The following is a 288,358-nucleotide window of genomic DNA, read 5'->3' as shown; positions in this document are numbered from 1 at the left end:
ATATAACTAAACTAAGTGTAGACCCACTGGAACTGCTCCCACAATGTAATATTCCACCACTCGCCCGTTCCCCCAATGCAATGTTCCACCACTCATGCATAGCCCCCAACTGCGCAGGCTAGACTCATTTCCCCTCCACCCCCAGCACTCCCTCCCCCTTCTCTTCACCCTCGCTCTTCTTTACCCTCTCCTCTTCCCCGCCCCAATCCCTCCCTCACTCCTTCCCTCTAATTCCCCCTACACTCAGTCACTCCCTCCCTCCCTCCCTCCATAACTCCTCTCCCCTCCCTAAACTCCTATCCCCCACTTCTCACCTCCCCCTATCCCCCACACAATCCCTCCTGACCTCCCCCACTGCCCTCCTCTCCCTCTATCCCCCCTCCTCCCCACTCTCCTTCCTCACTTCCCCCGCTTTTCCCCATCTCACTCCCTACACATTCCTTTCCCTCATACCCCCCGCTCTCCCCCTCCCCAGGATCTTTCCCCTCTCCTCCTCCCCTCCCCCAATCCCTCCCTCACCTCTCCCTCCCTCTCCTCTCCCCTACCCTCTGTCACCCTCCCTCCCTCCATAAAAAGCAGCATCCGCAGTTCCTTCCTTCACAGATCATTCATTGCTAGCTGTGGCTTAAATCCCGTTGACTTCACAATTGGACCAGTTTGCATCGTGCGAGTGGGTACGTGAGTTACTCAAACTCTGCGCAAACTGCTCGGCCACCCTGCAACCCGACTCTCCCTCTCTCCCTCCCTCCATTTGCCCACTCTGACTCAGCCACCGCTCAGCCTGTCCCCGTCCTGCCCGACCGCCCGGCCTGACCCATCCTGCCCGCCCGCTGCTGCCATTTGGCCTGTCCCTGCCCTGCCCTGCCCACCCAACTACCTGCTTGCCTGCTCGCTGCCGCCGCCGGGCCACGAGGGGGGGGGGGGACGGTGCTCGTCATGGTGGGCACCACAGGTTTCGACGAGCTGGGAGGCCCTGAGAGTGAGTTTCCGCAACAGCGGAGGAAACGGATGGTCGCAGCCATTCACCGGGGGGAACGGGTAGCCGGACCGCCATTTCCACTGAGGGTGGGCGGCGGAGAAGGGTGAGTGAGGGAGAGAGACGGGATCAGGGCCTCCACTGAATCCTCCACCCAGCGCCGGTTGTGGGGAAGATGGTAGACAAGTTACTGTGAGGAGGGGACAGAAGAGTTTGTGAATGATGCAGGAGAGGTAATGGCATCACCGTCCCAGCCATGGCATTGACTGATAAATTAGATGATCAATCGGCGTGGCGCTAACTGACAGGAGAAGAGGCCAATCTGCGTATGCTTGGTTATTAAGATTTTTAAAACCATATTCCATCGATTGGAACCAAACATGTTGCACTTGCAGCACAGGATAATGGTGAGTAAGGTGGCGAAAAACCGTAGCGCTATCATGTACCGTTTTTACGCAAATAAAAAAACGACGCAAACCGGAAGAGCACAAGATCAGAGTTTCAGTTAAGTACAAGATAAATTATGAAAGGCCTAAACAGGGTGGGCAGTCATAACCTATTTCCAAGGGTGGAAATGTCAAAGATTAGAGGGCATAGCTTTAAGGTGAATGGGACAAGATTTAGGTGAGTTGGGAGGGGCGTCTTTTATATAGAGGGTGGTAAGTGCCTGGAACACATTTACAGGGGTGGTGGTGGAGGCAGATACGATAGTGGCATTTAACTGGGGTTTAGATAGGCACATGGATATTCAGAGAATGAAAGATATGGATCATGTGCAGGCAGGTGAGATTAGTTAATCTTGGCATCATGTTCGGCACAGACATTGTAGGCTGTAGGGGCCTGCTCCTGTACTGTACTTATCTATGTTCTATGTTCCATGTTTAATTTAATAAAATCATGATTAAAATGATCATATAAACCAGTGGTTCCCAACGTGGGGCGTACGCCCCACAGGGGGGCAATTTGATTTTTAAGGGGGGCAATTTCCACCTAATGGGTTTTTTTTTACAATTTTTTAGTAATTTCTTGCTCAGAACTTTAACTGCCTTTTGTTTATTTCATTTTTCTTTTTCATGGATGCCATGTTCTTTTGAAGCTTGTTTAAACCAAGGTGTTGGCATTTTAAGCTTCTTCAGCTGAAACGGAGTTCACTTTTCAAATGATAAGAATTATATATCACCACATGGGGGGGGGCATCAGGATTTTAGAGGTGATTAGGTGGGGCACGGCCAAAAAAAGGTTGGGAACCACTGATATAAACCATTGGGTTTCATGTAACTCGTAAATCATGTCAACAGTTGCATGTGTAAATGTACCAAAGCATTAGATTTGATGGGTAGGAAGGAACTGTAGATGCTGGTTTAAACCAAAGATTGGCTCAAAAAGCAAGAGAAACTCAGCGGGACAGGCAGCATCTCTGGAGAGAAGGAATGGGTGACATTTCAGGTCAAGACCCTTCTTCAGACTAGCCTCCAATTCCTTCTCTCCAGAGATGCTGCCTGTCCTGCTGGGTTACTCCAGCTTTTTGAGTTCATATTAGATTTGATGGGGTTGATGTTTCTTTGTACCTTTAATTTGGTAATTTGATGCTCCCAGATCTGGCTTGAGTGAGGAGGTCAAACACACGAGTGCATTTACATTGGGGTCAGAATTATTCAGTTAGGAAGCTGGGGATTAGGGGGGGCGGTGGGGGATTTACGGGGGTTTTAGGGGCACTGGTGGGGGGGGGTCGCAAAAGTTGAAACTGAGGCTGGGGTGAGGTACACTTTGGCGGCAAAAACAAGCGAAATCTCAATGGGTGGTCCTTGTACACCGGTCACTGAAAGTTGCCGTGCAGGTACAGCAGGCAGTGAAGAAAGCTAATGGAATGTTGGCCTTCATAACACGAGGATTTCAGTATAGGAGTAAAGAGGTTCGTCTGCAGTTATATAGGGCTCTGGTGAGACCACATCTGGAGTATTGTGTACAGTTTTGGTCTCCTAATTTGAGGAAGGACATCCTTGTGATTGAGGCAGTGCAGCGTAGGTTCATGAGATTAATCCCTGGGATTGACATATGAGGAAAGATTGGAAAGACTAGGCTTGTATTCACTGGAGTTTAGAAGGATGAGGGGTGATCTTATAGTAACATATCAAATTATAAAAGAACTGGACAAGCTAGATGCAGGAAATATGTTCCCAATGTTGGGCGAGTCCAGAACCAGGGGCCACAGTCTTAGAATAAAGGGGAGGTCATTTAAGACTGAGGTGTGAAAAAACTTTTTCACCCAGAGAAGTTGTGAATTTGTGGAATTCCCTGCCACAGAGGGCAGTGGAGGCCAAGTCAGTGGATGGATTTAAGAGAGAGTTAGATGGAGCTCTAGGGGCTAGTGGAGTCAAAGGATATGGGGAGAAGGCAGACACGGGTTATTGATAGGGTACGATCAGCCGTGATCACAATGAATGGCGATGCTGGCTCGAAGGGCCGAATGGCCTCCACCTGCACCTATTTTCTATGTTTCTATCTATGTGTCTAAGGCTGCATAAGACTCGATAAAGCCAGTCAGTTCTTGCTCAACATAACTCCACTTTAGGACAAACAAATTTAAGATCATGGATCTAAAGTTATTTTAACCTTGAGAAGAAAGCTGTGTTCAATTCTAGTGGGTGTCAGACCCATGTAATAAAAGGCTCCAACAAATTCAACAGTACTTTGAGCAACTATGCACATTAAAAGCAAATATCTGCAATGTTGAATCAGGATTTATTAAATAGGCAAAACCATTTTAAATTTAGACACTGGTATTGTTATTGGCATCTACAGTATATAGCTGCATCGTTCTGCCTTTCTAATTGAATGAGCAAAAATATCATTGATCAAAGTTTGACAATGTGTCTCTTTTGTCCCGTCCCGCAATCTTAAACTGTGATGTATTACCAAATGAAATGCTTTTGTCCTCTGCCAAGTTATGACATCTACAGCAAGCTATCACCATTTTGCTGACACACACACACAAGCTTGTTGTGAAGTATTCCCTAACTAATCCAGACTGTGGTATCCTCAATTGAGAATCTAAAAAATCTGTTTAATGATGATGATCCCTGACTTGTGTATGCTTTCCTGTGTTAATTCTTTGGTTAGTGCAGCCTTCCTCGTTTGAAATCAGAGCCACAACAGCGCTGCCGTGGCGAAGATTTTGACTCTTTGAGATGTATAATACGGATCATAACTAATCGGCAGCTTGTCTTGTGTCTCTCCTGACTGATCAATGGAATTCACAGGGGAGATGTAAAATAGGCTGCCAATAAGCTGTCAGCTGTCTTACACTGCTGCACTGTCAAGGTCTTTGCTGTGACTTTTGTTCCCTGTAGCCTGTTTTCCTTCCTGATGCTCATCCACACAAATACAAGTGCACCGACTGGATGAAGGAGCCCAGTAAAATCCACACAGAATCGAGAGGCGAGCTGTTTGTTCCAAGACTGAAAGGAGAAGGAATTTCCTCTCTCTCCGCGCAAGTGAATAGTTGATGGTTTTCGCCCTGGAGAACCACAAACGCTGAGTCATTATGTCTAATCAAGGCTGAGATAGATTTTTTAAACCAGCAGGGAAATCAAGGGTTAGGGGGAATCAGCCAGGAAAGTGGCCAGAAGGCCAACAAACTGATCAACCATGATCTTATTGAATGGTGGGGAATGCCTGAGGGGCTCCAAGAACTATTCCTGTAACATATGTTCTTATCTGCATGATGGAAGTATAAGTTCCTTTACAAGAGGCTTAAACTTATAAATTCCAAGGGAGGCAATAAATGATCGTGGAGCTTCTCTGCTCCTTGCTTCCACAGGAAGCTCTAATCATAATACCATAGGTTTATCATTAGGTATATTATTGTCACGTTTACCAAGATACAATAAAAACATTTTGTTTGCATGCAATACAATCAATTCAGATAATATTATGTATGAATACAATCAAGCCAAACACGTTCAAAAAATATTGGGTGGCCGGCGCGACTCGCGTTGCAGCGGCCTCTGCAGTATGTCTGTCGTTTTTTTTTTTGTCTCGTTTGTATGTAGTTTTTTGTTTTTTTTAAACTGTGTATGCGTGTGGGGGGGGGGGGGGCCACCAGGGGGTGGGGGGAACACTTTTTTAAATCTTTCCCCCTCACCACCTGACGCACGGAGAACCCGACCTTTTCTCTGTCGGGTCTCCGATGTCGTTGGGGCCGAGCACCGTGGAGCGGCCTCCAACCGGAACGACCTGGGGCTCCAGTCGCTGAGCTGCGGACTTACCTACGCACCATGGCCGAGTTCGGAGTGGGAGGAGCTGTGGTGGCGGCCCGACCCAGGAGATTCGGGGGCACCAGCCGCCGGCCCGGTGGACGGTGACACCGGGAGCCCGCGGGTCCCTGCTGGGAGACAGCTTTTCGGGGCTTCCGCAACGGCGACTTCTCCCGCCCGAGTTGCGGGGTTGAGGATGACCTGGAGTGGGGCCTTACATCGCCCGGCGCGGCTTTAAATGGCCGCGGGATTTGCTAGCACCTGCCGGGGGCTCCAACACCAAGACCCGGAGCGCGGCCTTGCATCACCCGGTGCGGCTTTATAATTGCCGCGGGACTTATTTACCATCGCCCGCCGGGGGCTTTGACTCTGACATTGGGAGGAGAATGAGGAGAGCAGGGGAGAGATAAGACTTTGCCTTCCATCACAGTGAGGAGGAGATTCACTGTGATGGATGTTTGTGTAAATTATGTTGTGTCTTGGTTCTTCTTCTTGTTTGTATGACTGCAGAAACCAAATTTCGTTTTTGGGTTCTGGGTTTTTGATTCTGGGTTCAAATGACAACAAATAAATTGTATTGTATTGTATTGTATTGTATTGAAGAGAAAGATAGCAGAGTGTAAAATATTGTTTCTCCGCATTGTAGCATTACAGCTCCAAAGCAAAAGTTCAATGTTCACAAAGCGGCAGATTGGAGAATCGGGACTGTACCATGACTTATGGAAGGACCGTTCAGAAGTCCAATAACAGAGGGGATGATGCTATTCCTGAGTACGGTGGCATATGCTTTCACAATTCTGCATCTTCCACCCAATACGAGTGAGGAGAAAGAATGGCCAGCGCAGGAAAGATCGTTTATGTTGGCTGGAGATGCAGTCAATGAAGGGATGTCTGGTTTGGGTGATGGACTGGGTTATATCCACAACACTGCGATTTTTTGTGGTCTTAGGCAGAACCGTTCCCAAACTAAATTGTGGCACAACCTGACAGTATAGAAATACATGATGGAGGAGCTCACCCTGTCTCTAAAGATGGATTTAAGAGAGAGTTAGATAGAGCTCTAGGGGCTAGTGGAGTCAAGGGATATGGGGAGAAGGCAGGCACGGGTTATTGATACGGGACAATCAGCCATGATCTCAATGAATGGCGGTGCTGGCTTGAAGGGCCGAATGGCCTCCTCCTGCTCTTATTTTCTATGTCTATGTCTGTCTATGTCTATTAGTCAAAAGAGAGCTTTTGAGTTTAATATAGCTCTTGGACTAAAATGAATTCAATTGTAAGTTGCAAGAGAGGAATGGGTCTGCAACCCGCAACATCACTTACCCACATTCTCCAGAGATACTGTCTGATCCATTGAGTTACTCCAGCACTTTGTGACTTTCTTTGGTTAAAACCAGCATCTGCATTTCCTTCTTTTTGCATAAATATCTGAAGCGATGAAAATTACAAAGCTACTGGGGGAAGGGATCAAACACTTAGCGGCACGGTGGCGCAGTGGTATAGTTGCTGCCTTACAGCGTTGCATCTGCAGAGTCCCGGGTTCAATCCCGAATACAAGTGCTGTCTGTACGGAGTTTGCATGTTCTCCCCGAGATCTTCGGATCTTCGGTTTCCTCCCTCAGTCCAAAGACGTACATGTTTGTAGGTTAATTGGCTTGGGTTTGTCTACTTGGTATAAGTGTATGTTGTCCCTAATGTGTTGTGGGTGGCTCAACTGGTGTTGCAGCGGCCTCTGCAGTCCGTCTGTCTTTTTATTTTTTGTCCCGTTGAGTGGTTTGTAGTGGTTTTTTACATTGTTTTAACTGTGTATGTGTGGAGGGCGGGGTGGGGGAAACTTTTAAATTTCTTCCCTGCACCAGAGACCCGACCTTTTCCCTGTCGGGTCTCCGTTGTCGTTTGGGCCTAGCACCGTGGAGCGGCCTGCAGCCGGAACGACCTGGGGGCCCCAGTCGTGGAGCCTGCAGACTCACTATCGTGTGGCTGGCCGGCCTCGGAGCATGGGGAGCCGTGGTGGCGTGCTGCTGTGGCCCGACTCCGGAGCTTCGGAGGCTCCAGCTGCAGGCCCGGTGGACAGTAACATCGGGAGCTCGCGGGTCCCTGGTGGGTGACCACTTTTCCGAGCTCCCGCAGCGGTAACTTCTCCCTCCTGAGTTGCGGGGTTAAAGGTGACCTAGAACGGGGCCTTACATCACCTGCCGCAGCTTTAAGGGCCGCGGGACTTGCTAGCGCCCGCTGGGGGCTCCAACATCAAGAAGCGGAGCGTGGCCTTGCATCGCCCGGCACGACCTTAATGGCCGCGGGACATGCCATCGCCCGCCGGGGGCTTTGACCGGGGAAGAATGAAGAGCAGGAGAAGAGATAAGACTTTGCCTTCCATCATAGTGAGGAGGAGATTCACTGTGATGGATGTTTGTGTAAATTGTGCTGGTGTGTGCCTTGGTTCTTTTCTTGTCATATGGCTGCAGAAACCAAATTTCATTTGAACTTCATTTGAGGTTCAAATGACAATAAACGGTATTGTATTGTATTGTATGTGTGAAGGCGTAGTGTGTTAATGTGTGGGATTGTTGGTCGGCATGGACTCGGTCGGCTGAAAGATCTGTTTCCGCGCTGCATCTCTAAACTAAGCTTTGTGCGGAGCATGTTTACCTTCCTCTTGCGCTTTATGTCTTCCTCAAGATTCCAGCATCTGCAGCTCCTTGTGTCTCAATAAAATAAGAGGCCATTCATATAAAACTGAGATGTATGGACATTTATTATGCTAGAGGAAGTGAATCTCTGGAGTTTTCTTCCCCCAGAATAAATATTCGAGAGATCAATCTGAGTTTTAATTTGAGAGTTTTCAGAGAAATGTGAGGTGTTGCATTTTGGGAAGTCTAATGGTGTCAGAAGACTCAGAAACGGAAAGGACTCAAATGCAGGCTCATCGAGAAGTACTGAACTAAACCAAAAATCGAATGGAACCGAAAGATATAGACCTGGAACCGACAAAACTCAGAATTACTTAAGGGCCTGTCCCACGAGCATGCAACTGCATGCGGCAAGCGCGACCTAACGTGGTCGCTTGAGCCGTACGGCCTCGCGGGGCCAATCCCACTTCGATCGCCGGAGCCGTATGAAGTTGAGCGGAGCTGGTCCCGACATCACGCGGGGCTCCCAAAAACTGACTGTCCAAAAATTCCGCGCGGCAACAGCCTGCCGGCCCGCAGCCGCATTGAGACCGAACGCACAGCCTCGACGGGCGTACGCATCGTCTTGACACCATACGCAGCATCTTGACACCGTACGCCTAGCGCAAACTTCCTGCAAAGTTTGCTCGAACTTCACGTCAACTTGTACGGGATCACTCGACCTCCGCACAGCCCCCGCGTGGCCCCCGCTTCCAGTTTGGTCGCGCTTGCCGCATGCAGTCACATGCTCGTGGGACAGGCCCTTTACGATCCAACAGAATGCAGAACTGATTAGTCGACACCCAATTAGTGATGATCTCAGATATTTATAACAAGTAGATTAGGGGAGCAGATTAAGTACCGGTGTAACTCCAAATAGCTCAGGGGAGGAGTGTGGAAATAATCTCAAGTGTCTGGAGACGTGGCAAGTGTGACAGGAGCCCCCCTCCCACGGACGCCTCCTAGCATCCTCTTTGGCTCGTCCAGATACTGCTGACGAAACGCACAGATCAGGGAGGGGTCCAGGATGTCACGGGCAGGAATCCAGCTCCTCTCCTCAGGACCGTAGCCCTCCCAGTCAACCCGCTACTGATCCCTCTGCCACGGCACCGGGACTTCAGCAGTTGCTTCACCGTGTACACCGGATCACCGTCAATGATGCAAGATGGCAGAGGTCGCAGAGGAGTGGGATACAGGGAGCTGGAGGACACAGGCTTAACCCGGGATATGTGGAAGGTGGGGTGAATCCGCATAGTCCGGGGCAGTCTAAGGCGGACAGCAGAGCGGTTAACGATCTTTAGAATCGATAATGGGCCAACAAACGCGGGTGCTGACTTACGGGACTCCACGCGGAGGGGAAGATCTCGGGTGGACAGTCATACCCTTTGACCAGGGCGATAGTGAGGGGCATGGGTTCGGTGATGATCCGCCTATTTTTTGTACCTGGAAGCGGTGCGGAGCCGGGCAGAACGGGCATCCTTCCAGGTCCGATGTCCACAGTGCACAAACTCCAGGGCAGGGAGAACAGAGACATCCTCCTCATGGTCTGGGAACAGAGGTGGCTGATAACCAAGGGAGACAGAACTGGGCAGAGAATTATGGGCATATTCGCTCCATATCAATTTGATAGACCAGGTGGTAGGGTTGGCAGACACTAGGCAGCGTAGTGTCGTCTCCAGGGCCTGGTTGGCTCTCTCCGACTGACAATTAGATTGTGGATGGAGCCCTGATGAGAGGCTGGTGGAGGAGCCAAATTGTGAGGTGAACTGCGGACCCCTGTCAGAGATGATGTCTCGAGGGAAACCATGGAGTCTGATGACTTGGTTGACGATGAGGTGAGCGAGTTCTACAGCAGATGGGAGCTTAGGAAGAGGAAGGAAATGAGCAGCCTTGGAGAAACAGTCCACAATGGTAAGAATAACCATATTACCCTTGGACGGAGGCAAGCCGGTGATGAAGTCCAGGGTGCCATGGGACCAGGAACGACGGGGAACAGACATGGGATGAAGGAGACCAGAGGGAAACTCATGGGACGTCTTATGATCTGCACATGTAGAGCAGGCAAAGACGAAAGACCGGGTGTCAGCCTCCACAGGGGGCCACCAGAAAAGTAGAGGGTGCAGACAACACCAGGATGACAAGGCGCGATTACAGGAATGGGCCCCACTGGAGTAACATAGAAACATAGACAATAGGTGCAGGAGGAGGCCATTCGACCCTTCAAGCCAGCACCGCCATTCATTGTGATCATGGCTGGTCGTCCCCTATCAATAACCCGTGCCTGCCATCTCCCCATATCCCTCGACTCCACTAGCCCCTAGAGCTCTATCTAACTCTCTCTTAAATCCATCCAGTGACTTGGCCTCCACTGCCCTCTGTGGCAGGGAATTCCATAAATTCACAACTCTCTGGGTGAAAAAGTTTTTTCTCACCTCAGCCTTAAATGACCTCACCTTTATTCTAAGACTGTGGCCCCTGGTTCTGGACTCGCCCAACATTGGGAAAATTTTTCCTGCATCTAGCTTGTCCAGTCCTTTAAAAATTTTATATGTTTCTATAAGATATCCCCTCATCCTTCGAAACTCCAGTGAATACAAGCTTAGGCTTTTCAATCTTTCCTCATATGACAGTCATAGAAACATAGAAAATAGGTGCAGGAGTGGGCCATTCGGCCCTTCGAGCCTGCACCGCCATTCAATATGATCATGGTTGCATTTCGTTGTCTCTGTACTGTACACTGACAATGACAATTAAAATTGAATCTGAATCTGAATCTGAATCATGGCTGATCATCCAACTCAGTATCCTGTACCTGCCTTCTCTCCATACTCCCTGATCCCTTTAACCACAAAGGCCACATCTAACTCCCTTTTAAATATAGCCAATGAACTGGCCTCAACTACCTTCTGTGGCAGAGAATTCCAGAGATTCACCACTCTCTGTACGAAAAATGTTTTCCTCATCTCGGTCCTAAAAGATTTCCCTCTTATCCTTAAACTGTGACCCCTTGTTCTGGACTTCCCCAACTTTGGGAACAATCTTCCTGCATCTAGCCTGTCCAACCCCTTAAGAATGTTGTAAGTTTCTATAAGATCCCCCCTCAATCTTCTAAATTCTAGCGAGTACAAACCAAGTCTATCCAGTCTTTCTTCATATGAAAGTCCTGATCCCAGGAATCAGTCTGGTGAACCTTCTCTGTACTCCCTCTAAGGCAAGAATGTCTTTCCTCAGATTAGGAGACCAAAACTGTACGCAATACTCCAGGTGTGGTCTCACCAAGACCCTGTACAACTGCAATAGAACCTCCCTGCTCCTATACTCAAATCCTTTTGCTATGAATGCTAATATACCATTTGCCTTCTTCACTGCCTGCTGCACCTGCATGCCTACTTTTAATGACTGGTGTACCATGACACCCAGGTCTCGTTGCATCTCCCCCTTTCCTAATCGGCCACCATTCAGATAATAGTCTACTTTCCTGTTTTTGCCACCAAAGTGGATAACCTCACATTTATCCACATTACACTGCATCTGCCATGCATTTGCCCACTCACCCAGCCTATCCAAATCACCTTGCAGTCTCCTAGCATCCTCCACACAGCTAACACTGCCCCCCCCAGCTTCGTGTCATCCGCAAACTTGGAGATGTTACATTCAATTCCCTCGTCCAAATCATTAATATGTATCGTAAATAGCTGGGGTCCCAGCACTGAGCCTTGCGGTACCCCACTAGTCACTGCCTGCCATTCTGAAAAGGACCCGAAAAGGAAAAGTCCCGCCATCTTTGGGATCAATCTTGTGAGCCTATAACTGCCTCAATCACAAGGATGTCCTTCCTCAAATTAGGAGACCAAAACTGTACACAATACTCCAGATGTGGTCTCACCAGAGCCCTATACAACTGCAGAAGAACTTCTTTCCTCCTACACTGAAATCCTCTTGTTATGAAGGCTAACATTCCATTAGCTTTCTTCACTGCCTGCTGTACCTGTAAGCCAACTTTCAGTGTACAAGGACGCCCAGGTCTCGCTGCACCTCCCCCTTACCTAACCTAACCCCATTGAGATAATAATCTGCCTCCTTGTTTTTGCCGCCAAAGTGGATAATCTCACATTTATATATATTATACTGCATCTGCCACGCATCTGCCCACTCACTCAACCTGTCCAGGTCACCCTGCAACCTCCGAACATCCTCTTCGCAGTTCACACTGCCACCCTGTGGTGTGTCATACTTCACAGTGAGTGGAGACCGGGACATATAACTCAATGGGGGGTCCAGAACCAGGGACGGGGTGATGACGCTGGACATCGCGAACTGTGGTCTTGGTAGCCCAGGTGATGGAGCCCACCAGATAGGTGGGAGGCAGAGTGAGTTGATGGGAATGGTTGCCCTGGTCTGTACGGAACGGCGGGAAAGGGAGTTGGGCTGGATATTCTTGGACCCAGGATGGTATGACAAAGTGAATTAAACCGGGTAAAAAACAGGGCCCAGCTACCCACTTCGCTGAACGCAGGTACTCCAGGTTCTTGTGGTCCATCCAGACTTGGAAAGGCTTCTCAGTGCCCTCCAACCAATGCCTCCACTCCACCAATGCCAGCTTCACTGCCAGCAGCTCTCTGTTGCCGATATCACCATTCCTCTCAGCCGGGGAGAGGCGGTGAGAGAGGAAGGCACAGGGGTGCATCTTCTGGCCCTAGGAGGAGCGTTGGGAAAGCACCGCCCCAACTCCAACACCAGAGGCGTCAAACTCCACCACAAACTGATGGGCCGGGTCAAGATGCTCCAGGATCGGGGAGGTAGTGAAGCATTGCTTAAGATCCTGGAATGCCCCCTCAGCAGCAGGGGGCCAGGCAAACTTGAAGGAGGTAGACGTGAGAGCAGTGAGAGGAGCAGCCAGGATGCTGTAGTTATGGATAAAGCGGCGGTAAAAATTGACAAAGTCAAGGAAGCGTTATAGCTCCCTCCGACTGGTAGGCCCAGACCAATCCACCACCGCTCTCCCCTTTCCTGGATCCATCACAACATGGCCAGCAGTGAAGATGTTTCCCAGGTAGGACACCATGGGCCGGTGGAACTCACATTTCTCCGTCTTGACGAACAGCTGGTTCTCACGTAGCCGCTGCAGGACGAGACGGACATGGCGGGTACATTCCAATGCATCTCATCCAGGTAAAGGAAGGTAAACTGGTTCAGCATGTCCCGGAGCACATCATTGACCAGAGCCTGGAAGACAGCTGGGGCGTTGGTCAGGCCAAAGGGCATTACAAGGAGCTCATAATGCCCGCTGGGTGTGTTGAAGGCCGTCTTCCACTCATCTCCTTCCTTGATGCGAACCAAATGGTAGGCATTGTGTTGATCCAGCTTGGTAAACGTGGTGAAGACAGAGGAGATGAGTGGCAAGGGGTAACGGATTTTGACAGTGATGTCATTCAGGCCTCGATAGTCAATGCAAGGGCAATGGTCGCCATCCTTCTTACTCACAAAGAAAAATCCCGCCCCGGGGGGAGAGGAGGATGGATGAATTAAACCAGCTACCAGAGACTCTGAAACGTATCTCTCCATGGCGTTGGTCTCAGGAGCAGAGAACCAGTACAGATGACCGCGGGGTGGAGAAGTACCGGATAACAAATCAATGGCACAACTATAAGGGTGGAGAGGAGGTAGAGAGGTGGCTCGGAACCTGCAGAAGACCTCTTTCAGGTCATGGTACTTGGATGGTTATTGGGACAAGTCAGGATTGTCACCAGGAGCAACAGACACAGAGGTGAGGAGAAGACAATTAACGTGACAATCCTCCCCTCAAAGGGTGACCTTGCCAGTGGACCAGTCTACGGTGGGATTGTGAGTAGTCAGCCAAGGCCAACCAGAACAACAGGGACATGAGGTGAATTTAGCAGGAGCATCTGAATTCTCTCACAATGGCTTCCATTAACACAAAGTTCTTCAGGCAGACATAAGAAGCTGGAGTAACTCAGCGGGTGAGGCAGCATCTATGGAGAGAAGGAATTGGCAACGTTTCGGGTCGAGACCCTTCTTCAGACTGATGACAGGTGAGGGACAAAGATAGAATGTAGGTGGAGACAGGAAGACTGGTGGGAAAACTGGGAGGGGAGGGGATGGAGAGAGGAACCAAGGGCTATTAAGAGTTAGAGAAGTCAATGTTCATATCGTTGGGGTGTAAACTACCCATCAAAATATGAAGCGCTGCTCCTCCAATTTGTGCTAGGCCTCACTCTGACAATGGAGGAGGCCCAGGACAAAAAAGTCAGTTTGGGATTGGGAAGGGGAGTTGAAGTGCTGGGCCACTTGGAGATCAGATAGGTTAAGACGGACTAAGCGGAGGTGTTCAGCGAAACGATCGCCAAGCCTGCGCTTAGTCTCGCTGATGTAGAGAAGGCACCAGGGACAGCAGATACAGTAGATGAGGTTGGAGGAGGTGCAAATGAACCTCTGCCTTACCCGGAAAGACTGTTTGGGCCCATGGATGGAGTCGAGGAGCGAGGTACAGGGACAAGTATTGCATCTCCTACGGATGCAACGGAAAGTATCCGGGGAGGAGGTGGTTTGGGTGGGAAGGGACAAGTTGACCAGGGAGTTTGAAACTCCGGTTGAGCTGACCAGAACTGCCTGCCGAGTCCATACTGACCGACTAATCTGTCAGAAGGCTCAGAAATGGAAATGCAGGCTCACCGAGAACTACTGAAGAAATCCCAAAATTCAATCTCGAATAGAACTGAAAGATATATACCTGGAATCGCCAGAACTCAGAACTGCTATCAAACTAACAGAATGCCAAACTGCAGGAAGATTGTTTCCGATGTTGGGGAGTCCAGACAAGGGTCACAGCTTAATTAAGGGGGATCCTTTACCTCAAGTATTTTTACACAGAGAGTGGTGAGTCTCTGCCACAGAGATTAAGTTCATTGGCTATATTTAAGAAGATGTGGCCCTTGTGGCCAGGGGATCAAGGGTATGCAGGTACGGGATACTGAGTTGGATGATCAGCCATGATCATATTAAATGGCGGTGCAGGCTCGAAAGGCCGAATGGCCTACTCCTGCACAAATTTCTATGTTTCTATGTTTCTATTAGCCAGCACCCAATTGGTGATGACCTCAAGTATTTATACCAAGTGACAGATTAAAGGTAGAAAGGGAGCAGATTAAATGCAGGTGTAATTCCTAATAGCTCAGGGGAGGAGTGTAGAAAGAGTCGCAAGTGTCTGGAGGCGTGGCAAGTGTGACACATGGGCAGGACCTACGCAGTGAATGGTAGGCCTCTGGGGTGTGTTGTAGAGCAGAGGGATCTAGGAGTGCAGGAGCATGGTTCCTTTAAGGTGGAATCTCAATGCGCGAAAAAAGGTTTGTCGCATATTGGCCTTCATCTGTCAGGGTATTGAGTATAGAAGTTGGGAGGTCATGTTCTATACTCAATATGGCATATACTCTATGGCATTCATAGCAAGAGGATTTGAGTATAGGAGCAGGGAGGTTCTACTGCAGTTGTACAGGGTCATGGTGAGACCACACCTGGAGTATTGCATACAGTTTTGGTCTCCTAATCTGAGAAAAGACATTCTTGCCAAAGACAGAGTGCAGAGAAGGTTCACCAGACTGATTCCTGGGATATCCAGACTTTCATGTGAAGAAAGACTGGATAGACTCGGCTTGTACTCTCTAGAATTTAGAAGATTGAGGGGGGATCTTATAGAAACTTACAAAATTCTTAAGGGGTTGGACACGCTAGATGCAGGAAGATTGTTCCCGATGTTGGGGAAGTCCAGAACAAGGGGTCACAGTTTAAGGGTAAGGGGGAAATCTTTTAGGACCGAGATGAGAAAAACTTTTTTCACACAGAGAGTGGTGAATCTCTGGAATTCTCTGCCGCAGAAGGTAGTTGAGGCCAGTTCATTGGCTATATTTAAGAGGGAGTTAGATGTGACCCTTGTGGCTAAAGGGATCAGAGGGGTTGGAGAGAAGGCAGGTACAGGATACTGAGTTGGATGATCAGCCATGATCATATTGAATGGCGGTGCAGGCTCGAAGGGCCCGAATGGCCTACTCCTGCACCTATTTTCTATGTTTCTATTTTCTATGTTGCAGTTCTTTCTGACGTTGGTGAGGCCACATTTAAAGTATTGTGTTCAGTGCTGGGTACCATCCTATAGAAAAGATGGTGTCAAGCTGGAAAGCAAATAGAGACTATTTATGTTTGAGAAAAGGTATTCCTTTTCAAGGGACTGAACATAAATTGGCCTGTTATGCGGATAACATTTTGATCTATTTGGGGCAACCAACAAACTTTCTACCTTAATTGATCCAATCACTCGAACAATACGGTCAACTATCAGGATACAAGATTATCATAGGTAAAACACAACTGCTTGTCTAAAGAAGGGTTTCGGCCCGAAACGTCGCCTATTTCCTTTGCTCCATAGATGCTGCTGCACCCGCTGAGTTTCTCCAGCAATTTTGTGTACCTGCTTGCATACAACTACAGCCCATCAGGAGAAGTCAGAAGTAGGTACCCTCTGGCATGGCTAGCAGAACATCTCAAATATTTGGGCATCATTATACCAAGGGATCTTACACAATAATCAGAATGCAACTATTCACCTACATACCAAACAATTAAGGAGGCTATAGCTAGATGGAACCTTATTCCTTTCTTAAGTCTCAGCTCGAGAATTGAATCCATTAAAATGAACATATTGCCAAGATTGTTATATTTATTTCAGACCCTACCAATAGAGATTGATCAAAAACAATTTAATGAATGGGACAAAATATTGTCAAGATATATATGGCAAGGTAAAAGGCCTAGGTCCCATCTCAAAACCTTACAGTTACCAAAAGAAAAAGGGGGATGGGGTCTACCCTCTCTCAAAGACTATAATCAGGCAGCACAGTTTTAACACCCATGATATGCTGGACACAAGGAATAAAATGTCCTTATATGCAGATGATGTACTAATATATATTACAAAGTTAGAAACTAGTATTCCAAACCTATTAAATCTAATAACTCAATTTGGTCAGTTTTCAGGATATAGAATTAATTGGAATAAAAGCGAAATCATGCCAATAACAAAATTCAATTTACATACAATACAACAACCCCTTTTAAAATAGTTAAAGATAAATGTAAATACTTGGGAATCTATGTAACTAAGACATATATCTCTTTATTTAAACTAAATTTCCCACCCTTACAGAATAAACTACATAAGAATATTCAATACTAGAAAACACTCCCCATTTCTATGCTTGGGAGAATTAATGCTATAAAAATGATTTTTTTTATCGCAACTGCTGTACCTACTTCAATTAATTCCGATATATATCCCAAAAACTTTTTTTTTTAAAGTCGACTCCATTGTTACAAGTTTTGTCTGGGATTATAAGAATCATAGAATAAGTAAAAAACATTTATGTAAGTCAAAGATAAATGGAGGTTTGTCTTGTTTCTTGTTTTATTTCTGGGCAGTCCATATTAAAAACATGAATTTCTGGCTGGAGGAAATGGATCAACAACCAGATTGATTAATGATGGAAAAGGAAGACTATCTACCTTTTGAAATTGGTCCGATCATATTTGCCCCCACAAAAATGCACAAAAAAACCTATAAAGAAAACCCCATAATACATAGTGGAATACGAATTTGGAAACAAATAAAAAAAGATTTAAAATTGAATAATATACCACTATGCCTTCCCATTGTAAATAATCCTTTATTCAAATCATCCTTTATGGACAAAGGTTTCACACAATGGAAAATTTATGGAATCAAAAATATAGGACATCTTTATGGGAAAGGCACTTTTCTTTCATTTCAAGTGTTACAACAGAATTATGGACTGTACTCAAATAATTTCTTCAGATATCTACAAATTAGAGATTATGTTAAAACTAATACACAAGTCTACAGGAGTAGGGAATCAGAAATTCTTGATGAATGTTTGAACAAGCATCCTAATACTGAAAAACTAATAGCTTATATTTATAACACCCTACTAAACAACGAGGTACCACCGACCGAACCATATAGATACAAATGGGAAAATGAAATAGGTCATCCTATAACGAAAGATATGTGGGACGAAAGTTTACAACAAATACATCAATGTTCATTAAATGCCAGACATACTTTAATACAATTCAAGGTCTTACATAGACTACACTACTCTAAAATAAAACTAAATAGAATCTTCCCACAAATCTCTCCTATTTGTGATAAATGTCTACATCTAGAGGCTAATTTAACACATACGTTTGCAAACTGTATAAAACTTAAACATTTCTAGACTGATATTTTTTAAATAACTTCAGAAGTTATTAATACAAAACTGGACCCAGACACAAAATTAATAATATTTGGAATATCAGAACAGTTTAACACTCACAACAAACCAAAGACATTTCCTCGACTACAGTATAATAATCGGGAAAAAATTAATATTAAAATTTTGGAAAAGCCCTACGACCCCCACAATTAAAATGTGGATTGCGGAAATGTCGGAGACCCTATACTTAGAAAGAATTAGACTCGTCTTAATGGACAAAGAAGATATTTTCGATAAAATCTGGGCTCCATTCATTAACTATCTGAAGGGATAGATTGGCACAGCCCGAGGGCCCAACTGAAACTTGAACTCAGGATCAGATGAAAAACTATACTTCCTATGAACCTATCTCCATTGACGTATTATAGGCAACCCATTCCACCTCTTCCGTTTTTCTGTTGTTTTTTATTTGTAACTTTCTACCCTCTCTTTCTCTTTCTTCCTATAAAAAAATAAAAACACTAGAAGCAGAAGTAATTGATAATTGAACATTTTAATAATGTATGACTGATGTATATGAAAAGTATTTTTACTATAATATGTAGCTATACTTTATAATATGTCTACTAATAAAAATATGATTAAAAAAAAACCAAAAAAAAAAAACCTTATATATTAAACTGAAATGGGACAAGGAAGGATGAGATAATCATATCTGAGGAAGAATGGACAGCAATATGGAGGTATCAATGGAAGTGTACCAGCTCACAAAACTGGAGGGAGTTTAGTTGGAAAAGCCTGATACAGTATTTTATTACCCCTTGTCAGAAATCCCATTACGGTGAGAACTCTCCAGTTAGTTGGAGAAAATGTGGAAATTTAACAGCAGATCATTACCATGTTCTCAGGGATTGCCCTGTTATTAAAGATTTTTGGAGCGAGTTACATGATGCCTTAAAAGAGATTTTTCGATGTCATGTGCCCCTGGAGAGTAAGACCATGTTTTTTGGACTCATGCCTGAAGACTGGCGCAAAAAAGACAAATACTTACTGAATATATTGATGGTAGCTGGTAAAAAAAACTCTCACAAAGAAATGGTTATCACAGGAGAGCCCAACTCTGAATGCATGGATAGACATCACAATGAACATTTATAAAATGGAGGAAAATAACAGCATATATTGATATTAAACTGGATTTATTTGTGTCACGCTCGAAAAACTGGGTTAACTATGTAATGCCTCATAGGCCAGACTTTATTTTTTACAAATTTTTGATTATAGAAAGGATCACTCCCTAAGTGTAGTTTTTACCATGTTCCTGTTTCTATGTTTGTTTTGCACAAATCTCAAAAAGAGGCAATTCAAGACAAACATAAGTGGATGATGTATACATATAGCATTATACCTGAAACTCATTTTATAGAAATGTGTTTGCTGTGGAATGCCAATAAAAGAGTATATTAAAAAAAAGAGAAGGAACTGCAGATGCTGGAAAATCAAAGGTAGACAAAAATGCTGGAGAAACTCAGCGGGTGAGGCACCATCTATGGAGCGAAGGAATAGGTGATGTTTCGGGTTGAGACCCTTCTTCAGAAAATTTATGAGGACGTTGCCAGAACTAGAAGGTCTGACCTATAAGTTTGAGTAGTCTGGGACTCTATTCCTTGGAGCACAGGAGCACAGGAGGTTGAGGGGTGATCTTATAGAGGTGTATAAAATCATGAGAGGAATAAATTGGGTTGATGGACAGAGTCTGAATCGAGGACCAGAGGACATAGGTTGTGGCCCTTGTGGCTAAAGGGATCAGGGGGCATGGAGAGAAGGCAGGAACAGGATACTGAGTTGGATGATCAGCCATGATCATATTGAATGGCGGTGCAGGCTCAAAGGGCCGAATGGCCTACTCTTGCACCTATTTTCTATGTTTCTATGTAAGATGAAGGGGAAATTATTGAATAAGAATCTGAGGGGTAACCTTTCCACACAATGGGTAGTGGGTGTATGGAATGAGTTGCCAGAGGAGGTAGTTGAGGCTAGGACTATCCCAACGTTTGAGAAACAGTTAGACAGGGACATGGGTTGGATAGGTTTGGAGAGATATGAATGTTAACAAATACCTTTTGCTCTGAAAATGACCATAAGCTCTTCAGCAAATGTAAACATATTTCCCAATGCTGCATTTACAATAAGTATAGCTTTGGAAATTCCAAAAAAAAACACATTTTTTTTTTTTTAAAGCAAGAGGGAGGGCATTCATTGTCATGGAAAGAATATAAATGCATTGATAAAAATGTATTAGAGTATTGACGCACTCTCAATACTGTAATTTCTTCCCAATGTTATTCTTTAAATGAGCTTCCTTCCCTCATCTCAGCTGTGTTTATTTGAGCTGCTGGAAAGTGCCCCCAAGTTTCCCAAATGTGTAATGCAATGTCCAGAGAGACAATTTTACAAATCACTTTCTTTACAGTTTCCTGCATTTTGATCATCAGCGACAAGATTGTTTGTTGTTACTAGCACTTCGGCTTTTCCTGATTCCCTGTCAGTTAGTGTAACAAAAGCCAGGCATACTGTGCAAAAACGTTGCTTACATATGTCAGCAGAATGGAAAGGGAATAATTAATCAGGGTATGTTAGCTGGGTAAAATTCAGTTCAGTTCTTTGATTCTTCATATGGATAAATTTACTGCTAGAAATGCTGATGCACTAATAGCTTGAATCTAATCCCAGAAATAGCACATATCATCCACTTTCCTATCATGCCAGGCTGTGTGTCACTGCTGATCCATTTTTAGTCAGAGATGAATGTTGTAATGTGTAATTGGTATCATTGAAATGGCTTGTGGTATGTCAGAACATCAAGCACTTGGTCAAGCTGTTTAATACATGAGTGATCCAGAAGTTAGGGGTTTTCAGGGAAGTGTTATTAAACATAAATGATCTAATTCGCTGAATGGGAAAAATAAAATCTGAAGACGCCAGTACATTAAAAATGCAAAATGCTCCCATTAATATCTCGTGCTATAACGACATTTAAAGTAAATTTCGACAGGTATAAGGAAAGGAAAGGTTTAGAAGGATATTGGGCAAACACAGGCAGGGTGGGACAAGCATAGATGGGGCATCTTGGTTAGCAGGGGCAAGTTGGGCTGAAGGACCTGTTTCCATGCTGTATGACTCTGACTATAACTGGTGAATGGATCTTTCTGTACCATTGCCTTAAGTCTTTAGTCAGAGGGTGGCACATCTGTGGAATTCTTTCCCACTGAAGGCTGCCTAGGCCAAGTCAGTGGATAATTTTAAGGCAGAGATGGACAGATGGGCAGATCAGCCATGATTGAATGGCGGAGTAGACTTGGTGGGCCAAATGGCCTAATTCTACTCCTATTCCTTATGACCTATGACCCTAAAATGAAGTCTAAGTGACTAACACTTTGTTAATGTGACAAGAGATTTTTAATTCCAATATAAGTATAGTTTAAAACATCAAAAAAAAGTTCTTTCTCTACCTCCTCTGAATAATATGCAATTTTGCAGACGACACTTGGACAGGTCGTTAGCTCCAAATCAGGAGATGAGACTCGACCGGCGAGACCGACCTAGGGCAGAGCTATAGTGGAGTGTGACTCCATTGTCAGAGGTACGGACTGGAGATTCTGTGGCGGCTGGCAGGACTCGAAGATGGTCTGTTGCCTCCCAGGTGCCAGGGCCCAAGATGTCACGGATCAACTTCAGTTTGCATATCGTCCGAACAGGTCCACGGACGATGCGGTCTCCCAGGTCTTGCACACCGCTCTCTCCCATCTGGACAGCCAGAAGGGGGGCTACGTGAGGATGCTGTTCATAGACTACAGTTCAGCCTTCAACACGACAGTCCCCACCAGACTGGCCGGGAAGCTAATGGAATTGGGGCTCAACACCTCCCTGTGTGCCTGGGTCCTGGACTTTCTCACCACCAGGCCCCAGGTAGTCAAGATGGGAGGGAATACATCGAAGTCCCTCACCCTGAGCACAGGATCGCCCCAGGGTTGCGTCCTCAGCCCCCTATTGTACTCCCTGTACACACATAACTGTGTGGCTAGGTTCAGCTCCAACTCAATAATTAAGTTTGCTGATGACACTGTGGTGGTGGGCCTGATCTCAGACAACGATGAGAAGGCCTACCGGGAGGAGGTGGCTGATCTAGCACTCTGGTGCCAGGATAACAGCCTCCTCTTGAACATCAAAAAAACAAAGGAGCTGATCATGGACTTTAGGAGGGCACATCATCCGAGGACGTACACTCCATTGAGGATAAATGGGGATCCTGTGGATAGGGTGAACTGTTTTAAATATCTGGGAGTCCACATCTCCGAAGATATGACATGGGCATCACACGCCTCAGCACTCGTGAGTAAGGCAAGGCAGCGCAATTGAGGAAATTCAGAGTGTCTCCGAGGATTCTCCGGTGCTTCTACGCAGCGGCGGTGGAAAGCATCTTGGCCGGAAATATTACCATCTGGTTTGGGAATTGCTCTGCCAAGGACAAGAAGGCTCTGCAGAGAGTAATGCGTTCGGCCGAACGCACTATGGGAACTTCACTCGCCCCCCTGCAGGAACTATACAACAGGAGGTGCAACTCCAGAGCAAATAAAATCATGGGAGACCCCTTCCACCCCTGCAACGGACTGTTCCAGCTGCTACGGTCAGGCAAACGCCTCCGTTGCCATACGGTGAGAACGGAGAGGTTGAGAAGGAGTTTCTTCCCAGAGGCAATTCGGACTGTAAACGCCTATCTCACCAGGGACTAACTCTACAGAACGTTTTTCTTTCCATTATTTATTATGTAAAAGAATATGTGTGTTATGATTGTGTTTATAATTTGTTTGGTTGTTTTGTTGTTTGTCTTTTGCACAAAAGTCCGCGAGCATTGCCACTTTCATTTCACTGCACATCTCGTATGTGTATGTGACAAATAAACTTGACTTGACTTAACTTGACATCTTCGAGAGAGAAAGTGATCAGCCAGCAGTAATTGTGCACGTGGGCACGAATGACATCGGGAAGAATAGGAAGGAGGTTCTGCAACACAAATTTAGAGAGTTAGGAAGAAGACTGAAAAGCAGGACTTCTAGGGTGGTTATCTCTGGCTTGTTGCCAGTACCTCATGCTATTGAGGGCAGGAACAGGGAGATAGGGGATCTGAATGTGTGGCTGGGGGCTGGTGCAGAGAGCAAGGATTTAGATTAATAGACCACTGGGATATATTCTGGGGTAGGATTGACCTATACAAAATGGACAGGTTACCCCTTAACTGGAGCGGGACCAATGTTCAGGCAGGCAGGTTTGCTAGGGCTTCACGTGTGGGTTTACACTGAATTGTGGGGTGGAGGGATTGACAAACTGGGAGTATAAAGATGGAGTTAAAGGGGAAGAGAGTACAGGAAATGTTACAAAAGACTCCCAAATTAATGGGAAGGAAATTTCAAGAAGGGATAAGAGAGTAAGGTCAGGGCCAACAGTGAGCGGTGCGAGAGGGGAGGTGAATACCAAAGTCAAAGTGTTGTATATGAATGCGTGAAGTATAAGCAATAAAGTGGACGAGCTTGAGGCTCAGTTAGAAATTGGCAAGTAAGATATTGTTGGAATTACTGAGATATGGCTGCAAGAGGGCCAGGGACTGGAACTGAATATTCAAGGATATACCTCCTATGGAAAAGACTATGGTGGGCGGAGGGGGTGGGGTAGCTCTGTTGATTAGGAACGAAATTCAGTCCCTTACAAGGGAGGATATTGAAACCGGAGATGCGCAGTCAGTATGGAGAGAACTAAGGAATTGGAAGGGTAAAAAACCCTAATGGGACATATCTACAGGCCTCCAAACAGTAGCCTGGACACAGGGTGCAAGTTGAATCAAGAGTTAAATTTGGCATGCAGGTAGACTGGGAAAATCAGGTTGGTACTGAACCCAAGAAAGGGAGTTTGTGGGGTGCCTCTGTGATGGATTATATGTCAGCTTGTACTGGAGCCTACCAGGGAGAAGGCAATTCTGGACGAGTGTTGTGTAATGAACTGGATTTGATAAGGGAACTTGAGGTTAAGGAGCCACTAGGAGGCAGTGACCATAATATGGTAAGTTTTAATCTACAATTTAAGAGGGAGAAAGGTAAATCGGAGGTGTCAGTATTGCAGTTGAATAAAGGGGACTATGGGGTCATGAGGGAGGAGCTGGCTAAAGTTGGCTGGAAAGATACCCTAGCAGGGATGACAGTTATTTCTGGGAATAATACAGAAGGTGCAGGATCAGTTAATTCCAAAGAGGAAGAAAGATTCAAAGGGGAGTAAGGGATGACTGTGGCTGACAAGGGAAGTCAGGGACAGTATAAAATAAAAGAGAAGAAGTACAACATAGCAAAGATGAGCGGGAAGCCAGAGGATTGGGTAACATTTAAAGTGCAACAGAAGATAACTTAAAAGGCAATACGGGGAGAAAAGATCAGGTACGAAGGTAAGCTAGCCAAGAATATAAAGGAGGATAGTATAAGGTTCTTTGGGTATATGAAGAGGAAAAATTTAGTTAAGACCAAAGTTGGACCCTTGAAGACTGAAAAAGATGAATTTGTTATGGGGAACAAGGAAATGGCAGGAGTTGAACAGGTACGTTGGATCCATCTTCACTAAGGAGGACACAAACAATCTTCCTGATGTACTAGTGGCCAGAGGATCTGAGGTGACGGAGGAACTAAAGGAAATCCACATTAGGCAGGAAATGGTGTTGGGTAGACTGATGGGACAGAAGGCTGATAAATCCCCAGGGCCTGATGATCTGCATCCCAGGGTACTTAAGGAAGTGGCTCTAGAAATCGTGGACGCATTAGTGATCATTTTCCAATGTTCTACAGATTCAGGATCAGTCCCTGTGGATTGGAGGGTAGCTAATGTTATCCCACTTTTTAAGAAAGGCGGGAGAGAGGAAACAGGGAATTATAGACCAGTTAGCCTGATGTCGGTGGTGGGGAAGATGCTGGAGTCAACTCATAAAAGAAGAAATAGCGGCACATTTGGATAGCAGTAACAGGGTCGGTCCGAGTCAGCATGGATTTACGAAGGGAAAATCTGGAATTCTTTGAGGATGTAAATGGGAAAATGAACAAGGGAGAGCCAGTGGATGTCATGTACCTGGACTTTCAGAAAGCATTTGATAATGTCCCACATGGGAGATAAGTGGGCAAAATTAGGGCACATGGTATTGGGGGTAGAGTGCTGACATGGATAGAAAATTGGTTGGCAGACAGGAAACAAAGAGTAGGGATTAACGGATCCCTTTCAGAATGGCAGACAGTGACTAGTGGGGTACCGCAAGGCTCAATGCTGGGACCGCAGCTACTTACAATATACATCAATGATTTAAATGAAGGGATTCAAAGTAACATTAGCATAGTTGCAGATGACACAAAGCTGGGTGAACGGTGAGGAAGATGCTATGAGAATGCAGGGCGACTTGAACAGGTTGGGTGAGTGGGCAGATGCATAGTACATGAATCACTGAAAGTTAGTATGCAGGTGCAGCAAGCAATCAGGAAGGCCAATGGAGTTTTGGCCTTTATTGCTAGGGGGATTGAGTATAAAAACACGGAGGTCTTGCTGCAGCTGTACACAGTATTAGTGAGACCACATTTGGAATACTGTGTACAGTTCTGGGGTCCATACTTAAGAAAGGATGTACTAGCCCTGGAGGCAGTGCAGCGAAGGTTTACAAGATTAATTCCTGCAATGAGGGGATTGACATATGAGGAAAGGTTAAGTAGGCTGGAACTCTACTCTTTGGAGTTTAGAAGAATGAGAGGCGATCTCATTGAAACATATAAGATCGTGAGGGGCCTTGATCGGGTGGATGCACCGAGGATGTTCCCAATGATCGGGGAAACTAGAACTAGGGGACATAGTTGCAGAATAAGGGGGGGCTCTTTTAAAACTGAGATGAGGAAGAACTTCTTCACCCAGAGGGTGGTTAATTTATGGAATTCACTGCCCCAGGGAGCAGTGGAAGCAGAAACTTTAAATATATTTAAGACTAAAATAGATGTTTTTTTAGCTGCCAAGGGGATAAGGGGCTACGGGGAGAGGGCAGGGATATGGACCTAGGTATGGTTAGTATAGTAAGACCTGAGTGATCTCCTGGACAAGTGTCGATCGCCTAGATTGGGGTCGGAGAGGAATTTCCCGGATTTTTCGAATTGGACCTGGGTTTTTATCCGGTTTTTTGCCTCCCCCAGGAGATCACGAGGTTCTTGGGGTGGAGAGGGGTGATAGCGATATAAAGGGGAGGGTAGTGTCTTGTGTTCTGTGTCTTGTGTCTACTGTTTGTGGGTAAGTGTGTCTGTTTAGTGTTCAGCCATGAGCGAATGGCGGTGCGGGCTCGATGGACCAGGTGGTCTGCTCTCGCACCTACTTTCTATGTTTCTATGTTTCTATGCAGTTTAATGTGGATAAATGTGAGGTTATCCACTTTGGTAGCAAAAACAGAGAGGCAGATTATTATCTAAATGGTGTCGAGTTGGGCAGGGGTTGGACAGGCTAGATGCAGGAAGATTGCTCCCGATGTTGGGGAAGTCCAGGACAAGGGGTCACAGCTTAAGGATAAGGGGGAAATCCTTTAAAACCGAGATGAGAGGAACTTTTTTCACGCAGAGAGTGGTGAATCTCTGGAACTCTCTGCCGCAGAGGGTAGTCGAGGCCAGTTCATTGGCTATATTTAAGAGGGAGTTAGATGTGGCCCTTGTGGCTAAGGGGATCAGAGGGTATGGAGAGAAGGCAGGTACGGGATACTGAGTTGGATGATCAGCTATGATCATATTGAATGGCGGTGCAGGCTCGAAGGGCCGAATGGCCTACTCCTGCACCTAATTTCTATGTTTCTATGTTTCTATGAGTTGGGAAAAGGGGAAGTACAACGAGATCTGGGGATTCCTTGTTCATCAGTCAATGAAAGTAAGCAGGCAGTGAAGGAAGTGAATGGCATGTTGACCTTCATAATAAGAGGAGTTGAGTATAGGAGCAAAACGGTCCTTCTGCAGTTGTACAGGGCTCTAGTGAGACCACACCTGGAGTATTGTGTGCAGTTTTGGTTTCCAAATTTGAGGAAGGACATTCTTGCTATTGAGGGAGTGCAGAGTAGGTTCACAAGGTTAATTCCTGGGATGACAGGACTGTCATTTTACTGAAAGAATGGAGCGGCTGGGCTTGTATACTCTGGAACTTAGAAGGATGAGAGGGGATCTTAATGAAACATATAAGATTAAGGGCTTGGACACGTTAGAGGCAGGAAACATGTTCCTGATGTTGGGGAAGTCCAGAACCAGGGCCCACAGTTTAAGAATAAGGGGTAAGCCATTTAGAACGGAGATGAGGGAACACTTTTTCACACCGAGAGTTGTGACTCTGGGATTTTCTGCCTCAGAAATTGGTGGAGGCCAATTCTCTGGAAACTTTCAAGAGGGAGCTAGATGGGGCTCTTAAAGATAGCGGAGTCATGGGGATATGGGGAGAAGGCAGGAACGGGGTACTGATTGTGGATGATCAGCCATGATCACATTGAATGGCGGTGCTGGCTCGAAGGGTCGAATGGCCTACTCCTGCACCTATTGTCTATTGTCTATTGTGGTAAGAATATCACAATATCCTCTTGGTCAGTGTGAGTGGAGTTATGTTTTATCCAGTATTAATAACAGTAAACCAATGATGCCAGATTATACAGTAGCAACAAATGAGTAAAATGCTGTCACTTAATCAGAAGTCTATATGACAACCACAAAACGTACCTGTTGTGATTTGTAATGTAATCTAAACTCAAAGAGATATCAGTAAGGTAACAATTCATCTCCAGACTTCAACATCGTCTGTAGCAACTGGAAATGGTGAAGGATCTTATGACAGGTCCTCAACCTGAAATGTCATTTGTTTCATTCATCACATATGCTGCCTGGCCTATTGTTTTTTTTCAGCATTTTCTGTTTTTTTTCAATTTGTAACTATATGCCATTATTATTAGAGTGGTGGACCTGCGTGAAATAAATTATTTGTATTAAAATAGCAGTAGAAGGTATATAATAGTATTTTTTAATGTCCGCATCTGGTAAAAAGTAATCTCATTAGAACAAATATGTCTACATAATCTAATGTGAAAATTTATTTTTATTATTGTGTAAATGAACATAATGCTTAATTTCTTAGTGCTGGCATAATCAGCGTATCAGATTAGGATGTCAAAATATGATATTTCAGCTCAATTTTGTTTGTTGTTTAAGATATTCGATCTATATTTATCTTGATGATTTTAAATCTTTCGCCTACCAATTATGCATTATTGGTGTTTCTGGAAAGTGTTCAACTCAGATCAGTGTACAATGTGCCTTACAACCTAATGGCATGGAAGCTGAATTCTCCAATTTGAAATAATAAAAAATCAAATAATAATCCAGAATCCAGAATTGCTGCTCAAATTTCCAGTGTTATTCATTGTTTTCTTTTTCTTTATTTGCAGTCTTTATTTATTTTCCACATAAGGTCATGGAGTCATTCAGCGTGGAAATGGGTCCTACGGGCCAACTTGCCCATGCTGACCAACATGTGCCATCTACATTAGTCCTACCTGCCTGCGTTTAGCCCATATCCCAATAACCCTATTCAATCCATGTACCTGTCCAAATGTTTCTTAAATGTTGTGATAGTACCTACTTCAACTACTCTCCCCCCACCCCCACAGATCGTAATATATGGCTAGAAACCTTTGTGAAAAGAAAGTTGCCTCACAGGTTCCTATAAAACCTTTCCCCTCTTGTTAAATATGCTCCTAAAGCTTACCCTCCTGGTCTAGATCAGTAAAGACACTGACTCAAGCACAGGACCAACATCTTTATTTTTAGAACACAAATTCCCCTATACGATACCTATCCACCGCGGGTCCGATCCTAGTCTCTGCCTGTCCAAGCCCTTCAGCCTCATGCAAGCAGACACTGACCAAAAGGTCACACAGTCCCAAGCGCCCTTCCAGAAGATCGACACCGATCTAAATGGGGGCTACCTTTTATAGGTCCATGAACCTTGAGGGGCTGAACTACATAGGGATGGTTCCCCTTACTATCCAATCATACATATCAATTACATCAATACATTATTGACAGTTCCCCAAACCAATTACAGAGAGTCTTAAACAATGTTTCTTGCAGAAGCTTCTGGAAGTAAGTCAGATTAACTGAATAATGCAACATTTACCCTGGAATACAAATCAATTCTGCCAGGGCGTAACACTCTGGCCAATCAACAAACAGCAGGGTAACTGTCTTGCAACATTAGTTACATTATTTACAATCTCTTTGCAGTAATCCAATCAAACTCAAGCATTTACAATACCTTGGAGTTCCTCTGCAAGATCCTCATACATACTAACAATTACAACTTGGACCTTCCTTATCTGAGGTATTGATCTGGGGCCTAGATTTCCTGGCATCAGCTAGCAGCCTGTGGATTCTTGTACAGAAATGGCTAACAGGCCTTGTAAATGTATGAAATTTCTGCTTTATTTTGGCTCTATTTTAGCCAGAATTTACACTCTAACCATAAAGCTATGTCCGCTGGTTTGTGATTCCGAACTATCCATAACTTCTTGGCTATGATTAACATATACTTACCACCCACAATTGAATGGCACCAACAGCATTTGTGTTAACTGTAATCTTGATGAAAGAGCACTGATCCGAAACATTAATTTTGATTTATTTTTTCCATTTTCATATTTACCTGTCATTGCAGACCAGAAATGGTTTATTTGCTGTGAACTATGTTGGGCAGCAATCAAGAATAATTATGAAAGTTAGTGAGGATGTGAAAGCCAGAAGAATACTGAATATCAACAAAGAGAACAGATTGCAATTTCTGCCTTTCTCTCCTCAGTGTTTCTCCTGCATTTTCCCCCATTTGACTTCTGTTTCTAGCATTCTCTCACACTCTTTTGCTCCCTCTGAATAATTGTTCTCAGTCTCGCTATTATTCGCTCTCACTTGCATTCTCTTTCTCAATTAATTATTTAATTGTTCTTCATCTCCCGACTGTTTTGGCTTTAAAGAATAGTTTGCCCAATAATTTTCTGTGCCATTCAATAATTTTTCCCTTGTTGTTTTTTTCTGTTTATTGATCATATTTTCTCCTCCTTTTGTCCATTTTTTTTTCCACTTCCCATTCATTCACTTTGCTCAGTTTTTCTTTTGTTCCCATAACCTTGCATGAATTGTTTAACGAAGATAGAATGTTCGGAGAAAAGGTGAGATAGAGACACAATGAGAAATGCTACCCTGCTTATATGTACATGAAAAACGTATGTGAAAAGATGATCACTAGGTAGTAATTTTAACAGTATCTTCTATTAATTTAGTCTAAATGTAAAAGTCGCAAGTTACAATCAGTGTCAAAATCAATAGTGTTTTATTGTCATGTGTCCCAAAACAGAATGAAATTCACAAGTTCACAGGTTCACAAGTTATAGGAGTAGAATTAGCCCATTCAGCCCATCGAGCTCTACCATTCAATCTCTGCCTCCTAATCCCATTTTTCTGCCTTCTCCCCATAACCCTTAACACTTATTCTAATCAAGATTTGTCTATCTCTGCCTTAAAAATATCTACGGACTTGGCCTCCACAGCCCTCTGTGGCAATGAGTTCCACAGATTAACTGCCCTCTGACTAAAGAAATTCTTACTTGCAGCAGCACGACAGATGCGTAACCATGTGTAAGAAAGAACTGCAGATGCTGGTTTAAATTGAGGGTAGACACAAAATGCTGGAGTAACTCAGCGGGTGAGGCAACATCTCTGGAGAGAAGGAATGGGCGACGTTTCGGGTCGACACCTTTCTTCAGACTGATGTCAGGGGAGGGGGCGGGACAAATATAGAATGTAGGCAGAGACAGTAATGCCCCTGTCCCACTTAGGAAACCTGAACGGAAACCTCTGGAGACTTTGTGCCCCACACAAGGTTTCCGTGTGGTTCCCGGAGGTTGCAGGTGGTTGCCGGAGGTTGCAGGTAGTGGAAGCAGGTAGGGAGACTGACAAAAACCTCCGAGAACCTCCGGGAACCGCACGGAAACCTTGGGTGTGGCATAAAGTCTCCAGAGGTTTCCGTTCAGGTTTTCTAAGTGGGACAGGGGCATAAGACTAGTGGGAGAAATGGGAAGGGGGAGGGGATGGAGAGAGAGGGAAAACAAGGGCTATCTGAGAATGTCAATGTTCATGCCACTGGGGTGTAAACAACCTAAGCCAAATATGAGGTGCTGGGCCCACTCTGACAATGGACAATAGAGGCCCAGGACAGAAAGGTCCGATTAGGAATGGGAGGGGGAGTTGAAGTGCTGAGCCATTGGGAGATAAGGTAGGTTAAGACAGACTGAGCAGAGTACTATGTGTAAACATCATAATAAAGTATGTACAGAATGATTACATTTCTCAGTTATCCAATGAATCTAAAAAAAATCATGCATACAATGATTGACAAAGTTGATTTAAACAAAATCAATGTGTACATTTGACAATTATCCAATGAAATAACAAGTAGTTAAGTTCAAACTTGCAGGAATTGAATAAATAATAAGAAATAAAAGACCACTCTTAAAGAGTTAAGTTCGATGGGAGAGTGGCAAATACTAAATAAGATTCCTCAGGGGTTTGTGGTTGGACTAGGATTTGTTCTTAATTTACACGGGTTACTTGATGGCACATATCCGATGTGAATTGATTTGATTTGCAGATAACACCAAATTGGTTAATGTGATGGTATCAGAGGAGACAGGGAAGTTATAGAACAAATTGAAAAGTACAAGCATTTCAGCAGGGAAGTGGTGGAAGGTTTGTAGCCATGTGTCTGATGCTGTTAGTGTCCTATATACTAACGCTGCAGAGATGGATCCTGTACAAGACGGATTGTACAGTATGATTCTAGGTACAGGATCTCACACATCTATCGTGAGTAGAATCCTGTACCAGAGGAACATTGCATTTCCATGTTGCATCTCATCTCCAATAAGTTTTCCGTTTTAGTTTAGTTTAGTTTAGAGATACAATGTGGAGACAGGCCCTTCGGCCTACCAAGGCTGCACCGACCAGCAATCCAAAGAATCGTAGAAACATAGAAAATAGGTGCAGGAGTACACCATTTGGACCTTTGCCAGCACCGCCATTCACTATGATCATGGCTGATCATTCAAAATCAGTGGCCCGTTCCAGCTTTTTCCCCATATCCCTTGAAAGGTATGTAGGTTAATTGGCTTGGTGTACTATATGTGTAAATTGTCCCTGGTGTGTGCAGGATGGTGTTAATTTGCGGGGATCGCTGGTCTGTGCGGGTGAAAGGGCCTGTTTCCGCGCTGTATGTCTAAACTAAGCTGAGCTAAATCTCTCTTGAAACCCTCACATTAACGCTATCCTGCTTGGGACAATTTACATTTATACCAAGCCAATTAATCTACAAATCAGTATGTCTTTGGAGTGTGGGAGGAAACTAAAGATCTCGGAGAAAAGCAACGTGGTCAGAGGGAAAACGTACAAGCTCTGTACAGACGCACCCTTAGTCGGGATCAAACTCTGGTCTTTGGCACAGCAAGCACTGTAAGGCAACAACTCTACCACTGCACCACCATGCCACGCGATCCGAGATAGTCCATAGTATGAATCTAAACCTCTGTTGCCTTTGTTTCAGAGTCAGGGTCCCCTCATCTGCAGAACACAAATGCAGAAGCTCTGTTCAGAAGCTGACCACGACCTTGTCAATTCATTCAGGGGATCATAGTATAGAATCAGTTTTGCACTCAGTGCGCATAAAACTAGGATTACACACTGAAAAGTGTGGCCATCCAACATTAAAAGTCCAAAATGAAATCCTGGATATCTTGGACTACTTTCCATATGCTGAGTTATCTCTCATTTAAGATATACATTGGTGATGAAATGCACTGTTGCATTTGATGCATTAGGACCAGCCTTTGACCATCCATGGAAAAGAACATTGATGATCAAGATGTCAAACCCATCATAAACCTCATGGCCTGTTGAACAGCAGTGACCTCTGAATGACAGGCAGCATCTCTGGAGAAAATGGATGGGGATTTTTCTGGCCGGGACCCGTCTCCAGACTGAGAGGAAGCTCTCCAATTTCAGACATAGAAACATAGAAATTAGGTGCAGGAGTAGGCCATTCGGCCCTTCGAGCCTGCACCGCCATTCAATATGATCATGGCTGATCATCCAACTCAGTATCCCGTACCTGCCTTCTCTCCATACCCTCTGATCCCCTTGACCACAAGGGCCACATCTAACTCCCTCTTAAATATAGCCAATGAACTGGCCTCGACTACCCTCTGCGGCAGAGAGTTCCAGAGATTCACCACTCTCTGTGTGAAAAAAGTTCTCCTCATCTCGGATTTAAAGGATTTCCCCCTTATCCTTAAGCTGTGACCCCTTGTCCTGGACTTCCCCAACATCGGGAACAATCTTCCTGCATCTAGCCTGTCCAACCCCTTAAGAACTTTGTAAGTTTCTATAAGATCCCCTCTCAATCTTCTAAATTCTAGAGAGTATAAACCAAGTCTATCCAGTCTTTCTTCATAAGACAGTCTTGACATCCCAGGAATCAGTCTGGTGAACCTTCTCTGCACTCCCTCTATGGCAATAATGTCCTTCCTCAGATTTGGAGACCAAAACAGAGACCAAAATGGATAACCTCACATTTATCTACATTATACTGCATCTGCCAAACATTTGCCCACTCATCCAGCCTATCCAAAGCACCTTGCAGTCTCCTAGCATCCTCCTCACAGCTAACACTGCCCCCCCAGCTTAGTGTCATCCGCAAACTTGGAGATATTGCCTTCAATTCCCTCATCCAGATCATTAATATATATTGTAACTAGCTGGGGTCCCAGCACTGAGCGTTGCGGTACCCCACTAGTCACTGCCTGCCATTGTGAAAAGGACCCGTTTTCTCCTACTCTTTGCTTACTGTTTGCCAGACAGTTGTCTATCCACATCAATACTGAACCCCCAATGCCGTGTGCTTTAAGTTTGTATACTAATCTCTTATGTGGCACCTTGTCGAAAGCCTTCTGGAAGTCCAGATACACCACATCCACTGGATCTCCCCTATCCACGCTACTAGTTACATCCTCGAAAAATTCTATAAGATTCGTCAGACATGATTTACCTTTCATAAATCCATGCTGACTTTGTCCAATGATTTCACCACTTTCCAAATGTGCTGCTATCCCATCTTTAATAACTGACTCTAGCAGTTTCCCCACTACCGATGTTAGACTAACTGGTCTGTAATTCCCTGTTTTCTCTCTCCCTCCCTTCTTAAAAAGTGGGGTTACGTTTGCTACCCGCTAATCCTCTGGAACTACTTCAGAATTTAAAGAGTTTTGAAAGATTATTACTAATGCATCCACTATTTCTGGAGCTACTTCCTTAAGTACTCTGGGATGCAGCCTATCTGGCCCTGGGGATTTATCGGCCTTTAATTCATTCAATTTACCCAACACCACTTCCCGACTAACCTGGATTTCACTCAATTCCTCCAACTCCTTTGACCCGCGGTCCCCTGCTATTTCCGGCAGATTATTTATGTCTTCCTTTGTGAAGACGGAACCAAAGTATTTATTCAATTGGTCCGCCATATCCTTGTTCCCCATGATCAACTCACCTGTTTCTGACTGCAAGGGACCTACATTTGTTTTAACTAATCTCTTTCTTTTCACATATCTATAAATCTTTTGCAGTCAGTTTTTATTGTTCCCTGCCAGTTTTCTTTCATAATCTATTTTTCCTTTCCTAATTAAGCCCTTTGTCCTCCTCTTCTGGTCTCTGAATTTCTCCCAGTCCTCCGGTATGCTGCTTTTTCTGGCTAATTTGTACGCATCATCCTTCGCTTTGATACTATCCCTGATTTCTCTTGTTATCCACGGATGCACTACCTTCCCTGATTTATTCTTTTGCCAAACTGGGATGAACAATTTTTGTAGTTCTTCCATGCAGTCTTTAAATGTCTTCCATTGCATATCCATCGCCAACCCTTTTAGAATTAATTGCCAGTCAATCTTGGCCAATTCACGTCTCATACCCTCAAAGTTACCTTTCTCTAAGTTCAGAACCATTGTTTTTGAATTAACAATGTAATTCTCCATTGTAATGAAGAACTCAACCATATTATGGTAACTCTTGCCCAAGGGGCCATGCACAACAAGACTGCTAACTAACCCTTCCTCATTACTCAATACCCAGTCTAAAATAGCCTGCTCTCTCGTTGGTTCCTCTACATGTTGATTTAGTTAACTATCCCGCATACATTCCAAGAAATCCTCTTCCTCAGCACCCCTGCCATGTTTGATTCACCCAATCTATATGTAGATTGAAGTCACCCATTATAACTGTTTTGCCTTTGTCGCACGCATTTCTAATTTCCTGTTTGATACCATCTCCAACTTCACTACTACTGTTAGGTGGCCTGTACACAACACCCACCAGCGTTTTCTGCCCCTTAGTGTTTCGCAGCTCTACCCATACCGATTCCACATCCTCCAAACTAATGTCCTTCCTTTCCGTTGCGTTAATCTCCTCTCTAACCAGCAACGCTATCCCACCTCCTTTTCCTTTCTCTCTATCCCTCCTGAATATTGAATATCCCTGGATGTTCAGCTCCCAGCCTTGGTCACTCTGGAGCCATGTCTCCATGATCCCAACTATATCATAATCATTAATGGCTATCTGCACGTTCAACTCATCCACCTTATTACGAATACTCCTTGCATTGAGACACAAAGCCTTCAGGCTTGTTTTTACAACGTTCTTACCCCTTATACAATTATGTTGAAAAGTGGCCCTTTTTGATTTTTGCCCTGGTTTTGTCTGCCTGCCACTTTTACTTTTCACCTTGCTACCTATTGCTTCTACCCTCATTTTACACCCCCCCTGCCTCTCTGCTCTTGTACCCATCCCCCTGCCACATTAGTTTAAATCCTCCCCGACAGCACTAGCAAACACTCCCCCACGGACATTGGTTCCATTCCAGCCCAGGTGCAGACCGTCCTGTTTGTACTGGTCCCACCTCCCCCAGAACTGGTTCCAATGCCCTAAAAATTTGAATCCCTTCCCCTTGCACCATTTTTCAAGCCACGTATTCATCTGCAATATCCTCCTATTTCTACTCTGACTGGCCCGTGGTACCGGTAGTAAACCAGAGATTATTACCTTTGAGGTCCTTCTTTTAAGTTTATCTCCTAGCTCCCTAAATTCATCTTGTAGGACCTCATCCCTTTTTTTACCTATATCGTTGGTGCCAATATGCACCACGACAACTGGCTGTTCACCCTCCCCCTCCAGAATGTTCTGCAGCCGTTCAGTGACATCTTGTTTGTGAGGAAAATTTGGAGAAAACAGAAAAATAGAATTACAAAATAAACAGGAACTGGAAAAGGCCATTCAGCCCAGCAGGTCAGCACCATCATCCAAAATAATCATGACAGATCCTCAATCTCAATGTCATATTCCTCTTGATGCCTTCTATGTCAATAACTGTAGAATTCTAAGCACCTCTTTAAATATAGCCCTTTTCTTTCCAAAATAAGCTTCCATCTGCAATCACTAGAACACAGAGGTGTGCAAAATATGTAGAGTGGGAAAGATAAATCTGAAAAGAAGAATTGACTTAGCCGTGAAAGTAGAACATATTTTTAAACTTACCAAATTTAGAATGGATGTTGGGAGAGTTTTCCTTATCCAGCCTGGATTCTTTCATGGAGTCAATTTCCAAATGGAAGAATGGGAGCAGACACACTACAATTAGATGATGTATTGTTGGTGTTTCAAGGTCCTGTGGGTACACCCCAGTGTCTTACTTGGCTATATCCTTATTGTCTAAAAAGAAGTAGAAATGCAAGATGTTTCATTTATTGTCATGTTGAATTTGTGGCTTTTATTTTGATTGTCTGTTTGTCCTCAAGCAGTGTTCCCTCTTTCCAAAACCATTGGTAAATTTCTAGAGGACAAAAATGGCCCTGCTTTAACAAAAAATGTGATCTGTGTTGTACAAATTGAATGAGGACCATGGGACTTCAGGAAACAATGCTGTCAAGTAGCGACACAGCTATCCCAGCTATTAATTGGTTTCCTGGGATCCCCCAGTTTGCAGCCTGAACAGAATCATGGTTCTCAGTATTTTAAATGGAGCCAAAATGAAGTCCATCAGCTGTCACTTAGGTCAAAGGGGGAATCATTCAATTCTCAGACCTACTAGAAAATAATTTTAAAAAATAACATCAATTCTTAACACCAGGTTTTGATAGGAATATGTTCCTTTCTCAAAGCAGGGTCATATTTTGCATAAATAGTTCTGATTTCTGGATGTGCCTTTCCCTTTAAGGACTAATTTGTGAGCATGGCGTTCTAAAAAGATGCACTTGGCAGCAAAGGTGATTGTCAGCGTGCCTTAGTTGGTAATTGTCTGCCTTCTAACCCAGAACGTTGCGTGCCGAAGCATCCCTCCCCTTTTATTAACTTTAATCTAAGCTGAAACTAGTATACAAACTTAAAGCACAAGGCATTGGGGGTTCAGTATTGATGTGGATAGAGAACTGGCTGGCAAACAGGAAGCAAAGAGTAGGAGTAAACGGGTCCTTTTCACAATGGCAGGCAGTGACTAGTGGGGTACCGCAAGGCTCAGTGCTGGGACCCCAGCTATTTACAATATATATTAATGATCTGGATGAGGGAATTGAAGGAAATATCTCCAAGTTTGCGGATGACACTAAGCTGGGGGGCAGTGTTAGCTGTGAGGAGGATGCTAGGAGACTGCAGGGTGACTTGGATAGGCTGGGTGAGTGGGCAAATGTTTGGCAGATGCAGTATAATGTGGATAAATGTGAGGTTATCCATTTTGGTGGCAAAAACGGGAAAGCAGACTATTATCTAAATGGTGGCCGATTGGGAAAGGGGGAGATGCAGCGAGACCTGGGTGTCATGGTACACCAGTCATTGAAGGTAGGCATGCAGGTGCAGCAGGCAGTAAAGAAAGCGAATGGTATGTTAGCTTTCATAGCAAAAGGATTTGAGTATAGGAGCAGGGAGGTTCTACTGCAGTTGTACAGGGTCTTGGTGAGACCACACCTGGAGTATTGCGTACAGTTTTGGTCTCCAAATCTGAGGAAGGACATTATTGCCATAGAGGGAGTGCAGAGACGGTTCACCAGACTGATTCCTGGGATGTCAGGACTGTCTTATGAAGAAAGACTGGATAGACTTGGTTTATACTCTCTAGAATTTAGAAGATTGAGAGGGGATCTTATAGAAACTTACAAAATTCTTAAGGGGTTGGACAGGCTAGATGCAGGAAGATTGTTCCTGATGTTAGGGAAATCCAGGACAAGGGGTCACAGCTTAAGGATAAGGGGGAAATCCTTTAAAACTGAGATGAGAAGAACTTTTTTCACACAGAGAGTGGTGAATCTCTGGAACTCTCTGCCACAGAGGGTAGTTGAGGCCAGTTCATTGGCTATATTTAAGAGGGAGTTAGATGTGGCCCTTGTGGCTAAGGGGATCAGGGGGTATGGAGAGAAGGCAGGTACGGGATACTGAGTTGGATGATCAGCCATGATCATATTGAATGGCGGTGCAGGCTCGAAGGGCCGAATGGCCTACTCCTGCACCTAATTTCTATGTTTCTATGTTTCTATGAAACTTTAGTGTAATAGTTAGGAGTGATGTTTTCTTGTCCTTGTTTAATAAAACGACCAGTAAGCTGATTGGCAATTACATCACGGCTTCATTCAAAATGTTGGTTTTACATTATTTATGTGTTCAGTCTTGAACTGCTTTGGACTGACTATTTGGAATAGTCTTCAAAGTTTGGGCAGTTCTGAGCCAGCTGGTCAAGTTGAGTTCTGGCGTACTTCTACCTCACAGCTGTTCAAAGTAACGTGCAGCATTAAGAGATGACTGCATTACACATTATTTGCAGTTCACTCGTTTGTGACTTAAAGATTGATGTGAGCCATGTCTTGTAAACTCTGAATGATATATACAGGGCCCGGTGCTTGCGCGGGGCCACAAACATCAAGCAGGACACATCCCACCCTGCCAACCACCTTTTCACTCTGCTACCCTCTGGGAGGCGATACAGGTCTCTGAAGGCTCGCACCGGTAGACTAAAAAATAGTTTCTACCCATGTGCGATAAAATAACTTAACTCTAACAAAGAACACTGGGGGAAGCACAATATAATTTGGGGTGCAAGATAATGCACAATATTCTTTTAAAATATTTTTAATACCTATTTATTATTTTCTTTACTGATCTTGTGTATATGTGAGTCAATGGCTGTTGTGTTTTGTTCTTTTTAAATGTTTTATCCTGTGTCTTCTATGTACACGCTGAAGGAGATGCAATGGAATTTTGTTGTACAGTTGTTGTGCAATGATAATAAACTTATTCTATTCTATTCTATTCGAACTCTGCTCTTCTCTGTCTATTTTCTTGCAGAAGGGACACACGATAACAGGAATAGCAAGCAGACAATGCAAGGACAATAGAAATGGAAAACAATCACGTTGTCAGGAAAATCAAAAATAACACCGCAGATGCTGGAAATCTGAAATAAAAAAGGAAAATGTTTGAAACACTCAGCAAGTCGGGCAGAATCAGGGGAGAGAATATCAGTTAATGTTTCAGGTTCGAGACCTTTTATCAGGTTCAGTCATTATATTTTTCTGAATACTAAAGAAATACATACTCCAACCTGAGTGTGTTGGATTACATTCCCCAATAGGTTTTTATAGTTGCAATTGGCAACCTCGATAACCTTGCTGAAACGTCTTACCCACTTTCTATAGATTGCTTGTTGTAGCACACAACCAGCCCGGCATGGTGGCGCAGCAGTAGAGTTTCTGCCTTACAGTGCTTGCAGCGCCAGAGACCCCGGTTCAATCCCAACTACGGGTGCTGTAAGTACGGAGCTTGTACGTTCTCCCCGTGACCGCATGGGTTTTCTCCAAAATCATCGGCTTCCTCCTACACTCAACAGACGTACAGGTTTGTAGGTTAATTGGCTTGGTAAATGTAAAAAAAAAACTATCCCTAGTGTGTGCAGGATAGTGTTAATATGTGGGGATCGCTAGTCGGCGCGGACCCGGTGGGCCGAGGGGACTGTTTTTGCATTATATCTCTAAACTGAACTAAACTAAACACACAATCGTTTAATTTAAAAAAAAACTTCTCTATATATTTTTCTTTTCCCAACAGTCTTATTCTTGTATTTTTCCCGTACCTCCTTAACCTCCAATGCAAAATAGTGGAAATTTGTGGAAATTCGCAAAAGATTTGGAAATCTGTGATCGAGTCATCGTCATTGAGCTGTGGAGCATGGAAACAGACCCTTCGGCCCACCTTGTCCATACTGTCCAAGTTGGCATATTAGGCGAGTCCCATTTGCCTGCATTTGGCCCGTTTCCCTCTAAAACCACCTATCATATATCTGTCCAAATGTCTTTTAAAGATCACAATTGTATCCATCTCTATAGCTGCCACTCCCAACTCATTATAGATACAGACTACCCTCTGAGTGCAAATCATTGCTCCTGGGAGTCCTCTTAAATCGCTCCATTCTCAGTTAGGCCTTTGCCCTAATTTTGGAAACTACCCTGGGAAACAGATCATGAGTTTTCACTTTATCTAGGCCCCTCACCATCTCGTACCTCTCAAGAAATCCACTCATCAGTCTCTTCCGCTGCAAGAATTGAGTCCCAGCCGATCCAACCTCTCCCTGTTACAAAGCCCGCAAGCCCGGCTAACATTCTGGTGAATTATTTTGCACTCTTTGCAACTAATTGACATCCTTCCCAGAATGAGACATCCAGAACTACACACAGTACTACGTGTTATCTCATCAATGACGTGTACAGTTGCATTATGAAGTCCAAATATTTGTACTCCGTTTCCTTCCCAATTAAGGCAAGCGTGCTAAATGTCTTCTTCACCGCACAGTTAATCTTCTTTAAACATAGTCTATGGTAAGGATGTGTAGGAAGGAACTGCAGATTCTAGTTTACACCTAAGATAGACATAAAATGCTGGAGTAACTCAGCATTCCTTCTATCCAGAGATGCTGCCTGTCCCGCTGAGTACTCCAGCATTTTGTGTCTATCTATAGTAAAGATGTTTCCTTAGGTTTTTTTTTACAGATTATTTGAAGATAAATGCACAATTTTTATAACTTTTATTATTTGCATAGTCATCATGTTTGCCAAAGGCCCATTCTGCTGGAAGATGAGTAAAACCAATCCTGCCCTTGATTTCTGACTTCCAACAGTTCTTTCCACTCTTAGCCTCTCCTTTCTCAGGGGTTCTATATCTCTATGCAGAGGACCCAAACAATGGAAAAGAATGGACAGAGATGCAATCTTGGCCATTCTACACTGTTAAATTATAATTTAGGCTCACCACTAACTTTCAGTTGATGTGCAACTAAATGATGGGTGGTTATTTTCCTGACTTCCTGCTTTTTCGTTATTCATCAAAAGCACGCAAATGGTTCATTTAGGGTGACACAGCGGTAGTGTTGTTTACAGCAGTGATTCCCAACCTGGGGCCATTTGGGGCCATGGCAAATTTCAGGGGGGCCACAGAAAAATTTGGGGATTTAGGGGGCCACAGGTTCAATGAAGGGAGCCACTTTTTTTCCCACTAATAATGTCGGGGGGGGGGGGGGGGGGGGCACAGAAAATTAAAGAGCCCAAGGGGGCCATGAACTAAAAAAGGTTGGGAACCACTGGCTTAGATCACCAGAGATCCAGGTTTGATCCTGACTACGGGTGCTGTCTGTACGGAGTTTGTATGTTCTCCCCGTGACCGAGTGGGTTTTCTCCGAGATTTTCGGTTTCCTCCCACGCTCCAAAGACATACAGGTTTATGGGTTAATTGGCTTGGTTAATTGTAAATTGGCCCTAGTGTGTGTAGGATAGTGTTAATGTGCAGTGACCTCTGGTTAGCACGGACTCAGTGGGCCAAAGTGCCTGTTTCCGCGCTGTATCTCTAAACTAAACTAAAATGAATTTGCAACTCCGGCATGTGCTAATGTTTACCGATTGTGCAGTATGCATCAGTGAAAATTAAAAAAAAGCGTTGTGTTAAGATTAGCTGAAATTGTACTAGAACGAAACACAAATATAAATTCATAACCTGTGCATTTAAAGGGTTTGCAAAATGAGAAATATAATCAGAACATGAAGGAAATCTTAATTAGAGACAAATGTTATGCTCTCAGCAAGTTTGATGATTTTTATATCAGGGAACATAGATTGAAGGCAGATTTTCCTTATTGGCATACAATCAACATCTTACCCCTTTCAACCTTGGATTGCTTTGTGCAAGTTTTATCTTTTTAGTATTGTTTGTTCAATTGACTTTGTTAAAAACATGTATTTATTTGTTCAATCCCACACAAACCTGCTGCTGACTTGTTTTTGACTCGTCTCATCAGAAACACCCAAGGGATCAAAGAAATCTTCCGTGTTTTTTCACATCAAAGTGAAATATATCAAAACGTAGAATGTTGTTGTAATGACAAGTATTAAATATATATTGAAACATAAAGAAAATGTCACATTAATATAAATCCCGCAGTCAAGTCGTAGAAAATGGCATGAGGTTCTGCTGTGTAAATGATATTTATGACTTAGACTGAACACCCATTCATTTTCTTTAATTTGACAAAGTATTTAAGTAACAAACAGTACTAGAGCAGTTCATTGTAAGCCTGCTTCTTTATTTTTATCCAGAGATATGCAGTATCTTTGGAACCGCTGGTCAAAAATGCAAATACCGCCTGGTTCAATTGAAATGAAGGTATTAATAATTTGAAAGTTATAATTTTCTTAAATTGTTTTTTTTTTAAAGTGCTAGATAAATTGTTTAGCAGATTTAAAATCAAGTACCTAAACCAAGCTAATGCTTTCCAGTTATTTTCCATGTGTCAGCAATAATGGAAGCAGCCTTTTATAAAGTGCCGAGTGTGAAGACATTGCTGAACTGACTAGATTCCATTTTGATGAATGCTGCTCGCATTTCTGGAATAAGGTACAAAAGGAGACTTGAAATCTGCCTGAACTTCAAGCTGAGGTTAATGCTATTCTCTTTTGGGCTGAACCACCCACTTTGCTTAAGGTCACTAACTGGGGCCAATCTAGCGTAGAGGGGTCTGCTGCAAACTTGGCATCTCCTTGATTAGGCTCCCTGCTGATCTAATACACATACCAGCTCACTTGCCAAGTCAAATAACACATTTAGTGAATTCAAAATAAGATTTAAGTGGGTCGGCACAATATCGCTGCCCTCTCATCTTTTTACCGAATCCTTCCCTTTGTGTGACACACTGAAAACTGCTCTTGTTAGAGGACTTAATCTTTTTTTTTTGTAGATTATTTGAAAACAGGTCAATTAAATGTCGGAGATGAAACCTCCTCCTCCTGACAGAAAGGCCCTGCTGTCGTACTAGTTACATCATCCATTAAAAGTCCAAGAGTTGAACAAATGCTGGTTTTGTATAGAGGTTTTTTTTGCCTCAAAGAAGAAGCAACCACCATATCAGAGGACTAATGCCGCATCCAGTTAAACTTATTAGCGTACTGAATCATTATATTCCCTATTTGGGAAATGATTTAATATCACCCACAAGATTCCAGCAGTGCACATAAGATAGCTAAATTATATTAATTAAATTCCTGTAAATAAAAACTTTTGGATTTTCCCAATTACACTTATCTGATAAGTCTGAAGAAGAGACCCAACCCAAAGCATTGTCTGTTCATTCCCTCCACATAGCTGCCTGACCTGCTGATTCATTTGTGTTTTGCTCAACATCAAGTCAAGTCAAGTTTATTTGTCACATACACATAGGAGGTGTGCAGTGAAATGAAAAGTGGCAATGCTCGCGGGCTTTGTGCAAGCAAACAAACAAACAAACAACAAACTACAAACAGAATGGAACAGAATCACATATTCTTTTTCATATTAAATATTGTGGGCGGAAGGGAAAAGGGGAAAAAACAGCAATTTTTGAAAAAACAGTGGAATGTTACAGTAAAGTTAGTCCCTGGTGAGATAGGAGTTTACAGTCCCTAATGGCCTCTGGGAAGAAACTCCTTCTCAACCCTCCGTTCTCAAAGCATGGCAACGGAGGCGTTTGCCTGACCGTAGCAGCAGGAACAGTCCGTTGCAGGGGTGGAAGGGGCTCCCATGATTTGCTTGGCTCTGGAGTTGCACCTCCTGTTGTATAGTTCCTGCAGGGGGGCGAGTGAAATTCCCATAGTGCGTTCGGCCGAACGCACTACTCTCTGCAGAGCTTTCTTGTCCTGGGCAGAGCAATTCCCAAACCAGATTGTAATATTTCCGGACAAGATGCTTCCCACAGCCGCTGAGTAGAAACACTGGAGGATCCTCAGAGACACTCTGAATTTCCTCAATTTCCTCAATATTCCAGCAGCTATAGTTTCATGTGTTTGTACCTACCTGTTAGTATCCCTACTTTTATTTAAAAGAATGTCCTCTTATCTCTCTGCAATTCCACAGATAACATGTAGGAAATACTGCTCATTATCACTGATTAATAATACACGTTAAGATAGATGATGTTGAAATTTACATAATATCAGGATAAAATTATGTTGAAATTTCTGTTCTAGGGTCCAGCATACACAGTCTATTTTGTCTTCAATATTTTTATCGGATGCCCCAGTTTCCTCCCACATTCCAAAGACTTGCAGGTTTGTAGGTGGATTGGCTTCTGATAATTGCACCTAGTCAGCAACTAGTGTGAGGGTGATTGATGGTTGCCATGGACTTGGTGGGCCTAAGTTTCAACGTTATATCTCTAAAAGTAAAATTAAAACTAAAACATAAGTGCTGAATTAGTCCATTCTAGAAACATGGAAACATAGAAACATAGAAATTAGGTGCAGGAGTAGGCCATTCGGCCCTTCGAACCTGCACCGCCATTCAATATGATCATGGCTGATCATCCAACTCAGTATCCTGTACCTGCCTTCTCTCCTTACTCCCTAATCCCTTTAGCCACAAGGGCCACATCTAACTCCCTCTTAAATATAGCCAATGAACTGGCCTCAACTACCTTCTGTGGCAGAGAATTCCAGAGATTCGCCACTCTCTGTGTGAAAAATGTTTTTCTCATCTCGGTCCTAAAAGATTTCCCCCTTATCCTTAAACTGTGACCCCTTGTTCTGGGCTTCCCCAACATCGGGAACAATCTTCCTGCATCTAGCCTGTCCAACCCCTTAAGAATTTTGTACCTTTCTATAAGATCCCCCCTCAATCTTCTAAATTCTAACGAGTACAAGCCGAGTCTATCCACTTTCTACTCCACCATTCAATCATGGCTGATCTATTTTTCCCTCTCAACCCCATCCTCCGGCCTTTGTCCCATAAACTAATCAAGAAGCTATAGAGGATGTATCTAGAAGATGTATCTTTCATGCACGCTAGAAGATTTATCTTTCACACACACAATGTTTTGGCCTCCACAGCCGTCTGTGACAATGTATTCCACAGATTCACCACCCTCTGGCTAAATAAATGCCTCCTCATCTCTATTCTAAAGGTACGACCTTTTATTCTGAAGTTGCGCCCTTTGGTTCCAGGCTCTCCCATTACTGGAACTGACCTGGAATTCCGGTCCTGGAGTTGAACACGTCCTGTTTTATTCCTGCAGATTCCAAGAACATGAACAGATAAAATCAGGTGAGGCAAGCTGAAAATAGCTTCAGATTCAGATTCAGATTCAGATTCAGATTCAATTTTAATTGTCATTGTCAGTGTACAGTACAGAGACAACGAAATGCATTTAGCATCTCCCTGGAAGAGCGACATAGAACATGATTTGAATAAATAATAATGTGTCCGAGGGGGGGTGGTGATTGGCAGTCACCGAGGTACGTTGTGGAGTAGAGTGACAGCCACCGGGAAGAAGCTGTTCCTCGACCTGCTGGTTCGGCAACGGAGGGACCTGTAGCGCCTCCCGGATGGTAGGAGGGTAAACAGTCCATGGTTGGGGTGAGAGCAGTCCTTGGCGATGCTGAGCGCCCTCCGCAGACAACGCTTGCTTTGGACAGACTCAATGGAGGGGAGCGAGGAACCGGTGATGCGTTGGGTAATTTTCACCACCCTCTGCAATGGATCTTAAGGGCATTAACTGGTCATGTTCATTTGGGTGAGGCTCTGCCATGTTTCATGTGAGGAATCCATTTCTAGTAGGGAGGTTAGCAGGGCCGGTGGTATTTGTGGAAAATGGAACAGAGTAAACACTGCAGTTTGCAAACCTATCATCAGAACTGTGCATGACCACTGATTACACATTTACTGACCAACCCATGCTAATTTGATGATCAACAAATGATGGTGTTGGAACGTACGCAACATTGCTTTCCAACTTTTGTGAGAGCTGTTCGTATATTCACGTCAGTTTTAGTTCAACCTTTCAACCGATATTCTCAAAGGAAATTGTGTTGTTTATGATGTATTCACCCCTTAATTTGAGAAATGTACACCGTTAAATTTGAGCAAGCCCATAACACCTATTCCTTCTGGGTTTATTTGACAAGTTTCACTGCTGTACACTTTGTGCTTAAGATGCCATGATTTAATTTCGCAAAGGTTTTAAAAGGAAATGACCAAAAATGAGGACTATTACCTGAGACTAGTTCTTCTGGTAAACTGAGACATGAGAAAATATGGTTTAACATGACTCAATGTGCTCCATCTCAATCCATTTTAAGTAACAATGAGCGCTAAAAGTTTTACAATAAGCAATGAGCTTTTTGTAAACATTCCATTGAATATTTCCAACTTTAATCTTGACCAATAAATAAAACTTCTGGCAACCCACAATCCTATAATGTTCATTCTGTACCTTTTCATAACACATCTGGTATTACAACTGTGTCCCAATTTACCGAATCACAAATTGCTTACAGTATGAGGAAAAAAAGGCCATTCAATTCATCCTGTCGCTACTGGTGATCGACCCAAAATGCTGGAGTAACTCAGCAAGTCTGGCAGCATTTCCGGAGAAAAAGGATAGGTAATGTTTTGGGTCAGAGCCCTTCTTTAGACCCACTCTACTGGTTCTCTGTAAGACTATTCAGGTAGTCTGACTGCTCTGCTTTCTTTTCCGTATCCCGCTCATTCTTTTCTTTCAGATAGGCACGTAGCTTCCTTAGAAACACCAGAATTCCATCTCTCTCTATGTCTACCTCTCTCAGTGCACTCCAGGCCCTATCCACATTCTGTACTTATCACTATCTTCTTCTATTGATAACTTGTATTATTGTTCATATAAGGGCCCATAATTTCAGCTGGGCATTTGTCCTATTCAAACTGTTCTTTTAAAATATTTTTTTATACCTACATGGTAATGATGACTTCCTATGTTTTCATGTCTATTTCCATTTCCATAACTAAAAATGCTGGTTTACAAAAAAATACATAAAGTGCAAGGGTAGCTCAATGTTTTTGATCACCCTGACTGCCCTGTCTGCTGGATAAAAGGAGGGAAGAAGATAAGACTTTATTGCCTTCCATCACAATGTACAATGTTTTCATGTAGTTGTGTGTCTTGTTGCTTTTTTGGTATGACTGTATAGGAAATCAAATTCCTTGTATGTTCTTACATACTTGGCTAATACATTATTTGTATAGAAACATAGAAACATAGAAATTAGGTGCAGGAGTAGGCCATTCGGCCCTTCGAGCCTGCACCGCCATTTAATATGATCATGGCTGATCATCCAACTCAGTATCCCGTACCTGCCTTTTCTCCATACCCTCTGATCCCCTTAGCCACAAGGGCCACATCTAACTCCCTCTTAAATATAGCCAATGAACTGGCCTCGACTACCCTCTGACGCAGAGAGTTTCAGAGACTCACCACTCTTTGTGTGAAAAAAGTTCTTCTCATCTCGGTTTTAAAGGATTTCCCCCTTATCCTTAAGCTGTGACCCCTTGTCCTGGACTTCCCCAACATCGGGAGCAATCTTCCTGCATCTAGCCTGTCCAACCCCTTAAGAATTGTGTAAGTTTCTATAAAATCCCCTCTCAATCTCCTAAATTCTAGAGAGTATAAACCAAGTCTAGCCAGTCTTTCTTCATAAGACAGTCCTGACATCCCAGGAATCAGTCTGGTGAACCTTCTCTGCACTCCCTCTATGGCAAGAATGTCCTTCCTCAGATTTGGAGACCATAACTGTACGCAATACTTCAGGTGTGCAATCCTCACCAAGACCCTGTACAACTGCTCCTATAGTCAAATCCTTTTGCTATAAAAGCTTACATACCATTTGCTTTCTTCACTGCCTGCGGCACCTGCATGCCTACCTTCAATGACTGGTGTACCATGACACCCAGGTCTCGCTGCATCTCCCCTTTTCCTAGTCGGCCATCTTGAATGTATCATGGTATGATTAGCAAGATTGCAGATGGACAAAAGGGGGTGATATTGTACATAGGGAGGATGGTTGTCAACATTTGCAGCAGGATCACGATCGATGGGGCAGGTGGGATGAGGAATAGTTGATCAAATTTAATATAGAGAAATGTGCGGTGTTGCAGTTTGGGAAGTCTAACATGGGCAGGAACTAGTCAGTGGATGGTAGAACTCTGGGCAGTGTTGTAGAGCACAGGGATCTAGGGGTGCAGGTACACAGTTCCTTGAAAGAGGTGGCACAGGTAGAGAGGGTGGTCAGAAAGGCTTTTGGCACATTGGCCTTCATTAGTCAAAGTATTGAGTTTAGAAGTTGGGAGATCATGTTGGCGATTTATGAAAAGTTGATGAGGCGATACTTAGACTATTGTGTTCAGTTTTGGTGACCCTGCAATAGGAAAGATGTTGTCAAGGGAGCAGAGAAGATTTGTGAGGATGTTACCAGGACACAAGGGCCTGACCTATAGGGAGAGTAAAGTAAAGTAAAGTAAAGTAAAGTAAAGTAAAGTAAAGTAGCCTTTATTGTCATTCAGACATTTCGGTCTGAACAACATTTTGTTGCCTGCAGTCATACATATAATAAAAAGACAAAAACACCCAATAAACACAAATTTAGCATCCACCACAGTGAGTTCACCAGGCACATCCTCACTGTGGTGGAAGGCAAAAATCTGAAAGTTTTTGTCTCTTCCCTCCTTGTTCTCCCTCTGCTCCGACCTGTGAACTCCCGACGTTGTCGTCCACCGATCCTCCGAGGTCAGGTCGTCGCTGCCGCCGGAATGCCACAGCTCCGCTGCCGGGTCCGCTGCCGGCTCACCGCTGCCGGCTCGCTGCTGCCGCTGCCGCTGGAACGCCACATCTCCGATGTTGCCGCCGGAATGCCACAGCTCCGCTGCCGGGTCGCCGCTGCTGTTCCCGGAAGGCCACAGCTCCGATGTTGCTGCTGGAACGCTGCCCCAGCGCTGCCATTAGGCCCCGGCGCAGACGGAGACGGACACGGTGGATACGACAAGAGAAGTCGCATCCCCCCCACGAAGGAAGAGACCAAAAACACATTCCCCCCCCACACCCATACACAACACAATAAAATAAAACCAACAATTAACTAAAACAGGACAAAAGAACAAACAACAAAAATAAAAAACAGTTTGACTGCAGGCGAGCCGCAGCTGCTAAGGCAGCGCCGCCATCAGGTTAAGCAGGCTTGCAGTCTATTCCTTGGAGCGCAGGAGGATGAAGGGTGATCTTATAGAGGTATAAAAAATCACACGAGGAATAGATTGGGTAAGGTCACAGCCTCTTGCCCAGACTAGCGGAAACAAGAACCTGAAGAAATCGGTTTAATGTGAGGGGGGAAAGATTTAATAGGAATCTTTTTGACACAAAGGGTGGTGGATTTATGGAACGAGCATCCAGGAGTGGTAGTTGAGGCAGGAACTATCTCAATGTTGATGAAACATTAGATAGGTACATGGGTAGAAACATAGAAAATAGTTGCAGGAGTGGGCCATTCGGCCCTTCGAGCCTGCACCGCCATTCATTTTGATCATGGTTGATCATCCAACTCAGTATCCCGTACCTGCCCTCTCTCCATACCCCCTGATCCCTTTAGCCACAAGGGCCACAACTCCCTCTTAAATAGAGCCAATAAACTGGCCTCAAATACCTTCTGTTGCAGAGAGTTCCAGAGATTCACCACTCTCTGTAGGGCAGGTTTAGAGGGATATGGGCCAAACTCAGGCAGGTGGGACTAGTGTAGTTGGTGCATGTTGGTCGGTGTTGACAATTTGGGCCAAATAACCTGTTTCCACACTATATGACTCTATGACTCAATAAATTAATTTCCCCAAGATAAACAATTACTTTCAACGTAAGTACACACTTACTTTTTATTGAGCTTTACAATCTACACATGCAGTTGGCTGAATATTTCTAGTGGTCATATGTTTTGTCCTTCAGTAGTTATGACCTGTCCCCCTCAAAAGCACTATCTTCCAACCATAAAAATACAGCAAAACTCTGGGAGAAAATTGGGCTGATTTGTAAACCTTGGGAGCAACTTCTCAGTGAAGTCAAATGTTAATGACAAGGTTAACCATTGCCTTTGCTGGGTTAGCACAGGCTTTGATCAACTGAGGGAATGGGTATTTGAAAATCCAAACCACAGACCTGGTACATAGTATGTTCTGTTGGGCATCAATGATCCCTGCTTTCCCATACTAACCAGGACTGGTGCAGCGATATCACGGTATTGTCTAATTTTTGTTCTCCCAAACTCGAATCGTTCTTTATAAGTTGCAGACCCATATAACTATATAACCATATAACAATTTCAGCACGGAAACAGGCCATCTCGACCCTTCTAGTCTGTGCCGAACACGTATTCTCCCCTCGTCCCATATACCTGCGTTCAGACCATAACCCTCCATTCCTTTCCCGTCCATATAACTATCCAATTTATTTTTAAATGATAAAAACGAACCTGCCTCCACCACCTTCACTGGAAGCTCATTCCACACAGCCACCACTCTCTGAGTAAAGAAGTTCCCCCTCATGTTACCCCTAAACGTCTGTCCCTTAATTCTCAAGTCATGTCCTCTTGTTTCAATCTTCCCTACTCTCATTGGGAAAAGCTTATCCACGTCAACTCTGTCTATCCCTCTCATCATTTTAAAGACCTTTATCAAGTCCCCCCTTAACCTTCTGCACTCCAAAGAATAAAGCCCTAACTTGTTCAACCTATCTCTGTAACTTAATTGCTGAAACCCAGGCAACATTCTAGTAAATCTCCTCTGTACTCTCTCTATTTTGTTGACATCCTTCCTATAATTAGGCGACCAAAATTGTACACCATACCTCACCAATGCCTTGAATTGGCCTCACCAATGCCTTGAATTGGCCTCACCAATGCCTTGAATTGGCCTCACCAATCCCTTTAATCCTCCGAGGGTAAGACCTCTTTTATTCACGCTGGAGTTTACATCCCCCCCGCCAAGCCTGCGTACATGAGGCGCTAACGCAACTCACTAACCAGGTAATGAGGGTAGAGAGTGACTTCCCGGACTCCATGGTCATTGTTTTGGGGGATTTTTAACAAGGCTAACCTCAGTCGAGACCTTCCAAAGTACGGATTTCATGTTACCTGCCCCACCAGAGGGGAGAGAACACTCGATCATTGTTACACATCAATCACAATTGCATATCGCTCTGTTCCCCTTACGGCTCTGGGACTCTCTGATCATTGTTTGGTTCACCTTATTCCTACCTACAGGCAGAAATTGAAATCTGCTACTAAGCCTGTGGTCAGAACAACAAAAAGGTGGACAAGCGAGGGCATTGAGAACCTACAAGCCTCGACGAATATACAGACACTGACATCATATGTCAGCTTTTGTGAGCATAGTTGCGTTCCCACTAGGACCCGGATCTGGTTCAACAGCGACAAGCCCTGGTTTACAGCAGAACTCAGACATCTCCACCAGTCTAAAGATGAAGCCTACAGGAGCGGGAATGCAGACCTCTACAGGCAGGCCAAGTACAAGCTGAAAAGAGGAATCAGACCTGCCAAGCAAAGATACTATGAGAAGATAAGGAGCAAGTTCTCAGCTAGTGACTCTTCTTAGTTTGGGAGAGTTGCAAGAAATCACCAGCTACAAGAGGAAAATCCCTGCTCCTTGGACAATCGTCAGCTGACCAACGACCTGAACGAGTTCCACTGTAGGTTCGATAAACAGAAACTTAACCGTGGTTAAGGCTTCCCGCCCTCCGCAACGAACACTTCACACCTACTGATTCCCGCAGAGCAGAGCATCCAGAGCTTGTTGTGAGTCCCAAACGCACCACCAACATAACGCCCCGCAGCTCCAGCCCTTTTCCCTCTGGTCCTACTCACTGGATCCTGCCCCCCTCGCCCGTGATACCCCCCCCTCCCCTATATGGCTCTTTCCCCATCTTTTCTTCGAGGTCTAACACACCGGCGTGGCCGTAATTGCTGGCACTTCCAGGCCAAGCTGAGGATCCGCGCCGATGGCAAATGCTCCACCCGGGCACACGAGAAGGGAGAGGAGCGGCTACCTCGACTTCCTGGGGAGGGAGACTGGGGGAGGAGAGGGGATAGAGGGAGAGGAGAGGAATAGGGAGGGGAGAGGAGTTATGGAGGGAGGGAGTGACTGAGGCTAGGGGAAAGGAGAGGTGAAGCATGGATTGGGGAGGTTTCGAGGAGAGGGAAAAGAAGAGGGAGGAGGAGGAGGGAGAGTGGGGGAGGAGGGGGAATAGTAGAGTAGGCGGGATTTGGGGAGAGGGAGTGGGGGAGGTAGGGATTGGGGAATAGAAAGAGAGGAGGGGAGTGGGGGAGGTGAGGATGGATAGGGGGAGGTAGGACTGGTGGAGGTGGTGGATAGAGATTGCGGGGGGATAGGGAGGGAAGAGGAGTTATGGAGGAAGGGAGGGAATGATTGAGGGTAGGGGAAAGAAGAGGGAGACAGAGGAGAGGGAGGGATTTGTGGAGGGGAGGAGGAGAGGGGAAAGAAGAGTAAGGGTGAAAAGGAGGGTGGAGAGAGTGCTCGGGATGATGGTAAATGAGCTGCGCCTGTGCAGTTGGGGGCTATGGGTGAGATTCAGATTCAGATTCAACTTTAATTGTCATTGTCAGTGTACAGTACAGAGACAACGAAATACATTTAGCATCTCCCTGGAAGAGCGACATAGCAAACGATTTGAATAAATAATAATAAGTGTCCGGGGGGGGGGGGGGATTGGCAGTCACCGAGGTGACGTTGTTGAGTAGAGTGACAGCCGCCGGAAAGAAGCTGTTCCTCGACCTGCTGGTTCGGCAATGGAGAGACCTGTAGCGCCTCCCAGATGGTAGGTGGGTAAACAGTTCATGGTTGGGGTGAGAGCAGTCCTTGGCGATGCTGAGCGCCCTCCGCAGACAGCGCTTGCTTTGGACAGACTCAATGGAGGGGAGCGAGGAACCGGTGATGCGTTGGGCAATTTTCACCACCATCTGCAATGCCTTCCGGTCGGAGACAGAGCAGTTGCCATACCATACTGTGATGCAGTTGGTAAGGATTGGTAAGGACCACAACAACATGAGTGGTGGAATATTGCGTTGTGGGACCAAGTCTCCTGTGTGACAGGGACCCAACATGTCCCACTTAGTCTAGTATCATTTTATATGCTTAAAAGGTATTGAAGGACATCACAAACGTTAACTTTGCAAAGTTCTGCAAATTCTGAATATTCAGTCTGATGAAGGGTCTCGACCTGAAACGTCACCCATTCCTTCTCTCCAGAGTTGCTGCCAGTCCTGCTGAGTTACTCCCGCATTTTGTGTCTATCTTTGGTTTAAACCAGCAGCTGCAGTTCCTTCCTACACATTATTTATTTGAAGTAAATAAACTGAAAAAAAATTGTCTTGTGAATTTGTCGCATGAATGGAAATTGAATTGATTAACAAACTCAGCTTTACATTTGTAGACGGACAATATGTAGTCCTTTTATTAATGTAGAGGTTTAACATATTCTGCCGTTTGCAGCTGATATATGAGTGATGCGTAGCTTCTGTTACTTCTGTGACTGCTATTTCCTGCCAGTCTCATTCACATCTTCAGATACTTCTCTGGAACTCAAGCCCTTCTTGATACTACAAACATAAACTGTCATCTTTGTATTTTACAATCGTCAACATTCATGAAATTTTATTAATATAAATTGGCATGCAAGACCAAATGTGAAACTGTGTTCATAACTTTGATTAAATACTCTCAGTGGTTAAATCACAAATAAGCTTGTAATCAAGTACATGGTCCAGAACTATAAACTGATTGTGGATGATCAGCCATGATCATATTGAATGGTGGTGCTGACTTGAAGGGCCGAATGGCCTACTCCTGCACCTATTTTAGGCAATAGACAATAGACAATAGACAAAAGGTGCAGGAGTAGGCCATTCGGCCCTTCGAGCCAGCACCGCCATTCAATGTGATCATCCCCAATCAGTACCCCATTCTTCCCTTCCCCCCATATCCCCTGGCTCCGCTATCTTAAAAAGCCCTATCTAGCTCTCTCTTGAAAGTATTCAGAGAATTCCACAGACTCACAACTCTCTGTGAGAAAAAGTGTTTCCTCGTCTCCGTTCTAAATGGCTTACCCCTTATTCTTAAACTGTGACACCTGGTTCTGGACTCCCCAAACATCGGGAACATGTTTCCTGCCTCGAGATGGTCCAAACCCTTAACAATCTTATATGTTTCAATAAGATTACCTCTCATCCTTCTAAACTCCACAGAGTGTACTAGCCCAGTCGCTCCGTTCTCTCAGCATATGACAGTCCCGCCATCCCGGGAATTAACCTTGTAAACCTACGCTGCACTCCCTCAATAGCAAGAATGTCCTTCCTCAAATTTTCTATGTTTCTAAATCATTACAGTGACAATGTCAAGACTGGTTCTTCAATGAGGCAATGAACACAATACTGATGTTGCCTGAAGTCTAATTCCTAGTTTTACACATGTGATATGAATCTGATTGATTAATCTGAGATTCTTTGAAGATGTGACCAAAAAGGTTGATGAGGGGAGAGGTATAGAACTTGTCTATATGGATATGCATTTAACAAGGTTTTGCATAGTAGGCTGCTCTGGAAGCATACATCACATGGGATCCAAGGAGAGGTGTCTGAATGGATAGAAAATTTCTTTCATGGAAGGAAGTAGTGGGTGGTCAAGAATGCTTTCGTTACATTGGTCTTCATCATTGAGTATCGACGTTGGAAGGTCATGATACAGTTGTATAAGACATTGGTGAGGCCACATTTGGAGTATTGTGTTCAATTTTGGTCACCATGTTATAGGGAAGATCTTGTCAAGCTGGAAAGGGTGCAGAAACATTTACGAGAATGTAAATTACGAGAAGATTGAGGGGGGGGGGGGGGGATCTTATAGAAACCTATAAAATTCTTAAGGGGTTGGACAGGCTAGATGCAGGAAGATTATTCCCGATGTTGGGGAAGTCCAGAACAAGGGATCACAGTTTAAGGATAAGGGGGAAGTCTTTTAGGACCGAGATGAGAAAAACATTTTTTACACAGAGAGTGGTGAATCTCTGGAATTCTCTGCCACAGAAGGTAGTTGAGGCCAGTTCATTGGCTATATTTAAGAGGGAGTTAGATGTGGCCCTTGTGACTAAAGGGATTAGGGGGTATGGAGAGAAGGCAGGTACAGGATACTGAATTGGATGATCAGCCATGATCATATTGAAGGGCCGAATGGCCTACTCCTGCACCTATTTTCTATGTTTCTATGTTTCTATGTAATCAAGAGTTGAGGGCCTGAGCTATAGGAAGAGGTTGAGAAGGCTAGGACTTTATTCCTTGGTGCGATGGAGGATGAAGAGTGATCTTATGGAGATGTACAAGGAATAGATAGGGTAAATCCAGGAGTCTTTTACCCTGAGTAGGGGAATCGAGAACCAGAGTAACATAGGTTATGTAGTGTTCAAGAGGGAACTGCAGATGCTGGAAGATCGAAGGTAAACAAAATTGCTGGAGAAACTCAGCGGGTGCAGCAGCATCTATGGAGCGAAGGAAATAGGCGACGTTTCAGGCCGCAACCCTTCTTCAGACTCAAGGGTCTGAAGAAGGGTTTCGGCCTGAAACGTCGCCTATTTCCTTCGCTCCATAGATGCTGCTGCACCCGATGAATTTCTCTAGCAATTTTGTGTACCATAGGTAATGTAGTGGCCATTTGGCTTATTTGGTGTGTCATTAATTATGGCATGTGTCTTTAAATTTATGATGTGAGTGGGATTTATTACGTATTCTAGGGCATGTTTGGAGCTAGGTTTCTTGTGCAGGGGCAGAAGCTTCGTTTTTAGTTTAGTTTTGGACATTTGAGGAAGGCATACCCTTCGACCATGTGAAGAGTAACGGAGACACGAGGAGATTTCTAACGTTTAAAGCGATATGCTGGAGTTTGACGAAGATTATAGTGTACGAGTCGGAAGAATTCGGATGTATACCTTATTGTTTTTCTTCAACAATAAAGAATCTATTAATCAAAAGACTGTGTCATGAAAATTTATCTGTGAAGAAGCTATGACGGTCTCACGGAGAGCTGACATGTGTATTACGACATTCTTCTTGTGGTCTACTTTAGTGGCTAGAGGGAGTAATCTCTTGAACGATATAAAAATCTGCCGCTATAGGTTAAGTTAGGGAGGCAACGATTTAATAGGAATCCGAGGGGTAACTTTTTTATACACACAAAGGGTGGTAGGTGTATGGAACGAGTTGCCTGAGGAGGAATTTGAAGCACGACTTATCATAACATTTAAGAAAAATTTTGACAGGTATATGGATAGGATAGGTTTAGAGGGATATGGGCCAAATGCAGGCGTGGGATTAGTGTAGATGGAGCATGTTGGTCGGTTTTGGCAAGTTGGGCCGAAGTGCCTGTTTCCATGTTGAATCAGCCTGTCACTCTATGATTGCCACAATTTATGAGATTATAGGATTGAAAAGATCCTGTTATGTATTCATAGCCCATTAAACAAAATGTCTTTTTTCTAGCATATTGTATGTCTCAGAACAGTTTTATTGCACATCTGTATTGGATTGGTTTTGCTAACACATAGTCTTCAGCATATCTACTATGGTCTTAAGAAAAGCAAATTCTGTGTGTTCTGTGTATGAACTGAGTGACTCTGGGCCCCTTTATTATTTAGAAAAAAGAGTGTGCCACAACTGATGGCCACAACTGATGTGCCACACTCAGGACAACTTTTGTCATTCCAAAAATAGCGAACTCTTTGGCATTTTCTCGTGGAAGTTCCAACGATGTGTTCTTGTTATGTCCATAACAACTTGAGCTGAGTGATTCTGGCCATCCGGCACATCTAGTTGACAGAGTCAACTGTCCATTATTAAAACAAGTGAGCAGAAGTTGCTTTTCACGTAGCTATCTCAATTAATATTAAATATATTAATTTAAATAATTGTAATTAGGTTCATCAAAATATTAATATTTGATTTCTATCACTGTGATGTTGAGCTGGTCCTTGCTTGAGACCATGGAAGCACTACCTGAAGCCCAATACTACTTGAGTTCCATTCCACAAGAGCATAAAGACCCTGTCCCACTTGCGTGATTTTTTTCGGCGACTAAGGGCGACGAGGCTATTGCCACATGGTCGCGGGGTGACGCCAATATGGTCGTGAGTAGTCTCCTCAAGTCTCCTAAAGAGTCGTAATGTTTTTCTGGTTGCCACTGGATTTTGAAATGTTCAAAACTTTTCAGCGACTGTGGGCTTGATGTAGCTTGTTGTCTCCTGTCATAGGTGCTGTTGTAGGTTGTCGCCAGGGTGACGCAGGTTGTCGCCAGGTGACATTGGTTGTGGCCGGGTGCTGACTTCGGTGAATTCCATTGGCGACTACCTACGTCAACCTACATCAACAGGCACCGGCTTCTGTTGTCTTCAGTTGTCGCCAACTGGGCCGTTGCTTGTCGTAGCTTGTCGCAGGTGGACGTAGATTGACTTTGGTTGTCGTAGATTGCCGCCTGTGTGGTCGTAGGTTGTCGTAGGTGTGGTCGTGGGTGGACATCCTAATAGGTCGTTGGTTGTCAGTAGCTTGCCGTCGACTAGGCGGTAGGTTGTCGTAGGTTGTCAGCGACCTGCTATCACTGTGACAGTCACCGGCAGTCGCTGAAAAAATTGCCAAAGTGGGACAGGTCCTTAAGATATAGGAGCAGAATTTGGCCATTCAGCCCATCGAGTCTATTCCGCCATTCGATCTTGGCTGATCTATTTTTTCCCCTCAACCCCATTCCACTTTCCAAAACAACAGTGTTAGGGAGGCCTTGAGATTGTAGGGAATGGTGTGGCCCCATAGATTGAGGGTTCGGCCAAGGAAGGGTCAACATTGAGGTGGGAGCGGGGTCCAGCACGATCCAACCCAACGCATTTCCTAAACCTTTGATGCTGATGGTGCTGTGCAACTAATATTTATAATTAGATCAAATTAGATCATTTGTAACATAATACATTTTGAGATAAAATGCTTCTTCTATCTTAATCTACTTTACTCTCGGAAATCTTTAATAATTTGGTAAAACAATAAGTGTATTCGTTCCCTCTCGTTTATTGTCTTTGAGAATTCTTTGACATAAATGGATGGTTGTCCGCTTCAACAGATCATTATTTCTGGGTTGAGGTGTTCCCTGAGACCTGAGATCCAATAGCAACTAACATGCTATGGGAACTGCGTCGCAAAGATTACGGACTCATAATGGGCTACTTTTATGAAGTGGAGAGGTGAAGGCTATTGCTTTGCCATTGAATGCTAAATCTGAGCTACCAATGGCTAGAATAACCTGATAAAGACTCACACGCTCATTGAGCACAAAAATAAATACCTGTCATTAATTTTCTGGAATATTATTTAAAAACTACTTCTGTTACTCTGTCCCAAGCTAAGATGTCTTCCATTCTGGTATCAAATTTATTGATTTCGTATTCAGTCTTAATTTAATGCTGTTCAAGAAGGAACTGCAGATGCTGGAAAATCGAAGGTAGGCAAAAGTGCTGGAGAAACTCAGCGGGTGTGGCAGCATCTATGGAGCGAAATAGGCAACATTTCGGGCCGAAACCCTTCTTCAGACTGATGGAGGATGGGGGTGAGACCAAGTGTAGGCTTGGCAATCGTTTCGCCGAACACCTCTGCCCGGTCCGCATTAATCAACCTGATCTCCCTGCGGCTCAGCACATCAACACCACCACCCATTCCGAATCCGACCTTTCTGTCCTGGGCCTCCTCCATTGCCAGAGTGAGCACCACCAGAAAGTGGAGGAGCAGCACCTCATATTCTGCTTGGGCAGTCTGCATCCCAGTGGCCTGAACATTGACCTCCAATTTCCGGTAGCCCTTGCTGTCTCCTCCCCTTCTCAGCTCTCCCTCAGCCCTCGGGCTCCTCCTCGTCCTTTCTTCTTCCCCCCCCCCCCCCCCCACTTAATTTAATGCTGAATTGAATCCATTGTTACTTCCATACATAACTGTTCTTTTTTATTCCCTTCTGCATCATTCTTATTCTGAATGGCAAAATATCTGAGTGAACTGAAAGAAATTATTGCTTAGGAAAATTGGAAAAATCTCTTTCCTGGATCACCTTTTATTGGCAAATCCATGATGTTAATTTTTGCAAATGGAGTTGTTGCCTGACAGCAAGCTTCAATGATAAAAGTATTCTGCCATGAATCACATTTCCAATTCTTTTTCTGTCACAGACAGCACAGCATAGTTTATGAGGACTCACACCTCTATTAATACCACAGATTTTGGTGTTCTTATACTTAATTGTATTAAGAGAACTTTTAACACCTTAAATATCTGAATGGTAAATGTTCATAAATGGGGAGCAAAGAATAACAATCACGAGGAGAGTTATTTAAGAGAGAAAAACAAAATGAGTAAAAAGTGATACAATGCATTGGGGGGAAAACAGATTAATAATGAATTTGCCCATTGAAAGCATTAGCCCAAATACACATGAATGATTCATTGAGCTTTTGCAAAATGTTCCTGCAGCTTGAACTGACATTTAATAGTTACAGATCTGCAATCAGAAAGCATGTGTGAGCTTAGGCCTTGCAGCATTAAATTCCTTTTATGCTTTCCTGTAAACAGCATAACAATAAGTGTGAAACTTCTGATATTATATCGTCGTTATAGATAGATGTCTTGACGTAACATAATGTAAACAAGGCCAGCAAGTGTAAATTATGACCTCCTTTCCTATTTTGGTTTAGTTTATTGTCACATGTACCAAGGTTCAGTGAAAAGTTTTTGTTGCATGCTAACTAGTCAGCAGAAAGATAATACATGATTACAATCGATCCATTTACAATGTATAGATACATGATAAAGTCCTGGGATGTCAGGACTGTCTTATGAAGAAAGACTGGATAGACTTGGTTTATACTCTCTAGAATTTAGAAGATTGAGAGGGGATCTTATAGAAACTTACAAAATTCTTAAGGGGTTGGACAGGCTAGATGCAGGAAGATTGTTCCCGATGTTAGGGAAGTCCAGGACAAGGGGTCACAGCTTAAGGATAAAGGGGAAATCCTTTAAAACCGAGATGAGAAGAACTTTTTTCACACAGAGAGTGGTGAATCTCTGGAACTCTCTGCCACAGAGGGTAGTTGAGGCCAGTTCATTGGCTATATTTAAGAGGGAGTTAGATGTGGCCCTTGTGGCTAAGGGGATCAGGGGGTATGGAGAGAAAGGCAGGTACGGGATACTGAGTTGGATGATCAGCCATGATCATATTGAATGGCGGTGCAGGCTCGAAGGGCCGAATGGCCTACTCCTGCACCTAATTTCTATGTTTCTATGTTTCTATAATGGAATAACGTTTAGTGCATGGTAAAGCCAGCAAAGTCCAATCGAGAATTGTCAGAGGGTCATGAAAGAGGTAGATAGTCGTTCATTTTGGGTGTGTGGGGAGGTGGGTGGTATAAGCAAATCTTGGGAATGTTTCATGACAACAGATCAGGTCTTGGTTTGATAGTGTTGGCATTACAAGGTGAACAAGGGAAAGGTTGTTCATTGTGTAGCTCCCTTATTGTTTCACATTGGAGGCAATATTTTCTTGTTGCCATTAGCATTGGGAAAAACAATTTAGTGCAGGCTGAAGAAAGAAATGCAAATCATTTAAGTTGAAGCACACAGTGCACGGAATACATAGAAACATAGAAACATAGAAATTAGGTGCAGGAGTAGGCCATTCGGCCCTTCGAGCCTGCACCGCCATTCAATATGATCATGGTTGATCATCCAACTCAGTATCCCGTACCTGCCTTCTCTCCATACCCCCTGATCCCCTTAGCCACAAGGGCCACATCTAACTCCCTCTTAAATATAGCCATTGAACTGGCCTCAACTACCCTCTGCGGCAGAGAGTTCCAGAGATTCACCACTCTCTGTGTGAAAAAAGTTCTTCTCATCTCGGTTTTAAAGGATTTCCCCCTTTATCCTTAAGCTGTGACCCCTTGTCCTGGACTTCCCCAACATCGGGAACAATCTTTCTGCATCTAGCCTGTCCAACCCCTTAAGAATGTTGTAAGTTTCTATAAGATCCCCTCTCAATCTCCTAAATTCTGGAGAGTATTGAGAATATACTGCAGATTCCATCGTCCAAAGGAGAGAAATATTAATGTTGTAAAAATAGATTATTTCTCAGTTTTAAGGAACTGTAAGAGCATTTAAAAACAGAAAATGCTGCAGAATAAAATAGCATGTCCACCAACATGTGTGGAAAGATAGTGTAAACATCACTGAAAATCTTCCAATAGTGAAAGGCTTGGATTGAGTGGATGTGGAGACGTTGTTCCCACTAGTGGGAGAGTCTAAGACTCGAGGTCATAGCCTCAGAATTGAAGGACGTTCCTTTAAGAAGGAGATGAGGAGGAATTTCTTTAGTCAGACGGTAGTGAATGTGTGGAATATTTTTGCCACAGAAGGCTGTGGAGGCAAAGTCAGTGGATATTTTTAAGGCAGAGATAGATAGATTCTTGATTAGTACAGATGTCAGGGGTTATGGGGAGAAGGCAGGAGAATGGGGTTAGGAGGGAGGGATCAGCAATGAATGAATGGCAGAGCAGACTTGATGGGCCGAATGGACTAATTTTGCTCCTATCACTAATGACCTTATGACCTTATAAACATTTTAGGTTTTCATTAAACAGATGCTGCCTGATCTATGATTCTCTGATCTGCCGTGTTTCATTTCACCATCTGCTGTTTCCATTCCTAATTTCATTTGCAATTTTATTTGATTCTCATTATAAGTGCATTTAAATCAATAAATGCACTGATCCAATGGTTCCAGTAGTTGCTAATAGAATGGGTACTTTCATTGGTAGCTTTGTGAAAAATAAAAGTCAAATGTCTCTCACTGAAGAAAGATGGTGAACTGTCATGCTTCTTGTGCATAAAGATTTTATTTCACAAGGTGTGGTTGACACTGACAAGGTCAATATTTGTTGTCTATCCCTAATTGATCTATAAGAGAAGTTTAAAAGGCTACTTCAAACAATTCTGGAGTTACTTTTAACACCTGCTGGGTAAATCCAATGGAATTCCTTACCTAAAAGGACTTTAGTTGAATGATAAAAGGGTTTTATGACAAACTGGCGGTTTCCTGCCACCAGTAATGAGACAACCTTTATTGTTTAAGTTTATTTAAGAGGTATAGTGTTACATGATGAACACAGTAGTTAAATAGGATGCAGTTAAATGTTGATCCAGGAATCAGTCACAGTGGGTCCCAATGCAAATTGGAGGAACAGCACCTTATATTTTACAACCCAACGGTATGAATGTTAATTTCTCTAAGTTCAAGTAACCCTTGCTTTTCCTCTCTCACCTTCCCTCCCTCAACCTAGTTCTCTGACTAGTTTCACTGTCCTGCTGATTAATTTTACTGATTGTATACTTCCTTGTCCCCGCCTCCCCCCCCTCCCCCACCCTCCAGCAGTCTGAAGAAGGGTTTCGCCCCAAAACGTTGCCTATTTCCTTCGCTCCATACATGCTGCCGCACCCGCTGAGTTTCTCCAGCATTTTCGATTTTCCAGCATCTGCAGTTCCTTCTTTAAATACTTCCTTGTCACTTTCCCCTCGGGTAACAATGAACCATTCTGCATTTCCTTATAATAGTCTACTTTGATCTGTCATTTTCACACCTTCCATAGCTCTAGATTCCCTCTCACATAACTCGCAGGCTGAAGGAGGGTCTCGACCTGAAACGTCACCCAGTTCTCTCCAGAGATGCTGCCTGTCCTACTGAGTTACTCCAGCATTTTGTATCAATCTTTCTTCAAAGCTCTCTCCAGGTCTCATATCATTGAGAAAAAAGACAAGATCTTGACCTGCAGGTTTGACAATATTCTGAACTTCATTCGAGAGCGAAGAGTGGAATTTGCCAGCGAGAGAATCCTTCACTGTGACTGACACAAATTCTTAGAGTCTGCAGGAATTATTTCAGAAGGTTATTCTGGAGCTTCTGTATTGTTACTCCGACAGAAAATAATTGGTGTGACTCGTAACAGGATGAAATGAATGACAATATGTGCTGTGAAACAGCCCGTATATTGTATGTTGACAATACTGAACACATATAACTTTCATCTAGAAATGTGAAATATGTCTTTGCAATTCCTCCTCATATCCTAAACCATCTGAAGGAACTTGCTAATTAGGAAATTCAAAGTTGTACCTAGGTATTCCAATATAATACCACTTTTAATTGGCCTGAGACTAATGGGCCCGTCCCACCTAGGCGATTTTTCAAGCGACTGCCGGTGAATGTCAGGTCAGGCAGGTTGCTGAAAAACCAGCGACTGTCAGAGTGGAACACACACACACCAGGCACGTGCCATCAGGGTAAGCAAGGTAGGCAGTACCTACCCTGAATAAAATTATCAAATGGTAATTATTAAATATAAATAGTAAAGGCATGGGAGAATTATGCCTACATAGAAAACATAGAAACATAGAAAATAGGTGCAGGAGTAGGCCATTCGGCCCTTCGAGCCTGCACCGCCATTCAATATAATCATGGCTGATCATCCAACTCAGTATCCCATTCCTGCCTCTCTCCATACCCTCTGATCCCCTTAGCCACAAGGGCCACATCTAACTCCCTCTTAAATATAGCCAATGAACTGGCCTCGACTACCCTCTGCAGCAGAGAGTTCCAGAGGTTCACCACTCTCTGTGTGAAAAAAGTTCTTCTCATCTCGGTTTTAAAGGATTTCCACCTTATCCTTAAACTGTGACCCCTTGTCCTGGACTTCCCCAACATCGGGAACAATCTTCCTGCATCTAGCCTGTCCAACCCCTTAAGAATTTTGTAAGATCGATCTCTTACATAGGCATAATACTCCCATGCCTTTCATTCACAGTACATGTAACACGCGATAGTATGTGCAGCTCACATGCCAAATTGACAATAGACAATAGGTGCAGGAGTAGGCCATTCGGCCCTTCGAGCCAGCACCGCCATTCAATGTGATCATGGCTGATCATCCCCAATCAGTACCCCGTTCCTTCCTTCTACCCATATCCCCTGACTCTGCTATTTTTAAGAGCCCTATCTAGCTCTCTCTTTAAAGCATCCATAGAACCGGCCTCCACTGCCCTCTGATGCAGAGAATTCCACAGACTCACCATTCTCTGTGAGAAAAACTGTTTCCTCGTCTCCGTTCCAAATGGATTATCCCTTATTCTTAAACTGTGGCTCCTGGTTCTTGCAATCGATGCTCCTTCGTGCCTTCAATGACAGCAGCCTATAAAGGCAGCTGAAATTCTGCCTTTGCACCGTGGACTGCGTGCATGTCTTGTGCATGTGCAGCACAAGTTTTGTGGCACGTTTTTCAAACATGGATTGTCATTATCTTAAGAAACAGAGAGAGAAGAATGTAGTTGGTGTACAAATAATGTGGTAAGTAAATTTCTTTGAGCTACCGTATTTCCGGCAATGAAGACGCTATTTTATACCCTAAAATAAGGCCCGAAAATTTACCTGTGTCTTGGAGGCCGAAGGCTAGATTGTAAGCCAAGAAAGATAGACTTGGGCCAAATCGCGTTTAAAACATGGGGGGGGGGACACAATGAGGCCTAATACAGGGGTCGGCAACCTACGGCCCAGATCCGGCCCGTAACCTGAACTCAAGCAAACCCAAGCGAGCCGACCTGGGAGCTGCAGCCATTTGCGGGGCATGCAGCCGACCTGGGTGACACAGCCAGACCTGGTGGCACGCAGGCGACCTGGGAACTGCAGCCATTCGCCGGGCACACAGCCGACCTGGGCGCTACAGCCAGTCCCGTGGCTCGCCGGCTTTGGAGGTGTGTTGCGGTTGTCGGTCAAGTAAGAATAACAGAGAGAACTGCTGTCTTGTCAACAGGCGTGCACAAAAGATAGATACATAGATAGATATAATTTATTGCCACACAACCAGGGTCGGTGGAAATTTGGGTTGTCAGCAGCAGTACAATAATAAAGAACACACAGCCACAATAAAACTGTAACACAAACATCCACCACAGCATTCATCACTGTGGTGGAAGGCACAAAATTTGGCCAGTCCTCCTCCATTTCCCCCCTGTGGACAGGACCAGAGTCCAGAGTCAGTCCAGGATCGGCTCTTGCTCACCGGAGACTGCGGGTTTAAGTTGTTGTAGGCCGCAGGCCGGCGGTCGAGATTTAAAGTCTCCGCCGCAGCCAGAAGCACCGTAGACCGCAGGGCCGGCGGTCGAAGCTCCCCTCCAGGGGTGATGGTAAGTCCATGCCGGACCCGCGGTAGAAGTTGGCCGTGGGCCGGCAGTGATGAATTCTTCTTCCCCCGGGTCCCCGACGAGAGATCCCGGGCTGTAGACACCGCACCAGCTGGAGCTCTGCAGACCGCGGATTCAGGCTGCCGGCAGCCCCGGGCCAGCAAAATGGAGCGCTCCCCTCCAGCGAGCCCCAGCGAGGGCTCACCCGCTCCACAACGAGAGTCCACGCTGCGCCCGCCGCTGAAGCCCCGGGCGTGTCTCCGGGAAAAGCCGCGCCGATCCTTGCTGTTTGGCCACGGGGGAGGCGACCTGGAAAAAATCTGCGTCGCCTCTCCATGGACGAGGCGACCGAAGCGGTTTCCCCCTCACCCCCCCAACACAAAACACACAAAGGAACATTAAATACATACTAAAAAATAAAAAAAAGGTTGAAAAAACTGACGCGCTGCTGACATGGCTGCTGCCAGAGCAGCGCCCCCAAAAGCACTTGGTATTAGTTTTGAAATTCTCTTTATCCCTATTTTTGACCTGGCTCGGAGACCGGACAGTGAGGGGACCAGCTCAAGAGCAAAGATCATAGAGCGGAGCGGGTGAGCGGGCGATGGATAACAGGGTAGCGGGCGGTGGAGATCCCTCCTGTGTCAGCACGAGTAACCTCAATTGGTCCCTTGAACTAGTATTGTCATTCAATAAGATCACAACTGATTCAACTTGTCCCAGTGTGCTCCCGTTATTCCCACCATCTCTCCTGCCATCACCCTCCAACCCCCACCCATTCAGTCATTCAGAATGAAGGAGACCTGGAAGCCTTGGGCAAATTGAATTGTTACTCTCTTTATTTTTGATTTTAAGTTTTTATTTTTTTGAGCGTAAGAAATTCTATGTCCCGCCAGCCTTTTTTTTTCAAGATTTAGCAACTCAAAATGGGGGTGCGTCTTCATTGCCGGGAAATACGGTATTTGTTTTTAAATACGTTATTAAGAGATAAGGCTTTTGAAGCCAAATTACTTTATAAAAGTCGATTGACTTTCCTACCCGAGACAACAATCTGCGCATGCACGGCTTTTAAAATATTTTTTAAATGCCAACTGACAGCTTACGGAGAGGAGAACAATCTGCGCATGCGCGGCTTTCAAGATTTTTAAAAGTCGACTGACTGCCTACCCTGACTAATTACTCAGGTACGTGCCTGACACACATATATACACATCGCTTCCTCACCTGCCAGTTATGCAGGGACAGGGCAGGCAGGGGGAGCGCTGTCTGAGTGAAATGCACGGTGTAAAGCCGATGTGATACAGATACACAGCACAATGAACAGGATGGTTGGTGCTGTAATTGAAATGGTGAAATTACAGTGTTCGGGAAGGGTCACAAGTCCTTTAAAAGATAGATAGATAGCCTTTTATTGTCATTCAGACCGAAGTCTGAACGAAATTGCAGCAGTCATACATATAATACAATAAAAAACAACAATAAACACATATTAACATCCACCACAGTGAGTCCACCCAGCATCTCCTCACTGTGATGGAGGCAAAAGTCTTAGGTCTGCAGTCTCTTCCCTCCTCTTCTCCCTCTGCGCTGAGGCGATACCCCCCCGGTCGATGTTATAAATCAGTCCCGCGGCTCAAACACCGCGGCCCGGGGTGGTTGAAGCTGCCGCCCACCAGTCCTGCAGATGCAGCTGCTGGCCAGCGGCCGAACCCCGGACTCAGGCCACCACTGCCAGAACACCGTCCCAGCCAACCCTCACGTGAGTACTGTGCCGTCTTCAGCCTCGGGCTGGGCCGCCCCGACATGGGCGCCGAACCTCCCCCGGACCGGCCCGCCCCGACTTGGGCGTTTCTTCTTCCCCGGGCTGGGCTGCCCCGACTTGGGCGCCGAACCTCCCTCGGGCTGCGAGCGCCGCACATACCCAAGCTTGGCCGCTCCGACGGGAGCCTCGTTCCACCCTCGGGCTGGCCGCCCTCACGGGAGTGTCCCAACCTCTTCCAGCCCTGAGCCGGACCACCCTCATGGGAGCGAGCTCAGGGCGAGTCCTGATGGGCTCTGCCTCCGGAGCCTTGAGGTTGTCAGCTCCCCTTAGGCCTCAGCGCAGACGGAGGCAGAGAAGGGGAAAATGCACAAAAGGTCGCATTCCCCCGCAGGGAGAGACTGCAAACCCCCCCCCCCAAAACACAAACTAAAAACCAAAAACTAGACTAACCAAACAAAATAAACAACATACAAAACACAAAAACAACGGGACTGCCGGTGAGCCGCTGCAGCCAGAGCTGTGCCGCAACTCCGAATGATGGGGGGAGGGGGTGGGCGAGAGGGGAGAAGGGCGGGGGGGGGGGGGGGGGGAAAGGAGTGGAGACACCTTTTAAGAGATACATGGCTGTGAAGCTCAGCAGACATTAACATTACCAGTCCGTTATCCTTGCGTCTGAAAACTACTGTTTACGGGGTTTTTTTCCCCAATGAAATCCACCGGTCTTCACTGGCGACAACCTACGAGAACCTACAACCTCCTGGCAACCCACTCCCACTACATCTATGGCACGAGAATTCTCGCTACTCTCCATGGTGGCTCCATTCTGGTTGCCGCTAGTTTTTCAACATGTTGTAAAATTAGCAGTGACCAGGATGAAGCCGCGACTGGTTCAGAGAATGCGGGAACTACTCACGACCATGAAGATGACTCACCCACGAACATGTGGCGACCGCATAGTTTCCTGTAGTTGCCTAAAAAGTTGCCTAAGTGGGACAGGCCCCAATAAGGATTATTCAATAACAGATCTTTTCAATTTAATTCTTTCCATTCTTCCTAAGTCAGGTTTATGCTGATAGAACGTAGCAGCTGAGGAAAGGGAGCAAAATATGTTTTCTAGCTTTAGTTAATATGATAACCTTCCATACAATATGTCTGCCTCTTTAATATGACAGAGGTCAAATACTTGTGCAACTTGCTGGAAGTAATAATCAGAATGCTTTGTAACTACCAGATACCAGAACATTGCGGCTGAGGAACTGTATGGAATATCACTGATCAAACTAAACATAAATAGAGATGTTGTTTTTAGTTTAGTCTAGAGATACCGCGCGGAAACAGGCCCTTTGGCCCACCGAGTCCACGTCGACCAGCGATCCTGCGCAGTAACACCATCCCGCACACACAAGGGACAATCTACACATTTTACCAGGCAAATGAATCTACAAACCCGCATGTCTTTGGATTGTGGGAGGAAGCAGGAGCAACCGGGAAAAAACCCACGTGGGTTACGGGGAGAACATACAAGTTCTCAGTACATATAGCACCCGTGATCAGGATCGAACCTGGGTCCCTGGCACAGTAATGCAGCAACTCTCCCAATGGTTAAGTGCATGCAGTGATTCATTTCCTTTGAAATATTAATTGTTTATGGATATATGGGTCCGCACAATAACCTTGCATTACCGTGTATTATAATTGTTTTGTCAGTTTCCGTAAATATACGATAGTAAACTGACCGTCTCCAACTATAGATTCCACTGTCTCCTAATTCCTTCCCTGTGGTGACAGTTTTTATTGCATACATCTTTATCACCTAAGTATTATCTTGGCTAGGCACCCAGAAGGAGTCAGGGAGGATGTACATCCCTTACTGAATCTGCCTGGTTCTTATTTCACTTCACTAATTGTATTCTTTACTGTGATGCTCATTTACAAGGGCGTCATTGGAAAAGTGGGTCGCAGAGCTGCTGGTCTGACTGCGTCTGAAATCAGGTGGGATGGTGGGAAGAGGTTACCCAGAGGTCACATGCTCCTTACAGACCTTGCATGCTTCTGATGATCAATTGCAGGGAAAACTAGTGGAGGCTTGGGAGTAGTCAACCACACCTGGGCTTGAGAATTCGTACATGACAGAGAATGAATTAAACAGAGACAACAAAAAGGGAGTGTAATGCAATCTAATCTAATGCAAAATTATATAATAATTAACATTTTTAAACTTAATGTATAATTTGTAGTAACTGATGTTTTGCCTGCTTAAGGCATTAAAATGATTGTGTTATTGTGACTAAATATTGCTAGATATTTGATTACTTAACTGCTCTCTGTGGATTAGGGGAGGTGGGATAAAAATGATCATCCGGAACCAAGATATAGTCTGTCTTTAATATGTATTTTTTTTAATGCTGACCTTGTAACACTTCAATGTACTTTCCTGTCTGGTGGCAGGTGATACCTTGTGTTACTACGCTCCCATCGCTAAATCGGAGACATCCTTGTGCCTCACTTTCTCCGACGAAAGGTGTGTAGCAATCTCGTTGCAAATATGGCTGTGGATCTGCAGGACTTGGAAAAGAACTAGCTGCCCAGGAATGGATTCAGAGCCTTAAAAACTTGTCAGATGCTTCAAATAACAGTGGAAAATAAGTTGGCATAACTTAAATCAAGGACCTTAGTTTGAGAGGTGTGGATGCTAACAAAATAGATAGGCAATGAATATTGTGATATATAGAAAATGCTGGAGTAACTCAGCTGGTCAAGCAGCATCTCGATGGAAAAGGAATCGGGTCAAGACCCTTCTTCAGACAGAGATCAGTCAGTCTGAAGAAGAGTCTCGACCCAAAAATCACCAATTCCTTTTCTCCAAAGATAGTCATCGAATCATAGAGTGATACAGTGTGGAAACAAGCCCTTCGGCCCAACTTGACCACACCGGCCAACAATGTCCCAGCTATACTAGTCCTACTTGCCTATGCTTGGTCCTGTCCTGAACCTTGAACCTGTCCTATCCATGTAACTGTCTAACTGTTTCTTAAACGATGGGATAGTCCCAGCCTCAACTACCTCCTCTGACAACTATTTCCATGCACCCACCACCCTTTATGTGAAAATGTTAAGGGCCTGCCTTGGGCGTCATTTGAGCATCATTTACGAGACATCCTAAAAATTGGTTGGCTCAAAATCCTCGCTTGCCACCTGCGTGACGTATCCCTTGCGCATGTTGAAGAACTGACGGCGTACGTGTACGCGTGGTGACGCATGGTTACGCACGGTGACGCATGAACATTGCCTATGCTAATCTATTATGCATCACCGTGCGTCAACGTCCGTAACCATATGCCGCCGGCGCGCTATTTGCGCGTCTTTTGAACGCTGCACCATGTGACAACCGGGTATAAAGTGTGCGTCCTTTTAAACATTTTTCACTGGGAAAATTCTTGCCACAGAGATCGGACTAAGTACGAACGACATCGCAAATGACATCGACATCAGAAATAGTTGCTTTCCGAGAATTATAACTACTATAAATTCAAATTTACACATGCACTGACTTCACTGCCCAACACCACGGACTTCCATCTGTATATATGTATATATGTATGTAGAATTGTGCAGGAATTGTGCACCTACCCCCCCCCCATGCCCCCCCCCCCCCCACCCCCCTCCCTTCTGTTTTTTGTTTTCCTGTTTCTTGTTTTTTGTGCTAAATTGTATGTATGCACTGAGTACGAGCAGCTTTAAGTTTCACTGTACATGTATAGTGACAATAAATGGCATATCATATCAAATGGCTCCCAAAAAGAAGCAGGGCCCTCAGGAGCACTTGGCACGTGACTGTCGTACTGCTAGACGATTTTCGCTCGACAGTCACTACCGGCCTGTCGCGTAAACGACGCGCAAATGACGGCCAAGTGGGACAGGCCCTTTACCCCTCGGATTCCTATTAAATATTTTCCCCTCACCTTGAACCTACCGTATGTCCTCTGGTCCTCGATTCCCCTACTCTGGGCTGCCTAGATTACCCTGGATGCTGCCTGACCTGCTGAGTTAATCCAGTAATTTGTGTAAATCTTCAGTGTAAACCAGCATCTGCAGTTCCTTCCGACACATTTAATCTGCAGTTCCTTCCTATACCAATATGGTGAGATTTTAATTTCTGTTGGGTTTATAATGTAGAATATAGTTGATGAAGGAGAAATGTAAATTAAGTTTAAATTAGAGTTTAGTTGATTGTCACGTGTAACAAAAGTACAGTGAAAAGCTTTTGTTGTGTGCTAACCATTCAGTGGAAAGACAATACATGATTACAATCGAGTTATCCATAGTGTACAGATACATGGTGAAGGAAATAATGTGAATAACATTTAGTGCAGGATAAAGCCAGTAAAATCCAATCAAAGAAAGTCGAAGGGTAAATGTCGTAGTGGTAGAGATTTAGAAGATTGGAGCAATTGTAACGTGTGTTTGCAGATCTACTTCTGTGACTAGCTCCCAAGAGCCGCCTGGGTTGGGCACCATCCTGGTTCAAAACAAAAGGACCGCTATCCACATGACATGAGAGTCATTGGGGAATTTGTCGGAGAAGACACGGGAAATTCTTAAACCAGGCGATGGCAACTGGTCTTGCTCCAAATGAAACATATCACAACTCGGGAATGTTCAATGGTGCATTATATTCTTCACAGCTTGTAGTATGTGAAACAACATTTTGTTGGGCAATCTTGTGCCTAATTTCTCCAGCCTTCAGCCTGCATTATAAGATCAGACAAAAAACTTGTGTTGGAAAGTCTCCAGTGTAACCCTTCAGTATATTGCAGAGAGGTGCATTTGCTTTCCCTGTCAGTATGCATATGATATTTGTGAGTCAAGTCTCTGATCTGAATGGACTCTGGTGTCAGCTCAGAAATATCCAAACACCCATATAAATGACTTCTGAAATAACTTCACATCAATTTAATTCACATCAAACTTAAATCATTCTACTTGGCTGCATAAATGAAGCTTAATTACACGAGTCAGGCTGAAGTCAGATCCTTCAGTCTGTGCGGATTAAAACATCATTTTGCAGCCAAACAGAAACATGTTCCCAATCACTGCACTTGAATTATTGTTATGTAGCTCCAGGCATGTATTAAAATCACTGAATAAGTGCAATCTGATTATTATAATCAAGTACTGGAACAGTAATTACAGGTTAGTCATTTTAGGCTGCTCTGGAAGTCCCATATACCAATCATATGCATATTAAAAGTTTATGGTTGTGATAAAATTAATGAAGAGGACTGTAAGCCTCTTTATATCAGCAAGGTGTCACACATTTCACAGCACTGCTGAGTTATTTTACATATTTTCTGGATTCTTAGAGCAGATATGTCCTGCTTAGAGATGCTCCAAATTTAAATAATGAACACAGCTTTATTAAATCTCAAAATGACAACCATCGAAACGGCAGAATAGAAATGTTTCCAGTAACATTCCAGGCTTTTTATCCTTCTGGTAGTCATCATTAACTTAAATACTGTATTGAAGAACTATAATTAAAATATAATGCTCCAGAACCATTTGAAAACATAATGGTGACTTGGCACCTGCCAGTTTTAGTCTGTAAAGTGTCCTGCAATTTGTGAGGGAAAAGGAGAAGCACCATGTTCCGATTCACTACAAAAAATACTGGTTGATTTGGACAAGCCAATCATTACCTTGGACAGAACTGAAACAACTGTAGCCTCAACATGATCCTCACCATTGAGATCAATTGAATGCTAGAGATTTAGCTGTAAATGCAAATTAAGCTTCACAGTGTCATTTACAACAAGTTATCCATGTCACAAGGACCCTGTGAATTATGTGATACCTGCATCTGACATGAAATGCAACCTTGAACATCCAAAAATGGAACAAACCCAGCTTTGGAGTCTTACTCCATCAACTAGTGCATTGTTGCAAAGTTTTTTTAAAGTTTTTGGTATTTATTTTTTTGCCAGTTGTATTATTCATATTACTGTTAATGTCAGAAGACAATCATTTCCAAGTCAGTTCAATGTGTTGACATTGAGAAATGCAACTTAGTTTCTTTCAAAAATTAATTTGGGATACCATACGCATATAAAATTACACATTTCTCAATCCAACCCTGCTGTTCACTAATTCATAACTTTAGATAAACCAATGCCACAACTCTCTAACATGGACAGGTTAATATATTCAGCTTGTTTTTGCTCCACTTTATTTTCCTATAACATAGAACGTAGTTCAGTTGAGTGCGGGAACAGGCCCTTTGGCCCACAATGTCTGAATACTATGTCAGGTTAAACTAATCTCCCCTGCTTGCATGTGATCCATGCTTCATTCCCTGTATATCCATGTGCCAATCTAAAAGCCTTTTAAATGCCACAATCATATATGCCTCCATCACCACTGCTGGTGGTATGTTCCAGGTACCCACCACCCTCTATGCAAAAGAAAGACTTGCCCCACACATCACCTTTAAATTCCGCCCCACATCACTTAAAGCTATGCCCTAATTGCAGTCTTAAGGTCATAAGTGATAAAAAAAATAATTAGGCCATTTAGCCCATCAAGTCTATTTTGCCATTCAATCATGGCTGAGCTATCTCTCCCTCCTAACCCCATTCTCCTGCCTTCTCCCCATAACCCCTAATACCATTCCTAATCAAGAATCCATCTAACTCTGCCTTTAAAATATCCATTGACGGCCTCCACAGCCTTCTGTGGCAAATAATTCCACAGATTCACCACCCCCTGACTAAATTCACCACCTCCTTCCTAAAGCAACGTCCTTTAATTCTGAGGCCATGACCTCGAGTCCTAGACTACCCCACTGGTGGAAATATCCTCCACATCCATTCTGTCCAAGCATTGAGTGCAAGAACTTTTTGCTAACCTTTTTTTTCCATTTCTGACTTCACTTTCTGGATATGAAAAGACAAACAGAGCCCATTAATTCCAATTTATCAAATTTTATTTTCCATCATCATTTTGGTTCTCTCTCTATCCTCAAATATAATTGGTCAGGAGAAAAACAATTGGCATCTTTATTCACAAAGTTCCGATATTGCCATTACTTTGCTATCATCAAAAAGAGATTCCCAGCAATTTGTATGAAAACTGCAATTAAAAAGATGAAGGATGAGATTCATAATGAATTCAAATTGTTGCCACTAAAATGTGCCTCTCCAGCAATCACTAAATTGTTACATCATTTAATTGCACTCGCTGCGATTAGATTACTGTAATTTGAAAAAAAAAACAACTAAGGAGAAGAAAGAAAGCTTTAACTTCTATGGCAAGGTTCATGTCCTCAAGGTGACCTAAACTAAGGAGAGAAAAAAAAAATTGCATTCATACAGTTTTTTTGTCATTACTTTAAGGACGTCCTAAAGCACTTTGCAGTCAATGATGTATATTTGAAGGTAGATACAAAATACTGGAGTAACTTTGCTTTAAACCAGCATCTGCAGTTCTTTCCTACACATGTACCTGTATATTGGAACCGTTTGTTTCCAGGAAGCGTTTGTTGGCTGATCAATGGTCTTGACCTGAAACGTCACCTATTCCTTTTCTCCAGAGATGCTGATTGACCCGCAGAGTTACTCCAGCTTCTTGTGTCTATCTTCATGTACATTTGAAGTAACATAGAAACATAGAAAATAGGTGCAGGAGTAGGCCATTCGGCCCTTTGAGACTGCACCACCATTCAATATGATCATGGTTGATCATCCAATTCAGTATCCTGTACCTGCCTTCTCTCCATACCCCCTGATCCCTTTAGCCACAAGGGCCACATCTAACTCCCTCTTAAATATAGCCAATGAACGGGCCTCAACTACCTTCTGTGACAGAGAATTCCAGAGATTCACCACTCTCTGTGTGAAAAATGTTTTTCTCATCTCAGTCCTAAAAGATTTCCCCCTTATCCTTAAACTGTGACCCCTTGTTCTGGACTTCCCCAACATCGGGAACAAAGTATTGGCACTACTGCAATGCAAGGATCTCAGCAATGAATTTACGTTCACCAAACTGCCACAAGTATCAATGTTAGGGTAGCAAGATCTTCTCTCGGCTGGTTGAGCGTTTAATATTGGCCATGTTGGAGGACAGGGGTGGAAACCGAGGGCCGAGGGGACCCTAGCTGGTTCATCTGGGAGGTGGGGAGGGAGGTGAGGAGTTAAGATGAGAGATAGTGAAATGGATGAATCTGGTCAATGACATTCTTTCAGCTCCACCATTTCTGGGTGTATTTGCTCCACTGATGACAACTTTCACACAGGTGCCTCTGACATCTTAATTCTTTGTGAACCATGGTCCTCCTCTGCCATTGCTGACAGAGTTCTTAACAGAGAGAAAGCAAAGGAATCTACATGTAAAGCTGTGATGTGGTGTACCTGAAACCTGGAATGACTCATTTTACTGGAGTAACTCAACAGGTCAGACAGCACCTCTGGAAAACAAAGACCCTACTTCAGATAGGTGAAAAACAAAGATAGGTGACATTTCGTGTCGAGACCCTTGAAGAAGGGTCTCAACCTGATACATCATCCATCAGTGTTCTCCAGAGACGCTGCCCAACCTGATGAGCAATTCAAGCAATTTTTATCCTTTTAGAAGATTGCTGGAAATACACAATGGATCAGATAGTGTCTTGGGGAGGGAAAAATTGGGATAAAATTAATAAGCTTAATCTTATAGCGGAACTGATCAGTTTTAATAAGGTTGCTAGCAGTAAAAGAAATAATGTGGACTGTGTGGAAATGACTGAAGAATCGCTTCAGTGAAGGCGGAGATCTGGGACTTTTGGCCCAATCTTAAATGTACCAATCCAGTGATCAATGATCTATAAGAGCACATATCTGAAATGATTTGGGCAAGTGAAATGATCAGATTGTCCATTATACCTGTCCCACTTAGGAAACCTGAACGGAAACCTCTGGAGACTTTGCGCCCCACCCAAGGTTTCCGTGCAGTTCCCGGAGGTCTTTGTCAGTCTCCCTACCTGCTTCCACTACCTGTGTATGTTAAACAAGCTGGCATGGCATAGTGATTCTTGACATTGTCCATTACGTCAATTTAATGAAAAAACGCTAAATTAAAGCTGAATTATCTTTGAATGACGTATCATTTCAGTTGTAACATCAAATGCAATCAAATCAAATCGGCATTCTTAAATGTAAGGCAAATCACTGACACACACTTAAGGGATTGATTGAACCAGTACCTCATTCACTGAAAGCTGAATTTGAATCTTGTTCAAGTGTACAGTCTTAAGTTTCATCACTTCTTACCAGCTGTCACTCTGATCCAATATGTGAGAACCCAGCCTAATCCACACCTGATTGAAGCCACAACTTTAAACTGACCACACACTGCTGAAGCTGGTGTTCCGTCTTATCAACTCTTGATTTACTTTGCATGTGTCTCAGTCTGGTCTATTATAACACAGTTGTCAAACCGTTTGAACGGCACACAAGGGAAATTAAAACTATACACCGGCAATCTCAATCATTGAGGCCGTGATGGACAACAAATTGAGAAATGGAAAAACTTGTACCAGTAAAGGATGCAAAGTGGTCTTCTGAGACTACCATGGGCTCCATCCCAAAAGCCAAATCATAGAAGCAGCTACAGTATAAAGTGCCTGAAAGTGAGCATGATTTATGGGAAATGATTGCTTAGTGTTTCCTCTTGGTGAGGTAGGAACATACAAGTGTTTCCTGGGGCATGGCAAGAGCCACTTGAGGTTCCTGAGCAATGACTTTTCATTTCCAGCAGGCTAAACTTCTGCAACTACCCCACCCAGCAGCTATCCCTTGCTTGTGTCCTTTTTACATTTAGGTTTATTAGAATAATCTGCAAAATCTGCACTTAATTCAAAATACCCACCACCCACCAAAGTCCACGTCACCTCCGAAAAGTGGGAAAATCTAAATTCTCCAACATTTGGCGGAGTATAATTTGGCAAATTCCTCCCTGACCACTTAGAGTGATCCATGGAGAATAGGTACCATGTTTATTATGATTTATATTATTTAATACCTCAGTGAACTCCTCTGGTACGTGATGCCTGCCACTGCCTGGAAATGTTCCCACAGTCGAGGGAAACGAGTGAACTGATCAACTTCAGCCACGTGAACCAGCATTTTGCACAACATTCTCCAAGAAAATGAAATATTTCCCCCATGTAATCTCGTATCCATAACACTGGCTCTCTTCTAAATTGAAATAAGGGGTAAGTATAAACACACACGCTTTTTAAAAAACTACAGTATCACCTGTTTAATCTACACATCATCATTTCCTGTGTACATTTTGTGCTCACATCTACAACTGTCCAAAAGATTTTTGTTGGAACTACAAAAATTAGACAAAGACCATGATGTTTTATGTTTGTTAAGATGTTGTGATTTGTGTTCTATTAAATCATTCTAATTATGCAATCTTATATTCGATGATTGCCAGTATCATGTCCTGGAATTGGTTGTAAACCTATTTTAGAAGCGTATAGTTGATACAGGTTTTGCTCACATTAATAGGTCTATCTGTATCCAGATGATTTGTTACTTTACAAACATGGTCCATTACCCTTTAGAATCACATTTTTGCAGCTGGTCGAGTTTCTGCTCAAGAATTCCGATGATGAGATCAATCCTGGTCGGTGCTGACTATGTGGAGTTTGCATCTTAAACAATAGACAATAGGTGCAGGAGTAGGCCATTCGGCTCTTCGAGCCAACACCACCATTCAATGTGATCATGGCTGATCATCCACAATCAGTACCCTGTTCCTGGCTTCTCCCCATATTCCCTGACTCTGCTATCTTTAAGAGCCCTATCTAGCTCTCTCTTGAAAGTATCCAGAGAACCGGCCTCCACCGCCCTCTGAGGCAGAGAAATCCACAGACTCACAACTCTCTGTGAGAAAAAGTGTTTCCTTGTCTCTGTTCTAAATGGCTTACCCCTTATTCTTAAACTGTGGCCTGTGGTTCTGGACTCCCCCAACATCACAAATATGTTTCCTGCCTCTAGCATGTCCAAACCTTTAATAATCTTATATGTTTCAAACCTTTAATAACCTTATATGTTTCAATAAGATTTCCTCTCATCCTTCTAAACTCCAGAATGTACAAGCCCAGCTGCTCCATTCTCTCAGCATATGACAGTCCCGCAAACCCGGGAATTAACCTTGTAAACCTACGCTGCACTCCCTCAATAGTGAGAATGTCCTTCCTCAAATTAGGGGACCAAAATTGCACACAATACTCCAGGTGTGGTCTCACTAGGGCTCTATACAACTACAGCAGGACCTCTTTGCTCCTATACTCAATTCCTCTTGTTATGAATGCCAACATGCCATTCACTTTCTTCACTGCCTGCTGTACCTGCATGCTTACTTTCATTGACTGATGAACAAGGACCCCCACATCCCATTGTACTTCTCATTTTCCCAACTTGACACCATTTAGACAATAATCTGCTTTCCTGTTTCTGCCACCAAAGTGGATAACCTCACATTTATCCACATTAAACTGCATCTGCCATGCATCTGCCCACTCACCGAACCTACCCAAGTCATCCTGCATTCTCATATCATCCTCCTCACAGTTCACACTGCCACCCAGCTTTGTGTCATCTGCAAATTTGCTAATGTTACTTTGAATCCCTTCATCTAAATCATTGATGTATATTGTAAATAGCTGTGGTCCCAGCACCGAGCCTTGCGGTGCACCACTAATCACTGCCTGCCATTCTGAAAGGGATCTGTTAATCCCTACTCTTTGTTTCCTGTCTGCCAACCAATTTTCTATCCATGTCAGCACTCTACCCCCAATACCACATGCCCTAATTTTGCCCACTAATCTCCTACGTGGGACCTTATCTTCTCCATGTAACTGCATGAGTTTCCTCTGGGGATTCTAGTTTTCTTCCACATCTCATAAGCTTGCAGGCTCATAGTTAATTTGCCATTATAAATTAACCCTAGTCTCTGGGTAAGTTGTAGAATCTGGGAGGAGTTGATGAGAACATGGGGAGGATAGAAGATAGAACAATATGGCACAGGAACAGGACTTTTGGCCAAACATGGTAGGCCAAACATAAGCTTACTTAAATTAATTCCTTCCACTTGTATGTGCTTTATATCCCTCCATCTCCTTGCCTGTCTAAAAGCTTCTTATATCATATTTGCTTCCATCCCCTGCCTGGCAGCACATTCCAGGTAATTAAGACTCTTTGCATAAAATAAAATTGCCCTGCACATCTACTTTAAACATTCCCCCTCTGACCTTATAGCTAGGCCCTCCAGCATTTGACATTTCCACTTTTAGAAAAGGGTTCTGACTATATATATATATATATGCCTCTCATAATTTTATGAACTTGTGTCGGGTTTCCCCACAGCCTCTGATATACTTCTAGCCGACTCACAAACATTTATATCATTCGTAAACTTAAAGTACCTGCTCGGCAGTGTGAGAAGTCCTAAGCCAGTTTGGTCCTGTGGCACTTTGCCACTTGAAAGGGGGTGAAAATTCACATGACCCTAACCTGAGTGCATTTTCTCATCAGCCGTGTTTAGACTATCGTCCAGCAATCCCTCTTTAATGATTACTTGTTAGGCCACTCACTGCATGACCTAAATGAGCAACGCCTAAGTAGGAAATACCACATATGTTTACAACAACTGCATTTTGTGTTTATGGATGTTCTATTGGTGTACGGGCCTGAGTTGAATATTACACATCTTCTTTCCTACTTTGAGCAAGCGTATTCACTTATTGTCCCATCTGAAATGGCATCAGGTGCAATTTGGAATACAGTTCCCTCTTTTCTCCATGAACTAACTAACAAACTTTCAATTTTTGGTTCATAGAGGGTCAGCCAACATTTGAAATTTGCTCCTAATTTGTCCCGTGTTTGTAGTTTTCTAATTTAGTTGGAATGGCCTTGTTGATGCTTTATAAAGCATATACTTTATGAAACAAGTTTGATGGAGTTTGCCAAAAAATAAATTGTCTGCATTTTCTTTTTGTAAAATGTATTCACCTACTTTAAATTTTTCATAAGAAAGATTGTATGTGCATAAATTTATATGTCTTCTGATTAGCCCTAGAGAGGTTATAATGAGTTATTCTGTCACTAAACTGTATTCAGCCATAGGGCAAGCTATTTAGGAGACTGAAACAGCAGATACACTAATGCTTTTTCCTATTCCTTATAATATAGTTATTATGCAACTGCTAAAGACTTCAAATATCCGATAATTATCTCTGTACTGGATGAGAGAAAGTTTTGCTGTAAATACTTTATTTTAATTGGTTTAACTTGGGGACCATTACTGACCTAATTAGAAACATGAAAAGGCTGTGAATTAGAAAATATCCTGGAGGAAAAAGAGCATTAACAACCCTGTCACAACATTTTACAAATAGCACCAGAAACATCATCTTCTGGTTACAAGTCTGCACATAATGAAATAGTATTGGTCTGGGAAGCTTGGGTTATTGTCATCTTGCCCATGCCGGTGAATTCCCAAGGAGATTCCATTGTGCATGGATGTTAAAGTGCAAATTTCATTTGCAGAACATCCAGTGCCAACACACTATTTTCAATGAGGTGCTATTATATTTGTCAGTACACGGGCTACCCTGGCATAGCCGGTATTTATTGTCCATCCCAATGACATGGTGATTATGCTCCTTGAATTTCAATGTTCATTCTGGTGGGCACTCCCACAAAGTTATAGTGTAATCATGCTTCATGAGTCTCCCTTACAAATATGGGTGCTTAGAAGGTCTGGGAATGTGCCACGTATGAACATGCCTTTGGGAATAAAACCATCTTCCCCCATAGTTTTTCTCTGTCTGTAAAAATTCAGCACTCCTGTCCAAAAGCCGAAGTCCCATGCTTCAGGCTGAGTTCCCAGATCAGGCAGAGGGCTTAGTTTTGTTTGTTTTAGAGATACATTATATGTATTTTTTATTTCTATTTACTTGTTGTTATTTGTACTGCACACTGAACGGACACTGGTTGAGCAACGTTTTTTTGTTTCCTCTGGGTATGTGAACAGGTGCCTTTTATCGGACGATCCGACTGAATCCGCAAAAAAGGTCCTTGAAACTGCGATCAGTGGAACCCCGCACCTCGAAGAAAGGGGACGAATGGCCTTCATCCTGCACCGTGGGAGGGTTTAATTGACAATCTGCTGCTATGCCCGTTCTTAAAAAAGTTCCCACTATCACGATACACACAGCGGGCTAGCAGCAGATTGTCGCTCCCTTCAGTTTCACCCCACAATTTTCCCGGCCATTTTGTTATACCAAGCTGGAATACACTCTGAGTTGATGACTGTTTGTAACACAAGGTAGCCTGACAATTTGAACAGTGTTACTGTCAAACTTGCAAATAAAATGCAATGTTTGGGAGACTTTTTTTTGTCCATTATCAATCTCTTTGACAACTTGTGACTTCAAATTCCTAACTCCAGAAGGGTTGCGATGTTACCACCCCCCTGTACTTCTCCTGGACTGCCCCCTATTAGCAGAAATGGGGTTGTTTGAAGTTGCATAGAAACATAGAGTTCCCAGTCTCAGCTATTCAGGGGGTGAGGAGACGCCATTCGGCCCTTCGAGCCAGCACCCACCATGCATTGTGATCAGGGCTGACCGTCCCCCAATCAACAACTCGCCCAGCCCCGTTCCAACTCCAGGCCAGCTCGGGCTGTGGGCGAAGTGCCACTGCCTGCCTTCTCCCTATATCCCCCTGACTCCACTAACCCCTAGAGCTCTATCTAACTCTTCGCCCACAGCCCGAGCTGCGCCCCCTCATCGGGAAACTGCAAGCACGGAGATCCAGAGACTCACAGTGATTTGGCCAGCTCCACTGGGGCCTCGTGTGGGCGCAGGGGAATTACATAGGGAATTCACACACTCTCTTGGGGTGGGCAAAAAAGTTCTGCTTCAGTACACCTCTCCTACACTTGTCTTAAAATGACCTCCCTCTTTATTTCCTATTCTGCAAGACTGTGAAGACTCAAACTCGCGATTAACTGCTGGACGTGGCGCCAAACCGCGACCTTGGGATATGAGCCGAGCCACACTCTACCACTGAGCCTGCATCTAGCTTCCGAAAGCCGAAAAATGTACCTGGTCCATTTCATAATTTTATATGTTTAACAATAAAGATATACTGATACTGATACTGATACTGATACAGAGGTGAAACAGGCCTTTCGGCCCACTGAGTCCGCACCAAACTGCGATCCCCGCAAAGGGCTTTGGCCACTCTTGCACCCTATGTTTCTACAACTATCCTCACACACCCAAGCTGAATACACTACAGGTAATGCACCACAAGTAGACAAGAACAGTTTGTCAAACTCAAATAAATGGTTTGGGATTTTTTTTGTCATTATCACACAACTTGTGACTTGTGGGTGGACCACAACTCCATCAAAGACCGCAAGAAAAGGTGCAGGAAGGCCATTCGTGGAGCCTGCAGCCATGCATTGTGATCATCATCGCAAATCAATACCCCGTCCTGCCTTCCATTCCCTTGACTCCACTCCCCTTTATCTAACCTCTTTAAATCCTGCGTCATTTGGCCTCCAGGCCAGTGGCAGGGAATTACAAAATCAAACTCTCTGGGTGAAAAAGTCTCGCCTCAGTCTTATGCTGGCCACTCCCTCTTGGTTCTAGACCTCGCCCAAAATCATTTTTTCCGCATCAGGCAAATAATTTTATATGAATTTGAAAAAACACAAAAAAAAGCACTCAAAGCCAGATTCAGGGCTTTGGATTCGGCATGTCCCCTACAACTTCACCAAATACTACAGCACCGTGTTTTTATCAGGATGCAACAGCTTGAATCATCCATACCAAGAAAATGCACCAAAGTGCAGTCCTGAACTAAACTAACCTCCCTTCCATTACCTCATTTAAACCTCATGCTGCACTTGGGACTATCCTTGATCAGACTTATAGATGGAAAACACATATAGTTTCTTCCCACAGGCAACTGAATCATCCTAAATGCAGTCCTGAACTACTATCCCTCATTATTGGGACTATCCTTGATCAGACTTTGATGGCTATACCTTACACTAAATGTTATTCCCTTATCATGTATCTGTACACTGGATTGTAATCATGTATTGTCTTTCCGCTGACTGGTTAGCACGCATCAAAAAGCTGTTCACTGTACCTTGGTACACGTGACAATAAACTAACCAGAACTGAACTGAGTGACATCCAGTATTCCAGGTATATAGTTGAAGTTGAGTTGAGTTTAGTTTAATTTATTGTCACGTGCACCATGGTTCAGAGAAAAGCTTTTGTTGTGTGCTATCCAGTCAAAGAAAAGACTAAACATAATTACAATCAAGCCGTTGATAGTGCACTGATAAGGATAAAGGGTGCAACATTTATTGCAAGATAAAGTCTGATTTAAGTTAGTTCAAAGGTCTCCAATAAGGTAGATGGGAGGCAATGACTACACTCCAGCTGGCGAGAGGAGAGGACGGTTCAGTTGCCAGATAACAGTTGGTAAGAAACGGTCCCTAAATCTGGAGACATGTGTTTCAAACCTCTGTGCCTCTTACCTGATGGACGAGGGGAGAAGAGCAAGTGACCAGGGTGAGACTCATCCTTGATTATGCTGCTGGCCTTGCCGAGCCAGCGTGAAGTTTAGACTCAATGGAAGGGAGGTTGGTTTGTTTGAGGGTCTGGACTACATCCACAACTCCCCGCCATTTTTTGCAGTCACGGATGGAGCTGTTCTCTGTTTTACTGTTTTTTTTAATTTTCTCACCCCAACATTTAGCAGAGTTGTGTGCGTCTAACGTTAAAAGTCCAGTCGGAATTTTATGAGTTGATCACAATAATGACATGATTAAATGCATAAATCTGATGTAACCTTACAGGATCCATACATTTTCACAAGAGGTCTCACAGTATGCAGGCAGTATGGGAATACAGAACAGAAATTCTGATAGAAACATAGAAAATAGGTGCAGGAGTAGGACATTCGGCCCTTCGAGCCTGCACCGCCATTCAATATGATCATGGCTGATCATCCAACTCAGTATCCTGTACCTGCCTTCTCTCCATACCCCCTGATCCCTTTAGCCACAAGGGCCACATCTAAATCCCTCTTAAATATAGCCAATGAACTGGCCTCAACTACATTCTGTGGTAGAGAATTCAAGAGATTCACCACTCTCTGTGTGAAAAATGTTTTTCTCATCTCAGTCCTAAAATATTTCCCCCTTATCCTTAAACTGTGACCCCTTGTTCTGGACTTCCCCAACATCGGGAACAATCTTCCTGCATCTAGCCTGTCCAACCCCTTAAGAATTTTGTAAGTTTCTATAAGATGGGTGTATCTAGGGTGTAGAGTCCTTGCTAGGCATTAGCCTGGAATAGTGTTTGAGTTGAGAGCTTGAAAGCCAAAAGCCTGGAGTATTACTTGGGGAAGAAGTTAGATTATCTGTCAGTAGAAAGCCTGAAGCCAATGTATTTTAAGAGTTTTACGTCCCTTGTGAAACAGCGAAAGACCTGATATTGATAAATCAGACCATCGTGACACATGAGAAGGTGGACACAAATGCTGGAGTAACTCAGCGGGACAGGCAGCAATGCTGGAGAGAAAGTGGGTGACGTTTCAGCAGAGATGCTGCCTGTCCTGCTGAGTTACTCCAGCATTTTGTGTCTACCTTCGATTTAAACCAGCATCCGCAGTTCTTTCCTACACATGGCACATGAGAATGTGCATGTTTAGAATATATATATAAATTCCAAATTTTTTTTTTCTGAGCTTCACAAATGTGTATCCTAGAAACATAGAAACATAGAAATTAGGTGCAGGAGTAGGCCATTCGGCCCTTCGAGCCTGCACCACCATTCAATATGATCATGGCTGATCATCCAACTCAGTATCCCGTACCTGCCTTCTCTCCATACCCTCTGATCCCCTTAGCCACAAGGGCCACATCTAACTCCCTCTTAAATATAGCCAGTGAACTGGCCTCAACTACCCTCTGTGGCAGAGAGTTCCAGAGATTCACCACTCTCTGTGTGAAAAAAGTTCTTCTCATCTCGGTTTTAAATGATTTCCCCCTTATCCTTAAGCTGTGACCCTTTGTCCTGGACTTCCCCAACATCGGGAACAATCTTCCTGCATCTAGCCTGTCCAACCCCTTAATAATTTTGTAAGTTTCTATAAGATCCCCTCTCAATCTCCTAAATTCTAGAGAGTATAAACCAAGTCTATCCAGTCTTTCTTCATAAGACAGTCCTGACATCCCAGGAATCAGTCTGGTGAACCGTCTCTGCACTCCCTCTATGGCAATAATCCTGCTTCATTTCATTCCAATGTGGATCAATGTTTGCTGGTAATTGTGAGCAGATATTTGATCAACAAGCTGCATTGTGTTGCTGTTCTGATGACTGATATTTGATTAGTATGGGCGTCAGAGATTACGGGGAGAAGGCAGGAGAATGGGGTTAGGAGGGAAAGATAGATCAGCCATGATAGAATGGCGGAGTAGACTTAATGGGCCAAATGGCCTGATTCTGCTGCTATCACATTACCTTATGATATCCATTCAGCTAATAGCTTAGAGCATCTGAAATACAGCATTCATTTGGAAGTAATAAACCTAGCAATCAGTAATGGTGTGGTTATTAGCTCTATCTTTTTCCACAGTTTATTAAGGGCCACAAGGAGGAAAAAATTATATGAAAGGTTTTCGGAAATAGTTGAGATGTTGAAACATCTTTAAATTTAGTAATTTTCCTAAACATAATTTAAAATATGCATAGTTTTAAATATATTTACAATATGCTTGGGAGCAGTACGATTCTGCATAATCTTATTTGTACTTTCTAGAATCAATAGTGCTATAAGTAATGGGATTTAAATGCAATAAACTGGATTTCTTTTGTATCTTGGATTTGATCTCCAAATCTCCAATTTCCTTTATCTGTGTTCTCCAGCAGTTTTCTTATCCCTGAAACAAGTTTAAACTTGAATTGATGTATGTAAATGAGCTAACACTCATAGATGAAGCTGTTTATGAATACCTTCAGCTAAATAATTCAAAATTAAAGGGAAATTATGGTTAACACTTCTATTCCAAGTGCTTTCAGGATTTTTTCTTTTTTTTTATCTTTCAGCCCTGGTGCTTGTATGGATTGCATGTGCAGCAAGGGAGATTAGAGTTTATAATAAGAGGAACTTAAGTGTCTGTGACAAAGATTTTCCATGCTAAATGATTGACTGCCTTGTATAAGAATGTTGCACAGCTTCACAATTTAATTCACACACATATCAGAATATGATATTGGCCGTCGGTTTTTAGATGAGGTTTGCTTGACTAGGAGTTCTGAAAAGGAATATAAAACAGACAGAAGGTAAGCAACATTATAAGATAAGATTCTGTAATCAGTTAAAATATAATGCAGGAGGCAAGGGACAATAGAGAACAAAGGGTTGTGGTGGAAAGTTACACAGTTGTGAGCTGGCAATGATAAGTTGTTCTGTTTGTTTTCAGTGATAAATACCAGTTTCGGTTTGGTCCTTTCCACGCATTGTAGGGTTGTGACTCGTATATCATAGTTTCCATGGGCAATACTTTGTACGGCCATTTCCATGATTACTTCCCCTGGAATTTTTTCACTGCACTTACAATGTGTTATTTTCAGTTTACAGTCAGCAGCATGACACAGGAACGCCTAGTTACACTAAAAAGTAGAAGCGAGTTTGAAAGAATGCCCCTTAACAGTAAAAATTACATTTATTTCCATCTTAAAATTGTTTTTATCTCTTTTTTTAAAAATCCATTGAATGAATGTCCAAATCTGGGGAACCATGCTGTTATCATCTGGCGTGAACTTGCTAACATAAATTATACAGAACCTTTGACAAAAATGAACATAGAAACATAGAAACATAGAAAATAGGTGCAGGAGTAGGCCATTTGGCCCTTCGAGCCTGCACCGACATTCAATATGATCATGGCTGATCATCCAACTCAGTATCCCGTACCTGCCTTCTCTCCATACCCCCTGATCCCTTTAGCCACAAGGGCCACATCTAACTCCCTCTTAAATATAGCCAATGAACAGGCCTCAACTACCTTCTTTGGCAGAGAGTTCCAGAGATTCACCACTCTCTGTGTGGTCAATACTAATTGAGGGAAAGTGATCAAATTATATTTATTTGAAGAAACAATATGCTGGACATGATACATGGTTTGGTGGATGAAATTGTTCTACATTAGAGCCAGTAACACACTCATATGCAATAATCTGGGGTAAATGTGGCAACATTATGAAAGCATTATAAACATATGGAGGTTTTGGGATTTCTCTCCATATAGCACATACACCAATCTTGCCCCTAAGGTGCAGTGACATTAAATAAACTCATTTGGAAGATTCTGTCCAATATTTCACCGGATTGTTGTGACAAAACTTTAGATCTATGGCGTGAGATAAAAGATAGCAGGGTACATAGATTTTTTTTAAAATGGTGAATAAACAAGTAGGGGAGCTGCATGCAGCTTAGAATAGTGTGAGGTTGAAAACAGCGTAATGCATCCACTTGTACTAGATCCCTTTTTGTCCTGCATATGTTTGATTGAGGTGGAATGAGGAGCATGAACACAATTTTCTGAAGACCATAAAATATACAGCTTGTCAACTAACAAAGAGAACTGCTAAAAAAGTGGAGAATATATATGAACTTATGGACATGGTTCTAATATACAGGAGTGTAAAATAATGCTTTTTTTAGGAGTTAAAGTAGAGAATGTGAGAATGCACAATGAAAGGTAATTTGTTGATACTATTAGAATGCTGATATCAATCAGCAGCTCTTCTACATCTCTTGATTGTTATTTTCACGGATTCTTTCTTCATCCTCACCTCTGATTGCTGAACCTTTACATATGAATCATCTTGCAATTCCCTTTCTAATCTCTAAAAAGCTACTCGAGTTTCTCTGCAAAAATCAACTGCAATGCACAATTTCTGGGCATCGCTGGTACCATATCAGTTCCAATCTGGCATCCAAAGTGTATGATGAGAAAGGAAATAGATAACATGTTGATAAATGTCTTGTCATTAATTAACTCCAATCTAGAATACAGAGGAAGTATGCATAGATCAGCTTGCAATTTAAAGACCAGTATGGTCACATCTATCTATCTTCTATCTAGAATAGAATAGAATGCCTTTATTGTCATTCAAACATACAAAGGTTTGAACGAAATTTTGTTCCCTGCAGTCACAAAAGCAAAAAAAAAAAAAAACACACAATTAACACAGTTTCACACAAACATTCATTGCAGTGAATCTCTTGAAAGCATCCATAGAAACTGCCTCCACCGCCCTCTGAGGCAGAGAATTCCACAGGCTCACCACTCGCTGTGAGAAAAAGTGTACCGGCGGCTGTCACTCTACTCAACAACGTACCTCGGTGACTGCCAATCACCCCCCCCCCCCGGACACTTATTATTATTTATTCAAATCATTTGCTATGTCGCTCTTCCAGGGAGATGCTAAATGCATTTCGTTGTCTCTGTACTGTACACTGACAACGACAAATAAAATTGAATCTGAATCTGAATCTGAATCTGAATCTGAATCTCCAAACTCCGCCTCACTGTGATGGAAGGCAAAAGTCTTATCTCTTCCTCGACGGGCCGATTCAAACTCCGCGAGGTGAGTTTCTTGTTGCCGTTGCAAAGCTCCCGAAAATGGTCTCCTACCAGGTGACCTCGAGGCTAATGATGTTAACGCCCACAGGCTGTGGCCGATGCCCTAAAGCTCCGAAGTTGGGGTCGCAGCCACAGCGCCACCACATCCGAAGTCAGCCAGCTCTGTGATGGTAAGTCCGCAGGCTCTGCGGCCGGAGCCATCAGATCGATTCCAGTTGGAGGCCGCCAGTTCCACGATGTTAGGCCCCAGTGAAACGGAGACACCACAAGGAGAAGGCCGCATCTCCGTTCAAGGAAGGATTACAAAGTTTCCCTCCGACGCTCCGAAGTCCCCCGCCCCCCCCCGCCCCCCCAGCCTCCGAAGTCAGCCAGCTCCATGATGGTATGTCCGCAGGCTCCACAACTGGAGCCCTCGGGTTGATTCCGGTTGTAGGTCGCCAGCTCCACGATGTTAGGCCCCAGCGAAATGGAGACACGAAGGAGAAGGCCGCAAAAATTACAAAGTTTCCCTCACACCCCCCCCCCCCCCCCCCCCCCACATAACAGCTAAAAATGAACCAAAAAACATACCCATAACAAACCAAAATAAAAGACAAAAAGAAAAAAGACAAATGGACTGCAGGCGAGCTGCAGCTGCTTAGGCAGCGTCGCCACTTCCAGAGTATCTATACTATTATTAAAACTCTCATCTTGACCACTTCCGGTCAATGTTGTAATTAAATTTGCGCTAAAACGATCCCCCATAGCGCTTCGATTTTTCGCCACCTTCTCACAATTCTCCTCTCCTGCAAGTCAAATACGTTTTGTTCCGATCAGTGAAATAGTACAAAAGTTATAGAAAATAGACAATAGGTGCAGGAGTAGGCCATCTGGCCCTTTGAGCCAGCACCGCCATTCAATGTAATCATGGCTGATCATCCCCAATCAGTACCCCGTTCCTGCCATCTCTCCATATCCCCTGACTCCGCTATTTTTAAGAGCCCTATCTAGCTCTCTCTTGAAAACATCCATAGAAACTGCCTCCACCACCCTCTGAGGCAGAGAATTCCACAGACTCACCACTCGCTGTGAGAAAAAGTGTTCCCTCGTCTCCGTTCTAAATGGCTTACTCCTTATTCTTAAACTGTGGCCCCTGGTTCTGGACTCCCCCAACATCGAGAACATGTTTCCTGCCTCTAGTGTGTCCAAGCCCTTAACAATCTTATACGTTTTAATGAGATCCCCTTTTATCCTTCTAAACTCCAGAGTGTATAGGCGCAGCTGCTCCATTCTCTCAGCATATGATAGTCCCGCCATCCCGGGAATTAACCTTGTAAACCTACACTGCACTCCCTCAATAACAAGAATGTCTTTCCTCAAATTAGGGCACTAAAACTGCACACAATACTCCAGGTGTGGTCTCACTAGGGCTTTGTACAACTGCAGAAGGGCCTCTTTGCTCCTATATTCAATTCCTCTTGTTATAAAGGCTAACATGCCATTCGCTTTCTTCGCTGCCTGCTGTACCTGCATGCTTACTTTCATAGACTGATGTACAAGGACCCCCAGATCCCGTTGTACTTCCCCTTTTCCCAACTTGACGCCATTTAGATAGTAATCTGCCTTCCTGTTTTTGCTACCAAAGTGGATAACCTCACATTGATCCGCATTAAACTTCATCTGCCATGCATCTGCCCACTCGCCCAACCTGTCCAAGCCACCCTGCATTCTCATAGCATCCTCCTCCCAGTTCACACTGCCACCCAGCTTTGTGTCATCTGCAAATTTGCTAATGTTACTTTGAAGGTTAAAAATCGCTAATGTTGTGCAGGTTTAAAAATCGTAAAAAACACTCCTTTTGGAACCCGCTGTCAATAACGCGGCGAGGAGAATAAAAAGGGGCGCAGTGTGTTGAGCAGATCACAGAGAGTCAGCAGCTCGCGGGAGAGTCAGCAGTTCACGGACTGCTTCTGCGGCAACCAGCACGACAGGCCGGAGGCTGCTGAGTTGAACCAGAAGCATCTGAGTGGCCGGAGTGGGAACGGGATCTGTGCATGAGGCCGAAAGCTGAAGGTGCTGGGTGAGCAGAGTGTGAGCCCCCCCTCTCCACCACCCCCCCCCCCCCCCCCTTCTCCCCCCCTTCCCCCCCCCCTCCCCCCCCCCCCCCCCCCCCTCCCCCCCCCCTCCCTCCCCCCCCCCCCCCCCCCCCCCCCCCCCCTCCCTGCCCCCCCCCCCCCCCCCCCCCTCCCCCCCCCCCACACCCCCCCCCCCCCCCCCCCCCCCCCCCCCACCCCCCCTCCCCCCACACCCCCCATCCCCCACACCACACCCCCCTCCCCCACACCCCCCTTCCCCTCACCCCCTCCCCCCACACACACCCCCTCCCCCACACCACCCTCCCACCACACCCCCCACACCACCCTCCCCCACACCCCCCTCCCCCACCCCCCCTCCCCCACCCACCCTCCCCCACACACCCCTCCCCCACACGGCCATCCCCCACGACCCTCCCCCCACACGCCGTCCCCCACCTCCATTCCTTAAAGTTGTTAAATACTGGAGAGAGTGGCGTGCCAGATACTAAATGACTTTGCCTTGACTACAAGCTCTGTGCAAATGGGTGCACAAATAAAACTTCCTTTTGGAGTGGAGTACAATTGGGTGATTGAACAAAGTTCAAGTAAAGAGAAGCAATCAGTTGGCAGAAGCAGAAGGAGGAGACACATTTGTAAATGTTGCCCTCCTGATCATAGACACCCCAGCTGGCAGAAATAAGATTGAAATGACCAGTCACAAAGTATTTTTGGAGAACTTTGATCCAATTACCTATAGCCTTCAAAATTTCTCCAAATACTTTGCTAATTTGAGTAATTGCTTGCTGGCAACACCCCCCCTCCCCCCACCCCCCTGAGTTGGTATCATCCGGTTAAATCAACACTACACTTCCTCCAAGGCCAAGATATTTTTCTCCTTACGTGGGTTAATAAACATCACAATCTTCATGCCTACTTTCCGGAATTATCCGGTATAATCTCCTTTCCCTTCATGTCATTCTGTGTGATAAAGATGCGGAATGCTATTTTGAGATTTTATTTTCGTGAGTGGCTAAGCTTCTTCCAGAATTACAGTTTATCCGTCTCAACGCCACATGATAGATCAGTCAGCATTCGTAATTAGTCATGTTGGTGTGTTTCACAGTCGGTGCATGGCATGAGTTTTACACTGTTAAAACACTAAATGTAATGAGGTTATTTCACCCTCCCCCAACAACTGATAGAATTGTGCTTAATTGGAGTGTGATTCTGTTCTATATTTTAGAGCCCAGTGTATCGGATCGCGCTCACTCTGACCTCCATATTATGATCATTGCCCCAAGGTAGCACAGCAGTTGCACTAACCATCTGTGTCCATGTGCCTACAAAGGTCTGGCTAGCATCGCTAACTCAAACGCTATCACCCAACCACCAAGCACTGGAGTGGTTTCCCTTAATGCCCATTGATTTTAGATTTACCAGGACTCCATAATGACAAACGCCCTTGATGCCAAGGGCAGCCACTCTCAGGTCACCACTGGAATTCAGTTCTTTGGTCCACGTTTGGGTCCTAGCTGTGATGAGGTCTGGAGTGGAATAGCCATGGTGAAACCTAAACTAGTCGTCTGTAAGTAGAATATCAATGGGCCGAATGGTCTAACTCTGCTCCGATGTTTTATGGTCTTAAGGTCTTATGGCATGTAAATTCCACTTCATAGCACAGTTTTCGAGTGATACAGTGTGGCAACAGGCCCTTCAGCCCAACTTGACCTCACCGGCCAACATGTCCCAGCTACACTAGTCCCACCTGCCCCTGTTTGGTCCATATCCCTCCAAACCTGTCCTATCCATGTACGTGTTAACTGTTTCTTAAATGTTGGGGATAGTCCCTGCCTCAACTACCTACTCTGGCAACTTGTTCTATACACCCACCATCCTTGGTGTGAAAAAGTTACCCCTCAGATTCCTATTAAATCGTTTCCCCTTCACCTTAAACCTATGTCCTCTGGTCATCGTATCACCGGTCATCGATTACACAATCTGCACGTGGGCACAAGAGATCTCATGCGTATCTACCCAATCTGTTAGCCTCTAATTTCCGATTCTACGTAGCACCTCTATAAGAGCCTCACCAACGTCACCCCTGCAACATCCTCCAACTGTGCATTATTGCCAAGAGGGAGTGCAAGATGGAGTCCCTGGGATGCAGGACGGTCCTCAACCTCTCCCTTATAGCCTTGGGGTAAGGCTAGATGCAGGAAGATTGTTCCGGCTTGGGAAGTCAACATCTTTCCTTAAAAACCGTAGAAGAACTTTTTTCACACAGAGAGTGGTGATCTCTGGAACTCTCTGCCACAGAGGGTAGTTGAGGCCAGTTCATTGGCTATATTTAAGAAGTTAGATGCCCTTGGGCTAAGGGGATCAGGGGGTATGGAGAGAAGGCAGGTACGGGATACTGAGTTGGATGATCAGCCATGATCATATTGCATGGCGGTGCAGGCTCGAAGGGCCGAATGGCCTACTCCTGCACCTAATTTCTATGTTTCTATGTTTCTATACTCAATACTCTGACTGATGAAGGCCAAAGTGCCAAAAGCCTTTTATCACTTTGCTTATGCTTGAGAGTGGACTGATTGAGCTATAGTTAATTGGATTGGATGCAAACTCTTTTTTTTGTGAACAGGGAAGACTCGGGCAATTTTCCACATTTTCAGGTACATGCCATAGCACTGGAGCAGATTAGCTTGCAACACAGTAGGTTCTGGCGCGCGGGTTTTCAATACTACTGCTATCACCTCTTGTTCTTCTAAACTCCAGAGAGTAAAGGTCATCTTTCCCGACAAGACAATCCTCTCAGGCCAGGAATCAATTGGTCTATCCACACAGAGACACTATTGAAAATCTATCCTCCAAATTAGTTTAAAAATGGCCTGCTAGCATGTGTTCATTTCCTCCAGCATGCATGTCATCCACACTTCATGGTGGCTGGTGACAGGGAAACTGTGTTCAGCTTTTATTATCATGAAATATCTTCATCAGTTACGAGGTTTAACCTGCTGAGTCTCTCCACCCCCTGCATGTGTACCTTCTGTCAATATTTTTTTTAGAAATAAACACTGTGTGAGCAATTATTTTTTATTCTGTATTCCACATCGGAGCAATTTATTAACCTTATGTATGACTGACTGAAATATCTTGGGCTTCAGATTTTAAAATATGTTGAAAGCTGTCCATGTGTTATTTATCCTACCTGTGTTATTTTAGATGTGCCTCGGTACACATGACAATAAACTAAACTGAAACTGAAACTGAATATATTGAAGAATGAGCTGGATAGATTTCTAGGAGAGGTTTAGGGAGAGAGTGGGAATATGGGTTGAGACACAGCGGATAGTTTCGTGTTCACGGGGTGTACTTCCGAATGGAGCGGTGGACTGACGCTGGGGGTATGTTCCTAGCGTGTGGAGACAAGCGTAAAGGGCCAGTCTCCGCAGAAGGGTAGAAGATGTCTCGGTTATGTCGTCGAGAAGGAGCAAATAAGCGGGGCACGCGTCGGTCAAGGACACGAGACGGGCCGTCCGCGTATTCGTAAACTTATCTTATTGCGGGACCGGGGTACCATGGGAGACGTGTGCAGGTCGGGGAAGAACAGGGGGTGGGCCGGGGTGGGCGGGGGGTGATCGGGAGCAAGCACGACGCGCCAGAATGGCCTCCGGGCTCTTGACACCGCTGGAGCCTCGGAGGTCAGAAGGGTTTGAGGAAAGCTAGGGGGGTAGAATGCCCAATGTGCGGTCCTTCGCTAAGGTACATGTTTTCTTTCGTACATTGGGCAGCCGGGGCAGCTATCTTTCTTTCGTGGCTGCCTTAGTGTTTTGTGCAGTCGTTGTCTTTATCTATGAGACCTCCGGGTGTGCTGATAGGAAGGTTTCTGGGCCTTACTTTCCCGCGAAGAAGTAGTGGGGGTGGATCGGTGTTTGGACTGGTGTGGTGTGGGGTTCTGGAGGTTTTTGCTGTCGTCATGCCGTGGAGAAGCGTACTGGGGTGTTGCTTTGGAGGGTTTGTGGGGGAAGCCATTTGGTTTTTTTGTTGTGCCGTGCGGTGTTGGGCGGGGCCGGAAAACCAGGTGTGTCTTTTAGTTTCTCAGTGTGTTTGTTAATGTTGTGCTGGGGGTGAGCTGTGTCTATGTTGTTTTAGGTTTTACACTGTGGTGGACATCTTCAACCTCCCATCGGTGTTTGCGGGCTATGTGGTGACGGTGGTGGGACTCTGGTGGTTAAAGGGACGATTGTTGTGTCTGGGCGTCCGGGTGCAGCCTCTGCAGTCGGGTCGCTCCCTTCCTAGTCTAGAGCGAACGGTGGTCATCCACAGTGTGCCTAGGGGCTGGTTTGAGATTGAGTTTTTTGAGGGTCTGTTGTTGTATTTTTGGTGGTTGTTGGGGTGTGTGGATGGTGAAGGTCGCTGGTGCCCTGGGGACTCCGTTGCAAGGGGAGAATCTGGTACTGAAATGACGTGTGCAGAGGAGAGTATGCTGTCCCGGGAGTTAGTGGGGGCGGGGTCTCCGGGGTAAATGTCGCATGATGATTCGAACCGTCTGAGGGACCACTTCTGGGATGGGAGGGGCGGAGACGGAAAGGGACAGGGAGGGCGGGAGGGGTGAGGAATGTGGGAAAAGAGGAAAAAAGAAAAAGCGGGAGAAGGGGGGGGAGCAGGAGAGGGAGGCAGGATAAACGAGGAAGGAGGGAAAGAAGAGGAGGGAGAGAAGGGACCGAGAGAAAAGGAAGGGAAGCAGGAAAGGAAGAGGAAAAAAGAGAGAGACAAACGAGAGGAGGGGGACAGGGGAAGGAAAGGGAGGAGAAATAAAGGAAAAAAAAAGGAAAGAGACAAAAGACGGAGGACCAGGAGGAGGGGGGGAGAAGAGGGGGGAGAAGGCGAAGAAGGAAGAGAAAAGGGGGAAGAAGAGGGGAAAGAAAGAGGGGGAGGAGAGAAGGAAGGGAGGGGGAAGGAAGAAATGAAAGGGGGAGAGCTTAGAGGGGGGCAAAGGCGAGGGAAAGGGAGGAGAGAGAGGGGAAGAAGAGGGGACGGAGAGAAGAGGAAAAAAGAGAGGGCGGACACAAAGAGAGAAAATGGACGAGGGAGGGGGAAGAAAAAGACAAGAAAGCAAAGGGAAGGAAAAGAAGAGGGGGAAGAGGGAGGGAAAGAAGAAAAAAGAGGAGAAGGATGGCAGGGAAGTGGGGAAGAAAAGAAAGGAAGAGAAGAAGAGACGGTGAGAAACTAGCGGAACCAGACGGAAAGAAAAGGAGAGAGAAGAGGAATGCGAGAGCGAGAGAAAAAGAAAAAAAGAGGAAAAGGGAAGACAAAAAGAAAAGAAAAAAGAGAAAGAAAAGGAGGGGAGAAAGAGGAAAAGAAAGAGAAATTGAGAAGGAGAGGGAGGCAAAAGAAAGAAAGAGGGGAGGGGGAGGGGGAAGGCAAAAGAAGGGGGAAAAGAAATGAAAAAAAAAAGGAAAAAAAGAGGTAGAAGGAGGGGAGAGAGGGACGACAGAGCAAAGACGAGGGGGAGAGGGAGGTAGGAGAGAGAGATAGATGGGCGAACAGAGCGAGAAGGCCCAACGCCGAGATGTCCGCCCGAGGAAAGGCCGAGGGAGAGAGAAGAGAGAGAGAGAATGAGGGGGAGGGGAGCCCCAGAGAAAAGGAGAGCAGAGATGAGATAGTTGAGGATGGGGGAAGGGAGAGTAGAGAAGAGAGAAGGGGAGAAAGAAGAGAACGAGAGGGGGGACCAGCAAAAGAGAGGGGGGGGACTGGAGGTGGGAAGAGATTTTAAACAATGTTACCCACATCTTTTCTTAAGAATGGATAGATGTTAGATCTAGTAATTGAAGTTTGTAATTAGTACAATTGGGTAAGCTAAAACCTGGCTCATATCTTTAATTGTCAGAGTATCAAGACATTTGGTCTGCCTCACACTTCTGCCCAATCCGTTAGCATAATCACAAACCACAGCATTTCCACGTTCCCAGCAAATCATCACAACAGAGACACAAGCTCCTCTGGGCAAGGAGACACAGCAAACTGCAGATGATGGAATCTAAAGCCAAACACAAAGTGCTGGAAGAACTCAACGGGTCAGGCGGCATTTGCGGTGGAAATGGACTGATGACATTTTGGGTCAGAACATCAGTCTGACCCACTGAGTTCCTCCAGCACTGTGTTCGACTCGGAAATGCTCTGGTTCAATACAAACCCTCAGTCAGATGTAGGTGGAAGCCTAGCGATAAATGGGATTTTCAGCAAACAATGCAAGGGTAAGTAAGTAAGTTTTATTTATAGAGCACGTTTTAAGTCATAGAAACATAGAAACATAGAAAATAGGTGCAGGAGTAGGCCATTCGGCCCTTCGAGCCTGCACCGCCATTTGATATGATCATGGCTGATCATCCAACTCAGTATCCCATCCCTGCCTTCTCTCCATACCCCCTGATCCCTTTAACCACAAGGGCCACATCTAACTCCCTCTTAAATATAGGCAATGAACTGGCCTCAACTACCTCTGTGGCAGAGAATTCCACAGATTCACCACTGTCTGTGTGAAAAATGATTTCCTCATCTTGGTCCTAAAGTCTTCCCTCTTATCCTTAAACTGTGACCTCTAGTTCTGGACTTCCCCAACATCGGGAATAATCTTCCTGCATCTAGCCTGTCCAACCCCTTAAGAATTTTGTAAGTTTCTATAAGATATCTGTCTTCTGAATTCCAACGTGTACAAGCCGAGTCTTTCCTCATATGAAAGTTTTGCCATCCCAGGAATCGGTCTGGTGAACCTTCTCTGTACTCCCTCTATGGCAAGAATGTCTTTCCTCAGATTAGGAGACCAAAACTCTACGCAATACTCCAGGTGTGGTCTCACCAAGACCCTGTACAACTGCAGTAGAATCCCCCCTGCTCTTATACTCAAATCCTTTTGCTATGAATGCTAACAACTCGCATTGACACCAAAGTGCTTTACATAAAATAGATAATAAGTTTCCATACAAACCATAGAAAAAGTTAAGAAAATAGAGAAAATGGACACAACACATTATAGAGTTCAACACAAACGTCCCCCCACAGCAGAATCAAAATTTCCACTGCGGGGAAAGGCACCAGAAAGTTAAGTCCTCTTCCTCTGAAACACCCGAGGTCGGGGCCCATTTGTAGCAATGTTACAAAATTTTGAGATTTAAAAAATCAAGTCTGCAATTTATCCCATCCGATAAAGCATAACAATAAGTTTAATTTGACACCTAATTCACTTTCATATCTCAAGTAATAAAAAAGTTATGGCCATTTTCATAGTCTGAAATTAGCATCTTGTTCCCTATTGATTTTCTATGGACATAACAAAAAAGCTGTGATCGTGGACAGTCAAAAGCCCATAACCTTCTTAAAAATTAAGAGAACTGAATGAAATTTTCAGTTATCATAGATTGAAGCATTCTGAAACAAATACAAAATAATCTTACTTGGATGACCTGAAATTAAAGCATATAATTAGTTAGTTATCCAATTGTAGCTAATTTCAAACTTCAATTACTAGATCTAAACATCTATCCATTTCTTAATAAATGATTAACATTTTTAAATAGCCTAAGTGTCCAAATAATATTCACAAATAATTCACTATAAAACATGATTTTTAAATCTCATTTACATCAATTTATAGGCCAAATGGAAGGAATTTAGTGTCCAATTGCTGTAAATTAAAGTCAATTTAAATCAGCTTTCTAGTGGGTCCCTGTGAACGCGCTGGTTTAGAACGTTCACATTGCGCTGGATTTGTGCCCTCAAATGCCCAGAAAAATACTGCGGGATATAAAGAGCCCAAAATGAGCTACTCGCTATAGAAAACTTTATATATACAGGGTTCTTAAGAAGCCCCTTTTAATGTAAAAATAAGGTACATACCTTTAATTGTTTGCTTTATAAAACCCTGGGGCTGCTAGAGGTTGCAGGTTGAGAGAGTGATTTTTAAACTACTATAACTATTATACAAGGCCATAAAAACTAATATACCTTTTGCAACGGGGTCTTTCAGCGATTTTCCGTTAATGATTTAGGCTGAACATTTTCGATTGCAACAGCCTAGTAAAAATCGCGTTTTAAACCCGCCCCCTCTAAACAGCGCCAACATCACACACAAGGGGTGGGGCAGATTCTCAGCCACGATTCAGGTAGGTTTTGTAACATACCTACCATTTGTGGCCGTGCAGCCAATCCGATGATTTTCAGGGCCCTCTTGCCGTGAAGATGGAACTCTGGCAAGAGCCGGGTGAAACAATTCCTTAAGCGGCTTGGAAAGTCTGGAGCGGCTGCCTCCTCCCCGGAGACCGGGGCACTCGTAGTCCTCAGGCCGCGCCGGTTGGAACTCCGATCCCGGTGAACTCGATCCCAGCCTCCGTGGTGCTCCAAATCCAGGTATAGGGCGACATCAAAGATTAATGCCAGGCAACAGCATATATGCTGTCTGCTATTTATTACTCTTATCCTAATTACACATGATTAACGGTGTATCTTACTTTGACATTTGCTTGTCCCTTTCCCACATAACTCAGTGATGTAAGTTGTGGGGGAAAGGGACAAGGAAAGAAGGGGACCTCTTTCTAAACGGCAGCATCATATTTTTTTTCACATAGCAAAATAAAACCTTAGGCAGGTTGGTGTGCAAATATAAAGATGTGTATGGGGTGAATCCCTAGTCATTCTAAGCAGAAGGTGGCAGGATGGGGGATAAGTTCCAGATGTGCTGAGCAAACAACAATGGAATGTTTAGGGCCAGGCAGAAAGATATTTTGTACCTGTACTAAGTGAAAAACCTTTTAAAAATGCAAAAAAGTGAGAAACACTGCCATTGACCCCAGTTTGATAATAAGGTTCCAGCCTTTTTTGAGTAAATAACCTGTGGAATTCCCCTGCATAGAAAGCAGTAGAAGTTAAATTGTTACATATATTCGAGAAGAAGGTAGATTTCATGTTCTTAGGTGTGGAATAATCGAGGAAAGTGGGGACCAAGCTAGAAACTGTATTGAATTTGGATGGCCAGCCATGATCACATTTATTGGTGGAGGAGGCTCGATGGGCTGAATGGCCTAGTCCTGCCACAACTTATAGAGGAGTATAAGATCATGAGGGAAATAGATAGGTTAAATGCATTCTTTTACCCCGAGTAGGGGAATTAAGAACCAGAGGACACAGGTTTATTGTAAAAGAGGATGATTTAGTAGTAATCCGAGGAGTAACCTTCTCACACAGAGGGTGGTGGGTATATGGAATGAGCTGCTGGAGGAGGTAGTTGAGGCAGAAACTATAACGATATTTAGAAGTCATTTGGACAGGTACATGGATAGGAGACGTTTGGAAAGATATAGGACAAAGGTGGGGAGGCTCCACTAGTGTGGAATAGAAGGTGAATCTGGAATGGTATGGGCAAGCTGGGTTGAAGGGTCTGTTTCTATGCTGTACGACTATGACTACAGCACAATGTTCTTTGGAGATTCTCACAACTTCCTGCCAGAACACAATCAATGGAAACTCCAGGGAAACAGCCGATAAGGAGTAATTTGTCACATGTATCAAAAACAGAACAATGAAATTCCATCTTGCAGCAGCATAGCAGGATTGTAAACATAGTACCCCAAGGTAACACAATGAGCAACAGAAAGATCAATAAATGAATAAAAAACAAGATCAGCACAAAACAAGAGGCTGAAGTCCCCAATGCAACCAAGGTTTAGTTTGTGTTTGTAGTATTCAAGTGCATGATCGTTGTTAGGAAGCAGCTGTTCCTGAACCGGAAGATCACTGTTTCAGACGCCTATTCCTTCTTCTCGATAACAGGAGTGAAAAGAGAGTATGGCCAGGATGGTGGTGGTCCTTGATAATGCTGGCTGACTCTTTCATGCAGCACCTCCTCTAGATCAAATTGTCACTACTGTTTATTTAATACCGATGTTATTATAGAAACTTTTAATAGAAAATTATAGAATCTTATCATGTATATTAATAACTTAGATAAATGGATTGAAGGCTTTGTGGCCAAGTTTGCAGATTATGCTAAGATAGGTGGAGGGGCAGGCAGTTTAGAGGAAGCAAGGACTCTGCAGAAGGACAGGGACAGAGTGGGAGAGGGGGCAGAGAAGTTGCAGAAGAAATTCAGTGTAACAAAGTGTGGAGTCATGCATTTTGGTAGTAGATAAGGGTAGTAAATAATCCTCATTTGTATCAAGAGGATTGGAATGCAAAAACAGAGATGTAATACTGAGGCTCTATAAGGCTGGTCAGGCCGCATTTAAAGTTCTGTGAGCAAATGTGGGCCCCATATCTGAGGAAGGATGTGCTGGCTCTGGAGATGGTCCAGAGGAGGTTTATAAGAATGATCCCAGGTAGGTTAGCATATGATGAGCACCTGACAGCACTGGGTCTCTATTCGTGGGAGTTTAGAAGGTTGAGGGGGACCTCATTGAAACGTACAGAATAATGAAAGGCATAGATAGAGTGGATGTGGAAAGGATGTGGATTTCCACTAGTGGGAGTCTAGGACCAGAGGTCAGAGCCTTATAATTAAAGGACGCTCTTTTAGAAAGGAAGTGAGGAGGAACTTCTTTAGTCAGAGTGGAAATAGCTCATTCTAAGCGTTCCCCCAGTCTAGTTTTAGTCAAAAATCACTGAGCCGAGCACTAGTGCAACTAATCGTTATTTTGACAAAACACAATTACTACTACTACTCTACCCAACCACCATGGATTATATACTCGTATCTGCCTGGCCAAGTCCTCTTTAGCCTCGTTCATGCTGACCGGTTGCATTGTGGGTTGGTTCAGCAACTTGAACACCCTGGAGAGGAAAAGATTACATAAAGTAGTAAACACTGCCCAGTCCATCATCGACTCTGACCTCTCTTCCATCGAGGGGATCTATCGCAGTCGCTGCCTCAAAAAGGCTGGCAGTATCATCAAGGACCCACACCATCCTGGCCACACACTCATCTCCCTGCTACCTTCAGTAGAAGGTACAGGAGCCTGAAGACTGCAACGACCAGGTTCAGGAATAGCTACTTCCCCACATCCATCAGGCTATTAAACTTGGCTTGGACAAAATTCTGAATATTAATAGCCAATAATCTGTTATTTGCCCTTAATCAGTTTAGTTTATTTATTCATGTGTGTGTATATTTACACAATGGTATATGGACACACTGATCTGTTCTGCAGTCAATGCCTACTATGTTCTGTTGTGCTAAAACAAAGCAAGAATTTCATTGTCCTATCAGGGACGCATAACAATAAACTCTCTTGAATCTTGAATCTTGAATGAAGCAGAGACACTCTAGAAGGTCATGCAGTCCTCAGTGTTCTCCCAAAAGGTCATGGGAGCAGCCTTTTATAGGTCCCTGGACCTTGAGGGGCCGAACCACATGGTGGACTCTATAGAAACATAGAAAACATAGAAAATAAGTGCAGGAGGAAGATGTATGTTCATTATAAGTATTGTACTTCCGGTGGCGCTGGTGCCAGCAGCCTCCACCTACAGCCCGGTATCTTTTTGTTTTTTTGTTTATTTAGTTATGAAAAAGTGTGTTTTTTTGGTTTTTTTTGGTGTTTTTATGTGGGGGAAGAGGGCACGGTGCAGGGGATACCGTCCTTCAGCCGCTTCCTGGTGAGGACACGACTATTATTCGAGTCGCGTCCTCTCCCCCCCCCCCCCTCCCCCCCCAGCGGCCCCACTACCTGGATTGGCGCGGCTTTTCCTGCCGGGATCGACCGGAGCCCCAGCAGCGGCGGGACAGCGCTGGAACATCGCGGGGCTGGTGATGCCTTACCGGGGGTCGCCGTTTGGAGCCCGGAGTGCTGGACCTGCTGCACCAACATCACGGAGCTGCGGTTTGCAGAGCTCCCAACGCGGGCGGCGCTGACTAATCAACGCGGGGTCCTGTGACTCTGCCCGGCTCGACCTGCGGACTCGGGAGCTGCAGACTCCGGCAGCGGGAGGCGGCTGATCAGGAGGTCCGGGCCGCTGAGGAGGAGGATGCTCACCGTCGGGGTTCGGCGTCTGCGTTCCACCAGCCCGGCGTGAGGGCCTGAACATCGGGCCACCCGGGGCGGCGACTGCGGGTGCTTTGGAAGGCCCCGTCCACGGATGAACATGGAGGGGAGGCTGGCTGGACTATGGTGCCGTCCTCACCTGGGTGCCATTTATGTTATGTTGTGTCGTGGACTTCTGTATTTGTGCTTTTTTTTTAATTTTAATTCAATTTCAATTTTATTTTTAATATGTTTTATTATTTATTTATTATTTATTTTTATAATTTCTTTGTGATTTTTTTTAATGATACTGCCTGTAAGGAAAATTCATTTTGTTGTCTCAAATTGAGACAATGACAATAAATTGAATACAATACAATACAATACAATATGTTGTAGGAGCAGAGTTAGGACATTCGGCCCATCAAGTCTATGCTGCCATTCAATCATGGCTGATCTATCTTTCCCTGTCAACCCCATTCACCTGACATAGAAACATAGAAACATAGAAAATAGGTGCAGGAGTAGGCCATTCGGCCCTTTGAGCCTGCACCACCATTTAATATGATCATGGCTGATCATCCAACTCAGTATCCTGTACCTGCCTTCTCTCCATACCCCCTGGTCCCTTTAGCCACAAGGGCCACATCTAACTCCCTCTTAAATATAGCCAATGAACTGGCCTCAACTATCTTCTGTGTCAGGGAGTTCCAGAGATTCACCACTCTCTGTGTGAAAAATGTTTTTCTCATCTCGGTCCTAAAAGATTTCCCCCTTATCCTTAAACTGTGACCTCCTGTTCTGGATTTCCCCAACATCGGGAACAATCTTCCTGCATCTAGCCTGTCCAACCACTTAAGGATTTTGTACGTTTCTATAAGATCCCCCCTCAATTTTCTAAATTCTAGTCCATACAGTGTACCTAGTCTATACAGTCCAATAACAGATATCGATTAACCCAGTGCATGATAAACATTCCCCCAACCCAATAATACAGTAACTAATACAATATATTCAAATGGAGCTTCTGAAAGGAAGCAAACATAGCAACATTTCCCCAGATATTGAAGAAACCCGGACAAGGCTCAACACTTAATCCAATCAACATCTAGCAAAGTAAAGCTTTGCAACAATATGTACAATGTGTATTGTAATTGCTGGACTCGTACACATTTAAGATACAGCACATCTGTCATGGGCTGGGAGACACAGGATCTTCAAATGGTGCAACAGCTTCTGACATATGATATGAATGGATAGCTTGCTCCAAAGTCAGCTCGGGGTTGCGAAGGAGCTCAGCTCAGCGCGGTGTCAGAACTGTAACTATTTCCATGCGAGGAGTCGCCAGTTTTGTGTAGCTTACGGTAAAACCTGGATTCACTGTAAAAATAGCTATGGTACCTTAAACAATGTACCGAGGGGAACATTCTAGCTAGATTATACAAAATCACCAAATCTAATGGGAGGCCTGCAAACCCGTTCAGCCCTCGTGCAGTAGGGGGCCGCCTCACCTTCTTTTGCGGGAGAAGAAATGATCAAATAAAAATGATAAAAGAAAAGAATCGCGGTAAACAGCGGAATGGGCCCGAAGCACTTGTCTGACACCATGTAATTTCCAGACTCGTACACATTTAAAAATACGACACATCTTTATTTAACTACTTACAGTATTGGATATGCAGCACATTACATGTCCATGCTGCTACATCTACTACCTGACGAAGGCGAGTTCCTAATATTATAAAGCATGTACTGGGCGGGGCTACTACTAACATACACTCTTATTGGCTAGCACGCAATAGCCAATCCACATGTATGTCTGATTTGCATTCATCCAATCCATTCCATGCAATTTGCACCTAATTGTCAGGATCTGCAGATGTTTCATTCTCTTCCTGCATGCTCGAGACAAACTGGTATCGTTCTGCAGCTTGTCCTATTTTGGAGAAGGCACATTTAAATTGACCAAATGGCCTAGCAGCCCAGAAGCCTTTACAGACAATAGACAATGGACAGTAGACAATAGGTGCAGGAGTAGGCCATTCGGCCCTTCGAGCCAGCACCTCCATTCAATGTGATCACGGAACTGATCATCACCAATCAGTTCCCCGTTCCTGCCTTCTCCCCATATCCCCTGACTCCGATATCCTTAAGAGCGCTATCTAGCTCTTTCTTGAAAGTATCCAGAGAACCAGCCTCCACAGCCCTCTGAGGCAGAGAATTCCACACTCACAACTCGCTGTGTGAAAAAGTGTTTCCTCGTCTCCGTTCTAAATGGCTTACCCCTTATTCTTAAACTGTGGCCCCTGGTTCTGGACTCATTCAACATCGGTGACATGTTTCCTGCCTCTAGTGTGTCCAAGCCCTTAACAATCTTATATGTTTCAATAAGGTTCCCTCTCATCCTTCTAAACTCCAGTGTACAAGCCCAGCCGCTCCATTCTCCCAGCATATGACAGTCCCGCTATCCCAGGAATTAACCTTGTAAACATTCGCTGCACTCCCTCAATACTCAAGTTTAGTGCCCTGGCTTCTCCAATTTGGCCAGAATTAACAAGAGGGTAGTTAATCTGTGGATCTCATTGCCACAGAGGGCTGAGGAGGCCAAGTCGGCGGATATTTTTAAGACAGAGATAGACAAATTCTTGATTAGAACGGGTGATGAGGGTTATGGGGAAAAGGCAGGAAAATGGGATTTGGAGGCAGTGATCTGCCATGATTGTATGGCAGAGTAGACTCGATGGGCCGAATGGCCTAATTCTACTCCTATATCTTGTGAACTCGTGAAGCTTAGAAAAACAATGTGTGTAAAGCTCTACCTAAAACACTTGACTTTTTTCTTCATAGGTGATAAATGAAAAATGTGAAAATTAGTTGAATGTATAGTTAATTTGTGTAACATTTTGGGGAGTCCAATAAGGGCAGAACCTTCACAGTGAATGATAGGGCCCTGTGGAATGTTGTAGAGCAGAGGCGTACAGCTATACGATTCTCTGAAAGTGGTACCATAAGTAAATAGGAAGGATTTCGGTACATTGCTTTAGTCAGTCAGGATATTGACTATGGTATAAGGACATTATGTTACAGGTATACGAGACATTAGTGAGGTTGGATTGTGTTCAGTTTTGGTCACTCTGCTATGAGAAAAATGTAATTAAGCTGGAAAGAATGCAGAGAAGATATACAAGCATTTTGCCAGGACTCGATAGCCTAAGCTATAGCAAAAAGTTAGGGCAAGTTAGGACTTTATTCCTTGGAGCGCAGGAGGCTAAGAGGTGATCTTATCGAGGTGTAAAACCTCATGAGGGGAATTGGCACGGCAAATGCAGTCTTTTACCCAGGATCGGGGAATAAAGAACCAGAGGACATAGGTTTAAAGTTAGAGGGGAAACCTGAGAGGCAATGTTTCATTCAGAGGGTGGTGGGTATGTGGAACTAGGTGCCAGAGGAAGTAGTTGAGGCAGCTTTTAAAAGACACTTGAGGATACTTGGATAGGAAAGGTTTAGAGGCATATAGCCCAAATGCAGACAAATGGGATGAGCTGTTTAAGAAGGAACTGCAGATTCTGGAAAATTGAAGGTACACAAAAATGATGGAGAAACTCTGCAGGTGCAGCAGCATCTATGGAGCGAAGGAAACAGGTCAGGCTCTCGAGTCCTGGCAACATGCTTGGGATGAACTTCTTGGTATGCATGGACGAGTTGGGCCATGACGCCTGTTTCTGTGCTACGTGGCTCTGTATTAATTTCCCATAATTGGCATTGACTATTTTTGGAATTAGTATCAAATTAACTTTTAATGCATATTTTGTAGGATGAATGAAAAAAAGCACACGTGAAAACTTTAAGTTGTTGAATTCATTTCACTTGCACTTTATGTGCAATGTGACGAATAAAACCGTATTGTATTGTATTGTGTACCAATCGAGGCTCAGTACCAGATACAAAAAGCCTCAAAAAGCTCATATATTGGAGCAATGTGCACCAAAGTTGTGCCACATAAGAAATTGAATAAATAAGCTTTGTCAGATCCCGAAACAGTATGTGCAGCACCCAGACAGTAGCAATAATGGAAGCAATCATCACATTTAATTGGGATGTAATTGTATCCTTCTAGTACCCTTCAGAAGACAAAGTAAGGTTACGTATCATCAACAAATAGCAAGAGGACTTTTGGAATACGGGACTGCATTTACAGTACCATATTGAAATCCCATCAATTGGAAAAGAAGAAATGATTTTTGATGATATGTATCATCTTTAGAATATAGTGTGCCACCATAACTTGCAATATTAATAAGTAATAGGTTTATAACCATTGGCAGCAATTAAATTAGTTAATGCTTATTTTACAAGTACTCTCAATGCAAGAATTCTGTGCTCATGGTGAAGTAAATGAAAGGAAAAGCAAGATTGATTCCGTTGACGCAAGGTAAAACTGTCCCAATTGCAACTTGCACAAGAGCTGTCAACATTGCATGTTCATGAAGTGGAGAAAAGGGACTGTCTGGATAGCGTTACACTGTGACTTGGGATAAGGTTGCGGTATTACTGCAGTGGCTGCATGTTGCATTCTATTACAAGTAAAAGAGGCATACAAGTCCTGATAAAGCTGAGCAATACAACATCCTTGCCGGTCAGAGTTTATTACCTGCTCTATTCATCATTATATTCATTTATTTTTATTTTACCCAACATTTTGGAATTAGTTATAATGAAAGGGCAAATAAAAACAATATTTACATTGTTGGGCATTTTCTTCTGTGTTGGTGCATTTTAGTTGTGGTACAAGGAAATGGTTCATCGAGCACCTTTGTGCTCCACCGTTATATATTTTCACTCTGAAATCATTTCAAGACACCCTCTTACAAATTAAAGTGGTATGTTCGTCAACATTGAAAATTTTGCTGTTAAATCATAAAACAATCAGCATAAATTTGTTGAAAGCTATTTGCTGACCATTTGTTTGGTCACCGTGCCCAATTGGATACAAAAAAGAACATGCAATGGATATACTGAATATATTATTTATATATACATATATATACACACATAGAAAACATATATACATATATATACACATATACATGTGCATTTAGATAAACGCACACACACAATACAGATACACACTCCCTCCCTCTCTCTCTCATCTCTCTCTCTCTCTTACTTGTGCTATATTTCTCTCTCTCTATCTCTCTCTCTCTTTCTCTCTCTTTCTCTCTCAACCCATAATGTTACCTATTATTTTTCTCCAGAGATGCTGTCTGACCCATTGAGTTACTCCTGACTTTTGTGTCTATTTTCTATACATATATACATAGAATATATACATATATATATACACATATATATATATACACTATATATATATATATATACACACACACATATATATATATATATATATATATATATATATGAATATATATATATATATATATATATATATATATATATATACATATATATATATATATATATATATACATATATATACACATATATACACACACACACACACACATATATATATATATATATATATATATATATATATATATATAAATAAACATAGAAACAGAAACATAGAAACATAGAAATTAGGTGCAGGAGTAGGCCATTCGGCCCTTCGAGCCTGCACCGCCATTCAATATGATCATGGCTGATCATCCAACTCAGTATCCCGTACCTGCCTTCTCTCCATACACTCTGATCCCCTTGGCCACAAGGGCCACATCTAACTCCCTCTTATATATAGCCAATGAACTGGCCTCAACTACCCTCTGTGGCATAGAGTTCCAGAGATTCACCACTCTCTGTGTGAAAAAAAGTTCTCCTCATCTAGGTTTTAAAGGATTTCCCCCTTATCCTTAAGCTATGAGCCCTTGTCCTGGACTTCCCCAACATCGGGAACAATCTTCCTGCATCTAGCCTGTCCAACCCCTTAAGAATAATATAATAGGAGAAGTACATATATATAATAGGAGAAGTACAACTAATCAGTACAATTCCCCACAAACAGCCCACCTATACACCTCCAATGTCCACAACCGCACTGGTGACTCATAGTGAGAAGCAATAATTAGGATATAGTGGGGCAACAATACATTTCAGAGACTCAGTACTCTCTGGGGAATTAATGAAAGTCACCTAACACACAGCCAAATGCTGTATTTACATGGTTTAAATGTATGTTTTCTCCTTTTTACCAATCTGTCATACTGAAATAATATTTCAAAGGGCATATACCAGCACTTTCATTATTTTATTTATTAATGTGATGTATTAATATCACTTTCTTTCACCCTTTTATACACTGGCATTTTTTGTCAATTATTTTTGTACCCTGTGACACATTTTAATATTTGTTAAATTATCTCATCCTGACCTTTCTTCTCCATCTTCTTCAATGATGCATCCCTCCAGTATAATCCCATTTGCTATTTTTAACACCAAAATTAATTACATTTCATTATGTGATATAACTCATGTTTGTATGCACAAACGTCACCATAGAATACAAAATATACAATTAGGAAGACAGATGATCCTACATCTAACAGTTCAAACACTGGGAATGGTCTATGCTTTTAGCTCCATCTGGTTTGCAATGTATTTTCCTGTGCTGAAATGTTTCGTACTAGTAAAACATATTTTAATAATGTCCTCCATAAGAAGCATAATATATCATAGGATTCCTCTTGGGAACTCATGCAAGCTCTCTGTAAATTAAAAAAAAACCCAAATATAATCAATTCAGTGAGGATAATGAAGAAAAAGGTTGGATTCCCCCAGTTCAAAGAACATGCTTTGTTTTAATAACAGATTCATAAAAATCTGGTACGTATGCCAGGCTATGTTTTCTTTTTTTTTTTTTTTTTTTTTTTCTTTTTTTTTTAATAATTTTTTTATTATTGGAGATAGGTACATAATCTATTACATCATTAATGTCTTACATTTTTAAAATGATAATATTGTCAGTTATAATTACATTGTCTCCAATACTTTTTGCATTTTTCTTCGTTTTTTTTTTTTATAACTAGATAGAGTTAAAGGGATAGATGAAATAGAGAGAGGGAAGAAGGAAAAAGAAAGCTAAAATAAAAAAAAATAAAAAAAGAAAGAGGAGTGAAAGAGGTAATTAAAGAAGAATGGAAAAATTTGTTAGAGTTTAAAAACATCATTCGAGATATGTTCGTACATTTCGAAGTATAGCATTTCATCCAATCTTTAGTCCGGGTGCTAGTCAGGTTCCTGTGCTGAACTATTCTGACCCTTTAAGTAATCGATAAAAGGAGACCATGTTCCAACGAATAATTCCTGTTTGAGGCTATGTTTTCTGATTGATAATTTAAGTTGCAAAGATTTCATTCAAACAAAATTAATTAATGATACCAACAGCAGACTTTGTATTATTTCTGTATCTTACGGCGGCAAAATTAGATTAATGGTCATGTTGCTAATTGCAATGTTTTCAGTTAATTTTCACCAATATTATGATAACTTGATTCGAACAAGCATTTCTAATACAAAAGCATTTTGTAAAACTTTGCTGGTGAATCAGGTTTACTTTCTTCAGTTGCAATGCTAAAGGCTTTATCACAAGATATATTGGTTGTGTCAACCTTCATTTATACTACACATTTGAATCTAAATACATTTAAATCAGATTTACTGGCACTCAGATTTGAAATGCACCATTTTAAGAAATAACTGTACACCATCTAGCTAGCATCAGTTCAAATTAGAGAAAGCACTTTGGTATCCTATTCCTGGACTAAACAGTCTAATCTGAATCCTCACTCACTTCTGGCTCCACAGGCAGTATATGTCTCACACTTCTGAATTCATATGTTTTACGGATTCAAGATGAATGTGAAGTATAATCATGAGTCTGAATTCTGGATAGTTGCACCGGATATCAACTGTTTATATAAAGCACAAATAATATTTTGTCTACTCCGTCACATTAACTGACTGACCAGATATTTGCCTTTCAATGTTGTATCCGGCACTTTAACATTGTGCTGGAGATTTCTTTTTATTTCTACAATATTGCTTCATAGTATTTCTGTTCTGGTTTTGGTGCCCTTTCCTCACATTGGTCCAAAGGGCATCACCTGACAAATGCTGCAATCAGTGTTCCTAACCCTATGGGACAAGGTGGTTAGGGATGATTTATATCTGGAAAAAATCAGGTTACCTTTTCCATTTCATCCTCTGGTAAAAACCAATTTAATTGTTGCATGCTATAAGCTTTAGTGGTTCTATTGTCATGATCTGAATTTTATTTCACTTGCGCATGACCGAGAAAAGAAATTGTGCAAAAAATACCGCATTTTCATCATTATTCTAGAATACTTGTATAGTCACAGTTTAGAAATTTGTTTTTGCCTGAGAATGGAGATTTACGAATTGAAATGTAAGAATGATTCCATTATAATTCGCTGGGAATTAGAATACTTTCATAATTCTCAAGTTGCTAACATAGAATGTTAAAACACAGGAGGAAATTATTTGATCTATCATGCAATTATTTGCTGTTTGAAAGAGGTATTAATTTGGTCTTAAGCTTAGCCTATTACATACTTTCCCCGTGAGCAGTTATATACTAATATAGATCCTCCACCTATATGAGAGCATATCTCCCTCATCTTGCTGTTCTTTTCGACTGAAGCCCCTGTCCCACTTAGGAAACCTGAACGGAAACCTCTGGAGACTAAGCGCCCCACCCAAGGCTTCCGTGCGGTTCCTGGAGGTTTTTGTCAGTCTCCCTCCCTGCTTCCACTACCTGCAACCTCCGGCAATCATCTGCAACCTCCGGGAACCGCACAGAAACCTTGGGTGGGGCGCAAAGTCTCCAGACGTTTCCATTCAGGTTTCCTAAGTGGGACAGGGGCATAAGTGGGACAGAGGCATCACTGTGCATAATTCTTTTTTGCCAGTTTGTTGACTGCCACTGGTGATGTTCAGAAGTTCATTTAGATGCCTTATAAGAGTGCACAGTCTCTCACTAGGAAACGGGGGGAAAAATTAGTTTTACCACAAATTCAATGCAACCAACCTGTAAATAAGAGGATGCAGCAATTCACATTGTTCCACATTAAACAATCTATCTCATTGCGAAGAACATTTTTTGCTTTTCATTTCAATATTGGTTTAACACATAATCCATGATGTGACATTTACCTTTATGAAACACTGTATCATGTCTAACACGCGACACAGGTGACATTTAGAAGCATGGATGAAAAATATTTACTGCACCTGGTCTTGGAGATTCTGTCCACCAATCTTATCGTCTTCATGAAAAATCTTGATAAATGTATTATAAAAACAAAATGTGCTGGAAAAGTTCAACAGATCAGAAACATATTTGAAAAGGAGAAACATGTCAACGATGAAAATAAAATGGAAGAATGGGATTAAGAATGTGAACAAGTATAGGCAAGGTAGCAAGGAAAGACAGTGGGTTTATTAGAGTTACTTCATCTAATTCCTGAACTGGAAAGAGGCAACTTGGAAAAAAAGAAGGAAATATTTAGAGATTAACGGTGTGAAAATGAGAACGAAATGTTCCAATATCTACATAAAGGCACAAAGGCATAATATAGATATATTATCCCAGCAAAAGTAATGGTTATTCGCAAGGCAACACATTTAAACTATTTACGTCAAATCTTTAAGATGTAAGTGCAAACTAAATTGTTCCAGAAACCCAGCTCTGCTGTTATATTTCTGTAAAGTAGGCATATTATGTCACTTTCCTGTTGAATCAGGATCACAGCATGAACATATACATGGATTAGCGTCAGAGAGATGCAGGCCCTTCAGCCCATCTCATCCATGCTGCATAAGATATCCATCTAAGCTTGCCCAATTTGGCTATGTATCCCTCTAAACATTTCCTATTCATGTACTATAGAAATGTCTATAACATTGTATATTATACTTGCCTCAACCTCTTGCTCTGCAGCTTGTTCCGTATACATACATACGATCTATGTATCTTGTTTCGTATACATACATAAGATCTATGTTTAAATGTACAATACTGGAAGAAATGAGTCACAACATGTTTTTGAATTTTCTACAAGAGCAGCAAGCAAGGCTAATATAAATATTGGAAAAAAAGGTGAGGTTGAGGTTGATCAGTCAAGTGGAAATGAAACACAGATTGTAACATATATCCAAAAATAGATGTCAAAATGTAGACCCAATCATCACATGGGATTGGAGAATGTGAGTGGCATTAAAGCAATTATTTCCCATGAAAATAAGATCAGCCGGGCAAAAGAGGATGGTGGTAGAGGCACAAGATCCTGGAAATATGAGTTATATCAGAGAGGTTGGACAGGCTATGACTTTATTCCTTGGAGCACAGGAGACTGAGTGGTGAACTTATAGATGTGTATAAGATCATGAGAGGAATAGATTGGGTTAAGGCACAGTCTTTTACACAGAGTGGGGAAATCAAGAACAAGGGCGGTGGAGGCCGGTTCTCTGGGTACTTTCAACTGAGAGCTAGATAGGGCTCTTGAAGATAGCGGAGTCAGAGGATATGGGGAGAAGGCAGGGACGGGGTACTGATTGGGGATGATCACATTGAATGGCGGTGCCGGCTCGAAGGGCCGAATGGCCTACTCCTGTACTTATTGTCTATTGAGCACAGCCCTCCCCACCATCATAAGCATCTACAAGAGGCATTACCTCTAGAATACTGCAGCTATCATCAAGGATCCCCACCATCCGTGCCATTCCCTCTCCTCACAGCCACCTTTGCGCAAGAGGTTCAAATGCCTGAAGTCCCATGCCACCAGGCTCAGGAACAACTACTTTCCTGTAACTATCAAGGTCTTGCACTAACTTGCACAATTCTCAACCTACCTTAGCATCAAAACGCAACAGTCCATCTCTTGCACTAACATTGACTGGATTTCTAATTGTGATTTTGCAATAACGTCTCGTTTTGTTTCACACAGCCTTTTGTCTTTTCACTGTCTTGGATAATTAATGTATGGTTTATGTTCCCAGTAGTTGCCTGGCTCCATGTATCTGTGATGCTGCTGCAAGCAAGATTTTTCATTGATCATGTACCTCACTGTACTTATGTGTATGTCAATAACTACTTGGCAGTAAATACTTGACTTTAAACATAGAGCATAGAACAAACAGTACAGCGTATGAACAGGCCCCACGACCCAGAGTGTCTGCACCAAACATTATGCCAAGTTAAATTAATCTCTGCCTGCACATTTTCCATTTCCCTCCATTCCCTACATATCCATGTGCCTATCGAAGAATCTTTTAAACACCACTCTCATATCTGCCTCCACCACCACCCCTGTCAGCCCACTCCAGGCACCCACCGCTCTCTGTGTAAATAAAGTTGCCCTGCATATCTCTTTTAAACTTTGCCCTGGATGCAATTGACTTGGGTGCAATTTTACACTAATCCAGCTATTACTCATTGTTTGGCATTTATTTGGAGAAATGCTGATATCTTTCCTCAAAATCTGGACCATTTTTTTTACATGTGTACATGAAGCAATGTAACATTTTATTTTGAGAGAGAGAGATAACGAGAGAGATGGAGAGAGATAGAGAGAGAGGGAGGGGGGAATAGGGAGAGGGAGAGGGAGAGAGGGAGAGGGAGAGGGAGGGGGAGAGGGAGAGGGAGAGGGAGGGGGAGGGGGAGGGAGAGGGAGAGGGAGAGAGAGAGAGAGAGGGAGAGAGAGGGAGAGAGAGAGGAGAGAGCAGTCATTAACTTAAATAAGGACAAATGAGCAGCATATTGCTGTATATGTATTTACATTTTCCAGTTGTTTTGCATTTGTTACATTTGGAGATGTTTATGCAGCTCTGTGAGAATTTAATTAGTCACTTATATTGATGGAAGTAATACATATGTGTTTTTGAAACAATAAACTAAATGCAGTTCCCAGTAGTAAGATTACACCAGTACAAATGCTTCAATATTATACTTCAAACTTTTGTTTATGCTGCTATTCGTTTCCAATTATCTTTGCCAATGACTAAGAAATAAAAACATTTCACTTCTGGGGTGTGGTTGGTAGATGGAATTTTCCAGTTACTGTAATTGAACGAGTTTCTCTCATTAATTCAGCTTTGAATTGATGCCAATTTACATTTCACTGTGCCTTATGGTGCATGTGACAAATACATTTGAACTTGAACTTGAACTTGAGGGTGGAGGGGCCCAAACAAATGTTTCAGATGAGGCAGCAGTTCACTTACACAATGTGTTTCCTTGCGTTTTGGTGTTCAGAATATGGCTTTATCTGCATTTGTGGAAACAAAATGTAGATTGGGTAATCTTTCTGGAGCACCTGTGCTTAATCCACGGAAATGATCCCAAACTTCCAGTTAAGTTTAGTTTTAATTAGACAATAGACAGTAGGTGCAGGAGGAGGCCATTCGGCCCTTCGAGCTAGCACCACCATTCAATGTGATTATGGCTGATCATCCCCAATCAGTACCCCATTCCTGCCTTCTCCCCATATCCCCTGACCACTATTTTTAAGAGCCCTCTCTAGCTCTCTCTTGAAAGTATCCAGAGGACCGTCCTCCACTGAGGCAGAGAATTCCACAGACTCACAACTCTCTGTGAGAAAAAGTGTTTCCTTGTCTCCGTTCTAAATGGCTTACTCCTTATTCCTAAACTGTGGCCCCTGGTTCTGGACTCTCCCATTCTCTCAGCATATGACAGTCCCGCCATCCCGGGAATTAACTTTGTAAGCCTACTCCCTCAATAGCAAGAATGTCCTTCCTCAAAATAGGGGACCAAAACTACACACAATACTCCAGGTGTGGTCTCACTAGTGCTCTGTACAACTGCAGAAGGACCTCTTTGCTCCTATACTTGACTCCTCTTGTTATAAAGGTCAACATGCCATTCGCTTTCTTCACTGCCTGCTGTACCTGCATGCTTACTTTCATAGACTGATGAACAAGGACCCCAGACTCTGTTGTACTTCCCCTTTTCCCAACTTGACACCATTAGATAGTAATCTGCCTTCCTGTTTTTGATACCAAAGTGGATAACCTCATATTTATCCACATTAAACTTCATCTGCCATGCATCTGCCCACTACCCCAACCTGTTCAAGTCACCCTGCATTCTCATAGCATCCTCCTCACAATTCACACTTAGTTTAGAGATACACGCAGAAACAGGCCCTTCGACTCACCGAACCAGTCTGCACCGACCAGTGATCCCCGCACATTAACACTATCCTACACCCACTAGGGACGTTTTACATTTATACCAAACCAATTAACCTACAAACCTGTACATCTTTGGAGTATGGGAGGAAACCGAAAATCCTTGTGACTAGTGGTGTGCCTCAGGGTTCGGTGCTGGGCCCGTTACAGTTTGTCATCTACATCAATGATTTGGATGAGAACATACAGGGCAAGATTAGCATGTTTTCTGATGATACAAAAGTGAGTGGTTGTGCAGATAGTGAAGATTGTTGTGAAAGATTGCAGCAGGATCCGGATCAATTGGCCAGGTGGGCAGAGAAATGGTTGATGGAATTTAATACAGAGAAATGTGAGGTGTTGCATTTTGGGACGTCAAACAAGGGCAGGACCTACACAGTAAATGTTAGGCCTATGGGTAGTGTTGTAGAGCAGAGGGATCTAGGAGTACAGATGCATGGTTCCTTGATGGTTGAGTTGCAGGTAGATAAGGAGATCAAAAAGGCTTTTGGCACTTTGTCATTCATCGGTCAGAGTATTGATTATGGAAATTGGGAAGTCATGTTGCAGTTGTATAAGACGTTGGTGAGACCGCATTTAGAATATTGTGCTCAGTTCTGGGCACCATGTTATAGGAAATATATTGTCAAGCTTGAAAGGGTTCAGAAGAGATTTATGAGGATGTTGCCAAGACTAGAGAGTGTGATCGAGTCTTATCGAGGTATATAAAATCATGAGAGGAATAGATCGGGAAGATGCACAGTCTCTTTCCCAGAGTAGGGGAATCAAGGACCAGAGGACATACTGTAGGGTCAAGGTGAATGGGGAAAAAATGTGATAGGATTCTGAGGGGTAACTTTTTCACACAAAGGTTGGTGGGTGTATTGAACAAGCTGCCAGAGGAGGTAGTTGAGGCTGGCACAATCCAATTGTTTTAGGACCAGTTAGACAGGTACATGGATAGGACAGATTTGGAGGGATATGGACCAAGTGCAGGCAGGTGGGACTAGTGTAGCTGGCCAGTGTGGGCTAGTTGGGCTGAAGGGCCTTCTTCCACACTGTATCAATCTATGACTATCTCAGAGAAAACCCACGCAGTCAAGGGGAAAACGTACAAACTGCATACAGACGGCACCCGTAGTCAGGATGTAACCGTGTCTCCAGCGCTGCAAGCGCTGTAAGACAGCAACTTTACATAGAAACATAGAAACATAGAAATTAGGTGCAGGAGTAGGCCATTCGGCCCTTCGAGCCTGCACCGCCATTCAATATGATCATGGCTGATCATCCAACTCAGTATCCGGTGTGGCGTACGTACCTGCCTTCTCTCCATACCCCGTATGCCTTCTTTCCATACCCCCTGATCCCCTTAGCCACAAGGGCCACATTGCGTTACCATTGCATGCCTCTTTATTCTCAATCTCAAACCCGGCCGATCTGTTGAATGTTGACTCCTCCACGGCTATAGTGAGACCCTTGGTAAACTAGAAGATCAGTATCTTGGTTAAGAAGGAACTGCAGATGCTGGAAAATGGAAGGTACACAAAAATGCTGGAGAAACTCAGCGGGTGCAGCAGCATCTATGGAGCGAAGGAAACAGGCAAATTTCGAGCCAAAACCCTTCTTCAGATAAGAACGATATCTTATCTTTCTCAAGCCAGTTTGCAACCTTCTGGATTATTAATTTGCATGCCATTTGCTCAGATTTTGTTAATGGTGATTATTTTGATTTTTTTTTTGCATTGCTAGGGTTGCTTAAGAAATTTTAAACCTATTTTAAAATGTTAAGAAATTAAACATTATCATATTTTTATTAACTGTGATATGTTTTTGTTGCTTTTGAATATCTGGATCATTCCGATTGAGTAAAGGTTGTGCCACAGATTAGCAAAGGCATGAAAAACAAACACAAACTAAGCTCTCGAGTTTATCCCTGGAGCGATACAGTTGCAAAGAAGTAATGTTAGAGATTGGTGTAATTTTCTTGATTTCTATATTATAAGAAGGATGCAGAGGCAGTGGAGATGTGTAGATGGTTTACGATGTCAGAAATGTGAGCACATACGAGGAAAATGTCTCTCATAAAATGGCGGCGGCGCGGGCACATCGCGGCGCCCCGCGTCTCACGAGAATTTGTGAACTAGCTTTAATTTACTTACTTGTTTCAACTTCTAAACTTCGGTTCCTGCAGCTACAACACATTATTCTATGTTTGCTCTTCTGGGCGAGATGCTAGCTGCATTTCGTTGTCTCTGTACTGTACACTGTACACTGCACAATGACAATAAAGATTGAATCTGGATCTAGATAGATAGATAGATAGATAGCCTTTGAATCTGAATCTGAATCAGAATCTGAATCTGAATCTGAAAGAATAGATGATAAAAAAAAAGTGAGCACAAGCTAAACGGGTTTTTAGAATAATGAGCGGATTTGTTGAAGTGGATGCAGAACGCATGCTTCCATTAGTGGGTAACAGGGTGTAACTAAAGGCCATAAACATGGTGTAACTAAAGACCACAAACCCTGCAGTTGTGCAGGGTCTTGGTGAGACCACACCTGGAGTATTGCGTACAGTTTTGGTCTCCAAATCTGAGGAAGGACATTATTGCCATAGAGGGAGTGCAGAGAAGGTTCACCAGACTGATTCCTGGGATGTCAGGACTGTCTTATGAAGAAAGACTGGATAGACTTGGTTTATACTCTCTAGAATTTAGGAGATTGAGAGGGGATCTTATAGAAACTTACAAAATTCTTAAGGGGTTGGACAGGCTAGATGCAGGAAGATTGTTCCCGATGTTGGGGAAGTCCAGGACAAGGGGTCACAGCTTAAGGATAAGGGGGAAATCCTTTAAAACCGAGATGAGAAGAACTTTTTTTCACGCAGAGAGTGGTGAACCTCTGGAACTCTCACCCACAGAGGGTAGTTGAGGCCAGCTCATTGGCTATATTTAAGAGGGAGTTAGATGTGGCCCTTGTGGCTAAGGGGACCAGGGGGTATGGAGAGAAGGCAGGTACGGGATACTGAGTTGGATGATCAGCCATGATCATATTGAATGGCGGTGCAGGCTCGAAGGGCCGAATGGCCTACTCTTGCACCTAATTTCTATGTTTCTATGTTTCTATAAATATAAGATGGTCATTGAGAAATTCCCTGGGAATTTAGAAGAATGAGCTGTGATTATGTAAAGGTTCCTGTCACGGGAAGTGTTTGAAGCAAATTATATTAATGTTTTTAAATAAAGGCAGGACACGCACATGAGGGAGGAAGCGAATCAAGGATAACCCAGTCCATCACACAAACCAGAAATTCCATCACTGACTCCATCCACACTACAGTACACTTGGATAAACAGCCAGCATAATCAAAGACTTGTCCCACCTCAGTCTTCTCCTTGTTTCTGTCAGAAGGTACAGAAGCTTGAAGGTATGCACCACCAGACTCAGGAATAGTTTCTTCTCCTCTGTTTTCAGACTTCTGAATGGTTCTTCCATAAGCCCTACTGCCTGATTCATCTCTACCCAATTGTGAACATTCAATCATGTCTATGCAACTGATGTGCTACAATGCTGAGAACTATATATTCTGCACTCTGTATCTTCCCCTGTCCTCTTTCTATAGTACTTGAGTTTGATGACCGTATTTATGGCTGGTATAATTGATCTGTTTGGATAGCATACAAAACAAAGCATTTCTTTGTACCTTGGTACTTATGATAATAATAAAACTAAACTTATTTTGTGACCCAACCAGGTATCCAATGTAAACTATGCTCACAGTAACAGCGTGCAAATATATTAAACATTTTTGACAGTAAGTGTTATTCAGCACATAAGCAGGCCCTTCGGCAAAATTCATCCGTGTCGACTAAGATGCCTCATCTACACTAGTCCCACGCCTGCATTTGGCCCATATTCCTCTAAATATTTCCTATCCATGTATGTCTTTTAAATGTTGTTATGGATTTTATTTCAACGACTTAGGCAGCTCGTTCCATATACATTCTGTGTCAAGACATTACTCCTCTGGTTCCTATTACATCTTTCCTTTCTCACCATAAACCTATGCCCTATAATTCTTGATTTCCCACCCTGGTTAAAAGGTTGTGTATACACCCTATCCATTCTCATCATGATAATATACACCTTAATTAGTCACCCCTCAAACTCTGTCTCTCTGTTGTACAGAGCACTAGTGAGACCACACCCGGAGTATTGTGTGTAGTTTTGGTCCCTTAATTTGAAGAAGGACATTCTTCCTATTGAGGGAGTGCAGCGTAGGTGTATAAGGTTAATTCCCGGGATGGCGGGACTGTCATATGCTGAGAGAATGCAGCAGCTGGGCTTGTACACTCTAGATTTTAGAAGGATGAAAGGGTATCTCATTGAAACATATGAGGTTATTAATGGTTTGGACACACTAGAGGCAAGAAACATGTTCCCGATGTTGGGGGAGTCCAGAACCAGGGGCCACAGTTTAAGAATAAAGAGTTAGCCATTTAGAACAGAGTCGGGGAAACATTTTTTCTCACAGAGAGTGGTGAGTCTCTGGAATTCTCTGCCTCAGAGGGCGGTGGAGGCAGGTTCTCTGGATGCTTTCAAGAGAGAGCTAGATAGGACTCTTAAAGAAGCGGAGTCAGGGGATATGGGGAGAAGGCAGGAACGGGGTACTGATTGGGGATGATCAGCCATGATCACATTGAATGGCGGTGCTGGCTTGAAGGGCCGAATGGCCTACTCCTGCACCTATTGTCTATTGTCTATTGTCTATTGTCTATTGTCCAAAGAATAAAGTCCTAGCAAAACTCTCCCTATAGCTCAGATGTTTGAGTCCTGGCCATATCCTTGTAAATCTTATCTCTGCTCTTTCCAACTTAATGGCATCCTTCCTAAAGCAGTACAACCAAAACCTCGTACTCTACTCCAAGTGTGGCCTCAACAGTGTCCCGTACAACTGTAATATAATGTCACATCTTCTATATTAATTTCCGTGACTGATGGCAGCCAATGTGCCAAAGGGCTTCTCACTACCCTATCGACCTGTGATGCTCTTTCACTGAACTATGCACTTGTACTCCTATAAACCTCTGTTCAACAACACTCCCCAGGGCCCTTTCATTCTCTGCGAAGGTCCTGCCTTGGCTTGACTTCACAAAATGTAAAACTGCTCACTTATTTGAATTAAACTCAATTAGCCATTCCTCAGCCCTCTTTTACAGCTCTTCAATTCTTGATAACCATATTCACTCTCACAATACCACCTATTTTCATGGCCTCTACAAACTTATTAATCATATGCATTCTCATCCGAATTGTTGATGTAGATGACAAACAGCAATGGGTGCAGCTCCAATCCCTGAGTTTCATCACTCAACACAGCCCTCCAGTCCAAAGAAGATCACACCATGACCTGTTAATGGCACATACACATCTCGTATGTGTATGTGACAAATAAACTTGACTTGACTTGACGACTTGACTTGGCTTGTTTTGTCCTACCGTGAACCTCTCCTCAATCCCATGCAATCTAGCCTTCCAGACCAGCCAACAATGTAGAACCTTTTCAAAGGCTTTGATGAAACCCATGTAGATTAAGTCTACAGCAGTCATCAACATTCTTGATTACTTCTTCAAAAAATCAGTCAAACTGAAAATGTGACCTCCCACGTACAAAACCATGTTGGCTATTCCTAATCAACCACTGCCTATCCAAATGCATGGATATCTTTTCCACAAAATCCTGTCCAGCAACTTGCTACCACAGGCCTATAGTTTACTTGTCTATAGTTCCCAATTTGTTTCTTTGCAGCCCTTCTTAAATAGAGAATCAACATTAGCCACCTCACCCATGACTATCATTCATTTATAGATCTCAGCCAGGACTCCTGCAATATTTGTTCTATATCGCACAGGGTCCTTGGATATATCTGATCCATTACCAAGAAGTTTTATCTACCTTTATATGTCTTATAGCATCCAGCACCTCCTCAACAGTAATACAGTCTCTGCTCCAGACATCTCCATTAAGTTTCCGAAGTTCCTTCTTCACGACTCTTCATGCCTTTCTATGCAGTAATAACAGAGGATAAATATTCATTGAGGACATTGCCCATCTCCCACAGCTCTACACGTAGATATCATTCCTTGGCCCACTTACCCAACTGACCAAGATTGTGCTGTAATTCTTGATAATCATTTTCATCTGCAAGATCACACATGAGTTCTAAGTCCGAAATTTAAAAGGTCATATGGCCTTGTGTGATAGGAACAGAATTAGGCGATTTGGCCCATCAGGTCTGCTCCGCCATTCAATCATGCCGGATCTTTCTCTCCCTCCTAACCCCATTCTCCTGCCTTCTCCTCATAACCCCTGACACCCTGACAACATTTGTTTAAAGTAGAACATTTTTGTTTTGTAAAACAACTCTTAGTTTTGCTACTGATTCCATTTTAAAAGGAATTAATATTTAAGTTGCTGCAATACTGGACAATTAATCCACAATACTGTAGTCATAAAATGATGTGGGATTCAATTTAAATTAATAGACTATTTTTATGTGTAAAACAAAATCAGTAATGGTAAACACAAAACAATCAGATTGCTTTAACATTCTTCTCAGCTCCATATATTGTCTCTGGGTCTGAAGAAGGGTTTCGGCCCGAAACGTTGCCTATTTCCTTCGCTCCATAGATGCTGCCGCACCCGCTGAGTTTCCCCAGCAATTTTGTCTATCTTCGATTTTCCAGCATGTGCAGTTCCTTCTTGAACATATATTGGCTCTGTGGCTGGTTTGTTTCAAGAATATGTTGTCTCTTCTCAAGAGCATTTAGTAACTCTGGTCTTGACTGTGTTACTTGCATCTATGCATTAATTTTTAAAAGTCAAAGAATAATACATGGCAAAAAGTTGGGCTCTTGTGAAAACTTGCAAGCTATATGTTTGTTTATTTTTTTTTCTATTTTCTCCCTGCTGCTTTGAATCTATCCATTGCCAATCTCTGCGCCATTTAAATTATTATAAAAAATCTCACATGGCATTAACATTGGACATTGGAAATTTGCTTTTTGTTCTTTTCATTGCTTGTAAATATTGATTGTAATGTCCAATTGTTTGATAATTTCGATTTTGTTACTATTAATGTCTTTAATGTCTTTACTTGTCTGGAATCAATTAATTAATTAAATAAATAAATAGACAAATAAGTAAATAAATAAATAAATAAATAAATAAATAAATAGATAAATAAATAAATAAATAGATAAATAGATAGATAAATAAATAGACAAATAAATAGATAAATGAATAAATAAATAGATAGATAAATAAATATATAAATAAACAGATGGATAGATAGATAAATAAATAAATAAATAGAACATCGACAAGACATGAACTAAAACATAATTTGTGGCCAAAACATAATTGTTTCCAGTAGAGTGTTTTCCTTTTTCTAACAAGGGACAGACATGTGCGTTTGCCTAACTAGTCTCGTACTCCATCCAACTGGTTCTCCGGAGACAAGAACCAGTCAGGAGGATGGTATTTGTCTGTCACTGTCACAATTTGAGATTCTTGGTAGCTGTCAGGGTATGAACTCACACATCAGATGAGCCATTAGATGAGCCAGTTTCTACCTGATCTCAATTATTATCGTAGGATATCAGAACTCTGCTGACTTTCCGGTTCATATGCATTCTACCAATGGAAAATAATAGGACAGCAGGTCAAGCCTTTTTCATGAGCAAGAACAGCAATGGCCACAATCTGTGTCAATCTTTCTTCTGGCTTCCATGCCAATTCACTCAGTTGTCACAACGAAGGAGCAGATTGACATGTTGGAAATTATTTTCTTAGTGTCCATGTGATGCTCTATGCAAGTTTCTCCATGCAAGCTCTTGCAAAGGCCTATATTGCAAATAGAAAGAATATGTTCATGAAATAATCTGATTGCCTGGCCTGGTGGCTGCCGAGCAAAGGGTGGCGTTCACACCTCCGCACTAACAGATCAGGGGTACACCTCTCAGTTCAGAGGGCAGAATTCTAGACTGTGTATTACTGAGAGAAGATTACCCCTCTTCCTCCTGCTCCCATCCAGCAAAAGTTACAGAAACTTGAAAGCACACACCAGCAGACCCGGGAACAACTTATTTCCCCATGTTATTTGTCTTCTGAACAGTCCTTCCATAAGTTAGGGTACTGTCCAATTCACCTCCTCTCCATTGCGAACATTGGGCTTTGCCTGTGGATCTGATGCACTGCAATGCTGAGAACTATATTCTGAACTCTGTCTCTCCCCTTTTGCTCTATCTGATGTACTTAGATTTGACAATTGTATTTATATATAGTATTATGTGAGCTGATAGGACAGCATGTAAAACATTTTTTTTACTGTCCCTCGGTACAGGCAGCAATAATAATAAATCTAAACCACATGTAGAGCTATTCATGTTCAATCAATCAATCAATCAATCAAATCTTTATTGCCATTCAGAAATACATCAATAAATGCAATTCTGAACAAAATTTTGTTGCACCTGGCTCCCCGTGCAACACAAAATATCAGAAGGATAAAATGGATAAAAAGATAAAATGGATTTAAAAAAAAAACCATAATGGTGGCAGCACATTACATGGCATTCAAGAGTCTGATGGATCGGGGGAAGAAGCTGCTGCAAAACCTTGACGTTCTGCACCTTATGCCCCTGTCCCACTTAGGAAACCTGAACAGAAACCTCTGGAGACTTTGCGCCCCACCCAAGGTTTCCTTGCGGTTCCCGGAGGTTTTTGTCAGTCTCCCTACCTGCTTCCACTACCTGCAACCTCCGGCAACCACCTGCAACCTCCGGGAACCGCACGGAAACCTTGGGTGGGGCGCAAAGTCTCCAGAGGTTTCCGTTCAGGTTTCCTAAGTGGGACAGGGGCATAATACTACGATATCATTTGCCCGAGGGCAGCAGATTGAACAGTCGATGATGGAGATGTGTGGGGTCCTTTATAATAATGCTGGCCTTAGACAAGCAACGTTTGCACGCAATGTCCCCGATTGAGGGAAGAGAAGTCCCGATGTTTTTTTCAGCTGTCCTCAACACTCTCTGCACGAACATCCAGTCGGAGGCATGTTAAACTGAGACCCATTATCCTTTTTAGGTGGACATAAAAGATTCCATGGCCTTATTTTAAAGAATATCGATGGAGTTATTCACTAATTTATGTAGAATTTATGTGTAATTTAAATATAATTTAAGTTTTTATAATGTTCTCTGAGTCGAGCTGCATGTGATGCTGCTGCAAGCAAGATCATAGCAAAACAATTTGAGTATAGGAGCAGGGAGGTTCTATTGCAGTTGTACAGGGTCTTGGTGAGACCACACCTGGAGTATTGCGTACAGTTTTAGTCTCCAAATCTGAGGAAGGACATTATTGCCATAGAGGGAGTGCAGAGACGGTTCACCAGACTGATTCCTGGGATGTCAGGACTGTCTTATGAAGAAAGATTGGAGAGACTTGGTTTACACTCTCTAGAATTTAGGAGATTGAGAGAGGATCTTATAGAAAATTACAAAATTCTTAAGGGGTTGGACAGGCTAGATGCAGGAAGATTGCTCCCGATGTTGGGGAAGTCCAGGACAAGGGGTCACAGCTTAAGGATAAAGGGGAAATCCTTTAAAACCGAGATGAGAAGAACTTTTTTCACACAGAGAGTGGTGAACCTCTGGAACTCTCTGCCACAGAGGGTAGTTGAGGCCAGTTCATTGGCTATATTTAAGAGGGAGTTAGATGTGGCCCTTGTGGCTAAGGGGATCAGAGAGTATGGAGAGAAGGCAGGTACGGGATACTGAGTTGGATGATCAGCCATGATCATATTGAATGGCGGTGCAGGCTCGAAGGGCTGAATGGCCTACTCCTGCACCTAATTTCTATGTTTCTATGTTTCTATTTTCATTGTACCTGTACGTCAGTGTAGTTGTGCATATGAAAATAATCTCAACTTGACTTGTTGCCCTGTCACCTTTAATACCCCAATATCATAAAAATGAAAATCTAAATCTAAATAGCTGCAAATGGTGGAAATATGAAATAAAAGTTTAATGTGCTCAGGACAATCAGCAGTTAAGTAGCATCTGTGGAAAGAGAAACTGTGTTAAAGTTTCAGATCAGAGATCTTTCATCAGAATTTTATATTAAAAAAAAAAGGACCATGGCATTGTTTTAAGTTGTGCGCAGCTGCAATAGATCCAGGGGAAACAGGAACCAGGTATGCAAGAAATTATTTTACAAATACTTTCAATTGCACTACGACCCTATGCCTCCACTCACCAGCTGTCTCCAGCCAATCTTCAGAGAGAGAGAGAGTCAGAGAGTCAATTTAATTGTCATTTGGACCCCTGGAGGTCCAAACGAAATGCCGTTTCTGCAGCCATACATTACATACAAATAGACACCAGACACAACAATAATTACATTTAACATAAACATCCATCACATAGCTGTGATGGAAGGCCAAATAAACTTATCTCTCCACTGCACTCTCCCCCTCCCGATGTCAGAGTCAAAGTCATAGCCCCCGGCTGGCGATGGCGATTGTCCCGCGGCCATTAAAGCCACGCCAGGTGGTGCGAGGTCGCACACCGGGTCTTGGTGTTAGAGCCCCCGGTGTGCGCTCGCAGAGTCCGCGGCCATTCCAGCTGCGCGGGGCAGTGGTGTTAGGCCCCGCTCCAGGAGCTCTTCGACCCTGCAACTCGGGCGGGAGAAGTCGCCGTTGCAGGAGCCCCGAAAAGCGGTCTCCCTCCAGGGACCCGTGAGCTCCCGGTGCCGTCGTCCACAGACCCGTCGTTGGAGCCTCCGACTCTCCGGTAGCAGCAGCAGCAGCAGCAGCAGCAGCGGCAGCAGCAGCATCAACGACAGCAGCAGCAGCAGCGCTCCTCCACCGCTCCACCCGCTCCAGACTTGGCCAGCTCCGCGACGGCACGGTGAGTCGACACCTGAGTCCCCGGCTTCTTCCTGTTGGAGGCCGCTCCTCGTTGCGGCCTCAACGACACCTGGGACCCGACGAGAAAAGGTCGGGTCTCCAGTGCAGGGAGAGATTCAAAAAGTTTCCCCCCCCCCCCCACCCACCATCCCCGCCCCCCCACACACACACCCCAACATAAAATAACAAAAACTACATAAAAACACAGACAAAAAATAATAAAAACGTGGACAGGCTGCAGAGGCCGCTGCTGGCCAGAGCCGCGCCGCCTACCCTTGTTATTAACGGGTAGAGTGATCACAACCCCAACACAGAATAACCTTGTTAAAATTGTACAAGGCATTGGTGAGACCAAATCTGGAGTATGGTGTACAATTTTGGGTCGCCCAATTATAGGAAGGATGTCAACAAAATAGAGAGAGTACAGAGGAGATTTACTAGAATGTTGCCTGGGTTTCAACAACTAAGTTACAGAGATAGGTTGAATAAGTTAGGTCTTTATTCTCTGGAGCGCAGAAGGTTAAGGGGGGACCTGATAGAGGTCTTTAAAATGATGAGAGGGATAGACAGAGTTGATGTGGACAAGCATTTCCCTTTGAGAATAGGGAAGATTCAAACAAGAGGACATGACTTCAGAATTAAGGGACAGAAGTTTAGGGGTAATATGAGGGGGAACTTCTTTACGCAGAGAGTGGTGGCGGTGTGGAATGAGCTCCCAGTGGAAGTGGTGGAGGCAGGTTCATTAGTATCATTTAAAAATAAATTGGATAGGCATATGGATGAGAAGGGAATGGAGGGTTATGGTACGAGTGCAGGCAGGTAAGGGGAAAAAAATTTGTTCGGCATGGACTTGTAGGGCCGAGATGGCCTGTTTCCGTGCTGTAATTGTTATATGGTTATATGGTTAATAATCTTACAGGTAAAGGTTATTATTCACAGCTTACTGAGTGAAATGCATCATTCAATCAATCATCCTTACACATTTTCATGTGATAGGGGCAGAATTAGGCCATTTGACCCATCCAGTCTACTCCGCCATTCAATTATGGCTGATCTATCTAACCCTCCTAACACCATTCTCCTGCCTTCTCCCCATAACCTCTGACACCCGTACTAATCAAGAATCTATCTATCTCTGCCTTAGAAATATCCACTGACTTGGGCTCCACAGCCTTCTGTGGCAAACAATTCCACAGATTCACCAACCACTGACTAAAGACATTCCTCGTCACCTTCCTCAAGGAAAGTCCTTTCATTTTGGGGCTAAGCCCTCTTGTCCTAGACTCTTCCCCTCATGGACACATCCTCTCCACATCCATTCTTTCCAAACCTTTCACTATTTAATTTTTTTTTTAACGTTATGCCCTTGTTTCCCTACAACATATCATGCCACTTGCTGCATAGTATCTGATGGAAGGCTGCTAATATTCAATTGATTACAAATAGGCTGGGACTGTAATGGGGCTCTGGCTATTGCTGATGTCCTCTCTCAAGCCCAGATGTTTTAACATTGCTGTAGTGGGCAGGTGTACCCTATGCATTGTTTGTACTGGACCCTCACCCTCCCCCACGTTTGTTGATATCTTATGAAAGGTGGGCCTTGCCAATCTCGCCATGGTACATGCTCACCAATCTTTTGGTGGCTTCCCATTATTGAATCTTTGACAGCGGCACTGATGAGGGCTAACAGCCCCTAAAAAGCAGTAACTGAGATAATTTTAGAAACATAGAAACATAAAAAATAGGTGCAGGAGTAGGCCATTCGGCCCTTCGAGCCTGCACCGCCATTCAATATGATCATGGCTGATCATCCAACTCGGTATCCTGTACCTGCCTTCTCTCCATACCCCCTGATCCCTTTAGCCACAAAGGCCACATCTAACTCCCTCTTAAATATAGCCAATGAACTGGCCTCAACTACCTTCTGTGGCAGAGAATTCCAGAGATTCGCCACTCTTTGTGTGAAAAATGTTTTTCTCATCTCGGTCCCAAAAGATTTCCCCCTTATCCTTAAACTGTGACCCCTTGTTCTGGACTTCCCCAACATCGGGAACAATCTTCCTGCATCTAGCCTGTCCAACCGCTTAAGAATTTTGTAAGTTTCTATAAGAACCCCCCTCAATCTTCTCTCCAAGTCCATCAGATCATGTTGAACAATAATCTCAGAATGCCACACATGCATATACCAGTCACATGCACATCACAGTGTTGCTTTCATCTCCTGTTAGTGCATATGATGATGGTTTAGAAGGCCTTGTCTGGTGACTGTTTGGCAGTATGTACAATTCCCACTTGCTCTTTTATTATCTTCTTTTATCATCATCTGGTTTCTTGGATACCAGAATCAAGAAAGGCAACAGAATAGGGTTGAGTTGAGAGAAGCGGAGATGATGTTGGTGGAGTATGGGTAGCTTGGATGCTTACACTCTCTGTGGATTGTAATACAGACAATTTTATTGAAGAATTATGCAAGGAGAAATAAATTAAAGATCTGCAAAGTAAAGTTTGTCCTTTAGCCATAAACAAACACATTTGCTTTAGATTAGCCAGTGTCGAACAAAAGCATGTGCTTACCAACATCGAAGGATTGGCAGTCATTGAAATATTTGGCAAATCAGTAAACTGTTATATTGGCCAATATTTTTAAAAGTCAACCTTCACATTCTTCAAGGAATAATTTGCACAATCGCAGAAACAGTTGTTTCTCTCTTCTCACTAAATCAAAATGAGAGTTTCACAATTAATTAAGTGCAATTTTGAATAATAGCAGAAAACTATTCATAGAAAACATTTTTTTACTGTCCAGTGGAAAGATTGCAAGGATCACAGCATAGGTGCAAACCTATCTGTGGAGTAACTGCTTGTACTGGAGTACTGGAGTACTTGAGTAACTGCTTGTACTGGAGTAACTGCTTGTACTTTGATGGTTATTCCCCAGATGCTTTCACTTGTTTAGTAAAGTTTTATTTCCTCTGCAGTTTCTCAGTGCATTTAACAAAAATAAGTTTGAGTACAGCTTAAGATTTAATTGATCACATGGGTTGTTCAATTTCCAACTTGGACAAGCCCACCCACATTGCAGAGCTTATTTCCAATCTATCATGGTCTTGATCCAAACTTGATAGATTTTCCAACTGTAAGCATTTCTATGGAGGAGTCCTGACAACAGCTGTTAAAATTAAACATTTCAAATCAGATAAGATGAATACTTCTCTTCAGCTCCTCCCAAATCAAAAATAGATGCTTTAAATAGACAATAGACAATAGGTGCAGGAGTAGGCCTTTCGGCCCTTTGAGCCAGCACCGCCACTCAATGTGATCATGGCTGATCATCCAACTCAGTATCCCATCCCTGCCTTCTCTCCATACCCCCTGATCCCTTTAGCCACAAGGGCCACATCTAACTCCCACTTAAATATAGCCAATGAACAATGAAATAGGGAGAGTTTTGCTAGGACTTTATTCCTTGGACAATAGACAATAGACAATAGACAATTGGGTGCAGGAGTAGGCCATTCGGCCCTTCAAGCCAGCACCGCCATTCAATGTGATCATGGCTGATCATCCCCAATCAGTTCCCCGATCCTACCTTCTCCCCATATCCCCTAACTCCTCTATCTTTAAGAGCCCTATCTAGCTCTCTCTCTTGGATGTATCCATAGAACCAGCCTCCACCGCCCTCTGAGGCAGGGAATTCCACAGACTCACATATCTGTGTGTAAAAGTGTTTCCCCATCTCCGTTCTAAATAGCTTACCCCTTATTCTTAAACTGTGGCCCCTGGTTCTGGACTCCCCCAACATCGGGAACATGTTTCCTGCCTCCAGCATGTTCAAACCCTTAATAATCTTATATGTTTCAATAAGATCCCCTCTCATCCCAGGGGCCACAGTTTAAGAATAAGGGGTAAGCCATTTAGAACGGAGATGGGGAAACACTTTTTCACACAGAGAGTCGTGAGTCTGTGGAATTCTCTGCCGCAGAGGGCGGTGGAGGCCGGTTCTCTGGATACTTTCAAGAGAAATCTAGATAGGGCTCTTAAAGATAGTGGAGTCAGAGGATATGGGGAGAAGGCAGAAACGGGGTACTGATTGGAGATGATCAGTCATGATACCATTGAATGTCCTTCCTCAAATTAGTGGACCAAAACTGCACTGTCCGTCCTCAAATTAGGGGACCAAAACTGCACACAATACTCCAGGTGTGGTCTCACTAGGGCTCTGTACAACTGCAGAAGGACCTATTTGCTCCTATACTCGACTCCTCTTGTTATAAAGGCCAACATGCCATTCGCTTTCTTAACTGCCTGCTGTACCTGCATGCTTACTTTCATAGACTGATGAACAAGGACCCCCAGATCCCGTAGTACTTCCGCTTTTCCCAACTTGACCCAAGTTAGATGATAATCTGCTTTCCTGTTTTTGATACCAAAATGGATAACATCACCTTATCAAATGCTTTCTGAAGGTCCAGGTACACTACATCTACTGGCTCTCCCTTGTCCATTTTCCTAGTTACATCCTCAAAAATATCCAGAAGATTAGTCAAGCATGATTTTCCCTTCGTAAATCCATGTTGAATCATTAAAGTAAAATGCCAAACTGTAGCAAAGATTTCAATAGGGGAGAAGCAAATGGGAAAATAGAGCAGTGCTGAACTACTATCTACATCTTTGGTGACTCGGTCTACCCTTGCTCGGGCTTTGATGGCTTTACCTTGCACTAAACTTTTCCCTTATCATATATATGGCTCGATTGTAAACTTGCATCATGTATTGTCTTTCTGTTGTCTGGATAGTAGGCAACAAAAGCTTTTCACTGTACCTCGGCACATGTGACAATAATAAAACTATAAATCATCAACTTGAACCATAAAAGGATAAAATCACACTATATAAATGGCGGAAAGTTAAGGGCCTGTCCCACCAGCTTGCGACTGCATGCGGCAAGCGCGACCTAACGTGGTCGCTTGAGCCGTATGGCCTCACAGGGCCGGTCCCACTTCGATCGCCGGAGCCATATGGAGTTGAGCGGAGCTGGTCCCGACATCGCGCGGGGCTCCAAAAATTCCGCGCAGCAACGGCCTGCAGGCCCGCAGCCGCATTGAGGCCGTACACACCGCCTCAATGGGTGTACGCACCATCTCGACACCGTACGCACCGTCTCGACACCGTATGCAGCGTCCTGACGGTGTAAGCCTAGCGCGAACTTCCCGCGGACTTCGCTTGAACTTCACGTCAATTCGTACGGGATCACTCGACCTCCGCGCGGCCCCCACTTCCGGTTTGGTCGCGCTTGCTGCATGCAGTCGCATGCTGGTGGGACAGGCCCTTTAGAAACAGTGCAGATCCAAGCAGAAAATAGATCCATGTAGGGAGGAGATTATCACATTTTCATTGACAGTTACAGAATATAATTTTCTAAAGGCAAATTGAGCGTTGACACATATTAAGAGAACTCGAGTAGTAGATAGAAATTCTGTTGCAGTGATAAAAACACTGGTTAGACCACACTTGAACTACAGCAGAGTTCTGGGCACCACACTGTTGAGAGGAAATACTGGCTTTGCAAGAAGTCCAGTGGGGTTTTACTAACAATAAATTATGATGAAAGATTAAACCAACCAAGGTCAAATTCCCCGTAGTTTTTACCATTCCACAGAGGCTTTGACTGATATTTTCAATATGCTAAAGATACCTAATATCGCAAATATTTCGTACATTTTTGGCTAGGAAATATTAAAATTGGAGCCAGATATTTCATCAGGGAAATTAGGAAGCAATTGTATGTGGAGGGTGGAGGAATTCTTAATTTTGTTCCATAGATGGAAATTGATGTTTGGTCTATAATTAATTTTAAATGTGAGATTGTTAGATTTCTGTTAAATGAAGTTATGAAGTAATGAAGTAAGTGGAGTTAGATCATGGATCAGTCATGATCTCACTAAGTTGTGGAACATGCTCAAGGGGATAAGTGGATTACTTCTGTCCTTGTTTGGTATATTTCATCTCAGAAAATATTCAAGTGTGTTTCACAGAATTACTGTACAGCAATTATAGCAAAGATTGAACTATCTTCGGGGCTGCAGGCTGACGTTCGGGGCTGAGCAACTAACTATCTTCGGGGTTGAGCAACTAACGGTCCAGCAGGTGGCAGAGGCCAGAACTCTGAACAAACTAGGTTCAATAATGACCAACCCCACTCACCCACTCCACGCCCTGAAGGTGATCAAGAGCAGCATCTTCAGTCAGAGACTGATTGCACCAATGTGCAAAACTGAGAGATATAGGAAGTCTTGTATACCAGCTGCTATAAGGTTTTATAATGCACAAAAATAATTTTGGATTTTTTTAGTATTCATTCATTGTATTTTAACTTATTAGGTATGGAAGCTATCTGAGGAAATGTGTGGTGTTATGTCTGTCTTGAAGCTGTTGTGGCACTGTAATTTCCTGTAAAGGATTATTAAAGGTTATTCAATTCAATTCAATCTTCAAAAAAAAATCTTTAAGAAGCATAACAAATTGCTTGTTAAAAGTAGATTGTATTGAAGCTCTTGAAGAGGATGCGAAGGGGAAGACATTTGTAAAAGGAACATTATACAAGTGTATCATGGATGGCTGAAACAATTCCTTATCATTTTGTCTGTTGATAGTCTGTCCCCTGTGATGGAGACAAAGATCAAGAAAGAGAGAGAGGTGTCAGAGATAGTCCAGGTGAATTTGAGGGCAGGGTGGAATTTAGACAATAGAAAATAGACAATAGGTGCAGGAGTAGGCCATTTGGCCTTTCGAGCCAGCACCGCCATTCAATGTGATCATGGCTGATCATCCCCAATCAGTACCTCATTCCTGCCTTCTCCCCATATCCCCTGACTCTGCTATTTTTAAGAGCCCTATCTAGCTCTCTCTTGAAAGTATCCACAGAACCGGCCTCCACCGCCTTTTGAGGCAGAGAATTCCACAGACTCACCACTCTCTGTGAGAAAAGGTGTTTCCTCGCCTCTAAATGGCTTATTCCTTATTCTTAAACTGTGGCCCCTGGTTCTGGACTCCCCCAACATTGGGAACATGTTTCCTGCCTCTAGTGCGTCCAAGCCCTTTTTTTTCTTTTTTTAAAAACTTTTTTTAATATATATATATATATATATTTCAGGCCTGAAACTATTCAGTTTCAGTTAATAGTAAAGATAATTAAATTAATTAAATTAATTAAGTTCTGCACGGGTGCACCAATGTTATCTTATGAAACTGTGCAAAGTCACGAGGGGCATAGATAAGGTGAACGCACACAATCTTTTTCCCAGTCCTGTGTATTCAAAATCTAGAAAGCATACTGTAAGTTTAAGGTGAAAGCGGAAAGGTTTAATAGGAATCTGGGGACAACTTTTTCCACAGAGGGTGGTGGTTATTTGCAGCAAGCTGCCAAGTTAAGTGGTTGAAGCAGGTATAATAACATTTAAAAGGCAATTGGGCAGATACATGAGAGAGAAAAATTTAAAAGAATATGGGTCTTGAGTAGTGGCCAAAAATTCTGATGAAAAAAAGCAGTTCTACCAATGATACACGTAGGTAAAGGGATGACAGATATGATAGTGATGAGTCTCTGGAACTCTCTGCCACAGAAGGTAGTTGAGGCAAGTTCATTGACTATATTTAAGAGGGAGTTAGATGTGGCCCTTGTGGCAAAAGGGATCAGGGGGTATGGAGAGAAGGCAGGTACAGGATACTGAGTTGGATGATCAGCCATGATCATATTGAATGGCGGTGCAGGCTCGAAGGGCCGAATGGCCTACTCCTGCACCTATTGTCTATTTTCTATGTAGTGGTTGCAGGGAATGGAGGGATATGGATTATGCACAGGTAGATAAGTATCATGGTCTTAGTATCATGTTCGATAGAGGCTCAAGAGTCGAGAGTGTTTTATTGTCATATCCCAGAGAGAACAATGAAATTCTTACTTGCTGCAGCACAACAGAATATGAAAACATAGGATGATATGACAAACGAGAGAGAGAAAGAGAAAAGCTCAGTGTATATATACACATACTCACAACATACCCATATATATATATATATATATATATATATACACACACACACATATGCACACATACTCAAAAAGCAAACAAAACAGTGCAGCAATAAAAATAATAGTTTATTGTAGTTCAGAGTCTATATGAGGTTGTAGTGTTTAATAGTAAGATTAAACGAGAACTTACCAGTTTGAAGTTTGATCTTTATTTTATGAGGAGTAACGTTGAGGGAATACATGAAGACCCCGCCAGTACGCATGCGTGTCAATCTTCAAAGCAGCGGTGTGAAATCGCAGACAACAGTTATTGAACTGAACATAGTAAGATAAGAGAACCATAATACTAGTTGATCTTTATGATAGAGGGCTGGGAGCGGAGGGCACGGAATCCCTCAACGTTACTCCGCATAAAATAAAGATCAAACTTCAAACTGGTAAATTCTCGTTTAATCTTACTATTTTACTGCAGAGTCACGTGAGTGACTATGTGAAGATTTTAAAGCTCTGTGATTTCATGCAGTGGAAAATGAGTCCAGGCGTTATACACTGCATCAGTAGGCCAATGATGAGTGAACATTAATATTGCATTCAGACATCTTCTTCTTCGAGTCCGTTGCAATCTCAGATGTTGTTGTGCCAGTATCTGGCGCAGGTCACAGCTGGTCGGGTCAGTTCAGCCAGGTCCTGGGGGCTGCACTGGGGGTGTCGTCACACTCCAGTAGGTGGGACATTGTCTGTACTGCTCCACAGCTGCATGTGTCTTCTGCCTGGTAGTTCCATGCTTTCATAAGTGCTTTGCACCTCCCCTGCTCCACTCGTAATCTGTTGTGGGTCTTCCAGGTTGGCCATGGGAGGTCGTGCCCGCTGGCGAGGCATTCAGTCGGAGTGATTCCTCTCTCCATCCAGTCGTGGGCTCGTGTGTTGAGCTGGTTCCATTCATCTTTCCAGATGCTGGTCCTTGCTGTTTCTTTGGTTGTCTGGAGAGGTGGGACTGTCTGCAAGAAACTGGCTCTAGATTTCAGTCGGGGTGGAGGTGCTGTGTGTCCGTGCAGGGGGTGCCTGGTATCGATCTCCTGTGCTCTCCGCTCGTCTTGGGCGATGATGGATCGTCTGATATGGGGGGGGGGGCAATACCAGCTAGGGCGTAGAGGCACGGGACTGGAGTTGTCTTTATGCATCCCGTGATAATGTGGCAGGTGTCGTTGAGGGCTGTGTCAACCAGTTTGGTGTGGTGGGAGCGGCTCCAGCTTGAGCACGCGTATTCAGCTGTGGAGAAGCACAGGGCTAGGGCAGTTGCACGGATGGTTGGTGGATCAGCGCCCCACTTTGAGTTTACCAGTTTGCGCAGGATGTTGTTGCGAGTGTTGACCTTGGCTTTGGTGTTCTGAAGGTGGGTTTTGAAAGAGAGTGTCCTGTCGAGTGTGACTCCGAGGTACACAGGGTGGAAGTGGTTGGAGAGTTTGTGGCCATCCCATGAGACGCTCAGTTGTTTTCCTGCATCTCGATTTTTAAGATGGAAGCTGCATAGTTGGGTTTTTGATGGGTTGGGTTTCAGGTGGTTGTTATTGGAGTAAGTTGTCATCTCTTGGAGGGCGGGCGCTTTCCAGGACAGACTCGATCTTCTGGAAGTTCTCCTGTTGGGTGGTGATGCAGAGGTCATCAGCATAGATGAAGCGGCGGCATTGTGGGGGAAGTGGTTGGTCGTTGGTGTAGATGTTGAAGAGGAGGGGGGCCAGTACGCTGCCTTGTGGTAGGCCATTCTTTTGGGCTTTCCATTTGCTCTTCTTGTCGTTTAGTTGAACGAAGAAGCGCCTGTTGATGCGAAGGCTTTTGATAACTTGGCACAGGTCGAGGTCACCAGTCATGTCAAAAAGTTTCCTGATCATGGTGCGGTGCTGGACAGTGTCGTAGGCAGCGGTGAGATCTATGAAAGCTGCTCCGGTGATGAGTTTGCACTCAAAACGGTCCTCAATGTGTTGGGTGAGGTTCAGTAGCTGCCCGGCACAGGAGCGGCCAGGTCGGAAGCCAGCTTGATCTTTAGTAAGCTTGGAGTCTATAATTGGCATAAGGCGTTGGAGTAGTAGCCTCTCGTAGAGCTTGTAGGTGATGCAGAGGAGGGAAATAGGTCTGTAGCTTTTTGGGGATGATGGGTCCTTTCCAGGTTTGGGAATTGCAACAGTCTTGGCCTTTCTCCATACAGGTGGGGTTGTTTTCTGACATTCAGACATGACATTGATATAGACATGTTGATGCTATTAATGAAAAATATTGCAATAGTAACCTCCCTCAACCGGGAGGAAACATACCTAACATAGAGTTTGCAAATACCCCCGATCTGGCAATGGGTTTGATCTGAATATTTGGACAGATCAATAGTTTGACCATACTGCAGCCACTAGGATGTGGTCCATAACCCTGCTGCTGAGGTATAGCGGTCCTGGTGGAGTGAAACTCAAAATGTCAATGTTCAGTCCAGTATATGCCTGACCCATTTAATCCTCTGGAGAAGGTTTGTAGTGATTCCTTCTAACGAGGTTTATGTAACTAACAATATAGCTACTTAGAGTCTATAAGGCTCTTAGGGACCTTGGCATACTGGTGTAGATGCGTGATTACACGCAACCCAAGGTCCATGGAATATGCAACATCTAGTTTGGTCTTATGTCCCTGTCTACTCTGCTTGACTAATCATGAACAAAACATGTTTATTATAGCCCACAGATATGATCATCCTATTCAGTGTAGCAATGACTGAACCCGTAGCGCTGTACTCAATGCTATGGCATAACCACTAGTAAGTGAGTTTGACCAAGGACAGGGATGTTGCTGGTGCCCATCGGTGAAGTGACGTAGCACAATGTTAACAACCCATATCTCTGCGTCCCTAGACCTGGGAGGTTTTAAGTTGATGATACCCTTCATAATCTACATGTCAGAGGGTAAGACCGGACAGAGTGGTTTATGTTCACCGCAGCCAAATGATGAGGAGGTACTTCAGGCGCAGTAAATGGAATATTAACTTAATGTTATAATCCCATAAGACTGAATTTCAAGATGTCAGTCATCCGTGCCGAGTTAAATGTAAAGAAGCATAAACAATACTTTCCATCTCCTATGATGAATGCTGCTATTTGATGCTATTCCTGCAATCTGCAGTGAGCACCCCCAATGCTTTAGGTTTGACAACCCGAGCCGCAGGAACGGTCTCGCAGAGTCTGTAAGTGAATGAATTGATTATATCATGCAGAGGATGGTTTCAACATCACAACTGAACCAGCATCTTAGTGCTCAGAAATAACCATGTAAGGTTTTATTCTCATTTCCCACATTAGCGGGAACCATGGGTAAATCACCCAAACAGGCACTATGAAAAGCCGGAAGCGGAAATTTTGCATGACCCGTCCTATGAGGCCAAATGGAGGAAGACATAAAAGACCATTCCTCCCTTGTGTAGCGAGAATGCACCTTTCGCCACTGATATGCCTCGTATTTTTGCAACTGGTGATTGAGCCTGGATGCAAGCATCTCGATCGTTAGTGTTCCATTGATTCACAATGTCAATAAATACCTTGTGATCGCACATTCATTCTGTGTTGTCATTGATTTGCATGATAATACACCAGTGCTAAATGCAGTTAGGTAAAACTATCACTGGATACTTTGATTTGATTGTACCTTAGTGATTAACATATTCCACCAACAAAGTGCATGACCTAGGACTTGTGCATGCAGATTATGCATATTCACACACCCTTTAATGCACATAACGCACCTGGTGTCCATTGGCAGTTGATACCATGACTGAACAATTGATTTTTTAAATTTTTTATTTTTATTTTTTATTAGCAGTACAGTAAACTACATTAATACATCACATATATCTTATTACATTATGTTGTACCACTTCATTTTTTGAGCTTTAAAAAAGATAGAAGTAAAAGAAGTAAGGAAGTTTGTAATGTCTGACTAATTTTTTGAAAAAGATTTTTGGAAGATATATTGGAATTGATTGAAATAAAGATAGGATTTGTGGTAAAAAGATCATTTTTATAGCATTTATTCGACCTATTAAAGACATCGGAAGCGTTTTCCAGAATTGAATTAGATTATTTAATTTCTTAAGTAAGGGGCTATAATTGGCATTAAACAGACCGTGATAATTTCTGGTGATTTCAATTCCTAAATATTTAAATTTTTCTGTGGCTATTTTAAAGGGGAATTTCAAAAGATGTGTTGAGTCTTTCGGATTTATCGACATAATTTCACTTTTATTCCAGTTTATTCTTCTGTATCCTGAGAAAGATCTGAAGTCCTCAATTAGGTTTAATATGTTTGGTATACTGATTTGGGGTTTTGTGATATATCGTCTGCATATAAGGATATTTTGTTATTTGAATATTTTGTATTATAACCGTAAATGTCCGGGTGTGTTCTAATTTTTTCAGCTATAGGTTCAATTACTAGAGCGAATAACAGCAGTGATAATGAACATCCTTGTCTGTTACCCCTTGATAATTGGAATTTCGTTGATAGTATATTATTAGTTAATATTCTAGCCGTGGGTTTGTTATATAATAATTTTATCCATGCGATGAAGCTCTTTCCCATTTGAAATTTTTGCAATACTTTAATCATATAATCCCATTCTACTTGATCAAATGCTTTTTCTGCGTCCAATGAAATGATAGATAACTCTTGTTCTTGAGGTTTGTGAGAGGGCATTATGTTAAACAGACGTCTCAGGTTATTAAATGAATATCTCTTAGGTATAAATCCCGTTTGATCCTTATTTATTAATTTACTGACATATTGACAGTCTTCTAGCTAATGTTTTCGCTAATATTTTTTAATCCGTATTTAACAAAGCAATTGATACCTCGTGCTAATCCCATCTGCCTCCGTAACTAGAGATGGTATTAGTAAATTCCCCATCTTTGAGCAATAGCATCAGTTTGTGAATGACTGAAGATTTACGGATGTTTAGTGGAGCAACGCTGAATACTGTTCGTCCACCATTGTGACTTTGATAGTTTCAGCTGCGAATAGCAGATGTCTAATCTTTTGTCTCAGAGCTGAATCCCAGACAAATAAATGGATTGATTATATTCCAATAATCAATAGTTTCAGTTGGTATCAGCTTGATTTAAATTTAACTGGACGGGTTAGAACCCCAATTTAACAAATATAACTATGTGGCTGATAGGCTAATTTAGTAAAATTCAGTATGTTCAATATCATCCAGATTGGCCATAACACTTATTTGTTCGCTCTGTGCAGTCAAAGCACTGATTGTAGTGATTTGGTAAATAATCTGGAAACTGAAGTTAGCCCATTTTGCAATGCACTGAGTGTCTCATTGCCTCATCCAGTTAAATTTCAATTATCTACGAACCCTGTGAGCGGAAATGATCACATGGAAGTTTTTCAGAAAAGTCTATACTGCACTTGCGGTTTGAGGCTGTTGACAATGATCAGTCCACATCCCCATAATTGTGAGCCTGCCTTGAAAGGCTACTCCAACCATACCTGTTGTGCAGTATAAACTAATCTTATGTTATCCCAAACCAAGGTAAATATTCAAACCAGTGTAAATATTACCAACTCGTATTCGTGACAGGAGACATCATGATGTGGCTCCCTAACTTCACACCGCCGGATGGGGAACTTCCAGGAGTTGCCTCAATCAGCTTCATCCTTCCACATCCGAATGGGGGGACTTATGCAACCCGACCCAGGAGCTGCCTCAACCATGTGTGCATGATTTTGCATATCTGCTCCTGGGAGGTAGAAGAGCTCGAGTACGGGGTTGGCGCATCTTCCAGGAAGGCCGTTCTGGGCTGTGGCCTAAAAAGACCTTTGTACTGGTTGTACGGCCTTCAAGCTTTCACCAGCTTCAGTGTATCGTGGTTTGCTGGTGGGTGCGTAGGGGTGCTGCTGCTGGAGCTGTGAGGTATTTTGTGATGATGTGGCCTTCATGAGCCCAATGGCCCTTGTCGAGCTTCTTGACTTGTTTCATCATGTTGCCCAAATGGCAGTATCCCCCTGATAGCTGTTCACCACAGGGAAACTGAGCGAAATACAGTTCCCTGGTGCTGGGTATTTGGTAGTTAGAAACATAGAAACATAGAAAATAGGTGCAGGAGTAGGCCATTCGGCCCTTCGAGCCTGCACCGCCATTCAATATGATCATGGCTGATAATCCAACTCAGTATCCCGTACCTGCCTTCTCTCCATACCCCCTGATCCCCTAGCCACAAGGGCCACATCTAACTCCCTCTTAAATATAGCCAATGAACTGGCCTCAACTACCCTCTGTGGCAGGAAATGCTACTCCACCATACCTGTTGTTCCAGAGAGTTCCAGAGATTCACCACTCTCTGTGTGAAAAAAGTTCTTCTCATCTCGGTTTTAAAGGATTTCCCCCTTATCCTTAAGCTGTGACCCCTTGTCCTGGACTTCCCCAACATCGGGAACAATCTTCCTGCATCTAGCCTGTCCAACCCCTTAAGAATTTTGTACGTTTCTATAAGATCCCCTCTCAATCTCCTAAATTCTAGAGAGTATAAACCAAGTCTATCCAGTCTTTCTTCATAAGACAGTCCTGACATCCCAGGAATCAGTCTGGTGAACCTTCTCTGCACTCCCTCTATGGCAATAATGTTCTTCCTCAGATTTGGAGACCAAAACTGTACGCAATACTCCAGGTGTGGTCTCACCAAGACCCTGTACAACTGCAGTAGAACCTCCCTGCTCCTATACTCAAATCCTTTTGCTATGAAAGACAACATACCATTCGCTTTCTTTACTTCCTGCTGCATCTGCATGCCTACCTTCAATGACTGGTGTACCATGACACCCAGGTCTCGCTGCATCTCCCCCTTTCCCAATCGGCCACCATTTAGATAGTATTTGTTGTTATTCACAGCCTTCTCCTACTGCTGGTTGTGTTGTTCCTGCAACCTGAGCACACTTGTGGTATCTTTCGTCCAAGTCTTCAGCCTATCCGACTTCTGCTTGGCTTTCCCGCCAGTTTATGGCATCGATTTCGACTGTGCAGGTGCCAGGTCGGAGACTGCTGATCAATAGCGATCCAGGTGCAGCCTAAAGCTGCTGACTGCCCGCAATTCCGCGGTCCTCCGCAGTCAGTCTAGATGCGGTCCATTCCTGTAACATTCTCATAAGATAGCACAAAACAACCTTTGAGTTAGGATTTTACCTGCATGTCCTGTTTTAAACCTTCTGCTGCAAGGGCAACGCTCCTCCCCAGTATGGTCTCCTGGTCTTAGTTGTTGCAGCTGGGGTTCCCTCTGAGGTCCTTGTAGAAAGGTTTCCATGTCGGGTATTTCTCCCCCGAGCTTTACCTCCGCTGTTCCTATAGCAGGGCTTCTCCACGATGTTCTCCAGTCGGGCTCCCCCCACCCCCCCCCCCTGAGCTGGGTATCCCCGCATTAACTACAGCCGGGATATCCCCGCTGTCCCTTTAAAAGGGATAGCCACGGTTTGTAATGTCGGGGGGGGGGGGGGGGGGGGGGAATCTGCTCTGGATGCCACAAGCACCAATATGAAGCCACTGGTTTTCTGCCAGCGGCTCGGAAGGCGTATCCATCGCCGCCCGCGACTCGCGTTCCGCAGTCCTCGGAGCGGTTCTCCAGGTGCCCCCGGCACCAATATGAAGCCGCTGGTTCCACCGCCAGCGGCTCGGAAGGCGAATCCACCGCTCCCCGCATTCCGCGGTCCCCCGAGCGGGTTCTCCAACTGTATGAAGCCGCTGGCTCCACCACCAGTGGCTCGAAAGACGAATCCACCTCCGCTCGCTACCCGCATTCTGCGATCTCCCGAGCGACTTGGTCCGTGGGCAGGCATCCCCGTGACCGCGGTTCCCTGGAAGTTCGTGACTGGGGTTCCCCCTAGTCTCGACTTTGCCCCGGACTTTTAGCAGGACCTCTAAGTGGAGGTTTCTGCAAGAAGATGGAAAACCTGAAAAAGTTTTTTAAAAACTTACCTCAGGTCTGTTGCTGGCAGGAGAATCACGTTCACCCTGCCAGTCATCACGCAATGCGATAGACGATATGACACACATGCGTACTGGCGGGGTCTTCACTCACGTGACTCCGAAGTAAAATAGCCTGATGGCTGTAGGGAAGAAGCGGTTCCTGAACCTTGACACTACAGTTTTCAGGCTCCTGTACCTTCTTCCCGATGACAGTGGTGAAATGAGTGTGGGGCCAGGATGTTGTGGGTCTCTGATGATGTTGGCTGCCTTTTTGAGGCACTAACTCTGGTAAATCCCTTCGATGGTGGGGAGTCAGAGCCGGCGATGGACTGGGCAGTGTTCACAACTTTTTGCAGTCTTTTCCGCTCCCAGACGTTCAAGCTGCCAAACCAGGCCACAATTCAACCAGTCAATATGCTCTCTACTGTGCACCTGTAGAATGCCAAGAGAATCCTCTTTGACAAACTGAATCTCTGTAATCTTCTCAGGAAGTAGAGGCGCTGATGTGCTTTCTTTATAATTGCATCAGTGTGCTGGGTCCAGGAAAGTTCTTCGGAAATATGCACGCCCATGAATTTGCAGCTTTTGACTCTCTCCACGATCGTCCCATTGATATAAACAGGATTGTGTGTCCTCATCCTTCCTCTTCCAACGTCCACAATCAGTTCCTTGGTTTTACTGATATTGAGACAACTAGTCACAGGCCTCCAGTCGGAGAAGCAACCTTCCACCATCAGTGAGATAGCAGTACATTTCTCCTGGGTGTTACATCTTGCATACTTGTAGTGGGGCCAGCATGTAGATGCACGTAGAACTCAATCAGAATAGTGAGACACGACCTCTCACTTCCAAAACCATGCTGACTATGCCCAAAATCATGAGAGGAATAGATCAGGTAGATTCACAGAGTCTCTTGCCCAGAGTAGGGGTATCAAGGATCAGAGGACATAGGTTCAAGGTGAAAGGGAAACGATTTAATTGGAATCTGAGTGGTAATTCTTTCACATAGATCGTGATGGGTGTATGGAACATGCTGCCAGCAGAGGTAGTTATGGTTGGGACTATCCCAAAGTTTAAGAACCAGTTAGACAGGTACATAGATAGGACAGGTTTGGAGGGATATGGACCAAGCGCAGGCAGGTGGGACTAGTTGGGTTGAAGGGCCTGTTTCCACATTGTATCACTCTATGACTCTATAACTGAGATAGTATCTTTACAGTATCTTTACAGCTTGTCTAACAAATGAAGATGATCAAGATATGAGATTGCAGTCTATATTACCTGAGCTACAGTGGTAAACTAGAAGAATGTTTGAATGTTATTGTACTTGTTGGACACAAGGGAAGAGGCCTATACTGTACTGCAAAGTTCTCAACTGAAACTCAGGAACATGTTCTGATGCATTACAAGCACAGTGCAATTAGCCTAGAGATTAAATATTTGACTGTTACCAAAGTCAAAGTCAAAGTCAATTTTATTTGTCACATGCACCGAAGGAATCCTTCAGACATAATTTGGAGAAGTTCAGAAGTTCATAAATTCATAAATTATAAGAGCAGAATGATGATATTTATCCCATCAAGTCCATTTTTCCATTCAATCATGGCTGATCTCTTTCCCTCTCAACCCCATTCTCCCGACTTCTCCCCATAACCCCTTACATCCATACTAATCAAGAATCTGTCAATCTCCGCCTTAAACATTTCAATTAACTTGGCCTTCTGTGGCAATACATTCCATATAGTCACCACTGTCTGACTAAATAAATTCTTCCTCATCTCCTTTCTAAAGATAGTTTTATTCTGAGATTATCGCCTCTGGTCCTAGACTCTCCCACTAGTAGAAACATCCTCTCCACGTCCACTCTATCCAGGGAGGGAGAGAGAATCAGAAGAGAGAATCCATTGATACTTTCAGACAGTTGCCATGGCTTTCACCAGATATCTGCAGAAATTGACCAAGACTGGATTAGTTGTGGAATCTGGCAATCCAGCCTAACAGAATAGCAGCAGAGTTAATTCTATAAACATGCAAAGCTACAGAGCCACCTTCAGCCAGTTGAGAAATATCAAATGGCCAACTGAAAGAAGTACTAGGAGAAGAAGAAATATAGTGTCGGGCATCGGATGTGCTTTTCATGTCTTCTTCTTCTTGCGTTTGAGGCAACAGGTCTGCGCTGTTCATGTAAGGTTGCGGGACAAGTGGAAGGCCAAAATGTACAAAACAAGATAAATCTGATTCAAAATGATGGCAGACAGAAATGGCCAGTTCTGTAACAGACAGACAGAAAGAGGCAATTACCCTATGTTGAAAAATGTAATATTCAGTACTACTGGCTACAATGTGCATACACAGAAGATGAGATGTTTTTCAAGCTTTCATTGTGTAACAGCGCAGGTTATATTACTGCTTTGAAACATAAGTGCCACATACAGATTGATTGGTGGGGGAATGGGATGGTGATTTAAAGCAGCAAGCATCTGGAAGATCAGGTTTAACTCCTGTGTACTGAATGCCGGTGCTCTGCAAAGCGATCACCCTGTCTGTCTTTGGTTTCTCCAGTGTGCTATAGACACATTGTGAACATGTAATGCAGTTCATTAGGTGCAAAGAAATGCAAGTGAACCGCAACTACATCTGAAAAGATTGTCTGTGTCGTTGGATGGTGAGACATAAAGAGATGAAGGTTCAGCGGTTGCATTGGAACAGGAGTGTAGACCAGAAGTTCACAAGGGGAGCAACCGCTTTGAAATGCTGATGGGAAGGGGTTGCATATGTGTCTGGTGGTTGAATCTTATTGTTGGCAGATGTTGAAGGTGGATGTTGACGGGGTGGAAGGTAAGAACTAGAGGATGTTTGTTTTCTTCCCATCCAAGAGAAGCAATGAGAGCAGAAATGCAGGTTGAAAGCTCAGTCCACCAGTTTAGTTTAGTTTAGAAATACAGCGCAGAAACAGGCCCTTCGGCCCATCAAGACCGATCTGACCAGCGATCCCTACACACTAACACTAGCCCACACACACTAGGGACAATTTACATTTATACCAAGCCAATTAACCTACAAACCTGTACGTCTTTGGTAGAGGAGGAAACTGAAGATCTCGGAAAAAACCTATGCAGGTCACAGGGAGAAAATGCAAACTCCATACAGACAGAACCTGTACAGACAGCACTTCACATCAACCTCTCCGCCATCGCGACCAGGTCCCCTCGTGATGACTCCGTGGCACCGACACGGACCCCAGCCGCGGGCACCGCCGACCCAGGTTCTATCGACCGTGGGCTCACATCTGCATTTTAACAAGTTGAGGGTTGGGCTATTATTGTCATGTGCACCGAGGTACAGTGGAAAGCTTTGCTATTCAATCAGGTCAGCTACACCATAAATAAATACAAGCAAGTCATACTGGAATACAATAGATGGGGCAGGGGGAAGATACAGAGTGTAGAATATAGTTCTCAACATCGTAGCGCATTGTAGTACATTAGTTCCATAGATAAAGTCCAATGTCCACAATGGGGTAGAGGTGAATCGGACAGTACCCTAGCTTGTGAAGGGCTATTGAGAAGCCCGATAAGACAGGGGAAGAAGCTGTTCCTGAGTCTGGTGGTGCGTGCTTTCAGGTTTCTGTACCTTCTGCTGTACAAGAGCAGAGAGAATACCGAGATGGGACAAGTCTTTGATTATATTGGATGCTCTTCCAAGGCAGTGTGAAGTGTAGATGAAGTCAGTGGTGGGTAGTCTGCTCTGTGCGATAGTTTGGGGTAGATATATATGGACCAAGCTAGATCTTTGTGATACTGAACATTAGGAATGAGAAGGTTTTGTGGAGCACCATCCATTGCTGCTGCTAACCTGTTTCACTTGGCTGCACCTGCCAACATCAAGCAGGATACCACTTTCTTCAACGTCTCGACCCGAAACATTCCTTCGCTCCAGAGATGCAGCCTGTCTCGCTAAGTTACTCCAGCATTTTGTGTCTGTCTTCAGTTTAAACTATCATCTGTACTTCCTTGCTACCACATTCTTCAACACTTCCACACTTTTTTCAAGTTATCATTCCACAACGACATAGAGGGGTTCACCGATGCAACTACAAAATATTAATTGTCTTCCCAACAGAACAACAGAATCGGGCAGCTGCCCATTGTCATTGCACTGCTAGATTTGGCAGCAGCCTGACAATCCAGGTCATTTGTTGTCATTCCTCTTCCATCAGCATCACCGTTTGCTTAATCCAATTAGTGTTCTAATGCACTGGTGCAACCTCCTCAAGCTCCATCGCAATATCCTTCAAATTTTACAAGGACCCACTGCTACTTGCAAACATTGAAGGAGAGAGCAGCAGACATGACACTGCTTTATTCTGGAACTGAGACTGTCGTGGAGGTATGCGATGACTAATAACGCACAAATGTCCAAAAATGAATTCTCCAATAATTATAATAATAATAATAATAATAATAATAATAATAATAATAATAATAATAATAATAATAATAATAATAATAATAATAATAATAATAATAATAATAATAATAGTAGAAGGCCTTGTAACGTCTGCCGGAGGGAAGTAGTTCGAACAGTCCATTACAAGGGTGTGAGGAGTCTATGTGGATGCTGACGGCCTTCCTGAGGCACCGTGTGTGGTAGATGCCCTCCAAGGCTGGTAGCGGTGTCCCAATAATCCTCTGCGCTCTGTGGACGACGAGCTGAAGAACTCTCCTCTCTGCCTCCGTGCAGCTGAGATACCACACAGAGATGCCGTACGTTAATATGCTCTCTGTGGTGCAGCGGTAGAACGTTGTCAGCAGCTGTTGGGGCAGACCAGTCTTTTTTAATGTCCTCAGGAAGAACAGTCGTTGCTGTGCCTTCTTGACCAGCGCAGCGGTGTTGGTGGACCATGTGAGGTCGTCTGAAATGTGAGTGCCCAGAAACTTAAAGCTGGACACTCTCTCCATACTGTCCCCGTAAATGGAGATTGGGGCGTATTCTCCATTATGGGACCTCCTGAAGTCAATAATCAGCTCCTTGGTCTTGGAGGTGTTTAGTGACAAGTTGTTACGTGTGCACCAGTCCGCCAGGTTCTGCACCTCCGCCCTGTCTTTTGTTTCATCACCGTTGGTGATCAGCCCAATCACTGGTGTGTCGTCTGCAAACATCACGATGGCGTTGGTGTCGAATGCAGGAACACAGTCGTCAGTGAAGAGGGAGTAGAGCATGGGGCTCAGTACACAGCCCTGTGGTGTGCCAGTGCTCAGGGTGATAGTGGAGGACAGGTGCGGGCCCAGTCTCACTGCCTGCGGTCGCTCCTTCTGAAAGTTCAGGATCCAATCGCATATCGGCAAGCTGAGGCCTAGCTGGTGGAGTTTGGTGGTGAGCTTGGTGGGGATGACCGTATTGAATGCAGAGCTATAGTCAATGAAGAGCATCCTCAATCGAAGGGTTATTAACTGTCTCTGTTGAAACGGCAGTTCTTCATCTATGTTTTTGCACATAATAGCCAGAGGGAATAAAATGTAAAAACATTGTTACATGAGGTTTGCTTAATCCAAAGGGTGATGTGTATATGGAATGAACTGCCAGAGGAGGTAGTTGAGGCAGGTACTATAACAGCATTTAAAAGACATTTGGACCAATACATGGATAGGAAAGGTTTTGAGGTATGTGGGCCAAATGTGAGATGATGGAGGTAGCGTAAATGGGAAGCCTTGCTCGGAATGGAAACCACCATGGTTTCTCTGGAATATTGCATGAGTGCCTGCTTCAGTTATGCTTCCTTGTATTGGATGATATCATGCTGTGCAAGCAATTGACCAGCCTTATCATGTTATTAGTTGGACAGACATCCACGCAACAACAGCCTGAAGAAGGGTCTCGATCCGAAACGTCACCCATTCCTTCTCTCCAGAGATGCTGCCTGTCCCACTGAGTTACTCCAGCATTTTGTGTCTATCTTCACTTTAAACCAGCATCTGCATTTCCTTCCGACACAACCCCCCCCCCCCCCCCCCCCCCCCCCCCCCCTCCCCCCCCCCCCCCCCCCCCCCCCCCCCTCCCCCCCCCCCCCTTTCGAATGGCTTAAAATTTATGCTGGAAATCTTTCTTTACAGCCTTCTGAAAAGAAGAAGACAGTTCTGTCTCTATGTAATGTAAATCTTTCTTTGAATGGCTGCATCTCTTTAAGTAATGCGCATGGTCCTGTAAAGGCGATCGGTAATTCAAGCACTTTACAGTTCACAGTGTTCACAATGTCTATGCCAAGTATAATGCCAAGATAAATGAATCTCATCTGCCCGCAAATGATCCGTATCTTTGGTTTAGTTCAGTTTAGAGATACAGCGCGGAAACGGGACCTTCGGCCCACCGAGTCCGCATCGACCAGCGTTCCCCACACATTAACACTGTCCTACACACGCTAGGGACAATTTACACTTAATCCAACCTACAAACTGTAGACCGCAGAGAAAACCCACGTGGTCATGGGGAGAACGTACAAAGTCCATACAAACAGCATCCATAGTCAGGATCGATCTGGGTCTACTAGCGCTGTAAGGCAGCAACTCCACCACAGCACCACTGTGCTGAATCTCTATTTTCTGTGCATCCATATGCTTATCTAAAAGCCTCTTAGACACTACTATTGTTTCTGCCTACGCCACCAGACTTTGCAGCTCCTTCCAGGTACCCCGTGTAAAAAAAAAAACTTGCCCCAAGCATCTTCTTTAAGCCTTGCCCTGCTTACCTCAAATTAATTCCCTCTAGTCCATGACATTTCCACTCTGGTAAAATAAATTCTGACTGTCTACGCTATCTATGCCTCTAATAACTTTGTATATTTTATCTGGCTTCCTGTCCACCTCTGGTCTTCCAGAGAAAACAAGCAGATACTTAGCTAATTAGGACCATCGACCACATTGGAGACTCTTGGCCTATCTTTTACATAGAAACATAGAAAATAGGTGCAGGAGTAGGCCATTCGGCCCTTCGAGCCGGCCCCGCCATTCAATATGATCATGGCTGACGTTGCTGGACTTAATCGTGCTCTAGACATTATTCCCCTTAGACCTGTACACAGTGGATCACCTGGTTGTAATCATGTATAGCCTTTTTGCTGATTGGATAGCATGGGACAAAAGAAGCTTTTCACCGTACCTCGGTACATACTAAGGGAATGCGGTACACTGTGAAATCGACAGAAGGATGGAGGGTTGGGTGTTTATGCGTGCTATTTTCATGATATTTATTTTAGTTGTTTATCTTTTAATATTTTATCTTGTATGTATCGTTAGCTTTTAGAAATGTTTGAATGGTGCACTGACATTTTTAAATTTCGTTGTACATGGTTCATGTTACAATGACAATAAAGAAACTATTCTATTCTATTCTATTCTACACAAATTATCAAACATGAGAAATCACATACATTCAGGTCAAATGAATGGTCAGGATAATGTCAAATGCTTTTTTTCCAGCCCTTTCTGTGTATGGTGGCAGCAGAAAACAGTTCTACAATGTGAAAACCACAAATAGAAATCCTTCATCTTCACTGAGGTTTCTCAATTAAAAACATTGTACAATAATATTCTTTACATATTTTTGGCTGTGAATTTCCAGGAGCAGAGTAATAGTATTTTTTTCTGATCGGAGCTATGTTGAAACTTAGTAAAGTTTCCTTCAGCCACTGTTCTTCAGTCTGTCAGTATGTGGGATATGGTGGGGGGGGATAGGGGAAAACCCTTTTCTCCGTGTCGTATCTTCGCCCCCTTCGCGGCCTACCTACTGGGTTGGCGCGGCCTTTCCGACCGGAGACTGGCCCAGAGCTTCAGCATCAGGCACAGCGTGGAATTAACATCGTGGAGCCTGGGATCCTTGTCGAGGATCGCCAGTGTTGGAGCTCCGATCACGGGGCCTGTGACTTTAACATCGTGGAGCTGTGGTCTGCGGAGCTTCTAGCCGTGCGCGCGGCACTGACTTTAACATCGCGGAGCTGGGGAACTTTTGCTGAGGACCGCCGGTGTTGGAGCTCCATTTGCTGAGGACCGCCGGTGTTGGAGCTCCATTAAGTGGGGCCTGTGGACTTCGGAAGCCGCAGTCTCCGGTAAGATGCGGCCAAATGGGGAACTCCATGCCGCTGAGTGTGTTACGATCTCTCCCGGAGTCAGAGTTCCGATCATCCCGGCGAGAGGGTCTGTACATTGTGCCGTCCCTAGCGGCGACTGCCGAGGGTTCTGGGCCCCGACCACGGGTGAACAAAAAGAGGAAGATTGAGTGAACTTTATTGCTTTCCATCACAGTGAGATATGTTGATTTCACTCTGGTGGATGTTTATGTTGAATTCTATTGTACACTGTGTCCTTTGTATTTGTATGGCTGTACAGTAACTCACATTTCACTGCACCAATTGGTGCATGTGATAATAAATGTAAACTTGAACTTGAACTTGAACTTGCAGCTGGAGGAAGTATTACTCCTGCATCTCGTCTGACGAGCCCTGCAGGGACAATGCTGGATTCCATAGTTATGTGGTGACAGGGCACTGAAAACAATAATATGACTAGGCAGAAAAAACATGGATCTACATTGGAAAGGGAAATTATGTTTGACAAATCTGTTGGAATTTTTTGAGGTGGCATCTTGCAGAATATTCAAGGGCATGCCAGCTGATGAGGAGGGATTGAATAGGACGGGTTTATTTTCTGCGGAATGAAGGAGGCTGTAGAATAATCTTATAGAGATCTGCAGGTCATAGATGGGATAGAGATATTATTTTTTCCCAGGGCAGGAGGGGCTAGAATGACAGGGTCGTGGATTAAAGTACGAGCAGAGACATTTAAAGGTGTTCTGAACGTTTTCAATAATGTGCCATGTGAATATTTTATTATGAAATTAGAGTACAACATGTAGATGGTAATGTACTGGTTTGAATGGGAAGGTCAATACTAGGAATAAACAGGTAGACAAAAGTGCTGGAGAAACTCAGCGGGTGCAGCAGCATCTACGGAGCGAAGGAAATAGGCGACCTTTCGGGTCAAAACTCTTCTTCAGACTATGGAGCGAAGGAAATAGACAACGTTTTGGGCTGAAACCTTTCTTCAGTCTGAAGGAAGGGTTTCGGCCCGAAACGTTGCCTATTTCCTTCGCTCCATCGATGCTGCTGCACCCGTTGAGTTTCTCCAGCCCTCTTGTCTACCTTCGATTTTCCAGCATCTGCAGTTCCTTCTTAAACACTAGGGATAAACAAGTCAGTTTGGGTTGGGAGGCTGCAATCGGTGGGCTACCACAGAAACCCGAACTGTTCCCAATTAATTTCAAAAACTGTGTAGTTGGGATGAAGGGCCTTGTATCCAAGTTGCTGATGACACAAGAGCAAGGTAGCAATTGAGGCAGAGAAAACAATGTACAGAGGCTTCATGTTTATGTAACCAAGGCAAGGACATGGCTGTCGGAATAAGATATGCAAACATTTGGTAAACAAAGTAGAAATGCACCATATTTTTTAAATGGCGAGATATTAAAATGCTTAGGTGTTTAGAGAGTTCTGGGTGTACTTTTCATTAATCACTTCCATTGTTTCACCCCCCCCCCCCCCCCCTCCCCTGCCTGCCCGCCCCTCCCTCCCCGCCAACCCCCCCTACCCTCCACACCCAACTCCCAAATTTTTTTTTTGGTGTACATTTATGGTGCATTCAGAACTAAAAGGCAATACCATCAGTTGTACTTTTATACTTGACCAAAGGCATATGAGTTGGAGGTAAGACATTCACCAAAGGTTTCTTGCAGTACAATAAAGCCCCCAAAATGAAAAGTTCATGTTACAAATGCCTGAGTTGTTTCAAGCTTTTATTGAATGTCTTAAATGGACCACAGTTGGCATGTGACCTGAGTAATTGTTCTTAAAGAGAGCAATGAAGGTAACCATCCGAGAGGAGGTGCCCAAGTGCTGACCACAATTGTCTGCTTATCCCCCAGGAACCTCTGGTCAATACTCTTTCTCCTCCACCCCACCCCCCTCAACTGACGTATCTGTCAACCGTAGCTGTCCCATCCTTATCGCCCAACCCCATATTACAAGAGGTACCTGAGGGGAGTCACATACAACCTGGATTATTTCATTGTTCACATGCCATCTGGACATACACAGCTTGAGGCAGCTGTTGTTGACCTCCTTTCAAATGAGAATCCAGGCACAATATCAGGAGTCTGATGAAGGGTTCCAACCTGAAAAGTCACCCAAAGATGTTGCCTGACCCAGTGTTACTCCATCACTTTGTGTCTATCTTTGGTATAAACCAGCATCTCCCAGTTGCCAAACTCTTTAACTCCCTTTCCCATTCGCACCCTGCGCCTCCTCCATTGTCAGAGTTAAGGGCCTGTCCCACGGGCATGCGACTGCATGAGGCAAGCGCGACCAAACTGGAAGCGGGTGCCACGTGGAGGTCGAGTGATCCCCGTACAGGGCCGGTCCCACCAGCATGCGACTGCATGCGGCGAGCGCAACCAAACTGGAAGCAGGGGCCGCGCGGAGGTCGATTGAGTGACGTGAAGTTCGAGCGAAGTCTGCGGGAAGTTCGCGTGTGACGTACGGCGTTGAGGCGCTGCGCACGCCCGTCGAGGTGGTGCATACGGCGTCGTGGTGGCTGCGGGCCGGCAGGCCATTGCAGCGCGGAATTTTTGAACAGTGACAGTTTTTCGGAGCCCCGCGCGATATCGGGACCAGCTCCGCACAACTCCATATGGCTCCAGCGATCGAAGTGGGACCGGCCCCGCGAGGCCGTACGGCTCAAGCGACCACGTTAGGTCGCGCTTGCCGCATGGAGTCGCATGCTCGTGGGACAGGCCCTTGAGGCTAAATGCAAATTGGAGGAAGAGCATCTCATATATTGCTTGGGCAGCTTACAGCCCAGTGGTATGAATATTGATTTCTCTAACTTCAAGTAACCCTTGCATCCCCTCTCCCTCTGTCTTTCCCCCAACTAATCATAGTACTAGTTTCACTGTCATCCTGTTGAGTCTCTCTGTCAGTATAACTCATTCTCATACACCCCACAGTCAACAATGGACCATTGTGGGCTCTACCTTTCCTTGATCATCATTATTTTTTGCATACCTTTCATTCAAGTAACAAGTAACAAGTAACAAGTAACAAGTATCCTTTCATTCATTTGTGCTATCACCTTCTCCTGTATATCTCTCGTTTCCCTTTCCACTGACTCTCAGTCTGGAAAAGGGTCTTGATCCGAAACGTCAGCTATTCCTTTTCTCCAGAGATGCTGCCTGAACTGTTGAGTATTCCAGCTTTTTGTGTCTATCTCCAGTGTAAACCAGTATCTGCAGTTCCTTCCTACCCATCTGCAGTTCCTTTCTGTACAATATCAGGAGTATGGCACGCTTACCTATTCTGTGACAAACAACAATTTCAACAGGAAATCAATTTGCAGACACATAAATGCGTAACTCTCAGAGCATTATGATTGATATTGACCATTGTATCCAGTTCAATTAACACAATGACAGTTTTCACTGTCAAAAAATAGTCATTAAATTTTCAGGAGGTGGAATGCCCATTGTCTTCCTGTTTGACACTGTGTCCTCATTTATAGGGTTGTTCTAGAACAATCCAAATCATGACTCTCCCATTGTTATATTTGTATGTTGCTCCTTAATGCACTTCTTTCCACACATAAGGCAAGGTGAATGGGAAATCTAAGGTGAAGGGGAAAAGATTTAATAGGAATCTGAGGGGTAATTTTTTCACACAAAGAGTGGTGGGTGTATGGAACAAGCTGCCAGAGGAGGTAGTTGAGGCAGGGACTATCCCAATGTTTAAGTAACCGTTAGATAGGTACTTGGATAGGACAGGTTCGGAGGGATATGCACCAAACGCAGGCAGGTGGAACTAGTGTAGCTGGGACATGTTGGCCGTTGAATACAAGTTGAGCTGAAGGGCCTGTTTCCACACTGTATCATTCTATGACTATGACACTAAGCCAATGACATTAAAGCCTCCTTCATGCCTGGCACTTGGAGCTCCTCTGCTTCCAAACTGTGAACCTTATCTTGTGATTAATATTACATTCCTGATGTTAAACACTGAGAAGACAAGAAATATTGCCGTCAGGCCCTGCCCCTGGATTTAAGCTCTTCCCTTTGCACGTTCATGTTGGACTAATTTTACTTCGGAGTCACGTGAGTGATTCCGTGCAGATCCCAGCCCAGTGCGCAGGTGCGGCATTATCGCACAGCTGTGCAAACTGCGGCCAGCGGGAGTCGGGCGCTCCCGCAACCAAGGACGTGAGGTAAGTACTTACCTTAATCGGGCCTTGTGGTTTTTTGCTCCAGGGGGAGCAAAGCAGCAGAGGAAGCGGCCCCCGTTCGACTCCAGCGAAGGAGCCGACAGTGGAGGGGGATAGGCGCTAACGGGAACGCACACGCTGCGGACCGCTGACAGGGATCTGCGCTATGCCGGTCCGCTGAACAGCTGTTTGGTTAACAGCAGCGGACCGGAGGGAAATTTAAAAACCCGACCGGCAGCCCTGCAGACTCCTGACAAGGAGAATCGCCGCCCGGGAACCGCTACAATGCCGCCTGAAAAACGGCAGGCAGCCTCTAAATACAGGTAAGACAAAAACCTTACCAAAATTACAGGTTCTACAGGAACCAACTTCCTCCAACACTGGAACAGGCTGGAGACAGCAAAAACAAGTATGTCTGTCTCCCCAAGCCAGAGGAGGTCATGGAGTTCACCTCCAGGGAAAACGAGGGGCACTGGCTGAATGCCAAGGGAGCTGACACTCCTACCCCAGTGCTATTGCACTAGCCATCTCCCTTGTCGAGGGATTGATACAACAATGGAGTTTGAGCTATGCCTCCTCCAATTTATAGCACACCCTTTTGCTCCCTCTTTTGAGGCTAGCTAAGGAGGCCAGGGCTGGGCTGGCTTAAACGCTGGGCAGGCGGACGAGAACAGCAGTATGCCAGGGGAGCAGGATCAGGAAGAGCTACTGGGTGTCGTGGGCCACTACATGGCTCCTCCACGCGACCATCTTCCCAAACAAAGCCCTGCAGGGAGTAGGCCTTTCTAGAGGCAAATCCGCAGGCAGCTGGGTCAGCAGACTCGCAGACAAGAGCTAAAAGCAGCGAACTTTGAAGCTCCTAACAGAGGGTCAAGATGTCACCGCCTTTGCTTGTTTTTTCCACGGATCATACTCACCTGGCAGGCGAGACGCCATGATCACCAAGGTGGTTCTCCCAGGATGAGACTATCCCGTTGCACTACGAGTGTGCTGACGCCTAAGATGTTCCCAAATTTGGGATACTCGACTGACATGGAACAAGCAGGACATCGCATCCAACACCCAGCTGGCAGCACCCCTCGGCATCCACCAGCAAATATCGAACAAGGACTGGTGAAAGCCTGGCGACCGCTTCACATTACCCCCAAAGTTCTTTTTAGACAGGGGCCCAGAGCGGAGCCGTGGGAAAATGCGCCGCCCCACCGACAGCACCAGCATACCAGCATAACTAAGCCTTCATGAAAAAACAATAAACATGGAGGTAGGTAGTCTGGTTCCTCCCAGTTTACACTAAATAAGGGTGTTCTACTAACTGCGGGGGGGGGGGGGGGGGCATTTACACTTTTTGATAAAGCATGGGTGCAGTCACAAATAACTAATATATACTCAACAGTATTAGTGGATATAAACTTGAATTCAAATTGGGCATATTACCGCCAGTTCAGCAATGCGCCCAAAGGGCATTTTCTCCCTCTAAGAAAGAGAAGTGAGAAGGTCAAGCTGAACTAGAAAGGCTCATTACTAAATGGATCATGGGAGTAAACATGAACCATTGGAATTTGTATCGAATATATTCACTAAAACTACAAAAGATGGTGAATGTAACATCATCATTGATCTAATATCACTAAATAAATCTGTTGAGTATATACACTTTAAGATGGAGACGGGTTTTTGTCACTGCCAGACATCTGATCTCCAAAGGATACCTTATGGCGAGCATTGATATGGAAGATGCAAACTATCTTATACCCATACACTAGGATCATTGTAGATACCTAAAAAAATTTTACCTGGATAATGGATATCCCGGTTAGGGCAACTATGGGAGTATAGAGCATTCCCAATGGTCTAACCTCAGCCCTAAACTATTATAAATATTAAAAATAGCCATGAAAATATTAAGAAAACAAGCAATGCATTTCGTTGTTTCCAATGCATTTCGTTGTCTCTGTACTATACACTGACAATGACAATTAAAATTGAATTTGAATCTAATCATGGCATATATTGGATGATATCCTCATATTAGGGGAAACAAAGGAATTAGCTGTGGCAGCAGTTCTAGCTACGAAACAGCTCCCTAAAGCACTGAGGTTCATCCCACGCCCAGATAAACCAGTATTGAAGCCGTTAACTACCATGGATTATCTGGGCTTCAATATCAATTCCATCCATATGACTGTTACTCTGCCAAGGTGCTTGGGTCACTATAATCAAATCATGAATGTACCCACTGAAGCTATATCACAATTACAGTGGTGGGCAGACATATGTTTGGCATAGTTTTCAGCCCTATTATTGTCACCAATCCCAACTTGGTTATTAAAAACCGATGCCAGTACTTTAGGCTGGGGAGCAACTAAACTCCATATCCAGCACAGGTAACAGATGGACCAATTCAGAATCATCGTTACTACACACACCGGGCATCAACTATTTGGGATTGGTGATCGCCTATTGGGCTAAAAAGCATATGCATTTCAAATGCAGCACGTACATATGCGGTTACGGATTGATAATACTATGGTGGTGGCTTATATCAACCATATGGGGAGCATAAAATCACTATCGTGCAACAAATTGGAAACAGATCTGGCAATGGTGTGTCAAAAGACATTTTAACTATCAGCTGCCTATTTCCTAGGAAGCTAGAACAGTGGGAGACACCACGTCACGGGTAAAAATTTATGATAACATTGAATAGATGTCAAACTCAAGATATCTGCTAAAGGTATTAAGCAGTTTGAAAGCCAGATATCAATTTGGTTGCACAAGACGGAATCACCAGTAACCTATGTATGTGACTTAGGAACCAGATCAGAGGCAGCAGCGATAGATGCCTACACGCTGGAAGGGGGAATTTCTGCTTTGCCTTCCTCCCTTCTGCCTCATCAGTCGGGCACTTCGTAATACAGATGGAATCTGTCTCCGAGATATTGAACGTGCCCGACCGGCCTACACAGCCATGGTTCCCAGTTCATCACGACACGGTGGGCGAGTCACCTATGGATTTCCCTAGTGGACCATGGTTGCTGACTCAACCCAGTATCAGGCACAAGCCACCCATGCCAGAAAAACATCAAACTCCTGGGTGCAGGTTTTGAATAGACCTTACCAGGGACTGGGATTATCCAAAGGAACCATTACCACCATGTCGGCATCCCTGCGAACAGTCACCAAGAGCTAACATGGGTAAAATACTGCCACGACGCAGGGACAACATACCAAACTATTCAACCACTGACGTATTGGAGTTCCTGGAACATCTACACCATGACTAAAAGGTGAGTTACAGTGCCGTAAATACAGCATGGAGCGCCTTGTCTGCTTATCTAAAACAGCATGACAGCAGAGCATGGGATCCCATCCACTGAAGATAAACTTATGAAGGGCAACTATAATAATAAGCCCCAAAAACCCAGGTATACCCATGTATGGGATATTGGTGTGATATTGACATATCTCAGAGAATGGCACCAGCCAGATCCCTCAGCTTGCTCAATCTATGTTAAAAACGCTCATGCTTATGGCTCTCGTATACGCTCACAGAGTCCAGTCACTCCATAAAACTAGACTGGATAACATGGTGATTACCCCAGACGCATCACATTCATATTCTAGGTCTGGTAAAAATCTAACTCGCAGGTATATGGGACTAGGCGAGATTATGAGTTCGACACGGACTAGAAGGGTCGAAATGGCCTGTTTTTTCCGTGCTGTAATTGTTATATGGTTATATGGTTATATGGACCAGGAACGCCCAATTCACTGGTGGGATTCCGGGCCTACCCACCAGAGTCCAGGTTGAGTGTGGTGACCCATCTACTACAATATATAGACACAACCCACAATCTTAGAGGGAGAGGAAAGCCTATGGGTCAACCACAGAAACCCCAAGACGGGGTACGAGCCAAACCACTCCAAGGTGGCTCAAACAGGTACTGAAAGCTGCCGGAATAGATAATAATACATTTTAATCCCATTCCACTAGGGCAGCATTGATATCAGCGGCTGAACGAATGGACATCCCGGTTGACCACATTCTCAATACGGCAGAATGGTCAAGGGAACGACGTTCAGAACATTTTTTATTGTAAACCGTTGATAAACCTGATTTAATTGCAGAAAGAATATTACAAACTGCAATATTAATTTAAGCTCAGGGGAGCTCTTTATGTTGTTATTGTTAACAAATACCTTTCTGTTTCTTGTGAAAGCAGATCCACTGGTTGATTACGATAACACTTCCTCCCTCAAAAACTTCGGCAGTGAGTGAAATAAAAACTGTTACACGGTTTGAAATCACAGACCTTTGAAGTCTTCACGGAATCACTCACGTGACTCCGAAGTAAAATAGTAAGATTAAACGAGTACTTACCAGTATGAAGTTTGATCTGTATTTTATGAGGAGTTACGGTGAGGTATTACGTGCCCTCCGCTCCCACCCTCAATATATAGATCAAACTAATAAACTGATGTCTCATGATCTTTACTATCTTACTTCAAATATTGTGTCTATCCTGTGATTTCACACCGCTGCTTCGAAGTATGCCGCACCTGCGCACTGGGCTGGGATCTTCACGTAATACCTCACCGTAACTCCTCATAAAATACAGATCAAACTTCATACTGGTAAGTACTCGTTTAATCTTACTATCAATCCAGCTAGACCTTCCCCATCCCTTCTCATAGAAACATAGAAAATAGGTGCAGGAGGCCATTCATCCCTTCGAGCCAGCACCGCCATTCATTGTGATCATGGCTGATCATCCCCAATCAATAACCCGTACCCGCCATCTCCCCTAGAGCTCTATCTAACTCTCTCTTAAATCCATCCAGTGACTTGGCCTCCACTGCCCTCTGTTGCGGGGTATTCCACAAATTCACAACTCTCTGGGTGAAAAGGTTTTTTTCTCACCCCGGTCTTAAATGACCTCCCCTTTATTCTAAGACTGTGGCCCCTGGTTCTGGACTCACCCAACATTGGGAACATTTTTCCTGCATCTAGCTTGTCCAGTCCTTTTATAATTTTATATGTTTCTATAAGACACCCCCTCATCCTTCTAAACTCCAGTGAATACAAGCCTAGTCTTTTCAATCTTTCCTCATATGACAGTCCCGCCATCCCAGGATCAATCTCGTGAACCTATGCTGCACTTCCTCAATCACAAGGATGTCCTGCCTCAAATTAGGAGACCAAAACTGGACATGATACTCCAGATGTGGTCTTACCCGAGCCCTATACAACTGCAGAAGAACCTCTACTTCTTTACTGAAATCCTCTTGTTATGAAGACCAACATTCCATTAGCTTTCTTCACTGCCTTGTGTACCTGTAAGCCAACTGTCAGTGACCGATGTACAAGGACACCCAGGTCTCACTGCACCTCCCCCTTACCTAACCTAACCTAACCTAATAATCTGCCCCCTTGGTTTGACGCCAAAGTGGATAACCTCACATTTATCTATATTGTACTGCATCTGCCACGCATCTGCCCACTCACTCAACCTGTCCAGATCATCCTGCAACCTCCTAACATCCTCTTCTATGTTTCTATGTTTCTATGTTTCACAGTTCACACTACCACCCAGCTTTGTGTCATCCACAAACTTGCAAGTGTTGCTCCTAATTTCCTCTTGCAAATCGTTATTATAAATGGTAAACAGTTGCGGCCCCAACATCGAGCCTTGCGGCACTCCACTCGCCACTGCCTGCCATTCTGAAAAGGACCCGTTCACTCCTACTCTTTGCTGCCAACCAATTTTCTATCCATGTCAACACCCTACCCCCAATACCATGTGCTCTAATGTTAGTCACCAGTCTCCCGTGCGGGACCTTATCAAAGGCTTTCTGAAAGTCTAGATACACTATATCCACTGGCAACCATTCATCCATTTTACTTGTCACATCCTCAAAAAATTCCAGAAGATTAGTTAAGCATGATTTTTCTTTCATAAATCCATGTTGACTTGGACTGATCCTTTTACTGCTATCCAAATGCCCATTATTACCTCTTTAATAATTGACTCCAGCATCTTTCCCACCACCAAAGTCAGGCTAACTGGTCTGTTATTCCCCGTTTTCTCTCTCGCTCCTTTCTTGAAAAGTGGGATAACTTTAGCTATTCTCCAAACCACAGTAACTGATTCTGAATCTATTGAACATTGGAAAATGATCACTAATGCGTCCACTATTTCTAGAGCCACCTCCCTGAGGACCCTGGGATGCAGACCATCAGGCCCTGGGGATTTATCATCCTTCAGTCCCATTAGCCTACCCAATACTATTTCTCACCTAATGAAAATTTATTTCAGTTCCTCTACCCCCTTAGATCCTCTGTCCTCCAGTACATCTGGGAGATTGTTTGTGTCTTCCTTAGTGAAGACAGATCTGAAGTACCTGTTCAACTCTTCTGCCATTTCCTTGTTAACCATAATAATTTCACCATGTCTGCCTTCAAGGGACCCACATTTGACTTTGTTAGTCTTTTTCGCTTAACATATCTAAAGAAGCTTTTACTGTCCTTCTTTATATTCCTGGACAGCTTCCCCTCGTACTTCATCTTTTCAGCCCGTATTGCCCGTTTTGTTTCCTTCTGTTGTCTGATGAAGGTTTCCCAATCCTCTGGCTTCCGGCTACTCTTTGCTGTGTTATACATCTTTTCTTTTAGTTTTATTCTATCCCTAACTTCTCTTGTCAGCCACAGTTGCCTCCTACTCCCCTTAGAATCTATCTTCCCTTTTGGAATGAAATGATCCTGCGTCTTCCGGATTATGCTCAGAAATTCCTGCCATTGGTGTTCCACCATCATTCCTGCTAGGATCCCTTTTCAGTCTACCTTGGCCAGCTCCTCCCTCATGCCTTCATAGTCCCCTATGTTCAACTGCATCACTGCCACTTCCAATTTAACCTTCTCCTTCTCAAATTTCAGATTAAAACTAATCATGTTATGATCACTACCTCCAAGCGGTTCCTTTGCCTCGAGTTCTCTTATTAAATCTGGTTGATTAGACAACACTAAATCCAGAATTGCCTTGTCGGCTCCAGTGAGATGACTGCCTACATCCATAAATGTCCACGTCTGCCTGACTTAAGCCCATCCATTATACCTACGTTGGTCATTATCAGCCTCAGCGCTTTGTTGTAATACCTTTGTTATCCACACACTGCAGTTCATCCAAAAGGTTGCTCTGCACGCACAGCCCATCTTATAGATCACACCTCTCATCCTCCTAGACCCTGGTCCCATAACATCTCAGGTTAAAATTATTATGTTTCCAATCTTCTATGGCTTTGCCCTGTGTCATTTATCAGGTCTATCTCATTTTCTTTTCAAACTCTTGACTGAAGCTTCTTAAGGTTCCCACACCCTCATAACCACATCACTCCACCATTACTATGTTCTGTCACTTAGGCCTCCCTCCACCTCTCTCTCTCCACTTTTAAGAGCCTCCCTGTACCTCTGCATTTATTCTATCTATTCTGTGCCTTAGCCTCCATCATCTTTACATCTTTTGGAATATTTTTTGCATATGTTGTTTCATTTTGTTTTACTTGAAGAAGTTTGACAAGCATCAGTAGCAGTGATGGATTTTGTTGAAATCATTAAAGGGCCATGAATGGGGTGATATTAGAGCTATGGAGTCATGTGATCACATAGTATGAAAACAGGCCCAGCTCATCCTTGAGTTAGATTTAGCTCTTAGGACTAAAGGCATCAAGGAATGTGGGGGAAAAAAAATCAGGAATGGGGTACTGATATTGGATGATCAGTCATGATCATATTGAATGGCGGCGCTGGCTCGAAGGACTGAATAGAAACATAGAAACACAGACATAGAAAATAGGTGCAGAAATAGGCCATTCGGCCCTTCAAACCTGCACCATCATTCAATATGATCATGGCTGATCATCCAACTCAGTATCCTGTACCTGCCATGATCATATTGAATGGCGGTGCTGGCTCGAAGGACTGAATGGCCTACTCCTGCACTTATTTTTTTCTATGTTTCTATGTTTATCAACCAAGATGCCCCATCTATACTAGTTCAATTTGCCACATTTGATCCATATCCCTCTCAACCTTTTCTATCCATGTGCCCATTCAAAAGTCTTTTAATGATGTTATTGTACCTTGTTTTACCATTTCCTCTGGCAGCTCATTCCATATAATGTAACACCCGCTGTGTGAAAAAGTTGTCCCTCAGGTTTCTATTAAATCTATCCCTTTTCACCTTAAACCTATGCCCTCTAGTTATCGATTTCCCAACCCTGTGAAAAAGACCATGTGCATTTTGCCTAACTATGACCCTCATGAATTGGTAAAATCACCCTTCAGTCTCAGATGCTCCAAGGAATAAAGTCCTACCCTGCTCAAGCCTCAAGTCCTGGCAGCATCCTCAGAAATCTTTCCTGCATTCTTTCCAACTTAATGCAAAGCAACAGCAGTGTGACTGAAATTGAACATAATTCTCTTGGTGTAGCCTCACCAACATCTTGTGCAATTGCAACAAAATGCCCCATTTTCTATACACAATGCCATTAATGATGAAACCAGCGTGCCAAAGGCATTCTTCACCATCGTGTCCACCTGTGATGCCTCTTTCAGGGATATTTGCATAATGGATGTGCTGGCTCGGTTTGTGATGGCAATGGCTATAAAAATCTTGTCTCCGAAGTTATTCTGTAGCAATGTTACTGACTGTATAAAACACGATGTTAGATACATGGTACCACAATCAGTATTAACTGGACTTCTGATCGTAGGAATACATTGTGCATTGTAACAAATAATAGTTAATTCATCCTTCTTCATTGATACTCATCATTGCCAACCAGAGTATTTATCTAATCCTTCTGTTTTAGACTGAACTCAATGCTTAAAATATCAATGGTAAGCAAGAATTAACTGTCATCTTTGCGGCCTTGTGAGAAATGTGGCTTTTGACCTTTGGACCACTGGGGATAAGAGACTGCATCCTGTGCCCTGGGATTTTAGTCTCCACCAGCCTTTGGCCTTAAATTGAAGTGAAGTCAGTTGCAAATGAAAGACCAGACGCCATGCTCATTATTCTTTAACCATTTACTGACATTACCTGAATGTTTACTGGCTCAAATGACTGGTAAATTACTTCTTAGGGGGATATATTATGATACAAATTGAAATAAATTATTGAAGAGGTAAACATTTTAGCTCATTGCTGATGATGGTTTGGGATTTTCAGTTTGTGTAATAAACATTCACGTGCCGATGCTGAATGCTGACAGGATTATTATTTTTCCAGGTGTTAGTCTTTTCTCAACAGCTTCCAGTCTAGTTTAAAATTACCGTTTAAAATAATTCTGGTCTGCAACTACGTACCAATTGTAATCACAGCATCAACGTCAATTTAATTGTACAATCGTACTCTACAGCTTAAGATTTTGTTGATCTTTTAGTGTTCGTTCGTCCCATTTAAGGACTCTTGATGCCAGCAACAATAATTTAAAATCATTACAATAGCATATGATGAGAATATAACAGAGACTGATTACTGTTTTACAAATTTCACAAGGAAGTGAGTTCGCTGTGCAAGAAATGTGACCATTTTCTGTCAAACCTTAGGTAGAATTTAGCACCTTAGAAGGTTAAAGTAGTTACATGGTTGAGAGCTCATTGGTGTGCAGCAAGCCACAAAAGCCAAGGGTTAAAGGATTAGCATTTAATTTCCTTTTTTTACTGCGATGTCTGTTTTCTGTCCGGGCTGCTTCTTCCTTATTTCCCTCACACCTTCACTGAGTGGAAGGCTGAGAACTGGCAGGCCTTAGGCCTCATTTTAACAGGCCATATCTAGCACTTTGGTGACTAATTTGTCACAAATGTCATAGGTCAGCGGGTGTTACAAAGCTTCAGCCAGCAAATGGCTATTGGGACAACAAAGATGTTCTAAAGACCTGCAGATGTACCATACTCACTAAAGTGTGAATATAATCTGTATCTCCCTGAAAATAACCAGAAGTTAGTCAAAGCTCTGTTCTTTCATATCTATATTCTAACGTTTTTACATGAGAATTAATCTGGATGCTCATCAGATATCTTACATTGTACTATGAATATTATGTCATAGAAATAAAAGTCATCTATAAAAGATAGCCAGCAATTTTTACTGTGAAACTATTAACAAGTGGGTACTGTGTCAGAAAATATTTAGCTCTGATCAACCTGTGTTACATTTGGTGAGAGGGTGTTAGCTGTCTCCATGTTTGAAATGTCAGTCGTGAATACATCATTCAGAATGAGAAATATCACTCTCTGGGCTGCTTAGTTCACAAAGTGCAGCATACACTTGGAGCTTTTTGTGAGATCAGAAATGTGCAAAGGTCTCTAATGATACCTACATTTGTACACACGTTTTTTATCCATATGCTTGGTGGAGTTTTGTGGTTGGGCTTTCTTTCTTTATTATTAAGATATGAACTGGTGCCACGCTCCCTATTCAATGGCAAGTGTTTAGTCCGTTTCACGGGCACTGTTAACATTCACCTTTTCTGCACGTGAGAGGTGAGTCTCACAGCCACATTGGTGAAATCTGTTGTTGTATGTGGACTGAACAAATGTTACTGTATGTGGCCTGAAACAGTTGTAAAACTCTGCAAAATCTAAATTAAGCACATATCGGTCATTGAAAGACAACAGAAATATGTTGCCAATGAGTGCGTAGAAATCAATCTTCATCATATTTCTTTTTTGGACTCTACCTCGAGGTAGGTAACAATAGATGATTTGATAGAAATAAGTAATTATGCCCCTGTCCCACTTAGGAAACCTGAACGGAAACCTCTGGAGACTTTGCGCCCCACCCAAGGTTTCCGTGCGGTTCCCGGAGGTTTTTGTCAGTCTCCCTACCTGCTTCCACTACCTGCAACCTCCGGCAACCACCTGCAACCTCCAGGAACCGCACGGTGGAGCGCAAAGTCTCCAGAGGTTTCCGTTCCGGTTTCCTAAGTGGGACAGGGGCATTACTATTATTTTTATTTATGTTTCCGTAAAGCATGCTCTCCTGGCCGTGATGTTATCGTTATTGCCTTACATTTACCTAAAGCAGAATAATTTAGCCCAGGTATTGGAAACAGTATGGTAATATACCACTTGATCTGTCAATGAGATGCATGTGTCCATGTTATTTCTCCTCCGGTGAAGTGTCCTGCTATCGAGAGTGTTTGCTGCCCCGGCCACGAGTCTGTAAATCATATTCAAGCGGCTGAGATTGATGCCATTTAAACCAGTAAACAGCAGCCCACGTTCAGTTACACTGCTGAATCAAAATCCAGTCTCTTCTTAAATAAAATTGAACACAAGCAATTCCAGAAAAGTAGGTCACAGTGGGGGAAAAAAGGGTTCCTCTTACATATAAAAATAATTCTCAGGGCTGGATCAGTGCTCTAAATTTTTATGAGCCAGCTGTATTTATCTTCAAATATTTAACCAATTTGCAGAATTTCTATTTTCAATATTTTATTTAGGCTTTTTCAAAAACCTGGGTGCAGCCAGCAAAAGAACAGGCCATTACAGATCGTAAATAATGCAGTGATTTAGCAGATAAATATAAAGGCTTTACAGATGACTTAATTTGCTGTGGGAACCTGGGTTTCCTCTGATCTGTATCCTAACTCCTTACAGTCTCTGACCTTCTGCACTATCCACCTGCTGGAAGCCATGTTTGATTTTCTAACCAGGGAGCTGCCTGCTTGACAGCAGAATGGTATCATAGGAAAGAGTGCAGGAATTTTTTTCTCTCTCCAGCATCATTAAAGGGGTTACCCCTATGGTGAGGGGAATGAAAAGTACGATTTAATGTTCTTAAGAGAGTGGCAGAGAAAGAAAGGCTCAAAGCTTCACATGCTGCTTTCTGAGTGGGTCATTTCACTCCTCGCGGCGAATGGGATGTCCCTGTGGAATTTACCATAGACTGAGCTGAAAAGAAAGGGATTAAGACCCTTTTAAGGATGGAAATGTAACAAAAGGAGCACTTTTATGATGTAGCAGCATAAAATGAGGGGCTCTATTGTGTGACTGATTGCCAAAGATCTTTGAATTGAACAGCCTACTACACAGGCCCCTGTTCCCTGCAGGTTTAGCAGCTTGTACAAAATGACTTGTCTACATTAGAACCACAGCACAGCCCTCATTTAGGAGCAAATAAGAGATTATTGGTTTGTTTCTACATCATTTTTCTACACCTACCCAAAAGGGGCCTGTAGGGAGATTATACGTAAGTAAAAGTTACTGGGTAATTAAAACAAGCAATTCGTATTCCTTTAGGCTTTGCGATTCAGCTTTCTTTCTCTGTATTTAGCCAGCATTCATTTCAAATTGGCACCGAATTGTCATGAGAAGTTTTTCTTTACAAGGAAAATAAAGGTCTCATAGGAGTTCTCATGTTTCTATGTTGTTACCATGCACGGGCATATTTGACAGAGCTAAAGATCCATTGTTGCAACTGTTCATAATAAAGATAAGAGGCTGCAACTTCAAAGTTGCATTTATTCATGTCAACGTAAACAAATTCATGGCTGCTTTTCTCGTAATCTTCTGAGCGAAAAACGCCTACCTGATTTTTAATTGTTGCCTCCATGAATCTGAATTCAGAATTAGGTTAACAAACAAAGCATGCGAGTGAACATGCCTTACGCTTGTACACTTCAGATATGAAGGTGTTGAACACAACCTTCCAAAAGATAAATTTCACTCAATTCGTATTGTCTGCTTCTATATGTTCAACTGTCAGCATTTGGATCATCACAGCTTAGAGCTAATACAGTAGAAGATTTCTCATTAAACATCAAATAAATACAGAAATTGTAGAAGTACTGTTTTATTTTAAAGCACAACCAGCATTTTTTCTTTGAGTCAGTCCGCAAACAAAATGCATTTTAATAACTGAAAGGATTTTATGTGGTTAAAATTCCGCTACCTTGTAACTAATACATTCATGAAATAATTTGCCTTTTTGTACCAAACCTTCTCAATATACTTATTGTTTCAGGCAAGGATCAGAGAAGTCTCAAATAAAGTAAGAGTGAGCTCCTGCAGCACCCTGTTCGTGTTTTTATTGACTATGATAAGTTGTGGAGAAGGCTGGGTCAGTTAAATGGGTCACTATTTACATGCTTTATTTGCAAGTCTTCGTATGCTCCTGGCTTCATGAACCAAAGGGACTCTGGAAATGTTCTTTTCATGAATGGATAACAGGATCATAGCTGGAAGAACAGATATAACCGACAATGCTCTCAGACCTGTCCACCATAATGACACTGCAGATTAATTCATGCTGGTATTTTTACCTTCCATTGCCACTTTGGGAATGAATTTATTTTTTTGAGATGCAAACTGTATTTTTATGTCTTGCGCAAGCCACCAATGCCGTGCAACAATCTGGAGTGAAAATAACTGATGATCTCTCTGCACATGAGTTTTAGTTGGCCCTTTGGGATTGCGCGCCGTGTTAGTATGTTGTGTACCTGGTACAACGCTCTGATCGAGAAGCTAGGCCCCCATCCTACTAAAGTAAATGTTGGTTCGATCAATGCTTCAACAGCCTGGAGGTAGCATTGAAACCTCACCAGTGCTGTCATTAAAATGACAAGTCAGTGGAGAGTTCCCGACAAACAAAATCCTGCCATTTGGTTGGACTCTTTTGGAGTCTGTGTCTTTTCGGTAGCAATTTAGAACTTTACACTGACACTTTAGTCAACATTAACTCAAAAGATAAGCGCAGTTTTCCCTTTTAGGTAGATTATCCACCAAAAAATATTTCCATTAATTAATCTCTAATGGTTTTGAAATGGCTGATCATCCAGAATCTGTACAGTGTTCCTGCTTTTTTCCCCTTATCCCTTGATTCCTTTAGACCTAAGAGCTATATCAAACTCTCTCTTGAATACATCCAGTGAATTGGCCCCCACTGCCTTCTGTGGCAGAGAATTTCACAGTCACAATTCTCTGGGTGAAAAGGTTTTTCCTCATCTCATTCCTAAATGGTCTACCCATTATTCGTAAACTGTGACCCCTGGTTCTGGACTCCCCCAGCAGGGGGAACATTTTTCCTGCATCTAGTCTATCCAATCCCTTAATAATTTTATATGTTTCTTTTGGCCCTTTTTAAACCATTTGTTTGGCGCAAAGAAGTGGAAGAAGGGTTTTGGCCCGAAACGTTGCCTATTTCCTTCGCTCCATAGATGCTGCTGCACCCGCTGAGTTTCTCCAGCATTTTTGTGTACCTGCCATCTATGACTGTTGTGGATGAGGCCACACAGCTATCGTGCCCCTCATCCACCCAGGACTGCAATCTCCCCCCCTTTCTCCTCCCCTTGCTCCAGGTAAATGCAGTACTTTCAAGTTGGAGTCAGTTCATATTAGGCCCTGAGTGGCAGGGGACTCAAACCTTCAGTGATCACTCTGTTCTTGCTTTGAGCCACATGTGAAAAGATTACAATCACAATGCAGATGACAATCTGTACATTGATTATATCGTGCACGAGGAACAGTTAGCAAGTGATTCACACTGCAGAATAGTATACACCACAGGATTGAACTATTTAAAAGGTTTGCATTGTGATTTATCTTTCAGAGACTATTGGACACATCCTGATTTGGGTTCCAGCTTATTGGGAAAGGCAGGCAAGTGTGCGACCACAGGAATGTGTAACTCAAAAACAATGAGGAAAATACATTAGACACAAATGTATGTGCTGAAGGTTTAATAAGTTAGAAATTATTTTGTGTAATTATACATAATGATTTTTTTTTTAAACCAAATAATAAAGGGGAAAAGGGGACATCTGCCCATTTTTCAGCAGTCTTTATGCCACGTACGTGCTCTGTCACTTTGAAGACAAGGTAATTATCAGCCGTAAACGTAACTTGAGCATGGCATAGAGTTAATGCTACCCTGGGGTTAGACAACAGAAGCAGAGACAGAGGGAAAATCCAGTATTAAACATTTTTTTTTACTATCCCTCTTCAGTTTATTTTAGAATGCAGCTCCTGCAGTAGCGGTAGGAAAATCAACGCTGCAATTTGTCTCTCTTTCTCTAACTCCACATTCTTGCCGCGTCTCATGCGATTGCTTTGCAAAGGGCATTTTGGTAAATTCCATACCCAGTCCCACCATGACGTATTCAGTTTGGCGATGAGAACCTTGCCTGACTGGAATTTATTGTAATCATTCTCTCCTTGTTTGTTAATGTCCCCCGTGCAAGGTAACCAACATTTCTGACTGTCTTTTATATTGTACATGCCTATGGATAATCATTATGCCCCAAAAGAGGCTTTGCATGTTTACCTGGTAGTGGCTGCTCACAGCTGAACAAACATTACTTCCTGGGAACGGTTAAGTTCTGATACAATCGGTAAACCATTCATTGAACGGTTTAGAGATTCTTCAAAGTAGTTGTGAAAATTCTTCAAGCCAACTGAAATCTAAAATAAAAATATGCAAGTGACCTGACTACACTTGGTGCTTTAACTGTTGCAATGCCAATAGCTTCAGGGGATTTTAAACTCTTTGGTCCAAGAAGCACTGAGCAGAGATCCGAATCTCCCCAGAGAACTGAGGATAAATAAGCAGGAGAATCAATCCTGACAGCATTTTGTGCACTTCTCCGGGAAAGTCCTGTGTGTTGCGTGAACAATTTGTTCTAAAGAATGATTTCCTCTCTCTGCTGGTATAGATGCCGCCGTGATCTGTTCTGGAGTTTGGGGATTGGGGAGTTGTGTGGGGAGATGTGTATGCAGAACTATGCTGGAAGGAATTTGGGACAATCATTCCTTAATAGCGATGGAATCAAGAAGTCAAGTCAAGTCATTATGAAGCAAAGATTACAACAGACCTAAAAACAATGTGGTGATGTTTCTGGATTCAGACCAATTGGGGTTGCATTAGCAGCAACATCAGTGATGAGCAAACTAATTTTAAACAATTACAAGGCTAATATTGTAATTGGCTACATAATTCTTAACACAGACAAAACGTGAGTCTGTGGACTTCTCTGCCTCAGAAGCAATGGAGGAACGGACCTAAAAATAATTTGGGAGAGATAGATAGGATTCTTAAAGATAGCAGTCAGGGGATAGCAGCAACATCAGTGATGGGGTACTGATTTTAAATGATCAATTACAAGGCTGAATATGGTGCTGGCTCGAAGGGCTAATGGCCTACTCCTTCACCTATTGTCTATTGTCTATTGGAATATTGTCTCATAGGGCAGTGGAGAAAGATGGCGCAATGGATAAGTGTTCGGGAGGGTAGACCAGAAGGTAGCCGGTAAAGATAGCCCGCAGGGTGCATACTGTCGTTGTGTCCTTGGGGGGACACTGATTAGGGACCTTTCCTGTGTGTAAATGATTGAAATTATGTGAAGCACTTTGGGGTCGAAGGCAAGTTGACTAAAAATGTGCTATATAAATAAGATTATTATTATTATTATAACATTGGGTTGATGTCGGCACCAAATGCAACTTACTGTATATATTCTGGAGCAGTTAGCTGTGGCGGCTTGATGGCACAGCGGTATAGTTGTTGCCTTAGAGCGCCAGAGGCCCGGGTTCAATCCTGACGACATGTATTGTCTATACGGAGTTTGTATTTTCTTCCCGTGACCTCCATGGATTTTCTCCAGGAACTTCGGTTTCCTTTCACATTGCAAAGACGTACAGGTTTGTAGGTTAATTGACTTCAGTATAAATTGTAAATGGTCCATTGTCCCCAGTGTGTGTACTATAGTGCTGGTACATGGGTGATAGGTGGCCGGCGCCAACTCGGTGGGCTAAAGGGTCTGTTTCCACGCTGTATCTCCAAACTAAACTCAACTAAACTAAACTCGGACCACATTTCTTTTTCTTGTTCTGCAGTAAGATCAATTTTAAAACAGAATTTATCTGAGCATATACAGCTTGTACTGCAGTCACTAATTTGGAACTAGGGATTGAAAGAAGCGTTAAGGGCCTGTCCCACGAGCATGTGACTGCATGCGGCAAGCGCGACCTAACATGGTCGCTTGAGCCGTACGGCCTCGCGGGGCCGGTCCCATTTCGATCGCCGGAGCCGTATAGAATTGTGCAGAGCTGGTCCCGACATCGTGCGGGGCTCTGAAAAACTGACACTGTCCAAACATCCCGCGCGGCAACGGCCTGCCGGCCTGCAGCCGCATTGAGGCCGTACGCACCGCCTCGACAGGCGTGCGCAGCATCTTGACGGCGTACGCCTAGCGCGAACTTCCCGCGGATTTCGCTCGAACTTCACGTCAACTCGTACGGGATCACTCGACCTCCGCGCGGCCCCCGCTTCCGGTTTGGTCGCACTTGCCGCATGCAGTCGCATGCTCGTGGGACAGGCCCTTTAGTTCCCCGATTCACCTATACAATTAGCCTAATGCTGACTTCCAGTTCATGCCCTGAATGCCCTAGATAGATCCCTAATAAGTAAGTTAACAGTCCTGTTCATGTTGGACTCATTTCACACGATCAATACTGAGACATGACCAATCCAGTTTCTAGACCTGTTCCTTCATTTTGCTCTTGGTAGAACCGTTTGAATCAAAAATAAATAGAGTTTCTTCATTAACTTAAATTATTTAAAGGAATCCCTGCCTGGACAATCCTTTTCTTATGGCTTGAATTTTCATTTTGGCTTAAGGGTTTAACGACATATGTCAACTATCATCACTAGTGATATGTTAATTGTATATTTTCACATCAGTATTTCGTGAGTCCGTCCGGCAGCTAAAACAACACATTTCGTTGTGAATGAGTAACCTGGTTCAAAACAGTTTCAGATTGTGTTTCACAGTGTGGAAAATTCTCATCATCAGCAAATGGAGCAAGACAACCAGACGTCTTTCAAACACCAGCGAGAGTGATGACCTTTTTTCAATTTTCTTCTCGTGATGTAGCCTCTATTTAGCAATATTTATTCACCTGCCCAACATAAGTGCAGTGAGTTAATGATCTAAACAATTTCAGAACTCAGTTTTAGAGCATGGACAGATCAAGAATGCCTCTGTTCTCTCTCTCTCTCTCCCTCTCTCTCCCTCTGTCTCTCTCTCCCTCTCTCTTTGTCTCTTTGCCTGTCTCTCTTTCTCTCCCTCCCTCTCCGTGTCTGTGACTCTGTCTCTGTCTGCCTCTGTCTCTCTCTCTCTCTCTTTCTATGTTTTTCTCACTCTCTCACTTGCTATCCTATCTTTCTCTTTCTCTTTCTCTTTCAGTCTCTCTTTATGCCTCTCATTCTATCTCTCTCTCTATTTATTCCTATGTCTCTTTCTCTCTTCATATGTTTCTCTCCCTTGCTCTCCCCGTCTCCTCTCTCTCCCTTCCACACACACATTTAAAATGCAACTCAAACAGATGATAAAACAAACACTATACTTTCCTAGGCATGATTGTTTAAAGGCTGCATTTTTTTCACTGGGTGAAATTGCAAGGAATCTTTAAATCTCATATGTTAAATACACATTCATTTTTTTACTTTACTACTTTTTACTATTTGAGCTTATTCCTCATTTGCAGCAATTTGCTGTTAAACTACAGGAAATATAGCAATGTGGGAGGCTTTTCTTTCAAAAGTTAAAAAAGTGATAATGCTAGTGTGTTAGTAAATGTATTTTGTTTCTCAATAAGCAATGTCTCGGAGGATGGACATTGAAATGCACAATATTTTGCATGAAGGCATGGCAATGGTTTATTTTTTTAATCTTCAGCCATTGAGGCTGAAGTCTCCTTCGAGATTCGAAAAGTGGCATCTCCAGTGCTTAGAAAACAGAACTGTAGTGGAATAATGTGAAGAACAATGAACACTAGAGGGGGAGCTAAACCGTTCACAGGAGTTCAACTTCTGTCCCACTGGGACAGGATCAGTGTGATCATATGGCGTTTGGATTAAATGAGCAAAAGTTAGTGGTTGGGTAGCAGTGGTTGAAAAGTCAAGAGGTCAAGAAGAGTTGAGAGCCAATTTATTACTGTTTTTTCAGAATGGGTTCGGAAATCATGAGTGGAACTGAGAAGTTTACCTCCGCGACGTTGGGGATGTGAAGTATTATTATTAAGCCCCTTTGGAAGTTATTCAAGGTGAAGAGTGGGATTATCAGGTTTCCACTCTGTGCTACTTGAGCATTTTAAAAAAAAGGAGAAACTATCATAAAGCACAGAGCCATTAGGGGAATAAAATACCCCATTATTGGATGTTTTAAACTACAATTTGATACTTTAATTTCACACTTATTATTAAACCCGCAAGAAATAGTGTAATTACTGAACCAAAAATGAGTGAGGATACAACATAAACATAGGAACTAAGGCATATGCATATTTGCCTGCTTTATTCAATATCACCTTAACCAATTACATTTAATCTCCAATAGGATCAAGCAAGAGATTTGGTATGTCTCTTTAAAGATTTAAGCCTGTGAATTGCTTTAAATTGTTTCTCTTAGTTCACTTACTTAAAACAACATTTTAAGTGAGGGAACTAAGAGAAATGGCACTGCATGGCAGATGTTTCATACATAAAATGAGCCCTTTTTATAGGGCCACATATAACCTATTGAAAATCATACAATGTAGGGTTTGTTCATTAACATAGAAACATAGAAACATAGAAAATAGGTGCAGGAGTAGGCCAATCGGCCCTTCGAGCCTGCACCGCCATTCAATATGATCATGGCTGATCATCCAGCTCAGTATCCTGTACCTATTAAGATGGGAGAAGACTGCAAACAATAGAAAAAATACAAAAAAAGGCAAGCATCAGTCAACATGGAGTAGAAATACTAGCTTTCTGTGACATTCAAACCTGCCTTGAGTTTTACTTTCCAAAGAAGCCACAGTTAACACAGTTATTTATCGGGGCCCCTCCTTCTGTGCATGATATCACATCCTACTTGTGATTAATGGGCGCTGTGAAGGAGTCAGTGAACCCGATCATCTTGGCCTTCATGGTGAAGAGGAAGTGTGGCTGTGGGAGATGGCAGTAAATGACCCAGAAAGAAGAAATTGGAAACACAGTGTTTGCAAAGAATGTGTGCACTTATGCTGCAAATAATTTTTGTGCAACAGGTGAACGACTAAATCGTGCACGAGGAATGCTTCTGCTTATGTTCAGGACCATAAACTAGGCATAATATAACAGTAAATATTTGCAGAACAGGAGGAGGTTCTTTGGCCCATCGTATCATTGTGGGGCCTTCACCAGAGCAAGAAATAATCACCCTACCCTGGACTTGTTTTGTGGTCTTGTATCTTTTTCTGCTTTAAATATTTACCCTGTCATCCCCTCAAATATGATCTCACCCCCATTCTCCTTTGTCTTCCTGAGTAAAGAAACTTATTTTAATTGTTTTATAAAATTATAAAAGGACTGGACAAGATAGATGCAAGAAAAATATTCCCAATGTTGGGCGAGTCCGGAACCAGGGGCCACACTCTTAGATTAAAGGGCAGGTCATTTAAGACTGAGGTGAGAAAAAAACGTTTTCACCCAGAGAGTTGTGAATTTATGGAATTCCCTGCCACAGAGGGCAGTGGAGGCCAAATCACTGAATGGATTTAAGAGAGAGTTAGATAGAGCTCTAGGGACTAGTGGAGTCAGGGGATATGGGAAGAAGGCAGGCACGGGTTATTGATAGTGGATGATCAGCCATGATCACAATGAATTGCGGTGCTGGCTCGAAGGGCCGAATGGCCTCCTCCTGCACCTATTTTCTATGTTTCTATGTTTCTCACTTTCCTGGCACAAGTTTATATTCTTGAATTTAAAGCTGTTGTCACTGCTCACAACCATCACACCTCCAAGAAAAGGGTCTTTAACCTTTTCCCTATGTTTAGTTTATTTTGGTTTAGTTAAGTTGAGAGATACAGCACAGAAACAGGCCATTCGGCCCACCGAATCTGCTCTGACCAGCAACCCCCCTACACTAGCACTATTGTACAAACTAGGGACAATTTACAATTCTTGCCGAAGCCAATGAACCTACAAACCTGTACGTCTTTGGACTGTGGGAGGAAACCAGAGCACCCGGAGAAAACCCACATGGTCACAGGGGAACATACAAACTCCATACAGACAGCACCCATAGGCAGGATTGAACCGGGGTCTCTTGTGCTGTAAGGCAGCAACTCTAACGCTGAGCCACCATGCCGCCCTTAAGCTTGACAGGTTTTAACGCGCCTCCACCACATTGTTTCCTATTTATCCCTACCTAAATGTAAATGATCCAAGCATTTCACATTGCTCTCTCTTCACAAAAAGAGAATGAGTAGAAATCACTACTAACCATATAACCATATAACAATTACAGCACGGAAACAGGCCATCTCAACCCTTCTAGTCTGTGCCGAACACGTATTCTCCCCTAGTCCCATACACCTGCGTTCAGACCATAACCCTCCATACCTTTCCCGTCCACTGCAGCATGTCTTGCCCTCAAACTTGCAAAAAGCTCCGTTCAAATTTACAATTGTAGATGAATGTGGCAAGGCGATTCATATATTGCCAAAATTTAAACTTTGTTCAGATAAAACAAGGAACAGGGAATACATTATACCCTCAGAATAATGGGCCTCTTTATAGCGGACCTAGGCTCCCGTTGCACCGCACTCCCTCACATCTGCCAGTGGGTGGCGTACTTCTGGTGGCGGGAGCGGAGAGAGTGAGCAGTATAAAGGCAGGGTGAGTACTGGGCCTGTCCGTGGAGCACGATGCGTGGGGCCGGGCGCTCCGCGGCTCCCCGCCTATGGATTCCTGCTTGTTTAACTTCCCCTCATGGCTGCCTTTCTTCCCTCTCAGCCTTGGGTTAAACTTTACTCCCCTCAGTCGCTTACAACGGACAATCGGCAATAATGGACACCGTGGTCCGTTATTGCGAGGGTTTACTGTAATAAATTGCCCCACTCGGAAATCAACATCATTTTGAGAATAGCTGAAGAATCCATATCAAGAACCTTTCAGTCATGATCAAATATTAATCAACTGACCATTTAAACAGGTGTCTACAGTCAAACCAGTTGTTTGTGATTTTTAGTACAGATATGGTTGCAAGTCCAATGTAAGACCTGTTCTCTATATTAGCGTTTAAGTGATCCAGGCACACAAAACACCATCCAACATGTGCAGACCTAGTCATGATGAGCAACAAAAGAAATCAGCATCCATTCTTCCAAAAGGGAGTATATTCATTTCCTTCCAACAATGCTAATCTACTTGGATTTCATTTCAAGCAATTATGTTTGCCAAAAAACCATGTCTGTGGGGTTAGAGGTCGGAATTGCTCTATAAAAGTACAGTAAATTGTATACTAATTCAATGTCTGCTGTTTACTTTGATCAGACGAGTCTGGTGTGCGTAATGATGCTACCAATGATTAAGTTGCAATTTGAAGAAACACATTTTTCTATTTATATGTACAATGTTCAAAACAATCAGTGAATATCACAATACATTTTAGTGCTGTGCAGCAAGCCAGGATAGTTTACATAAAATTGGATTGATTTGCTAAACCTCAGGGTCAAGTGATTTCCTCGAATATGACAATGCATTGCACAGAACCAGACCCAGGGAAATGTTTGTCAGTCCAACAGCATGGTTGTTCAAGTTCAAGTTCAAGTGAGTTCATTGTCATGTGTCCCAGATAGGACAGTGAAATTCTTGATTTGCTTCAACACAACAGAACATAGTAGGCATTTACTACAAAACAGATCAGTGTGTCCATATACCATTATATAAATATAAACACATGAATAAATAGACTGATAAAGTGCAAATGACAGATAATAGGTTATTAATGATCAGAGTTTTGTCCGAGCCAGGTTTAATAGCTGATGGCTGTGGGGAAGTAGCTATTCCTGAACCTGGTTGTTGCAGTCTTCAGGCTCCTGTACCTTCTACCTGAAGATAGCAGAGAGATGAGTGTGTGGCGAGGATGGTGTGGGTCTTTGATGATGCTGCCAGCCTTTTTGTGGCAATTGTAGGTTCAATTGTAGTTTCAATTGTAGGTCTAAGTGGTGCAGATGTCACTAGTCAAAACCTAGATGCCAGTTTGTGTTCAAGAAGGAACTGCAGATACTGGAAGATCGAAGGTACACAAAAATGCTGGAGAAACTCAGCGGGTGCAGCAGCATCTATGGAGCGAAGGAAATAGGTGACGTTTCGGGCCAAAACCCTTCTTCAGACTGATCAGGGGGAGGAGACAGTTTGTGTTTGCTTTGTGTTCTCAGCCAGGGCTTTGGAAGACTGCTCCAAGTTGGGTAACTGCTGTACATTTTGCAACGCCGCTGCTTTGAGAGTAAGTTGCAGTGTTAAACTCCTGCTGGAAAATGCAAGCAGCAGTATCCCATCATATGATTCACTTTGGAAACAAAGCAGAAGAATTAAAATCTTAAAATTAGGTGTACATAGAAACATAGAAAGTAGGTGCGAGAGTAGACCACCAGGTCCGTCGAGCCCGCACCGCCATTCGCTCATGGCTGAACACTAAACAGACACACTTACCCACAAACAGTAGACACAAGACACAGAACACAAGACACTACCCTCCCCTTTATACCGCTATCACCCCTCTCCACCCCAAGAACCTCGTGATCTCCTGGGGGAGGCAAAAAAACGGATAAAAACCCAGGTCCAATTCGGGAAAAAAATCCGGGAAATTTCTCCGACCCCAATCCAGTGACTTGTCCAGGAGATCACTCAGGTCTACTATACTAACCATACCTAGGTCCATTGGATTCCCCGTAGCCCCTTATCCCCTTGGCAGCTAAAAAAAACATCTATTTTAGTCTTAAATATATTTAAAGTTTCTGCTTCCATGCTCCCTGGGGCAGTGAATTCCATAAATTAACCACCCTCTGGATGAAGAAGTTCTTCCTCATCTCAGTTTTAAAAAGAGCCCCCCCTTATTCTGCAAAGTATGTCCCCTAGTTCTAGTTTCCCCGATCATTGGGACACATCCTCGGTGCATCCACCCGATCAAGGCCCCTCACGATCTTATATGTTTCAATGAGATCATTCTCATACAAAACTCCAAAGAGTAGAGTTCCAGCCTACTTAACTTTCCTCATATGTCATTCCCCTCATTGCAGGAATTAATAAAACCTTCGCTGCACTGCCTCCAGGGCTAGTACATCCTTTCTTAAGTATGGACCCCAGAACTGTACACAGTATTCCAAATGTGGTTCACTAATACTGTGTACAGCTGCTGCAAGACCTCCGTGTTTTTATACTCAATCCCCCTAGCAATAAAGGCCAAAACTCCATTGGCCTTCCTGATTGCTTGCTGCACCTGCATACTAACTTTCAGTGATTCATGTACTAATACCCCTAGATCCCTTTGCGTTGCATTACAACGCAGCTCCTCCTCATTTAGAAAATAACTTGCCCTATCATTTTTTTTTTCCCAAAGTGAATGACTTCACATTTATTAGTATTAAATTTCAGTGCCAAGTTGTTGCCCACTCACCTAGCTTATCTATATCCTTTTGCAGACTCTTCCCCTCCTCATCCCCTACTTTGAGTCCGCAAATTTTGATATATTACACTTGGTTCCCTCCTCCAAATCATTTATATAAATTGTGAACAACTGGGGTCCCAGCACCGACCCTTGCGGAACCCCGCTAGTTACCGGTTGCCATCCCGAGTATGAACCATTTATCCCCACTCTCTGCTTCCTATTTGTTAGCCAATCCTCTACCCATGCTAATATATTACCCCCAATCCCATAATTTTTTATTTTTAGCAATAGTCTCTTATGTGGCACCTTGTCAAAAGCCTTTTGGAAGTCCAAGTATACCACATCCTGTAGAGGCAGATTATTACACCGTTCTATGAATTTTTCCTTTAGCCACTATGTTTGAAGACAACGGTAAGGAGATTGTTTTGTTGCACATGCGAGCTCTCCACGAGACATTCAAAGCTGTCCAAGGATAAATCTTCAAAACACAGTCTCTTGATTCATTGTTTCTTTATCGTCGTAGCAAAAAGTGTAAGATATTCATCCGATTTCTTCTTTTTTAATTACATTTTCATCTTACTCATAGTCAAACTTGTGCATGGTGCAAGGTACAGGATACTGAGTTGGATGATCAGCCATGATTATATTGAATGGCGGTGCAGGCTCGAAGGGCCGAATGGCCTCCTCCTGCACCTATTTTCTATGTTTCTATCTATGTTTCTATGGTCAAACTCCATGGATGGTCAAACTCATGCACGGCCGAAAGCTGTGACCTCCCCCATGCTTCTTCAAGACTAAAAACTACTAGCGCGTGTACGTGAAAATCCCAGCCACAAACACGCCTCCCCAGCCACATAATTACAGGCAGATACAATTTAAAGGTAACTGGTTATAATTATAACATGCTGAGTTAAGCTAAATGGCTGATAGACAAAATTGCTGGAGAAACTCAGCGGGCGCAGCAGCATCTATGGAGCAAAGGAAATAGGCAACGTTTTGGGCCAAAGCCCTTCTTCAGGCTGATGGAGGGTGGGGGGGGGGGGGGGGGGTGAAGATAGGAGATAGGAGAAAGGAGGAGGAGAGCTGAGGGAGAGAGGGAGGAAGGGGAGGAGGGGACAGCAAGGGCTAATGGAATTGGGAGAATTCGATGTTTATGCCACTAGGATGCAGACTGCCCAAGCGGAATATGAGGTGCTGTTCCTCCAATTTCTGGTGGTGCTCACTCTCGCTGTGGCCATGGACGAGGCCCAGGACAGAGAGGTCGGATATGGAATGGGAGGGGGAGTTGAAGTGCTGAGCCAGGTTGGTTAATGCGGACCGAGTGGAGGTGTTTGGCGAAACAGATCGCCAAGCCTACGCTTGGTCTCACCGATGTAGATCAGCTGACATTTAGAGCAGTGGAACATCTAGTACTAGAACATCTAGTAAGCTAAATGGCTATTGTATACTGGCCCCTAATTGTTCTAAGTATATAACGAGGCAATTAATAATAGACATTAAAATCTTAAAATAATGGCTACTACATAATCTACTGATCTGATCTTTTTATTCGCTTTCCACTCTGGGGTTGTCAAAGAAATTGTAGCGAAAAGCACTGGGGAAACTTTTGATACTTTGCATCTTGGTTTCAAGACTCGAATTTCCAAGCCAACTTAGAAGTGGGGAAATAGGAGTGGGAGCTAGCATTGCATTGATGGATTGAATGGTCTTCTCTTATGGCATAAGAAAATATTTGAGAAATTAGGGGGAGGGGGCAGATATTTTTTCTAGTGCTGGTAATATAATCTTTAGGAGCCACTACAATATGTACATATCCAAAATTGTGCAATATATATATATATGCTGATAGAATATTTTATTGGCAGAAAATATTATGTTCCACAAAGGCTGGAATATTTTGTGTGCATGTATCAGAATTCCACGTGAACAATGAGAATGAGTAGATGATTCACTGATATTGGACTTTTTCTTTTCCAGGTTAAACAAAATTGTGTGGCACGGTGGCGCAGGGCAAGAGACCCGTACTCAATCTTCGGGTCACTACGGATACTTGTCTGGACAGAGCTTGTACATTCTCCCCATGACCTGCATGGGTTTTCTCCTAGATCTCCAGATTCTTCCCACACTCCAAAGATGTACAGGTTTGTAGGCTAACTGGCTTGGCAACATTGTAAATTGTCCCTAGTGTGTAGGATAGTGCAAGTGTGCAGGGATCGTTGGTCGACGCTGACTCGGTGGGACGAGGGGCCTGTTTCCTACTTGTACCTCTAAACTAAACTAAATCATAATAATCACAACCGTCAAAATCAAAAGCTTTTCCCACTGAGAGTAGGGAAGATTCAAACAAGGGGACATGACATGAGAATTATGGGACTGAAGTTTAGGGGTAACATGAGGGGGAACTTCTTTACTCAGAGAGTGGTGGCTGTGTGGAATGAGCTTCCAGTGAAGGTGGTGGAGGCAGGTTCGTTTTTATCATTTAAAAATAAATTGGATAGTTATATGGATGGGAAGGGAATGGAGGGTTATGGTCTGAGCGCAGGTATATGGGACTAGGGGAGATTATGTGTTCGGCACGGACTAGAAGGGTTGAGATGGCCTGTTTCCGTGCTGTAATTGTTATATGGTTATATGGTTATATGGTCATCATACTTTATTAGCCAAGTATGTTTTGCAACATACGAAGAATTTCGTTTACCACTCAGTCATACCAATAAAAAGCAACAAAACACACAAACTACATTTTATTATAAACATCCACCACAGTGACTCCTCCGCATTCCTCACTGTGATGGAAGGCGAAAAATTGTTCAACCTCTTTCCATCTTTATCCTCCAGCCGTCGGGGGCCTCTAACCTTCCGTTGACGGGACAATCTTAATCCTGTAGCTGGTGGCGGGCCTCCTCACCGGGGTGATCAAGCTCCTGCATCGGGGGGGAATCGCAGCTCCCCGCCCCAGGTGATCTACCCCGGGTCGGGGCTAGTCGAACGTGGTGCGGCTTTTGGAGCTTCCCGACATCGGTCTCAACCCAAGACTGCGAGCTCCTTGATGTTAAAGTCCGCAGGCCGTGGTTGGAGCGTCGATCCCAGGCAAAGTTCCCGCCCCATGGTGAGGCTCAAAGTCAGTCCCGAGCGAGGCCTCCAGCTACACGATGTTAGGCCGCAGAGCGATCGGAGATACGATCCAGAACACAATCGCATCTCCGGCAAGGTAAGAGATTGAAAAAAAGTTACCCCCTAAACTAAACTAAACAAGTGAATGGGTCTGTAATTAAAACGTAAAAAAATGAGCTAAGCTTTTAATAGACTGAAATATTTCCTGGATTTTGTATTTGTGTAGAGCATATATGGCACCAAGTATATTCCAATACTTTGCAATGAATTGCTTCATCAATCATTTTGTTTTCAAAGTTGTTAATCAAACCAAAGGGAAGCAAATGTTTTGTAGAAGTCCTGGTTGCTGAAATGAACCAGCTTCCAGGCCTTCATTGTGCACAATAAAACACAACAAGGACTTTTGTGTATAAAAGCACATTTACGATGAGGGATTCCAACATCACGGGCCAAATGTGCATGCTTCAGATTCACAGGAATGTTGCCTGGACTGGAAGCCTTTAGTTATATAAAGAGATTGGATAAACTGGCACTAACTTTCCTGGAGCAAAGGAGGCTAAAGGGTTACCTTGTAGAGGTTTCTAAAGTCATGAGAGAGATAATGGAATGGAATGCTATTTATTGTCATTCAAACCTAGGTTTGAACTAAATTACATATACTACAGTTTTTTACATTACAAAAAAAACCCAAGACCCACACTTAACACAGTTTACATAAACATCCATAACAGTGAGTCTCCAACACCTCCTCACTGTGATGGAAGGCAAAGTCTTATCTCTTCCCTTTGTCCTTCACTGTCCAACTGCAGCATCGAGGCGAACTGGGGCTCGGATGTTAAAGCCCCCCGCTTGGTAAGATGGTATGTCCCGTGGCCATTTAGCTACAGGCCAGGTGATGTTAGGCCCCAGCTCTGTCCTTTAAACCCCGCAGATCAAGCAGACCAACCAGCGGTCCAGCAGTCCAACTGCAACGTCTAGGCGAACTGGGGCTCCGATGTTAGAGCCCCCGGTGACGATGGTAAGTCCCCGTGGCCACTAACCCGCACTGGGCGATGTTAGGCCCCGCTCCGTGTCCTTTCAACCCCGCTATTCCAGTGGGAGAAGTTGCCGTTGCGGGAGCTCCGAAAAGCGGTCTCCCACTAGGGGACCTGCGAGCTCCCGATGTTCCTGTCCACCAGGCCTGCAGCTGGAGCTTCCGAAGCTCCAAAGTTGGGTCGCAGCCGAGCGCCACCACAGCTCTTCCCGCTCCGAAGTCGGCCAGCTCCGTGATGTCAGGTCCGCAGGCTCCGCGACTGGAGCCCTCAGGTTAGTTCCGGACGGAGGCCACCGCCAGCTCCTCGATGTTAGGCCCACCGACACCGGAGACCCGACCAGGAAAATGTCGGGTCCCCGTACAGGGAAGAGATTAAACGGTTTCCCCCACATCCCCCCCTCCACCCCCCACATATACACAGCTAAAAAATAATAAAAACTAAGCTCAAAACATACATTTAACAAGACAAAAATTTAAAAAAAAACGAACAACTGTAGTCGAGCCGCTGCCGTTAGGCGCCGCCACCAACCAAACTAGGGTAGATAGTCATGTTCCATAGGAAAGGAAGTCTAAAAATAGTGAGCACAGAGTTAATGTGAGAAGGGGAAGATATAAAGGGGATCTGATGATTAGATATTTTACACAGAGGATGATAGGTGCATGGAATTATATGCCAGAGGAGGCGGTAGAGGCAAGTACAATTGCTATGTTTAAAATACTTTTGGAAAAGCACGTGGGTTGGAGAACCAGTCAACCTAGGGTGAAGGTGAGAAGGGATTTAATAGGAACCTGGGGAGCAAAAGGAAGGCACAGTGGTGCAGTGACGGAAGTCGCTATCAAAATATTGGGGGGACCGGGGGACAGGGGGGACACGATTTATTGATGGCTGCGCGCGTATGCGCAGATGCACACACACACACGCGAGGCTTCGAAGGCTTCTGCCGTGGGCCCTGTGAACGGTAATTACAGCTCAATCCAGCGCTAAATGCAGCTCAACTCTACCTGTCTCGCCAGGTTAACCTACAGCCCTGCCTGCATGACGGAATACCAGTCCGGAGCCGTGGAGCTAGCACTGCTTCTCCACACTGGCTGTAAGCCAGGGCCATATTTCCCTTAAGTCCAGGCAGGGCTGTAGGTTAACCCAGCGGGAGAGGCAGAGTTGAGCTGTTTCTCTGCGCTGGCTGCGGGCCTGGGTGCACCGTGCCCATCTGACTCCCGACGTCTCTGGCCATCCCTGGGCGTGGGGGAGGGGGGCACTTGGGTGGGGACAGAGATGGTCCAGTGGCAGTTCGGCAGTGATTGTAGTGCCAGAGAGCTGGCCGGGATCGATCCTGGCTGCGGATGAGGCTCAGGTCTGTGTCCAGGGCTGCCGTTGTGATCCTAAGACCTGGGCACATCTCCCTCCGCCAATGATCACGTTGAATCATCATGTCCCACCCCCATTGCCTGCTGACCGACGTCTCTCTCGTCCAATCAACACCCTCGATCAGCAATCCCATCCCCACTGTCTCGCGGAGGGCGGAGATTTCACCAGGTTTTAAAATCCGGATTACCCCCCCACCTCTCATGTGCCCCTGCTGACCCCCCCCCCCCGGGATCTCTCCACTGCAATCCAAAATCAACACCAGAGATCCAGGTGACTGATGGATGCAGTCTGCACGGAGTTTGTGCGTTCTCCCTGTGACTGCGTGGGTTTTCTTCGAGTGCTCTGGTTTCCTCAGACATTCCAAATACGTGTAGAATTTTAGGTTAATTGGCTTCTGTAAATAGTCACTCGTGTGGCACATAGACATAGTGTACAGGAGATCGCTGGTTGGCATGAACTCAAGGGCCTGTTTCCACACTATATTTCTAAACTAAACTAAACTGAATTATTTCACTCAGGATACAGGTTTTACTAGAATGTTGCCTGGGTTTCAACAACTAAGTTACAGAGATAGGTTGAATAAGTTAGGTCTTTATTCTCTGGGGCGCAGAAGGTTAAGGGGGGACTTGATAGAGGTCTTTAAAATGATGAGAGGGATAGACAGAGTTGATGTGGACAAGCTTTTCCCTTTGAGAATAGGGAAGATTCAAACAAGAGGACATGACTTTAGAATTAAGGGACAGAAGTTTAGGGGTAACATGAGGGGGAACTTCTTTACTCAGAGAGTGGTAGCAGTGTGGAATGAGCTTCCAGTGGAAGTGGTGGAGGCAGGTTCATTGGTATCATTTAAAAATAAATTGGATAGGCATATGGATGAGAAGGGAATGGAGGGTTATGGTATGAGTGCAGGCAGGTGGGACTAAGGGAAAAAAAATTGTTCGGCACGGAGTTGTAGGGCCGAGATGGCCTGTTTCCGTGCTGTAATTTTTTATGGTTATATGGTTATATGATATGTGGAGGTGGCTACATAGAATTAACTGCCTGAGGAGGTAGTTGAGGCAGGTACAATAACAACATTTAAGACACTTGGTCTGGTACATGGAAGGGAATGGTTTAGAGGGCGGCATGGATACGTTCAGCTGTGGGACCTGTTTCCATGCTCCATAACTCTGTGACTCTATTTCAGTCATTTACCTTGCACTAAAGGTTGTTCCCTTATCATGTATCTGTACACAGTAAACGGATCGATTGTAATCATGTACTGTCTTTCCGCTGACTGGTTAGCATGCAACAAAAAGCTTTTCACTGTTCCTCGGTACACATGACAATAAACTACACTGAACATTAACCATCTTTACTTAAAAAAAAATAAAATGCCTGCTAAAATCAAAATAAGCCGTCTCATTAGAGTATTTAGTTAATCAATCTACTTCATCCAAATACATGCCTGGACTTTGTCCCACCTCTGTTAAAACCCCGAAGAGGAAGGGGGTTCATAGTGGATACTTACCCTTCTTCGATATTTTTGCGTTTAACTTCTGACATGATCCCAGTCCACCTGTGACACAAAACTAGAGATCAAGTTCCATCTGCATGCTTACATACAATTACCTGCAAACTTTAAGCCCACTTTGCCCACTACATTTTATCTTTTCTGCCTGTATGCAGTACTGAGGGAGATTGCCTTTAACCAGCTGCAGCTTTAAAAGAATTTGCAAAATCACCGTCACGTTTTTCCTATTATGTGAGAAAGAAAGACCGAACAGCATTAAAATCAAGGGGCCAACCACGATTTAGAAAATGATCGTAGATACGTGTCAGAATCTTTGGAGGAATGATCTAAATTATATGTTGACTCATCAAAGTGTAATTCCGTTTGTTCATGTGTTCTTTATTTGCAAAAAACTGTGTGCCTTTTTTCATTTTCCTTTTTTGAAGGCATGTGCAAATCTTGCACTTTGCAGTCTGCTGTGCACTGATCTGAGTGGAAGGTGCAGCTGAAGTTTAATTATTGCAGCCTAGGTTTTTCCCAGTTAGCTGTGACTGTGCCTGCTGAGCACAAAACTCTTTTTTTTTTTTGCCATTGTTAATAGGAAACCGCACCATATGTACTTTCAGCCAGCAAATGCTTCAATATATCACTGAGATTTGTTCAACCCAAATTTGCTGGGCAAATCAAGCATACCATTTTCTGTTTAGATCTGAATCCTGAGCCTATCAGTCAGACGAGCTTTCCCAATCTGATTAAAGTGAGTCATATAAACCTGAAGTGTTCACACATGGTCTCATTAGAGTGCTGGCTTTAGTGACCTGAGGCCTTATAGTACAAAGCTGTAAGTGAACTTCAAATATTACAGTGCATCAATCAAATATAAGTCAGGCTTTTCCTTCCTGTCGTTTTTTGTTATTTAACCTTAATCTATAGTTACAGGCTACAGTATTGAAGCATTGGTATAACACCACTATATGTTTTCATCTTCTTCAACATAATTCAGTTATTAAATTAGCTTGCTGTAAAAGTATGTTTAGATTTCATTTCAAATTACTATGATCCTGTGTTTTATTTTTTGACAAGAAGAGTATGATGTGTCCCAACTGAAAGCAGGAGATATAACCAGTCAGTGTTTCAGATTGTCCACATTTACTTGCATCTCAATCCACTAGCTCAGTGGTTCCCAACCTTTTTTAGCTCATGGCCCCCTTGGGATCTTTTAATTTTTCTGTGCCCCCCCCCTCCTTGACATTATTAGCGGGGAAATAAGTACTTCAATATTATAATACCGTCCATAAAAATATCAGTGTCTACTAATTGCACATATATTCTCTTTTATTCAATTCCACAAACATCAAAAATATCTCAACTACGTAGATTTAAATTTATTAGAACTGAAATTTAGGAGGCAACAGGGTGGTAGCTCTGTGGCCCCCTTCAATGAACATGTGGCCCCTTAAATCCCAAAATTTTTCTGTGGCCCCCCTGAAATTTGCCATGGCCACAGGTTGGGAATCACTGCACTAGCTGAACACAAACTGTTAGCACATGACTTCAATTAGTGCTGGATTGAAGAACTACCTGAATCTATATGCAAAATCAGCTTAAAGAGGAATTGTTCATTCACCAATACCAAGCAGGTAAGTGTGGCTACTGTCTTGATCAAGGAGATCTTTAGTACTGAATTAATCGAACTAAACCTGCTACATAATGAGAATGTTAAAGGATGTTGCGATGTCATGAAAATTGGAGCAAAAAGAAAAGATCTCTGTTCTTCATATCTGGATAACACGGGCTTAGATGAAAGGGCTCAGGTTTAGCTGTGAAAACTCCATGGAAACTCATCAACTGACAGTAACAATCTAGGCTTCACAAAGGTGACCAATAAGCCAAACATTATTTCAACAGAAGGCAATTAGAAGATGTCGTGCTACACAGGAATCTGTAGGTCACAAAACACAAAAGGTTATTGTGTAGGTACAGAATACAATTGGATAGGCTTGTGAAGAATATTTGAAAAGGGATGGGCATTTTTGATTAAATTTTATAGGGCACCGATGAGATTGCACCCAGAATATTGTGTATAGTTTTGATCTCAACAATTCAGGAAGGATGGGAAGTCATAAGGGAAAGGTCACTTGGTTGCTTCCTGGGTGAAGAAAGTTTGATATGGTTAGGCCCAAACTCATTGGTGTAAGGAAGAATGAATGGTGATCTTATTTATACATATCATATTTTGAGCCTGCTGACATACTGCATTACAGCGTGGTACGGCAGCTGCACCATGGCAGACAGGGAGAGGCTTCAGAGGGTAACTAGGACAGCACAGAAGATCATTGGTTGCCCTCTCCCCTCCCTGATGGATATTTACACCTCCCGCTGCCTTAGCAGGGCAAAGAAGATCATCAAGGACAGCTCACATCCTGCGTTTGGACCGTTCGACCTGCTGCCCTCTGGAAGGCACTATAAGTGCATCAAATCTAGGACAAATAGACTCAGGAATAGTTGTTTTCCGAAAGTCATAACTACTCTTAATTCACACATGCACTGACTTCACAGCCCAACACCCGGACTTCCATCTATTCTATCCACGTACTGAAATTTGGAACTGTAATGTGTATTGTAACTGTAATTTTTAATATTTTTTAAAAGCTTTTTTATTATTTAAAATAATCTTTAAACATCTGCCTACGAATACTACCTACTCATCCTTCACCATTTTGCCTTTATAGATATGTATATAGCGCCGCAGAATTGTGCACCTATCCCCCCCCCCTCCCCCTTTTGTTTTGTTTTCTGTTTCTTGTTTTTTGTACTAAATTATATGTATGCACTGAGTACGAGCTGCTTTTAATCTCATTGTACATGTATAGTGACAATAAATGGCATATCTATCTATATCTATCTGAAGGTAATTACGAGGAAGCTTCCCCAAATGGAAATATACAGATCTTGGGTATATAACTTCAGAATAAGAGCTGCCCATACATCGAATCATAGTCATATAGCATGGAAACAGGCCCTTCAGCCCAACTTGCAAACGCCGACCAAGGTGCTCCGTCTCCACTAGTCCCACCTATCTGCGTTTGGCCCATATTCTTCTAAACCTTTCAGACCTAAATATATTTTAAATGTTGTGATAGTACCTGCCTCAACTACCTCATCTGGCAGCTCATTCCATATACCCAGCACCCTTTGTGTGAAAACATTGCCCCTCAGTGTCCTATGAAATATTTTTTTATCTCACCTTAAACGGATTGTGAATTTGTGGAATTCATTGCCACAGGCGGCTGTGGAGGCCACATCATTGGGTATTTAATAGACAATAAGTGCAGGAGTTGGCCATTTGGCCCTTCGAGCCAGCGTGCCATTCAATGTGATCATGGCTAATCATCCACAATCAGTACCCCGTTCCTGCCTTCTCCCCATATCCCTTGACCGCTATCTTTAAGAACTCTATCTAACTCTCTTTTGAAAGTATCCAGAGAACCGGCCTCCACCTTCTGAGGCAAAGAATTCCACAGACTAATTTTAAGATGGAGATTGACAAATTCTTGTTTAGTAAGCACATCAAGGGTTATGGGGAGAAGGCAGGAGAATGGGGTTGAGTGGGAAAGATAGATCAGCCGATTGAATGGCGGAGTAGAATCGATGGGCTGAAAGGTCTCATTCTGCTCCTATGACATACTTATGAACAAAACTATATCTTCTGGTTCTTGATTCTCCTACTCTGGGTAAAATACTCCGTGCATTTACCCTCTCTAGTCCTCTCATGATCTTATATAAGATCACCCCTTATGGTCCTACTCCATGGAATAAAGTTCTAGCCTGCTCAACTGAGTGCTCAGGCCCTTGATTCCTGGATCAATATCCTCGTAAATGTTCTCTACACCCTTTTCGGCGTAACAACATCTTTCCCATAACTGGGGTGACTAAAACTGAACACAATACTCCAAATGTGGCCTCACCAGTGTCATCTACAGCTGTAATATAACCTCCTAACTCCTATACTCACATGGTAGAGATGAGGAGGAATTTCCTCTCTGACAGGGTCCTGAATGTTTGGAATCCTATACCTCTGAGGGCTGTGAAGGCCGTCACTGATTTTGTTCAATGTTGAGATTGTCAGATATTTCACCTACAAGATGGCAAAGGGATATGGGGAGAGCATGGACAAGTGGAGCTAAAGCCAAGTCTGGATCAACCATGCCATTATTGAATTGCAGCGGAGGTTTGAGGGGGTAGACAGCTCCTAATTCTTATGTTTTTTTATGTAACATAGAACTCCCTTTAGTCATTGGGCCTATATCAGAGTGCAAGCAACACAATTTGTAAAGGAATACAGAAAGGGAAGAATGTTATAGTTGAGGATGACTTACTCTGCAGATTATTCCTGTCCTATGATGCCTTTGCTGGTTTATGAGCCTTCATTTGTCCACAAACCCAAAGATTCGGCAGGATATGCTCACTGTTGTGGGCAAAGTTAAAGATGTGCTGACTTAGGTCAGAAGCACAAAGCCACAGCTTGCAATTCTGGACGTATAATTATGAGCAGTAGATTTTAGTCGTAGACAACCCCTTCCATTATAAAAAAAAAGTGACAGATTTCCATGTAAACATTTCAACCTATGTTTTCAGGTTTTGCTATTTCTGCTCTTTAATTATGACATTACAATAGTGGCAGACATGAGCTGTGAATGATTGCAATACTTCAACAATTGGCAAAAGAGGTATCATTAAATGGTAAATCATCTGCATTCTAAACAGAAGCAGTAAAAATTGTTCACGAGCAGAAAGGCAATTTTTTGATGCTAATCATATTTTAGATTTTTTTAGTTCAGTTTAGAGATACATAGAAACATAGAAAATAGGTGCAGGAGTAGGCCATTCGAGCCTGCACCGCCATTCAAAATGATCATGGCTGATCATCCAACTCCAATACAGTGTGGAAACAGGCCCTTCGGTCCATCGAGCCCACGCCAACCAGCGATCCCCACACACTAACACTATTCTACACACACTAGGGAGAATTTACACTTACACCCAGTCAATTAACCTATATATCTGTACGTCTTTGTAGTGTGGGTGGAAACTGAACATCTCGGAGAAAACCCACGCGGTCACGGGAGAACGTGCAAACTCCATACAGACAGCACCCGTAGTCGGGATCGAACCCGTGTCTTCGGCGTTCCAAGCGCTGTATGTTATCTTAATTTCATTTAAATTAATTTTTCACTTTTCTTTCTCTGTAATCTAAGAACAATTCCTTCTCTGGTGAGAGTTGGCACATAATAAATAGCCCCGTAGAATCTCAATAACTTGTTGTTCTCATGCACAGGCTGAAAATTATGAATATCAGCTGACTAATCAACTGGGTTAGTTATCAGGAATGATGATAATCTTGATATACTTCCTCAGAATAGATGAGAACCTCTCTCAGTTGAGAGAGCTTGCACCACATCATGCAGTTTACACAGCCACCTGAGGTGCTTCTCTAATCAAATTAAAACCCTTGAACAGATCGTGAACCTTTGCACTACACTTGATCCAAGGGGTAAATTTGTGACACTCTCAATAAGCAGACACTGCTGTTATGGATTCATAATGATTGCCGGGATAAATTTGTTTGACAAGAGTCTCTTCTGGGTGATTGAACAAATCCACACTCCTAAAGTAAACAAGCTTTGCAGGAAGTGTTCAAATTCCTGATTTACTCAAACGCCAAAAAGGAGGCTGGAGATCAGAGGAGGAAGTTTAAAAAAAAAAGTTATTGTTTGCATATGTTTTACACGCGCTGTGAAAAACTTGTTTGATATTTCTGATGATAATCTAAAAATACTTCTGAAAGGTACATGGAATCACCAGCGAGCAGGAACATTTCTGCTGAAGGGAAAGCGCAAAGTCCCAAGTGCCTCACGTGGTCAGTAGACGCAATGACAAAATGTGCACAAGAAGGCAGAAAGGCTGGGGTTACAGGGCAAAATATGCTGCTGCAGACAGAGAGGCCTGCAGGGATAAGGGGAGGGTTAGAGCATTAAAGTAAGTGGGGTCATTCTATCAAGGTTTGGCTTGATGTCATGTTAGCTGCAGGTGATGTGCAGGTGTGTTGGTAATCTCTGTCATGGTTGAGAGAAGCAGGATCACATTCATTTTTACGTACTGCCCCGTCTCATTGAAATCCCAGATCCAGCATCCAGATGTGTGTTAACCATATAACCATGTAACCATATAACAATTGCAGCACAGAAACAGGCCCTTCTAGCCCGTGCCAAAACACTTATTCTCCCCTAGTCCCATCTACCTGCACTCAGACCATAACCCTCCATTCTTTTCCCGTCCATATAACTATCCAATTTATTTTTAAATGATAAAATCGAACCTGCCTCCACCACTTCCACTGGAAGTTCATTCCACACAGCCACCACTCTCTGAGTAAAGAGGTTCCCCCTCATGTTACCCCTAAACTTCTGTCCCTAATTCTGAAGTCATGTCCTCTTGTTTGAATCTTCCCTACTCTCAATGGAAAAAGCTTGTCCACGTCAACTCTGTCTATCCCTCTCATCATTTTAAAGACCTCTATCAAGTCTGCCCTTAACCTTCTCCGTTTATAAAGGCCAGCACACCAAAAGCTTTCTTTACCACCCTATCTACATGAGATTCCACCTTCATGGAAATATGCACAGTTATTCCTAGATCCATCTGTTCAACTGCATTCCTCAATTCGCTACCATTTACCATGTACGTCCTATTTTGATTTGTCCTGCCAAGATGTAGCACCTCACACTTATCAGCATTATACTCCATCTGCCATCTTTCAGCCCACTCTTCCAAATGGCCTAAATCTCTCTGTAGACTCTGAAAATCTACTTCATTATCCACAACACCACTCATTGAAATCCCAGATCCAGCATCCAGGTGTGTGTTGCGAGGTATCTTTGGATGTTAGCCCATCCTATGGTGTGAGAACATCTTAACAAATTTTGGAAAATTCTTATATGTAAGAAAAATGGTTAAACATATGTACGCAAAGTAAAACAAAACTGCAGGCCAGTGAGCCTTACTTTGCGAGAATCAAATGATTGGAGAAACTTCTTTGTGATAAGATTTATGAATATTTGGAAAGACAGTGAGAGTCAGCAAGGGTCTGTTTGGGAGAAATCCTGACTCAGATTCAGATTCAATTTTAATTGTCATTGTCAGTGTACAGTACAGAGACAACGAAATGCATTTAGCATCTCCCTTGAAGAGCGACATAGCAAACGATTTGAATAAAAATAAATAATAAGTGTCCGGGGGGGGGGGGTGATTGGCAGTCACCGAGGTACGTTGTTTTAGTAGAGTGACAGCCGCCAGAAAGAAGCTGTTCCTCGACCTGCTGGTTCGGCAACGGAGAGACCTGTAGCGCCTCCCGGATGGTAGGAGGGTAAACAGTCCATGGTTGGGGTGAGAGCAGTCCTTGGCGATGCTGAGCGCCCTCCGCAGACAGCGCTTGCTTTGGACCGACTCAATGGAGGGGAGCGTGGAACCGGTGATGCGTTGGGCAATTTTCACCACCCTCTGCAAGGCCTTCCGGTCGGAGACAGAGCAGTTGCCATACCATACTGTGATGCAGTTGGTAAGGATGCTCTCGATGGTGCAGCGGTAGAAGTTCACCAGGATCTGAGGAGACAGATGGACCTTCTTCAGTCTCCTCAGGAAGAAGAGACGCTGGTGAGCCTTCTTGATCAGAGTTGAGGTATTGTGGGTCCAAGAGAGGTCATCGGAAATGTTGACTCCCAGGAACCTGAAGCTAGAAACACGTTCCACCTCCGTCCCGTTAATGTGGATGGGGGTGTGCGTGCCACCTCTGGACTTCCTGAAGTCTACAATGAGCTCCTTGGTCTTCTTGGAGTTAAGGGCCAGGTTGTTGTCAGCGCACCATGCTGCTAAGTGCTGGACCTCCTCCCTGTAGGCCAGCTCATCGTTGTTGCTGATGAGGCCAATCACCGTTGTATCATCTGCATACTTGATGATGGTGTTAGTACCATGTACAGGTGTGCAGTCATAGGTGAAGAGGGAGTAGAGGAGGGGGCTCAGCACACAGCCCTGAGGAACGCCGGTGTTCAGGGTGAGGGTTGAAGAGGTGTGCTTGTCTAACCTCACAGACTGGGGTCTGTTGGTTAGAAAGTCCAGTATCCAGTTGCAGAGGGAGGGGTCGATGCCCAGATTACCGAGTTTGGTGATCAGTTTTGATGGAATAATGGTGTTGAATGCTCACTAATTAGAGTGATGTTTGTTGAGGAGGTAACAAAGAAGGTTGATTGAAGCAAGTTGGTAGATGTCTGTATGTACTTCACTAAGGCCATTGGCAAGGTCCCGCTAGGCAGACTGGTGCTGAAGGAGAAGGCACATGGATGAGGACAAGGTGACCTGGCTAATAGGATCCAACATATGGTGGCTGATAAGAGGCAAGGGGTAGTGGTAGAAGGATACTTCTCTGATCGGAAGTCTGTGACCAGTGGTATGCCACAGGGATCGAAGGTAGAACTCATATTACATAGAACTCATACATTAACGGGTTGGATGTGAATGTAGGTGATATGATTAGTGGATGATACAAGAGTTGGCGACGTTGTGGATATTGATGGAAGTTTGCCAATGTCTAAGCAGGATATCGATCAGAAGGAAAATTGGGTGGGACAATGACAGTTAAATTTAATCCCAACAAGTACATGGCAATTCACTCGGGAAGTCAAATGGGAACAGGGCAGAGTAGAATGTTAAAGAATGTGAATTATTGGAGAGGATGTGGACTCCCTGCAAAGTTCGGTGAAAGCAGCAATATTGGTAGATGGAGTTGTGAAGGTGGTCATATATAGCATACTGGGCTTCATAGGGTTGGAGCATTAGAGTATGAAAACCAGGACATTATTTTGCAGCTTTACAAAACACTGGTTAGACCACAGAGTGTGCAGTTTTGTTCCCGACAAGGTGGATAAGGAATGACCTGGTAGTATATATAAAACACATGACACATAGGGTAAATGGAATCTTATTTTACTAGTCGGAGTATCAAAAACTAGGGGGCATTATTTTGAGGTGAGAGAAAGGAGTACGGAGAATGTTTTTAACACAGAGTTGATACCTAGAAGCCGCTGCCAGAGGCAATGCAGATGTCCGATACAATCACTATGTTTAAGAGAAGTTTTGACAGGCACTTAAATAGTCAAGGCATAGAAGAATTAGGAATTAGGATCAATGTAAACGGGCAAAAAGGTTGGCATGGAGATGGTGTGCTGAAGGGCTTGTCACTCTGCTATACGATTTTCTCACTTCATGTGCTGGAAACATTCAGCAAGTCGGGCAGCATCTGTGATCTGAAGCAGGGTCCTGACCCGAAACTTAACTTATCCCTTTGCTCCAGAGATGCTGCCTGACCTGCTGAGTTACTCCAGCACTTTGTGTGAATCTGCAAAGCCATTTCAGGTTAATGACCTTTCAGTAAAAGTGAAAAAGGTGAGTTATTAAATATGATGTAAGATGCAGAGAAAGGAGTGAAAAGTACAGGGACTGCCTGGTTGCTTTCAGCAATCAGTTTCCTGATTTACAAAATTGTACCCTGCTGGTATCAGTAATGTTGCTTTGGACAATGAAGCTGCTAGACCAGTCTCTTCTTACTGAGGGATTAAAGGCTGCACTGATGCTATTTTCAACCCTGCCAGACATCAACCATACACACATACAATGTCTTTGTAAACCAATGTTGATCATAATGAAACATTAGCAAGTCATCATCATTGCGATTGGCAACTTTTCAATCATCATAAACATTTCTGGAGTGAAAATCAAATAATATTTCATTATTGCAGCAGAAATTAAAACATTGCATAAGGTATGAAATACAATGGGTTACTGGTTCTTCAAGAGTTAATGATTTTTTGGAAACCATGGAGTGGAGCAATATTCTGCACTGTTATGAGAGGTTTAAGAGATCTAATGATGTTGTTTGGGGACAATGTGATGTACTATATATTTACAATTCCTGTTTGCACCTACAGGGATTTACAGTAAATTATTTATACACCTTATTCAGACCAAATGGAGATATTTTAGTTAAACCTAATCACTCATTGGCTTGAAACTACGAGCGCCTCTCCCTATAAATGTTCGCAGCCTCTTGTGGTTTATGGCACATTTCATTTCCAGTAAAATATGTTGTCCCACAGAGACATTGATACAGTATAGTATGATGTTATCATGCAGGAAACCTTTCAGGGTGCATTTACACTGCAAGCTTAGTATCAGTGCAAAGTGATTTCAGCTTCATATCGACATTAATGCAGCGTTATAAATCCAGAGCCAGGTCAGGAATGAAGCAGGGTGAGACTCCGCGGAGAGAGCAGCCGCATGATGCTTCAGTTTGATATTGGCTGGAGAGTAAATTCAATGCAGGGTCCACCTGACCCTGCAAACGTACCTCTCGACTAGGTCAAAGATAGACACAAAATGCTGGAGTAAGTCAGCAAGACAGGCAGCATCTCTGCAGAGAAGGAATGGATGACAATAGACAATAGACAATGAGTGCAGGAGTAGGCCAGTCGGCCCTTTGAGCCAGCACCGCCATTCACTGCAATCATGGCTGATCATCCACATTCAGTACCCCGTTCCTGCCTTCTCACCATATCCCCCGACTCTGCTATCTTTAAGAGTTCTATCTAACTCTCTCTTGAAAGCATCCAGAGAATTTACCTCCACTACCTTCTGAGGCAGAGACTTCCACAGATTCACAACTCCCTGGGTGAAAATGGTGTTCCTCATCTCCGTCCTAAATGACCTACCCCTTATTCTTAAACTGTGGCCCCTGGTTCTGGACTCCCCTAACATCAGGGACATATTATTCAAGAAGGTAATTATATCTCAAACCCAAAATTAGAAAAGTGACTGCACTTCAATCTCAACATTTGATTTGGTATATAGTGGTATGGGGCATCCAGAGAGAGATGCAAAAGACCTTATGTAAATGCAAGATTTGTTTATCTTTTAGCTACAAGGAATGGTTGGACAAGCTTGGATTAACATTCTGGAGAGTCAGAAACTGCGAGGAGACGTGAGCAAAGTTTCTGTGGGGCATAGATAGTCAGAGTCTTCCTGGGTGTGGAAATGTCAAATAATAGAGGGCTCAGCTTGAAGGTGAGTGGAGGAATGTTTAAAAGACTCAGGTGTTTTTATACTTTTATACAGAGTATTAGGTACCTGGAATGCAGATACGTTAGTGACATTTAAGAGCATTTGCATGAATATGTAGCGATGAAGGGATATGGATCATGTGCAGGGAGATGGGATATGTTTAATTTGACATAATGGTCAGCAGAGACATCATGGGGCATAGCTCTTGAGTTGAACTGTTCACTTCTATAACAACATTTCCAAAACAACATTCTTGTCATTTCACTACTTTCTCCACGAGGTAGTAGAAGGCTTTTAGTGGCCACTGGAAAATCCAGTCTTTGTTTGTGAGTCTGGTCAGTGTACTTCAACGGTTAAACTCAATTCACAATGCTGTCACCATCAGGCAGGTTGCAGTCCATGCCAAACTGTGTTATTGGCAAATATCTATCAAAAGTTGCTGGATTGCGATCGCATACTTCTTTCCACCACTAATACCAGGTAAGTGTTTCTAAAGTCTCAAATACTGTCCTATTTGAGCCCACTGGATATGATACAAATCAAGGAGCAGAACATTGTATTTTAAACCTGGTGGGTGACACAGACAAACATCAACAGATCCTTTAACAGTTTAATAGAACCTTTGCCCAATGAGGCACAGATGTTTCAATATGCACAGGACAAGATATGTATATAAAAGAGGACCCTGAAGTTAATATTGGTAGAATGATTCAGAGTTAAAACGTCAGACATTTCTGAACCAATTTTTAAAAAAATATTTCTGAACAAATTAGCATTTATTTGTGCTATAATACAAATTATGCTATAATATAGAAGTTAATTTAAAGAAAGCAATGCATAATCCAAGTTCTATATCAATAAAAGGTCTGGGAGCATGTGTTTTTAAACCAGTAAAAGCTACCGGCCATGACATTATTTCATAATAAAACAGAAGGTGGAGCATATTGATGGACTGCTTGACTGTAACACAAAGGCGTGAATTTGGTAAAAGACTGCAGTCGGCGAAGAACAGTATTTTTTGTCGACAGTTTAACCTCCATGCCTGTCAATTGTGACCTTTCGCCAACCCCAACAAGAACCTGATTTCTTGCTCTTACTGTTTGCTGGCAGCTGGATGAATGTCGGACTTGACAGCACATGATTTTACATGAAAAGGGGAAAGATACTGGAAAAAGCATGTTTTGTGCAGATAGTGTACATTTGTTCACCGCTCATTACGGTCGGTTCTTCAGCCTCAGCGAATTGATTGGGAGTGAACGTCCTGTCTTCCTTGCAAGCTAGGAGGCGTTATTGACCTGCCTGGGAGCTCTAATGACCCCTCGATGACCTCCCTTTCACCTGAAATTGACCTTGAAAGCAACCCAGGGTTCATACTCATTTTTTTTTTTTTTTAAACAAAGGCCGTCCAACCAGCATTGGCATTATTGGAATTGACACATTGAGCTTTCTCCTTTGACTACTTTTTATGCAACGGTGGGGGAAGTGATCGTGAAGGGGTGGGGGAGGAGTCCCAACACATCTGAAATCCACGCACATTTGAAGCACTCTCTGTTTGTTCAGATTTATGGATCATGCCAAGAAGAATTTGTGCTGCTTGTCGCTAAATTTCACCATTCATCATTATTGATCAGACTGCACACTCAAACCACACTATGACAATTGCTATTTCAGTTGTTATGGGCTGTAATGGGCCAAGGGGAAGATTTAAACCTGCACAAAAGCTATCTGTAATTACACATGAATAATCCATGAAGGCTCTACTAGGCTTCACAGTCAGCTGCTGGTTATTCGAACAGTCCACTGCCAATGTGCCTGTCTGCACTCTGTCCCTCTTTCTGTCTCCCTTTTTCATTACCAAGACCGGCAAAACCACTGTTGTGTGTGCAAACACATTGCGTACTGAAAGTCAAGACTTGTCTTCCTCTGAAAATGAATTTGTAAAATTGGAGAGTGGCGAAGGGTTGTGCGTCTCTCTGCAGTCTTGATCATTTGATGAACTTGACTGTCTATTAAGAGTGGATGAAGGAATTAACCCTTTGCAGGTTCCAACCTATTTCTTGTTAGGACAGCAGGATATCTCTTAACTTTTTAAACTTCTGTGTCATTATCAGTTTATTATTTCCTACTTGATCAATGAATTATCACATTTGCTGAATTTCATTTTCCCCAAAAGTGTTCATTTCTAGTAGGAAGGAAAATTCAATGCTAGCATTTATATCAAGAGGGCTGGAATACCAATAACAGAGAGGCTTATAAGGCATTGGTCAGGCAGCATTTGGCGTTCATTGGCTATATTTAAAAGGTGTGGCCCATTGTGGCCAAGGGGATCAGGGGGTATGGAGAGAAGACAGGTACAGGATACTGAGTTGGATGATCAGCCATGATCATATTGAATGGTGGTGCAGGCTTGAAGGGCCGAATGGCCTACTCCTGCACCTATTTTCTATGTTTCTATGTTTCTAAATGGCCTAATTCTACTCCTATAACTTGTGAACTAGCAGTAACAAGTTCAATGTAAGATAATAAATAAAGAACTAGAGTTGCAGATTACATTTGTTTTTTTTTACAAGAATGCTATTTTGTTCACTTCAAACAGCGAGTAAACAAGCCCTTCAGACCCTGCGTTAACCATCAAGCACCCAGTTACATTAATCCAGTTTTACTCTGTCCATATTCATAAATCGGAAATGTCAGTGATGCAGTTGAACAAAGGGGACAATGAAGGCATGAGGGAGGAGCTGGCCAAGGGCAACTGGAAAGAGATCCTAGCAGGAATGACGGTGGAACTGCAATGGCAGGAATTTCTGGGCATAATCCAGTAGATGCAGGATCATTTCATTCCAAAAAAGAAGAAAGATTCCAAGGGGAGTAGGAGGCAACTGTGGCTGACAAGAGAAGTTAGGGATTGAATAAAACTAAAAGAAGAAATGCATAACACAGCAAAGAGTAGCCGGAAGACAGAGGATTGGGAAGCTTTCATATGACAACAGAAGGAAACAAAACGGGCAATACGGGCTGAAAAGATGAAGTACGAAGAGAAACTGGCCAGGAATGTAAAGAAGGACAGTAAAAGCTTCTTTAGGTATGTTAAGGGAAAAAGAGTAGCAAAGTCAAATGTGGGTCCCTTGAAGGCAGACACGGGTGAAATTATTATGGGTAACAAGGAAATGGCAGAAGAGTTGAATAGGTACTTCGGATCTGTCTTCACTAAGGAAGACACAAACAATCTCCCAGATGTACTGGAGGACAGAGGATCTAAGGGGGAGAGGAATTGAAATAAATTGTCATTAGGCAAGAAATAGTATTGGGTAGGCTAATGGGACTGAAGGATGATAAAACCCCTGGGCCTGATGGTCTGCATCCCAGGCTCCTCAAGGAGGTGACTCCAGAAATAGTGGATGCATTGGTGGTCATTTTCCAATGTTCAATAGATTCAGAATCAGTTCCTGTGGATTGGAGGATAGGTAAAGTTATCCCACTTTTCAAGAAAGGAGCGAGGGAGGAAACGGGGAATTACAGACCAGTTAGACTGACCGGTGGTGGGAAAGATGCTGGAGTCAATTATTAAAGAGGTAATAATGTGGCATTTGGATAGCAGTTAAAGGATTAGTCCAAGTCAGCATGGATTTATGAAAGGGAAATCATGCTTGACTAATCTTCTGGAATTTTTTGAGGCTGTGACAAGTAAAATGGATGAAGGGTTGCCAGTGGATATAGTGTATCTAGACTTTCATGAAGCCTTTGATAAGGTCCCACACGTGAGACTGGTGACTAAAATTAGAGCGCATGGTATTGCGGGTAGGGTGTTGACGTGGATAGAAAATTGGTTGGCAGACATGAAGCAAAGAGTAGGAGTGAACGGGTCCTTTTCAGAATGGCAGGCAGTGGCGAGTGGAGTGCCGCAAGGCTCGGTGTTGGTGCCGCAACTGTTTACCATATATATTAATGATTTGGAAGAGGGAATTAGGAGCAACACTAGCAAGTTTGCAGATGTCACAAAGCTGGGTGGCAGTGTGAACTGTGAAGAGGTTGTTAGGAGGTTGCAGGGTAACCTGGACAGCTTGAGTTTGTGGGCAGATGCGTGGCAGATGCAGTATAATATAGATACATGTGAGGTTATTCTCTTTGGTGGCAAAAACAAGGGGGAAGATTATTATCTCAGTGGGGTTAGGTTAGGCAAGGGGGAGGTACAGCGACAGCTGGGTGTCCTTGATGGAATGTTGGCCTTCATAACAAGAGGATTTCAGTATAGGAGTAGAGAGGTTCTTCTGCTGTTGTATAGGGCTCTGTTAAGACCACATCTGGAATATTGTGTACAGTTTTGGTCTCCTAATTTGAGGAAGGACTTTCTTATGATTGAGGCAGAACAGCGTAGGTTCACGAGATTGATCTCTGGAATGGCGGGACTGTCATATGAGGAAAGATTGAAAATACTAGGCTTGTATTCACTGGAGTTTAGAAGGATGAGGGGGATCTTATAGAAACATATAAAATTATAAAAGGACTGGACAGGCTAGATGCAGGAAAAATGGTCCCAATGTTGGATGAGTCCAGAACCAGGGGCCACAGTCTAAGAAAAAAGAGGAGGCCATTTAGGACTGAGGTGAGAAAAAACATTTTCATCCAGAGAGTTGTGAATTTGTGGAATTCCCTGCCACAGAGGGCAGTGGAGGCCAAATCACTAGATGGATTTAAGAGAGAGTTAGATAGAGCTCTAGGGGCTAGTGGCTAGTGGAATCAAGGGATATGGGGAGAAGGCAGGCACGGGTTATTGATTGGGGATGATCAGCCATGATCACAATGAATGGCGGTGCTGGCTCGAAGGGCCGAATGGCATCCTCCTGCACCTATTTTCTATGTTTCTATGTTTCTATATAGATTGTCCTTCCCACCCCTGCAGACAGCACCATTCACCTACGTTCTATGTGCAATTTACAGTAGTTCATTAAGCCTCCAATTTCACACCTTTGCGATGCAGGCTTTTTGGAGGGAGAACTTGCAAACTCCACACTGATAACACCGGACGTTGAACCTGGATAGTCAAAGCTGTGAGGCAGTGTCTCCTGGCTGTGCCACAATGCTATCTTTCAGTCTGCCAGTGCATCATAAAATCATTGGCCAACCTAAATCCTTTTGCTTCAACATCTTAAATTACCCTTGTGGAAAATAGTGGGAATTATAGTCTTAGCAGGATCTTCTGGATAGAAAGTGGCCATTCAGGCTACTGTCTGTACCTAGAAACCTAAGAAATAGGTGCAGGAGTAGGCCATTCGGCCCTTTGAGCCAGCACCACCATTCAATATGATCATGGCTGAACATCCAAAATCAGTACCCCATTCTGGCTTTTCCCCCATATCCCTTAATTCCCTTAGCCCGAAGAGCTAAATCTAACTATCTCTTGAAAACATCCAGTGAATTGACCTCCACTGCCTTCTGTGACAGAGAATTCCTCAGATTCACAACTCTCTGGGTGAAAATATTTTTCCTCATCTCAGTCCTAAATGGCCTACCCCTCATTCTTAAACTGTGACCCCTGGTTCTGGATTCCCGCAGCATTGGAACACTTTTCCTGCATCTACCCTGTCCGATCCTCTAAGAATTTTATATTTTTCTGTAAAGGGGCTTTCCCACTTGGGCGTCCTAATCCGCGAGTTCTGGCGAGTTTGCCCTTGACTCATGCTCGCAGCATGGTCGACACAAGGTCGTAGGAGGTCTTTGTAACTCTCCTTCATGCTCGAGAGTGGTCTCTGGGTACTCAAGGCCTCAGCTAGGTCACGGCGTGTTTTTCAACATGTTGAAAAATGCCCGCAAGTAAAAAAAAGGTTGTCATGGAAAAAAATCGATACTTTTTTTTTACTGGTATGTTTAGTCGTAGTAGGTCTTAGTAGGTCGGCATGTTAGTCATAGGTAATCGAGGGTAGTCGAAGGTAATCGAAGGTAGTGGGAGATAGTCTTCATCATAGTCGAAGGGAGGTCGAAGGGAGGTTACAGGAGATTGAAGGAGGTCGTCTGCACTCTCCACTATTCGATGTCCAATTTTCCCGAAGCTAGCTAGTCGTAGCTAGTCTTCAACATGTTCGAAGGAGGTCTTCAACATGATATTTTTCCAAACTCTCCTAAACTCTTCTGAACTCGCCAATTAGGTCGACCAAGTGGGACAGTTCCTCTCATCCTTCTAAATTCCAGTGAAGACAAGCCCAGTCGACCCATTCTTTCATCGTACGTCTGTCCCGCAATCCCGGGAATTAACTTGGTGAAACTACGCTGCACTCCATCAATACCAATAATGGCCTTCCTCAAATTAGGAGACCAAAACTGCACACATTACTCCAAATGCGGCCTGTTGGGCATCGAACATTGTATATCATACATTGAGCAGCTATTCTTCTAATACTTTTGCCGATAGTCTCCTCTACTGTGTAATTTCTTCTAAATACATTGAGAATGTTGTGAGAGTACTGTCAAGCCTAGCATTCAACCAACTGGCAGCAAGCACCCTCCGAGGGATAAAAACCCTTCCTCAAGTCCACTCTACTTCTTTTTCTCCTTCAAATCTATTCCCTTCAGGTTATAGACACCTCTATTAAGAGGAAAAGGTTTCTCATTATAGAAACATAGAAAATAGGTGCAGGAGTAGGCCATTCGGCCCTTCGAGCCTGCACCGCCATTCAATATGATCATGGTTGATCATCAAACTCGGTATCCTGTTCCTGCCTTCTCTCCATACCCCCTGATCCCTTTAGTCACAATGGCCACATCTAACTCCCTCTTAAATATAGCCAATGAACTGGCCTCAACTACCTTCTGTGGTAGAGAATTCCACAGATTCACCACTCTCTGTGTGAAAAATGTTTTCCTCATCTCGGTCCTAAAAGATTTCCCCCTTATCCTTAAACTGTGACCCCTTGTTCTGGACTTCCCCAACATCGGGAACAATCTTCCTGCAGCTAGCCTGTCCAACCCCTTAAGAATTATGTAAGTTTCTATAAGATCCCCCCTCAATCTTCTAAATTCCAGCGAGTACAAACCGAGTCTATCCAGTCTTTCTTCATATGAAAGTCCTGACATCCCAGGAATCAGTCTGGTGAACCTTCTCTGTACTCCCTCTATGGCAAGAATGTCTTTCCTCAGATTAGGAGACCAAAACTGTACGCAATACTGCAGGTGTGGTCTCACCAAGACCCTGTACAACTGCAGTAGAACCTCCCTGCTCCAGTACTCAAATCCTTTTGCTATGAATGCTAACATACCATTCGCCTTCTTCACTGCCTGCTGCACCTGCATGCCTACTTTTAATGACTGGTGTACCATGACACCCAGGTCTCGTTGCATCTCCCCCTTTCCTAATCGGCCACCATTCAGATAATTATCTGTCCTATGATGTCCCATAATTTTGCACACCTCATTCAGGTTAGCTTTAGACTTCTCTTTTTTTTTTTTAAATAGTTCCTCCTCATAGCTGAAATGTTCAATCCCAGGCAAAGTCCTGGTGAATCATGTCGGCAGAGCAATTATGTCATTGGTATGGAGTGGAACTGCACTCAGAACAGATTACATTTTGTTTAAGAATGAACTGCAGATGCTGGAAAATCGAAGGTACATAAAAATGCTGGAGAAACTCAGCGGGTGCAGCAGCATCTATGGAGCGAAGGAAATAGGCAACGTTTCGGGCCGAAACGTTGCACCCGCTGAGTTTCTCCAGCATTTTTGTGTACCACAGATTACATTTGTTTGTTTATGGTAAATCAGGGCAATCGTTCACTCACTCTGCAAGTGCAAAACAAATTCTGCATTTGAGAGCAATAACTTTAGTTGCAATCTGGACTCGTGAGGTGAGATTGAGTAATACACATGGACATTGAACCTTTGATTAAAACTACAGGCTGCTACAACAAGGTCAGAGAATGTGTAGAAACATAGAAACATAGAAAATAGGTGCAGGAGTAGACCATTCGGCCCTTCGAGACCATTCAATATGATCATGGCTGAGCATTCAACTATGAAAAGTCGTGACATCGCAGGAATCAGTCTGATGAACATTCTCTGTACTCCCCATATGGCAAGAATGTCTTTCTTCAGATTAGGAGACCAAAACTGTATGCAATACTCCAGGTGTGGTCTCACCAAGACCCTGTACAACTGCAGTAGAACCTCCCTGCTCCTATACTCAAATCCTTTTGCTATGAATGCTAACCAACCATTCACTTTATTCACTGCCTGCTACGCCTGCATGCCTACTTTTAATGACTGGTGTAGCATGACACCCAGGTCTCATTGCATCTCCCCTTTTCCTAATCGGCCACCATTCAGATAATAGTCTACTTTCCTGTTTTTGCCACTAAAGTGGATAACCTCACATTTATCCACATTATACTGCATCTGCCATGCATTTGCCCACTCACCCAGCCTATCCAAGTCACCTCGCAGCCTTCTAGCATCCTCCTCACAGCCAACACTGCCCCCCAGCTTCGTGTCATCCACAAACTTGGAGATGTTACATTCAATTCCCCCGTCCAAATCATTAATCAATATTACTAAAAGTCTGTTCTTGACCGGTTTTGGCCATCTCTGCTGCGATTTCCGAGAGAACGCCACCACCTACGGCCATCATTTTTGGCCACCTCGCTCAGAGCCCCCCTCCGCCGCATGTGTGCCGAGGATTTTCCCCGTCGATTAAAAGTAACAGAGATATTAATGTTTTTATAAAATTCCCCATTCTCTCTGCTGCCCCCGCTGGTGGCAGGGGGGGAGGGACTATAAAACCAGGAAGTGGTGTGCCTCACTCACTCTTCAAGATGGAGGAAGGCAGAGGTTCACGTTTCTCTGAGCTGTGAATAACACTGAACACATGTTAACTCAAATGTAAGTGCCCTTAGTGGTTCTAGAATGCTTGCAGAATGTGTCTATTGGTTCTAAACTTGCAAAAAAGTGTCTATTGGTTCTAAATCTTGCAAAAAAATGTCTATTGGTTCTAAAGCTTGCAATAAAATGTCTATATTGGTTCTAAAGCTTGCAAAAATGTCTATTGTTTCTAAAGCTTGCAAAAAGTGTCTCTATTGGTTCTAAAGCTTGCAAAACATGTCTATTGGTTCTAAAGCTTGCAAAAAAAAAATGTCTATTGGTTCTAAAGCTTGCAAAAAAAGTGTCTATTGGTTCCAAAGCTTGCAAAAAAATGTCTATTGTTTCTAAAGCTTGCAAAAAAATGTCTATTGGTTCTAAAGCTTGCAAAAAGTGTATCTAAAGCTTGCAAAACATGTCTATTGGTTCTAAAGCTTGCAAAAAAATGTCTATTGGTTCTAAAGCTTGCAAAAAAAGTGTCTATTGGATCCAAAGCTTGCAAAAAAAATGTCTATTGTTTCTACTTGCAAAAAAATGTCTATTGGTTGTAAAGCTTGCAAAAAAATGTCTATTGGTTCTAAAGCTTGCAAAAATGTATATTGGTTCTAAAGCTTGGAAAAAAAATGTCTATTGGTTCTAAAGCTTGGTCAAAAAAATGTCTATTGGTTCTAAAGCTTGCAAAAAAATGTCTATTGGTTCTAAATCTTGCAAAAAATCTATTGGTTCTAAAGCTTGCAAAAAAATCTCTATTGGTTCTAAAGCTTGCAAAAAATGTCAATTGGTTCTTAAATGGTTCATACTAGCATTCCAGAAAGCACCCCCCCCCCCCCCCCCCCCCCACTCCCTTCCACTCCCTTCCCTCCCCCCTTTACTGGTTGGCTTGGCTTAGGTGGGTCTTGAAATTGAAAGGCACTACTTACTGCAAATGGTGGCATGAAGTTGAAAGGCACTACTTACTGCAAATGGTGGCTTGGGAGCTTTGGCTTGAAGTTGAAAGGCACTGTTACTGTAAATGGTGGCTTGGTTGCTTTGGCTTGAAGTTGAAAGGCACTACTTACTGCAAATGGTGGCTTGGTTGCTTTGGCTTGAAGTTGAAAGGCACTACTTACTGCAAATGGTGGCTTGGGTGTGGTTTGAAGTTGAAAGACACCACTTACTGCAAATGGTGGCATGAAGTTGAAAGGCACTACTTACTGCAAATGGTGGCTTGGTTGCTTTGGCTTGAAGTTGAAAGACACTGTTTACTGTAAATGGTGGCTTGAGTGCAATGGCTTGAAGTTAAAATGCATTACTTACTGCAAATGGTGGCTTGGATGCAATGGCTTGAAGTTAAAAGACACTACTTACTGCAAATGGTGGCTTGGGTGCTTTGGCTTGAAGTTTAATGGCTCTACTGTAAATGCACTTACTTCCTGTTTGCACTGTATATTGATTTTAGATAAAACGCTACCACTTACGGCTGTGATTGTTGGCCATCTTACTCAGTCCCCCTCCGCTGAGCAGATGCAGAGAATTCTTCCCATCAATGAAAAATAAAAGTGTTATTAGTTTTTAAAAAAATGTTGAGAATCTCTCTCCTGTCAATCACTCCATGAAAGCCACACCTTTTCCGGTGTTGGGGGGAGAGGGGTTATAAAACCCGGAAATGTGGGTGCGGCTCAGTCTCTGCAAGATGGAGGAGGGAGAGGTCATGACTCGCTGTCTTTAGTGGCTTTGCACCCTACTTCAAATGGTATGAAACTGCACTTGAATTTGGTGGCCTTGCACCCTGCTAGAAGTGGTAAGAAACTGCACTTGAATTTGGTGGCCTTATACCCTGCTTGAAATAGAATTTCAAGGATTAGAATCAACTACCAGCCCACCAGCCGTGAGTGAGTTGCCAGCACAACAGGCTTGATTGACTGAGACGCCAGCCCATGAATCTATTCTGCTAGAATCAGCCTGCCATTGTGAAAAGGACCCGTTTACTCCTACTCTTTGCTTCCTGTCTGCCAGCCAGTTCTCAATCGACATTAATACTGAACCCCCAATACTGTGTGCTTTAAGTTTGCATACTAATCTCTTATGTGGGACCTTGTCGATAGCCTTCTGAAAGTCCAGATACACCACATCCACTGGTTCTCCCCTATCCACGCTACTAGTTACATCCTCGAAAAATTCTATAAGATTCGTCAGACATGATTTACCTTTCGTAAATCCATGCTGACTTTGTCCAATGATTTCACCACTTTCCAAATGTGCTGCTATCCCATCTTTAATAACTGATTCTAGCAGTTTCCCCACTACCAATTTTAGACTAACTGGTCTGTAATTCCCCGTTTTCTCTCACCCACCCTTTTTAAAGAGTGAAGTTACATTAGCTACCCTCCAATTCTCAGGAACTACTCCAGAATCTAAAGAGTTTTGAAAAATTATCACTAATGCATCCACATATTCTGGGGCTACTTCCTTAAGTACTCTGGGATGCAGCCTATCTGGCCCTGGGGATTTATCGGCCTTTAATCCATTCAATTTAGCTAACACCACTTCCCTGCTAACCTGGATTTCACGCAGTTCCTCCATCTCATTTGCCCCCCGGTCCCCTGCTATTTCCGGCAGATTATTTATGTCTTCCTTAGTGAAGACAGAACCAAAGTAGTTATTCAATTGGTCTGCCATGTCCTTGTTCCCCATGATCAATTCACCTGTTTCTGACTGCAAGGGACCTACATTTGTTTTAACTAATCTCCTTCTCTTCACATATCTCTAAAAACTTTTGCAGTCCGTTTTTATGTTCCATGCCAGTTTTCTTTCATATTCTATTTTCCCTTTCCTATTTAAGCCCTTTGTCCTCCTCTGCTGGACTCCGAATTTCTCACAGTCCTCTGGTAGGCTGCTTTTTCTGGCTAATTTGTGTGCTTCATCTTTTGTTTTGATACTATCCCTGATTTCCCTTGTTATCCACGGATGCACTACCTTCCCTGATTTATTATTTTGCCAAACTGGGATGAACAATTGGGGGACCAGCATTCTGGCAGGCAGGTGACTAACATTACTTGATTATCAAATAACTTTTCTGCTTCCAAAGACATTCTCTCAAATGCCAAAAACAATATTATTGTTAAAATGGGGGAAATGTAAAACTGCTTTATGTTTTTAATCCTACCCAAGGGAGAAGCCCATGAACTGTAGCTTGTGTATTTTGCAGTCTTGTACTCAGCCTGCTCGAAGCTCCTTTGTAAACCTGTTGCCAGCTAGAAGAGTCTTAGTTATCTTTCAATTGATGGTAAAAACATTCCACAAAACATATATCTGTTGGTGTTAATTTATTTTGATCAAAGGACCAGATAGGAATGAGAGCCAATTTTGTTCAAATGACAAAGCTTCTTAAAATGTCTATGTGTGCAAGATGAAAAATTGACAGCACCAGAAGATACATTGAGACTTTGCTAGGTATATCAGATAAGTTGGAAGGGATGAGTCCATTTTTCTTGGCAGGAGTGCTGTTTTTCTTTGCGATTATTCCCCAGGCTGTGCAGTTGTACCCTTCAAATAACCAAAGTTCTCATTTTCACTGAAGATTTGCTACCTTTCATCTCCTGCGCTCTCACATCTGCAGATATAAATGAAGAATGGACCCCCCATCCAAAGTTGCCACTGGGAATTCACTGCTTCAATATTCAGCATGCTAGATATCCAGAAAAGAATAATGGGTCAAAATTATATAGCTCTGCATGTGAATATGTTTTTGATTCAGATGGAATGACATTATAACTTTCATTTTACAAGAACGGAGCGAAGGAGAAAATGGGGAATTATAGACCAGTTAAAACTCAGAAACATAGAAAATAGGTGCAGAAGGAGGCCATTTGGCCCTTTGAGCCAGCACCGCCATTCATTGTGATCATGGCTGATCGTTGCCAATTAATAACCCGTGCCTGCCTTCTCCCCATATCCCTTGATTCCACTAGCCCCTAGAGCTCTATCGAACTATCTCTTAAATCCATCCAGTGATTTTGACTCCACTGCCTTCTGTGGCAGTGAATTCCACAAATTCACAACTCTCTGGGTGAACACGTTTGTTCTCACCTCAGTCTTAAATGGCCTCCCCTTTACTCTGAGCCTGACTGGTGGTGGGGAAGATGCTGGAGTCATTTATTAAAGAAGTTACTAGACTAAGTGGGACCCATTACTAGACTAAGAGCTGGTCCCCCAAAGCACTATTATACCTCTCCACCAATTCCAATATTGGTGGCCAGTGGGTGTTGTGTGCCGATTTTGTCTGGTTTCCAGAGGGCTAGTATGGACAATGTGGACTGAATGGATTCCAGCTCAGTCACTCAGGCCTGGTGGGCAGGCAGCTCAGAAACTGCCAGAAATTCTGCCCAAAACTGGTGAGAGACTGTGTGAGAGAAGGGGAAGAGGGTGGAGAATCTATTTTAGACATTTTTCATATTTTTCCGCAGATCACAGCAATGAAGGAGGAATGGTTATCTTGGCCTGGTGCTCACAGGGAGCCGATGAAGGGAGGGAGAAACATACTAGGGGGAGGTTTAATACTTGCAGGGGGAATACTTATTTCTGGGCCAAATGGACTCCTCCTGGGTTAGTACAGGCCTGTTGGGCTGAAGGGGCTCTTTTAATATACAATGCGAGTGAAATCTCAGGGAAAGGCACGTTTTCTGGACTTCGCCTGGCCTGGCATGGGCCAAAATGCTCCTCCTTGGCTAATACAGGGATCTTGGGCAAAATGGAATGGTTTATCGGCTAATAAGGGCCTTGTGGGCCGAAATTAATCATTTTCCAGGACAAGGGGTCACAGCTTAAGGATAAGGGGGAAATCCTTTAAAACCGAGATGAGAAGAACTATTTTCATAGTCGAGGCCAGTTCATTGGCTATATTTAAGAGGGAGTTAGATGTGGCCCTTGTGGCTAAGGGGATCAGAGGGTATGGAGAGAAGGCAGGTACGGGATAATGAGTGGGATGATCAGCCATGATCATATTGAATGGCGGTGCAGGCTCAAAGGGCCGAATGGCCTACTCCTGCACCTAATTTCTATGTTTCTATGTTTAGGCAGGCCAAACAACTCATTTCATTTCCATTTTAATTTCAAGCACAGGGCAGGCCAAATAGCTGATTGCATTTGCATTTCACTTCCATTGCCATTACAGTCTCAAGCACAGGTCAAGCCAAACAGCTTTTGCATTTTCTTTTTTTTGTTTTTTTTGTTTTTTTTTTTTTTGTTTATTTTATTAGAAGTTAATACAGCACAAAACAGTACAGTGGCGCCTAATTTTAGGTGCCAACTATGTAATACCGTAATCCATTCTATGTACAACCTCTAGTTTTATGTTATAAGAAAAAAGTAAGCAGATCAAGAAAAAGAAAGCAATAGAAAGGGGAAAAAGTGGAAAAATAGATGGCAGAGAGTAGAAAAACGTGAAGTGTGTATATAAAAAATAAAAAAAGGAAGAGAGAAAGAGGAGAGTAGAAATAGACGGGAAGGCCCCTTAAAAGAGAATTTTTCAAATCTGTATTCGGAGATGTAGCTCTATCCGCGTCATGAACTGAAATCGGCAATCCTTACGGCACCGCTGCATCACATGATTCCAAAAAGTCGATGAAAGGAGACCAACTCTTTAAGAATTGGTCATATTTATCTATTAGTCGGAGTCTCATTTCTTCAAGGCTTGCATTGCATTTCACTTCCATTGCCATTACAGTCTCAAGCACAGGTCAAGCCAAACAGCTTTTGCATTTTCATTTCACTTCCATTGCCTTTGCAGTTTCAAGCACAGGGCAGGCCAAACAGCTGATTGCATTTTCATTTCCCATCCATTGCCATTGCAGTTTCAAGCACAGGGCAGGCCAAACAACTGTTTAGATTTTCATTTCACTTCCATTGCAGTTTCTAGCCCAGGGCAGGCCAAACAGCTGATTGCATTTTCTTTTCACTTCCATTGTCATTGGAGTTTCAAGCACAGGGAAGGCCAAAAAGCTGATTGCATTTTCATTTCATTTCCATTGCCATCACCGTTTCAAGCACAGGACAGGCCAAACAGCTCATTGCATTTATTTCATTTCATTTCCAATGCCATTGTAGTTTCAAGCTCAGGGCAGGCCAAGCCAAACATTCCATTTCATTTTTATTAAGGGCTAACAAATCATTTATTGCAGACTCACAGTTCAGTTTTCACCGATTTGAAAGAGTTATGGCCTCTCCCTCGCGATGCTGCTGAGCGACTGAATCATGTTCAGGCATCCGGGGTTTAATAGTCCTGCCCGGCCCCCCTGGAAGGGGCGTTACCTTAACCCCGGTGATTGACAACACTCATAGTTTTTTTTATTTTTCATCGATTAGAAAAATCCTCGGGGCCAGCTCAGCGGAGGAGGACTGTGAGTAAGATGGACAAAAATCATAGTGATGTATGGTAGTTGTTTTTCTAAAATCAATATACAACGCAGACAGGAAGTGTTCAATATTAGACTTTGAATTATATAGATAACTAGACTAAGTGGGACCTGTTGGGTCCTATGTACACATGGGAGGGCTGCAATATTCCACCTCTCCAACAATTCCAATATTGGTGGCCAGTGGGGGGAGGGGGGGTTTTGGAGCACTAGCATGGGTGCTGTGGGTTGAAAGGACTGGTTTCCAGAGGGCTAGTATGGACATTGTGGGCCAAATGGATTCTTGGGGTGGCAGCTCAGTCCCTCAAACCTGATGTGCTGGCAGCTCACTCATGGCTAGTGGGCTCTCAGTTGACTCACGGCCATTCCTTGAAATTCCATTTCAAGCAGGGTGCAAGCCCACCAAATTCAAGTGCAGTTTCAGACCACTTCATGCAAGGTGCAAGGCCACCACATTCAAATGCAGTTTCATGCCATTTCAATCAGGGTGAAACCATCATAAAACCACACAAAACACCACGAAACAACACATAAACACCACACTCACTGTTCAGTAGACACTCAGTGTGTTCAGTTGATTCACAGCTCAGACATATTCATGACCTCTCCCTCACCCATCTTGCAGAGACTGAGCCACACCCACACTTTTGGGTTTTATAATCCCTCCCCCTCCCACTGGAAGGGGCGTGGTCTTCATGGCGTGATTGACAGGTGCAAAATTATCAAAATACTTTAAACACAAATAATACTTTTATTTTTCAATGATGGGAAGAATCCTCTGCACCTGATGAGCAGAGGGGGGTTGAGTAAGATGGCCAAAAATCGCAGCTGTAAGTGGTAGTATTTTATCTAAAATCCATATACAGTTCAAACAGGAATTTGTCAAGTTTAGACTTTTAATCATGCTTTATTTCTAACCAACCACCACCAATAACCATTTGCTGTGCTTTATTTCAAACCAACCACCACCAACAACCATTTGCTGTACTTTATTTCAAACCAGCCACATTTTCATTTTGAAACCACATTAAGGGCACTCAAAGTTAGTAAAACCACACTCACTGTTTAATATACGTGTTCAGTGTTATTTGCAGCTCAGATTGAGAGACATGACCCTCTCGCTCACCCATCTTGCAGAGACAGACTCTTGAGGCACTCAACCCTTCCGTGTTTTATAGTCCCTCTAGAAGGGGTGTGCCCTTCAGGAGAGAGAACATCAACATTTTTAAAACACTAATAACTCTTTTATTTTTCATCGATATTAAAAATCCTCTTGTCCTGCACAGCGGAGGCGGACTCTGAGTAAGATGGCGAAAAATCACAGCCATAGCGTTTTTTCTAAAATCAATATACAGAATCACAGGAAGTGGTCAAGATCATACTTTTAGTAATATAGATGGCGCATTTGGATAGCAGTAATAGGATTGTTCCAAGTCAACACGGATTTATGAAGAGTGAATCCTGCTTGACTAATCTACTGGAATCTTTTGAGGATGTGACAAGTAAAATGCATGAAGGAGAGCAAGAGGATATAGCGTATGTGGACTTTCAGAAAGCCTATGTTAAGGTCCCACATAGGAGATTAGTGGGCAAAATTCGAGCACATGGTATTGGGGTTAGGGTATTGACATGATTAGAGAATTGATTGGCATTCAAGAAACAAAGTGTAGGAATAAACAGGTCCCTGTCAGAATGGCAGGCAGTGGCGAGTGGAGTGCCGCAACGCTCGGTGCTGGGGCTGCAATTATTTACAATATATATTAATGATTTCGATTATGGGGTTAAAAGTAACACTAGCAAATTTGCAGATGACACAAAGCTGGGTGGCAGTGTGAACTGCGAAGAGGATGCTAGGAGGTTAAAGGGTGACTTGGAGTGAGTGGGCAGATGCGTGGCAGATGCATCATAATGTAGATAAATGTGAGGTTATCCACTTTTGCGGCAAGAACAAGGAGGCAGATAATTATCTCAATGGTGTCAGATTAGGAAAAAGGGAAGTACAACAAGACCTGGGTGTCCTTGTACCCCAGTCACTGAAAGTAAACATGCAGATACAGAAGGCAGTGAAGAAAACTAATGGCATGTTGGCCTTCATAATGAGAGGATTTGAATATAGTAGTAAAGAGGTCTTTCTGCAGTTGTACAAGGCCCTGGTGAGATCACATCTGGAGTATTGAGTGCAGTTTTGGTCTCCTAATTTGAGGAAGGACATCCTTGCTATTCAGGCAGCGCAGAGTAGGTTCACAAGGTTAATCAGGAACTGGGATGGCGGGACTGCCATATGAAGAAAGAGTGGGCATGTATTCATTGTAATTTAGAAGGATGAGAGGGTATCTTATAGAAACGTAAAAAATAATAAAAAGACTGGACAAGTTCGATGCAGGAAATATGTTGCCAATGATAGGGGAGTCCAGAACCATTGGCCACAGTCTAAGAATATGGGGGAGGCCATTTAAAACTAAGATGAGATTAAAAACCTTTTCACCCAGAGAGTTGTGAATTTGTGGTATTCTCTGCCACAGATGGCAGTAGAGGCCAAATCGCTAGGGGCTAGCAGAATCAAGGGATATGGGGTGCAGGCACAGAATACTGATTGTGAATGATCAGCCATGATCTCAATGAATGGCGGTGCAAACTCAAAGGACCAAATGGCCTCCTCCTGCACCTGCTTTCTATGTTAACCGTCTGTGTATGGTGTGGAGCATGATATTAAATATAATGCTTGTAAGCGTGCTCTTGTGATCTGTAGAACCAAAGAGGATAAATGACTAAAATTTCCTGATTTTAAATTTTCTGACAATAATCTTAGTGTCTATAATAAGGTAAAATATCTTGGACATTATATTACAGAACAAATGACAGATGATGAGGATATTTATAGGCAACAACGTATGTTGTATGTACAGGCGAATATTCTCTCGCGTACGTTTGGTGCGTGTACAGTTGTGGTGAAGATGTCGCTGTTTAGAGCATATTGCACACCACTCTATACTGCGCACTCTGTGGTCGAACTACGGAAAGACAAGTTTGCAGGGATTAAAGGTGGCCTATAACGATGCCATGAGAACATTGTTAAGGAAACCTAGACGGTGTAGTGCTAATAACATGTTTGTGGCTGCAGGAGTCAGTACTTTAGAACCTATCCTAAGAAATCATATGTATAAATTCATTTGCAGGATAAATGACACTAAAAATGTAATTATTGTGGCCTTGTCAAACATAAGGTTTAGCACTACACGCTACGAATCCCAGTTGAGGGTACACTGGTATCGTTGTCTCGTTGTAGGACATTTATCATTCTTTTTTATTCTGGATTAATACACAATGGATTCAATACACATTATTCATGTATTGTGTTTTTTTTAAATATATAATATATGATGCTTTTATAAGTGATATACTAAGATTTAATGTGTATTTTATGATGTTTTTATATGCAATGTATTTTTATGTAATGTTGTACCTTGGCTGGGCCGAGTCTGAAATAAAGATGATTATTATTATTATTATTATTATTATTCACATCAGTTAATGAAATCATATGGTTTAAATTGAAATTACGAGTCCAGTGGTGAGGAAGCCTCCACATATTGCAACTGGAAATAATGTGCATGTGAATTTACATCTGCTATTGCTGAAGAGATCAAGAAGATGACACAACAAATCTATGGTGGCATTTTAAGGTTTCAACTGATGGTAAAATAATGCAATAGACTTGCAATAAATTGATTCAATATTCTTAACTATCTGAGATTAGCCCCTTAACCCAGGCAGAATTTTTGTTCTCTACTATGCACAACAGCCAGAATGGCAGAAAGTAGCAACAGTGTGTGTGTGTGTGATAAAAACCATAACTTTGAAGTATTTCACTGAATTCATGATATTTATAACATTCATGACAGAAGAAGTTTAATGTGGATAAATGTAGGGTTATCCACTTTGGCATCAAAAACAGGAAGGCATATTACATGAGTATAGAAGTTGGGATGTAATGTTAAAATTGTACAAGGCATTGGTCAGGCCAATTTTGGAGTATGGGGTACAATTTTGGTCGCATAATTATAGGAAGGATGTCAACAAAATAGAGAGCGTACAGAGGAGATTTACTAGAATGTTGCCTGGGTTTCAGCAACTAAGTTACAGAGAAAGGTTGAACAAGTTAGGGCTTTATTCTTTGGAGCGCAGAAGGTTAAGAGGGGACTTGATAGAGGTCTTTAAAATGATGAGAGGGATAGACAGAGTTGACGTGGATAAGCTTTTCCCACTGAGAGGAGGGAAGATTCAAACAAGTGGACATGACTTGAGAATTAGGGGACAGAAGTTTAGGGGTAACATGAGGGGGAACTTTTTTACTCAGAGAGTGGTGGCTGTGTGGAATGAGCTTCCAGTGAAGGTGGTGGAGGCAGGTTCGTTTTTATCATTTAAAAATAAATTGGATAGTTATATGGACGGGAAAGGAATGGAGGGTTATGGTCTGAGCGCAGGTATATGGGACTAGGGGAGAATACGTGTTCGGCACGGACTGGAAGGGTCGAGATAGCCTGTTTCCGTGCTGTAATTGTTATATGGTTATATGGTTATTACTATCTAAATGGTGTCAAGTTGGGAAAAGGGGAAGTACAATGGGATCTTGCTTCCTTGTTCATCAGTCTATGAAAATAAGCATGCAGATACAGCAGGCAGTGAAGAAAGCGAATGGCATGTTGGCCTTTATAACAAGGGGAATCGAATATAGGAGCAAAGAGGTACTTCTGCAGTTGGACAGAGCCCTATTGAGACCACACCTGTAGTATTCTGTGCAGTTTTGTTCCCCTAATTGGAGGAGGGATATTCTTGCTATTGATGGAGTACAGCGTAGGTTTAGAAGGTTAATTTCCCGGGATGGTGGGACTGTCATATACTGACAGAATGGAGCAGCTGGGCTTGTACACTCTGGAGTTTAGAGGGAGGGGAGGGGATCTTATTGAAACATGTAAGATTGTAAAGGGTTTGGACACGCTAGAGGCAGGAAACATGTTCCCGATGTTGGGGGATTCCAGAACCAGGGGCCATAGTTTAAGAAGAAGGGATAAGCTTCTTCTTAAACAGAGAGAGGAAACACTTTTTCTCATAGAGAGCTGTGAGTCAGTGGAATTCACTGCCTCAGAGGGCAGTGGAGGCCGGTTCTCTGGATACTTTCAAGAGATAGTTAGATAGGGTTCTTAAAGATAGGTATTATGGGGAGAAGGCAGGTGCGGGGTACTGATTGGGGATGATCAGCCATGATCACATTGAATGGTGGTGCTGGCTCGAAGGGCCGAATGGCCTACTCCTGCACCTATTGTCTATTGACATACTTTGATTTATGTTATCTGAGCAGTTGAACAGGTACTTTGAATCCATCTTCACGAAGTAGGACTTAAACAATCTCCCTGATGTACCTGATGTGGTCGGAGGATCTAGGGTGACAGAGGGACTGAAGGAAATTCACATTGGACAGGAAATGGTGTTGGGTAGACTGATGGGATTGAAAGCAGATAAATCCGACAGTCTGATGGGCTGCATCCCAGGGTACTTAAGGAAGCTCTAGAAATTGTGGAATTTCGAAGAATGAGAGGGTATCTTATTGAAACATATAAGATTATTAAGGATTTGGACACGCTAGAGGCAGGAAACAAGTTTCCAATATTGGGGGTCCAGTTCCACAGGCCACAGTTTAAGAATAAGGGGTAAGCCGGTTAGAACGTAGATGCGGAAAAACTTTTTCACACAAGAGAGTTGTGAGTCTGTGGAATTCTCTGCATCAGTGGGTGGTGGAGGCTGGTTCTCTGGATGCTTTCAAGCGAGAGCTAGACAGAGCTCTTAAAGATAGCGGAGTCAAGGGATGTAGGGAGAAGACAGGAACAGGGTACTGATTGTGGATGATCAGTCATGATCACATTGAATGGCAGTGCTGTCTCGAGGGGCCGAATGGCCTACTCCTGCTCCTATTGCCTATTGCCAAAATGACTAAATGTGGGGGAATATTATGCTTACAAAAACTCCATTTAAGTTTAGTTTAGCTTAGTTTAGAAATAGGCCCTTCAGCCCATTGAATCCGCCTTGAACAGAGGTACTCGCACATTAACACTACCCTACACAAACTAGAGACAATTTACAATCATACCAAGTCAATTAGACTACAAACCAGTACGTCTTTGAAATGTAGGAGCAATCCGGAGAAAACCAACGCAAGTCACGGGTAGAACATACAAACTGCGTTCAGACAAGCACCCATCAGGATCAAACCCGGGTTTCTGCTGCTGTATGGCAGCAACTCTACTGCTGCACCACTATGCCACCCATACATCTAACTCTTCCCTGGTGATAAAGTCAAAATACAATTGTGACAATAATAACATATCCTCTCTATAAAGCTTCAGAGATCTCCAAATTACAATGGTGACATTTAAAAAGCATGGAAAATTGTAAACTCTATTTGGGCCACAATCTGTGCCAAATACTCTCGCTGTGTTTTGTACTAAAGCCAGCAAGAGGGAAAATGTGTCCCATTAGATTTAAACTCAATTTGCCTAAAGAGGGTCAGGGATCCCAGGAGATGAGATCCTTTTATTAGATAAAGAATAATAAGGAAGTTATTTTTATATATTAAAAATGAAAGCTGAAATCTTTCACTGTTAATTATATACAGTTTTGTCATCATATAGAGAAGACAAAATAATCCATGAACTGCCCACAGTAGCTTTGAACAATGAGCACAATGCAAGCATCATTTCTGTTCTTGTTTCTTATGCCACCTTGAGAAATCTTCACCCAAGAGGCAGGATGGCCTTGAGTGCTCAATGACATTGCAGCAATATTGCAAGCCATGACTGCAACAGTGTTTATTTTTTAATTGATTATCAAACCAAACACATGCATCAGGAGAGGAATCTTTTAAAGTGAAAGCTTTCAAAATATTGGTATAACTTCTGCCACAGGGTGGTCTCCCAAGAAAGAACTACATTGCTGCTATTTTAATAATTGTATCAGATGAATGGAAAACAGAATAGAACTGGGATAGAGAAAGGATTTGGGAGTAAGGAATGAAAATATTATCAGTCAAGTCACTATTACCAAATGGACTTTGACTGCAGAGAATATCCTGATTTGAAAGAGGAGGAATAACTCCATTCCAGCTAGTAAAACAGTTTAAAAGGGTTTGATTGTAGAGGGCAAATATTAATTTCCTGTGGGCTGAAAGGGATTTCATTCTGTTAGTAATGAGTTAAATGAAATGTTTTTCTTCCTCTACTTAATGCCAAAAATAATTACTTCCAAAGTGCTTAATCTGCAGAAAGTGAAACTGAAGTATATACATTCCTCTCCTCCCCTAGGGATGGTTTGAGAAAATACACAACTGGAAGACAAGAACAACAAAAAGCTCCCATGCATTGACGTTGCGAGCTATCTGAGAAATATGATGAAAAGAATGGTGATGTTATCAGCATGTGTTTTGTTGCACAAGAGAAACCAGGCAAGAAGACATGTTCATTAATCTCCCACATCCTTTAGTGATAAAATAAATATTTTACAGGGAAATTTTGTTACATTTACACACTGGTTCATTTGCAGGTCACATTGCACATACACTACAGAAAACCTTAAACTGTGCAGTGAAGCAGTGGTTGCACATCTCATAGTCTCGACCATTCCACAAATGTTACTGAACATACAGTAGGTAGGAAGGTAGATGATGTCCTTCAAAGAGAATCGAGGGAGATAGTTAGATTGTAATCTCAGGGTTGCTACCTGTGCCATGAACATGCGAGGCAAGAGGCGGGGCTGACGTGTGATGAAAGAATGGATCGACTTGGCTTATATTCACTTGAATTTAGAATGAGAGGCGATCGTATAGAAACATATAAAATTCTTAAGGGATTGAACAGGCTAGATGTGGGAGAAAATGTTCCCCATGTTGGGGGAGTCACGAACCAGGGGCTTCAGAATCAGTTTAAGAATAAAGGGTTGGCCATTTAGGACTGAGATGAAGAAAGTGGTGCCGGCAGGTTCATTGGTATCATTTAAAAATAAATTGGATAGGCATATGGATGAGAAGGGAATGGAAGGTTATGGTATGAGTGCAGGCAGGTGGGACTAAGGGAAAAAAGTTGTTCGGCACGGACTTGTAGGGCCGAGATGGCCTGTTTCCGTGCTGTAATTGTTATATGGTTATAAACACTTTTTCACGCAGAGAGGTGTGAATCTATGGAATTCTCTGCCACAAAAGGCAGTGGAGGCCAATTCACTGGATGTATTCAAGAGGGATATAGCTCTTAGGGCTAACGGAATCGAGGGATATGGGGAAAAAGCAGGAATGGAGTATTGATTCCAGATGATCAGCCATGATCATATTGAATGGCGGTGCTGGCTCAAAGTGCCGAATGACCTACTGCACCTATTTTCTATGTTTCTATGAAATAAAAATAAATAGAAAAATAAATAGAAAGATATTGCATTTCAATACTTGGCTAAGGAACTAGTACCGGAGGAAGGGCTTTAGGTATGTAGGTCATTATGCTCTCTTGCAAAGGTACAAAAAAAAGCTGGAGAAACTCAGCGGGTGCAGCAGCATCTATGGAGCGAAGGAAATAGGCAACGTTTCGGGCTGAAACCCTTCTTCAGACTGATTGGGGGGGGTGGGGGGTGGGGATAAGAACGGAAAAAGGAGGAGGAGGAGCCCGAGGGCTGAGGGATGGGAGGAGGAGACAGCAAGGACTAACAAAATTGGGAGAATTCAATGTCCGTGCCCCCAGGATGCAGACTCCCCAAGCGGAATATGAGGTGTTGTTCCTCCAATTTCCGGTGTTGCTCGCTCTGGCCATGGAGGAGACCGAGGACAGAGAGGTCGGATACAGAGTGGGAGGGGGAGTGGAAGTGCTGAGCCACCTTCCTCAGCCCTTGGGCTGTCTCCTCCCATCCCTCAGTCTTCGGGCTCCTCCTCCTCCTCCTTTTACCTTTCTTCTCCCCGCCCCCAATCAGTCTGATGAAGGGTTTCGGCCCGATACGTTGCCTATTTCCTTCGCTCCATAGATGCTGCTGCACCCGCTGAGTTTCTCCAGCATCTTTGTGTACCTTTGATTTTCCAGCATCTGCAGTTCCTTCTTAAACACATGCTCTCTTGCAAGGCAGGTGGGACTTGTACAAGAAGGATGGATGGTACCTGAACTGAAGGGGAAGCAATATCCTTGCAGGAAAACTTGACAGGGCGACTTGAGAGGATTAAAATTAGAGTGGGAACCAAAGCAGCATCCCAATAAGTGGAGGGTTAATAGGAAGGTAGAGGTTATCATAAGTAAGTGTAAAAGGAAAGACAGCCAAGGATAAGTTAGTGAACATGGAGTGATTGATGTGCTGTAATGTGTTTATTTCAATACAAGTAACATTATGGAAATCACAAGAAGCTGCCGATGCTGGAATCTTCAGTAAAAAAACAAAGTGTTGGAGTAACTCAGCAAGTCAGGCAGTATCTGTGGCGAGAAATCGATAGACAATGTTTCCGGCTCAACATTTCACTCGGACTCTTCTTTCCTTCTCTGGCACCCTTTTGCCTCCTTTTCGCCTTTGTCACTTCCTCCTCTCACCTGCTAATCATGCGCCCTCGTCCTTGTGTTGACATATCACCCAAACCACCACCTCCCCAAGTACCTTCACCTGCAACCACAGGAGATGTAACACCCGTCCCTATACCTGCTCCCTCACATCCATCCAGGGTCCCCAGAAGCCCTTTCAAGTGAGGCAGAGGATCACGTGCACCACCACCTACTGCATCCGGCGTTCCGAGTGTGGCCTCCTTTATATCGGCAAGACCAAGCATGGATTTGGCAACCATTTTGTTGAACACTTGTGTCTGCCAAGGCCTGCTAGATCTCCAGGTTGCTAACGATATTAATTCCCCTTCACACTCACATACTGACCTTTGTCCTGGGCCCCTCCATTGCCAGAGTGAGGCCACATGCAAACTGGCGAAACAACACCTCATATTCCACTTGCATAGCTTACAATCCATCTGTATGAACATTTAATTTTCTAAATTTAGGTAACTTACCTACAAATAATATTTTTTATTTCCCCTTTTCCCTCCCCCTTCCACCTATATTCCTTCATTTGGCTTCACAATTCCCATTTCATTCCTTTTCTCACACATTATGGCTTTCCATCTCTGGCCTTTGTTTAAAGGGCCTGTCACACAAGCATGCGACTGCATGCGGCAAGCGCGACCAAACCGGAAGCGGGGGCCACGCGGAGGTTGAGTGAGTGACGTGAAGTTCGAGCGAAGTCCGCGGGAAGTTCGCGCGTGACGTACGGCGTCAAGACGCTGCTTACGGCATCAAGGTGGCTGTGGGCCGGCATACCGTTGCCGTGCAGAATTTTCCGTCAGTTTTTCGGAGCCCCGCGCGATGTCGGGACCAGCTCCGCACAACTCCATACGGCTCCGGCGATCAAAGTGGGACCGGCCCCGCGAGGCTGTACGGCTCAAGCGACCATGTTAGGTCGCACTTGCCGCATGCAGTCGCATGCTCGTGGGACAGGCCCTTAACCACCTGCCTGTCAAAAAAAAACCTGTCACCTGCATCCATCTATCACTCTCTAGGTTTTATCCTGCCCCTCCTCTCTTCCAGCTTTCTCCCCCACCAAGATCAGTCTGAACAAGCTTCCCACCCTGAACAGTCACCTATCCATGTTCACCGGTGATGCTGCCTGACCCATTAAGTTACTCCTGCACTTTGTGTCTTTTTTTTGCACTTCCTTGTATCGCTTTAAGTTTTAAGATAGTTATCAATAAGGAAAGTGCAAACATTGGGGGAAAGTACAAAATTAGATGAAGGTAAATGACAATTTTTTGTGGCAAGTGTTAGGAAGAATAAAGTTGGAGCAGTTGTTATGGGGAAACACAATGAACTGCAGATGCTGGAAGCTTGAGTAAAAAACAAAAGTGCTGGAATAACTCCGTGGGTCAGGCAGCACCTCTGGAGGACATCGATATGTGACATTACAGTTTGGGACCCTTCTTCAGACTGACTGGAGTAGGGGAGGAAGTTGGTAAAGAGGTTGGGATGGAATAAAGCCAGGCATGTGATAAGTGGAAGGTTGAGGAGGATTTGGTTGAAGGATTGGTGGATAAAGGCAAGAGATAAAAATGAGACAAAGGGGTTACAGATAAGGCCAGAAGAGGTGTGAAATGTAAAGCCTGAGGGTGGGATAGAGGTGGAAAGGGATGGGGGGGGCAAAAGGAGGGCTGCCAGGATAGTGGGAGAAATTGGTTCAAACTGGGATGGGGGGAGGGCAGGTAAAGGGAGGGTGTTACCTAAAATTAGATTAACTCGTATATTAGCAAAATGAGCTAATTTTAAACAGTTCATATGGCTTTGTATGAGGACCAGTGATGTACCACAGGGATTTTGTGCTGAGAGTTCTATAAATTACTTAGGTGAAAATGCAGATGGGTTGGTCAGTGAGTTTGCAATTGGTAAAAGTTGAAGAAGACTCTCAAAGGATACAGCAGGGTATAGATCAGTTACAGATATGGGTGGAGAAATGACAGATGGTGTTTAATCTGGGCAAGTATGAGATGTTGCATTTTGGGAGGATGAATGTAAGTATAAATATACAGTTAATGTCAAGACCCTTAACTGCATTGATGTACAGAGGGATGTGGGGTCTAAGTCCATAGCTCCTTGAAAGTAGTAACACAAGTAGATAGAGTGGTAACAAGGCTTATAGTATGCATGCCTGCATCACCCTGTGCATTAATTATAAACGTCAGGAAGTTATGTGGCACGGTGGCGCAGCTTGAGAATTTCTGCCTTACAGCGCCAGAGACCCGGGTTCAATCCTGACTACGGGTACTGTCTGTACGGAGTTATACGTTCTTCCCGTGACGTGCGTGAGTTTTTTCTGGGATCTACGCACTCCTCCCACAGTCCAAAGACGCACAAGTTTGTATGCAAATTGGCTTGGTAAAATTGTAAATTGTCCCCAGTGTGGGTAAGAGAGTGTAGGTGTGTGGGAATCGCTGGTCGGCGCGGATTCGATGGGCTGAAGTTCCTGTTTCCACTCTGTATCTCTAAACTAAACTAAACTAAAATGTCATGTTGCGGCATGTAAAACTTTGGTTTGGTTGCAATTGTGTGCAGTTCTGGTCGCCTCAATAATGGAACAACAAGGAGACTTTGGGGGTGGCGCAGCAGAGGTTTACGAGGATGCTGCCTGGATTAGAATATATTACCTACAAGGAAAGGTTGGACAAACTTGCATTTATTTTTTCTAGACTGAAGGTAGGCCTGATAGAAGTTTATAAAATTATAGACAATAAACATTAGACAATAGTAGCAGGAGTAGGCCATTTGGTCCTTCGAGCCAGCACCCCCATTCAATGTGATCATGGCTGATCATCCCCAATCAGTACCCCGTTCCTGCCTTCCCCCCCATATCCCCTGACTCCGCTATCTTTAAAAGCCCTATCTAGCTCTCTCTTGAAAGCATCCAGAGAACCTGCCTCCACCACCCTCTGAGGCAGAGAATTCCACAGACACATTACGAGAGGCACAGATAGGGTAGACAGTCAGAACCTTCTCCCCATGGTCAAATACTAGAGGGCATAGCTTTAAGGTCAGAGGGGCAAAGTTTAAAGGAGAAGAACGGAGTAAGTTTTTTACACCGAGAGCCTAGAACTTACTAGCAGTGCTGTTGGTGGAAGCAAATTTGATAATGTTGTTTAAGAGGGTTTTAGATAGCCACATGAATATACAAGGGATGGAAGAAAATGGATCACATACAGGGAGGAATTTGGCATTATGTTCGGCACAGACATTGTGGGCCGATGAGCCTGTCGATGTGTTGTACTGTTCTGAAGTGACTGTTAACAAGCAGGGACTGAAATCAAATATTTTTTGTGCCTTACCCAAAACAAATTCACATTCTTTCAGTCTGTGAAAGAATTAACATTATAATGCCTTTTTTTTTGTTGCAAAATTAGAGAACCTAATAGACAAAGGCAAAAAGATAAAGTGTGTTGGAAGAAAATAACTTATTCTGCCATCATGTACAATGCTAAACTGTACACCAGGAAAGTGCCATGTTCAATTCCTAATCTCTGCTGAGATGCTTTTACCTGATTCAGTGAAGAGGATACTGGTCAGAAATTCCACTTGTTCACATTGGCTATCAGCGTGATATAGCCAGATGCAGCCAAATTTGCACAAAGGATAGGCAATTTTAAACAGAAATGAGTCACACCCCAAACCATATGCTTCTCATAATCTTTTATGCTAGTTTTTAATTCAATTTGGCCATGCCCCCAAGTCAAATTTCAGAGATTCTGTTGATTAGACGAGTTTACATTCCGCACTCCATTTCTTAGCCATACAGGCAGTTTGTAATGTGATTTACTGTGATCACGGCCTCATTCCCACTTCCATAGCAGTTTGTCACAGCCCTTGATCCCTACCCTCTCAAAAATTTGCCTGCCTGCCTCTTTAGGTATTTCCATTGGTCCAGCCTCACAGCCTCTGAAGGAGAGAATTTCAGAGATTCCCCACTCTCTACAAAATAAATTGCTGTGCATCGTAGATTTAAATAATAGCCCCTTTAACTTGTAACTATATCCCCTTGTTTGAAGCTCATTCACCTGTGGGGCTATTTACCCAGTCATGCTTCCTTAAGATCTTGTTTGCCTGAATTTTAGTTGAATTTAGTTCAGTTTAGTTGATTATTGTCACGTGTACCTAGGTAAAGAGAAAAGCTTTTCTTTGCGTGCTATCTAGTCAGAGAAAAGACTATACATGAATACAATCATTCCATGCATGGTGCACAGATAAAACATAAAGGGTACAACATTCAGTGCATGATATTCAATGCTAGGGCGGCACGGTGGTGCAGCGGTAGAGTTGTTGCCTTACAGCACTTGCAGCGCCGGAGACCCCAGTTAATCCCGACTATGGGTGCTGTCTGTACGGAGTTTATACGTTCTCCCCATGACCACGCGGGTTTTCTCAGAGATCTTCGATTTCCTCCCACACTCCAAAGACATACAGGTATATAGTTTAATTGGCTTGGTGTATAGTTAAATTGTCCCTAGTGTGTGTCGGATAGTGTTAATGTGCGGAGATCACTGGTCGGTGTGGGCTCGGTGGACTGAAGGGCCTGGTTTCTGCGCTGTATCTCTAAAATTAAACTAAACATTGAAGTCCAATAAAGTCTGATTAAAGATAGTTCAAATGTCCCCAGAAAGGTAGATGGGAGATGACACAAAATGCTGAAGTAACTCAGTGGATCAGGCAGCATCACTGGGGAAAGGGAATAGGTGATGTTTCAGGTCGAGACCCTTCTTCAGTCCATTCGGGTCGGTACCCATCTTCAGACTCTTCTTCAGTAGATGGAAGTTCAGGACTATACTCCAGCTGATGAGTGGACCATGCCTGATAGCAGCTGGGATGAATATGTCCCTGAATCTGGAGGTATGTGTTTTCAAACTTGTGTACCTCCTCCCTGATGGAAGAGGGGAGAAGAGGGAGAGATCAGGATGAGACTGGTCCTTGATAAAGGGTTAACTACATACAGCACATAACCACATAAACCTCATGAAACACATAAAGGGTAGACTCACAGTTCAGTAGACTCACAGTTCAGTAGACTCACAGCAGAATCACAGTTGTGGCCTCTCCCTCACTATCTTTCAGAGTGACTGACTCACATTCGGGCATCCGGTGTTTTATAGTCCTACCCTCCCGGGAAGGGGCGTTACCTTCATCATGTTGATTGACAGGCGAGAGGACCAATCCGCTGATCTCAAGATTGTTTAAACATTCAAAACTTTTTTATTTTTCATCGATCGGAAAAATCCTTGGGGCTGCCTCAGCGGACTGAGGACTGTGAGTAAGATGACCAAAAATCATAGCGATATATGGTAGTGTTTTTTCTAAAATCAATGTACAGCGCAGACAGGAAGTGGTCAAGATGAGACTTTTAGTTATATAGATGTGTCTATAATCAGAATATGTCTGCTCCCCAATGGTGTGGTCTCCCAACACAATATTGCACCACTCAGCCATTCCCCCAATGCAACCTAACCCATTCCCGAATGAAAGATTGCAGCACTCCCCTACCTCCCTCAGCAGGGGACTTAAAAACAATTCCAATTGCACTTCCCTGCCTGCCATAGCAATTCTAACTGCACTACCAATTCACCCTCCCCTCCTGTTGAAAAATCCTATTGAGGTGAAAAATTCAGAGTATTTCTGTCTTGCAACTTTCTATCGATATGTGTTGGAAGCTGGGCGGAAGGATTTTAACAGTAAAAATCTTGTTAAAGTTGGTATTTTTTAAACTTTAATTGCGAATAACTTGTGAAATATAAGATGAAATCTTCAGTGAAGCTGATCACTGCTGGCTGAGCCATTGTGACGTCAAAAGTTGAAGCTGGTCATTTTAAATTCAGTCTTTTGATTTTTTTAAACTTTAATCAGTAATGTCGAGAAATAAAGCATTAAATGTTCAATGAAGGTGATCTCTGCCTAGAGGGGAAAAATGTAAGTCAGAATATGTAAAAATGTTATTGTCACCATGTAGTATTTTTGCGAAGATGTAAAGACACACACATATACACAGACACATATACACACACATACAAGATCAGAGTTTTAATAAGTATATGATAAGATATATAGATTCCAGAGAAAACTAATGTATGTCCAACTTCTCCTTGTAGCTAATACCCACTAATCCAAGCATCATTCAAGTAATGCTCCTCTGCACCCTTTCCCAAAGTTTCCACATCCTTCCTACAGCAGGATGGCCAGAACTGCACCCAATACTCCTGATGCAACCAAACCAGTCCTATAAAGCTGCATCGCGACATCCTGACTCTTATACTCAATGTCCCCACCTTATAAAGGCAAGCATACCATATGCTCTCTTTACCATTATATCCTTATTTTGCCACTTTCAGGGAGCTATGGATTTGGACACGAAGATCCCTCTGACCAACTATGCTATAATCTAACCTTTGATAAACATTAGGACCAAAACTTTGAACAGCAATCCCGGTTTCTGCACTGCAATTATAACAAAATGTATTTATATCTAACCTTCCCATCTTGCAACAAAGACCAATGTGCTACTTGCATTCCTAATTACTTTCTGTGCCAGCCTATAAACTTCTTGTGATTCATGAAACTGTAGCAAAGTCTTATTCATAAAAATTGAAGCAATTACATTTGATTATGTTGTCCGATTGATCAGAAAACTGTTTATTTCTTGTTGGATTAATTGGTCGGGCAGGGAATGATACTACTTAGTCTTATACCATCTCAGTAATAATACATAATTATACTGAATTGCTTAGTCATGGCATACTCTTTCAGTACAAGGGTATTTATATCAACATGCTGGTTGAAAATGCTGGAAATATTCAAAGGCAACATCTGAGGAGAGAACTAACATTTTAGATGATCTTTCATCGGAAGTTTAAATGGAAGAATAATGATTTCTCTTCACATACTTTGAGAATTCCAGCATTTTCTGATGTATTTTTCAGATTTTCAGCATTGTGCTTTTGCATTCTGCATCAGTTTTTTTGTTTGAAGAGAATGCACAAATTAAGGAAAAATTGATGAGGCTTATAAATTTGAATTAGCAAAAGGATTTGAGTATAGGAGCAGGGAGGTTCTACTGCAGTTGTACAGGGTATTGGTGAGACCACAACTGGAGTATTGCGTACAGTTTTGGTCTCCAAATCTGAGGAAAGACATACAGAGAAGGTTCATCAGACTGATTCCTGGGATGTCAGGACTTTCATATGAAGAAAGACTGGATGGACTTGGCTTGTACTCATTAGAATTTAGAAGATTGAGGGGGGATCTTATAGAAACTTACAAAATTCTTAGGGGGTTGGACAGGCTAGATGCAGGAAGATTGTTTCCGATGTTGGGGAAGTCCAGGACAAGGGGTCACAGTTTAAGGATAAATGGGAAATCCTTTAGGACCGAGATGAGAAAAACATTTTTCACACAGAGAGTGGTGAATCTCTGGAACTCTCTGCCACAGAAGATAGTTGAGGCCAGTTCATTGGCTATATTTAAGAGGGAGTTAGATATGGCCCTTGTGGCTTAAGGGATCAGTGGGTATGGAGAGAAGGCAGGTACAGGATACTGAGTTGGATGACCAGCCATGATCATATTGAATGGCGATGCAGGCTCGAAGGGCCGAATGGCCTACTCCTGCACGTATTTTCTATGTTTCTATGTTTCTATGAATGTGTTAAATGAAACAGGAATGTTCTTTTCCAGGGTTAATGCACATTACAATCAACCATGAGTCACAGGGTTTACTACTATTCATAAACAATGTGGTGGATGGTATATCTAGTTTTTTGTTTAATGATACTATGATGTGGAATACTTTTTGGTTCTTGAATCACATCCTTAATACATGTTGTCTCACTTAAGAGGTTTTAATCGATAAATATGAACTTTATTGTACTCTGGTCAATTCTACACAGTGCAAATTTAATAACAAAGCATGCCCATTCGTACGTATTTTTAATGATGCTCTTTTCGAACTTCACAATTCACTAATTGCCATTTGGTTATTATCAGGAGACAAAGATGTTGCTGTGAAAATAATGACAAATGAAAGATTGAATATAAAGTTATCAACATAAACATTCATTCTCTCTTAGCTGGGATATGTTGGCTGGTGTGGGCAAGTTGGGCCGAAGGGCCTGTTTCCACACTGTATCACGCTATGACTCTCCACAGATACTACCTGACCTGCTGAGCAGTTTCAGAATGTTCTGCCTTATTTTAATTCAACGTAAAATCTGAAATATTTCCAGATTCCTACACAACAGGAATTCATAAAGTCAATTTTTATAATTAAATGGAGGATCTATCTGAAAACTTTTTTTTTTTCTTTCCCAAGTGGATAGTTGCGGTTGTGTTTTTTTCAATAATTGGTAATTCTCACCAGAACATGACTTTTGAAAGTCTTTGTTATCTTTGTTTTTCCATATCTCACCGTTCAAACAATTACATTCGTAAGAGTAAATCACAGAAAAAAATATCGATTTTTATTCCGACTGACCTTTCTGAGATGGGTAAGGTCAGTACAAATCACAATTAATATTTTACTTGTTCCATTTTATTCCGTGAAGAAGATTCTAATCCCTCTTTTTTTTTGTTACATCTGCATGGTGTCCTCCAATGCATCTCTTCTATACATTAATTCCCTCAAATCTCTGAACATATCTCTAACAATAGTGTGTGTCTTCTCATCGAGTCTTGAGCAATTCCAAGCTCAACCATTGCAAGTCTTCTTTAGCCCCATGCTCTCCAGTAACACAGGTTTGCCATCCACAATATAATCATGACATCAAGAAAAATCTTGCAGGACATGATGCCCACTTATGTGCTGTATGGTTGCATGACAGATGTTAGGTTGGTCTCATTAATAACCATATGATAGACAACAATGTGGCTTTCCTTGAAAAAAGTGGTTATATGGAAAACATTTAGATCATCCAGTACTTTGGGACTTTATGTATATCCATCTCTGAATATACTCTTGCCACCTGTGGAATGTCAAGATCAAGGGGCCGCACAGTGGTGTAATGGTAGAGTTGTTGCCTTACAGCGCCAGAGACCCAGGTTCGATCCTGACTACGTGTGCTGTCCCTACGGAGTTTTTACATTCTCCCGGATTTCTCCGAGTGCTCCGGTTTCCTCTCAAACTCCAAAGACGTACAGGTTTCTAGGTAAATTGGCTTTGGTAAGTTGTGAAATTGTCCCCAATGTGTATAGGTTAGTGTATGTGGGGTTCCCTGGTCAGCACAGACTCAGTGGGTGGAGGGTTCCACGCTGTATCTCTAAAAGTACTGAAGTATTTCATATTCTTTGATAGCAAATATTGGGCTCTGTCTGGGTCAAGTCCCATCAGCTTAAAATGTTTTCTGCTGCTTTAAGTTAGATAAGCATCCTTCATTTCTGTTAAGAATAACCCAACTGAATGTAATATAAATTATCCATATAAGTGGAAGTTCCAAAAGACTTGATTAGGCATTGATTAAGGATGGGATTTCTGACACTAGCTATCTGATATGACATAGAAACATAGAAACATAGAAAATATGGCCATTCGGCCCTTCGAGCCAGCACCGCCATTCCATGTGATCATGGCTGATCATCCAACTCAGTATCCCATCCCTGCCTTCTCTCCATACCCCCTGATCCCTTTAGCCACAAGGGCCACATCTAACTCCCACTTAAATATAGCCAATGAACTGGCCTCAACTGCCTTCTGTGGCAGAGAGTTCCGCAGATTCACCACTATCTGTGTAAAAGCTTATAGTGGCCTCAAAGCACCCAATTGTGCCCAAGTATCTTGGCATTGACAAGGTTGTCAATTTTTTTTATTTTTGACATTTTTTAAACATGGTGTAGCTAGTTTGATTGAAACCAATGATGAATTCTAGCCATTGATTGAAAAATACAAGCTGCTTAAACTTGCACTCTGCTGCAACAATTTTGCTGATTTTTCTCTCGCTGAAGTAAAAGCATTACACATCTTTAAGCAGTAGAACTCTGATCTGTATGCCCCTTACTATTCTGTTCTCATGCCTGTGGCTCTGCCGTGATTTCATTCACGGTTTTAGGGATAGGCACATGGTTATGTTCTGCCCAATTTCTCCATTACACTTGCACAAAGATTGCTGACAATTACTCCTCTTTTTGTGAATAGATTCCTTAATCAGAAAATCTGCTCCACAGTCTAACAGGGTTCTTTAAGAATGCTGTATGGTACAGAGAAAACAATGTTTTCAAAACAGATGTGATAAGCATAGTGTGTGCATACTTTGAATAATGCAGATTAAATCCTGTACTCAAAGGGTTAACCAGTGGCCTGCAACAGGGCCTTCTTGCTACACTAGATCCTCAAAAACCCATGGTGTGTATCACACAACACAACACAGGTCAATACTCTCTTCATATCTACTAAAAGTAATTTATGTTGGAGAAAGGAAATACGTCCAGGCCAAGCCTTTTCTCTGCTGCTTACTGTTCCAAATGTTGCTTCAACTAAATGTAAACACTGTTGACTTGCGATCATGAGTAAAACTGACACAGAGTGTAAAGATTAATGGGAACATCAAGGTAAGCTATTCAAGCATGTTATTTTGTTTAACATTTGCAGCTGGCAGTGCAATGAATTGCACAACGGCATGGTGGGCAGGCATTGTTTTTGTTAGAGATTTTAAACTAAGGAAAGTTGGTATTTGGAGAATTTCACTGCAACTGAGCCCAAGAGAACAGGTCACTTTGTGTGTCATTCATGGGAGCACCGGCATGTTTTCATGTTGTCCTAAAATGGATGATTGCCTCCAACAATGGCCCCCAGGAAGACTCACAATGAGTGTATGGCAACATCTGCTGGACTCGCCTTCCCAAGCTAAACCGATCCTTAAACATTAATTTTTGTTCTGGGAAAGCAGAGGTAATTGCATGTTTAGTTTGGTTTAGTTTAGTTTAGTTTAGAGATACAGTGCAGAAACAGTCCCTTCGGCCCATTGAGTCCACACCGACCAGTGATCACCGCACATTAACACTACCCTACACTGACTAGGGATAATTTTATATTTATACCAAGCCAATTAACCTACAAACCTGTACGTCTTTGGAGTGTGGGAGGAAACTGAAGATCTCGGAGAAAACCCATGCTGGTCACAGGGAGATCATAAAACTCTGTACAGACAAGCACCCGTGGTCAGGATTGAACCCGGATCTCTGGCGCTGTGAGGCAGTAGCTCTACTGCTGCGCCACTATGCCGCCTCTTTGTGCTGCCTTAAATTACATATGATGACTTGATCTCTCAGTGTTCCTTTTCAATTGTTCTCCCATTATGTTACAGAGACCAGGATACCTTCTCAGGGGTCAGGGATTATGGGGCGAAGGCAGAAGTAGGCCATTCGGCCCTTCGTTCCTGTACCGCCATTCAATATGATCATGGCTGATCATCCAAATCAGTATCCCGTACCTGCCTTCACTCCATACCCTCTGATTCCCTTAGCCACAAGGGCCACATCTAACTCCCTCTTAAATATAGCCAATGAACTGGCCTCGACTACATTCTGTGGCAAAGAATTCCAGAGATTCACCACACTCTGTGTGAAAAATGTTTTTCTCATCTCAGTCCTCAAAGATTTCCCCTTTATACTTAAACTGTGACCCCCTGTTCTGGACTTCCCCAACATCGGGAACAATCTTCCTGAATCTAGCCTGTCCAACCCCTTAAGAATTTTGTAATTGTAAAGACCAGGATACCCTCTCAGGGGTCAGGGATTATGGGGCGAAGGCAGGAGAATGAGGTTGAGATAGAAAAATAGATCAGCCGTGGTTGAATTGCAGAGTAGACCTGATGGACTGAATGATGTTATTCTGCACCTAGGACTTATGAACATAAACTTAAGAACTCATTATTCCATTCACTCAATTTCCTCAGATAATACATAAGCAGTTCCATGCATGAATGCACTCTCTAGATCAGTTACCACAAAGTGTGATAGTTCATATTTTTTTGGCACACACTTGGTTGGAGGTTGAGATTAGTCCAGAGCTACAAAAAAACAGTTTTGGTCCGGGATTGTCCATCTGAAGGACTATGACACCAGCCTCCATTTTTTTCTGAAAGGTAATGGCAAGAGCAACTACTGGAAGTGGCAACAGCGGCTGATGTGAGGTGCTGGAGGTAACACCAGGGGTAGGATCCCAGCACCAGAGCTGACCACGACTGGAGTCTGGGTTGGGGTGGGAGATGGCACCAGGGGTAGGAGTGGAGCACCAGTGGTGAGTGTAGCAGGAACAAGAGTTGGTTGTTTGAGTGAGGATGGGAATGTGCTGTTAGTGGTGGAATTGGATGCTGGAGGTGGGCTGGGCTCCAGTGCTTGGATGTGGGGGAGGGATCCTGGAGAGGGCAGAGAGGTAAGATAGCTTGGGATGGGAGTGGATCCTGGAGGAAGTTACAGGGCACTGCAAGCTGTATGGAGATGGGATTGGGGCTGTTGATTTGGCTTAGAGCATGGATGGCAGCTGGGATGGTTGGACAGGAATAGGAGTTTGGTTGCTGGAAGTTACAGCAGCAAAGGAAATCCTTTAAAACCGAGATGAGCAGAGATGGCAGTAGGAACCAAACAGAGGGTAGTAGCTCAGATTTGGCTTATTTAGCATGGAGGATGTATATAGGTCTAGAGAAAACTGAGTTGGATGATCAGCCCTGATCATGACTGAGAGCAGACTAAAGGGGGATGGCCTGTCCCACTAATTTCTATGTGACTTTTTCGGTCTAAGAGAAACTTGGTGACTGACAATGGGGCATAGGTTACGTGACAGGACTTCTGGTCGTGCAGGTCGCCGAAATTTTTCAACATGTTGAAAATCCAGCGGCGACCAGAAAGATGCCACTACTCTTTGGGCGACTGAGGAGACGACTCACGACCATAAAGGCCACACCCCGGCAACATGTCGCGGGATAAAGCCTGTATGATCGTGAGTAGTCGCCCAAAGAGTCGTACCTTGTTCTGCTCGCCGCTGGATTTTCAACATGTTGAAGATTTTTGGCGACCTGCAACGACCTATGACAGGTAACGGCAGTCGCTGAAAAAGTTGCGTAAGTGGGACAGGCCCATTAGCAACCCAACACAAAGAGCTGGGGTAACTCAGCAGGTCAGTATTCCAGTACGTACTGTTTTTGTTTTAAAATCAGCATGTCACGTTCCTTGTATCTCCGAAGAAACCCAGACAAAGCACACAATGTTTTAGCAAATAGCATGGAAAATACAGAGCAGCCACTGAGCGTAGGTACAAAAGTTGCCCAAAGGGCCAAGAGGATGGTAGTTGTCAAACTGTAGAGAAACTGAAAGGCAGGAGAAAAAGTTTGTTGTCTCTTTTGAGTGTACAATGGATGTGGTTTCAAAAGTTGTCATTTTAAAAAAAAAATGTTTTAATTTTATTAGAAGTTAATACAGTACAGAACAGTACAGTGGAACCTAATTTTAGGTGCCAACTATGTCATACCGTAATCCATTCTATGTACAACCTCTAGTTTTATGTTATGAGAAGGAAGTAAGTAAGACAAGAAAAAGAAAACAATAGAAAGAGGAAGAAGTGGAAAAATAGATGGTGGAGAGTAGAAAAACGTGAAGTGTGTATATAAAAAATAAAAAAAAATAAAAAAGTGGAAAGTAGAAATAGAAGAGAAGGCCCCTTAAAAGAGAATTTTTCAAATCTGTATTCGGAGATGTAGCTCTATCCGCGTCATGAACTGAAATCAGCAATCCTTACGGTACCGCTGCATCACATGATTCCAAAAAGTCGATGAAAGGAGACCAACTCCTTAAGAATTGGTCAAAAGTTGTCTTTTTATTGTTACATTTCATTGTATATGTAAATTTAACACAATCAATTTGGATGTGCCAGGATACAGATTTCATATTTGAACTGGTTAGAAGCTGAAAGTCCGTCAGCTTCTTAAATTTCTGTAGCTGAGAATTTTTTATGGGCGCAAAAACTAATCATAAAATTAAACATAACATAGCAAGCAGCATGCTAAAGTATTCACTACCAAAGTGTAGAAGTTGCTATCCAAAAATAAAATGACAAAACCAAACCCTAATTTAAGCCTTACATTTTCCTGATAATTTATGTTTATTATGCCAAGCAATCGCAAAAAAACATATCCAATCCACTGCCAAACAGCTTGTTTCGAAACTCTCATCAGTTTTATGTAAAATACACAATAATGTTTGCTGCATTTTTGATTTACATTGAATTCTTATATGAATAAATAGGCATTGGATGTGAACAGTATTTTTTTTCTTTCCTTTAACAAAATGTTCTCTTTAAGAGCAGCTCACCTACATCTGTGAGCTTTAGACAGTTATGATTAACGAGTTATTTCTAACTGCATGTTCGGTTGCACTGCTTTTTGGTCTGCTCTTCCCCTCCTCTCATGAGATAGCTGTGGCAGATAAGATTAAGGAGAATCCAAAGAGATTTTATGTATATTAAGGGGAAAAGAGTAACTAGAGAGTGGATAGGGGCCTTTAGAAAACAAAGTGGTTACATACCTATGGAACCACAGGAGATGGACAAGGTCCACAATGAATATTTCTCCTCTGTTTTTATCACAGAGAAAGTCACAAAGACTAGGGAACTTGGGAAAGTTAGCAGCAATGTCTTCAGAACAGTCCGTATTACAGTTGTGGAAGTGCTGAACCTCCTTAGAAATATTAGGGGTTAATTAGGAAGGATTAGTATGGGTTTGTACATGAGTGCTTATGTTTCTTGAATTTGATTGAGTTTTTTGATGATGTAAACAAAAAAGGTGATGAGGGCAAGGTCCTAGGATATAGTTTATATGGACTTCACCAAGACCTTTGATAAGGTTCTGCATGCAGGTACAGCAGGCAGTGAAGAAAGCGAATGGCATGTTGGCCTTTATAACAAGAGGAGCAAAGAGGTCCTTCTGCAGTTGTACAGGGCTGTAGTGAGACCATACCTAGAATAATCTGTGCAGTTTTGGTCTCCGAGTTTGAGGAAGGACATTTTTGCTATTGAGGGTGCAGCGTAGGTCCACAAGGTTAATTCCCGGGATGGCGGGACTGTCATAGGCTGAGAGAATCAGATTCAGATTCAGATTCAGATTCAGATTCAATTTTAATTGTCATTGTCAGTGTACAGTACAGAGACAACAAAATGCATTTAGCATCTCCCTTGAAGAGCGACATAGCAAACGATTTGAATCACCTAAGTGTCCGGGGGGGGTGAAAGCAGTTGTTTAGTAGAGTGACAGCGGCGAATTTCCTCGACCTGCTGAAGGAGAGACCTGTAGCGCCTTGCTATTGAGGGATTGGCAGCGTAGACAGCGCTTGCACAAGGTGGAACCGGTAATTCACCACCCTCTGGATGGCGGAGACAGTGTCATAGGATGCTGAAGATAATGGAGCGGTTAACTGGAGCGGCTGGGCCTGTATACTCTGGAATTTAGAAGGTTGAGAGGGTATCTTATTGAAACATGTAAGATTATTAAGGGTTTGGACATGCTAGAGGCAGGAAATATGTCCCCCATGTTGGGGGAGTACAGAACCAGGGTCCACAGTTTAAGAATAAGGGATAAGCCATTTAGAACAGAGACGAGGAAACACTTTTATACAGAGAGGTGTGAGTCTGTGGAATTCTCTGCCTCAGAGGGCGGTGAAGGCCGGTTCTCTGGATACGTTCCAGAGAGAGCTAGATAGGGCTCTTAAGGATAGCGGAGTCAGGGGATATGGAGAGAAGGCAGGAACGGGGTACTGATTGTAGATGATCTGCCATGATCACATTGAATGGCGGTGCTGGCTCAAAGAGCCAAATGGTCTGCTATTGCACCTATTGTCTATTGTCTATTTTCTATTGCATGGTAGGCAGTTCTTAAAGGTTAGATGGGAGAGCTAACTAACTGGATACCGAGTATGTAGAAAAGAATTGCAGATGCTGGTTTAAATTGAAGATAGACCCAAAATGCTGGAGTAACTCAGCTGGATAGGCAGTATTTCTGGAGAGAAGGAATGGGTGACGTTTCGGGTCGAGACCCTTCTTCAGACTGATGTCTCGACGAATCGTCACCCATTCCTTCTCTCCAGAGATGTTGCCTGTCCTGCTGAGTTACTGCCAGCATTTTGTGTCTAACTGGATACAGAATTGGCTTTATGGTAGAAAGCAGAAGGTAGTGGTGGATGGGTGTTTTTTGGACTAGAACTCTGTGACTAGTGGGGTGTCTCAGGGATCTGTGCAGGCCCTATTGCTGCTTGTCATCTATATTGACATATTGGATTAGAATGTACAAAGCATGAGTAGCAAGATTGCAGATGACACTAAACCAGGTGATATTGTAGATAGAGAAGATGGTTATTAAGAAATCTAGTGGGAACTTGATTAGCTGGGCAAATGGGGTGAGGAACGGCCAATGGAGTTTAATTCAGATAAGGGTGAGGTTTTGCATTTTGGGAAGTCAATCCAGAGCAGGACCTTCTCATTAAATGGGAGGGCTCTATGCTGGAGAAACTCCTTCGCTCCATAGCGAAGAAAATAGGCAACGTGCTGCACCCGCTGAGTTTCTCCAGCATTTTTGTGTACCTTCGATTTTCCAGCATCTGCAGTTCCTTCTTAAACATTAAATGGGAGGGCTCTGGTGAGTGTTGTAGAGCAGAAAGATCTAGGAGTTCAATTACATAGTTCCTTGAAAATGGCATCAAATGTAGAGACAGTCTCATCTCTTCCAAATGTAGTGTTTCGAACATGTTTGAAATCCACATTTTTATTGTTGGTATTGGAGCATTTTTCCAAAATTTGAGTATAAGCTTTTTTCCCCATTATTAGCCCGTAATTAAGTAAGTTCTTTTGAAACACGTTTAATTCGGGGTTACCTTCTGATATTCCAAAAATGATCCATTCTGCTTTTGGTACAAGTTTTATTTTAAATGATTTTGTGAAGATTTCAAATATTTTGTTCCAAAATCCTAGCAGGCAAAGCAGACCACTTCCAAAAGACGTGGTCTGCATTTATGGAACTATTACAAGCATAAGGTGCAATAGTAATTTAAGATATAAATGGTACCAGGATCTGGTAACGGGGGGTATAAAATATATATATTTTTTAAAACACGGTTGGTATATCCTTTTTTGCGAGTTTTGTGTTACAATAGAGCGATTGTTTTTCCTTTTTTTTCTTTACTTTCTAGGGTCTTATTTCCTTTCTTTACTTCCTTCTCTAACTTCCTCCCTAAGGGGCTTTCTTTTCCCAACACTTTCCTGCACCTTCATGATTATTGCTCACTTTCCTTCTTTTATTTCTATAATTTTTAAAGCTCGTAAACGAAGTGGTACAACAAAAGTAATAAGATATATCTGATGTGTATTATTGTAATTTACTGTAAATCTAATTAAAAAAAAAAAAATAAAAAAAAATAATGTAGAGAGAGGGGTCAAGAAGGTGTTTGGCATGTTGGCCTTCAGCAGTCAGAGAATTATGTATGGAAGTGTTTAAGAAGGAACTGCAGATGCTGGAAAATCGAAGGTACACAAAAAAGCTGGAGAAACTCAGCGGGTGCAGCAGCATCTATGGAGCGAAGGAAATAGGCAACGTTTCGGGCCGAAACGTTGTCTATTTCCTTCACTCCATAGATGCTGCTGCACCCACTGAGTTAATTAAGTATGGAAGTTGGGGCTTTATGTTACAGTTGTACATAATACGGGTGAGGTCACTTTTGGGGAATTGTGATCCGTTTTGGTCACCCTGCTACAGGATGCCATTAAGCTGGAAAAAGTGCAGAAAAGATTTACGAGGATGTTGCCAAGACTCAAGGCCCTGAGCTCTGGGAAGAAGTGGGGCAGGCTTGGGTTTTATGCAGGTTACTGAGGGGTGATCTTATAGTGTTATGTTATATTAAATCATGGGTTGTGAGGAAGGGGGGGGAATAGATAGGGCAAATGCACAGAGCTTTTTTTCCAGGATAGGAGAATCGAGAACTAAAGGTTTGTAGTAAGAGGGGAAAGGTTTAATAGAAACCTGAGGGACAACATTTTCACCCAGAGAGTGGTGGATATATGGAACGAGCTACCAGAGGAAGTGGCAGGGTCAGATACAATAACAACTTTTAAAAGACATTTGGTTCAGTGCATGGTTGGAAAATATTTAGAATGATATGGGCCAAACATGGGCATCTGGGACTAGCTTAGATGGACCATGTTGGCTGAGTTGAGCCGAAGGGCCTGTTTCTATGCTGTATGACATCATGACTCTATAAAGGGCCTGTCCCACGAGCATGCGACTGCATGCGGCAAGCGTGACCTAACGTGGTCGCTTGAGCCGTACGGCCTCGCGGGGCCGGTCCCACTTCGATCGCCGGAGCCGTGTGGAGTTGTGCGGAGCTGGTCCCAACATCGCGCGGGGCTCCGAAAAACTGACAGTGTTCAAAAATTCATTGAGGCCATACGCACCGCCTCGACGGGCGTGCGCAGCATCTCGACGTCGTACGCAGCGTCTTGATGGCGTACGCCTAGCACAAACTTCCCGCGGACTTCGCTCGAATTTCACGTCAGCTCGTATGGGATCACTCGACCTCCGCGCGGCCCCCGCTTCCGGTTTGGTCGTGCTTGCCGCATGCAGTCGCATGCTGGTGGGACCGGCCCCGTACGGGGATCACTCAACCTCCGCACGGCCCCCGCTTCCGGTTTGGATGCGCTTGCCGCATGCAGTCGCATGCTCGTGGAACAGGCCCTTAACTCTCACCTTAAAGATGCAACATCCTCACTCTAGTGAGGGATTGCATCCAATGATGTGATTCCTAGTGAACTATGAACCGTCATAGCTGTGGACCATAATCGATAGAGATCATCAAGACATCAACGTGTAACCATCAAGATGGTAAGTGACCCTCTTACCATACAGTTCTTGTCAACCAAGACATGCTGGAGTTTGAAATTGCCTTCCTGTTTCAATAAAATGTCTGTAATTTATTAACTGCGATTAAAATTAATTTTCCATTTAATATTGTTGATGCATGTCACAACTGCGCTCCGATGTTTTCCTAAGAATATTATCATCCTCCAAAGGTTAAGAGGTTACTGCAATTCTCATTGCAACCAAATGAAATGCTGAGATATCTGTTATTTAACCAAGATGTTAAGGCCCTCGACAGACTACATTCTTTCCCCACTGTGATAACACATATCCTGAATGAATTTTTCAAGTACTACATTCAATCCGTGTGTGGTCATCCCACAACCTGCTGAACTTTAAACTTACTCCAGCTGTTGTGCCATCAATTGCTGACTCCAGTAAATTATAAACAGCGAACACTCCCTTATTAAACCACGCCACTGACAAAGGCAAAGTCGAACACAGGAAACCAAAATCTGTTTTTTAAAACTCTTGCAGTCACAATGATTGCAACAATTCCATAGCTTAGTTTAAAAGTACACATACATGAGAATCAATTAAATTTTGCTGCATTATTAAAGGAACCAAGTTGAGCATAAAGTGCTTTGGGACATCTGGTGTTCATGAAAGTTGATTCAAAAATGCAAGCCCCTTCCTATCTCTCGCTGCATTATACTTTAGTTACATATTGACAAGGGCCAGGCATTTCCTGAGAAATTCTGCCTGTTCTGCAAAGAAATGTTAGAAATTTTGGGACTCGCATGTGAACACGAATGTCTCACAAAACTGGTAATTTTTAAGAGGTCATCGAGAAGATGGACGAGGTCAGGGCAGTGGATGTTGTCTATATGGATTTTAACAACGCCTTTTACAAGGTCCGATGTGCTGACCTCGTCTGGAAGGTTAGATCTCCGAGCTAGCCAATTGGCTTCAAAATTGGCTTGGAGGAAGGAGTCCAAGGAGAGCTATGGAGGTTTGTGTTTCTATTAGAGGTTGTGACCAGTTGTGTGCTGCTGGGATACAATGCTGGATTTACTGTTGTCTGTCATTTACGTAAAATATTTGGATTAAAATATAATTAACATTGTTAGTAAATTTGCAGATAAAACCAAAATTGGTGGTAGAGTGGACAATGCGGGAGGTTTACAACAAGATCTAGATAAGTTTGGAAGATAGGTCAATAAATACCAATGGAATTTAACTTTGACAAGTGTGGGGTGATGTATGTTGATTTGTCATAGAAACATAGAAAAATAGGTGCAGGAGTAGGCCATTTGGCCCTTTGAGCCAACACCGTCATTCAATAGGATCATGGCTCATCATCTAAAGTCAGTACCCCGTTCCTGCCTTTTCCCCATATCCTTTAATTCCTTTAGCCCTGAGAGCTATATCTAACTCTCCCTTGAAAACATAATGTCAAACCAGGCCAGTACTTGCACAGTAAATGGTAGAGGTTTGGAGAGGGCTGCAGAGCTGAGTTTAGATTAGACTACTTTATTGCCACATGTGACAAGTCACCATGAAATACTTTGCTTGCAAACTTTGCCAAGGAATGCAAATAGTCGCCCATAAAGGGTGTTTATAAAGTTACAGATTCCCCAAACCCTACCCCGCTCCAGTTCCCCCTTCGTTTCCTCCCCCCTCCCACGCCCACAGAGGTCCCCCTACGCAGGGTCGTTTCCTCCCCCCCTCCCACGCCCACAGAGGTCCTCCTACGCCGGGTCCTCTGTTGACCTTTTGGCTTCCCCCTCCCTCATGGTAGTCCTCCCACGTCCTCACTTCCACGTGCCCATCCTCGTCCATCAGTCGGCACCAATGTCGACCGCCACACCGACCTCTCCACTATCGCTACCGGGTTCTCTCCGGATGCCTCTGTGGCGCCGACCCAGCAACCAGCCGCGGGTTCCACAGACCCAGGCAACGATGGCCGTGGGCTCTGTTGGCCCAGCGAGGCTCCACCTCTGGCCCGCAAAGCCCGGCCCGCAAAATTCCGCTGCCAGCCGGCGAGGTCCGGGCTCCGGCCTTGGCTTTTCAGCGGTAGCCGTGGCGCCAACGGAAGGTCTCCACCACTCAAGCTGCCTCCGGAAGGCTTTCAAATTGGTCAGACTTCCAGGTGTACAGGTGCATAGTTTTCTGAAAGTGACAATTCAATTAGACACTGTGGTGAAGAAGCCATTTAGCATACTTGCCTTCATTGAGAAGCATATTGAATACAAATGTTGGAATACCATTATGCAACTGTGTAAATCGTTAGTGAGATGCACTTGGATTAGTGTGCTGTTCTGGTCATCCCGCTGTCGGAAGGATATTGTTAGGGAAGAAAGAGTGCAGAAGAGATTTACCAGGAAGTTACAGGGACCTTGGTGCTTGAGTTCAAGGGAGAGGCTGGATATGCTGGAACTTTTAAGGGTAAGGGACTGAGAGTTGTGGACGTGGCCAAGACCATCACATATACCAACCTCCCTTCCATGAACCCATCTATTTACACTTCACGCTGACTTGCAAGGCCACCAGCATAATCAAGGACCAGTTTCACCCAGTAACTTCCTCCTCCCCCTTCTGCCATCAGGCAAAAGGTACAGACGTTTGAAAATGCACTCCTCCAGGTTCAGGGACAGTTTCTTCCCAGCTGTTAGCAGGCAACTGAATCATCCTCTCACCAGCTAGTGCGGTCATCTTCTTCTTCTTGCGTACGGCGTGCACAGCCTAAAGTTGTAGGACAACTTGTTCTATTTGATCTTATTTGATAGTGCACACCAGGTTGATTGCATTTGTCGAAACAGGGCGGACCACGTGAAGGTTGCAATCTCCCACCCCAGTGCGGTCCTCCAAATCTGAGGAAGGACATTATTGCCATAGAGGGAGTGCAGAGACGGTTCACCAGACTGATTCCTGGGATGTCAGGACTGTCTTATGAAGAAAGACTGGATAGACTTGGTTTATACTCTCTAGAATTTAGGAGATTGAGAGGGGATCTTATAGAAACTTACAAAATTCTTAAGGGGGTTGGACAGGCTAGATGCAGGAAGATTGCTCCCGATGTTGGGAAAGTCCAGGACAAGGGGTCACAGCTTAAGGATAAGGGGGAAATCCTTTAAAACCGAGATGAGAAGAACTTTTTTCACACAGAGAGTGGTGAATCTCTGGAACTCTCTGCGACAGAGGGTAGTTGAGGCCAGTTCATTGGCTGTATTTAAGAGGGAGTTAGATGTGGCACCTTGTGGCTAAGGGGATCAGGGGGTATGGAGAGAAGGCAGGTACAGGATTCTGAGTTGGATGATCAGCCATGATCATATTGAATGGCGGTGCAGGCTCGAAGGGCCGAGTGGCCTACTCCTGCACCTAATTTCTAGGTTTCTATGATCTTCCATGTCCCTCATTGGAGACCTTTGAACAATTTTTAATCGGACTTTATTGGTCTTTATCTTGCACTAAATAATATACCCGTTATCCTGTATCTATATACTGCGGACAGCTTGATTGTAACCATGTATAGTCTTTTCATTCATTGGATAGCACACAACAAAAAAGCTTTTCACAGTAGCCCAGTACACTTGACAGCCATAAACTAAAATAAGTTAAATTGTCCCAGAATGCCAAATTGGTCAGCATGGATAAATTGGACCAAAGGGCCTGTTTCCACAGACTATGAAATATCCCACATTTCTGATGGGAGTGGTGTGGGCTTGTTTGACTCCAATCTAACACTGAATTCCTGGATTTCAATGGTAGGACAATTCTACGTGTGTTAATCCGAGGGAAGAAACAGCAACTGAACGTGGAGAAATTATGCAATTATGCAATGAGCACAGGTAATTAGACAATTTTTATTTTATTAAATCAAATATTTATTCAAATATGTTTGGATATGTTATACATGGGTGAACAGTGAGCCTATATATTCTGTGATCCTAGAAACTCGGATGTTAGTGTTTCTCCTGGCCCAGCTGTGAATCAATGCATGTCACATGGTAATATCACTCAGTTCATTAATAACTTCTAACATATTTTTATATGACAAAAAATGGTTATGTTCATATAATTTTATTTTCTTGTGATCAATCACAAAAACTCAGCACAAATCATTAGGACAAACATATTTAATAGATTTTCTTTGAATACTTGTGTTTCATATAACAGTGCTTTATCATTAGATTTTGAAGTTGGGACCGAACGTTTTGGTTCTGCAGTAAATTAAATTAAATGTTATCTAGCAGTGCATGGTCATTGACATTGAAGCATTAACCACAGACTACAGGCATAATCCTGAAATGAATTGAGTGTCTAGACACTTTCACCACCCAGCACCCTGGTTTTCACAAGATGGGTAACCTGTCCAGCTATCAACAGAGAGCTATTTTTAATGTCTCCACTTTTTGAAATTGTGCTCTACAATAATAGACAATAGACAATAGGTGCAGGAGTAGGCCATTCGGCCCTTCGAGCCAGCACCGCCATTCAATGTGATCATGGCTGATCAACCCCAATCAGTACCCCGTTCCTGCCTTCTCCCCATATCTCCTGACTCCGCTATTTTTATGAGCCCTATCTAGCTCTCTCTTGAAATAATCCAGAGAACCTGCCTCCACCTGCCTCTGAGGCAGAGAATTCCACAGACTCACCACTCTCTGTGAGAAAAAGTGTTTCCTCATCTCCATTTTAAATGGCTTACTCCTTATTCTTAAACTGTGGCCCCTGGTTCTGGACTCCCCCAACATCGGGAACATGTTTCCTGCCTCTAGCGTGTCCAAGCCCATAACAATCTTATATGTTTCAATTCATAATATATTATGAATTAAAGTGACTGGCTCCCACATTTGCACATGCTTGTTTTCTCAGCTGCACTTGCCTATACTGTCGAGCAGAGGAAAAGTAAAATAAAATGCAAAAATCTTCTGTAGTTCACTGCACAAAACTTCTTGGTAATTATATGCTATATGGACGGAAGATCAGCATTGCCCGAATCCTTTCAAGGAATGAGGCTTATCTAGATAAAATTAATAGTTTCAGACTACTAAATGCGAGCACAGGAGAAGAATCAAAAGGTATTTATTCATTAATTAATTCATGTTAGTAGCATTCACCTATAGGCTTTATGAATGGTTCCATAACCTCTAAAACATAAACGCCAAACATCAGTGATGGATGGCATCAGATAGCACAATAGTGAAGGCAGCTGAGAATATGCAACATAGAGATCATGCCATCAATCAGGCAAAGCCACCATTGCTACTAACGCATTATTTGACATTTGAGACAAAGCCTCCCCCCTCCCCACCTTTAACTTGCATGACTGAAAAATAACAGCAGTGGGTAGGATAACTTCTCTGTCGAACGTACTACAGAACGCTGCTGTCAATCTAAACCCTCCTTCCTGCCTCCTTCATCCCCATCACTCACCACCCACCCCACCAATCAATGCTATTTAAAGAAATCGGGCAGCATTTCAAATCCACTTTGAAAAGTTTACGGCGAGTGCTGCAACAGGTGCTGAAGAACTTTTGCCTTTGTGACATCCAGCCAAACCAGTTGTTAACAGACACGGGTGCTTTAGGAGGCATTCCTCTTAGATCGTAGCCTGATTGGAGAATGAGTAAAAAGCAAGCGGACTTGGATAATATGGTGAGCATGGCAGGAATGCTCTCAACGGGAGGACAGTAACGATTTAAAATACAACGGTGTGGATGACAGGAAACAGGTTCAAACCAGGAATTGGTAATTTAGGATTACCAGGAAATTCTTCTGCATGCAAAACCCATCAACAGAATAAAATATTGAAGGCATCATTTTGGAACATATTGAGGCTGCTGAATAGGGGAAATAATATCTTATTGAATGGTCCCCATCTAAAATGGTATCTCTCCATTTCTCCCCATATATGCTGCCTGACTTGTTGAGTTTTTCCAGCATTGTTTTTTAGCTCAAGATTCCAGCATCCACAGTCATTTGTGTCATAATCTCATTCTTCCTACCTCTAGTATGTTGTCTGCTGGTCAATCTAATTATTATTTAATTCTTATCTGCGTCCCTCCATACAATGTTATCCACAAGGTCGCAAGTTTTATTTTCCAAGAGGATTGTTTTGCTGAAGCGTGTGGAAGGAACTTAAAAACGTGTTAAAGGGGAAAGGAAGAGCGGAAAATCAAAGAGGAATGGATGCCACCCCTAGGTTTCTCTCAGATACCTCCTGCCAATGATATTACTGTGGAGGTACACAAAAAAGCAGGAGAAACTCAGTGGGTGCAGCAGCATCTATGGAGCGAAGGAAATAGGCAAAGTTTCGGGCCGAAACCCTTCTTCAGACTGATAGGGGGATGGGTGGAGGCGGGGAGAAGAAAGGAAAAAGGAGGAGGAGTTTGAAGGCTGGGGGATGGGAGGAGACAGCAGGGGGGCTGAGGAAGGGGAGGAGACAGCAAGGACTAACAAAATTGGGAGAATTCAATGTTCATGCCCCAGGATGCAGACTCCCCAAGCGGAATATAAGGTGCTGTTCCTCCAATTTCCGGTGCTGCTCGCTCTGGCCATGGAGGAGACCCAGGACAGAGAGGTCGGATACGGAATGGGAGGGGGAGTTGAAGTGCTGAGCCACCGGGAGGTCAGGTTGGTTATTGCGGACCGAGCGGAGGTGTTCGGCGAAACGATCGCCCAGCCTCCGCTTGGTCTCACCGATATAGATCTGCTGACATCTAGAGCAGCGGACGCAATAGATGAGGTTGGAGGAGATGCAGGTTACTGTGGATCTGGTCGTATTGTGAATATAACACCATCAGGATGGCAAATTGAATCACAGGGAGCTCCTTGACAGAGGGGGACCAGAGAAGGGGACAAACTAGCACCAGGCTTGTGATTAAAGAGACAAAAAGAAAGCTTGTAGCACATAGCATAAGTTGTTAATGATTTTTGATTCGAACTGGTGTTCAATGACAGTCAAAGACTAAGGTGCCTGAATTATACAGCTGTTTTGTCAAAGTTCCTGAGGTGCAGACATTGGCTCTTTAAACTTGTTAACATGTAGAACTCTGTTTTGTGCTGAAGCATAAGCCTTAACTTTAATGTTGATTCCTCGACAGTTAGTTACAATGAAAAATGTCAACAGCTTCTGACATCTGATGATATGTAAGAGTTAAAAGAATAAAATCTGGGGAAATTCGTATCACTGGCTTCTGATGTGATTGCTAGCTCATCTTGAGAAAAATCAATTAATATGTGTCTACACAGCCGGCAGCAGGAGTGGATATCATGCATAGTTTGCAGTATTCTAGGTCATCATTAGCATGTGTGAATTTGAGAATACAGTAGCCAGCATCTTGCCAGTGGCAATGCCAACACATCCTAGACTGCCTGGAGCAAACCTCTTGTTTGTCACACTGGCCCCATTAGCAAGGGCTGTGTATCATCTGGCCAAGGAGCTGTTACATGTGGTGGGTGACAAAAATTTAATGATTATAATGTCAAAGAAGATGAGCTGCTCTTGCCCTCTCTACCATGAACACATCCGTGGTACTGTCAGAAATATGGGGACTAAAGTTCTGAGGCCGAGTCAGTTCTGTCATTTAAAGAATAAAAAATGCTGTGCTTCCTGTGTGATGTGAACAGCAGGGTTCTGGATGTGACTTTCTCTGCATGTTTGCAAGCTCTGTAATTATATTCTACTATTACCACAGCACTGAATGCTCGGTGAAGCCAAAAGTTGAGCTCTGGAATAAAATGGTGCAGGGAATAAATTCAACTGGAATTCATTCAATGCAACGTCAACTAATTTGCAGTGGAAGCCTACAGATAGAGTTCCAGTCAGTATGTCACAACCCTTTAGTGCAGTTGTCACCATGCACGACCAATAACCCTGAGCACACCAGCTGGCCCTGTCCATTGTGGCAGATGACATGGTGCACGTCAAGTGCAAGTGGCACTTTGATACGTTTTGACAGGCTTCTTGTTATTGTGATTCTTTCTCGAAAAAAAAATGAAGGAAAAGTTGGGAAAGCACTTTTTTTCTCAAGGTTGTTACCTTTCCAGATAAAGTTTAGTGCTAAAAAATAGTTAGGTTCTGATTCAAAAAATTGCCTGGCTAGCACAAAATTTTGTTGTAACTTTTAGGCGCACTTCAATAATTCACAAATCCATATTCAGCAACAAATCCTGCACCTAAAGGTGGCACGGTGGTACAACGGTAGAGTTGCTGCCTGTACGGAGTATGTAAGTTCGCCCCGTGACCGCGTGGGTTTTCTCCGAGATTTTCGGTTTGCCCCCCCACTCCAAAGACGTATAGGTTTGTAGATTAATTGGCTTGGTGTAAGTGTAAATTATCCCTAGTGTGTGTAGGGTAGTCCTAATGTGCGGGGATCACTGGTCGGTGTGGATTCAGTGGGCTGATGGGCCTGTTTCCAGGCTGTATCTCTAAACTAAACTAAACTAAAGACCACACGGTGAGAGCATCAGGTAATCTGCATCAGCAAATAATGTGACAATTTTTCTAGAAATCATTTGCTTTGCATAAATGTTTTCACTCTGTGTGTTCTTTTTTGTGTTTATGGTATGGTGAGCTGTTTCAGAACTCTCCCCTGATTCAATTGGATGTCTGAAGCCAGGTGTCAACTGAGCCATATAGATCAGTAAGCTTATAAAGCTTGTGGTGAAGTGGCCGATTTTAAATTGGGACTTGGTTAGATCCCAGAAGTTGATTTCAACAGCAATGGTTGAGGTGGAGGCTAAACAGCCACGACTTCACTCTGACCACAATCCGAGCCCATGTCATAAAATGCATGTTTCTGGGTTTTTTTATTGCATACAAAGATTGAACCCAGCTGTGATGCTGCTTTTTGATGAATCGACCGTTCCTGTGCAGATTTATTAACAAAAGGGGACTACTTAAAGCAAAGTATTGGAGACAAGTGATGTACCTCAACAAGACGCTGAAAAAGAAGGGGTGAAAGTAAACAATACATCTGAAAGCTATTTTGAGAATAAAATAGTGTCTTTCTAAAGTGTCTGGAACCTTACATGTTTATTTATATAGTTTGCATTTCAAATTAAAATTCAAATGTAACCAATTACATTATTCACCCATATCTTGTTTGTGCAGATGGATTTGCAACCACCAAGAGTTTAAGAATCGCACTTTGTCATTAAAAATTGCTTTTCCTGTGTTGAAGATGAATTATGATCTCGAGCAATATTATACTAGGCCGAGAGTTAAAACAAGTTTAATTTTTAAACACTTGAGAGATGGCCAAAAACGAGATGTGGATTTGCAGTTAGGTCTGTTCCTCTCTCTCGAATTGCAGAATCCCTCTCCTATCCTTTGCTAGTCCCCTGGGTTAGAGGTCATCGTTGGCACACAGAAACTCTCAGCGACAGCCTGACAAAATCAGCTGCAAAATCCCAGTAGAGCTACAACAGGTGTTGCTGTTGCTGCTGCTGCTGCTGCTGCTGCTGCTGCTCCAGAGGTATTTAGAGTGGCAGATAAGGGTGTAAAGAGGTTTTGCAGTCTGGACAGAGACCAAGATCTACATTATAATGTAAGTGAAAACCCCATTGAGAGCAGAGAGGTGCTACACGATCCATTACCCTCACTGTGGATGTTTGAGGTCTCACCTGACAAGGCTTCTAGAAATGTGTATTTAGTTTAGAGGTACAGCGAGGAACCAGGCCCTTGCCGAGTCCATGGTGAACTTCGATCAGCCCTCCATGCCAGTTCTGTTATCCCCACTTCCTGCACATTAGGGGCAATTAACAGAGGCCAATTAACCTGCAATATGGCATGCCTTTGGGCTGTGGGGGGTGGTAAGTACACACAGACCGTACCCAAGATCAGGATCAAACTCACGTCTCTGGTGCTGGGAGCCAAGTACGATGACAATTCCTCCTAATCTGAGGAAAGACATTTTTGCCATAGAGGGAGTACAGAGAAGGTGCACCGGACTGATTCCTGGGATGTCACGACTTTCATATGAAGAAAGACTGGATAGGCTCGGCTTGTACTCGCTAGAATTTAGAAGATTGAGGGGGGGGATCTTATAGAAACTTACAAAATTCTTAAGGGTTGGACAGGCTAGATGCAGGAAGATTGCTCCCGATGTTGGGGAAGTCCAGAACAAGGGGTCACAGCTTAAGGATAAGCGGGAAATCCTTTAAAACCGAGATGAGAAAAACTTTTTTCACACAGAGAGTGGTGAATCTCTGGAACTCTCTGCCACAGAAGGTAGTTGAGGCCAGTTCATTGGCTATATTTAAGAGGGAGTTAGATGTGGCCCTTGTGGCTAAAGGGATCAGGGGGTATGGAGAGAAGGCAGGTACAGGATACTGAGTTGGATGATCAGCCATGATCATATTGAATGGCGGTGCAGGCTCGAAGGGCCGAATGGCCTACTCCTGCACCTAATTTCTATGTTTCTATGTTTCTATACTGAGTTGGATGATCAGCCATGATCATATTGAATGGCGGTGCAGGCTCGAAGGGCCGAATGGCCTACTCCTGCACCTAATTTCTATGTTTCTATGTTTCTATTCACCAGTTATCCAGGGTGGTGAAATGCAGGCATATGTCTGGTTCTATTGAAGGGGGATAACAGAGCTGGCTGGTTTGAATTGTAGCTCCCCTTTAATAATCATTGATTGGCATAGATGGTTTGGGGCAGGGGAGGAGGAAATGTACTTGATGGATTTGAGATTGTGGTGGGTCATCTGTTTTTCTTCAGGGATCAGGGAGGAGGATGCAGCCAATTGTATCTTTGACAGACATTGCTGCAGATTTGTTTTGTGCCCTTAGCTCTCGACAATGAGTTCCCATTCTCAATCGAGCAGAGTCAGCAACTGAAGGTCAGTCTCTCACTGTTGAGAAGAAGAAATTCAGCTTCAGCAAAGGGAAAATGTTATTTTGAACCGATATTACTGTACATGAGATATGTGGAAAAATTGCACCAATAAAGTTGTCTTGTTTTTCTGGTCTGCATATAACCATATAACCATATAACAATTACAGCACGGAAACAGGCCATCTCGGCCCTACAAGTCCGTGCCGAACAACTTTTTTCCCTTAGTCCCACCTGCCTGCACTCATACCATAACCCTCCATTCCCTTCTCATCCATATGCCTATCCAATTTATTTTTAAATGATACCAATGAACCTGCCTCCACCACTTCCACTGGAAGCTCATTCCACACCGCTACCACTCTCTGAGTAAAGAAGTTTACTCTCATGTTACCCCTAAACTTCTGTCCCTTAATTCTGAAGTCATGTCCTCTTGTTTGAATCTTCCCTATTCTCAAAGGGAAAAGCTTGTCCACATCAACTACTCTGTCTATCCCTCTCATCATTTTAAAGACCTCTATCAAGTCCCCCCTTAACCTTCTGCGCTCCAGAGAATAAAGACCTAACTTATTCAACCTATCTCTGTATGATCATATGATCATTTAACTCACCCGAATCATATACCCTTTCCCCACTAAACTATCTATGTCAGTCAATGAGGGATACAATTCAATCCATGCCATCCATGATATCTCCCATCCTACAAACCATTTTATCCATTCTGAATATTTAGTACCACTGAAAAGGAGTAATAGAAATTCTCTTCACTGCATTAATGACAGTGAATGTCTCATTTGTTTAGCTATCGTAATATGGCTCTCAATACTGTAAGCTAGCTCCCAATTCTGCTGTATACTTTGAATATTGACAATGCTGAATCTCTGTTATTTACTTGGTAGGATAGAGACACTCAAGCCAAAACATCACCCATTCCTTCTATCCAGAGATGTTGCCTGTCCCGCTGAGTTACTCCAGCATTTTGTGTCTATCTTTGGTCTAAACCAGCATCTGCAGTTTCCTCCTACTCAACTCGGATTATAATCTTCTCTAACCTCCTCTGTTGAAAACTGATGTGATCAGTGCTCCATTCTTTGCATTGGATGCATGATTTTGCTTTAGAAACATAGAAACATAGAAAATAGGTGCAGGAGGAGGCCATTCGGCCCTTCGAGCCAGCACCGCCATTCATTGTGATTATGGCTGATCGTCCCATATCAATAACCCGTGCCTGCCTTCTCCCCATATCCCTTGATTCCACTAGCCCCTAGAGCTCTATCTAACTCTCTCTTAAATCGATCCAGTGATTTGGCCTCCACTGTGGCAGGGAATTCCATAAATTCACAACTTTCTGGGTGAAAAAGTTTTTTTCTCACCTCAGTCTTAAATGACCTCCCCTTTATTCGAAGACTGTGGCCCCTGGTTCTGGACTCGCCCAACATTGGGAATTTTTTTCCTGCATCTAGCTTGTCTATAAGATTCCCCCTCATCCTTCTAAACTCCAGTGAATAAAAGCCTAGTCTTTTCAATCTTTCCTCATATGACAGTCCCGCCATCCCAGGGATCAATCTCGTGAACTGCCTCAATCACAAGGATGTCCTTCCTCAAATGAGGAGACTAAAACTGTACACAATACTCCAGATGTGGTCTCACCAGAGCCCTATATAACGGCAGAAGAACCTCTTTGCTCCTGTACTGAAATCCTCTTGTTATGAAGGCCAGCATTCCATTCGCTTTCTTCACTGTCTGCTGTACCAGCACGCCAACTTTCAGTGACCGGTGTACAAGGACGCCCAGAATAGATAGATTGGGTAGGTTATGTGGGGTGATCACTTTCCCACCAAGGGACCCTTTCTGTCCATCGACTCTTCTTAAGGTTTCTGAAGATATAAATACCATGTTAGAAGCTGTGCACTTCCATTAATGTGTTCAGCTTCTTCAACAGATATAGTGTAGTCTCATTTAAATAATTGTTGTCTGGACGGTAAGCATAGCCATTAGAGAAGGCACTTTAATAAAGAGGCATTAGCTCTTCTCCGTACAGAGCTCAAATACTGGCTGTCAGGCACGCTTCATTTTTAACTGATAAACGGCCAGTGTTGTTATGTTTAAGTTGTGAGCAAATACATTGGCTGGTACTAAGCCTCCATCCTACAAAGAATAGCCTTTCTACTCAGCAAACAGTGGGAGCAGATTGTTAGTTGGATATTTATCTCAGTTCTGTGGTCTTTAGGCTTTAGAGATACAGCACCGAAACAGGCCCTTTGGCCCACGTAGCCCACACTGACCAGCGACCCCCATACACTAACACTATCCTACACACCGGGGACAATTTACAATTTTTAACCAAAGCCAAATTAACCAACAAACCTGTACGTCTTTGAAGTGTGGGAGGAAATCCATGTGGTCATGGGGAGAACGTAGAAACTCCACACAGACAGCACCCATGGTCAGGATCAAACATTTTAGGGAAGGCTACAGATCATACTGACCATACTGAGCTTTCTGGCCTGGGCCTTATCACAAACTGGAGGAACTGTACTTCATATTTTTTAAATATGCTTTAAAATATCCTTTAAAACCGAGATGAGAAGAACTTTTTTCACACACAGAGAGTGGTGAATCTCTGGAACTCTCTGCCACAGAGGGTAGTTGAGGCCAGTTCATTGGCTATATTTAAGAGGGAGTTAGATGTGGCCCTTGTGGCTAAGGGGATCAGGGGGTATGGAGAGAAGGCAGGTACGGGATACTGAGTTGGATGATCAGCCCATGATCATATTGAATGGCGGTGCAGGCTCGAAGGGCCGAATGGCCTACTCCTGCACCTAATTTCTATGTTTCTATGTTTTGCTCGGGTAGTTTACAACCCAACAGTATGAATGTTGATTTATCTAATTTCAAGTAACCCCTCCCCTCCCCCCCCCTCCATCTCTCTTTTCCCCTCCCCCACACTAGTCACCCTCCCAGTTCTACTCTTCACATCCATATATCTTTTCATTATCACCCCTTCCACAACCAATGCTGGACCATTGCGGGCACCTCTTTTCCTTGGTTATTGGTGCCAGCTCCGATTTGTTGTGGTGAACCTTTACATAGATTTAGCTTCCCTCCCCCCGACTCTCAGCCTGAAGAAGGGGTTCCGACCCGAATCGTCACCCATTCCTTCTCTCCAGAGGTGCTGCCTGTCCCGCTGAGTTACTCCAGCATTTTGTGTCTATCTAAGGCTACAGCCAATTTTGTTTGTTGGCCACAGTTTTTCTCCAAACAATTTTTTTTTTTTCCTCAACCTTGTACATTGAGGGAGATAAGCAAAGCACAGAATGAGAGTTGAGGTGCAATTTCCTTGTATTCCTGCTGTTAGCATTTTCTTACCATGTAAAGAAAATAGCCAAAGAACATGATATGTGATATGGTGGCAGCCAGTCTATGGCTAACTGCTGTACAGCACATTGAACAACTAGCTGAAGCAATCTTTCAACTGAGAGTTTGAAAAGTTTGCTAATGCCCATGTATCCTTTTAAGCCCCATTGACTTCATTAATTATGGTTTTATAAGATGAAGACACTAAGAGGTAATTAAGATGTTGCAGTGTTCCCTGCAGTAAGGTTCACAAATCAATGCCCAACAGTCTCAAAATACATCTTTGCCAAATAATAATTACTTTTTTTTAAATGCCACTAAAAAGCTTCACTCCTTTAATGCCTTTTCAATTTTTGCTCCTCGCCAGAAACGGCTGGGGTAGATGTTAACTTTTGTTGCCAGGCACTGAATTTGATTTTATAGATTGTCATCTATTCAACACTAGTCCATCTGTCTACTGTTTTCAAAAGGCGCCCCATCTATCACTGATCATTTTCTGCTTGTGATTCTTTCTGGAGTACAGTTTCTGTCGATGCCAGTAGTTATTCAAACTAAAAGATCAATTTTTTTTTTCTACATGTGACTTAAGCATCACTGTCAAACCCAATATTTATTCTCTTCCTCTAATTTCCCTGGGAGCTGGAAGAAGGCCCCTTCTTGCACTGCCGCAGTCAGTCTGCTAAAGACAGTCCCACTGCATTATAATTACAGAGTGTCAGAGTAGATATACAAATGGTGATCCAATTTCAAGCCAGGATGGCGTGTGATTTAGAAGGGTTTACCCACTTGTGGCATTCTCATGCACCTATGATAGGAATAGGAATAGGAATACTTTATTGTCACATGTAACTAGGCACAGTGAGATTCTTAGCTTCCATACACAATGTATACAAATAGCAGCCACCTACAGTGCTGACAAAGGTACAAAGCACACCGGCTCCCCTTTTGTCCTCCCACCCCCTCCAACAGTTCACCCCATTGTCCTTTGCCCCCACCCCCCCCCCCCCTATTGTCCATTGTTCTGCCCCCCACCTCCCCCCACGCTGGGTCCTCCATTGTCCTTCCCCTCCCCCCTCATGGCGGTTCCTCCGTGCTCTCATCAACCGTCGCCCGTGTGTCGACCCGCAAGGCATTGCCGCCGCTGCGAGGCTTCACCACCGCCGAGGCCCCACCATCGCGAGGTTTCATCGCTACTGCCGCCAAAGCCTCGCTGCTGTCGATGCCTCACTTCATGCCTCCATGGTGCCGACCCAGGCCCTAGCCACGGGCTTCATCGCCCGCTTCGCCCGATCCGGGCTTCTACCAGCGAGGCCCCTGCCAGATCCCGACTCAGGCTTCTACGCGGCGATCCAGGAGTTGTAGAGGCCGCGGTGTCACAACAAAGGCCGGCCGTATTCCCAGTCCACAGCTGCGTGGCCTGATGGTACCTGCCCATCTGGGTGTTCTAGGTGTTGCCAACAATGTATTTGGCAGTCATCACTAAAAATACAAACTGCAGCGATGAGATGGAGGTGATTGTGGATGAACAGTGTTGTTAATGTCATACAGCCTGGAGACACTCCCTCTGGCCCAACTCATCCATGCCGATCCAAGCTACTCCCATTTCCCCATGACTTTTGAATGTTGTTATTGTACATGCCTGAAACTCTTCCTCTAACAGCTCATTCAGTACGCCCACCACACTACCAAAGGCTCTTGCTAAATTATTTCCTAATCCCCATAAACCTAGGAATGAAAATTCGACCCAATTAGTGGAGGGTTATAGAGTAGAGGGATCCAGGAGTACAAGTACATATAGTGAATGTGCAGAGTCTTTTTCCCCAGGGTAGGGGTAAAGGAGACTCTGTGACTGCACCATCACCACTTCGATTTCCCTCATCATTTCATAGATCTCTACAAAATCACCTTTCCGTCTCCCGCATTCCAAAGAATAAAGTCTTAGCCTGCCCAACCTTTTCCTGCGATTCATTCTCTCAAATCCTGGCGACATCCTCATTAATCTTCTCTGCATTCTTTCCGGCATGATGGCATCTTTACTATTGCAGGGTGACCAAAACTGAACACAGTACTTCAAGTGTAGCCTCACCAATGCCTTGTACATAACGTCCAACCTTTTATGTGTGGGAAGGAACAGCAGATGCTGGTTTAAAACCAAAGGTAGATACAAAAAGCTGGAGTAACTCAGCGGGTCAGACAACATCTCTGGAGAAAAGGAAGAGGTGACGTTTCGGGTTGAGACCCTTCTTCAGACTGAGAGTCAGGGGAATGGGTAATTGGAGATATAGACACTGATAGAGAACGATATAGAACAAATGAACGAAAGATACACAAAAAAGTAACAATGATCGAGGAAACGGCCCATTGTTGGCCTTTGGCTGGGTGTTAACAAGTTATACAGACAATGAAATGCACCAGGACAACACTACAATGACTAGGGTGGGAGAGGGACGGAGAGAGGGGATCCAAGGGTTACTTGAAGTGACACAAATCGATATTCCTAGCTTCTATGTTCAGTTCCATGACCTATGACAATCAACATGCCAAAATCCTTCTTTGTCATCCTATCTGTGACAACACTTTTAGGGAATGATGTGTTTGCACTTCTAGGCTTCTCCACTCCACAACACTCCCCAAGGCTCCACTTTTCATTGTGGATGTCCTGCCCCTGGTTCCACTTCCAAAAATGCAACTTCTCTGAAATAAATGTAATTATCCATTCCTTGGCCCACTTGCCCAGCTGATTAAGGTCCCGCAATACATTTGATAACACGGTCTACAATACCACCTATTTTAGCATCATCTGCAAAATTACTAATTAGCATTGAAAACATTTAGTTTTTATTGGAGATGCTCATTATTCTTTTGAAAACTTGACTACATCAGCACCCGTCAGCAAAAACCCAACTTTTCGGGTGACGGGAAGGCTATTGATAGAACAGCTATAGACAGTTGAATGTTCCATCCATGTTCCTGTCCAAACATTTTTCAAATGTTCTTATATTACCAGCCTCTGGCAGCTCATTCCAATGACCACACCCTCTGTGTGAAAATGTTGCCCCTCGGGTTAATAATACATTTGGTCCCCCTCACCTTAAAACTATGTCTCCTGGTTCTTGATTCCCCTACTTTGGGTAAAATACTCTGTGCATTTACCCCATCTATTCCCCTCATGATCTTGAACGCATCCACAAGATCACCACATATCCTCCTGCATTCATATTCATTGCTCTCAGTCATTTCTTGGAAATTAAACTGGATAAAATTGTTTTTTTTTTGCATTTGATGGGTTTATTGGAAGCAAGCCAAAATCCATTCATCTCTTCTGTCTGAATATGTTTGCAGATGCTGCTGTGACTTTTCATTCATGGTAACCTCTGCCATCATTAATATATAAAGATATTCATTGATCCTCCTGTTAGTTGTTTAATAGTTTACTCCAGTTTGTCCCCAGTTTGTTCCAAAACTTTGCCCTAATCTGTTAATTGCGAAACTTTTGTGGGAAAAACAATCTTCTGTTTTTAATATGCTGCCTCGTTCGCTTATTCTACAGCCCATGGTAGCTACAGCAGATTGGTAGCTCACCACTCTTCCACCACTACTCCCTGTCTTCTGTTGTTAAGCCAGTTAAATGCCATACCAAAATCCACATAGACAATATTGAGAATTGAGAATTAAGGGACAAAAGTTTAGGGGTAACATGAGGGGGAACTTCTTTACTCAGAGAGTGGTAGCTGTGTGGAATGAGCTTCCAGTGGAAGTGGTGGAGGCAGGTTCGATTTTATCATTTAAAAATAAATTGGATAGGTATATGGACGGGAAAGGAATGGAGGGTTATGGTCTGAGTGCAGGTAGATGGGACTAGGTGAGAGTAAGTGTTTGGCACGGACTAGAAGGGACGCGATGGCATATTTCCGTGCTGTAATTGTTATATGGTTATATTCAGTGCCCTTCACTTATCAATCATTTTCAACAAATCCTCAAAAGACACAATCAAGTTTGCAAGACATGACTTGCCCCACACAAATTGATGCTGATTCTCCTAAGTAGCCCATTTTCTTCCAGGTGAGTAAATCCTATTGCTGAGAATCCTCTCCAATAGCTTCTCTACCACTGATGTAAGGTTCACCAGCCTATATTTCCCTGGAATATCCCTATTTCCCTACTTGAAATTAAGGGACAACATTAGGAACTTTCCAGATGTCTAAGGCCTTACCTGTGGCTAGAGTGGATATAAAGATCTTGTTCAAGGCACTAACAATCTCCTCTTTTTTCTCGCTTAGTAACTTGGAATTAACTCCATCTATACTTCATGCTGCCCTGGAAAAGCAGCCAACATAATCAAAGACATGTCCCACCCTGGTCTATCCTTCTTCTCCCAGCTCCCACCTGGCAGAAGGTACAGAAGCTTGAAAGCGCGCCCCACCAGACTCAGGAGCAGCTTCTGCCCCTCTGTTATCAAACTTCTGAACACCCGTTCCATAAGCGAGGGTAAAGTCTGATTCAGTTCTACTGCATCGTGAGATTGCAACTGACATGGTGCAATGCAGAGAACTATTTTCTGCATTCTGTACTTTCCCTTGTGCTCTATCTATTATGCTGAGTTGGACTTGATTGTATTTATGTATAATATTATCTGATCTGTTTGAATAGCATTTAAAACAAAGCTTGGCACCATGCATTGAGATGCATGACAATACTCAACCTGAACCTAAACGTTGATCCCATCCGGCCCTGGCGATTTATCCACCTTAATGCTTTTCAAGAGACCCAACAAAACCTTCTTCTTGATCTCAAAATCCCCTAGCATATTGGTTATATCCCACGCTGATCTCAGTATCCTCCATGTCTTCCTCCTTGGTGAATACATAGAAACATAGAAACATAGAAATTAGGTGCAGGAGTAGGCCATTCGGCCCTTCGAGCCTGCACCGCCATTCAATATGATCATGGCTGATCATCCAACTCAGTATCCCGTACCTGCCTTCTCTCCATACCCCCTGATCCCCTTAGCCACAAGGGCCACATCTAACTCCCTCTTAAATATAGCCAATGAAGTGGCCTCAACTACCCTCTGTGGCAGAGAGTTCCAGAGATTCACCACTATCTGTGTGAAAAAAGTTCTTCTCATCTCAGTACTTTAAAGGATTTCCCCCTTTATCCTTAAGCTGTGACCCCTTGTCCTGGACTTCCCTAACATCGGGAACAATCTTCCTGCATCTAGCCTGTCCAACCCCTTAAGAATTTTGTAAGTTTCTATAAGATCCCCTCTCAATCTTCTAAATTCTAGAGAGTATAAACCAAGTCTATCCCGTCTTTCTTCATAAGACAGTCCTGACATCCCAGGAATCAGTCTGGTGAACCGTCTCTGCACTCCCTCTATGGCAATAATGTCCTTCTTCAGATTTGGAGACCAAAACTGTACGCAATACTCCAGGTGTGGTCTCACCAAGACCCTGTACAACTGCAGTAGAACCTCTCTGCTCCTATACTCAAATCCTTTTGCAATGAAAGCTAACATACCATTCGCTTTCTTTACTGCCTGCTGCACCTGCATGCCTACCTTCAATGACTGGTGTACCATGACACCCAGGTCTCGCTGCATCTCCCCCTTTCCCAATTGGCCACCATTTAGATAATAGTCTGCTTTCCTGTTTTTGCCACCAAAATGGATAACCTCACATTTATCCACATTATACTGCATCTGCCAAACATTTGCCCACTCACCCAGCCTATCCAAGTCACCCTGCAGTCTCCTAGCATCCTCCTCACAGCTAACACTGCCCCCCAGCTTAGTGTCATCCGCAAACTTGGAGATATTACCTTCAATTCCCTCATCCAGATCATTAATATATATTGTAAATAGCTGGGGTCCCAGTACTGAGCCTTGGGGTACCCCACTAGTCACTGCCTGCCATTGTGAAAAGGACCCGTTTACTCCGACTCTTTGATTCCTGTTTGCCAGCCAGTTCTCTATCCACATCAATACTGAACCCCCAATGCCTTGTGCTTTAAGTTTGTATACTAATTTTTTATGTGGGACCTTGTCGAAAGCCTTCTGGAAGTCCAGATACACCACATCCACTGGTTCTCCCCTATCCACGCTACTAGTTACATCCTCGAAAAATTCTATAAGATTCGTCAGACATGATTTACCTTTCGTAAATCCATGCTGACTTTGTCCAATGATTTCACCACTTTCCAAATGTGCTGCTATCCCATCTTTAATAACTGACTCTAGCAGTTTCCCCACTACCGATGTTAGACTAACTGGACTGTAATTCCCCATTTTCTCTCTCCCTCCCTTCTTAAAAAGTGGGGTTACGTTTGCTACCCGCCAATCTTCAGGAACTACTCCAGAATCTAAAGAGTTTTGAAAGATTATTACTAATGCATCCACTATTTCTGGAGCTACTTCCTTAAGTACTCTGGGATGCAGCCTATCTGGCCCTGGGGATTTATCGGCCTTTAATCCATTCAATTTACCCAACACCACTTCCCGGCTAACCTGGATTTCACTCAATTCCTCCAACTCCTTTGACCCGAGGTCCCCTGCTATTTCCGGCAAATTATTTATGTCTTCCTTAGTGAAGACGGAACCAAAGTAGTTATTCAATTGGTCCGCCATACCCTTGTTCCCCATGATCAACTCCCCTGTTTCTGACTGCAAGGGACCTACATTTGTTTTAACTAATCTCTTTCTTTTCTTTTCACATATCTATAAAAACTTTTGCAGTCAGTTTTTATGTTCCCTGCCAGTTTTCTTTCATAATCTATTTTTCCTTTCCTAATTAAGCCCTTTGTCCTCTGCTGGTCTTTGAATTTCTCCCAGTCCTCCGGTATGCTGCTTTTTCTGGCTAATTTGTACGCATCATCCTTCGCTTTGATACTATCCCTGATTTCCCTTGTTATCCATGGATGTACTACCTTCCCTGATTTATTCTTTTGCCAAACTGGGATGAACAATTTTTGTAGTTCATCCATGTCAATACCAATGCAAAGTACTTATTTAGACCTCGCCTACATACTCTGTCTTGAAGCATGGAGTCCCCCCTTTATCCTTGAGTGGCCCTACCCTATCTCTAGTTACCCTCTTGTTTTTTAATGAAGGCTTGGGAATCACTTCTTGCACATGTCCAAGTTTCACATGATGTGCCTTATGTTGAAGGTGAATACTGTTCAATTCACTCACACACATCCCTGTAAAACGTCTGTGAACTGCAGCAAACCATTTGATCAGCATTGGAGCATTACCCATCTCTCCCCCTCCCTGTCTCTCTTTTCCTGTCCTGATGACATGCTTTTTAATCAGTAAAATAGACTATTTTGTGAAAGACTATTTTGTGCAATTCATATAAAATCCTGAAGACAGAAGGGCAAACAACATGGATTAAAAAAAGTCCTCTAAATTTTCTCTGAAACTGAGTAACTGATATAAAAACTGAGATATAAACATTGGACTTAACAGGTTATTGCTGAAAGTGCTTAAATTATGAAGTGGCCAGATGATTATCCCTAATTACTCGATTTTTCCATGTGAGTTGATTTTGAATTGACATAATTACGAACTTCAAATATTTATGTCAGGTTATTTAACTTTAAACAGTTGAAGAACTAATTTTGGTTTCAAACTAGGAGACTAGCAAAGCTGAATGATTTTATCGGAATCCATTAAAACCAACTTATCAATCCTTCCAGTCTTATTAAACTTGCATCTATACTGCAAAAGCAAAGGGGTATGTTTACTGGATTTGAACGTGTTTTGTACCTCAGTGATATCTAAAATTGTCACAACTCCATATTTTGTCTAGCACTTGTCTTTGCAAAGTAAAAGGACTCAGGACACCTAACACAGTAACAGGCCACTCAGCCCATCAAATTCATGCGTAGCATCAACCGCCCATTTGCACTAATCTTACATTCATCTATTTTTTTTGTTCTGCTCACATTTGCATCAATGCTTCCAGATTATACCACCCACTTACACACAAGGGGTTAGAAGGGAGAGATAGATCAGCCATGATTGAATGGCGGAGTAGGCTTGATAGGCCGAATGACCTAATTATTTTCCTATTCCTTATTACCTTTTGACTTATGATTTACAGTGTCTAATTAACCGAGGGATCTGTGCATCTTTGGGATATGGGTTGAAACTAGAGCACCCGGAGACAAAATGGCGACACTAGAAACTGCAGATGCCAGAATCTTGAACGAAGCACAAAGTACTGGAGAAACTCAGCAGGTCAAGCAGCATCTGTGGGGGAAATAGTTAGACAAGATTTCGGGGATGGACCCCTCTTTAGATTTGAAGAAACCTATGTTACTGGGGGGGGGGAGGGGGGGGGGGGGGGGGGGGGGGGGGGGGGTATGTGTAAACTCCACATGGATAGTGCCCAAGAACAGGATTGAATTTCGATATCCTGCATTATAAGGCAGCAACATTATCAGCTGTGTCATTGTGCCAAGGAATTATATAGTCATAATATTGAACTTTACTGCAAGTGGCACAATGAAAACATGTTGATTAAATGTGTTACGTGATTATTAAATAGCTGTGGAGAACCATATTATTTTAAATTGTAGCATAATTTACAGATTCAATTGTCTTCAGTTAACAATGCTCCAATCTATTGTGTACTGCTCCATTGAACTCTAAAATTGTTTTGATAAATTATCTGAGCATGTGATACAACCTGGTCTGAACGAGGCCACGTAAAAATTAACTTGAGATTAACATTCAATTTTGTGTGTGCTGAATTTTCCTGGCTACATTTCCGAGTACATAGCAGTGTTGGTGTTTGGGAATAGTGCTCAGTGTTATACTATAAGGAACTCTGCCTGTAGGGTTGTTGGTTCTGATTCACGCTGTAAAGTGTTAACAAATGTACATTTATAGTGGCCCTGCAGTAGAGTACATATGGTGGGTTACGCTACTTGCAAAGTACTCAGCAAATCAGTGTCGCAAACATGTCATGTGACGGTCTTTTATTCCACGATAAAAGGTGGTCTGCACCAATTAAAAGACAAGTGATGTCATCTGTACTGCTAAGCCCCTGTCACTTGTGTTTCAGGCTAATTGTGGACCTGTCCATGGCAAATAAACAGATGTGTTTCCTCACAGAAGTGAGGCAGGTGTCGGGTTTTTTTAACCCCCTCCCCAAAAAAAATTATATTATTTTATGTATGTTAATATGAACAGAATAGGAAATATTTTCTGGATCTGGGTTTCAACTAAAAACTCATAGGAAACAATTATTTCCTTAATTGTGGCCGGGCTTGTTATCGTGTTGGATGATAAACGCTTGCAGTTTGTGCATGGCAAAAAATTGCAGAGCTTTCAGTTTCTGCTTGGTCAGATATGTCAGTGTTACTACCTGTGGCCGCCCATGATATCTGCAGTATCTACTGCCTGTGCCCCATCCCCACATTGTTGTGCCTTTTTTTGCTCTGCAATCTTAGGAGATCTGTTATAATTTAATGAGTGTCTTGTGAGTTTGAAATATAACAGAAAAGTCTCTCTTCCCATACAAAATATTTCCTTTTCTGCCCGTATTCTGCACAGCATATGTGTTGGAGAGAAAGTTGACAAGGTTGAAGACAAGATCTGCTTCTGAATTTCCAGGTGATGTCGAGCCTGTCAGCGAACGCAGAGCGGTTGCAGTATTAATTGGTGACATTTCTGCAGCAAGCCATCGAGCTGCTCACATTTAGGAACTCTAAGTGCACAGGCTCTCAGAGGGATCAACACGTTTTGTTGCTCCTTGCGACATGATGTTGTCTTTAATGAAACAGAGCATTTAGGGAATTTCAGATCGTTTCATCCAGGCACCACTAGCCTTTGGATAAATGTGCAAAGGCTGCTTTCAAATCCTGAGGCTGAAGGCTTTCAGATGACTAAAAACAATCAGTGTCCTAAACTAAAGCTTCTTTAGATGAGGTTCATTCTTTCTCCTTTAGGATGTGCTCCCCTCCAGGGGCCAGGGCAGTGCCCAGACGTGTTGCTAACTCTCTCTTGTGTCCCTTTTGTCCTGCCCCAGACTAAGAGGTTCTTTGTGTTTTCACATAACAAGGAGCCTCAAAGAATATAAACACTGGCAGAGATGAGTTTCAATGATAGAATCCACTGAAGGCTTTTTCTCCCCCCCTCTAAAGACCGAACCATTGCTAGTTAGCTAATAGCCACACTAAGGGCAAATGCCTTTCTCTCTTTTACCCTCAAAGCATCATCTCACTACCTGTAGCCGCACTTTGATCAATTAATTCTGCATTGAGCGGTGAAAAACAACTGCCTCATTTACTAACAAAGATCGAATGTGCTTTGCTTATGAGAGAATTCAAGCCTTAGGCATTGCCATGTAGCTGCTTTGCATGTCAGCTGACAGATTCAGTTCACCAAAACCAACAGATGTAGTCATTCTTGCACATTCACACCAGATCAGGCTTCTCTGCTCACACATGCGATTGTTCTAGATGTGATGTTTTTGGTAGAAATGTCTCAATCTGTCACGTTTCACATGAACAGAGTAATCCCATACTCTGCAATTAAGCACATCTAAAAATAATATTCACGTTCCATTGACAGGTAAAATGCAACCAACTTCTGTTTCGCTGCTGTTCCTTTAATGCTGGTAAGTAATAGAGTGACAAAACATGTCAGTGGTCAAAATGCTGCAATAAGCTGCTCATTTGTTTTGTCTTATTTTAATGTAAATATCACACCATGGGGGAGAAATGCTCTAGTTGTTCTGTTGCGACATTGGCGACACGTTCATGCTAAATGCTCTTGTGGTGACACAGGGAACAGAACCGACCCTCCCCCCTCCTCCATTGTTTCAGTGAGTTGAAGTCTGCGCCACTTTTTAGAAATGCATTTTCCAATTTTCCACCTATCTGTTCTAAAAGTTGTGGGTTAAAGTTTTAAAAGCACCTGGGGTTGCTTGCTTATTCAACCTAATCCGTCGTGAAACCAGCCAGTAATTATGGCCATTTGACAATAGAAGCATCGTATCTGAATGTAGTTGTCTCCTCATCATTGTACATTTCTCAGCAAAATGATCTGAGAGGGAACGCAGGATTTTCTGTTCTTCTTCACCCTTCCTTCTTTATGTAACGAGAGCAATTGGAATGTTTCACTCTCCTAGCTGAATTTGACAAATTCCACATGAAGGGACATTGTACCCTTATCCTTTCTGGCCTGGCTATTGCAATATTATATGGGGAAATGTACTTATCGAGAGAAGCATTGTGGCAGCTACTATATCGCTAATTGTGATTGTATATGCCACACCTGCCAACTCACCATTATTGGCATTGCTACATTAGTTTCACACATAAAGTTAATACATTTTGAATAAATTCTAATGCATGATTCATCTATATAAACCTGTTGTGTGTAGAAACATAGAAACATTGAAAATAGGTGCAGGAGTAGGCTATTCGGCCCTTCGGCACTTCGAGCCTTCAATTCAATATGATCATGGCTGATCATCCAACTCAGTATCCCGTACCTGCCTTCTCTCCATACCCCCTGATCCCTTTAGCCACAAGGACCACATCTAACTCCCTCTTAAATTTAGCCAATGAACTGGCCTCAACTACCTTCTGTGGCATAGAATTCCACAGATTCACCGCTCTCTGTGTGAAAAATGTTTTTCTCATCTCGGTCCTACAAGATTTCCCCCTTATCCTTCAACTGTGACCCCTTGTCCTGGACTTCCCCAACATCGGGAACAATCTTCCTGCATCTAGCCTGTCCAACCCCTTAAGAATTTTGTAAGTTTCTATAAGATCCCCCCTCAATCTTCTAAATTCTAGCGAGTACAAGCCAGTCTATCCAGTCTTTCTTCATATGAAAGTGTAAAATTGACTAATTTTCGCAATAAACCATTAAGCAAGAGTAAGGCTGGGGCATTGTTGAAGGAGAAAATCCTGATAACCAACTTCTTGTACAAGCACAGTGGCACAATATTAAAATCTCCCATCAGGCAAAAGATATAGATGTGTGAAAACACACACCACCAGATTCAGGGACAGGTGCAGGAGTAGGCCATTCGCCCCTTCGAGCCAGCACCGTCATTCAATATGATCATCCGAAAATCAGTACCCCGTTCCTGCTTCTCCCCATATAACCTTGATTCCATTAGTCCGAAGAGTGAAATGTAACTCTCTATGGAAAACATTCAGCGAATTGGCCTCCACCACCTTATGTGGCAGATAATTCCACAGATTCACAACCCTCTGGGTGAAAAGATATTTCCTCATAGTCCTAAATGGCCTACTCCTTATTCGTAAACTGCGACCCCTGGTTCTGGACACCCTCAACATGGGCAACATTTTTCCTGCATCTAGCCTGTCCAATCCCTTAAGAATTGTATATGTTTCTATAAGATTCCATCTCATCCTTCTAAATTCCAGTAAATATAAGCCCGGTCGATCCATTCTTTCATCATATGTCAGTCCCGCCATCCCGGGAATTAACCTGGTGAACCTACGCTACAATCCATCAATGGCAAGAATGTCCTTCCTCAAATTAGGAGACCAAAACTGCACACCAGGTGTGGTCTCACCAGAGCCCTGTACAATAAACTAAAATAAACTAACCATGTGACAATAAACTAAATTAATTTGAACTGACCCTATAAAGATTTAGCACACTTAGCTAAGACTTCTCTTTAGGCTATTTTAGCAGAGTTCTTAATCCATGTAAATTAAAAATTATTAAGACCTCCACTGTCATCACCGACATAGTAAGTGTTCTAGTACCCATACTGGCCCATAGGAGCTGGTTGCTCCTATGCTGATTATGGCAATGTTATTCAACCTCTCTGATTTTGCTCAAATTTACACCATTACATTCACCCATTGCCCATGCATGAGTACATACCAGCTGGAAAATGTTTCAGTCTTAAAATCTTCAACCTCATGTTCAAATCCCTCCAGGCCCTTATCTCCCAATCTCTGTAATCTTTTCCACATCTGTAGCACTCTGAATTTCGAATCCTTTACTTTCTTCTTTTAAGAGGTTGCTTACTATCTTTGATAGGCACAACAATCTGGACTAACTCAGCGGGACAGGCATCATCTCTGGAGAGAAGAAAAGGGTGATGTTTCAGGTCGGAACCCTTCTTCAGATTAGACCCGAAACATCACTCTTTCCTTCTCTCCAGAGATGCTGCCTGGCCCACTGAGTTACTCCAGCTTTTTGTGTCTATCTTCGGTTTAAAGCAGCATCTGCAGCTCCTTCCTACACATTTTGCTTAATATCTTTGGATTGGTAATCTTTATTAGGTGGTTTTGCTTTGCATTTTTATTGCCATCACCCCTGTGTATCCTTTTTCACAAGTTCACAAGTTCACGAGTTATAGGAGTAGGATTAGGCCATTCAGCCATGGCTGATCTCTGCCTCCTAATCCCATTTTCCTGCCTTCTCTCCATAACCCTTGACACCAGTTCTAATCAAGAATGTTTTTATCTCTGCCTTATGTATTTAAACATATCCACTGGCTTGGCCTCCACAGCCAATCTTTTTTGGGTGTTTTGTTATACTGCAGGCGCTCTAGAAAATAAAGCTGTCTCCCATAACCCTTAAAGCAATTTCAGGCTCACAAATAAGTTTTAGAAGGTACACAAAAATGCTGGAGAAACTCAGCGGGTGCAGCAGCAGCTATGGAGCGAAGGAAATAGGCGACGTTTCGGGCCGAAACCCTTCTTCAGACTGATGGGGGGTGGGGGGGAGAAGAAAGGAAAAAGGAGGAGGAGGAGGAGCCCGAGGGCTGAGGGAGAGATAGGAAGGGGAGGAGACAGCAAGGGCTAACAAAATTGGGAGAATTCAATGTTCATGCCCCCAGGATGCAGACTGCCCAAGCGGAATATGAGGTGCTGTTCCTCCAATTTCCGGTGTTGCTCACTCTGGCCATGGAGGAGACCCAGGACAGAGAGGTCGGATACGGAATGGGAGGGAGAGTTGAAGTGCTGAGCCACCGGGAGGTCAGGTTGGTTAATGCGGACCGCCCCCCACCCCCCCCCCATTAGTCTGAAGAAGGGTTTTGGCCCAAAACGTTGCCTATTTCCTTCGCTCCATAGATGCTGCTGCACCCGCTGAATTTCTCCAGCATTTTTGTGTACCTTTGATTTTCCAGCATCTGCAGTTCCTTCTTAAACAAGAAGTTTTAGAGATGAGTTTCTATAATTTAATTGGTAATTGTACGTAAGCTATTTTATATTAACAAATCCAAAAGCAAAATTACATTTTTTGGGGTAATAACCTAACTTGCTATAAATACTTTCATTCGTGCCCTGCCAAATGTAATGCTGAAACCAGCCAACAGTATTTATTAATTTACAATGATGTCACTTAAAAAGGATAATAGGACCATTTAAAAGATAAATATTGTTTACTTAATTTTAAAAGAAAAATAATATTGATGATATATGTTCCAAAAATAAAACCTAAATGGCAACAAACAGATGAATTAACTAGAACATAGAACAATACAACAAGGAACAGATCCTTCAGCTCACTATGTCCATGTCCACAATGCCAATTTAATTTCCCCTGCCTACACTTCATCCATATTCCTTCATTCCCTGCAGATCTATGTGCTATCCAAAAGCCTCTTAAATGCATCTATTGTATTTGCCTCCACCATCATTCCCAGTAGTGTGTTCCAGGCATGTAAAAAAACAAACCCACGTCTGCTTTAAATTTTGCCCCGCTCACCTTAATGGGCCTGTCCCACTTGGGCGAGTTTTCAGCGCACTGCCGGCGACTGTCAAGTTGCTGGCAGTCGCCTGAAAAACCGAGAACTGGAATGGCGACTGTCAGAGTGGAACACAAACACATTGGCAAGGCGGGGGCCAGGGCAAGTGGGGGAGTGCTGTCTACAAAATTCCCATGGTGCAAAGCCAAGGTGATATAGACACACACCACGATGAACAGGAAGGTTGGCGCTGTAATTAAGACGGCTAAAGCACAGTGTATGGGAAGTCCTTTAAGAGAGGGGAGAGAAGGAGGGAGAAGGAGTAGAGACAACTTTTAAGAAGCCAGAGATACACGGCTGTGAAGGTCGGCGGACATTTAACATTACCGGTTATTTCCTTGGTTCTGAAAACTACAGCTTACCATTTTTTTCCCCCACTGAGCCAATGAAATTCACCGGTCAGCACCGGCTACAACCTACGAGAACCTCCGAGAACCTTCCACCTCCAGACGGGTTTCGACTGTCAAAGGGTTTTGACTCAAAACGTTGCCTATTTCCTTCGCTCCATAGATGCTGCCTCACCCGCTGAGTTTCTCCAGCATTTTTGTCTACCTAACCAACATTTAGAAAGCTGCACCATGACATACATACTGTTATACTCAAAGCTATGACTGATGAAGCCAAGCCTGCCATAAGCCTTCTTTATCTACCAAGGTTGACACTTTCTGGGACATGGATTCGGACCCCCAAGATCCCTCTGTACATCAATGTTGTTAAGGATCCTGGCCTTAACTGTATACTTTCCCCTTAATTTGCACATAACTAAACATTGAGATCATGTCATTAAATTGAAATGAGTTGTTTATACTTTCTGACAAAGCATGTTGCATGAAATGTATAAAACAAGCAAAATGGTACAGGATACTGAGTTGGATGATCAGCCATGATCATATTGAATGGCGGTGCAGTCTCGAAGGGCCAAATGGCCTACTCCTGCACCTAATTTCTATGTTTCTAAAATGGTAGCAATAATTAATGTTTAATGCAAAGAACAATTTACTCCCTTTAGAATAAATAAGCTGAATAATGTTTGAAGCTATTCATGCACCTTAATAGGTGCATGATGACTGCAATATTCATAAATTATAATCAGGATACACGATGATCAATGATTAAGGTCATCTATTGCTTTTGTGAGAAATTGCCTTTCATCATTTAGCTCAGGCATTTGAAAGCAACCAAAAGGATGAAACCATATTTATCATAATAATGCAATAATATCAAACACGTTTGACTGAGTTCATTGGCATTGTTACAGCACTCTTTATCTGAGAGGTGGAAACACTACCAGCAAAAGCTCCAGCTTCCTCCTCCATTATAGCATTGCAAGAAGCTCTCAGTCAAGGAACTAGATGGATGTGGATCTGGAAGTTGCAGTAATGATTTAGATTGAAGAGGAATGGTGTGCCACCTCCCTGGTTACAAATTAGATGGATATTTGCGGTTTGGTGCCTTTAGCTAAATCTGCAGTTAATTAGGGTTGAACTCCTGGGGGCAGTTGGTCATTTTGATCACTGTTTGGGCACAGCATGACACTAACGTATATGGAGTCCAGAGCTCTGGCTTGAGGATTGTTAGAGACAGTGGTTTTGCTGTGTCTTTGTACTGTTTGAGGGAAGAGCACTGAAATTTGAGTATCCTGTAAGCACACAGTGATTGTGTGGACTCTGGTCTATTCATTCTTGCAAATAGTACAGGCCCTTAAATTAGGTGGCTCAGTATGGAAGGTTTCAATTACAAAGGATGCCTTTGAATAAATAGTGACGTCAATGAATAGGCTTAAATACTAATGCTTTCAAAATGCTTTTTAAAGAGTTTATTTCTAAACCAAAATATTATCCATATTATAAAGAGTTTAGGCAATACAAATATATGGATCATGTCCATTCTTCCACCATCTCTTTTGAAAGTTTTGACAATGTATAGTTAAAAACTTCAGAATGCCATTCAGAGAACTAAATACTTGCTGATTAAACATTTGAGTTTTGCGATTTTTAAGAAATATAAAAATGTTTATTTCATTACTTTAACCTCAATTTTCACTCCAGATAAATAAATGTCAAGATGAAATAAAATTAAAATGCTGAGAACATTCAATAGGTCAAGCAACACCCATGGAGACAGCAACAGAGTTACAGTTATTAACATAGCTTGATCATCTTTCATCAATCGTGGGTTGTTTGATCTGAACTTGTTGAATTCAGTATATTTGTCACTTTGGGAAAAGAGATGGCATTCCTTTAGCAGATGTTAGACAGTATAAGATGCCAAAGTCAGAGAAACTGAATAGAGTGTGGGATGGAGAATAAAAGCAAGTGTTAACTGGAAGCTATAAGTTACCCCTTCACATGATGTGCCAATTTTGATGAAGGGACATTGACCTATAATGTTAACTTTGGTTTGCTTTCTTCACAGATGAATCAATCTACAAACCTGTATGTTTTGGAGTGTGGAAAGAAACAGGAGATCCCGGAGAAAACCCACAAGGTCACAGGGAGAACGTACAAACTCCATACAGACAACCCACATTGCCAGGCACAAACCTGGGTCTCTGGCACTGTAATGCCCCTGTCCCACTTAGGAAACCTGAACGGAGACTTTGCACCCCACCCAAGGTTTCCGTGCGGTTCCTGGCAGTTTTTGTCAGTCTCCCTACCTGCTTCCACTACCTGCAACCTCCTGCAACCTCCGGGAACCGCACGGAAACCTTGGGTGGGGCACAAAGTCTCCAGAGGTTTCCGTTCAGGTTTCCTAAGTGGGACAGGGGCATAAGGCAGCAACATCTACTACTGCACCACCGTGCCACCCTTGATAGATGTCAAGGTGAGTTGGACATTCACCTACTGTTGCAGAAAACAAATCTGCATCATTATAACTCCCATAGAACATGGATTGCTCAAGATGGAAACTGGCTACTGTTTTCCAAACAATGGGAGACATGACGAGAACTCATTAAAACTCAGGTAGGTTTAGAGTGGACCATTCAGGACGACATCATTTGGTTAGAGATAGTTGAATGATGAGGAAAGGGTTGGTGGAGCAACGAACAGGATTGAGAAGACAAGCCAGGCAGGATTGTCCTAAGTATTCTTTATGGCACTGACAGAGCATTCTTGCTCCACTAAGTCAGATAAAGTAGAATCTTAATGATTTTAGTCCCTGCGTGCCCGGCAGATTCCATCTCACCTTAGCTTTCACTCAAAAGTATCCTCAACTGATTAGTTTCAATTTTTATTTCATTCTCTGTTATAGAGTCACAGAGCTATCCGTACTGAAACAGGGCCTTCTAGCGAACAGTTCCCTAACTAAGCTGTAGGAAGGAACTGCAGAGACTGGTTTAAACCAAAGATAGACACAAAATGCTGGAGTAACTCAGTGTTTTGGGTTGGACCTGAACAAGTGTCTCGACCTGAAACGTCACCCATTCTTTCTCTCCAGAGATGCTGCCTGTCCTGCTGAGTTACTCCAGCATGTTGTGTCTATCTTCCCAAACTAAGCTAGTACCATTTGCCTCCTCCTTGTCCATATCTCTCCAAATCTTTTATATCCTTGTACCAGTCTGTTAATCTTTTAAATATCATAATATTATAATTGTACTTGGCTTTTGTACCACTTCTTCCATCTTTGCATCACCCTCTGTGTGATAAAGTTGCCTCTCCCTTTTAAATCTTTCCCCACCTGCCACAAACCTATCTCCTCTCACCTTAAATGCCCTCTACTTTTAGATTCCTCAACCTGGGCTATTCACCTCATCGATGTTCCTCATGATATTACAAACTTCTATTAGGTCAACCCTCAGCCTCCTGTACTCCAGGGAAAAACAACCCAGCTTAACCAGCTTCTCGTTATAACTAAAATCTTACAGAACCGGTAACATCCTCGTAAATCTTTTTTGCACCCTTTCCAGTTTAATGACATCCTTCCTATAGCAGGATGACCAGAAATATAGTCGGTGCTCCAAATGTGGCGTTACCAACATCTTATACGGCTGTAACACGATGTTGTCTGTTTCCATTTAACATCACACATTAAGCCTGTAACCTTTTGAGGTTCCAGGTTTGGAAATGTGACCTTTTTACAATGTATTACAATAATGACATATGAAATGCTTTAGACTCTGTATTTTATGTGTTTTCCTTTGTAGTTCCTAATTTTCTTTCAATTAGTACCTGAGAAACAAATAGTTTCAAAGTAAACATATCTTTCAGTGTGATTAACTCTATATTGTACTCTTAGTTAGTTATGTACGATGGTACCAATATTGATAGATTGTGAGGGTCTCAGCTATTTATTATTTATACCGGTGGATCTACTGCAGTGTTTTCCTGAGACCTTAGATTAAATATCTGATGTTTACTGTAGTCTCGAAGCACCAGTCTATTTGCCACAGCGACTTGTCCATTAATACAGTGCAGAAATTACTGAATGACTAGCAGGGATAAAAATAAACATTGTATACCATTTTGCTACTCTTTGAGCATAAATATGAGAATATCACATGATTAAACTAAAAGTTAGTGTCAGTTGTCAAAATGCTTACGGATCTTTTTGAGAGTGAAATATGCCACAGGCAAGCAATCATTCTATGCTTCAGGAAACCTTGTTTAAAAATGGAAACATTCTTCTTTCACGGAACCATAAAAATAACTTTTATAATTTTAGTAATGATAAGAGGTATTTTGATTTACATTTGCTTTGCAGTTCTCATGTCATATGATTGCCATAGTGCGCATAGTTTTGACAGCTTGCTTTAGCCGGTAACTTTCTTATCTTTGATTTGGAAGCTTGTGGGTTAAGTTCCAGTTCAGCCTTTGCTGGCAGTGGGAAAAACTATCTTTCAGAGTGGATATTAAGCCAAGGTCCTGTCATCCCACTATCTTGAGCTATATTTCTTTCTCTTCCAAAAGAATATCAAATATGTTCATTTCTCTCATATACTGACAGTTATAAAAGCTTATAACTGAGCATGAAACCATGCAAGAGCTGTTCATTGACATATTTTAGACCGTGGCCTGTTATCTTTTCATTCCTTTTTTTTTCTTGGCAGAGGAGAAACCCTTGGGCAGTTGAGTCAAGGCGGGACTGATTACAATTAACGGCACTGGATTTGACCCTGTCGGGACAGAACGAGCATTTATGCTTTTACTACTCAACACTGTGTTGCAATATTGGTGAAATGTCTTCTCCAGCCATTTCGAGGAATATTGACGATAATCTTAGGTATAATAGACAGCAAATGTTTATTCCATTCACTGATATTTGAAAAGTGTGTGCTTGTCTGACCATAGACAATAGACAATTGGTGCAGGAGTAGACCAGTCAGCCCTTTAAGCCAGCACCACCATTCACTGTGATCATGGCTGATCACCCACAATTAGTACCCCATTCCTGTCTTCTCCCCCTATCCCTTGACTCCGCTATCTTTAAGAGTATCTAACTCTCTCATGAAAGCAGCCAGAGAATTGGCCTCCACTGCCTTCTGAGGCAGTGAATTCCACAGATTCCCAACTCTCTGGGTGAAAAAGTTTTTCCTCATCTCCGTTCTAAATGGCCTACCCCTTATTCTTAAACTGTGGCCCCTGGTTCTGTACTCCCCCAACATCGGGAACATGTTTCCTGCCTCTAGCGTGTCCAATCCCTTAATAATCTTATATGTTTCAATAAGATGACATCAAATTTAGTTCTTGCAGTAAAACTTTTATTTGGGTTGAGTTCATTGACCGAACTCACATTGAGACTTCAGTTGGTTGATGGATTGCTTTTATCAATCCACTGGCTGCATGAGGAGAGAATAAGCAGATGGAGCTTACACTGAGTTCAGAAGATGGAGAGGTGACCTTTTTGAAACATATAACATTCTTACGGAACTTGACAAGCTAGATGCAGGAATAATGTTTACTCCTGTGGAGTCACGAGAACCAAGGATCTCAAAATAAAAATTCTTCTATTCAGTGCTGAGATGAGAAGACATTTCTTCACCCACTGAAATCTTTGCAATTCCCTATTCTGCAGGACTGGTTAGATATCAATGGATTTATAGATACCAAGGGAATCAAGGTGGGGTTAATGCAGGGACATGGGGCTGAGTTAAAGGCTAGCCATGGTTGTCTTGAATGGTGGCGCTGGCACAAGTGACTGACTAGCCTACTCCTGCTATGAATTTTATTCTTTAGTTATTATTTTGCTGCCTACTCTTTTGTTTCTCAGTGTAAACAGAACACTGAGCAGACACATAGAACTCCACTGCTTTATTACTACAAGTCGTAAAGAGAGTAGGACTATTTCTCTGTGCCAAAGTGGGGAGAAATTACAGTGACAATGGTTTGTAGAATGTTGAGTCACACAGCAAACAATCTATTTTGTTTAAGAAGGAACTGCAGATGCTGGAAAATCGAAGGTACACAAAAAGCTGGAGAAACTCAGCGGGTACAGCAGCATCTATGGAGCGAAGGAAATAGGCAACGTTTCGGGCCGAAAACCCTTCTTCGGACTGAAGAATCTATTTTATTTATTTACTTATCCCCAGCAAAAAGTAAATTTCTCTCCCTAATATCTACACTTTTGAAACTAATTATGTTTACAACATGGTTTCTGTGCTGCCAATTATTGCAGAAAGCTATGCATATTATTTAGAATTTATATTGCTATTGTTTTAATTGCCTTTTCTTAATAGTTGAATCTATGCTAAGGAGTTAAAAACTGCAACTATTAAATTGGTTTCCTAAAGTAATGCTTGTTCAGCTCATTGCTGTAACATTGTAGGGACCACAACACTTACATTTAATAGGATATTCTGCATTTCCATTATGGAAATTCGTTCCCACTGCATTTTTTTCCTGTTTATATAACAAATTACATTTAGACATTTTAAGACACTTCTATTATTTCAAAACTGGCAACAATTAGTCAGTGTCACAGATATAGAGACACACATGTGCATCCAAATGCATGAAAAACATCCTATCGATGTTTAGCTATCTAATGATTAATATGAGAGGTGAGCAAGTTGTAGATGCATTTGTTAGGTTCCTCCATACAGAAATGCAGCCATCATGTATCATAAACTTGCTTTGAAGACGGACTATATATATTCTTCAGCTCTTATACTGTTTTCCTTTGAGTTTCTTTCTTCCGCAGATTGTTGGGATCTCTGTATTTTCTCACTGCGTCTGTACAATGCAATTTTTAAAAAATACAAATATTTACAAAAATAATAAATTCAATAATGATGGTAATAATAATAATGGTAATAATACGGTACAGCTTACTTTAACCTCATCCACATATTCTCCCCTTACCCTCTTTTACTGAGCTAAAGATGCTGATTAAACTTGTAATGTGCAGGCACCTGCAGCCCTCTGATTATTCACACAAGCTTCAATTAGTCAAGGGGAGTCAAGTCGAGTGTTTTTGCCAGATGCACCACTACAGTGAGATACAGGTACGATCATACTTGCAGCAGCATCACAGGCACAAAGACTGAGACAACACTTTAAAACATATATTACATATAAATTGCACATTAATTCAGCAAGACGGAGAAAAGAAAAAAATACAATGCTAAAACAAAATAGTGTAAAACAGAATTAGAAAAAACACAGAGTGCACAGTAGTGCCAGAGGAGGTTTGTAGTGTCCAATTGCTGTGGTATGATTATGGTTGTGCAGGTCCATGCAAAGAACCTGATGGTTGTATGTAAGTAGTGGTTCCTGAACCTGGCAGTGTGTGACTTCAGGCTCCCGTACCACTAACCCGATGGCAGCCTCGAAAAGGGGGCAATGGCCGGATGGTGGGAGTCCTTGATGATCGATGCTATCTTCTTGAGGAGATGCTTAGTGTAGATATTTTCAATGATAGGGAAGGCTGTGCCTAAGATAGATCAGGCTAAATCCATGCTTTTATTATGGACCTGGACACAGTGGACATGCGAACTTCCAAAGTGGTTCCCATGCTTGATAACTTAAATTTGCCTGGTGAGACATGGAAAAACTGAAAAGATGAGTTAATGAACATTTCTCATTCACCAGCATCATAGGGTCTATTGGCAGTGGCAAACATAATTTCTTGTTTTTTGGTAGACAAAAAATGCTGGAGAAACTCTGCGGGTGAGGCAACATTTATGCAGAGAAGGAATTGGCGACATTTTGGGTCGAGACTTTTCTTCAATCTCCTCAAAGTCTGTCTACTTTGAAGAAGTTAATTCCTTCTCTCCATAGATGCTGCCTCACTTGCTGAGTTTATATAACCATATAACAATTACAGTACAGAAACAGGCCATCACGGCCCTTCTAGTCCATGCTGAACACTTATTTTCCCCTAGTCCCATCTACCTGCACTCAGACCATAACCCTCCATTCCTTTTTTAACCTTAATATATTTAACCTTAGTTTTCCACGCAGAAAAGATAATAATTGTGCATTGGGAAAGGAAGACATAACGCATGCCTCCAACGGGCACATTCCAATATGTTGCTCAACAGGAAGAGAAAGCAGTAAGAACAAGTGAGAAGTAAATGAGCAGAATGTGTTTTAAACGCATGGAACCTCACAGGATCAGTGCATCGTTTCTGTTGGTTTTGCTTTAAGTGACTATTAAAGTTTTATTGTCAAGTCATTTCACTCTTTTTCCCTTCTTAACCCACTGCTTGTAAGTAAAGCTTGAGATTTGGCAAGTGGCCCAGAAACATTGAGAAAACTGTTTATATTAGCTACAAGCTGCTTTGTGCCACAGTGCACTGCTCTTTGATAAAATTTTATGAAGTTACAGAATCAACATTGTTTTCCCATGTTCTTCTCATCCTCATAAAAGGCCATGTATTAAAACAGATGTTTGGATTATTTTCTGTAAACTATGTTACTTTTTACGTTCCAAGTGTCTGTTTATTATTCCCTGAGGATAATATTACAAATGTTCTCATGCACATGTTTCACTATAAACCACATCCCTTTTTCAAATGTAAAAATGTGGCACTAATATTATCAGTAGTGCCTTGAAAACTTACAACTGGATGTGGTTACCTTGCCTGAGATCTTATTTTGTGTTTTCTTTATGGATTTATAATCACTAATCAAAGTCTAAAATGAAAGTTCACTAATGTTTGGTGGTAGAATGAATCCTGATTTATCTTCCACAAGCAACCTCAATAAACATGTGTTCATCTAACCTCCACTTTCTTTACTCCACCTCATACAACAATAGACAATAGACAATAGGTGCAGGAGTAGGCCATTCGGCCCTTCGAGCCAGCACCACCATTCACTGTGATCATGGCTGATCATCCGCGATTAGTACCCCATTCCTGTCTTCTCCCCCTATCCCTTGACTCCGCTGTCTTTAAGAGTATCTAACTCTCTCTTGAAAGCATCCAGAGAATCGGCCACCACTGCCTTCTGAGGCAGAGAATTCCACACATTCACAACTCTCTGAATGAAAACGTTTTTTCTCATCTCCGTTCTAAATGGCTTACCCCTGTGCCCCTGGTTCTGTACTCCCCCAACATCGGCAACATGTTTCCTGCCTCTAGCATGTCCTATCCCTTAATAATCATATGTTTCAATAAGATCCCCTCTCTTGTTCTGGTCCAATTCATTCTCTGCCCTATCCTCATTGTCTTAGGTTGTCACCTAATTCTCATTCTTTATGTAGGCCCTAAAGAATGGAATATTCTGCCACTGTTGCTCCTTATATCATAGGTTAAACTTTTAGTTGTCTATCCTAATTTCAATGTAACCATATAACATATAACCATATAACAATTACAGCACGGAAACAAGCCATCTCGGCCCTTCTAGTCCGTGCCGAACACTTATTTTCCCCTAGTCCCATCTACCTGCACTCAGACCATAATCCTCCATTCCTTTCCCGTCCATATAACTATCCAATTTATTTTTAAATGATAAAATCAAACCTGCCTCCACCACTTCCACTGGAAGTTCATTCCACACAGTTACCACTCTCTGAGTAAAGAAGTTCCCCCTCATGTTACAGCTTAAGGGGTCACAGCTTAAGGATAAGGGGGAAATCCTTTAAAACCGAGATGAGAAGAACTTTTTTCACACAGACCATATAACAATTACAGTACGGAAACAGGCCATCTCGACCCTTCTAGTCCGTGCCGAACACATAATCTCCCCTAGTCCCATATACCTGCGCTCAGACCATAACCCTCCATTCCCTTCCCATCCATATAACTATCCAATTTATTTTTAAATGATAAAAACGAACCTGCCTCATTCCACACAGCTACCACTCTCTGAGTAAAGAAGTTCCCCCTCATGTTACCCCTAAACTTCAGTCCCTTAATTCTCATGTCATGTCCCCTTGTTTGAATGGTGTGTGTGAACAGAGTGGTGAATCTCTGGAACTCTCTGCCACAGAGGGTAGTTGAGGCCAGTTCATTGGCTATATTTAAGAGGGAGTTAGATGTGGCCCTTGTGGCTAAGGGGATCAGGGGGTATGGAGAGAAGGCAGGTACAGGATACTGAGTTGGATGATCAGCCATGATCATATTGAATGGCGGTGCAGGCTCGAAGGGCCGAATGGCCTACTCCTGCACCTAATTTCTATGTTTCTATATTTCTATGTTACCCCTAAACTTCTGTCCCTTAATTCTCAAATCATAAATTTAAATGTTTTAGTGAATTATGTTCAGTGATGCTTCTAAGATGGGTTGCTTTGCACAATCGGCTGATATTAAATATGAGCCACAATTAACATTTGCTAACATTTGTTCATTTTTTATGGTCACATTTTTGAAATTCATATCCACTGGTTTCAAAATACGCTTTGGGTTATTAACCAGACAACTCTGCTGTAAAGCATGATTAGTTCCAGTACCTATTCTTAAAGCTGCTAGGTTCAAGTAACATGGATGTCTGCTTAAATGCCTTTGAAGGAAAGGACCCTTTTCATCCATTACCTTAGAGAATGGCTGATATTCGATTCAAAACTTCCAGTGCTGCAAATACATTTCTTCCGCAATTTCTCACAGAATGCACTACAAATGCAGAGCGAACACAGTGAGGCAATTAATTGTTATGAGCAATTCACCTTCATATACAAAATACTGAAAGAAAATGAAAAGAAAAACACCAAATTGAAACAACACTAAAAATAGGGTGGTGAGGAATTAGCGAAGCTATTAACTAGACAAATCTGTGAAGTTAAACAGAATTGTGAGAGGTGACAGAGAAAAGGGAAGAGTCGAGATAAAGCATAGGGATATTATTTCAATTTATGTCAAATAGTATTGAAGATAAGCTGTTCATTATAGAAACAAACTCTTATCAATGGAAGTGAACCAGTTTCCCTGCGCAGAAGCCTGTGGAGGCCAAGTCAATGGATAGTTTTAAAGCAGAGATAGATAGATCCTTGATCAATATGGGTGTCAGGGGTTATGGGGAGAAGGCAGGAGAATGGGGTTAGGAGGGAGGGATAGATCGGCCATGATTGAATGGCAGAGTAGACTTGATGGGCCGAATGGCCTAATTCAGCTCCTATCACATGACCTTATGACCTTAATTTCAAATGGGTGCAGCTGATCCACACATACTATATATAGGTGGCATGATTAGAACAATCTGTGTCATGACTGTATCAAATCCATATAATCATATAACCATATAACAATTACAGCACGGAAACAGGCCATCTCGACCCTTCTAGTCCGTGCCGAACACATATTCTCCCCTAGTCCCATATACCTGCACTCAGACCATAACCCTCCATTCCCTTCCCGTCCATATAACTATCCAATTTATTTTTAAATGATAAAATCGAACCTGCCTCCACCACCTTCACTGGAAGCTCATTCCACACAGCCACCACTCTCTGAGTAAAGAAGTTCGCCCTCATGTTACCCCTAAACTTCAGTCCCTTAATTCTCAAGTCATGTCCCCTTGTTTGAATCTTCCCTACTCTCAGTGGGAAAAGCTTTTCCACGTCAACTCTGTCTATCCCTCTCATCATTTTAAAGACCTCTATCAAGTCCCCCCTTAACCTTCTGCGCTCCAAAGAATAAAGCCCTAACTTGTTCAACCTTTCTCTGTAACTTAGTTGCTGAAACCCAGGCAACATTCTAGTAAATCTGGTTGCAGTGAGCTTATGATGAGAACTTGCCCCTTGTGTTTGCCATGTATTTACCTTCGAGGCGAAGGACAGACATTTTCGGACATTTAGTAACAACAAAAGCTCGAATTTATATGATGTCTGTAACATAATATGAAAAGTCGCATGCAATTTACAAACCTGCCACTGAACCATGAAAAGAGGTATCAGAAGTACCTGAAATCTAAGAGACAAAAGAAACTAAGTTTAGGTAGAGAATCCTCGCCAAAGGACAGTCTGCTAATGGTGGAATGCTGAAAATCAGGGATGTGCAAGATTCAACACCACTCCCAAAGTTCAAGTGATGAACTCTATCTTGGTTTATGTAAATATTATTTATTTCCTGCTTAACTTCAAAGTTATTCCAAAAATGCATTGCTATTCTTTAGACTTCAGAGAAATGGCATGGAAATAGATCCGTTGGCCACTGAGTCCACACGGTTCACTCTGTACACTTTGTAAATAGTCCCTACACACTACAAAACAACAATTAAACTACAGAAGCCAATTAACCTACAAACCTGTATGCCTTTGGAGTGTGGGAGGAAACCGGAGCACCCGGAGAAAACCCACGTGGTCACAGGGAGTACGGACAAACTCCACACAGATAGCACCCATAGTTAGGATTGAACCCGGGTCTCTGGCCCTGTAAGGCAGCAACTCTACCGCTGCCCCACTGCGTCGCCTGTTCCCGCTATGGTGTTGAGCTTTACATTTGTAGACTATTGCTAAGAGTTCATAACAGGCTCAGTAGTTATAAATAACTTCTAGAAAATGTGAAAATATAGAATAGTACAGCACAGCGCAGCAACTGAGACCTGGGTTCGATCCACATCATCAAAAGGCGAATGTGCAAATTCCACACGGACAGCATCCATTTTCAGAGTCCAAGCTATGAGGCGACATAGTTAGCCTGCACGGACTCGGTGGGCCAAAAGTCCTGTTTCCACACAGTATCTCTAAAGTCTAAAGCTGAAAACCTCCAATCCAGGCAATATTTTGCTAGATCTTCTCTGCACCCACTCCAAAGCCTCCACATCTCTCCTGTAATGAGGCAACCAGAACTGCATGCAATACTTCACATGTGGCCTAACTAACTTCCTATGGAGCTGCATCATGACTTCCTAATTCCGAGATCTTGGCTACCTTCAGTGAGCAATGAACATGTACACCAAGATCACTCTGCACATCAGTGTGGTTAATGCCCCTGTCCCACTTAGGAAACCTGAACGGAAACCTCTGGAGACTTTGCGCCCCACCCAAGGTTTCCGTGTGGTTCCCGGAGGTTTTTGTCAGTCTCCCTACCTGCTTCCACTACCTGCAACCTCTGGCAACCACCTGCAACCTCTGGGAACCGCACGGAAACCTTGGATGGGGCTCAAAGTCTCCAGAGGTTTCCGTTCAGGTTTCCTAAGTGGGACAGGGGCATAATAAAGGTCTTGCCATTAACTGAATACTCTCCCCGTACATTCAACCTCACAACCTTATGGCGTCCCTACTCTTATACTTATTGTCTCCACTGATGAAGGCAAGCTTACCTTATGCTTCTTTACCACTCTGCCTACTTGTGTCCCATCTGTTGGGACCCTTGGACCTCTCTGTACATCAATGCTTAAAGGCTTTAATGCCTTTATCTATATACCTTCACCTTACATTTGATCTCCCAAAGTACAGCACTTCACAGCTGCTCAGGTTCAATTTCATCTGCATTTCTCTTTTCATATCAGTAACTGATCTAAATCCTGCTGCATTCTTTGTCAGCCTTCCTCACTATCCATAACTCCATCGATGTTATTGTTGCTTGCAAGCTTACTAACTAACCCATCCATGTTCAAAGCAGAGATCCTTGTACAGATCAAGGCAGAGCACTACTGGCCTCTAAGCAAAATATCATCATTCCACTACTTCCATCTATCTATCTTCTATAAGTAAGCCAACTCTGAAACCGAACTACCAGGTCAACATAGATCCCATGCATCTTAATCTTCTATATCAGTCTATCATAAGGGACTTTGTCAAAGCCTTATTAGGTCATAAGGTCTAAAGTGATAGGAGTTGAATTAGGCCATTTGGCCCATCGTCTACTCTGCCATTCAATCATGACTGATCTATCTCTCCCTCCAAACCCCATTCTCCAACCTTCTCCCATCACCTCTGACACCTGTGTTAATCAATGATCTATCCATCTCTGCATTGAAAATATCCACTGATAGCTTCCAGAGCCTTCTGTGGCAAAGAATTCCACAGATTCACCACCCTCTGCCTAAAGACATTTCTCCTCATCTCTTTCCTAAAAGAACATTAGGAAAAGGGGAGATGCAACGAGACCTGGGTGTCATGGTAAACCAGTCATTGAAAGTAGGCATGCAGGTGCAGCAGGCAGTGAGGAAAGTGAATGGTATGTTAGCATTCATTGCAAAAGGATTTGAGCATAGGAGCAGGGAGGTTTTACTGTAGTTGTACAGGGTGTTGGTGAGACCACACCTGGAGTATTCCGTACAGTTTTGGTCTCCAAATCTGAGAAAAAGACATTCTTGCCATAGAGGGAGTACAGAGAAGGTTCACCAGACTGATTCCTGGGATGTCAGGACTTTCATATGAAGAAAGACTGGATAGACTCGGCTTGTACTCGCTAGAATTTAGAAGATTGAGGGGGGATCTTATAGAAACTTACAAAATTCTTAAGGGGTTGGACAGGCTAGATGCAGGAAGATTGTTCCCGATGTTGGGGAAGTCCAGGACAAGGGGTCACGGATTAAGGATAAGGGGGAAATCCTTTAAGACCGAGATGAGAAAAACATTTTTCACACAGAGAGTGGTGAATCTCTGGAACTCTCGGCCACAGAGGGTAGTTGAGGCCAGTTCATTGGCTATATTTAAGAGGGATTTAGATGTGGCCCTTGTGGCTAAAGGGATCAGGGGGTATTGTTTAACAAATCTTCTTAAATTTTTTGAAGATGTTACTCGGGAAATTGATGAGGGTAAAGCAGTGGATGTTGTGTATATGGACTTCAGTAAGGCCTTTGACAAGGTTCCTCATGGAAGGTTGGTTAAGAAGGTTCAATGGTTTGGTATTAATGGTGGAGTAGCAAGATGGATTCAACAGTGGCTGAATGGGAGATGCCAGAGAGTAATGGTGGATGGTTGTTTGTCAGGTTGGAGGCCAGTGACGAGTGGGGTGCCGCAGGGATCTGTGTTGGGTCCACTGTTGTTTGTCATGTACATCAATGATCTGGATGATGGTGTGGTAAATTGGATTAGTAAGTATGCAGATGATACTAAGATAGGTGGGGTTGCGGGTAATGAAGTAGATTTTCAAAGTCTACAGAGAGATTTATGCCAGTTGGAACAGTGAGCTGAAAGATAGCAGATGGAGTTTAATGCTGATAAGGTGTGAGGTGCTACATCTTGGCAGGACAAATCAAAATAGGACGTACATGGTAAATGGTAGGGAATGTAGGTGAACAGAGGGATCTGGGAATAACTGTGCACAGTTCCCTGAAAGTGGAATCTCATGTAGATAGGGTGGTAAAGAAAGCTTTTGGTGTGCTGGCCTTTATAAATCAGAGCATTGAGTATAGAAGTTGGGGTGTAATGTTAAAATTGTACAAGGCATTGGTGAGGCCAATTCTGGAGTATGGTGTACAATTTTGGTCGCCTAATTATAGGAAGGATGTCAACAAAATAGAGAGAGTACAGAGGAGATTTACTAGAATGTTGCCTGGGTTTCAGCAACTAAGTTACAGGGAAAGGTTGAACAAGTTAGGGCTTTATTCTTTGGAGCGCAGAAGGTTAAGGGGGGACTTGATAGAGGTTTTTAAAATGATGAGAGGGATAGACAGAGTTGACGTGGAAAAGCTTTTCCCACTGAGAGTAGGGAAGATTCAAACAAGGGGACATGACTTGAGAATGAAGGGACTGAAGTTTAGGGGTAACATGAGGGGGAACTTCTTTACTCAGAGAGTGGTAGCTGTGTGGAATGAGCTTCCAGTGAAGGTGGTGGAGGCAGGTTCGTTTTTATCATTTAAAAATAAATTGGATAGTTATATGGATGGGAAGGGAATGGAGGGGTTATGGTCTGAGCGCAAGGATATGGGACTAGGGGAGATTATGTGTTCGGCACGGACTAGAAGGGTCAAGATGGCCTGTTTCCGTGCTGTAATTGTTATATGGTTATATGGTTATATGGTTATGGAGAGAAGGCAGGTACGGGATTCTGAGTTGGATGATCAGCCATGATCATATTGAATGGCGGTGCAGGCTCGTAGGGCCAAATGGCCTACTCCTGCACCTATTTTCTATGTATCTATGTATCTTCAATGAGATAAATAGAGTGAACTTCTCAAACTCCAAAGAGTTACAGGTTTGCAGGTTAATTGGCTTGGTATAAATGTAAAATTGTCCCTATTGTGTAGGATAGTGTTAATGTGTGGGGATCGCTGGTCGGTGCGGACACAATGGGCTGAAGGGCATGTTTCCGTGCTGTATCTCTAAACTAAACTACACTATGCACACATTGACCTTCTCCGATGATCGGACTGAAAGGAAGGGTGTGGACTTGCAATGACCATGGCAGTGTATGATATCTACAATTGTCAGTCAGTCTTAACTTACAGTCCTCAAGCTTTCTCCGTCAGTCAATAAAATCAAGGCTAACCTGATTCTAACAACTCCAAATTCCCATCTACACTTGGGGTGACTTTTCATGTTCTTCCTTACTACTCTCTTGAAAACATTCAAAGACTCTACTTCCATTGCTCTTTGAGGAAGATGAATGGCAAAAGGAGTTTACATAGAAACACCTATTTTCTATGTTT

Source organism: Leucoraja erinacea, chromosome 3 (genome assembly GCF_028641065.1).
Source record: "Leucoraja erinacea ecotype New England chromosome 3, Leri_hhj_1, whole genome shotgun sequence".
In the NCBI taxonomy this organism is placed as follows: Eukaryota; Metazoa; Chordata; class Chondrichthyes; order Rajiformes; family Rajidae; genus Leucoraja; species Leucoraja erinaceus.
This window is presented reverse-complemented; position numbering follows the sequence as displayed.